The sequence below is a fragment of the Arachis ipaensis genome, chromosome B4 (genome assembly GCF_059453495.1).
Source record: "Arachis ipaensis isolate K30076 ecotype BB chromosome B4, ASM5945349v1, whole genome shotgun sequence".
NCBI classification, from domain to species: domain Eukaryota; kingdom Viridiplantae; phylum Streptophyta; class Magnoliopsida; order Fabales; family Fabaceae; genus Arachis; species Arachis ipaensis.
This window is the reverse complement of record NC_142439.1, coordinates 2,914,373-3,202,730: the sequence shown is the minus strand read 5'-3', so window position 1 is coordinate 3,202,730 and position 288,358 is coordinate 2,914,373. Positions and strand designations below refer to the sequence as shown.

Sequence of the window (288,358 nt, the reverse complement as noted above, 5' to 3'; positions counted from 1 at the left end):
TAGAAGCCTCATCCAGGAAATGCTGCAGAACCCATCAATCTCGGAAGTAGAAAAAGCCCTAATCATAACAGGTCTGGATCAAGGATGGATGACTCCCATAATTAAATACCTCAAAACAAAAACACTCTCTACAGACAAGAAGGAGGCAAAGAGGTTAAAAAGGGAGGCATAATACTACACTATCATAAACAATACTCTATATAAAAGAGGAATTTCAATACCATTGTTGAAATGTGAGCCAACTTCCAACACAAAGGAAGTTTTAGAGGAAGTACACAGTGGCATCTGTGGCAATCATCTCGGAGCACAGGCACTTACCAAAAAAGTCATCCGGGCCAGATTTTATTGGCCAACTCTACAGAAAGAAGCCACAAAGTTCGTAAAGACATGTCTACCATGTCAGAAACATGCCAACTTTCACATCGCCCCGCCAGAGAAACTCATAAGCATAACCTCACCTTGGCTATTCGCAAAATGGAGACTCGACCTTCTCGGACCTTTCCCTCAGGGATCAGGACAAGTCAAATTCCTCATAGTAGGGATAGACTATTTCACAAAATGGATCGAGGCGGAACCCCTAGCTAATGCCACTGCTCAAAGAAGTCGAAAATTTCTATATAGAAACATTGTCACAAGGTTTGGGGTTCCATACTCCATCACCACGGACAATGGTACCCAATTCACAGATGCAGGCTTCAAAAAGTTAGTGGCCGACTTAAATATGAAACACCAATTCACATCCGTAGAACATCCCTAGGCCAATGGACAAGCAGAAGCCACTAACAAAGTCTTATTGGCCGGGTTAAAATGAAGATGCAAAGGGAGCCTGGGCCGAAGAACTCCCACAAGTCCTATGGGTATATCGAACAATGCCACATTCCACCACAAAAGAATCACCTTTCCGATTAGCCTACAGAACGGAGGCAATGATCCCAGTAGAGGTCGAAGAATGGTCGCCCAGAGTGATCCATTATAATGAAGAAGCCAACTCCCAACTTCAAAGGGAAGAGCTCGACTTACTCCCAGAAATTCGAGAAAGAGCTCGGATCAGGGAAGAAGCATTAAAACGTCGGATGGTTGCAAGATACAATCAAAAGGTAGTGCCACAAAGTTTTGCCGAGAACGACCTCGTCCTCATCCGAAATGATATCGGAATAACTCGACCTGGAGAAGAAAAGCTGGCAGCAAATTGGAAAGGACCCTACAGAGTCATAAAAATACTTGGAAAGGGCTACTACAGATTGTCCGAACTCGAAGGGCGAGAGCTTCCTAGGTCATGGCACGCCTGCAACCTAAGAAGGTACTATAGTTAGAGGTGATAAAGATCTTAGGATAAGGCACACTCTTTTTTCTGAAAAGGTTTTTTAAAGAGGTGCCAAACCAAGATCTACAAATTGCCCGACTTAGAGGGATAAAACTTCCACATGTATATATCTGCATTTTATTTTAAATAAAGTTTTTAGATTTTCTACAAATTCTCAAGACGCATTAATCTGAAATGCTAAAAAATTCATTGCCCGATTATGAAGCTACAAGATCGACAGAAAGTGAAGATCAAATTCACTGTCCGATCACAATAAAGACCAAAGAAGATGAAAACCAAATTCATCAAAAGGTCGACCAAACAAGGATCAAACCTAACCTCGACAAAATCGGCAAAGATGAAAAAGCGACAAAAACAGAATAATACAAGAAGTTATCGAAAGTGATCCATAGAAAGGACCTGACGAGGTCTTAATAAAATGGGTTGCTAAAAATAACTTAAAAGACTGGCCGACTTAATAAAGTCGGACCAGTCGACCACAATAACAAAAGTTATAAAAAGTCAATTCCTGGAAAGAGGCCTGGCCAGCCCTAAAAAAGAGGATTACTAGAAATAACTTAGAAGAGACCGACATGATGAAGTCGGCCTCCTACAAATAAGTTATAAAAAGTAACCCCTAAAAGAGACCTGACAAAGGTCCAAAAAGAGGATTACTAGAAATAACTTAGAAGAGACCAACATGATGAAGTCGGCCTCTTACAAACAAGTTATAAAAAGTAACCCCTAAAAGAGACCTGACAAAGGTCCAAAAAGAGGATTACTAGAAATAACTTAGAAGAGACCGACATGATGAAGTCGGCCTTCTACAAACAAGTTATAAAAAGTAACCCCTAAAAGAGACATGACAAAGGTCCAAAAAGAGGATTACTAGAAATAACTTAGAAGAGACCGACATGATGAAGTCGGCCTCCTACAAAACAAGTTATAAAAAGTAACCCCTAAAAAAAACCTGACAAAGGTCCAAAAAGAGGATTACTAGAAGTAACTTAGAAGAGACCGATATGATGAAGTTGGCCTCCCACAAACAAGTCATAAAAAGTAAATCTTGAAAGAGACCTAACAAAGGTCCAAACAAGACGGATTACCAGAAATAACTTCAAGCCGAAGTAAGGAAATCGACATACAAGTTGGACCCAAACATCCACAACCTTAAAAGAATCAAGCCACAAGTATGAAGATACAAAGGCAATCAAAAGAGGTCGGACAACAAGGCTCCAACACTCCCAAAAACCTAAAGGGTACCAGATAGATGCAAACAAACATGTTATGAAAAGCACAAGTTATAATAATAACAAACTCAAGAGGCTACCAAAAGCCAGCCCCAAGAGCTTGAAAACTACTTTGTTTTTCAAAGTAAAGTTGCTAAACAAGCAACTAAAAGAGTATCAAAAAGTCAGAACCATCAATTACAAAATATAAAAAGTTCAAAGCCCACAAGTCGGGCTATATACATAAACATCCAAGATAACTATTGAGGATCTGAAGATTTCTCAGTTGCATCAGCACGGGGTGAAGGAGGACGAGTTTGGAGAGGCATTGCATCCACCGTCCCATCATCCCGGTTCAAGATTTGACAACCAGGATCCGACTCGGGACAAACAACTGCAAGGGTTGAAGAAGTTGGCACAGCAGAGACCTTGGCGGAAGGCACAGGAGGAGGATCAACATCATCATCATCATCAGGGTCATCAGAAACAATTTTATCGTCCTTCACAATGTTGTCCAAGCTGAAGAGAGTAAGGTCGAGCTCGGGCGCGAGAACTCGAACTTGCTCCTTCAGGTTCTCATAAGCAGCATTTACGCTGCCTACAAGGTGACCCTGGAGCTCGACATAATTAGCTCGGGTGGACTCCAAATCCTCCCTAAGACCCATCATCTCCCTGTAAGTCATGACATAACTCTCCTTGTGCTTCAGCGCCATGTCTTCAGACAACTTGGCAGAAGCAGCCAAAGCAATAGCCCGAGTTTTCTCACCCTCCAATTCCTTCTCCAACCTCGCCACCTTCACCTCAAGCTCCTCCTTTAAGCCTTTAATCCAGTCATATTCCGACTTGGCCTCTAGCATGAAAGCCTTCGTGGCGCGAACAGGGACGTCCTGAGCAGTGCGAAACAATGCCGCCCCATATACGCCATTTTTAGGCTGCTCCGAGTGATGAATGATGACAAGTCATCTTAGCCTAGTTTTACTAGTCTTTTTCTTTTGTTTTTAATAGGTTTTATGCACTTTCTTGTATTGTAAGTAAGTAATTTGGAATGGAATTGCATGATTTCTTTGAATCAATCAACCACCCTTTAATTGATACAAAATCATGAAGTTTAAACTAAAATTAATTGGTTTTAAATGAATTTTAAGCTTTGTGAATTTTGTGATACTTTGATTGGTTGTTTTGATTACTTGTAGGTGAAGAAAAGAAAAAAAAATAAGAAAAGCGTAGCCTAAGGAGCATGATCTAAGCAAAGAAAGAAAGCGTGGCACAAGGAAGAGAAGCGTGGCTCAAACAAGGAGAAGCGTGGGTGCAGTCAAGAAACAAGGGCATAAAGCTCTTGTGGAGAGCTTTCCTTCACATAATCAGAAGCCAAGCTCTTGCCAAGAGCTTAGAAGCTCTTGCCAAGAGCTTTATCAAAAGTAAATGGAAGAAGGAAGCAAGAGACAAGCTCTTGCCAAGAGCCAAGCTCTTGCCAAGAGCTCAAAAGCTCTTTCCAAGAGCTCAAAAGCTCTTGCTAAGAGCTTTTTCGGGCATGCTTTGAAGGAAATCAAGGAAGAAAAGCTCAACTATGCACTCACCAAGACTTGAACCCATGACCAAGGGGAGGGGGTCAGCGCTATTCCACAAGGAAAAAACAAGCCAAAATTGGCTTGTTTTCATTCAGCAAGGTTCGAACAGGGAGCATCAAGGAAGCAAGGCCTTGTGCGCCACTCATTTGCCAAGGAAAATGGCCAGCAACTTCCTTCACCAAGGATTGAACCGGGCATCTCAAGGAAGCAAGACTTTGGGCGCTCCTCTTGTGCCAAGGAAATTAGCTCCACAAGTGCTCCACCCAAGACTTGAACCAAGGACCTCAAGGACAAGTAAAGCTCTTGCCAAGAGCTCAAAAGCTCTTGCAAAGAGCTCTGTTCTCTTGTCACAAGAAAAAGGCACGCAACACTTTAGCAAGGAAAGGGAACTAAAGCTCTTGGCCAAAGCTCTTGCCAAGAACAACCTTCCCCTGGGAGGTGCACCATGGGCCAAAAATTCATCAAAAATTCAAATTAATTCATTTTCTCCACCAAATTTTAGAGCCCACCCAAATTCTTAGATCCAATTTAGGAAGTGTATAAATAGGTGTTAGTTTGATTTAGGAAGAGCTTTTTACTGACTTTGAAATTTTCTTTTGCTTCTTTGAATTTCCATTTTTGTAATTTTTGAGAGCTCTTTACTTTGAACTTGGATCTTGGAGAATTAGGAAGGGGAATTGATCTCTCTTCTTCCTTGTTCTTGCTTGAGCACTCTTTAGTTTTCTTGCTTTTAATCTTGGGTGGAGAATTGAAGAACTTCTGTTTCAATCTCACTTTGAGATCTCTTGTTTACTTTTCTGCATAATTCAATTTCCATCTCTGTTTACTGATTCATCTTCTACTCTTTCTACAATTTACTTTTCTTTATTTCTTTTGCAATTGTTCTTGTTGGATCAAGGAAGGATTTGAGATCTAGACTTATTTTCTAGTCTCTTCCACTCCTGAGATCTTCAACATCCTTTTAATTGCTGCAAATTAAGCATCACTTTTTGTTTCAATTTCTCAAGCATTTCTACTTTTCTGTTTAGATCTACTTCAACTCAAATCACCTTTTACTCTTCTGTTTGTTGTAATTTACTTTTGCTTGTTTAAATTATGTAATCCCAACTCCCAATCCCATTTACAATTCAAGCAATTTACATTTCTTGCACTTTAAGATTCAGTCATTTATATTTCTTGCAATCTAAGTTTCTAAAATTTAATTTACTTGTTCTTTAAGATTCAGCACTTTTATTTTCTGTTCTCTTTAATTCACTGCAATTCTTCCCTCTCCCTTTACAATTCATGCAATCTAGTTTCTGCCAAATACAAATCACTCAACCAATACTTGATTCGCTTGACTAAATCAACCACTAAACTAAAATTTCTCAATTCTTCAATCTCTGTGGGATTGACCTCACTCATGTGAGTTATTATTACTTGATGCGACCCGGTACACTTGCCGGTGAGTTTTGTGTTGGATCGTTTTCCACACATCAATGAAGTCTAAATGACAGAGGATAGAGACATCATCAGTGGAGACAACACCATAAGGGGCGATCTGTTGATCAACAAATCTGACAGCATCAAAGTCAGGGGCATCCAGATTGAAAGGCTCGACAGTCCTCTATTTTTCGAAGGAGGAGTGATAGGTGGAAGAGAAGTAGTAGCAGAAGTCTAAGGAAGATCAACCAGGTGAACATGAGGAGTGGGGATCATCCTCCTCGAGCTAGGAGAGCTCGGCACAGGCTGTTTAGTAGGAACTCGGGAAGATCCTTCCCCGATCACCTTGGCTGAAATGTTCTGGGCCGCCGTAGCTTTCCTTGTCTTTTTAAAGGCCTTCATAGAGTCATTGTTTTTTTTCCATCTCTGAAAAACAAAAATCAACCATAAGAGCAGGTTACAGACTGGAAAAAGAAGAAAGCAAAGTAAAAACAAAAGGGCACAAAGATATACCCAGCTCAGTTCGGACAAGGGAGGGATCCCCCCAAGAACTTCTTGGTATCAAAATGGGGAGGTTCCCCCTAAATATCCTCCAAGACACTCACAAAGGCCTGCTCGACCTCGTCCAACATCTCCCAAGTATACCTAGATACCAATACATTCCTCTTCCATTCTAAAGGAAAGCGGGGCTCGTTATTCTCGTCCAAAAAGAAAGGACGAGCTCCTTCAACAACCCAGACCTTAAAGAAGTAATTCTTAAAATCCCGGAAAGACTCATCGTACATAGAAAAAACCTTGTGTCCCTGGGCAGACCTAAAAGAAATCCAAGAAGCTTTCTTCTTGGTAGTCCCAGGCTTGGTCAACATAAAAAGATACAAAAAGAGAGTTTGAGAAGGCGTAACATCAAATTCTTGACAAACCAGCTGAAAAATCTTGATGAAACCCCAGGAATTTGGATGAAGCTGAGAGGGGGCTACGTTACAGGACCATAGCAGGTCGGTCTCAAAAGAAGTAAAGAGAAGGGTGATGTTCATCTGGCTAAAAAAGAAGTCGTATGCATAGAAAAAGGGTCGCTCCCCCTAAGTCAGAACAGGGAAGCAAACCCTATCATCAGAATCAGGTGCTGCCAACTCATAGTTGTTCTCTTGATCCCCACTGCTACAAATTCGGTGATGTTTTCTAAGCTCTACAGAAAATTCAGAATTGGCTAGAGAAACACACAGCAACACAAGGGAGTCCAACCAATCAGACATCCCCTCAGGAACCTTAGAAGATGCCTCGACAATATTTTTGCGAGAAGACATGGCCAACTAGTCCTACAAACAAGAAAAGAAAATGGATTACTAGCCAAATACAGCTCGGACGATATCAAAACAACTCGGACAAATATGACTCAAAGCAGTACAAACAGTAAAAGGAAAACCCCAAGACGCACACCAAAGTCCAGGGGCATCCTTTGGAGGCAGTGATACAAAGTAAAAGACTCAGGAAAAACTACAGAAGCTAAAATAACCTAGCAAAAGACTCTAAGTAAAAAGACGTAAATCAGAGCAAGATCACCAAGAAGACCATCGTTCTCTACAAAGCTATCACAACAGAGAAAAATTTCTTCCAATCAACACTCCGAAGAGAAAAATGGGTTGTTAAAGCCACCTCTCAACTACAGTTTCAGTCTACAAGAACTACCAAGAAACAAAATTTACCAAGAAAAAATCATCAGAGATGCAACCTTTTCCAGGAACGAACAGAGCCATTATCCCACAGCGACTACAAAATCAAACAGTAATGCAACAAACATGCAAAGCCCTAAGATAAGCATCAGAGGAAATACCAAAGTATACATAAAGGTCGAAAGAAAGCCAGAAAGGTACATCACAATGACAGGCAGGCACAAAAACACGAAAAGGTTCAAGCTTTTCAACAATACACTCAAGCAAAAATTTAAATTTTACCAAGAAATGAAAGGAGCGACAAAAGAAGTAAAGAAACGAAAACCAACCTAAAGAAAAAGGAGAAAGCTCTGAAGAAGTTGAAGGACGGAGCAACGAAATCCGGAATCGCCTTTCAAGCAAAAGCACCCACAATCACAGCGTCGCAGAGAAAAACGCGAAACAGAAAGACAGAGAGAAAAGGGGGGAAGTTACAGAGAAGAAAAAACTGTTTTTGTGTGTAAAGTTCAAAATAAAAGAGCCAAGAGAAACGGGGCATTAAAAATCAATTAATGAGGGTATTAAACCCTCGCACATTCCCAAGACCAGAGCGCTAATGCAAAGCGCGCGCTTTTAGAAGAAGCGAAAAGAAAACGTTCCGCATTCAAAAAAAGACTCTACAAAGAGGAAGTCAACAGATGCTTGAGTTCGACTTCACCAGAGAAGGATCGAAGTCCCAAAACTAAGACTCGACCTCCAAAAGAAAGACCGAGCTCGAGCAGGGGCACTGTTCATACCCTGGGTCGAGCTGTTCGACCCGGGATGTTTAACGACAGAACGACCGACCTCTTCAGGTAAGACTATCTGACCTCTTCTCAAAGAGCTCGGCCAAATTACCAAGAAAGCCCAATAAAGGGCCCAGATAGAGGAACACGACCCAAATCCTAAGGCAGCCCAAGCCTACAGAGATAAGGGCGGTTCCCTTGGAGATAAGATGATCTCACTCAAAGATAAGATAAGATAAGATAAGATAAGATAAGATAAGATAACTAACTTATCTTATCTAAGAAGGTCGGCCCACACTATTATAAATACATTGGAGCACCCAGGTATAACTCATACTCTGATTCTACTAAAAACCTGCTTAATACCCTTACTAACTTAAGCATCGGAGTCTCTTGCAGGTACCACCACCCTCCGGTGACAAAGGATCAGCAGCATTGCCAGCCCAACACGCCGGATACATCATCTCCGACCAGCACAGAAGATCTCATCCGAGATCGACCTACAGTTTCAGGTAACCCTCAGAACAAGTGTGAAGAAGAAAGAAGGGGGAAAGGAAAGTAAAAAGTGAGAAGGAGTAAAGAAGAAAGAAGGAAGAAGAAAGAAATAAGAAGGGAGAAGAGAAAAATAGGATTTGGGGAAAAGATAAGATATTCTGGCACTGATCTAGTAAAACTGTGCGTCGCATGTGACGCGGACGCGTGGGTCACACGGACGCGTGACTTGATTTGTGCTAGTGGCACGAGAGCAGCCTTGCGTTCGCGCAACTCTCTGTCTCAAACGCATATTGCCAAAATTTAGGGTGACGCGTGTGCGTGGGTGACGCGCACGGGTGAATGGCCCTACTTTCAAAAATGACGCGGACGCGTGGAGGTCGCGTTCGCATGATGAGGCTTTGTGCTTTTAGCACAATTCCAGCCCTACTCCATCATAACTCTCTGCCATGCACCCATTTACGTCGATTTCGCGGGGTCACGCGTGCACGTGGGTGACACGCACACGTGGAGGGCTGGATTTGCAATTGACACAGAGGCGTCAAGGACGCGTTCGCGTGCATGCGTTGGTGCCAAAGGCACGCTTCCAGCCACGCTTCCGCGGGGCTTTCTGTTCAATTCCCTTTTTTCGCTAATGCTCTTTTGACGCGGACGCGTTAGCGACGCTGACGCGTCACGTGCTTCCTTTTTTTTATGCAGAATACAAATGCAAATGTGAATGCAAACTATATACAGAAATTATGAGAAGAGTCATTAACCAAAACAAAATAGAATAAAGTAAAATAAAACTAAGACTTGAAATGGAACAATCATACCATGGTGGATTATCTCCCATCTAGCACTTTGCTTTTACGTCCTTAAGTTGGACGGTCTTCAGGCTCATTCTGCTTCTGTTGGTGGGTCTTCCAAGAGGAAAACCTCTAGTTCTTTGTGATCTTTCATCTTCTTACCATGATAAAGCTTTAGGCGATGTCCATTGACCTTGATGAATTTGGAGCTAGAAGTATGACGCAGGTGAAAAACTTTGTATGGCTCTGCTTTTTCTACTCTGTATGGAACTTCCCATCTTGATCTTAGTTTACCTGGCATGAGCCTCAGTCTGGAGTTATAAAGAAGAACTAACTCCCCTGGTCTAAATTCTCTCCTTTTTATGTGCTTGTTATGGACAGCCTTCATCTTCTCTTTGTATCGCCTGGAGTTGTCATATGCTTCTAGGCAAAGGTTCTCTAGTTCTGCTAGTTGCAGCTTCCTTTCAGCACCAGCTTCCTCAAAATTCATGTTGCACTCCCTCACAGTCCAGAAAGCCTTGTGTTCCACCTCTACTGGAAGGTGGCAAGCCTTTTTTGTATACTAAGCGGAAGGGGCTCATCCCAATGGGTGTCTTGTATGCTGTTCTGTATGCCCAGAGTGCATCTTGTAGCCTGGCACTCCAGTCCTTCCTATGAGGCTTTACTATCTTCTCCAAAATACGTTTAATCTCTCTGTTAGAGACTTCTGCTTGCCCATTGGTCTGGGGATGGTAAGCTATTGCTACTTTGTGAACTATCCCATGCTTCTTCAGTAATCCTGTTAGTCTCCTATTACAAAAGTGGGTGCCTTGATCGCTCACGATTGCTCGTGGTGATCCAAAGCGACAAATAATATGGTTTCTAACAAAGGAAACAACAGTGTTAGCATCATCAGTACGGGTAGGAATTGCTTCCACCTATTTAGAAACATAATCCACAGCTAACAGTATATAAAAAGTAACCATTAGAGTTTGGAAATGGACCCATGAAGTCAATGCCCCAAACATAAAAAATTTCACAGAAAAGCATAATCTGTTGAGGCATCTCATCCCTCTTGGATATATTACCAAACCTTTGGCAAGGGGAACAAGATTTACAAAATTCAACAGCATCTTTAAAAAGAGTAGGCCACCAGAATCCACAGTCTAAGATTTTTCTAGCTTTTCTTTGAGGGCTAAAATGTCCACCATTCTCAGATGAGTAGCAGGCCTCTAAAATAGACTGGAATTCTGGTTGAGGTACACAACATCTAATTACCTGGTCAGCACCACATCTCCATAGATATGGGTCATCCCATATATAATATTTGGACTTGCTTTTCAGCTTGTCTCTCTGATGCTTAGTAAAATATGGAGGGAAAGTGTGGCTAACTAGATAATTAGCTACAGGTGCATACCAAGGAACTACTTCAGATACTGCATGTAAGCTATCAAATGGGAAAGTGTCATTTATAGGAGTGGAGTCATCCTTAATGTGCTCAAGGCGACTCAATTGGTCTGCCACTAAATTCTGGTTACCACTCCTACCCTTAATTTCTAAATTAAATTCTTGCAGCAGCAATATCCAACATATTAGCCTTGGTTTGGACTCCTTTTTAGCTAATAAATATTTTAGAGCTGCATGGCCTGAGTACACTACCACCTTAGTACCAAGTAAATAGGCTCGGAATTTATCTAGAGCAAAAATAATAGCAAGAAGCTCTTTTTCAGTAGTAGTGTAATTAAACTGAGCAGCGTCTAAGGTCTTAGACGCATAAGCAATTACAAAAGGATCCTTACCTTCGCGCTGAGTCAGCGCCGCTCCTACTGCATGGTTGGAGGCGTCACACATAATCTCAAATGGCTGGCTCCAGTCTGGTCCTCTCACAATTGGAGCTTGAGTCAGGGCAATCTTAAGCTTATCAAATGCTTGCATGCAATCCTCACTGAACTCGAACTCAATATCTTTCTGCAGCAATCTGGATAAAGGTAATGCTACCCTACTGAAGTCCTTAATGAATCTCCTGTAGAAACCTGCATGGCCAAGGAACGAACGGACTTCCCTCACGGAGGAGGGGTAAGGTAAACTAGAAATGACATCTACCTTTGCTGGATCTACAGAAATGCCAGTATTAGACACAACATGTCCTAGTACAATTCCTTGTTTTACCATAAAGTGACATTTTTCAAAATTTAACACAAGGTTTGAACTAACACACCTGTCTAACACTCTAAATAAACTATCCAAGTAAAGGCTAAATAAATCACCATATACGCTAAAATCATCCATAAAAACCTCTATACAGTTCTCAATGAGATCAGAGAAAAGACTCATCATACACCTTTGAAAAGTGGCTGGTGCAATGCATAAACCAAAGGGCATTCTCTTATAAGCATAAGTCCCAAAAGGACATGTAAAAGTAGTCTTTTCCTGATCTTCAGGAGCCATATGAATTTGAAAATAGCCTGTATAACCATCTAAAAATCAATAATGGAATTTACCTGATAGGCGATCAAGCATCTGATCAATGAATGGCAAGGGGTAATGATCCTTGCGAGTGGCTTGGTTGAGACGCCTATAGTCAATGCAAACCCTCCATGAATTCTGCACTCTAGTTGTCAGGAGCTCTCCATGCTCATTTCTTACTGTTGTGACTCCAGACTTCTTGGGCACCACTTGTATTAGACTGATACATTCACTGTCTGAGATGGGGTAAATGATATATGCTTCAAGTAGTCTGGTCACTTCTTTCTTGACAACTTCTAAGATTGTGGGATTCAATCTTCTTTGAGGCTGACAGACAGGCTTTGCTCCCTCTTCTAAGAATATTCTGTGTTCACAAACTTTAGGGCTGATGCCTACTATATCTGCCAAGCTCCATCCAATTGCTTTCTTATGTTTTCTCAGTACATTAAGCAGTTGTCCTTCCTGTTGGGAAGTGAGTTCCCATGCAATAATCACTGGGAACTTCTGGTTATCCTCAAGATAAGCATACTTGAGGTGTGGAGGAAGGGGCTTTATTCCAATTTCTTCTCATGGCTAGGTTCTGGATCATCTGGGGCTAGTGATAATGGCAAAGTGTCCTCATTGTGCTCAGATGGTGTCCCCACACTTGGACCTTGCTCCAAGTGCTTATCTTCTATTTCTTCTTGGTGAACCTCAGCTACAGTTTCAACATTAATATCACACTGGAAGATAGAATGATCTTCCGGAGGGTGCTTCATAGCTTCATTTAAACTGAACTTCACTGCTCTGCCATCTATCTCAAAGGAGTAAGTTCCTGAGAATGCATCCAGCTTGAACTTTGAAGTCTTCAGGAATGGTCTTCCAAGCAGGATTGATGATGGTCTCCTTGAGTCATTAGGGGGCATTTCCAGGATATAGAAGTCAATGGGAAATGTGAGCCCCTTAATGCTCACTAATACATCTTCAGCAATTCCAACTACTGTAATAATGCTTTTATCTGCCAACACAAAATGAGCTGCCGACCTTTTTAAGGGAGGGAGCCTCAAAGTATCATATATAGACAATGGCATTATACTAACACACGCTCCTAAATCACACATGCAGTCAGAAAATATTACACCTCCAATGGTACAGTTAACCATACATGGACCTGGATCACTACATTTTTCAGGTATACCTCCCATTAAAGCAGATATAGAACTACCTAAAGGAATAGTTTCTAATTCATTAATTTTATCTTTATGTATGCATAAATCTTTTAGAAACTTTGCATATTTAGGTACCTGTTGAATAACATAAAAAAAGGGGAACATTTACCTCAACCTTTTTGAATATTTCTACCATTTTGGGGTCAAGTTCCATCTGCTTTCTGAGCTTCTTCTTCTTCAACTATGTCCTGTACATCCTCTTCCTCTTCAGCGTCTTCCACTTCCACCACAACCTCAGCTGGGGCGTGTTTTGGTGGACTTGGCTCCTCATGGTTCCTCTCTTGCAATGTGGTTCCGGACCTCAAAGTGATGGCATTGATGCCACCCTTGGGATTAGGTAGGGGTTGAGAAGGAATTCCACTGGAGCTTGAAGGTTGGTTGTTGGAATTAGGTAATGAATATATCCTGGAGACGAGAGCTTGTAAAGTGGTAGTCAGACCATTTAAAGTAGAGTTCAGCTGTGTCTGCATGTCTTGTTGCCCTTGTGCAAGAGAACAGAGCATCTCGTCATTTGATGAGGAATTAGAATAAGTGATCTAAGGAACTTGTTGTTGGTTGTGCTGGGGTCCTTGGGACTGTCTTAGGTGAGGTGCTCTGTAAGGTTTGTTCTGATTCTGCTGTCTGTTGTTGTTATTCCACCTCTGGTTTCCATTGTTGTCTCTGCCTCCTCTGTTATAGTTGTCCCTCCAGCCATGGTTAGAATTATCTCTCCAACCCTGGTTGGAGTTATCCTGCTATCCTTGGTTATAGTTGCTACCTTGGTTGTATCCTTGATTCGGGCGGTCATAGAAGTTATGAGTGGCTGCCACAGTGTTGTCTTCCTGTTGGAGCTGTAGACATTCATCAGTATAATGACTATAATCAGCATAGATTCAGCATACTCTTTGTGGGACCAACTGTTGGCTTTGTTGTGGTGGGGGAGGCTGAGCTTGTTGTGCTTGTTGTTGATTTAACTGCATCTGCTTCAGCAGGTTGGTCATTTCACATATACTCTGTGTAAGAGTAGTAGTTTCACTGCTAGAGGAAATCTCTGCAATAGCTTTTGAATGGATGTGCATGTGCCTGTGCCTGTGATTTCTAGTGGACTCAGCTAAGTCGCTGATCAGTTGTCATACCTCATCTGCGGTCTTGTACTTTTTCATAAAACCATTACTAGCACCATCCAGTGTGGTCTTATCCTGAGGCTTCATTCCTTGAGTGAAGTAGCTGATCAACACTAGTCTGTCAATCATGTGATGGGGGCATGCGTCTAGAAGGTTCTTAAAACACTCCCAGTACTCATAGAGAGTCTCCGATTCACCTTGAACAATGTAGGAGATCTCTTTCCTCAGTCTATCTGTAACTTCAGCTGGAAAGTATTTTTCCAAAAATTCTCTCCTGAGTGTATCCCAGTTGGTAACAGTCGCTTCAGGTTGAGAGTAGTATCACTCCCTCGCCTTTCCTTCAAGAGAAAATGGGAAGGCGGTTAACAGAATAGAAGTTTTATCTGCACCATTACGTCTAACAGTAGAACAGGCTGTCTGAAAATCACTAAGGTGCTTGATAGGCTCTTGAGCAGGTAAGCCATGAAACTTGGGCATCAAGTTGATTAGTGCAGTCTTTAGTTCAAAATCTGCAGTCAGAGTTGGATTATGCACTTGATACGGCTGCAGTGTAAAATCTGGCGCTCCAGCTTCCTGGAGAGTAATCCTTCTAGGTGCTGCCATGTTATCTGCACGTGAATTAACTGAATCAGTAGTAAATGAGCTTGTTTCGCTCTCAGATAGCGGTTCAGATTTGCCCTCAGATGAGATTGGTGAATCGATAACAATCACTTCACCACCCTCAGAGGTTAGCCGACGTCGAGCTCGCCTAATACGTGAAAGAGTTCTTTCAATTTCAGGATCAAATGTGGCTAAGCTCGGATCAGGCAGTGAATGCATCATTCAATGAGAAAAACATATAGCTCATGGTAACAAAACAAAAATAAAATATGCAAATAAAAATAAAAATATGTACACTAATTAATAATCTAGCACACTATTGCAACTCCCCGGTAATTGCGCCAAAAATTAACGTGGGGGCACAAGTCGGCTAATTAAGAAATCAAAATATGGAATACGTTGTGAGTATAGTTCTTAATCAGCTAAGATCCGCCTCATCAATTTAGAAAAGTTGTCACAAAAGTTTAGAATAAAATACTGGGAGTATGAGTCCCAGGTCGTTTCCCAATGAGTTGCGGAAAAGGGTGCTAATTTATTAATCAGGAGTTTTAAAAAGTTTGAGTTGGATAATGAGAAATTAAAATAATTGTAAATTAAAGCAATAAAAACTAAGGATTATTATTAATATAAAAAGCCTTGACTGGGAGAATGATTAATTGGAAGTTCTGTCCTTGTTGGAATCTTCTCAAATCTAGTATAAAGAGGTTGTTGTTTTCACTTAGTTAACCCTTACTAAATAAAAGAAAGTCAAGTGATTGAGCTAACTCTTATCCGCAAATCCTAGTCCTCTCCCTTGGGAAGGTCTAGCGTTAGTAGATACGGAATTAGCCAACAACTTCCAATTTAACTAAGCACTTGAGCATTCCAACTCAAGTGTCTCCTCTACCCCCATGTCAAGTAGAAAATCTACTCCATTGACATGGATATAACGCTCGTAAAAATATAAGAATAAGACAAAATAAATTAAATAAAATAGAGATTGAAAATTAATTAAAAATAAAAATAATCCTTTCCATTAACAATCCATGAAAATAATCCAATTGTAACTCTGAACATGAAAAAGTAAGTAACAAGCCAAATAAGATAAATTAAAAGAGTAAAGAAATAGGAAACAAACTAGAATAGTATCTTCAATGGAGGTGATGACTCTTCAATATCCAAATTCAAAGCAAAAGCATAAAACTCTGAATGTAAAGCGAATCTAAAGGAAGAGTAGGTTCTCTCTAGATTCAGATCTAAAACCTAAAAACTATCCTAATGAGAATGTCTGAATGTATGTTGAGTCTCTGCATGTTCCCTGGCTCTAATCTGTGTTTCTGGGCCGAAAACTGGGTCAAAATGCGGCCCAAAATCTCCCACAGCGTTTTCTGTTAATTCTGCAGATCGCGCATGTCACGCGTACGCGTCGATCACGTGTCCGCGTCGCTGGTCATTTTGGCGTGTAACGCGTTTGCGTCAAGCACGCGCTCGCATCGCTTTGTAGAACTCCAATCCACGCGTACGCGTCAGGCACGGCGCACGCGTCACTGCAATTTTCTTCATTTTGTGCGCACGCGTGAGCCATGCGTGCGCGTCGATGCTCGCTGGTCATCTCCTTAGTTTCTTGTGTTCTTTCTATTTTTGCAAGCTTCCTCTCTATTCTCTAAGCCATTCCTGCCCTATAAAGCCTAAAACACTTAACATACGGATCACGGCATCAAATGGTATAAAGGATAAATTAAAATATACAATTTAAAGATTTCTAGGAAGCAAGTTTTCAACCATAGAACTAAACTAGGAAGGAATTGTAAAATCATGCAAATCATATGAATAAGTGGGTAATGACTTGATAAAAACCACTCAATTAAATACAATATAAACCATAAAATAATGGTTTATCATCCACCTTTCATTAATCTTCTCCTCTTGAGCCAACACCTCTCCATCCTTATCCTTTATGCACTTAACCTGATCTAAATCTCTCGTTCTTCTTTCACGGCTCTTTGCGATTCTATATATACCTTTTTCTCTTTCTTTCGTTCCCAAAGACTGGTAGAGACCCTCATATGCTCTTGTTCTTACTTCACTTACAGCCACTTTTGTCTCTTTCTTAGCCGCCTTATATTTTTTCCAGTTATCTGCATTGCGGCATAGTGACCACTCTTTAAAGCACTCACTTTTTATCTTTATCTTATCTTGTACACTCGTATTCCACCACCAAGACTCCCTGTCTCTTGGTCCTATTCCTTTAGATTCACCAAAGCTTTCTTTTGCTGTTCTTCTAATAACTTCTGCCATCTCCCTCCACATCTCTTCCGCGCTTCTATTCCCATCCCACTTTGCCTCTTTTCATATTCGTCTTAGGAAGCTTCTTTGTTCCTCACGTTTCATTCGTCACCACCTCATCCTTGGGTTCTTCGTATGATATCTTTTCTTCAACTTTTGCTCAACGCAGAAATCCATGACGAGCACCCTATGTTGTGTTGTCAAACTCTCTCCCGGAATAATTTTACAATTAATACAAAATTTCCAGTTGACTCTCCTCAACAAGAAGAAGTCAATTTGAGATCTTGTCATGCCACTCTTATAGGTTATAAGATATTCGTCTCTCTTTTCAAAACATGTATTTGCGATGAGAAGATCAAAAGTTGAGGAAAAGTCCAAAATAGTTTTACCTTCGGCATTGATCACCCCGAAACCATGGCCTCCGTGAATATTCTCATATCCAGTCACTTCTCTCCCAACATGGCCATTTAAATCTCCTCCTAAGAAAATCTTATCTCCCAAAGGTATGTCTTGAACCAAACTCTCTAAATCCTCCCAAAACCTTATTTTGTATTGTTCGTCCAAACCCACTTGCGGTGCATAGGCGCTAATTACATGGAAAGCACCTCCCTCCACCACAAGTTTGATAGAGATGATCCGATCTCCCACCCTCTTAACATCCACTACGTCCTTCTTCCACTGTTTATCCACAATTATTCCAACCCCATTCCTATTCTTCACCTTTCCTTTATACCAAAGTTTGAAACCAGAAGTATCCAACTCCCTAGTCTTTACACCAACCCATTTGGTTTCTTGTAGGCACATAATGTTAATCTTCCTCCTTGTCATGGTGTCCACCACCTCCATAGACTTTCCTGTTAGGGTGCTTATGTTCCATGTCCCAAATCTCAACCTTCTGTTGCTCCGACCTTTACCTTTTACTTTGTGAACTAGCTTATTTACCCTCGTCCGTTCACGAAAACGCGAGAACCCTTGTTCATTTAACACTACATCCGGGCACCGATGCAGCGGCTCTTGCTTTGACACTGTACTCAAGTCATACAGCGCATTGCTTCCGGACAACGACCTAGCTTTAACGCAATAATGTCTTTGATTCATGTCATGGGGTTCAACTATATTTTTATGTTGGTTGTCGAAGATCTAACACAACCCTCCTCCTTTATCCGGGCTTGGGACCGGCTATGTACTGCAAGTGTAACATATATTGCAGTACAATTTATTAGAAGGTTGAAAGAATATAACAGCCGATATTGGTGATTTTAGGAATATTATGGGGTGTGAGTGGTGCACTGGTGAAGGCTAAGTTCAAGAATGGTGGAAGTGGTGCCGAGTTATGGTTCGCTTGCATGGTTGGACCTGTAGGCATGTGGATTCGATGGTTCTTAGCTCGGCTCAATGATCGTGGATTAGGAAGGGCAGGGTTGTTTAAATGGATGCCATTTGGAACTCTTATTACCAATGTATTAGCTGCTTGTGTAATGGCTGCACTTTCCACCGTAAAGGAAGTAGTAAGTTTTTTTGTGCTCCTCTGTCTCCTAGTGCTCCAATATTTGCTGCATTTGCTAATCTCTAACCTAATAATAGTAATAGGATTACAATTAAATTAGATACCATTGAGAAATTGTTACAATTGTGTCTAGATACATTAATTTATGAATGTACAAAAAAGGTTAGTACAACCATCAAAAGTACTGTGTTAAACATACAAGAAATAGCAAATTAGAATCATTTATACATCAATATATTCCTGATGTAAAGATTTTATTGTTACAAATCCAAATCTTCAACAACCGCTAAAGATGGATTCATATGAGTCATTCACTAAAAAGTTGTAGTATGATTGATGTGATATCCGATGGCTGGTACGAAGTCTATAAAGGGTTTGTGATATAAAGTTTAGCTTTAGATAAAGAGAAACCAATTTCACATTGCAAAAATAAAAGAAAAACTCATTTTTCTCATTACAAATTTTGTAGGTCAATACCAAAGATTGTGACACTATTGTAATCGGAACACAGTTAGGTCTCTTGGGGTGTTTGAGTACTGTCTCAACTTTTGTAGCTGAGTTCAATGCAATGAAAGAAAGCAATCATCCTTGGAGAGCCTATGTGTATGCCATTATCACAATGTGTGCCTCATTTGTCCTTGGAATCTTGATCTACTATGTACCTGTTTGGGCAACGGGATATGACACTAGCACATAACAATTGGGGCATAGCAGAAGGCAATATCTACTTTTGACCTTTGGACAGTGTGTTTGTTGGTGGAAAAGTCCAAGTTTGACCACAAGATCCTTCTTAATTTTAGAAGCAATGGAATTTTTCTACAAGGAAGGACTCGAGTATGGAGAAGTTGAGTGATGCAATTTACCACTTTTTTTTTAGGCTCTATAATTTCTAGAGAACTGTATGCTGATAGGACTTTGATTAATGTTTGATCAGCTCTCAAATTTTTAATTAATTTAGCTGAGCCATATCATAAGGAGAAAAAAGATGACAAGGGTACATATATCATTTCTGCAAAGGAAACTATGGTCTATGGCTAAATGAGTCTCCAAGGTCTAACACAGTTGCTGCCAAAGATGATAAATTTATCATTAGAAAGAAAATATGCTATTGGAAAAAAGGAAAAGGGTGACAAGAAATTGAAGCATATATTGACAAACTTGCCAATTAGTGATGCTCTTAGAGCTAGAGTTACAAAACCTTGGCCTTGCTTATCTTCATAAGTGTACTTCTAATTAAAGTAATAGACAGTAATAAAAGCAACAGTCCTTTTCTACCATTGATTGCTTTCTAAATCAAATGTATGGATTTGTATATGAAGACTTCTTTTTGTTTTATTTCAACTCTCTTTCGCCTCTCTTTTACAAAATTATCTCATCTCTAAATTTATTTTATTTAATTAGAAAAGTAAAAATAAATGTTTAAAATTGACCGGGGGATAGGTGTATACTATACTTGAGCAGAGGATCTTTGACATGTAAAGCTATCTTGTTTGTTTATTTAGAAGATATAAATTATTGAATGGAGACACTGGGCAACATGTTCGCCTACGGAAGGTACATTAATGTATGTGTTAGGTGGCTGAACCCAAATTTGAGCAACTCAAGGACAAAAAATATTTGTTAGTATGTGTGTTTTGATAAACGTTTATGAACAAATATTAAGATGTTAATATGAATGTATTTTACATAATTAATTAATTGAGATGAGAAAGCAATGATGAAAGCACAAACAGTCAATTATATTTAAAAAAATCACGGATAAATCAAATAAGAAAATTTTAAAATGTATCGATATACTGATGTTTCAATAATTTTTAACCATTAATCTTAATTATAAAAAATATATATCATTATATAATTAAGATGCTGGCTTTTCATTGTATTTTCTCTATTTTTCTTTATGCAGAGTGTAAAGTAAAAAAAGGACCTTGTTAATTATGTGGTTACAGTTCAATTCCTTTGTTATTTTATTAAATAGAAAAGAAAAATTGGTTCCAGAAGACATGAACGTGGCATATGGTATTAGGCTAGCAGAACTTTTGGACACTCTAGTAGGTTTTGTTGGACTTAGTTGACCGGCAGAATCTTCTATGAAAGCCAAGTTTTCAGGCTCTGATTGCCTAGATGGAGATAATACCTTTGAGAGGACTCTTGAACTTGATTTCTGTGGACTTTCTCTGATAACAGTAGTCCTTAGCTTTGAGAGATGAGATCCTCTGCGGCCAAGCTTGTGTTTCGCTGTGTTCCTAGATCGCCCTTTTGAATTGGCTTCTTGTCAGCCCTCATCTGATGATGTCTCCTCCTGGTGAATAGATTCACTTGACACTGGTGGACTATACATAGGGACATTATTGCCATTTTCGTTCATAACTTCATAATCCACCATGCCAGATCTTTCTTTTGTTTTGTTTTCTGCCGTACCAGTAGCATATTCCAAGCCATTATAGACAACACCCACATTGCTTGGTGCATCTTCACGTTGAAGGTTTTGTTCACTTATTGGTAGAAGTATCTAAAAGATTAGAGATATAATCGACAACTTGCATAATGAGGCAACACAATAGAAATTTTACAAAACAAAGGTAGCAGCAGTTTATAACAATAAAGCAATTAATGTCAAATATATAAGGTAACACCATGTAAAAATTTGGCAGAGAACCTTCCCACGCTGCTGTTTTCTCTGAGCTTGTTCATTTCCATTAGAATCAAGCTCGGGACTTATAAAATCCAGAAGATCTGACACACTGCATTAAAAGAGTCACAGTTTTTTGGTGCCCTGAATACAACAATCAATAGAAATTCTTCATGGCATAGGCATCTAAACTATTTTGAAGAGGAGAGTCATTGTAACCTACTTCAAAGCAAGCTCGTATTATTGCATACAATAGTAAAAGACAGAAAGGTCCCCATAGCTTTTTATTGTGTCAGGATGATCAAGCCCAAGCTCCCTCTCATTTATATCAACCGCCTTTTGCTGATATATTGTGGCCTAAATAAGCAAAACTCGAACAAGTTCATTAACAACAATAATGATGGATAGACTCTAATTTCTACAGTACATGAGAAGCAAATATAACAGAATCTTCACATGATTACCATAACTTGCTTGGTAAAGAACCACATCTAAAAGATTATAGGCACTTGCAGTAATTCGATGATAGGTACATCAAACAGCCATCATCTTCACCAATGCCTGCAATTAAATAGACAAGTGTGTATAGAAAATAAAAGATCATGCTTAAGGCAGATAACAAACAAGATGATAATAGTCAAACCACAAGATGATAACCCAAAATAATGCTTTAAACTGCAAGTTCCAACATTATTTTGAGACGACTTAAAGCATAGCTAGTGCAAGAGAGGTAAATTTATTAAGCATAAGATGATGATAGTCAAATCATATTATTAGGTCATGATTAATAAAATTTATACAAGGCATAAATAGGTGGGAAGATAATTCATGGCAGCAACAATGCCAGGAATATTTTTCTGAACACAAATAAAAAAAAAAAGCAAAAAACATATATAGGAATGGCATTAAGCAAAAGAAGAACTCACGGCAAGATGGAGTGTTGGGAACAAACTGTGCCATTCCTCCAAACTCAAACTACACATACAAGTTTTAAACCAAGGATCAGATTGGCACCTTTTCCTACTTTCCATCAACTGCATTTCACAAAGCCGCTGGAGGATTTGGAGGACTCAATATCTATCACAGATCTGTCATCCCAATCCCTTATCCAAACCCTGCTGGTGATTTCACTTTGCTCATTGGTGATTGGTTCAAGACCAACCACAAGGTAATTAACCAACCAGGATTATTACACTTTGCTCCATTCTTGATGAATCATAAAGAAATTGAATGTTAGTCTTCTTGATTGCAGACATTAAGGCAGACTTTGGATTAAAGCAAAAATTGACAAAATTAACAACAACGAATCTAAAATCACAGAAATTAAAGTAAATCACATTAATTACAGAAATCACTACAGTGCTATAATAATTAAAAGAAATCACAGAGGGGGGTTACCGGAAGGGAGAGGCTGACGACGGTGACGAAGAACGAGAAAGACGGCGACGCTCTCTGACGCGACGACGTTCTCCTCGACTGGGTGAGGCGCGCGACGAATGCTGCGGTGACCTTGGCAGGGCGCCATGGAGAAAAAGAAGGAAGAGGATGGAGAAGGGAGCTGTCAAAGAAAATCGGGAGCCGAGTGTGAAGGAGAAGAGACAAAGAAGAGACTATGGCAGTGAGTCTGAGATTTGAAGGTTGGGTGGGAAACCCAGGAACATTTTGATATTTTTTTAGTACGGTTTAAATTTGTTTTTTTTTTTTTTTTTGGGTATGAATGATTAACTAGGGTTCATGAAAAATGTCAATAAAATTGAAATAATTTCTTTTAGTATAAATAAATAATTAAATGTGTTTTGTTTTTGTTTTTTAAATTATTTAAATTTTGACACAGTAAAATTAAATTATTTGATTAATTTAAAAGTGTAATTTATTGTCTAACATAAAAAAAGGTATTTAAGTTTTTTAAAAAATTAAATAAAAAATATTTTTTTATTTTTATTAAATTATAAGAGTATTTTAGTAAAATTAGTGATATAATATATATTTTCTTTTAAAAAAATTAGATGTTGATGTAGAAAATAAATTACACATGGTTTATTATTATTTGTCCATATTTTAAATGTATCGATATGTATGAATTTATGATCGTACCATAGCAAATACCATTGATTGAATCAATTTACAAGTAAACATTGTAAAGATCAAACACAAATTATAATTTTATCTAGAATAAACTATTATTTATACCCATTAAAATTTTAAACGCAGACAAATATACTCATAAAACAATAAAATTAAGAGCAATGCTAGGGGACCAACAACTTTTGTGATTGGTAGCCATCAAATAGCCATCAATAATGGTTTAATGGTGTGAGATTTCATCTAATGACTCACATTTTTCTACTGATTACATGCTGGCCAAAATTCAATAAAATTGCTGATCCCTAAACTTTTTCTAAAATTAAAGTTGTACCCGTAAAAGATTAGTTCTATACTATAAAACTATTCAAACCTTAAAAAATTATCCAAAAATCTCAAATTATCCTTGTTAGCCTAACCCAACCCATCCTAATCCCTAACCCTTTTTGGCACCAGCTTCTTCAAGTTACTTCTTTGCTTCATCAGCTTCATCCTTCGAAACCTCTTCCTTGAATTTCTTTGGCAAACATTTGATCAATTTCTTCACTTCTTTCGCTCGTCAATCCTCTCATAGCCATAATCACAGTGATTCTCACATTGCTTAGAACCTCCTCGATCAACGTCGAACTCTGTCTTCTCTTTCGCAGCTGCGTGTGCCTTGGCGGGGTCGACTGCTCTAGGTGCAGCGACGACAGCAGCGGGGCCGAAGGACACGATGAAGATAGTGGTAAAGAGAAGAAAAGGGAGGCTAAGGTTTCGTCGATGAAGAAAAGGAAGAGAATGGTGGTGGTAAACAGAAGGAAGCGACTGCAGTGGTCTGGAGGAGAGCATGCTAGGTAAGAGTGAGATGAAGAGAGCGGTCTGAAGAGGCTTGCAGAGAGAGTGCTCAGGTTGGAGATCGAGAAGCCTTAGAGGATCAATCGGAGCCGCTGGGATAATGTGTGGCTCACAGCGGAACAGGTTCAATACGCTTGCGTTGATGTTTTCGTGTCGTTCGAGGTTGGAAGAATCTTGTATGATTCTGGAAATGGAAATGCCTTTTGATTCTTTAGTTTTATCTAGGAATCTATTTCTTCTCAGTATTAATTGGTTATACAGGTAATAGCTCTGGTTGAAGAAGTTGTTGATGAAGTGAAATAGAGAGAATAGTAGTAATAGCAGTGGTGATTGTGGTGATAATAGCAATATGGAGAGGAAGAATTTTAGTGGGGGTAAAGGGTTATGGATTAGGGTGGGTTAGATTAGGTTAAGAAGGTTAATTTTAGGATTTTAGATAGTTTTTTAGGGTTTGAATAATTTTATCGTACGGAACCGATCTTTTATTGTTATCACTTTAATTTCGATGTTTTGTGAATATATTATCAGCCTATCGTAGGTATAAACAGTAATTTACTCTTTTATCTAATATTATTATAGTTATTTTTGTGTTTTATAATACTATTAAAGTGAATGCAAAAAAATATTGGATTATTAGACATAAAGTTGATTGTCTAAAATTAAGAACTAGCAATAGTATATTTTTTTTCCAATAAAATAAACTATATAAGAATAGTTTGATGACTTTCAACTATAGTATAAATTGCTCATTAGTTTTTATTTTTTTGAAACAATTTAGCACGTTCATCTCCCATAAATTATTTTTAAAAAGTGCAATTATAAAAGTAAATGAATAACCAACTTATTTTATGTCTGAGAAAGATTAAAGATAATTTAATCTATAATTTAGGATCTAACACATGTGATGCATTACATAGAGAAATCTTGTTAATTATTATGAGAAGTTTATAAAATATAAATTGATTAATGAAGAGGACATTTAAGATTATTAAAAGGAGATTTTAATTACAAGAGTTACCTTACTAATTATTATGAAAACTATTATAAGAATTAACATTGAGGTTGAAAGAAAAAAATATTTGGTTTCATAATAAAATTACATCTATATTAATATGTTGATATGGTAAAATTTTAAGGAATTCAGATATTATGACTTGAATATAGAATGACTTTAATATCAGTTTTATATAAATAAAAAATTATCTATTTTGTAGTTTAAGAACACATGTTAATATTATAAATTAAAAAAAGTTATTAAAAATACAAAAATTTAAGTTTTTAATATGTGTTGTCTATCATACGTAGGTATACTTTTTTTTAAATTGGGTTTGTGATAAATTATTTTTTATGATGAGACAGTTCTTTTGAAAGGGTCAAGTTGATGGCAGAAGTTTTTCTCTTGTTAATTGGAGGACCGTGGTCACTCCAAAAAAAATTGGTGGCTTGGGTGTTAGAGATCCTGCGTGTGCTAATATATCTTTACTTGATAAATTGGTTTGGCAATTTTTTATTGTCAGGACAAGTCTTGGGTTGTTTTATTGAGGGAAATGTATCTAAGAAATGAGGGAGTTTTAGATGGCCATGTTCCTTGTAATGCTTCTCATGTTTGAAAGAGTATTTCAAAGGCTTTAGTGCTCTTAAGGATGCCTTCTCTTGGTGTGTTAGGTCACTTGATCAATCTTTTTAGTTTGACAAGTGGAGTATTGAGGGCCCAATTGCTCAAGATGTCCCTTTTGTTCATATATCTGGTTCTGGAACCTTTTAGGCCTGTATTCAGATAACTCAAATTTACGTGATTGGCTCTATAGAAGTGAAAGGAGTGGAGATGTTTTTCTTTTCTTCTCGATCATCTGGTGGATTTGGAGAAACAAGAATCATGACTTATTTAATATAGATGACTCTTGGAGTGCTAGTAAAGTGGTGAGTTTGATTCGTAGTTCAGTAAGGGAGTTTCACTCTATTTTTGCTATGCATCAATCTTTGTCTCCTCCTTCACTTTGTTTGCATTGGGTCTCACCTCTCGTTCATTCTGTTAAATTGAATTGTGATGCTAGTTGTTTTGCTCCTTTTGGCTATACTGATTTTGGTTGTATTATTCGCAATTCTGATGGATGTTGGTTGAAAGGTTACACTGAAAAAGTCGAAGTGTCCAGTGTTCTTTTTGCTGAATTGTATGCGATTTGGAGAGGTTTACTTCTAGTTTGGGATAGTTGATTTCGTGAGGTTATTTGTGAAACAGACTGTTTAGAAGTCCTTTTCTTGGTAAACCAAAGAATACATAGTAATAATATTCCGGAATGGAATTTGACAAAGTATATACAGGAGGTTATGAATTGGAATTGGAGAGTCTCTATTCTTTTAATTCAGAGAAATGCGAATAATGTTGCAAATTGAATGGCTAAAGTAGCTACTTCTAGCACGAATATTCATTCGAATTGGAGTCAACTATAAAATGAGTTTCAACATCTAATAGATTGAGATATGAACCTAGTCAATTAATTTGATTTTGTCTTTTTTTTTTCTTTTTTTCTTTTCTGTTTAGTAAAAAAAAAACATAAATAAAATAGATAGGTTATTTTTGGCAGGTTACATATAGCCTTCGTCCTTTTAGTCTGAGCAGTTATTAGCTCATAAGATAATGCATGCTAATAAGAACATTGGGAATACAGTTATAAACAGCTATAGGCATACAAAACATGCATTCCGTAGTAAATTGTATAGTTTGAAAGATCAGAGAGAAATTTGATATTTATCTGATAGTACATGTATATATATATATATATATCATAATTTTACTATATAAAATAGAGATATTAAAAATTAAAAAGGTTGGTGTCCAATAATTTTTAAATACCCTTCATTATATAATTTATAAAAAAATATTATTTCTAATATTTTCACTCAAAATCTTTTAGTTAAATTATAAATTATTTACCATCTCAACTAATAATTCAATCTTTATCATTTTTATACATATTTAATAAATAAAAAAAGTGAATCAATAATAAGTAAATTAGCATCTATTGATACACTAGTGTTCTATTATGTGATTGTACAAAAATGGAATGTGAAAGAACACAAAAAAATTAATAACTATATATTTACATATATTGTTTCACACATTTTTATTGTATATTATTTTAATGAATATTCTATATAAATAGTTAACTTTTTATATATGTAGCATAATTATTCGTTATATAACTTTACTTAAAAAGCTAGCAGTAAGTGGTTTTGAATAATGACTCAAAATTAGACAATTTTAATAGATTAAAAAATAAAAATATATAATAATATCTATAATTACCTTAAAAAAGGAAAAACTAATGTTCAATACAGCCACACTACTAAAATCAATATTGTCAAATTTTCGTTATTGGATAAAAATATCAATATGTCACGCACCCTTAGCTTAATTTTTAAATTTATTATTAAAACGTGAGTTTATTTATTCATTTTATTATTATTAAAGTGTGAGTTTAGATCATTTTTATCAATTTTATATATTTATTATAAAATAAATACTTTTAAAAATATTATTTGTACACTAAAATTAATCACTAACATAAGTCATTACAGTGACGGCGGATCCATAAAATTTTGATAGTGGGAACAAAATATATTAATTTTTATAATAAAAATATTATGTTTACATAAAAAATTAGCTATCAAATTATCTACTATGAATTTGTGTGTGTATATATATATATATATATTATTTAACTTATTTTTAATGTATATTTTGTATTTCAAGATTTATTTTGTACAAATAATTATTTTTAGGGTTAATAAGTACTTTTTTTGTCAATAACGTCTGAGCTCAAAATCAAAATCATCCCCGACCTTTTTTTCTTATTAAAATCATCCCCAATATTACAAGACGTTATAAAATTGTTCTTTTTTATCACAATTTTATTTTTTGACAAAATTACCCTTAACTATTAATAAAAAATAAAAAATATATTAAAAAATAAAAACATAACCCAATCCCAAACACCACCCCATCCCATCCTCATCCCCTTAACAAAAAAAAATGAATCCCCATCCCAATCATCACCCCCATTCCCATCCCTTTAAAATTTTTAGTGATTTATTTTGTGGTTGTTGCTACTGAATTTGCTATTGTTGAATTTGCTGAATTTGTTGTTGTTGCTGTTGAAGAAGAGAAGAAGAATTGTTGTTGTTGAATTTGATTGTTGCTGTTGCTGAAGGAGAGAAGAAGAATTGGGATTTTTTGGATGGGAGAGGGAGAGGAAGGGAAAGTTCGCAAAGAGCAGAAGGAAGGAGATATCAAGATCCAAGGCCAGTGAGAAAACCCAGCTTCTTGAGTCTTGATCCAAGGCCATACCTACCTAGTAACATTAAACCCTTGAGAATCAAGATCCTGAATCACCTCCTCAATATCATCATCACTATTTGTTCCGAGGGTTACCTGAAACTGGAGGTCGATCTCGGATGAGATCTTTGGTACTGGTCGGAGATTACGTGTCCGGCTGGCTGGTGGCGGCCGGAACTGTTGTGTCCGACTTGTTGGACTTGCTGCACTGCTGATTCTTGGCCACCGGAGGGTGGGGGTACCTGCAAGAGACTCCGATGCTTAAGTTAGCACGGGTATTAAGCAGGTTTTATGTAGAATCAGAGTATGAGTTATACCTGGGTGCTCCAGTGTATTTATAGTAGATGGGGCTGACTGGGATTTTCGATGATATGCAAAAACATATTTTAACTTATATATGTTAATAACTTGGGTTTCGGATAATTTAAAAAAAACATATGCTTGTGACCTTTCTGATAAGATAAGTTAGTTATCTTATCTTCAAGGGAACCGCCTTTATCTCTATAGGCTTGGATTGCTTTTGGATTTGGATCGTGTTCCTTCATTTGGGCCCTTTACTGGGCTTTCCTGTCGATTTGGCCGAGTTCTTCGTAAAGAAGTCGGTCCGCTTGACCTGAACAGGTCGGTTGCTTTGCTACTGAACATCCCGGTTCGGACAGCTCGACCCAGGGTATGAACAGTGCCCCTGCTTGAGCTCGGTATTCTTTTTGAGGCCGAGTTCTTGACTTCGGTCCTTCTTTAATGAAGCCGAACTCAAGCATTTTGTCGATTCCTTTGTAGAAGCTTTTTGAATGTAGAACGTTTTCCTCTAAAAGCGCGCGCTTTTATATCGGCGCTTTGGGAACGTGCGAGGGTTTAATGCCTTTTAATTTTAGCATTAATTGCCCCGTTTCCTTTTGGCTCTTTATTTTGATTTTGAAAATCCCGAAACGGTTTCTCTTCTTTCGCCCTTTTCGTAACTTCGCATTTTTCCCTTCATTCTCTCGCTTTCAACTTTTCTTTGTATTGCGGTGTTTGTTTGATTTTTCTGAAGCCTCTGCTTGGAGTTCGTAGTTTCGCATTTCAGCCCAGCGACATTTTCTTTTGCTCGTGTCTTTTCTTTTGCTTCGATGTAGTGATTCCAGATTTCGCCGTCCCTCTTCACCTTCCCTGAAGTCTGCTGCCTTTTCAGGTTGGTACTAACTTTCTTGCTTCTTTCACGGCTTCATCTTTAGTTTTTTTTGGTGAAGCTTTTGCTTTTGCATGTCTTGAAAGTTTGAACCTTTTCATGATTTTGCATTTGTTTGTCGCTGTAAATGCGTTTTTCTTGGCTTTCTTTTGTGTTGGAGGTCGGCACGCATTTTAGTAAAGGTATTGAGATTCCTCTTTTGTACAGGATATTGTTTATGATGGTGTAGTACTGTGCCTCTCTTTTTAACTTCTTTGCCTCCTTTTCTTCTGCGGGGAGTGTTCCTTCTTTGAGGTAGTTGATTATGGGGGTCATCCATCCTTGGTCCTGACTTGTTATGGCCAGGACTTTTTCCTCTTCCGAGATTGACGAGTTTTGCAATATTTCCTGGATGAGGCTTCTATTGTTGCCCCCTGGTTTGGTGCTGGCTAGTTTTGAGAGTGCATCAGCTCGGGCATTTTGTTCGCGGGGTATGTGGCAGATCTTATATTCCCCGATTTGTCCGAGTAGTTCCTTGGTTTTATCCAAATATTTTTTCATGGTGGGGTCTTTGGCTTGGTAGCTCCCTGTTATTTGTGATGTGACCACTTGTGAATCGCTGTAAATGTTGAGTTTTTGAGCTCCGACCTCTTTAGCCAGCTTCAAACCAGCTAATAATGCTTCATATTCCGCTTGGTTATTGGAGGCCGGGAACCCGAACTTGAGGGAGAGCTCAACTTGGGTTCCTTGGTTGCTTTCTATTATCACGCCTGCGCCACTTCCAGTTTTATTTGAGGAACTGTCCATGTAGAGATTCCATTATGTGGGAGTTTCCAGGGTATCTGTGAATTCTGCGATGAAGTCGGCCAGATACTGTGATTTGATGGCCGTCCGAGCTTCATATTAGAGGTCAAATTCTGACAACTCGACTGCCCATTGTAGAATTCTGCCTGCTAAATCTGTTTTCTGCAATATTCCTTTTATGGGCTGGTTAGTTCTAACCTTAATGGTGTGAGCCTGGAAGTACGGGCGGAGTCGTCGAGATGTTAGGATGAGAATATAGGCAAATTTTTCTATTTTCTGGTAGTTCAGCTCGGATCCCTGTAGTGCTTTGCTAATGAAGTAGACGGGTTGTTGCCCATTTTCGTCTTCTCTGACTAGTGCTGAGGCTATCGCCCGGCTTCCTACTGCGAGATATAATATGAGTGGTTCTCCTTCTCGTGGTCGGGATAGGATAGGTGGCCGTCCTAAGAACTCCTTGAAGTCTTGGAAAGCTTGCTCACATTCTGCCGTCCATTCGAACTGTTTTCCCTTTCTTAAAGTAGCATAGAAGGGGAGAGATCTTATCGCAGCTCCTGCTAAGAATCGGGATAGGGCGGCCAATCTCCTGTTGAGTTGTTGTACTTCTTTGACACAGGTTGGGCTCTTCATGTTGAGTACAGCTTGACATTTGTCTGGATTTACTTCAATTTCCCTTTGTGTGAGCATGAAACCCAAGAATTTGCCTGCTTCAACTGCGAAGGTGCATTTTGCGGGATTGAGTCGCATGTTATGCTTCCTTATAGTGTCAAATACTTGAGCCAGGTCGGACAATAATGTATCTTCGCTTTGTGTTTTTATCAACATGTCGTCCACATAGACTTCCATGATTTTTCCGATGTGATCTGAGAAGACTTTATTCATTAGCCTTTGATAAGTAGCTCCCGCGTTCTTGAGACCGAAAGGCATCACGATGTAGCAGTAGTTCGCCTTTGGTGTTAAGAACGAGGTTTTTTCTTAATCTGGTGGATACATGGGGATTTGGTTGTATCCCGAATAGGCGTCCATAAACGAGAGGTATCTATATCCGGAGGAAGCATCTACTAGAGCGTCAATACTTGGGAGTGGGTATGGATCTTTTGGGCAGGCTTTGTTGAGATCGGTGTAATCGGTACACATGCGCCACTTTCCGTTTGATTTTTTTACCAAGACGACGTTGGCTAGCCATAGTGGGTACTTAACTTCTCTTATGAATCCTGCCTCCAGTAACGTTTGTACTTGTTCTTCCACAGCTTGGGATCGTTCTGGTCCGAGTTTTCTCCGATTCTACTGCACCGGCCGAGATCCTGGATAGACCGCCAACTTGTGGCACATTAGCTTAGGGTCTATGCCTGGCATGTCTGCGGCTTTCCATACGAAGAGGTCGACATTATCTCGTAAGAATTGTATCAGTGATTCTTTTGAGTCTCCTCTTAGGACCGTGCCGATATTAGTCATTTTGTCCGAGGTGTCTCCAATATGAACCTTCTCTACCTCACCTTCTGGGTGCGGACGGAATTCTTCTCGACGCTGAGCTCCGCCAAGCTCAATTGTATGAAACTCTTCTCCTCTGCCTTTGAGGTTTAAACTCTCGTTATAACAGCGATGTGCCATCTTTTGATCTGCTTTTATCGTGGCTATCCCCTCTGTAGTTGGAAATTTCATGCATAGATGCGGAGTTGAGACTATTGCGCCGAGTTGATTGAGTGTTGTCCGACCTATGAGAGCATTGTAGGCTGAACTTACGTCGACCATAATGTAGTCTATTTTGAGGATCCTAGATTGGTTCCCTTTTCCAAAAGTAGTGTGTAGCGATACATATCCCAGCGGTTGTATCGGAGTGTCCCCTAGTCCAAACAGATTGTTCGGGTATGCTCTAAATTCCTTTTCGTCTAAGCCGAGCTTGTCGAAGGCTGTTTTGAATAAGATGTCAGCAGAACTCCCTTGGTCTACTAGTGTGCGGTGTAGATTGGCGTTTGCCAGTATAATAGTGATGACCATGGGATCTTCGTGTCCCGAGATGATGCCGGATGCGTCCTTTTTAGTAAATGTTATCGCCGGGATGTCGGGTGCTTCCTCCTTTCCCTCAACATGATATACTTCTTTGAGATATCTCTTTCGGGACGATTTGGAGATCCCACCTCCTGCAAATCCGCCGTGTATCATGTGGACGTGTCTTTCTGGTGTCCGAGGTGACCGTTCAGCTCGTCCATCATCTTCGTCTCTTCGTCTTTTTCTTTGGTCATCATCCCGGGTGGCCAGAAATCGATCTAATTTTCCTTCTCTTACCAATTTTTCTATGATATTTTTCAAGTCGAAGCACTCGTTGGTAGAGTGCCATCGAATTCGATGGTATTCACAATATTCCTTCCGGTTTTCTCCTCCCCTTTTGCCTTTGAGTGGCCGCGCTAGGGGGATTTTTTCTGTATGGCAAACTTCTTTGTACACGTCGACCAGGGATGCTTTGAGAGGAGTGTAGTTGTGGTATTTTTTGATTTTCTCACCCTGTCGATCTTCTTTCCTTTTGGAGTCCTTGTCTTTGTCTCGGTAGGAGGCCCTAGATTTTGAGGTTTCTCCCAGCCGAGCGTTCTCTTCCATGTTGATGTATTTTTCTGCTCGCTCCTGCACTTCGTCTAAGGAGGTAGGATACTTTTTTGATATAGATTGGCTAAAAGGTCCCTCTCGTAAGCCATTGATAAGCCCATGATGGCGGCCTCTGTTGGTAAACTTTGTATGTCCATGCATGTTTTGTTGAATCTTTCCATGTAGTTGCGGAGGCTCTCCCGATCTCCTTGCTTGATCCCTAGTAAGCTGGATGCGTGCTTTGCCTTATCTTTCTGGATGGAGAATCTGGCCAGGAACTTTTTGGCCAGGTCGTCGAAGTTTGAGATGGACTTCGGAGGTAAGTTGTCGAACCATCTGATCACCGTTTTCGTGAGAGTTGTTGGAAAAGCTTTGAGCGAACGGCATCTGAGGCATCGGTAAGGTACATTCTGCTTCTGAAATTGCTGAGATGATGGTTGGGATCTGTAGTGCCATCATACAAAACCATATCCAGGAGCTTGAAATCTTTTGGGATTTTGGTCTTCATGATTTCCCTGGTGAATGGATCCTGTTCTTTGCGTGAATTTTCCTCAGGAGTGGTCCGAGGAGCTTTTGATTTGAGGTCGGCCTCTAATTGCTGTAGTTTTTCTTCTAGATCTCGACGTCGCCGTACCTCTCTTTGTAGATCCTTTCCGATCTCCCGTTGTTGCTGGGTTTCTTTCTCAAGTTGCTTTAAGCGATCTTGAAGTGCTTCCATGGCTCCCGGATTTGGTGAGTTTTTGTCCCCGTTGGATTCCGGAGTATCCTTTAGCGTAGTGTCCGCGTTCTTGTGCGGTGTTCTGTTCTCCAGATCCGAGTCGTGGTCGTTGTCATGGCCGTCCGCCATGGTTTAGGGATGACTTTCAGGTTCCCCGGCAACGGCGCCAATGTTCCGAGGGTTACCTGAAACTGGAGGTCGATCTCGGATGAGATCTTTGGTACTGGTCGAAGATTACGTGTCCGGCTGGCTGGTGGCGGCCGGAACTGTTGTGTCCGACTTGTTGGACTTGCTGCACTGCTGATCCTTGGCCACCGGAGGGTGGGGGGGTACCTGCAAGAGACTCCGATGCTTAAGTTAGCACGGATATTAAGCAGGTTTTATGTAGAATCAGAGTATGAGTTATATCTGGGTGCTCCAGTGTATTTATAGTAGATGGGGCTGACCTTTCTGATAAGATAAGTTAGTTATCTTATCTTATCTTATCTTTATTTTGGGTGAAGTCAGCTTATCTTCAAGGGAACCGCCTTTATCTCTATAGGCTTGGATTGCCTTTGGATTTGGGTCGTGTTCCTTCATTTGGGCCCTTTACTGGGCTTTCCTGTCGATTTGGCCGAGTTCTTCGTAAAGAAGTCGGTCCGCTTGACCTGAACAGGTCGGTTGCTTTGCTACTGAATATCCCGGTTCGGACAGCTCGACCCAGGGTATGAACACTATTGTTATCATATATGAACCAACGCTCCACACCAAGCCAAGCATGGTACATAACCCACTCCCTCAGTACAGAACCCTGGTTCCACACCATGGTACATACACAAAGCTCATATTTTTCCCTCTTTTTCTTATCATTTCCATCAATTCTAGCGATAGACAGTAATATGGTGCAAACTGGGTACCGAAAATTTCCACTCAAATGGCTCACAGTAACCCCAACCCCTTTAGCCCTATCAGTGTTGTTCCTAACACCCTGCGGCAGCAAGCACCTCACAACTTCTTGCGCCACCAAAACCGTCCTCGTCGTTATAAAAAACGAACCGTCTTTGTTCAAGTTCTTGAACCCAAAGTGGCACCGAAAATGAGTCAAATTGGAAACCTTGTGTGGTCTCAGATTTAAACCCTTCACGAACACAATAATGATGTTGCTCTCTCTATCAAGGCTCGCCTCGTAATAATAGACACATTCAAGTTGGTGGGGGTTGATGTGGTGGTTGGTGAGTAGAAGGAGGAGGAGGTAATGGTTGGGGAATTGGATGCGATGTTGGAGTGTGAAGGAAGGGGTGGAAGAAGTGAGAGGCGTTAAGGGGTCAAGAATGGAGTTGCTGATGGCAGAGGAGTAGAGGAGAGAGAGCGCGAGGGGAGGGCGGAGGAGGGTGGCGGTGTTGAAGTTGAAGAAGAGGAAGAAGCTGGGTTTTCTCACTGGGAAGAGACATCGGAGGTGGGGTGGGGGGAGGGATTTTTTGTTTTTGTTTTTATTTTTTATTATTTTTATTAATTGTTAAAGGTAATTTGGTCAAAAAATTAAAATTGAGATAAAAAAGATGATTTTATAACGTTTTGTAACGTTGAGGATGATTTTAATAAGAAAAAAAGGTCAGAGACGATTTTGATTTTGACCCAAGATCTTGGGGACGAAAAAAAATACTTAACCCTTATTTTTATGTATACGTAATATAATTATTGGTATAATTATATTTTGTTATTATAAAATGTGATTAGTCTTTAGAATATCTAATTACAAATTAAAAACTAAAATAGTCATTTAAATAATAACATATAATTTAAAATTTTATTTTTTTATATTTCATATTTCAAATAGATTGAATAATTTTTCATTTGACAATATAATTAAAATGTCTCTTTTTTATATATATGTTGTTAAACAATTATTTAAAAATATTTAAAACCTATCTTTCATACAATTAGCTCTGATCTTAATGATATTCACAGTTGAAAAAGTTTATTCAATTAGTGTAATCGTTATGAAAAAAAAGTAAAACTAGTTTCAAAAGAAAAAAACACCAATAAATAGATAATATTCTTTCAAGTCAATTTTTAAGAAAGAACACCAATCTCATTTAAATTTGAGAATTTATCATTATAATAATACATATCTAATATGAAGTTTTTAAATTGATTATCAAGTGTCAAAAGTTGAATACAAAATTATTATGGAGTCAAATTTAATAATTTAATAGGAACAAATAAATATTATTATTATTATTATGTACTATTTAAAAAATTTTAAATTATAGTGGGGGCAAACGCCCCACTACAATATAAGTAGATTTGTCCTATTATTATATATTTATGTATAAATACATGTATTTATTTAACTTATTCTCAATTCGTATTTTATATTTTGACTTACATTTTATGCTAACAACTGATTTTAATAAATAATTTTAGTGTACATATAACATTCCTCTAATTTTTTTATATGTCAATCTATCACATTTGTTATCCTATCCGATAGTATTGTGTTGAATGTTTGAAAATTGAAATGTTATTCTTATTCGTAATGCTTAGTGCAGAAAAGATGGGGGGAATAGAATTGAAGGTGTACTGAAAAAATCAAAGTGACGGTGTTGGTAGTAGTAAGATGTCTAATGGGATAATTGAAGGGGCAATATGTAAGTGAACCCAGCCTGATCCATTCTCCTTTTATACCCTTCTTTCTTTCCCTTTTTTTCCCCTCCCTCTCTACTGGAAAACTTTACTGTGTTTTTTTTTTTTTTGAAAGACTCTCTTTGTAAGGATGTGACCAAAGTTTCTTAAAGCCCTAAAGCAACAAAGGCCTTCTTTTATTTGTTTACCCACATTCCTATCTCTACAAGTGTGTGTTTGTCAATGACAATAAAATAATGATTAATTACCGAAATACCAAAAGAAAAAAATTTTGATCAATTGCCTTCATTTTTCTTGATGTCATTTCTCTGATTTACTCCAACAATTAGTTGCTAATCTTGTTTCTTGATTATTTTTTTTTTTGGTGATAGTATGAAATGAAACCAAAGCCATGATATTAAGATTCAATTTGTTTGGCAGAATTTCAATTATTATTAATTAAGTTAAAGCTGAGTTGGGGCTGACCAAGTGCAAATGAACAATGAAAAAAAAAATAAAATGTTCATTAATTTAATTTAGGTTTGGAAAAAGAAGCACTAAAAAAGCGATGCATATGTGAGTAGTTCAGAGCACTTCTTTCTCTTTTTTAAAAACGGAGCACTACAACCTTACATTTTCAGTCACATTCGTAAAACCTGCAAAATAAATCTTCATTTTATCATTAAAGCCCATCAAACATGCTCTGTCTAATAGAAATAAGAGATAAATATCAAATCAATATCCGAAAGATTCTGGTTGATAAAATGATATTTGACTTTTATTATTAACAAAATAACTCCCAACAAATTTTAAAAGTCGACAAAAACACCTAAACATGAAAGCATGATGTCACATTAAATGAAAAACGTTTATCTAACAATAAGAAGAGCTTCAATGATAGCGGCAAAGAACTTCGATTGTGTTTCCAGCAAGAAGGGGAGCTTGTGTAACACCCTAACTTTTAGCACGTCATGATCGTACCAAAAGTAAGGCGTTACTAACCTATTTTCCTTTATTATCTATTTAATATTGAGCCTTTACATTGTTATCACATTTCAGTTTTTAAGAAAGTTCCACAAAATTTTGTTTCTATTAATTAAAACTACATATCAAAGATCTTCAAATAATAATCATTACATAAATACTATTAATAATAAGTGCTATACAAATAAATTCAATATAAAACTCGAATACAATATCTATCTCTATGGATAAAATAGAAACTAAAGCAACAAGGGCGAGAGAATTCTATAAAAGCAACAGGAATCATAAGTAAATCTACTAATCGTCCGCAGCTTCATACTGAGTTTTCGAACCTGTGTCACTGAAATGGTAGAAGGTTTTGGGGTGAGAACAAACCACACGTTCTCAGTAGGGAATGGGAATGCCGTAAAAGTAATGAATATAATGCCAATAAGTAACTTACTCAATAAAACTATTTTGTTAAATCTTTGGAAATACTTCTTACTTTTACTTTATATAATTAATTACCTTCTTTAAAATTTTCGAAAACAAATCTCAATAACAACCTATTAGCACAAGAAACAGATCAACGCACAAACAAATTGCAACAAGACAAACAGCACAATCATAGAGAAACAAGATAAGCAAATACAACCAAATGCAAATGCGCAAACAAGGATGATGCATGTCTAGTCCTATCAAGACCATGAGCTCATGTGTCGGTTGCCTACACGCTCCCGACATTACCCGGGCACAAGTCCCAGATATGGCTTTCCAGATGCATACAGTGTGCTTATAAGTCTTACGGCTAGGCCGCATACAATATGACTTTCAAATCAATGTGCTTACATCTGGAAAACAGTTCTCAGTGTGTGGGCATCCCCATTCCCCACTATGCATTTGGCACTAAAGCCCAAACAAAGTCGCATCTGCTCTCCTGTGGTAGACAGTCTTTTAAAGCTTTTTCATTATCTTTGCCCTCTGCTCTCCTGTGGCAGGGATCCCCTTCAGTTAATGTATTCTTTTAATCTTTGTTCTCTGTTCTCTTGTGATAGAGATTCCTTTAATTATCTCTCTTTCATTTACTTTTCGTTCTTCTTCTTTTCTTTCTTATCAAACCGAACTCATATCATAATTTAAACGAAATCTCTTCTCAAAAGATTGGATTTAAAACATTATACTTTCCTTAATAAATTGGATTCAAAATAGAATAAATCTTTTCTTAACTAAATAAATCTCAAATAATTTAATTTTCCAAAACCAAATCTTTTAAAATAGCATTTCAAACAAAGTCTCAAATTTTATAAAAATTTCGGCCGCATCTCGCCTAGAACTCGGACTTAGCCACCCTTACGAGTTTCCTCTTTATCACCAACCCTTTTGTCAGTAGTTATCATAACAACAGATTCTCAATAAACAACTCATCATAATTTAGTTTAACGACTATCATTCTATCACCAACTAAAATTAGAATTTCCATCAATCATTCTTTAAAAAGTAAATCCGTCCATCTTCAAGACTTCTAACTACAGTGGCAAAACCACCTCATGATGCCTTCTCTCTCTCTTCACAGACGTTCTGTCTCTCTCTTCACACACGTTCTCTCTCTCTCTCTCTCTCTCTCTCTCTCTCTCTCTCTCTCTCTCTGTTCGGCTCCTCCTCGGGGTGGCTCCATGACAGCTCGCAGCGGTGGTGCGACGATAACAGCTCCATGGAGGTCCGGCCGCGATGGTGGCGCATGCAGCACGAGTTCCTCTCCCTTGGTGCATCCCTGGTTCGCGTCTCTTCCCTTCGACGGTGATGGCGTGGCTGACGATGATGGCTTTATGGACGGCGACTTGGCAACGGTGGCGACGGAACTTCGATGACGGCAAGGCAGTGAGCTAGACTTCAGCTAGGGTGGCTGGGCGGCGAGTTCGGTGGCAGATCGGTAGCAGGGCGTAGCGACAGTTCCCTCTCTCTCTCTTTCCCCCCTTCCCCTCTCCTTTCTTCCCTGCTTCTGATCCCTTCTTTTCTTTCTTTCTTTGATGGGTAAGAGTTTTTTGGGGGAGGGGGGGTGAATGGCGGCTGTTAGGGTTAGAGTTTCAATTTGGGGATTTTTGGTAGTTTAGGTAATTTTTAATAAGATTAGGAGTAATAGAGTAATTAAAAAACTAATTTTAATCCAACACTAATATTTATACAAATACTATTTAATTATCTAACTTACAAGTTTATTTTCAAATAAATACTCTAATTTAATAATTAGAGATAATCAAATTAATTTTCTTTAAAATTATAAAATAAAGTTAAAAATCTAATTATTCAACTTAAAGCATATAAAACTCTTGTTATTATTCAATTACTAAAGTTTTGAATCATAAATAAGAAATTTTTTAATTTATATATAATATTTTTAAAATATAATCTTAATTAAATATAATAAATCATAAATAATTTATTATTTAATTTTCAAAAATCCAGGGTCTTACAGTTTGTAGCTGCGACAATGGTATTTCCACATCTCAGTCTCTCTCAGTCTCGCAGCCCACCTCTCGTTCATCTTTCTCTCTTCCTCTCTAGCTTGAAGAAGAAGAGAAGATTGAGAGAAAAATAGAGAAGAGAAGAAGAAAAAAGAGAGAAGCGAAAGACGAGGGCACCGGCATAGGGAGGACTGCTGCTCGTTGTCATCGTCGCTGTCACAATTGCAAGGGGAGGAAGCTCAAAAAGTAGAGAGAGAGACAACTTGAGAGAGAGATGCTGAGAGGGCACGGGCACGACAGAGAAGAGGAAGGAGGGAGCTATCTCGTCGTTGCCGTCATGCACTGTCACCTCCCCTAGAGTGGGTTGGAGCTGCCGCCTTCGACACAATAAACAGAACATGAAGAGAGAGAGTGAGCTTGATCTTCGCTTCTTTTCTCCTCTGTTTCTCTCTCGGTCTTCTTTTCTGCTTTAAGCTAGAGAGGAAGAAAGAAAGACGAACGAGAGGTGGAATGCAAGACTGAGAGAGAACAAGATGCGGAAATGCCATTGTCACAACTGCAAGCTCCCTTCCTGCCATAAACGCCATCGGAGCTCTCTGCCGCTATCACTAAAGCTCCTCTGATTGCCAAATCAGTGTTTTTCGTTCAATGCATGTGACGTCATGCTTTTACGTTTGGATTATTTTGTCAATAACAAAGGTCAGGTATTATTTTGCCAGTATCGAAATCTTTCGGATACTGACTTGATATTTACCTCTAAAAATAATAAAAGACCACCTAATTATTTTTTTCACTTAATTATAATAATAAAAATAATAAAGGTCCACTTAATAGAACATTTTAAAATATTTAAATCCTTAGGAGTTGGTTGTCATGGATGATTATGGGAAGACATGTATGTATAATTATTAGTGTTAAACTCATGAGATGTATCCATTTGTATTTTAATTTGACATAATAAATTGGACATAATATTTTGTGAAAATAATTTTTTTAAATTTAATATAACACTATCATTATCATTGTGTAATAAATGTAGTAAATATGTTATTTCACATCTATTCAATATAAATTATAAATTGAATAGTTTGACATTTATAATATCTTTATATCATAATGGAAAAAATCTGAAAAAGTAAGAACATATACAAATATATTATTACCATATTAATTTTACACTAAATTTTATATCAAAAGTTAATAAAATTTTATTGATAACTTAATATTTTACTAACTTCATTAGAGAAGCAACTATTGTATGTTATTGTGTTTCCTGTTACACATTTCTTTCAAGTATACAATTAGAGTTATATATAAATAGTTATATTTACAATTAAAAATGGTATAAAAATGCAAATCATAACATGTTATTAAAATGAAAAAATATTTTTCATGCTTAAATATTATCAATAGTTAATTGTCAATTTGATACCCAAAAAATTCAAGTGTTAACAAAATGGTATTTGACAAATATTATTGACAGATTGGCCCCTAAAAGATTATTAAGTTTGACAAAAGTGAAAAACCTTTAACTAAGTTGGATGACCAACCTTTAACTAAGTTTGACAAAAGTGACCAACCTTTAACTAAGTTTCCTTACCGAAACTCTCATCTCTACTTCTTCGTCGTCATCCCTTAGTCTCTTCTTCTTCTTCCTCGATTTCCTCACACCCCAATCACCTTAGTCATAACTCTTATCTCTTCTTCCAACTTAATCACTCACTTAAAGAAGCAACTACGTAAAAAAGACAGGACAAAGGCGAAAACGGTTGTATGGACAACAATTCTTCATCAGTTCTGTCACCTCCTCTTCTCTGATTCTCTCTCAACCTCTCAGGCTTTCAGCATAGCGTCCTTCTCCATTCATCTTGTACCCGGTGACGTTAGCAATGGCTTCTTCCATCGTCACTGGCATTGTCACCTTCTTTCTTTTCTTTTTCGTTCTCTCTCTCTCTCTCTCTCTCTCTCTCTCTCTCTCTCTCTCTCTCTCTCTCTCTCTCTCTCTCTCTCTCTCTCTCTCTCTCTCTCTCTCTCTCTCTATATATATATATATATATATATATCCTCTCTTTGATGACAGCAAAAGTGGCGACAATGGCATATCTATAGATCGGCTGGAGTCGACAGCAGAAGCAGCAGTACATATGAGACGTAGATCTGAGGCAGAGGATGGAACCTAGCAGTAGCAGTGACAACACGATCCTTTTTCGCTGTCGCCCTCCTCGTTCCTCTTTCTTCCCTCTCTTCTTTTCTTTCTTTGATTTTTTAAATGGATATAGTGGTTTGATGCTGAGATTTAAATTTAGATTTGTTGTTGTTATGATTTTTATTTGAATTTGGATTTGTTGTTGTTGTGCTACCGTGTGTTAAGCAAAGAGGAAGAAGAAGATTTTTTTTTTTGTAAAAATTAGATTTAATTGTTGGTACTTTTTAATAAATAATTGTAGGAATAATTTTTATAATTATAATAATTGTTGACTGCCAGCTCAACGTTTAGTGTTAACGTTATCCAATTTAGTTGGCGGTTAGTCACTTTTGTCAAATTTAATAATATTTCAAAGATTATTTTGTTAATAACATCTTCAAGGCACTATTTTGTTAGTGTCTAAGTCTTTCAAGTATCGAATTAGTAATTAACTCTATTATCAAAATCTTCTTTGAACACGACATTGTTGTTGATGATTTTGGATTGTCGTCTTTGTCTAAAATTAGAACCTTCAGGCCGTTGTGACTCTTAATTCTTGACAAAACAACGTAAAATTGCCCATGGGTAAATAATAATTTTTATAAGTAAAGCCCTACATGCGATAATAATTGATCCTGACTTTTGTTGATGGTCATTTGCAAAGCACACTGTTAGTGAAATTGTCCCTGTTAGAACTTAAATGAGAATCCTAAATTCGAAGGTATCAAGTCGATTATTGGAATGTATATTTTGTCACCAATATTTCTACTAGTCATTATCGTAGCTCCAATTATGTTGTTGCCAAGTTCGTTGACTATCAACCTTGACCCACTATATAAACCTAAGGTTTGGTCTATGTTTCGCAATAGCATTACAATGAGTCTTGGCTTCAAAGCTAACTTGTGATTTGGTAATCTCAAACATTTGATGTCATTTAGAAACTCGGATATGAACCACTCTTATTGTACATCTTCATTCTCATTGACTTGACATGTGTCAGAATTTAAATACAACTTCCATGCTTAGAAAGATTGTCAATACAAAATCATTTAACTTCTTAACACTCTCAAGTGTGGATACAAGTGACATGTTTTGCAACAATTTTAGATATGCAAAGTCTACCAAATAAGAAAGAAAGAGTCATTAATAATTGTAATCAATAGATCATCTAAAATTTTAACTTTTAACTCGTCACCAACAGCTAAACCAATATTTCTATTTAGGACTCAAGTGAGACCAAATACAGGGTCAATTTGGTTCAAGTTTGAGGACCTAGTGAAGGCCACTAACAATTTTTCAACCCATAATTTCATTGGCAGAGGTGGTTCTAGCTTAGTTTACAAGGGAATTCTACCTGATGGCACAATGGTTGCAGTAAAAGGATAGAAGAGTCGGATTATCAAGGAGATGAAGAATTCTACAGGGAGGTGGAGATTATTAGCAACTTGAAGCACCACAATCTAGTGCTGCTAAGAGGGTGTTGTGTGGTTGATGAAGAAGAAGAGGAGGATTCCGGGTACAGAGTAAGCCAAAGATATCTTGTTTATGATTACATGTCAAATGGTAGCCTTGAAGACCATCTCTTCTCTTCCATGGACAACTAAAATGCAAAAATCACTTACTTGGTCTAAAAAAAAGAGCATAATCTTGGATGTGGCAAATGGGTTAGTCTATTTGCACTTTGGAATTAAACCTGCAATCTACCACAGAGATATCAAAACCACCAATATAGTGCTTGATGCAGGTATGAATGCAAGAGTTGCGGATTTCGGGTTAGCTAAACAAAACTTTGAAAGCAGATCTTTGATAAATACAAGAGTTGCTGGAACTCATGGGTACCTGGCACCAGAATATGCACTTTATGGCCAATTATCCGAAAAGAGTGATGTCTATAATTTTGGTGTGGTTATATTGGAAATATTGTGTGGAAGAAAAGTTCTTAATTTATCTTCATCTGGAGCACCTGCATTCTTTATCTCTGATTGGGTTTGGTCATTGCTGAAATATGGTAACTTAGAATTAGCTTTGGATGCTTCTTTGTTATTAGATGAAAATTTTACTAGTAGGAAAATAATAGAAATATTCTTAATGGTTGGTGTTCTGTCTTCTGATCTCATGTAGTAGCTGATTCAAGGCCAACAATTTTGGATGCTTTGAAGATGTTAGAAGGGGATATTGAGATTCCACCAATTCCATAGGCCACTGGTTGTTGGGCACCATGTGTTTCCCATAATTATAATTAAAACATAAATTTGGATTATATCATATTAACTAAAAAGCTTTGTATATTGTCACAATATTAAGTATATGTTCTGTGTTAAAGATGACAATTTTTTTCAGCAGAATGAATATCTGTGGAGATTTATCCGCTAGAGAGCAAGTTTGGGAGGCCTTTTTTTCTTGTGGGTAGCGGGTATGGGTTTTATGGAAAGTGGCCGTTATAAGATTTAGCAGCACTTTAACAGATTTTACTGTAACAAAAAGTGGCTAACACAATTGATACCTAAAAATAAAAAATAAGAATTTTAGAGTGCGTTTGGTTTGCGTTTTTATTTTCTGTTTTTTATTTTTAGTGTTTTCTATTTTTTTGATTTTGTGAAAAAAAAAAGGTAAAAACAAAAAATAAAATTTTATTATTTTCACTTTTTCCTTCACAAAATTCAGAAAATAAAATATACTAAAATTAAAAATAAAAAATAAAAACGTAAATCAAACGCAGTCTTATTCTGCGAGAATGCTAGTTTGATTTTGGTATTAATACAATAATTAATTTAATAATACTTTAGTAAGTACTCAAAGAACTTTAAGAAACACTCGTTTTTATACTATAACAAATAACGGATTTATTTGAATTTAAATGTATAAAAAAATAATAAAGTTTAGTATCACTTGAATAACTATACAAAAGATAAATATAATTATAAACTTATAAATTATAATCATATGTGTAAAGTGGACTAAATCCCTATTTTGGTCATTGAAATTCACGCGATTACTTATTTTGGTTCCTAAAATTTAAAATTACTTATACTGGTTCTCCAAATTTAAGTCCGGGCACCAATGTGATCCCTCGACTCTTTCTGGCGATGACTGGGCAAATGAAATCCTGAGATAACACCCTCTCTACCATGCTGGATGATGAGTAAACGACGTCGTTTATCCTTAGCGTCCAAATAAATATACGTCGTCTAAGTAGACAACATTGGTAGTGCGTGGAATCTCAAAAATTTGACTTATTTAAAAGAGTTGCCTACTTAGACGATGTTTTTAATTTGTTTGGATATCAAGAATAAACGACGTTGTTTACTCATTATTCAGCGTAGTAAAAAAAATGTCATTTCAACATCCTGTTTGTCTAATTATCGTCGAAAAGAGTCGAAAAATTACATTGGTGTCCAAATTTAAATTTGGAGGACCAGTATAAATAATTTTAAATTTTAAGAACTAAAATAAATAATCGCGTGACAGAAACCAAAATAAAAATTTAGTCTTGTAAAGTGTAAACACTACAAATATGTCGAAGATATTATAAATGAAATGAACGTGAGCTTAGTTGTTGTGTCAAATCTAATTAATTATTAAGTAGAACTAGACACCGTTAATGATGAGTCAATATCAGAATTCAGAAAGAACATGAATAATTGTATAATACACTTTGCTCTACCAAATATTGTTTGACTTTAAAATGAGTTAACAGTGGATAAAAGTGTTACATTCCACTTTCATTTAAAATTGGACACTCTACTATACAGATTAAAGTTATATAAAAAAATATAAAATTTTTTATAATTATTTTTTATTATTTTATTATTGTTCAAAATACGAGTCTTAACTTTTTAAATTTCTTTTTCATCTCATAAAAAAAAATCTATAAACTTACATTTTTACTATATAATTCACCTAAAATTAGACCTCTCGAATGAGTGTACTTGAATAAAGCAATTATTTGGTGTAAATAGAGAGTTTTTTACTTTTTATTTTTTATAAAAAAATTTTGCATAATAATAATTTTTAATAAATAAAAAATATTTATATATTTTATATTAAATTATTTAAGAATAAAAAATTATTTTTTCATTTAAAGTATTGTACATTAAAGTATTGTTATTTAAAGCATTTATTTATATATTAGGATATTTTGTATTTATTGAAATCTATTAATGCTCTTCTTTTATATTAGCTTTTGATTTTTATTTAAGAAAAAGTATAGGTAGACAATGAAAAGATTAAACAATGTGAACAATAGAGATATCAGATGTTCATTTCACTACGTATACGGATGGTTATTTTAATATTAAAATTTAGATGGTTAATTTGGAGGTGTAATGTATTTTTATTTAATTGGTGGTTGTTAATCGTGTTATTCAAAATAGTCATTGTTTATCTAGCACTCCCCTTTTATATAAGTGTGACTCATTCAATAAATACATAAGTACGAAAAGACTATGTCATTTAAGTTATAATTTATTGACATATAAATAGAGAGTTTAATTTTAATGTTTTAATGTAAAAATATTTTATATAATTGTGTATTTATATTTTTTTAATGATTGTTTAAACAATTAACTTAAAAATAATTATTTTTGGAGAAAGTCTAAGGGTTAACATTTTTATTGAAATTTGGTCGACACTTAATCATAAAAAAATGATTAATTCTACACTATTAAATGTCATTTCACACTATTAAAAATATTGATAATGACTAATTAATAATTAAACATCACAAATTCTAGTGGCTATTAAACTCCTCTTATTTTTGCATATGTAACACTACGAATAAATTCGTTCGTATAAAACTATTTTATACTAAAAGTAAATTAAAATTAAATTCTCCATTGACCTCTGTCACCTCTCCATACATGTTACATGTTGTCCCTCCTTCTCCTTTCTCTACTTTTTTTTTTCCCTTGATATTTTCTAGTCTCTTGATGAAAATCCCCGTATTTTCAGATAGGTTGAGTGTGTAGCCCGCTGCTGCTGTTTCAATCTTGTCGCCGCCATTTCCTTCAATTGCTTGCTCGGCCATCCTTTCAAGGTTTACTTCTTTCTCTACCCTCATTCTTGTCCGCTAGTTAATGCTATCTTCTCACTGCTGGTCTTCTACGTGCTCGTCTAGAGGCATTTATGATTCACGCGTCGTCTCTCCTGCCCTTTCTCCTAGCTCTTGTTCGTCACGATGCCTATCCTTCTTCCCTCTGTTCAGTCTTCTAGCACTGGGAACTCCCAAGTCTTCTGAGTATTTTGGCTTGCTGGCATCCCTACACGCCATGGCCATAGGGCTTTTGCAGGTTCCTTTTCCGTGTCCAATAACCCCGCAGTTGTAGCAGTAGCTTTGTTGGAGTCTTTCATACTTGATGCTAATTCATGCATTGTCTTTGTTGGCTCTTTCAAGATAGAAACCAGTCTGTAATGGGCTTGTGATATCTATGGTTGCTCTGAATATCAGAAACTCTCTTGCTAGCACTCCATTGATTTTGGGGTCTTCAACCTCATCCAGAATACCAATCATATATCCTATCTTCCTTGCTGTCTCCACATTCATATACTCCTCAGGAACTCCATAAAGTTGTATCCAAAATCTGCACAGTCATGGCTGATTTCATACATTGATTCCTCTTGCGTCCATTCCTGTAAATTTAGGAGGTTCCCTTTGATACTCCACAGTCCATTCTTGAGAACCTTTTGTTGGTCTTTGAAACTCAGCAACAGTTTGTTCCTCCCTACATCCGTGATCATTAGGCCTTCAGAGTTGCCCCATATGTCCATCAATGTGTTCTTGATAACTTTGAACTTGATTTCTTTCTCCATTATAACTTTTCCCACCAAGTTGAGGCATTCTGGGTTATATTTTGGACTTTTTTCCTGTTTAAGGCAGACTATTTTACCTTCTATCGGGTATATACCGCAATTACTATCGGGTATATACCGCAATTAGCTATCACGGTATAGAATGTTCGGAGCTTGCTGGTTTTGTTATGCAGGTATGTGGGTGAAGGCTGGGTTGACTAGATGGCTGCTATTAGTGAGAGTGATATTAAAGGTGAGAGAAAATATTAAAGGTGATTTGATTATGGGGAGAAGATGGGTTATGAAGCTAATGGTGGTGGCACACTGGTGTAAAACACAGCTTTAACCGAAGAAAAACCTAACAAGCTACAAGAAGATTAGGGTAAGACAATAATATCTATCTACTTAATCTACTTCTTTTTTTGGTGACTCCTAAAATTGAATTTTTTTTCAATTAATAAAAGTAAAATATCAATTTCTGAATCAATTTTTTCTCCAAAATGAATGCATTTAATAAATAATACATAATTATACTCATTTAAAAAAATATTTTTATTATAATTATATAAAATCAATATTTAATACATTATTAAACTACTTATCAATTATCAATCAAAAATATTTTAAATCATTTTAATAATAATAATAATCTACTCCTACTTAATATATATTAAACTTGAATTTTTCCTAACTAATGAAAGTGAGGTGTCAATTTTTTATAAATTCATTTTTTCTCCAAAATGAAAGTACTATTCTCTCTTCTAAATTTATTTTAAAAAAATATTTTTATTATAATTATATTACAATTAGCATTTAATGAATAATACATGATTATACTAATTTAGAAAAATATCTTTATTATAATGATATAAATTCAATATTTAATACTTTATCAACTAATAAAAGTGAGGTGCCAATTTTTCATGAATTTATTTTCTTTCCAAAAAAAAATTACTATTCTCTCTTCTAAATTTATTTTAGAAAAATTATAATTCCATACTGAATAGAATATACGTGACAAATTAAAAAATTTTGACAAGTTAATGGAATCAAATCATATTTCTATAATATATATATAAGAATGTATATTTTTATTTAGATTTCTACACTTAATGATGGAGTTGACGTGGCATATTTCTGAGCGTGTTTCTTAATTTATTTTTTATAACTCATTGAATACAATTTATTACAGTAGATTAACTCATCATAATGAAATTTTTACATTTAATGATAGAGTCAAAGTAGCATATTTTTCACTGTGTTTCCTAATTTATTTTATTTAACTCATTAAATATAATTCATTATGATGAATTAATTATATCAACTAATTGATTTAATTAGATATTTAAGTATCACATAATTTAAAATTATGTATATCAATTATTTGATTTGATTTTTATGATATATAATTTTAAGGAATAAATTAAAATAATATAATTTATTACTTATTTAAATTGAATACAATAAATATAAATTAATTTAGTTAGAAGTTTACTATTTTCTAATCTTTTATACATAAAAATGACAAAATAAAATTGTAAAAATAATCTTTTTATCACTTTTGCTATTTTAATTTTTCTTTCTTTGCTTTTTTTTTACGTGTAATTTTATTTTACATTAACTTTATTTATTTAATAACAAAATATACTCATACTAATTCTATCATATAATAATATATTTTTCTCCTATGTTAATCAAGAAATTTCAATAATTATCAACTACATCTAATGGAATGACTGAAAAGTGAGAACTACGAGAAGTTAAACCTAGGTTCAAAAGCTGAAATAAAAGAAAGAAAATACTAAATATATGATTAGAGAAAAATATATAATAATGAGAAATATACTAAAATTTGATTTTCTCCCAACTAATAAAAGTGATGTGTCAATTTCTCATGAATTTTTTTCCAAAATGAAAGCACTATTCTCTCTTCTAAATTTATTTTAGAAAAATATCTTTATTATAATTAGCATTTAACGAATAATACATGATTATATTAATTTAAGAAAATATCTTTATTATAATTATATTAAATCAATATTTAATACATTATCAACTAATAAAAGTGATGTGTTAGATCCTCATAATTAAATTCATTTTTCCTCCAAAATGAAAGCACTATTCTCTCTTCTAAATTTATTGTAGTAAAATATCTTCGTTATAATTATAATACAATATTACAGTTATATTACAATTAGCATTTAACGAATAATGCATAATTATAATAATTTAAGAAAATATCTTTATTATAATTATATAAAATCAATATTTAATATATTATTAAACTAATTATCAATCAAAAATATTTTTAATCATTTTAATTATATTGATACAATTCTAATTCTCATTCATTATGCAATAATTGTATTAGTAACAAGTTGTTACGTTAATGGTGACCTATTTATAATAATAATAATAATAATAATAATAATAATAATAATAATAATAATAATAATAATAATAATTAAATGCTAAAATAATTGCTAAACATTGTTTATCTAGTTTCAATTAGTTAATAAATTTAATTTTAGTTGCTATATTTTATTTTCTACATAATTATGTTAATTATCAATCATTATACATCAAATTAGTATTTAATATATAATTATATTAATTATCAATAATTTTTTTATAATTACACATCAAATCAGCATTTAATACATAATTATGTTAATTGTTAATAATTTTAATTTTCAATCATTATAATATAATTTTAAATTAGTCGTAATTTTTGGCAAGTTGATATTGTTATCTACATTAAAAAATTAAAACAAAAATCTATGATTCTAATCATGATAAAAATGTATATGATATAATAATGGCTTACTCAATCACGGTAAATATATGATGTATAACGTAAATAATAAAAAATTAACTTAATAATAATTAATTTATATAATTATTTTTGTTCTAATAAAGTCTATATATAGTATTTTTTGTGGTTCGTGAGCCTAGATTTGAGAATAAACTCATTTTTTTAATTTATTATTTTTCCTTGACTACTTCGTAGAATAAAGAATGTATTTTTGTTTTTCATCGAAGTTGATCATTTTAAGATATAATTTATAATTTTTTATAATATTTTTTATATATTCATTCTATTATATTATTTTTTTGATAATTTAATGATTGTTCTTACTCTAACTTATTCTTTTGTGGGGATCTTATTTGTATTTTCTGAGAGATTTAAATCTCTATAAAATTCTTTTCAACAATATAACTAATTACTACCACTACCTTCTTCATTCTCATTATTATCTCTCCTACCTCTATTATTTTTATTGCTTTATCATCATCATTATCTCCTCTACTGTCATCATCACCAATACCAATATTATCAACATTAAAATTCTCTTCTTTCATTTCTTATTCGATGTTATTTTTTTCCTTTAAAAATTATTTGTTCTACAATTATTTTTTTGGCGGTATCATTTTTATCAATAATTTTTTTTCACTTAACCACTATTAGTAAAAAAATTTTTTAAAAACAAATTTATTAATAATTTATGGAGGTTTAAAACCCCACAAATTACAAATAAAATCCTCACAAAATTAATTTTTGTTATTATTTAACGAATTTTTTAACCAAAGATCATATTGTCGTAAAATAAAAAGGTTGAGGGTCGAATATTTACTCCAAAAATTACTAAATTGGAACGTAGAAGTTGCTTTCCACCTTCCCTTTATTTATATATAACATGCATGATATACCGGCCGCCATGATATGTACAAGTCTAGGAAGCTCAATCAGTGACTTTTTTTTTTTTTTTTATAATCTTTTCAACTATGCCCAACAATGCATGTATATTCGAACTAGTTAAAGCTAACGATAATGATAGAACCTTTGATACTTGTTCTCTACATCAAGTTTTCTCTTTCATGTTCACAAACTTGGGACTGGGTCAGTCGAGGCATTTCATGAAGGTAAAAACTTGATATAAATAATTATTAACACATTCACCCAATAAGATACATCATTTTATATGGCAGCTCCTCTGTTCCCTAAAAACGTGACTTATATTTTTATCAAATTAAAAAATCTAAAATTGGTGTGTTTGCTGTAAAAAGAGTAGGTTCTTGACCAACCAAACCCATTTGTTTTCTTATCAATCTAAGTTGGAAATTCTTTAAGTTAACCCCATCTATGAGTAATTCTCCAGCACTAGGATCATAGAATTTTTCATTTTGCATATTGGAGCAAAGGTACGTAGATACCAAACTGAAGTCTCTAGTTATCATATGTAGAGTGGCTTAATTATGTACATATTAATATGTAGGGACTGTGGCTTGGAATCATATGAGCCTTTTTTGTTCAAGTACTTGGTCTGATCATCATAATAATTGTCTGCATTGATTGGGAGCAAGAGGTGTCAATTTTTTTACTTCCTTTCTTTTTGGTTTTTTTCGTCATACTTTTAGTGCGGGTTAGTTACTCATATCGTTTAATTTGTTTCTTTGTGCAGGCAAAGACAACTAATGAAAGAGTTAATGATTTAATAACATGAGAAGTTTTTTGAACCCACATTGTCACATTGATATAAATTGAACCCACATTGATATAAATTGAATTGCACTGCACCAGCAAAATTCTTTCCTTCATGTATGTTCTAAATTCAGTAATGTTAATACTAAGTAGCCAACGGATCTCATTCAATAATTATCCAAGAACTAACTGAGGATTCATCTGAATTTAATTAATAAATGAAGTATTTGAATGTTCTGTTCACATAACTTGGCAGGTATAGATTATAGACATTATTTTAATTTTAAAGAAAATTCTCTTATTTTAAATTTGATGATTAAGAATATTTGTCTCTTAAATTTATTGCACTGAATCATATCTAAAAGTTTTCACTTTGAGTTTTTGCATTTAAAAGATTTAAAAGATGTCCTATGATTTTTTAATAATTTGTTTTGTCTTGTATTTTGTTTATTTTTAAATAAAATATAAAAATACTATTTTATTTTGTTTTATTTTATTTTTATTTTTCGTACCTTTATTCATGTCAATTTATGTGATGTCTGAGTGTCCCTCTAACCATAAAAATTTAAAAATGAATAATTTGTGAAAAAAAAAAAATTTAGGCATTGCAATAATACCACCTTTTATTGTTATTTGAGCTAACATTAGATAGAAAATTACTATTTAAGGTAGAGAGTAGTAATGTTAGGGTATTTATCAAATATTTAGAAAATAATATTATTGTAATATTTTTATATACTTTTTGTGATATATGAATATCTTTTTTAAAAGATAATAACTACAAATATTTAATATTTTAACTTTTGATCATATGAAATATTAAAGTTTAAAAATAGAAAAAAGGTAAAAAAAAACTAAAAATATTGTAATTATTTTAAGTTTTAAAATTTAAAATACTTTTTATAATCTATTAATCTTTATCTTGTTAATGACTATGCTATAGAAATTAGAAAGTTTAGCACAGTGTCAGCACTCGAACTTACTCAACCTCTTGAGCAAAGATCAAGTCAGCCTAACTCTCAATACTTAGCAAGAAAGCTAAAAACACAAGAGAGCACAAGAGAAAGGAAGCTTTGGTGGAAAGAACACTTTATTACTCAAGTGTTTATTACAAATGATTCACACCTTAACTCTCACTAACTCTCATCTCCTATTTATAGTCATCCACCTCCTTAATGGATGGTTAGAATTAAATCTAAACACGGTCTAGATTAATCATCTAGAACCTTCTTTACAAATATCTATCCTACCACTACTTTCTAAATATTTTTAGATTGTTCCATATTACTCTTCATACTTCTATATATATCCACACTCTTCTGGAATATTCTATGATCTTCTATAGTCTTCTAGGGTATTCCGGGACCTTCTAGGACATTCTAGAACGTTTCGAAACCATCTAGAACATTTTCAAACACTTTAAAAAATTATACAAACACTGTTAAATCTAACTTTCTAAAATTTACCATGACAACAGTCTTTTTTAATAATAATTTTTTTTAGCAATTTTTAAAGAATAAATATTTATGTTAATGAACTCATATTTTTAATTAAAAAAATTAAGAATTGACGGCCTCAAATGTAAGATTAATATAAAAAAGTATTAATCACAATATTTTTATCTTTAGTTATATTATTTATTTATCACTTAGTATTATCAACTGCTCACAATAATGAAATTTCGTGGCTTACAAAACTCAATTCATTTTTATTTAAATTTAGACCTTTGGTTGTAGGTAGTACCTGCCATTATCTGGAAGGCGTTAAAACTTGAAATCATAAAAAATAATCATATACTAATACCAAGTACTAATAATTAGTTATGTGACATTCAGTAGAGTACCACATGAAAGAAAGAAAATAAGAAAATAGGTTGCATTTTTCAGTAAATTAAAATTAAAAATAAAACTTAGAAGACAATAATTAAATTAAATATTTATATTATATTTAATATAAAATATATTAGATTGAGTTATATTTTAATATTTATTTAAAATAAATATAAAAATTAAAAAATAAATTTAAAATTAAAAAATTTAAAATATTTTTAAAAAATATATTATAAAAAATTTAATCTTTGTCCTAAAATTTCATCAATTTTCATTATTCGTAATTTTTTTTCGTAGATGCTGAACAAAGTACTCCTGCTTGAGACAAAAGAAAAATTGGGTGGCAAGTCTCAACCAAGTTGACGTGGAGTTTTATATTGAATTATACTTTTTCCATTGATATATTGTTATAAAAATATGGATTTGCTGAGCAATGTGAATGAAAGAGGTTAGGAGAAGGGAAGCTGAGAATGCGGTTAAAGATGTGTTCCTAGATACGGATACGAGAAACAAACCACTACTGTATCACAGTGAGAATCAATCATGTTTTTGGAGTTTTTTTAGTTTTTTTATTTTATTTTTAAAACGTAAATGGGTTTAAATTGCTATGTGTGTGTTTACATTACGGTTTACAAATAGTAATTTGTATAAAATTAATTTTGTAAATTTAATTTTGATGAAAAATAAATTTGTGTTAATGTGATTTATGTTTATATCAAAATGAATTTTAGTAAAATAAATGTTTAGATTATACTGTTCAAAATTATTTTTAAATAAAAAATTACCAAAAGAGACATTAATTTAAATAATTTTTTATATTATTTTATCATTTTAATTTAGAGTACGGAAAAAATAAAGTACGAATAAAAAAATAAAACTCATACAAATAAGAAATAATAAAAATTTTATAAAACCAACCATATATATCATATGCACACAAAATTTACAATAAAAAGTAAATAAAATTCATATGAATAAAATTAAATAAAAAATAAAAATTTCATACACAACATAAATATAACACAGTAGATAATAGGAAAAAAAGAATTTATACCAACAAAAAATAATAAAAATATCATAAAATTAATAAAATACTTGAAAGATCACAGTACTACAAAAAATAAAAAAATCAACAATATTTGTCTAATGAATAAAAAAATATAATAAAAATAAATAGAAATTATATGAACAAAACTAAATAAAAATATAAAAAAAAAACTTCATAAAAAATATACATATAAAATTTTTTTTATATGAACTAGAAAGTAATATGAATTCTAAAAACATCACATCAGAATACTAAAAAAATAATATAAAAAATATTTATCATATAAATAAAAAAATATAATAAAAATATAAAAATTAAAATATAAAAAAATACTAAAAATAATAAAAAATTAAAATATTTATTTTGACAACGATCCAAACAAATCCAAAAGATTTTGACGAAAAAAAAAAGAACGAACAACCACAAAAAAAACTATTGTGAAACTACATTGTTATTTGTATCCTTTTATAGAAGAAAATGAAGACATAAAGTTAGTAGAAAAGAAATAAATTTTTTATCTAATTTTTCAACCGTAATCAACCACCATAAACGTAGAAGCTAAAATCACTTCTCTTTTCCCTAACGCAAAACCAAACACACCCATATATGTTTTCTTTTAATCAATTCTTGTTATGATTGGAATGACGGTTGAGAAAAACATATTAGTTCTCTTTGAACCTAAATTTAAAGCTATTTCAAAGTCATTAGATCAACTCTTAGATGATTAGTCGAACTGGTTAATTAAGTCAAGGTTTTGAAAATGAATCGGTTATTGAATCATTTTAATTATTGGTTTATTAGTTTATAAGTTCAATTGGTTTGACTGTAATTAAACCGAAAAAACGTTTTATAATAAAATAATAAATAAAATATAAATACATTCCGCAGAAAAATACCATTCAAGGTTCCTGTTCATGCATCTGAAACGGACATCACCAAACAAAGCCATATAAATCAATGGCACTAGACATCCAAAGAAGTTATCTCTTGTCAAAATTTTATTTCATATTACAACATATGCAGGCAATAAATGCCCTAGGTGATATGAAAACTCTATAATGGTTATTGAACATGCATGCTTTCATGAACATTAATCAACTAATCAATGCCATCAATGCGGCAGGTGCTAGTCCACACTGCACCATGGTTCCGATCTAGCAGCTTGCATTCAAAGTTCTCAGCCTGCATAATAGTTATATGTATGATCAATAATACTAGCTACAATAAAAAAGTTTAGGAGTCAACAATTTTAATTTATAATAGCTAACACTTTTAGTCAATAGTTTAATACATTTAGTTTAATAGTTTAATACTATATTTTTAATCAATACTTTTAAATATTACTGACTAATTATTCAATAATATTTTATACATATTAGTTATATACTAGGAAAACTTAATTCTTACATACATATATATAACACAATAAAGAGTTTTCAGTAATGGTTTTTGTGAGAGTGTCTATTTAGTGATTTCAATGCAATATATATGATGAAAAATAATTTTTTTAGTCACAACAATAACTACTATTTCATTACATAGGATAGTAGCATTAGTCACAATCTAATCCAATTATTCAATTGAAACAAGCAATAACAATAACAATCCAATCTAATAATAATACAATCCAATCCAATAACAATACAAAGTTCACACTTCTGAATCAGTAACTATTAACTTCAGTTGAAACAGGCAAACAATTATTCAATCACTATATCACTATATCAGTTCACACTTTATAGTTCACAAAAGAACAATTATTCAATCACTATATCACCAAATCAGTTCACAGTTGAATGACTTGAATCAGAGTTCACAGAGCTTCACTATATCAGTAAATCATAAATTCAGAGTTCACAGAGTTTCACTATATCAGAGTTCAATCATAAATTTATAGTTAATAAAAAAATTACCTAGAGAGCATGCAAGAGACAGTGGTTGCGGAGGGGGACAGAGACACCGAGAGACAGAGACAGAGCACCGAGTGACCAAGGGAGACAGAGACACCGATAGAGACATCGAGGGAGACAGAGCATGCAAGACTGGTGGAGCAGACAGTAGATTCGGAGGTTGCGATGGTTGCTGCGCGATGGAGGAGAAGTGAGAGAGCGCAAGGCGGTGACTGTTCAAAGGAATGACGACAATGGTGGCATGAGACGGTGGCTGGACGAACTGAGGAGCCTTCCCTGGACTGAGTGTGTGTGAGAGACTGAGAGGAGCTCGATTAGAGCTTGGCTTGCGCAATGGAGTAAGAGTTAGGAATTGCTGGTGAGTGAAACGGCGATGTTTGGTTGCCTTTCCAAAAAATTGGTCGGGTCACGGTTTGGTTCGACCGATCGGTTCACCGATTTGATAATGGTTTTTGAAATTTGCGGTTTTACCTTTTGTTTCGAACCACTTTTTCTAGCAGTTTACGATTCAACCAGTCAGTCCGAACCGATTTTCAGAACCTTAGATTAAGTTATAAATAAAATAATTATATTAAATTTTATTTTTCTAATAATAAATATTTTTAATTATATTTTTATTAAATTAATTATTATTTTTATATTTTAATAATTTATTAATTATTTTGTATTATATTTTTTAATTATTTTTTTAAAGAGATATTAATAAATATCATATAACTATGATGAATAAAAAAAATATATTATGACCAATGAAAGTATTTTTGTATTTTTTTAATTTATAGATATTTAATAAAATTTAATATTTATTTGAATAATTGTATATAATAAAAAATTTTATTAATTTAAAAGAAATAAATATAAATATAAAATTAAATAAATATAAAAAATTTTAGATTATATATATATATATATATAATTAACATATATATATATGCAAAGGTAAACTTAGTCTAATAGCAAAAAAAATTTAAGTTTCTCATTTGCCAAAAATATTTTAAAATTAATTCCAAAATTTCTACTGCTAAATTATTGGTGTAGTAGAAGTTTCTTTTTGCACTTCAACGCCGCATAATTTTTATAAGCTGTTCATTTTAAATTTGTCAGTTTTTACTACCAGTTTATCGATCTAAAATTTATGAAGTATTGGCCGGTCTGATCCCATTCTAATATCAATGATAAAAAAAATTTGAATCAATTTATATGCTACTTTTTATCATAGCAGCTGAAAAATAATATTTCGAAAATGTATCTTACTGGGACAGTGGGACTATGAAAGATGCTACTAACATGGCATCATACATTAGTAGGGGTGTTCATAGATCGGATTCGATCTGTATATTCGCAGTATTTATCCGAATCCGATCTAAAAAATTACAGATATGGATCGGATCCGCACACTAATCAGATCGAATCGCAGATTTTGTGTTGCTATCCGTATATCCGTGTATCCACAAAAATAAAGAAATAAATAACTAAATATTCATTTTATGTTTTATTTCAACGAATAATTATCATATATGTTATATTATTTTAATTTATTATTTAAGAAAAGTATGTTTATATTATTTTAAGAGTAAACATATTTAAAAGAATAGAAAAAATGAATTTTATTGATATTTTTTAATAAAAATAAGCTTTTAAAAGTATTTTTGTGTTTTGCGGATATATCTGATATCCAATCCGATCCGCGTTCACCCCTATACATTAGGAGGCTATAAATTTTAAGTGTCACCCTCATGAGTTAGACAACTTCAATTTTAGGTATTATAATATTATTTAGGAGACAAACTACACTCCTCAGGAAGAGGTGAGAAGAAAACTCATTCGCCGTACGATCTCAACGCGAGTGATAACCCAGAAAACATAATCACGCAGGTGTAATTGCGTGGAAAAAATCATGATGAATGGGCGAGGTCTGTGAAGATTTCTTTTTGAACTCGAAAAAAGTAGGGATTTATTGACAGGACTCACACAGAACCAGAAAAAGATGCACCTGAACTTGAAGATTGGTGGATGGTCCAATCTTTGATTGTTTTGTGGATTTTGAATACGATCGAACTAAGCTTGCGGACCATCGTAGCCTATGCGGAGAATGCGAAAATGTTGTGGGAGGACATCAAAGAACGCTTCTCTGCTGTGAATGGACCTCAAATACAGCAGTTGAAAGCAGATTTGACAAAGTGTAAGCAAGAAAGTGCGTCCATAGCTGCAAACTATGAGAAGCTGAAAATACTTTGGGATGAACTTGCAAACTGTGATCAGATTTCCAAATGCACCTGTGGTGGGTGCAAGTGTTTAATTGGCCGTGGCTCTCAACTTGAGAAGTAGAGGGAAGAAGAAAATGTCAACTAACTCCTCATGGGCCTTGATGATGTCAGCTATGCCACTGTGAGGTCGAGTATCCTTGCAACCAATCTCTTACCGTCGCTTAATCGCGTGTACGCAATGTTAATTTAAGAGAAAAGGGTGAAGACAATCACCAAGTTGGCGGAAGAAACGAGACTTGTTGTAGGACTTGCAGCGCATGTCGGCAACAAGGCTAGAGGGAGAGGTGAACATAGAGAAAAGGCTGTGACGTGTTTCAAGTGCGACAAAAATGAGTATGATGTGAAAAAGTCTTTTCAAATAGTGGGTTACTCAGAATGGTGGAGTAATCGACCAAGGCAAGAAGGAAGAGGCGCTGGCAGAGGATCAGAAAGATAAAGAATACGCAACCGAGGGGCTCAAATGCATGCTAATGTGGCATGTACTGGAGGAAGTGGAAATCATGTGAACAATCAAAAAGAAAAGAATCTTAACATGGCATGTTTAACTAGTAACTATGGAAAGTATAAAAATCAGCTTAATCTAAAGATTGAGATTTGTGGATCATCAATAGTGATGCTTCTAACCACATGATAGGTATCTTAAAAAAATTGTGTAAAAAAAGAACCATTTCAAAATGTCCAATGAGACTACTTGACGGTGAGCAAATGCTTGTTTGCAAACAAAGAACTGTAGTTCTTAACGAAGGACTTCAACTGAAAAATATTTTTTATATACTAAAATTAAAATGGAACTTATTCTTTGTTCTATAATTGACTGATAACAAAAATTGTGTTGTGTAATTTACTGATTTAAATTAAGTTTGATTTTCAATACAATTGATGTGCTTCAATTAAAATAGAATATTTAAAAAATTATACTAATAATAATCTTAACTTATGTCATAAAAACACATATTAGCTAAATTTATAATTTATTATTATTTAAATTATATTGATTTAATTTTTATTTTTAAATTTAATCCAATTTTAAATTTTACATTTCAAAATATTTTAAATATCTCGCCCAAATTTTAATACATGTATTTAAATAGTATTCCAAAATGTTAATCAATGATAAAATATAAACGAGATAAAATCTAAATTTTTGAATTTAAATAATAACTCATTCAAATTTAAAAAATGTGAATTTATTCGCGTAATCAATAACTACTCAATGTTTTGTAATCTATATTAATAACTATTAAAGGTAAATTATTCAATGTGAATTACTCCACGTGTCATGTTTTTTCGTTGTTCTTTCTTTTTTATTCCTATGTACACGAAAAAATTAAATTAAAAAATGTTAGAATAATATAAACCCATCTAATTCATATTATAATAATTTTAGCCGAATAATTAGAATGAAAAAAAAATTAAATTGATAGAAAGCATAATCGTGAGTAAACGAAATACATGTAAAGATTTTTATAATTTATAGGTTAAAATATATTAATAAATATCACATTTTTTACGCAAACAAAATAAATAATAAAAAATATTATTCTTATAAACATATCTATATATATAAATATTATATTATTTTATTTATTTAAATAAAAAATCCCAAATTGAAATGATCGAATGCGGTTTATACCTATTTTTTTATTTATTTAAAAAAAAAAACGACTTCGTCCCTGAAAGTAAACTGGAAAGATGAGATCCTAAGTAAGAAACCCTCTCCATATGCTTACGTTACGTGTATTCCTAACGGACTTTACTCAATTGCCACTCATTAAGAATGTTATAACCAGAGTTAACAAATATTATCCCCATCAAATGTCTATTCCTTATTGGTCTAACAACATTAGCCACCTTGGCCACCAATAAATTTTGACCACCATAGAAAATACCTAATAATATAAAAGTTGCTGAAAAGATTGTTATTAAAAAAAAACGGTACTAAACTTTCTATAGCATAGCTATCAATAAGATGAAGATTATAAAAATTAATTTTAAATTTTAAAACTTAAAATAATTACAATTATTTTAAGTTTTTTTTATATTTTTAAATTTTAATATTTTATATGATCAAAAATTAAAGGATAAATCATATAAGCAAATCAAATAAAAATTAATATTATATAAATATTCTAAAATAAATTATCTTACATATATATCCTAAAATAACTCTATTTAAATTGAATCAATTAAGTTAAGTTTTGATTCAGCTATGATACATTAGATGTCACTAAATTATTAACTCTTTCAGTACTTGTCTGTCTTGAATTATTAACTCTTCCCGCAGTTATGTTTGCCTAAAAAAAACAAATTTAATCGTATCAGTAACTAATAAGCAAAATTAAAAGTTCAAAGAAAAAGCAAAAAGAAAAAAAAATGTAGACACCTCTTTCTCCCAATCAATACGAAGAGTTATGATCATCAGACTAAGTACTTGAACAACAAAGGCACATATGATTCCAAACCAGAGTCCCTGCACAGTACCTAAATAATTAAGACACTCCGCAAATAATAATAGATTTCAATTTGGTATTTTACATACCTTTGTTTCAAGATGCAAAACGAAAGCCAATACAATAGCGGACGGAACTCCAACTACGTAATATGAACCTAAGTTAATAAAAGCACCCATTCTCTGCTTTTTACATCCTCTAACAATTCCTGAAAGAACACCCTGCAGTCCGTCCAAGAAATTGGATGCTGCAAGAATTGGCAGCATAAGTCCCACGTGTCTAACCACTTGTACGTCATTACTATAAACATGGCCCCAAACATTGCGTAACAGTATCATCAGTGTTGCAACTAGGATACCCTCAATAATGGTTGCTACTAACACTACACGTACTGCCAAACGTGCAGGCCAAGGATTACCAGCCCCAAGTTCGTTTGATACACGAGTGCTGCAACACAAACAAACAATTATGCAATTGCAACCGTTTACTTGATTTCGACATTTGTCACAAAATTCTAAATGTTCATAAGCATACAGTAGTAATTAAATTACCTTATAGCTCCACTTAATCCCAACGGGATCATCCAAATAGTTGATGCTGTATTCACACTGAAATTTCCAACAATAATTATTATTAGATCGGTGCAAATAATAATATCCACTATAACATGTAAAGTGCTGGTAGCTAAGAATTGTGAGAACTAACCAAATAGAAAGCACTGATGTTTGCAACTTTGGATTTGGAAGACGACCACCTAGGAGAACCATCAATTCAAACGACCACATTTCCAAGCTGTTCAGCACAATGAGAACCAAACAAAAGCTCATTAGTAGAGGATCTCGAACAATGTAACGGTGGGGAAAGCAACAGTTAGTAGAAACTTACCAAACCATAATAGAAGAAAGAATAGCAAGTTTCAAAAAAGAAGGAATGTTATGGAATGCCTCTAATGAAAATCCAGTCCAAGTTTCTGAACATCTTGAAGAAAATTTTATGTATAAGGCAAGTATCAACACATTCACCCAATACGATATACAATTTGATAAGGCAGCTCCAGTACTCCCTAAGCCAGCTTTGAACACTAACGCCCAACACAAAGCAGCATGCAGTGTAGTAGCTACTCCAGAGCTGAGCATCATTGGAACTCCAATGTTCTGTGTCTGTAGAAATCTAGTCTGACACTGAAGAACACTAGAAGCAAAAAGGTATGGAATGATTAACTTAGCATATCTTCCTGCTTCTGTGGAGATTTCGTGATCCTGGCCAAATAAAATCAAAATGGATTTTGTATTTGCCCAAACAATAGAGATGGGTACGCAAAGAATGGTAAGAACAAGCATGGCTCTTTGAGTGTGTATGCCTAACATCTGATGCTGTCCGGCTCCATATGATTGGCCACACAAAGTTTCCAACGTACTTGCAATTCCCATCTGTCATTATATGAAACCAACAAGGAGTTGAACACAAAGTTAGTTGATTTAATAGGAACAGTTGGCAATGAATTAATTTGCTTCTAGTTTTCATGCCATGGAGGGGTGTAACCAGATCTGATTGGTGTTAAATATTTTTTAACAAATTCTTTATCAAATCCAAATTATAAACGAAAAAAGAAGAGAAAAATTCGATTGTTGAAATCGTAAAAAGAGTATTAAGAGATGAAAGTAAAAAGAACTAACCACTAAACCAATGCCAGTGACAGAAGTAAAGGAAATGGCCATGGAAACGCCGGAGAGAGTCAACACGCTTACATGACCAACGAACATTATTGAAATAAGTTCGATGGCAAAATTAAGAAAATGCACCATAATTAAAGGTGCTGCCAAATATAGTTGTTTTTTTATTTCTTTAAGTATTGTTCTTAACTTGTTTTCATGGGACACGCGAGGTTCACCAGAGATACCGGTATTATTATCCTGTTCTCCCTCCATGGATTAATTTTTACACTAGATTTAGAGACAAGAAGTTTGTGAGAAATTTATGGGAAATTAAAAAAGATATCCTTTCGTTTTGGGTTTTATTGTTGAAGAGAGAAAATAAAAAGAAAGAAGAGATGGTAGAATCATGTTACACGCATGAGTTATAGGGAAGGTGGGAAGCAACTTTCACGCATGAATAAAGGGAAGGTGAGAAACAACTTTTACGCATGGTTATCAAATCTGGATCGGTCTGGCCGGTTCTACCGTAAAATTGGTAAATCGGAAGCTAAATCGGTCCGGGTTACTCTGCTAATCATTCTTGCAATTGAACCGCAGAAAATCCTCCCTCTGTTTACATTGTGAGACCTGAAACAACAATCTTGACAGAAAACTCCTCATGGACCATAAGGCCTTATGCGCGAAAGGACGATGCAGAAGCAACGAGGTGTGTAAGTGTGTAAGAGAATGGTCAATAAAGGCAGTGAAAGATGGCATGAAATTCCCATAGTGCACACAACATCACAGCATTCCAGCTGTGATATTCTCTACTTCAGGCTATATTGGCAAACACTTCCATGAATTCACAGACATCATCATCCCACTGTTTCTGACTTCTAGACAATTCAATGGACAAGTTAAATTTGTTGTGTCCGAAATGCGTCCTTGGTGGATTTCTAAGTACCAAGCAATTCTCAGTAAGCTGTCCAATTATGAGGTCTTGAACATTGACAAAGTTGACCAAGTTCACTGCTTCACAGGTGTGAATGTTGGTCTCAAAAGGTATCCAAAAGAACTAAGCATTGACCCTCAAAAGTACTCCTATTCCATGAAAGACTTCAGGAGTTTTCTGAGAGACTCTTGTTCAGTGAAGAGAGTTAATGCAATCTAATTGAGAGAGGAGGGTGAAGATGAGAATAATAAGAATAAGAAGCAGCAGCCAAGGCTTTTGATTCTTTCAAGAAGAAGAACAAGATCATTCACTAACACAGCTGAAATAGCAAAGATGGCTAGAAGCATGGGATTCGAGGCGATCGTAATGGAAGCTGGTGGAAGCATGTCAAGCTTTGCAAATGTGGTGAATTCTTGTGATGTGCTATTGGGAGTTCATGGAGCTGGCCTCACTAACATTGTTTTCCTTCCTGAGAATGCAGTTTTGATACAAGTAGTTTGGTTTCGAATGGCTTGCTAAATATGACTTTGAATTGCCCTCAAAGGATATGGGACTAAAGTACTTGGATTACAAGATAAGTGTGGAAGAAAGCACTCTTATTCAGCAATATCCACAAGATCACATGATCATAAAGCACCCCCCATCTATTGGGAAACTTGGATGGGAAAGATTCAAGTCTCTGTATTTGGAACAATGCTAGATCTCAATAGGTTTGTGCACATTTATTTACACATTTATTTTGTGCACCACAAGGATAGCAACACCAGCTTTGAACTAAAATGTGGACATAATGACGTAATTATTTTAACATTAGTGCTCATAATATACGATTAAAAATTCATATTAGTTCAACGTAATGTTAGTCTGCTTCTGCGATGATACTAAGCTTTGGTTTAAGAAACTATAGACTAATTGCTTATTAATCTATTTTTCTTTATTTATGGAATGGTTTAAAAATAATTAATGTATAATAATACTCTCTGAGATTACCTTTTTCTTTATTTGTTCTTCATCCAAAAGTAAACACCAATGCCACCTCATTAGTCATTATATTAATAATATGGTATAAGAATTGCATTTTCCCTTTACATTTCTCACTTCACTGCTACTTTCAATATAAAGACGAAAGGAATTATAAGTAAAAGATCGTTTGTAGGTGTACCAAGTCCCTTAATACATATACTACATTTCATTCAAATGGATGATCGGCTAACTTGATTAATGTAAACCTGTTTCCTAAGCAGCTACAATATACTTTAAAGAATAGTGGATACATATGCCTTCCAACTTCCACATCAAAAACAATGAATTGGAAGAATGCATGATCAGCATAGATTAGTGTCCTTAGTCTGAACGGTAACTGCTCAGCCTCCCAATCTAGAGCTGTTTTCCGTTTTGCTTTGAAACTCGGTAGATTCTGGATGGAATCACCCTTTACAAGAACAAGGACTCCCAGATCTTAAAAAAGGGCACAAGGGCTCAGATTTGTAACATTTAGATTCTAGTTCCCTCACCATTAGTAGCTCCATACACTTACTGTCGAAATTGTGACTGGAAAGATGAAACCAGTGCCTTGAAAATGAACATGTTCTTCCTCGGTGAAAAACCACGTAAAAATGATCTATCCAAGATAGAGATCTTGTAGATTCGAGTCAGCTCCATTTAGCACGTTTTGATGAAGTTTTCTTATCTTTCTTGTTGCTCTTTTTCAAAAGCACAGACATATGGCTGGCAACATCGTGTGAAGAATGCATATCACCTTTCAGCCATAGAAGAGCCTCAGCGGCAGCAGATTTTTCTGATTGTTTCTTGTTGCTGCAAGGCTGGCCAACAAAATCCAAGCCATTAAAAATTGATGGTGGAACGGAATTGGTTGTTCTTCAGTTGCCTTGTTTTGTAAGTTGGCACTTCATGTCCAGCCCTGTTAAGTAATGTCTGAAGCTGGTTTTTAAAATTCTCAGCCTCTACTCCAGCACTACTTTTGGAGTTTGTTGCCTCTTTTACTTTGGGTGCAGGTGTGGCCCGGCGACCAAATATGAATCTGCCATCACAGTGGTCCTCAGATATCACCAATCTAACAGCTGAAAGAAGCTCGTCATGCGATTCAGAAGCTGGCAAAACATGCAAAGCATAAAGTAAATTATAAGTATGTCATGGACTTGGAGAGACTGAAAATTGAATGAAGAATAAGTCTTTACACAAATGAATAATGGCTGGAAGAATTTGAGATGTACGGGAATAAAATAAAAACTATGATCAAATGGATTGAACATACTTTTTTCTGTATCAGTTCCTCCAGCTCCCCCTTCAACCGCAAGTAAGTGTTAGCTAATTCAGGTTTCATGAAAAATTCCAAATAACCTCCCAACATTTTTAGGTGACCATCCTGTCAAAAGAATCATATGCTCACCACAAATTGCCCATATCAACAGGAAAACTGAGTACAAACTAAAGGGAGCACAATTGTAAGGAAGCACATACGCCTCCTGCTTGTGTATGTGTGTGTCACTCAGGCATGTTTTTTTAATGAAAATACCATTAGTAGAATTAGAAAATGGATTCTGCAGATGTTGGAGCAGTACAATACATACACTGACGCATATGGATGTACCAAAGTAAACACTGACACACATGAAAAGAGGGGGAAAAAGAAGAGTGAAAATTGGAAACGGAAGTAGAATTAGCATAAACAAGAGATTACCACAACAGATGATACTCCAGGAAACAAACCCGCACAGATGACTGCTCGGACAAGATGCTCCTCATGACTCCATCTACTGTAGGTCTCAGAATTGTGATCAACCAACCCAATATCTTTAAGCAAGTAACAGAATTGCTTTCGAAGGGAGTCAATGGCCCTAAGTGTTTGAGAAGAAAGAAAATTTTGCCAACAGTACTCGTAGCCAGCTTGCTGAGCTTCAGCCTCTTTCCAACCCTCATAAGCTCGGACAAGTGCAAGATGATCACTATAGTCACGAGCAGAAAACTGGGCCTTAGCAGACTCTGCAAGCTGTATGAAACATGCATATAAAACAACTAAATACAAAGTTAAGCCTTTTCTGCCTCACACATAGCATATTGATTATTTTAATCCTACTTGATAAATTAGTGATAATATTTGAGCGCTAAAAAGGAATCAATAGAAGCCATTTTTCTCAACATTAATATGCTCTACCAGAGAGCATGCTTGATACTTGATAGGTCCAACATACTTAATCAGATGATATTGTTAAACTTTAGTTCCAATATTAATATTCCAAAAAACAAGTGATGTCATCACATGATAACATAAAAAATGATAAATCCACTATTTTTCTAGCAAGATTTACATCCAATGTCAAGGGAAAACGATAGTCATGGTGACTTACATCCTTCTTGTCAGCCGGCATCAGAAATGGATCCCTTACACTAAGACCAGCAACAACAGTCATTATGGGATCCAAACAGTTGAAGATAGCGCCCAGAATGAGCATTTTGCTGAGTTTGGGCTCCACAGGAAGAATTGACAACTAGCGCCCTGGAAAGTAACAAATCAATATGACAATATCAGCAGTTGGAAGAAGAGCTTGGATAAACCCATGACAGGAGAAACTTTGTTGGAAGAATAAATGGGAAGGGAAGTTGAGAGCAAGAAACAATAAAGTACTAGTTCTTCTACCTGGTTCTTCAGATACTAAACAGCATTTTGAACCTGCAGAATCAAATGAATTGATAATACAATTAATTAAATAAAATAAAACTTATATAAGTTGAACATGTATTAAAATTTAGTGTATACAAGTCACTGGTAACGAAGTTAATTAACAACCATCGTATTTCAGCACAAGTTCCAAAAATATGCACAATGAAATTTTACCGATAGCGGCTCTGGTGGCTGGAGAGCTCTAGCTAAGAATTCAGATATGCTTCCAAGTTGTAAACTTTTGATTTGCAAACATAAGGACTGCAAAGGTGTTCTCAAAAGTTCTGGCAATTGATAATCAGCAAAAGCATCATAAACACATCTGGGATATAGATGGTAGCATTCACCAGGTTGAACACGACCAGCCCTTCCTCTCCTCTAAAGAAAAGAAATTGAAACCTTTTAAGAAACCAAAATAATCAAATCCATATACTTCATAATAAGTAGTAGTTTGGAAAGTATCAAACATTGTGAATCTATATACATCTGTATACTAGCTAAACTATACAAGAATGTCTGTGCATGTGACAGCAACAATTCCATCTGTTCCAATTGACACATTATTTACAATCTAAAATTATTAGATTTTTGTTGTAAAGAAAATACAGCTGATCCTGATCCCATTACCTGATGAAAAACCAAAATTTCAGGAAAAAACTACGGATCAACGGTTTTTCTAACATTGTTCTCAATTTTTCTAGGTCATCCTTAACCAGTTTAATTTGACAATGTTCAACCTCAAAGGGGTAAATAATCAATATCCACAAAATTAAATAAACAATAAAAAAAAAATACCTGCCGGGCAGCAGCTTTTGATATCCAAGATGGAAGTAAACAAGGAGTGTTGTTTAGTGCATCATATGATGTCTCTTTAGCTTTACCACAATCAACCACAAAGACAACATCATCGATGGTAATACTAGTCTCAGCCATGTTAGTTGCCAGAACAATTTTCCTCACCCCACCTTCAGGGTTTTCAAATATCAACCTCTGCAGAAGAAAAGAAAAAACAGGAAAGCAAACAAAATTTATAAGAAAATACATTGCTATGCGTAAATATGACTAGAAATATAAGGTGAGACACAGATGTTATTCAGTTAATCGCTTCAATATGACAAGAAATCCAACACTCCCCCATCTTCCGCAGCAAAATAAATGCAAGCGTAACAAAGTAAGTCCCTTAGATACGCAACTGCAGCAGTAAATGGATGAGATTAAATTCATGCTCTACAAGACTCTTGATTCCAAGTTGCATTTTAAAATATCTCCCCTTCTACAATCAAATAATCTTGAAAAAAAAAATTGTTCCCCGAAGCCAGTAAAAAAAACCCATTTTTAATACCATATTTACCCTCAATAAGCTTAAGAGGGGAACTATATAGCACTTTGATATCTTGAATTAAATCGCAAACTAGAATGTGGCAACTGTTTTTGCTGGCTTCTTTCCAGCCTATTACTATGAACATTACCTGCTCAGTGCTGGCCATGGATCCATGACATGCAAGAAGCAAGACACGGCTGGGATCTCCTAACAAAGGATGAGTTTGGAGCTTATCCTTCAAGGAGTTTATGTCATCCCACCCAGTCATAAAAACCAAAACAGCACCTGGCCTTTCATTCTTGACAATGTGAGAAAGCACATGTTCAATAAGGTTAAAACCAAGTGAGTCAGGGCACCAGCAGGACAATGACTCCCGAGTGCGTAGACTATATCTGTGGAAGTCTGCAACTTCTAGCGCATCCTATACAAACTCATAGAGAAATGAACAGAATTAGACCCAAAAAGAATAGCTATAAAAGCAACAATGTTACGGCAAGTTACGCACCTCAACAGCAGAAGCAATTTGGCTCTTTCTTTTCCGGAAAGCTAAAGCTTGTTTCTGCATTTTCCATGTTTTTTCTTGACCATAGTCATCAATTTGATTATAACGATTCAACCGATATCCAGTCACTTCCAGAATATCCTCCAGAAAACTTGCTCGGACTGGATATGTAAAACCCTATAATTTCACAGGCCATAAGATCAAAAGGAGAAGGGTATTTTTAAAGACAACTATAAGCAAAATGAGAAATCTATGCATGACACTTCGTGAAATATTTAACAAGCAACTACTACTGAGACCTGACTGAAAAAAGAGCTGTCTTTATTTTATAAAAGAAATTTTTTAGAGAAAGTGAATATGGTATAAGCTGTTTGTGTCTAGAGCTTACAGGAATGTGCATAGTTGGAGCACCATCAAAGTAGGAAGAGAAAAGCTCAGCATTTAAGGTTGCACTCATCAAAATTAATCTCAAATCAGGACGGCGAGGAAGAAGCTCCTTCAGGACAATCAAAAAAAAATCTGACAAAAGTGAAAACCAGTGGTAAGTAAACTTGTATCGCAATCAACAACACTGGAATACACGTTATATATGACTACCTTCATTCATTCCACGTTCATGAATTTCATCAACAACAACATGAGTTACACCATTTAAAGTCCTATCCACTAGTAGTCTCCTCAATAATACACCTGTGGTACAAAAAAGAAGAGGAGTATCCCTTCCTTTCATACCCTCCAACCGAACTTTGTAGCCAACCTTCAGAAGGACAAATTAGATAATATAAGCTAATAAGTAGTCATAAGTATAACAGATACTTCAAGAACCAGAAAGCCCAAAAGTTTCACAAACTAACAGATTCTCCCAATTTCTCCCCACGTTCTGCTGCAACTCTTTCAGAAACAGACATAGCAGATATTCTTCTAGGCTGAGTACAAATTATGTTACATCCAGCACCACGTCCAGCTTCAGTCTCAGATTCTAGTATGTACTGGGGAAGTTGTGTGGTCTTACCACAACCAGTTTCACCTGAGACAACAATGACCTGCAAATTTTCATTAATAACACCAATTAATATAAACTATCATTCAATAAAAGCATATCAGGATTCATAGTCTCAGCAATAAATGGTCCTACATAAGAAAAAAAATTTGCAACATATGTCACGAATTCTGAATTATAGCTTGCTAAGAAATTATAACTTGTGCCAATTTGATAACTAACCTCTATAACATTTAAAAAAAAAACATTATTCAGAGTATTTTATTGTGGTAAATTTTGCTGATCAGATTGAATATCATCCATTCATGATCTGATTGATAGCACCTTATACAACTAAATTAGTCTCTATTATGTATGTTGTCCAGAAATGTATGTTCCAGTGTCTATGCCTCTCCAAACGTGTCACAGTCATACAATCGATCACGGATAGCTGCATTCTTACAAGTCATTACTCACTTCACATCCCTTAACTAAATTTGTAACTGTGGTTCCAGTGCTAACAAAGCATGAATCTCAGAAAGAATTGTAATATGACAGTGACAGCATTACATAACACATGGGACACATTTTTCCCTTTTCACCTGATTATCTGAAATGACTTTCAAAAATGCATCTTTCTCTTTGAATGCAGGAAGACTTCTACGAAATTCGAGCATCCTTTGCCCTTCAGGAGACCCCTACGGATAAACCAGCATCTGTTATAAATTTCTAAAAGCTAAATTTGTACAAGGACATTTATACACACAAATTTTCACAGATAGAGAAGATCAACAAACATCTCAAATTATAAGTCAACAAGCTCAGAAACCACATAACATGAATCAAAACTCACAAACATCTAGAATATTCAACTATTGCTCATGACACTCCAGTCAAAAGAACTACAATGAAACAAACAACTTTTTAAATTTGTTAATATACGAACTATTACTCATTAAAAGTGTATTCAAACATAACAGATATAACTATTACAATAACGATCAGGGCTAGACCAATAAGGTCGTTAATTGTACCTAGATTTCATAAAGTTCCACTCACAATACGAATGAGACTTGAATTGAACCAGCAATAAAAATGTTTTTATTGCCGGAACCCAAAAACCACAAATTAAATACTGGTTGATATTCAAAAAAGAATGCACAACACTCTTTAAATGCCAACTAAGAATATAATGGAAAATAAGATGCAATTTAGATAGGGTTAATAAACCTGCCAATCTTCTTGCTTAATACGCAGTTCCAAACTTCTCCGCTGAAGGATTTTCTCCTTGACAACAGAATTATGGATCCTAGGCACTGGCTTCTCATAAATCCCGTCATTGGTGCGAATACTTCCAGAATCACTTGATCTATGCAAAGAATCATAAAAAAAAAACCTAGCCTTTTTGTAGGCTTTTGTGAAAGATGGGCGCGGAGATGAGTATCTACTTCTCTATGAACACCAAAAGGTAAGATTACCTGCAAGAGCACAGAAAAATCAGTCAATCAGAGCATGAACATGCAAGAGGATAAAGGATTTACCAAACATCACAATTTTTAAAGTGTTCAAACAATTAATAAGGCTGGTGTTTGTTAATAACTCTTAGTGCAGAAACAAAAGGAAATGAACAGAAAACATCAATGCAATGTGATACCTCTCTTTGTGGACGCTTATCATCCAAATCAGGGCGGTAATTTGGCAGAGGTGCTTTACTAAAGACAACAACTCTTGCATATTGTCGGCTGCCCAGGGTAATTTTGTTCAGAATTTAACAAACAGAATTGAGAAAACCTATAAATAATGATAACATTAAGGTTGATATGGTAGCCACTATTTTATACTTGCTAATTTTGACCTGTAAATGATATAAATTTCTTAAGAGTATCCTTCCCTCTTGCTTATCTTATTTTTTTAATAATTATTCTTTTGTCTCTTAATTCTTATGTTATTTTAAGGCTTAATAAATTAGACCCAAACATGATTTATTGAAAATTTGTCACCTATGATAAAAAAATTTAAAATTTAGTTGCACACTGATTTAAAATGAACCATCAAGGATATAAATATATTTTCTCTTTTTTTTTTTAAGTAACTGATTATGTATTGAAAACTGCTAACATGTTGTTCTCAAGTGCACTCTTATTTTCTCAAAATTATCACTCTCATACCTGTGGATAAACTTCATGGATGTTAGTTAAAAAAAAGAAGTCTTATATTACATCTCTAGAATATGAACTATTTTAATATAGTTAATCTTTTTTTTTTTTTTTAAGATAATTCGATCAAAGTTAAATACATGTAATCATATAAAGTTACAAAGTACACATCAATCATAAAATAAAGTAAAACAATTATTACACTAAGATATTACTCCAATTTTTGAAAACCAATATGCACCTTCTCCTACTACTTCAATGCCTAGAGTATTTTCTGATCACTTTCAATTTTAGACAACCAACATAGTAAAAGTCATCCTGTGTTAGTTTCAAATTCATAAAACAATTATGAATAAACTTATTTTTCAAGACCAGTTTACTTGAATATTCTAGAGCTTTATATTTAGAATATAATTATCTAAAATTATCTATTGTTGGTTCAATAATCAGATGTAAAATTTCTTTACTGCAAAAAAAAGAACAAACAAAGAGGATAAAATGAAGTCCAATATAGTAAAGTAATATTTAGCTCATTCACTAGATAAATGAATTCAAAATAAGAAAGCACTAACGGATAAATAAATTTAGTTATATAATTCAGTGGGAGTAACAAATCCGTGACCCTTTTAAAAAGTTATCTTTTAAAAGTTAATTTTTATAAGTTACTTTTAAAAATTAATTTTTAGGCAACGAATTCTTTACTCCCACCTCTATATGGGACTATAAAAATATCATTAACTATAAAAAAATATTTACAAATAGAACCCCATTTTTTTATTTTTGACTACCCCTTCATATTTTTAGTTTTTTAAAATTCTCCCTTCTCTTTTAACCATTCTTTTGAAGAAGAGAATCTCTGCTAGGGTTCCTCCTACACTAAGCATCATCACAATTGGCTCTGCCAAAAAATCTTTCCTTTGATGTCCTCATGTCAGCTACTACCCTCCCGCCGCACTACACTTTCAATTCGATCTGTGTTCTTGTTCTTCGCTATCGCGTTAATCTGCTAGGTTTCTCGAGTATCGTGGCGGATTCTATAATCTACGGAAGGGTTTGTTGGGATTTTGGACCCATGTGCTAGCTGGTAGCTAAGTCTGAGTGGCAGGTCATTGCCGTTGCTGCTGAACCCTGAATGCTATTCAACCTTCGGTACACATCAACCTCAGCGATCCGTATATCTCCTTTCAATTACAACAAAAAATTCTACTTCGTTCTAAGCACTTCACTCTTCAGGTACGAGTTTCTTAATCCCCCCCCCCCCAATTTGTGTTATTCTGCAACCTTTTTCCACATCTCTTATCAATTTGTGGTTTTATCGGAGTTTATTGTTCTCCCAGATTGGATTCCGCTTTGCTTATGTAGTTCCCAATCGCATGCACTTATTTGCAGGCTGAACCCTCTCCTTTCAATTTTAGGGATTATAGTGTATCATCTTTTCTGATTAAACTTTGCTGATTGTTAGTTTCTTGCTCTCTTTTATCTGAGAGAACAAAATTGCCGTTACTCCTGTGCTTGTTCATAGGATTTGTTTCCATGGCCTTCGCTTTTAGCTTTGGGTTTTCGTATCCGTGAATTTAGTTATATTTGAACATACTGTCATCTAGACCAGATTGTTGTATGGATTTTGGGTATCAATCAATCATTTGGCTAGTGCAACTTTGATCTTGTTGATTTTAGGGTAAAAAATATGTGGGATTGGGTTTTTGATTTTTAGGTACTATTATATGTTTAAACCATTTCAGATATGCAAAGGCTTGTTTGTGAAAAGGTGTGGAAATGTCATTCACTTGTTCAATAATAAAGAGAAGTGATATCTTGTATGGCAAATTGTGATTGAAATAATGTAATGTCTATTAGGTGAATTAGGTTTGAAATTATATTGCATATTAGCTATCTCATAAAAAATATGGCCTTTGTTTTCTTCGTTATGTCATTAATTTACATAGCTGCTGCTGCTGTTTTTGTTGTTTTAATATTGCATTAGACTTACCTGATGCTGATCTCAAATCACTAGATTTTCTTTCCCTGTGCTTATGCAGCAGGCACTGTGATAGAATAAAACCAAACTTTTGAATATCAGTGTGGTTGGTTTACACCTTCATCTTATCTATGACAGCTTTGTTAGAAATTAGAATTGGTTTTGATTTAGTATTTTCTTCTGATTTAATATCCATATAGTATTATGGTAATGAGATTTCTTGCTCCAGCCCTTTTTCCGTGTAACATGAGGTGAGTTGGAGATGGCAGACTTACCAGGATATTTGCGTTCTTGCCTGAGCACGGGATAACTTGCCTTTTTGGCAATCTTAGTCTCTGGGGGAATTGTCTTGCAAATTTTGGTCTGTGTTCTTCTCATTGTTAATAAATGCATCACATCTTATTGGTAACGAAGTAATTGTTGCTTACCTAGTTGCATCTGTGTTATGTGACAGGCATGTGCTTTGTATAATAATTGGTGGCCGATGCTAAGTGGTGAGATAAAGCATCTCTGTATTTATTTCTTGAAGATTTAAGGGAATGAGATGTTAATGTGACCGAACATTCCTGGTTTGTTATTACATTTGGTGTTTTGTTTTCTTGCAACTATAACATATGTGCTTCTCCCAATGCCTCTGCGGTTCTTTGCGGGGTCTAATGGTTCTTCTATATTTTCTGAATCTCATAGCAGGTAAACTGTTATTATTCAAGCATTAATTGAAAAATAATTTAATAAGAAAAAAAGATAAGATTGTATACCGAGCCAAGGTTATTAATCATTCAACTTTTTGTTTTGTGGTCTGATGAATGATGGAGCAGCCGGGTGAATTTAGCCAAGTTCTTGACTAGATTCTCAACTATTGAAAGCATTACCATTCCAAGCATTCTAAAGCATTCTGGTGTTATTGGTTGGGGAGCCTTTGCAATGGAGCTTTCATCTTTCTTCGTGTTTGTATTAGCCATATTGTGTTTCATGGGGATGAGTGATGAAGATGACTATTACAGTATGATATGAGATGGAAATCTACTAGACATAATTTCATGTGTAAAAATGGATTTATTCTTTGTGCGCGCTATTGGTTCTCTTGCTTTTTTAAAATTCATGTTAACTTTTGCTAAATTTCATGAGTTAATACTCACTTAAAATTTATCTCCTTCATTACTGATTGCAAGGGAAAGGGCAAGTCCTAAGGCCTGCTTATATCATATAATTCTTCTAAATTAATGGAATCCATTCAACTAAACTATACATAACATTTACCTAGGCAGAATCTCTGTCAAAGTGTCAATGATTACTTAACAACAATATAACTTTGCTTATCTTTTATAAAGGAATGAATATTGTCACTTTCATTTTTAATACATTCATGTAAAAAGTACAATGAAAAGAAAGCATATACAAACCAATGTAACTTGCTTTATCATAAATCTTTATATTTAAGTAAGACAACATAGATATAGGAATACAATGAAAATACTTTTCTAAATGCCCAACTCCTATATATTCTGATCTAAGCTACTGTTGATCTATTGTACAAAAAAGTGCAAGTAGGGGGCCAAAATACTTGCCATTAGAAGAGTCAATGACCAACTCCTACTTTAACTGTTGGGTAGCTAAAGAATTATTATATTAACAAACATCCCCAACAAGTGGCGGAAAAAACCAAATTCTTGAGTATTTTAAGAGGATCTAAGTCAAGGATCAACTTCATAATTGCACAAGTTGTCAGCTGGAAGCTCTTGAATGGTATTAATTTTTTCTAGTATTATTTACATGGATGAATCAAGAGGCCAGACTCAATGTACTTCTAATGAAAATCCTGTAAGATGTTATCTTTTTGGGAACAAAAATTCTCGAAATGCACTGTCTCCTTGATTAGTGGATAAGTAATTGATAATCAATTCTATGATGGTAGCATCTACTGAAAAGCCTTTGTCTATCATTATTTGAAGGTATTTCATGGACCTTAAAGAATCATTTTTAATTAGTAACCCTTGGACAAAGACATTGTAAGTGGAGTAGTTTGGCGGGCAGCCATTCTCTTCCATGTTCGTAAGTAAGTCTTCAGCTTCATCTATTAAACCTTGTTTACAGAGACCTTTAACCATAATGTTATAAGTATACAAATGAATTTACAGACCTTTAGCACGCAAAGAAGAAAAAAGTTTTCACGCCCCATTTACTTCTCCAGTGGCCCACATTCCATCAAGCATAATATTATAAATCACAATGTTAAGATCCAAACCACTCTTCTCCATTAATTCAAACAACGATGTTGCCTCGAAAAGAAGCTGGCATTTACATAGACCATCCAATATAACAGCACAAGTCTGGAGATTGGGCATCTGGCCATGTTTGTACTAAAAAAGAGTTCTTTTGCAGCCAATGGTCGACCAACTCGACAAAACCCACCGATAAGAGTGGTCCAAGTGACAACATCAGGAACGAATCCAGCATTGACCATTTCATTCAAAAGATGCATAACCTTATTTATGTTTTTAATCACACACTATCCATGTATAAGTTAAGTGTAAGTTACAATGTCAGGTAAATAGCCCCTAGTGACCATCAAGTTAAATACTTTCATGGCAAGTCTATTAATATTAGAGTCTATTAATATTAATTCATTTCTTCTGTTGATGTAGCAAGTCTCTAGGTGTGTTATGTCTTACCATTTTCACTTTCTTTAGTAATCAGAAAATACGGTAAGGATGTATATATCTCATTAGAATGGCTTCTTACAAGAGGAAAGGAGAACTATTTTCGGAATCTACTTCTGAGTCAACTCTTGTAAAACTGGGCTAGGGTTACCAGTGATATTTGGTGTTGCCCTTTTTATTGATGAGGGGGTTGTCTACCCCTTTGATTGCTGCTGTGGGAATAGCAGGTCGGTACTCATGCAGAAACTTTAGATCAGTATTCTGCTGTAGTGATGTCATCCACTTGGATATGACAAGACTTTATTGAAAAAGCACCGGGAAGGTTTTTTCTATTGTCAGCCCTTCGATTGAATAGTTTTAGCAGTTGTGAATTGTGGACCCCTTGAGTGTGCTGACTGCCTCTTAGTTGCTGTTGTTCTCGGTTGGGTTTCTGAGTTCTGGACCCCTTGTTAATAGTTGCGTGGTAAGTTCTTTCTTTTTGCCGGCATGCTGTTTATAAAATTGAAAAAGGAACGGTAAACTTAACATTCATATATAGAGAACTCATCTATTTAGACTCAGGATTCATCTAAAGTGGGTTTTTAAATATTAAATAAATTACCATTTGTATTCATTAGAATTTAGAACGCTGACAAATATACTCACAAAAAATGAAAGTGGCTTTGTACCCATAAAAAGATAGATTTTTACTAAATTCCCAACTGCCCTCTATTCCTCAGCATCATCCCTTGGCCTAGCGATTCGACCCACCATTCTCCCTTCTCGATGTTTCCGCCTCTTCCTCATCAGCCTCGCTCTCCTCATCATCGTCAACATCAACAACCCCATCCTTATTAGGGTTTTTTGAATCTTTCAAATTCCCCAACCTTCCTCTGGTCCCATCTCTGCGGGTGCTGGAAGCATTGGTCTGTCTGAGATAAAAATGCCATCGTCGTGGTAGCCATTGCCGTTACCGTTTTCTGCTACATGCACCGGTTCGAAGGAAAACTGGGAGTAGCTTGGATCTGGATCGGAACCCGAAGATGTTCGGCGATGCAGCTGGAGGAGTGTGGTCGACGGTAGGTACATCTCCACCGGAGAAGCTGGAGTAGCCGCCGTAGCCGGAGAAGTTGTCTTCGTCGGTTTGGTTTTGGTGGTGATTGGAGTCGACACTGAAGGTATCAAAGGCAGACATGTCTTCTATCTCTATGCTGTTTTTGTTCTCTCTCTTCTATATAAAGATGGGTGCTTCGTTTGCTTAGCTTAATTGAATAATTGTATTCAGAGAAAGATGAAGAGGATTGTTTGAGAATTATTAGAATCAATTTAGATCAATTAGTATCGTCTATATTTACATAGTATATATGTACATTAATTGTAGGATTCTATGTCTTTATTACTTTGATTCATTTAGCACCTATAAATACCCCTTGTATATTGTACCTTTGCACACAACTCAATAATACACTTTTCATATTATTCTCTCAGTCTCTTGTTTCTAACATGGTATCAAGAGCTTAGGTCTTTTTTTTTAATGAATATTAGTTCATAGCCCCTTTGTTTTTCCTTTTTGGCAGTGTTCTTTGGCCTCTTTTTTCGTTCTCTTTTCGACGCTTTGGTTCGTCACCCCGTAACCATCTTGTTCGTCTTATCGCCGTGATTCCAACGCAACGAGAACCGCCGCCATCCGCCGCCAGACGCGCCTCCACGCGCCGCCGAAAGACGCTGCTACGACCAGGTTGATCTTCATTCCAGATTCCACCCGTGCCTCTTTGCTCGCAAATTTCGATTTGTTTCCGATGCTTTGGTTCGTTACCTCCGGCATCATCGTGTTCTTCTCTCCGTCAACTTTCCAACGCCACCAAGATCGCCGCCAGAAGCCCCCGGACGCGCCGCCACTCGCCGCTGGAAGTTCGCTGTCCACCTCCATTGTTCCTCCTCCAGAAGCTTCAGCAGCCGTTAGATCTCAGCGCTGATCGGACATTCCTCCCACTGCCACGTGTCGGCCGAAGCTTCTTGTTTGACCCGCGCGACCCGGACCGACTTGACTTTGACCCGCGTCCAGCTCCTGCCAGCGTGTCTCTCCTGCTCCTCTCCGGTGCTGCCACGTGTCTTCACTTCTCTGACGTGGCGCTGACGTCACTACTAACGTGGCACTGACGTGGCGGACAAGTGGGTCCCTCCCTAAGGTTTTTTGGTGAGCTCTTTCCGATTCTGCACTCCGATTTCTCATTTTCTGCTCCGAAATTTCCGTTTTCTCTCCTCTCTTTGATCTTTGTGACTGCTACCATGGAAAAGTCAGATGTTTTTGCTGCCACCGACAGAAAGGGTAAATTCTGTCGAAACTGTAACCGTTCTGGGCATCTCTTCCCCGACTGTCCTTCTGTTGAATGTCGCACATACCACCAGAAAGGTCATCTTAGCTACCATTGTTCACAGCTGTTCTGCCGTTACTGCAAGCTCTCGGGACATTTAATTACTGCCTGTCCTACTTGCCCACCACGTCCTAGTCCACTCAACTCGTCTCATGTCTCTCTTTCTGATATTGCATCTCTTCTTCAGCATCTTCTCTCTGTTTCTGGTAATACTCCTGCTGCTTTTTCCACCTCTCCAGGTAATTCTAAATGGTACTTTGACTCGGGTTGTTTTAATCACATGTCTTCGTTGCGTAATATTTTCTCGTCCATGTCTACCACTACAAATGGACCGTCTGTTAGTACTGCAAATGGCTCCCTCTTGCACGCAACACACAAGGGTTCTATATTCCAGTCGACTCTTAATCTTCCTGATACTTATTATATTCCCAAATTAAAATTCAATCTTATTTCTGTTGGTCAAATTGTTGATCTGAATTTTGAAGTCACTTTTTCTGTTTCTGGTTGTCGTGTACAGGATCCTCGGACGGAACAAATCATCGGGACTGGACGTAAGGTCGGAAGGTTGTTTGAACTCGAGAATCTTCATATTCCTCCTGTACCAAATCTCTGTGCTGCTTCTTCTCCCTCTACCCTCCACTTATGGCATCAGCGTCTTGCCCACACCTCCCTAGGAAAACTGCGTCCTCTTGTCTCTCAGGGTGTTTTAGGTCAGGTTCCAAATGAATCTTTTGATTGCATTTCTTGACAAACTGCCAAACAACCCGCTTTATCTTTTCACAATAATTCATCTCTTGCTTGCTCTCCTTTTGATCTCATTCACTCTGATGTTTGGGGCCCCGCTCCCACTGCCTCTATGGGCGGAACTCGATACTTTGTCGTTTTCATTGATGATTATTCCTGTTTTACTTGGGTTTATTTGATGACTAATCGCCATGAGTTACCTCAGATCTATATCAACTTTGCTACTATGATTAAAACTCGGTTTTCCAAGGTCATTAAGGTTTTTCGACGTGATAATGCTATGGAATACCGTGATTCCAAACTCTTAGCCTTTCTTGCAGAACAGGGTACTTTGTCTGAGTTTTCTTGTCCTAGTATATCTCAACAAAATGGTAGAGCTGAACGCAAACACTGTCACATTCTTGACTCCGTCCGTGCAATGCTCCTTTCTTCGTGTCCTGAGCGTACTTGGGGTGAACCTGTTCTTACTGCTGTTCATGTTCTCAATAGACTCCCTTCTTCTGTTCTTGGTAATGTTACTTCCTTTGAGCGTCTTTATCATACCTCTCCAGATTATAGTTCTCTTCGAGTTTTCGGTTGTGTATGTTTTGTCGTTCTTCAGCCTCATGAACATAGTAAACTTGAACATCGGGCTCGTATGTGTTGTTTTCTTGGTTATGACACTGAACACAAGGGTTATCGTTGTTGGGATCCTCTCTCTAAACGTATTCGTATATCTCGTTATGTTGTCTTCTGGGAGCACCACATGTTTTCTCGATTCTCATCCTTTGAGTCGATTCCTACTACTCAGTCACCTTTGTTTACTAACCCCAATGTTGATCTTTTTTCTAGTGATGATTCTACATGTTCTATCTCCAGTGACCCTCCACAGCCTCCTGTTCCTCCGCCTTCTCCATCTCCTGATGATTCTAGACCGGACGATGATCCTGCTCCTACCGTCATGCCTCCTCCTCCCGCTCGTTCTTCTAGGGTAAGGATTCTACCTCCTCATCTTCTTGATTACCATTGCTTTTCTACTATTCTTCATCAACATGAACCTAAGACATTCAGAGAAGCCTCCTCAAACCCAAATTGGCAACAAGCAATGTAAGAAGAATTACAGGCACTTGAAAAAGCACACACTTGGGATCTGGTTGATCCTCCTTCTGATCAGGAAGTTGTGGGCAGTAGATGGGTATACAAGATCAAGACTCGCTCTGATGGCTCTATTGACCGTTATAAGGCCCGCTTGGTTGCTCAAGGTTGTACGCAAGAGTATGGTATTGATTATGAAGATACTTTTGCCCCTGTCGCTCGTCTTACGTCTGTTAGAGCTCTTCTTGCCATTGCCGCGGTTAAAAAATGGTCTCTCAGTCCAATGGATGTGAAGAATGCATTTCTTAATGGGGATTTGAAAAAGACAGTCTATATGAAACCACCTCCGGGATATCCTTATCCTTCTAATAAGGTTTATCTTCTTCGCAAGGCACTTTATGGACTTAAGCAAGCTCCTCGTGAATGGTTTGACAAGTTCAGCACTACCATATGCAGTCTTGGTTTTACTTCTAGCCCTCATGAGAATGCGCTCTTCATTCGTAAAAGCGAACGTGGAGTTGTTCTTCTACTTTTGTATGTTGATGACATGATAATTATTGGGGATGATGTTGATGGTATCTCTGATCTCAAGGCCTCACTTCACCATACCTTTGAGATGAAAGATCTTGATTCTCTAAGCTATTTTCTTGGTCTCGAGGTCATCTCCACCGATGATGGCATCTATCTCTCTCAGGCTAAGTATGCTTCAGATCTTCTTGCTCGCGCTGGGATTACAGATAGTCGCACTGAGTCTACTCCTCTTGAGCCTAATGTTCGATTTACCCCTATGGATGGCACTGTTTTGGATAATCCGACTCTCTATCGACAGTTAGTTGGCGGTCTCGTCTACTTGACTGTCACCCGACCAGACATCGCCTATCCGGTTCATATACTTAGCCAGTTCTTGTCAGCTCTTCGTACTACTCACTATGCGGCAATTCTACGCATTCTTCGCTACATCAAAGGCACTCTCTTTCATGGCCTTTATTTTTCTGCCCATTCCTCTTTGTCTCTTCAGGCTTACTCCGATGCTGATTGGGCTGGTGATCCCACTGATCGTCGTTCTACTACTGGTTACTGTTTGTTTCTTGGCGACACTCTCATTTCTTGGCGTGCTAAGAAGCAAACGTTCACTGCTCGCTCAAGCACAGAAGCTGAGTACCGTGTCCTCGCTGACACCACTGCTGAAGTTGTCTCGGTTCGTTGGCTTCTCGAAGATTTGGGTGCTCATCATCGTCCCCTACTGATGTTTTTTGTGATAACCGCTGTGCTATTCAGATTGCCCATAATGATGTGTTTCATGAATGCACCAAACACATTGAGATTGATTGTCACTTTGTTCGGCAACGTATCCTTATTGATGCTAATCGTCTCATTGCTGTTGGAACACTAGATCAGACTACTGATATCTTCACGAAGGCTCATCACCCGACTCGTTTCCGGACTTTGTTATCCAAACTCAAGTTGGTATCCTTAGCTCCCACTTGAGTTTGAGGGGGATGTTAGAGAATAATTAGAATCAATTTAGATCAATTAGTATCGTCTATATTTACATAGTATATCTGTACATTAATTGTAGGATTCTATGTCTTTATTACTTTGATTCATTTAGCACCTATAAATACCCCTTGTATATTGTACCTTTGCACACAACTCAATAATACACTTTTCATATTATTCTTTCAGTCTCTTGTTTCTAACAAGGATAATGAATTTGGGGAAGAGATAGATGAAGATGAGGGGGCAATGATGAAGACGTTGTTGAGGTGCATGAGATTGAAGACAACGATAACGAACGAAGATGGGGTTGAGTATAATGGCAGTGGAGGTGGTGGTGATGTTGATAGCGACAGTGATGGTGGTAGTAATGGACGAGAGCGGTGATAGGAACCTAGAGTTTAGAATTGGGGGAGAGAAGATGAGAAATAAAATTAGAAATTAAAATTAGATTAAATTTAGAGGATAAATTGAAAATTTTAAATAATTTTTTAGGATTTGGATATATTTGTCCGTAAAAATTTATCTTAGCCACTATGATAAAGTTACTTTCGTTTTTTTTTTTTTGATAAATTTGTCAGTTTTTTAAACTTTTATATAAATGATAATTTATTTTTAAATATTCATAATGACTGTGACCTTTCATAATTAAATTCAGATGTACATGTCAGTGGGTAAAGCAAAAGCACATGGATTCTAACGGACAGTTTTATCTTTCGCTTAAACTAACGTCAGCCAGGCCTTATGCCTCGAGTCCTTGACTCGAAATATCTAGTACGATATGATTTACTAGGTGAAAATAAGCATAAAGATACATTAATGAAAAATAACTGAATCTTGCACAAGTTGCAATGCTGCAAAGAGCTGGACTATTTCAGTGGTTGTGTTGTGCCGATACTACACCAGAAACTGGATGCCATGGTATGCATGATTGCATGTATTTGTCAATGTCAATGGATCGAGATGTCAACGTATGCCTTTAGGTGCTGCATCAGCATGTTTATTCTCTTCCTCATCGTTGAGCAAGGCTTATTGCGCCGACAATCCTGTAAAAAAGAGAGAAAAAGAGAGGGGGGGGGGTTCAAATTACGGAATTATGCCATTTTAAAAACTGATTGAAGAAATCTTATATTCAGGGTTAATAAATTGTTCTACATAGTACATACCCTCCAGAGTATAACTGATCACCAAGAATGAGGGCTGCAATTATAGCAACTAAAAAGGTTTGCAATGGCTGAAAGACAGCAACACATACAGCGCCACCCTTTTGAATACACCATGTTTGCAGAGATATGACAACCTCAGACGATACAATTCCCTGGAATCATCAACACATAAATGAATTCAGTTGACTTACACCAAGTTGCATGATTTGAGGTTAGATAAGAATGAATCACATTCCCGTGACATTTTCAATTAAGATTATCAACATCCGAACTATATTTCATTGATGAAGTGAAGAGTATTACAGCATATAGGATGGTAAGAAGCTCTTCTGTTGATATTATCTTCCAACGTTCCATATGAGTTTCTAAAAAGGCTTCTATAATCAAGAACTGAACTAATCCAAAGAAGAATGTAAAGGAAGTGAGTGATAGTTTTGCTGGATACTTCTTCACCACAGGAGCCTGAAAAAAGGGTTTAGCCACTTTGGTTAACATAGAAAACAATTAAGCAAATAGAGTCAGTGCAACATTATTAAGAATGAAGCCAGGCGTTCACTAATTTGCAGTTTCATGCATGCAACTCATGATCAATAATGATTATGACGAAGACACCTGAAAAACCATCCGAGCAGCCCAAGACAAACAATGTCCAAGTAAAGTATACGCAACTCCATGTCCAGTTCTGAACTTTGATTGATGACTGATGTATGTAGCTATCTTCTTGCATCTGAGGTGTCTGCAGGTGGAGAAGAGGAGGACCTTTGTATAGAGTGATCACAGTTGCACCTCCAACACTTGCAATGGTTCCTAGAATTTTTGCCAATCCGTCTATTCTTGCAATGTTGACTTCCTCAAGTCTATAAAAAACTTGTGAATAGATCAGATGACAAAAATGTTCAAACTCAAAAGATGTGAAATGAAATACCCTAGAGCTGAGGCCATGACAAAAGTGATTGCAGGAACTGAGTTCTGCATTGCAGAAGCTAAAGTTGGAGAAGCATAATATAATCCCAACAAGTAAAACCCTTGGTTTGCAGTGATGCTAGCACAGCCAATGAAAAATAATGTTAGAAGAATAAAACGGAAACAAATAACTCGAAAATTGCAGGTTTTTTTTTTTTTTTATTGCTTACCCTAGCAATGCTAATAGGAAGAACTGAAACAGCAAAGAAAAAGCAAGGGGTGGTCTTTCGTTCCTGTTCATTGTTTCATGTTAAAATTTTGCCAACATAAAAAGTGACAGACACTATAGGAAACTATAAAATATGCATGTTTAATCATGAAACTTACTTCTCTAAGAAATAAGCAAGTAGACTCAACAAAAGAAGGGCAATTATATTTCGATAAACAGGGTAAACAACTTTACTGACACCAATATTAAGTGCAAGTCTAGAGACAATGTGGTATCCTGTAAAACAAAATTGAAGGGCCATTAATGCCACAAGAAGCTTCACTTTTTTTTGTCATAACACTTTCCATCCTGTGTTCTTGTTCTAGCAACTTAGACTTGGGTATGGAGATAAAGGAAATACTTAGAGAGACGTGCTTATATAGAGAGGGAACAATCTGAAGGAACATTCAAAATTGTTCATTTTGTATAAAGTGATTATCGGCAGCTACCGATATTATTACAAAGGCATATAAGCGTTTAAAATATATCCTAAGTTATCTCTAGACTACAAAATCTTATATATATAATTTCTTGTGCTTGTTGACTTTTAATGTAATATTTTAGGGAGACAAATTGAAGGTGGATCACGTTAGCCAGGTAGTTAGAGAGTGGCCAACCTCTGGTTTGCATGACCATGTTCCCACCATCTCCTTTGTAATAATTTTAGTGACATTATTATTTGTATTGATTTTCTATCATCGTCTAGTAATTTCTTCAATTTTACTATGAATTCAATTAACCGTAGGATTTGGCATGCAATTTAATAACAATAATACGAAATTGTTCTGTTCTTAAAAGATAATATATTTTATTGGTTTTCAAAGAAAATCGATACGATAGTAGTATAGTATTTTAACATTTTAGTTGCATGTAAAATGGAATAGGCTACCGCTTCAATAAAGATATTAAAAATATCTTTTTTTCTAAAGACGTATGTATGTTATGTTATTATTGAACGAATTATTAAATTAGTCAATAAATTAATTTTAATAAATAAAAAAAAAACCAATTTATTATAATTATCTGATCCGATTGATTTACATCATGAGAATTGAATTATATTTAAATTTTTTTTTATCAAAATAATAAATATATTCCTAATTTTTTATTTTACACACATTTAAATTCATAAAAATTTAACATTATAATTAAGTTCCTACAAAAAATTTCTAGACTTTTGTTCTAGCCAAACCCAAGCAAGCCAAGCCCAATCTCCATGTCTCACCAATAGCTGAATCTGTCCCAAAAGAGCCCTAGCCCTTAGCGTCCCCTTCGTCTCCCTTTCCCACTGAACTTCGAGCTCTCTCACCTCCCTGCTCATCAGCTCTCGCGATCTCAAGCTTTCTCCCTCTCTCGTCGCTGGTCTCGCACTCAAGGTTCTCGTCGCTCTCCATGTCGCCATTCGTCACCATCTCGCACTCAGTCTCGCTCGCACGCCTTTCCTGAGCTCGTTGTCGCCGGCGGCAGAAGCAGCTAGTCCCGGGACTAGTCGTCGTCATCGCTCCATTTATCCTCACCGTCTCGCACTTAGTCGTGCGCCTTCTCGCGCTCGTCGTTGCCAGCGGCCGAAGTAGCCGGTCCCGAGGTTGGACGTCGTTGTCGTCTTGTTACTTTGAATCTCGCCGTCAGCTTCCTCCCTGCCCTCAGATTCCTTCGCCCAACCAGAGGCTGGTCCTCGATTTGGTGATTTCCAATAAATTCCTTTGTTCTTTTTTTTTTTTCCAGTTTTGTTGCCCTATTCATCACTGCACTTTGATTTTAATTTGTTGCTGAAAATATCACTGAACTAGTTCTTATTTTTGCTGAAAATCATCATTGTCGTGAATTTGTTACTATTTATCACCACCGAACCTTGAATAATTTGTTGAGCTAATTTCTTTGTTGCTTAAAATCATCAAATTTTGTACTGATTATCATCAATGAAGCTTGAATTTGTTGTTGTTTTGCTCAAATAATTACTTTGCTAAATGTTTTTGTTGCTGGAAATGTGAGTTGAATTTATTAGTGATTGAACCTTGAATTTGTTGTTGTCTTGCTGAATAATCACTTAGTACATGAAAATGAATGTTAAAGGGAGATCGTTGCTAGAAATTATTATTTCTCCTTTTTTTTTTTTTGAAGATTTACTGTGTAATATCATGCTTAGTTATGCTTAGAGCAGGACAGATTTGTATGGTTGTTCATTTTTTTTCCGATGATTTGCTGTTTGTTACATATCTTTGGTTGCTACAAACATTAGCTAAATACATATGATTCATTGGTTAAAACATTTTCTTATTTTTTCTAAGCTTCTTCTAGTCTTTAAAACGATTGTTTACACTTTTTTAGTCTATGTTTGCATTCCATTGATGTCCTGAAAGCACACTATATTTTAGGGGTGTGCATGGACCGGGTGAAACCGGGTTTGATGTGACCCAGACCCGACCCGAAATATATACCGGGCCTATTTGTTAGACCCGAACCCGACCCTAGACCCGATGAAACCTATACACTTTCGGGCCACGATTATACCGGGTAAAAATCGGGTGAAAACCGGGCCGTTAACATTATATTACCTTGATACCTTCTTGTAAGTTAACATGTAAAAATATCCAAATTTCTAAGACTCCAACCATTATTTGACATGGTAAAATTCACTTAGAAAAATATAATAAGAACTAACTCTTCTCTAAAATTAAAGTATAACCATAATCAATACTAATATTGCCTAATAACACCAAATATTTAAATCAATACAAATAACACAAGATTATGCATTAGTCTAAAGTCTTATGCATTTTAAACATAAAACATTAACTTATAGTCTTATATATAATGACTAATAACACAAAATATTAAGGTTTACAATACTTAAATTTCACATAATAATAGCCATCATCCATCACTAATAACACAAAATATTAATTGTGTATGATGACCGGGCCACCGGGCCGATTTCGGGTGACCCGAGCTATGGCCCGGACCCGACCCGAAATAATGACCGGGTCTACTTTTGAGACCCATACCCGACCCTAGACCCGATGAAATCACATCAAATTAGCCCCTAAAGTGTTCGGGACCGGGCCGGGTCTTCGGGCCAGGCCGGGCCATGCACACCCCTACTATATTTTATAGCAAAATTCCTAGGTGAGGTACCTCTTTGACTGCATGACTTTTAAAATAGTGGTGGAGTGGTAGAAATTATATTCATCTATACTTGGCAAAGTTGGCAGGGAAGGTCCACTAGTTAGAAAATGAAATAACTTGCATTATGAATTTACATAAATGGCTTTTTCATTCTAGCTTATATGATTACCATGAATGGAGCTTGTTAAATTTGAGGGTGATCGGCCTTCTTGTTCGTAGACTTTGTTATTATGACATTTCAAACTATAGGATTTGCCCAAGTAATTCTAACACTTCTGTGATGTTTGTATTTATTCAGAATTCAAGGCCTGTTATTCCTTCCGATTGCCCACCTGCAATGGGCGCTTTAATCGAGCAATGTTGGTCCGTGCATCCAGACAAGAGGCCTGAGTTCTGGCAGGTTGTTGAGGTGTTAGAACAATTCGAATCATCACTTGCATTGGACGGAACCTTGACTCTGGTGCAAAACCCTTTGTACCAGGATCATAAGAAAGGGCTTCTTCATTGGATTCAAAAGTTTAGTCCTTCTCATCAAAATAGTGGTCCAGCACTTAAACCTAGATTCTCAATTTCTCATGAATCTTCTGAGTAGCCTGGCTTTTGTAGTAGTGATAGCACCCCAGGTCCATTGTAATTAAAAAATGGTAAGTTTGGAGTGTAGAAAAGGACAAGAAGAAAAAGGAGAAAAGAAAAGAAAGTTTTTTTTTATCTTTTTTTTTTTTAAAATGCTCTGGTTATAGTAATCTTTATGAAATTCTTATGGAGGGTAAATTGGTTTGTGTATATTGAGGCGAAAGCGTGTTTATTTGTCCTATTGTGCATACACACTAATTATATTGAAGCTATGACAATGGGTTAGGAGCAGTCTTTTTTTTACCACAGTTTTCTGTTTTTGTTTGTTGTTAATACAGTTATAAAGTACTCATATTTCTGTTATTTCTTTAAAGTCTAATATCTCCAGCTATATATTATTTTAGTCATTTATTTTTAAGGAAACTTACTGATGCAAAGTCGACAAAGATTAGTTACTTTGTCCTTATTCTGTTCCACCATGCAATTGAATTTGAGGTGCTATTTCAGCATGGCTGAACGAATAAAATTGAATTGGACAATGTTGTGATGCATACAATAAAATTTGGTATATATATTTGAATTATGTGATAAATATTATTTGAAGATTGTTTAAATTTATATAATTAGATGACTTTTAGTGTAATTTATCAGTTTTAGTCAAGTGCACTTAACTTTATAAATGCTTTAAGACTTGAAAGCCGAATTTATTATACATTTCAATTCAATCATGTGCCTAGCACAGCTAGCAAAATTCAATTGCAACTTGAAGAGAAGTTGCAAGTGACGAGAGCAAAAAATGAGATCCATGAGGTTGATGAAAAAGACAAGAGAGCCATAGGTTTCGCATTGATGATTAGTATATATTTTTTAGGGTGTTAAAGTGAATTATGAGATATTTGATATTTTTGTTCTTCTCTAGCTGAGCAATATGAGTATTCAGAGTAACTTAATATTGCATAAAATAATTAAATTCTATGAATCTATAGGAGATGATTTTACGTGATTTTGCTAAATTCAATTGGATCAGTTGGACTAGATTTAATGCATTTCTGTATAACATGATTCCCATTTTGATCTCGTGCATATCTCATGACATGTCCATCTAGCTCACGAACAAGCTGAGCTTTTTGTTCAAGTTCAATGACCTCAAGTGCCTGCATGGGAGTAAATCAAAATAAAAACGTGGCAATACTATTAAATTTGGAATAGGGACAAGGTTAAAAACATGTTCAAAGCTTGATAGTAGCCATTATATTTCAAAATTCTTATATAACTTTTAAGGTAAATAAAACTAGTTACCAGGACAACCAAGTAACAAAATTGTGGCTTAAGCACTTAGTGCAACAATGGAGTTTTCTATAGTCTAAAATAAATGAAAGTATAATATGCTTATTATGCACAATCCTTACCATGTCCAACAAAATTGTTTTACAAAATTTATCTTGTTTTGCCTCCTTTCATTCAAGTGAAAATGATTCTTTATAACTTAACCGTTTTGATGTGTTATAAATTTTAATAAAACAATTGAAAAACAGATAATGCTGAAACAGACATATTTTTTTCAACCCTCCGATATAAAATACAGGGTAACAAGAAAAAAAAAAAAGAAGATTTAATTAAAAATGTGGCCTTTTTATCCACATGACTAAATTAATACATACTAATGCCATAAAACTACAAGAATCAATATAAATTACATACCTTTTGCATACCTTATTGTGTTGCAACAAAGAACTCTTCATAAACTCTATTATTTGAGACTGAAAAACATATAAATTAGTCCATGGAAGGAGAATACGAGAATAACCCGTGTCTCACATATTTTTAAGCATGTATTGTGGTTATTCACGATATTTTTATTTTGGGTAAAGTATATTTTTTGTTTTAAAATTTGACAAAAATTTTAAAAATACTCTTAAATTTTATTTTATTTCAATTTTGTCTTAAAAGTTTTTGATTTGCATCAAATATACCCCTAACGATTCATTTTTAAAAAAATTTAAGGTCAATTTAACAATTTCATAAGAACAACCGTCAACACAAGCAAATCAAGCATAATTTTCATATATTATTGTTAGATTGATCTTAAATATTTTAAAAATTAAGCTGTCGAAGGTATATTTAATACAAATAAAAAATTTTTGGAACAAAATTAAAACAAAATAAAACTTAATATTTTTAAAACTTTTATTAAACTTCACAAAAAATATATTTTATCTTTTTTTTAATGCATATCTCTTTGACACATAAGACTATACTTTTCAAATTTGGATCAATTTAAAAGATAAAAATGGATATAGTTTATGAGTTGATAGGACACATGTTGAAGTTATAGTTAAAAAAATTATTATATATAGAAAATTGTGTAAGTTTGATTTCCAATACAATTGATGTGCTTCAATTAAAATAGAATATTTAAAAAATTTTACTAATAATAATCTTAACTTATGTCATAAAAACACGTATTAGTTAAATTTATAATTTATTATTATTTAAATTATATTGATTTAATTTTTATTTTTAAATTTAATCCAATTTTAAATTTTACATTTCAAAATATTTTAAATATCTCGCCCAAATTTTAATACATATATTTAAATAGTATTCCAAAATGTTAATCAATGATAAAATATAAACGAGATTCAGTCACCAAAAAAAAAAAAAAAAACGAGATAAAATCTAAATTTTTGAATTTAAATAATAACTCATTCAAATTTAAAAAATGTGAATTTATTCGCGTAATCAATTACTACTCAATGTTTTGTAATCAATAACTATTCAACGTAAATTATTCAATGTGAATTACTCAACGTGCCATGTTTTTTCCTTTTTCCTTCTTTTTTTTCCTATGTACACGAAAAAAATTAAATAAAAAATGTTAGAATAATATAAAACGATCTAATTCATATTCTAATAATTTTAGCCGAATAATTAGAATGAAAAATAAATTTAAATTGATAGAAAGCATAATCGTGAGTAAATGAAATACATGTAAAGATTTTTATAATTTATAGGTTAAAATATATTAATAAATATCTCATTTTTTACGCAAACAAAATAAATAATAAAAAATATTATTTTTATAAACATATCTATATATATAAATATTATATTTATTTTATTTATTTAAATAAAAAATTCTAAATTAAAATGATCGAATGCGATTTATACTTATTTTTTTATTTATTTAAAAAAAAAACGATTTCCCTAAAGATAAAACAGAAAGATGAGATTTTAAGTAAGAAAAATTTAAATTTTTAAAATTTTGAATTTTTATTTTAGAGAATAAAATGTAATTTTTTATTATTGAATATTTTTTTATATTTTTTTTAATTCTATTTATAAAATAAATAATAAAAAATTATACTTTATTTTTTAAAATAAAATTCAAAATATAGAAGACAAATCCAGGTAAGAAACCCTCTCCATATGCTTACGTTGCCTGTATTCCTAACGGACTTTACTCAATTGCCACTCATTCAGAACGATATAACCAGAGTCAACAAACATTATCCCCATCAAATGTCTATTCCTTATTGATCTAACAATATTAGCCACCTTGGCCACCGATAAATTTTGACCACCATAGAAAACACCTAATAATATAAAAGTTGCTGAAAAATTTGTTATTAAAAAAACGGTGCTAAACTTTCTATAGCATAGCTATCAATAAGATGAAGATTATAAAATTAATTTTAAATTTTAAAATTAAAAAACAAATCACATAAATAAATTAAATAAAAACTAACATTATACAAATATTCTAAAATAAATTGACTTACATATATATTCTAAAATAATTCTATTTAGATTGAATCAATTAAGATTTAATTCAGCTAGATTACATTTGATGTTACTGAATTATTAACTCTTTCCATACTTATCTCTCCTGAATTATTAATTCTTTCCATAGTTATGCTTGCCTAAAAAAACAAATATAACCATATCAGTTACTAATAAGCAAAACTAAAAATTCAAAGAAAAAAGCAAAAAGAAAAAAAAAAGTTAACACCTCCTTCTCCCAATCAATGCTAAGAATTATGATCATGAGACTAAGTACTTGAACAATAAGGGCACATATGATTCCAAGCCAGAGTCCCTGCACAATACCTAAATAATTAAGACACTCCACAAATAATAATAGATTTCAGTTTAGTATTTCCATACCTTTGTTTCAAGATGTAAAACAAAAGCTAATACAATAGCGGACGGAACTCCAACTACGTAATATGACCCTAAGTTAATAAAAGCACCCATTTTTTGCCGTCGACATCCTCTAACAATTCCTGAGAAAACACCCTGCAGCCCGTCCAAGAAATTGGATGCTGCAAGAATTGGCAGCATGAGTCTCACGTGTCTAACCACTTGTACGTCATTACTGTAAACATGGCCCCAAACATTGCGTAACATTATCATCAGTGTAGCAACCAAAATACCCTCAATAATGGTTGCTACTAACACTACACGCACGGCCAAACGTGCAGACCAAGGATTACCAGCTCCAAGCTCGTTAGATACACGAGTGCTGCAACGCAAACAAACAATTATGTAATTGCAATTGTTTACTTCATTTCAACATTTGTTGTCACAGAATTCTAAATGTTCATAAGCACGCAGTAGTAATTAAGTTACCTTATAGCTCCACTTAATCCCAACGGAATCATCCAAATAGTTGATGCTGTATTCACACTGAAATTTCCAACATTAATTATTATTAGATCGTTGCAAATAATAATATCCACAGTAACATGTAAAGTGCTGATAGTTAAGAATTGTGAGAACTAACCAAATAGAAAGCACTGATGTTTGCAACTTTGGATTTGGAAGACGACCAGATAGGAGAACCATCAATTCAAACGACCACAGTTCCAAGCTGTTCAGCACAACGAAAACCATACAAAAACTCATTAGTAGAGGATCTCGACTCATTAGTTGAAGATCTCGAACAATGTAACTGTGAGGAAAGCAACGGTTAGTAGAAATTTACCAAACCATAACAGAAGAAAGAATAGCAAGTTTCAAAAAAGAAGGAATGTTATGGAATGCCTCTAATGAAAACCCGGTCCAAGTTTCCGAACATCTTGGAGAAAACTTTATGTACAACGCAAGTATCAACACATTCACCCAATACGATATACAATTTGATAAGGCAGCTCCAGTACTCCCTAAGCCAGCTTTGAACACTAACGCCCAACACAAAGCAGCATGCAGTGCAGTAGCTACTCCAGAGCTGAGCATCATTGGAACTCCAATGTTCTGTGTCTGTAGAAATCTAGTTTGACATTGAAGAACACTAGAAGCAAAAAGGTACGGAATGATTAATTGAGCATATCTTCCTGCTTCTGTGGAGATTTCATGATCTTGGCCAAATAAAATCAATATGGATTTTGTGTTTGCCCAAACAATAGAGATGGGTACACAAATAATGGTAAGAACAAGCATGGCTCTCTGAGCGTGTATGCCTAACATGTGATGTTGTCCGGCTCCATATGATTGGCCACACAAAGTTTCCAATGCACTTGCAATTCCCATCTGTCATTATATGAAACCAACAAAGAGTAGTTGAACACAAAGTTAGTCGATTCAATAGGAATCGTTGGCAATAAATTAATCGCTTCGGTTTCCATGCCATGAAGGGGTGTAACCAGGTTTGATTGGTGTTGAAATATTTTTTAACAAATTATTTATCAAATCCAAATTATAAACGAAAAAAAAATTGATTGGTAAAACTGTAAAAAAATTGTTAAAGAGATTAATGTAAAAAGAACTAACCACTAAACCAATGCCAGTGACAGAAGTAAAGGAAGTGGCCATGGAAACGCCGGAGAGAGTCAACACGCTTACGTGACCAACGAACATTATTGAAATAAGTTCAATAGCAAAATTAAGAAAATGCACTATAATTAAAGGTCCTGCCAAATATATTTGCTTTTTTACTTCTTTAATCACTGTCCTTAACTTATTTTGACCGGACACTTGAGATTCAACAGGGACACGGGTATTATTCTCGTGTTCTTCCTCCATGGACTAAGGCTTGGTTTGGTAAAATTTTTTGAAGAAGTGCTTGTGTTTTTTAAAAGCTCAAGCTCCTCATTTTATATTTGATAAATAAAAAAGATTATGTGATTATACTGGCAGCTTTTAAAAGATTCGAATACTTTTGAAAGTACCTAAAATAACTTCATGTTAACTAATTTTTAAATTTATTACTTGTATTTATATTTATTATAATATTTTTAAATTTTAAAAACTATTTTATTAAACGTAATTGTTGTTAGTTATATTTATTGAAAGTTATTTTTAATTTAATTTAGTAAATATAAATATTATAATTTTTAAAAAATTATCTTTTAAAAGTTAATCTTTATAAATTACTTTTAAAAAATAAAAATTTTACCAAATTAAGTTTAATTTTTACATAAGTTATGGAGTCAAGAAGTTTACGAAAGGTTTATGAAAAATTTATAAAAAAGAATAAGCCAGTTTCAAATGATAGACCTTATGAAGAGTTCCGTTGCAACACAATAAGTTGGGTTTATATTTATATATAGAATAGAAGTAGAAAAATATATGTATTATATAACATACATGAATAAAGATGTGCAATTAAATCATGCACAAGTTATAGGTCAAAAAATAGAGTAGAAGTAGGAGGATAGGTATAATGTATATTGTATAGAAAGTTTTCAGAATATTAATGTTTCATTAATCTTTACCATTGATTTTAATTTTTTTTGGGTGACTTACCATTGATTTTAATTAATATATTATATATAATTTATAATTGATATCAACAATTAAAATGATTAGAACATCAATATATCTACATTTAAAATTTATCCTCTTATATATTATATAAATAAAAGAAAGGGTAAAGTATATTTTTTGTCTCTGAAGTTTGACAAAAATTTTAAAAATACCCCTAAGTTTTATTTTGTTTCAATTTTGTCCTAAAAGTTTTCGATTTACATCAAATATACCATTGACGGCTAATTTTTTCAAAAAATTTAAGACCAATTCAACAACAATTTCATAAGAAGAACCCTCAACATAAGCAAATCAAGCATAATTTTCATGCATTATTGTTAGATTGGTCTTAAATTTTTTGAAAATTTACCCGTCGAGAGTATATTTGATGCAAATCGAAAACTTTTGGGACAAAATTGAAACAAAATAAAACTTAAGGGTATTTTTGAAACTTTTACCAAACTTCAGGGATAAAAAGTATACTTTACCCAATGAAAAGTAGTATATTATGCGTGTTACATCAATAAAGGAACGGTGGTTTAAGTAATTTTTAGATTTTAAATACTAATTTAGTAATTTAAGAAAAGTAATATATTATGCAGGTTTTTATATTTAAATTAAATAAATAAACTATTTTTAAAATATCTAAGATGTAGACAATTTATCATTTAAAAAATACGTGCATTTTACGTATATTATTGTATCGATTTAACTACAATATTAGATAATTCTATTATTATACTCATAATTAAATATTCGATTTGAACAAAAAATAATGATTTAATTTTTTTAAATTAAAAAACTATTTAACTACAATATTAGATAATCGTATTATTATACTCATAATTAAATATTCGATTTGAACAAAAAATAATGATTTAATTTTTTTAAATTAAAAAAACTAACCATGATATATGCAAAACTTCTTTTATACCACGGTATAATGTTTCAGACAACGGTGGTTTGATTTAAAATTTTTCTTTCTCTCTAATTTTTTTAAATAATTTAAACTTTTAAAATTATAATATTTTTAATTTAAATTAACAATTTAATTTAAATTTAATTTGATAAATTTTTTTAAAAAAATACTTGTACTTTTTAAAAATTCAAACTCGTTGTGTAACTTAAATCAATAACGTCTCCTTTGATGTTAGTCTATAGATTCAACCACTTGAACTTATTCTGATATTACTTCTTGAACTAAACACTAGTTATTAGGTAAAAAGTTATCATTAAAAAAGTTATCATTATTATTGTTATTATTATTATGTGTATAACCTTTGTTTTAGATTACATCTAGAAGTAAATTATATAAAAAAATACCCATATTTATGATGATTAATTTTTAACGTCTCTGTTGTCCTTGCCAATTTGTTCGATATTCTTTTTTGTTCGATATAATTATTATTGAAAATGCTCTTTTTTTTTTATAATCTATTAATCAAAAAGATCATATACTTGTATTTGGAGTTTTTAAAAGAACGAGATACTTCTGAAAGCACCTAAGATAGAGTTTTTTAAAGTTCGCTTATGTTTTTTAAAATTTAAAAGTTTAATATAACTTCATATGTTAACTAATTTTCAAATTTAATACTTACATTTATGTCTATTATAGTATTCTTACATTTTAAAAGCTATTTTATCAAATATAATTATTGTTACTTGTGTTTATTAAAAGTTATTTTTAATTTGATTTACCAAATATTAATACTACAATTTTTAAAAAGCCATCTTTTAAAATTTAACTTTTATAAACTACTTTTAAAAAATAAAAATTTTATCAAACTAAGTCTTAATCTAATAATATTAATGTATTTGTATTCGTATGATTAATTATGAGTACCGTCTAATTAATTTTTAAATTTTTTTTAAAAATGAATTCAAATAATAGATGGTAAGTAATAAAGGAATTCTAATAAAGATATTGTATGGATGGTAAGCATCTTATATTTTAAAAATAAGGTAAAGTATTAAATTGGTCCCCTATGTTTGGGTGTATTTTTGTTTTGGTCTTTAAAGTTTAAAGTATCTTATTTGAATTAAAAAAATTTTTATTTATCATCAATTTAGTCCCACAGTGACGTCAAAGTTAAACAATTAATGAAATATCCTATAGAAACTTTTTTGGATTCAATTAGAACACTTTAAACCTTAAGAACCAAAACAAAAATACACCCAAACATAGGAGAACAATTTAATACTTTACCCTTCAAAATAATAAGTTATCTAATTATTGCTTTTACTATATTAATTTTTCTAAATAATTTAATTTAATCTAATAAAATAAATTTATTGGTAATCATATGATTAATTATGAGTACTCTAATTAATTTTAAAAATTTTTTAACATTATTATTAAAAAAAACGGTGCTAAACTTCTTATAGCATAGCCATCAACAAGATAAAGATTAATAGATTATAAAAAGTATCTTAAATTTTAAGACTTAAAATAATTACAATGATTTTTAGTTTTTTTTTTTATTTTTAAATTTTAATATTTAATATGATCAAAAGTTAAAATATTAAAATTTGTATTCATTACCTTTTTTTAAAAGATATTCATATATCAGAAAAAAATATATAAAAATATTATTATTTTCTAAATATGTGATAAATAAATACCCTAACATTACTACTCTCTACCTTAAATATCAGTTTTCTATCTAATGTTAGCTCAAATAACAATAAAAAGTGGTATTATTGCAATGCCTAACATTTATTTTTCACAAATTATTTCTTTTTAATTGTTAGAGAGACACTCAGACATCACATAAAATGACATGAACAAAGGTACAAAAAAAAAAAAAAAAAAATCAAATAAAATAAAACAGTATATGTATATCTTATTTAAAAATAGAACAATGTTAGGGACCAGTAACTTTTGTGATTGGTAGTCATCAAATAGCCATCAATGATGATTTAATGGTGTGAGATTTGTATGAGATTTCATCTAATGACTTCACATTTCTATGCTGGTTACATGCTGGCCAAAATTCAATAAAATTGTTAGTCTCCTAGACTTTTTTTAAAAATAAACAAAATACAAGACAAAACAAATTATTAAAAAATCATAGGAACTATAAACATCTTTTAAATCTTTTAAATGCAAAAGCTCAAAGTGAAAATTTTTGGATATGATTCATTGCAATGAATTGAAGAGTCGAATATTCTTCATCATTAAATTTAAAATAAAAGGGATGTATATTAAATTGTATATCTTGATGGATAATTGTGTTGATATTTATTCTTTACATCAAGCGTTTTTTAAAATATTCAACACATTCACTCAATAAGATATTCGATACCACGGAAAAAACTTAATGTAGAGAATAAGTATCAAAAGTTCTGCCAGATATAGCTGCTTGGTTTTTATCATGGTCGTTATTATTATCATCAAATTTAAAATAAAGGAGCTGAGCCATATCAAATAGTGTATTTTATTGGGTGGATGTGTTAATACTTGCTCTTTATATCAAGTTTTTTCCTTCATGAGGACCAAGTTTATGAATATAAAGAAGAAAATTTGATGTAGAAAACAAATATCAAAGGTCCTATCATTATCGCTACCTTTAGTTTAAATATATATGCATCATAACCTTTAGGGATCATTCATTAGCAGCATGGAAAAGTTAATGTATTTGTCCATTGGGGTTGGTGCAGCACCAGCAGACATGAGCTGAGAATCTTTGATGGTGTGCAGCCTCAAACACATAAGAGTTTGAAAGAAATTTTTGGAGGGACCCAAATTTTATCAAAATACTTTTTTTTTTAAATAATAGGTTTTTTTATATAAAAAAGAAAGTTGCACATAAAAAACATTTTTTAATTTAAAAACTGATTTTTTCATTTTATAAAACTATTTTTTAATTATACAAAATCAATTATAATTTATAAGTTAATTTTGAACATTTTAAAAAATTAATTTATTTTTAAAAAATCTCAAAACTAGTTATTTTTATTGTTATTTCTATTACAATCAAATAATATATTACACTAAAATAAAATTTTAACTTTCTAATAAAATAAAATATGAAAATCCATTAATGTATATAGTGCTAATACTACAATGACATTTAGTTTGCAATGTTGATTTAAAAATAAAATAATGTTAGCATGTGACATTATTACCAGTTATACTACAGTTTTTTATTGTTCGAAAAATAAAATAATATATAAAAATGTATGAGTTCATGAGTATTACACAAATTGATTTTATTAAGTAGAGAATAATTTTTTTAAACAATATGAATAATAGACTCTCTTAAATCTTAATATTAGAACATTCGATCATTGTTAACTGTCCATGAATAAATCCAATCAAAAGAAATAAGTTAAATAATCATCTAATTAAAAATAATAAACATAATCATGTACATATCTATTGAATTGAACATCCACATATCTATTATTAAACCACTCTTCCACCTTAATCCATAATAAAGACGTCTTATGGCCCACAAATTCAACCCAACAGATACACAAATTTAATTATAATTTTAGTCTTTATTTTATCTTATCTTTATGTTTAGCTTATCTTTATTTGCTTTTATCTATCAATCAATATTCAATAAAATTTCTTCATCTTTTTTTTTTTCTTTCATTATTCTTTCACAATTTTATTATCTTTACGTACTCTTTATGTACTCTTTCCGTTTTATTATCTATTTGTTCACGTTATTTAGTATTTTCATTATTTTATACTTGTGAATGATAATCGTGAAGGTTGAACACTAATAAGCTTGACCCTGAGAATGCGTCAAATATCGTTGGTGAGTATGAGTGGCCGGTATATCATGTTACACACATGAATGAAGAGATGGTAGAAGAAGCCGTGGTGAGTGGTGGGCAATGAGTGTCTGTGTGAGTGGCCGGTATATCATGTTACACACATGAACAAAGGAAAGATGGGAAGTATTAAACTATTCTTTCACCTTAGTCCATGCCAACAATAAATAAGTCTGGTGGTCCATAAATTCAGCCCAACAAAATACATAAATTCAGTTACAATTTATCTTATCTTTGCGTACTCTTTATGTACTCTTTGCGTTTTTTAGAAGACGTCGTTTATCAAGAACCGGCCATTTATTGGTCCGGTCCAACCGATCAGTTTTTTGTCGATTTTTGAATGGACGGTTATTAACAGCAGATCGGACTGTTTTCATCACCGATTTTCGATTTAACTAACTGGTTTGGTCAAGTTTTCAGAATTATGGTTGCAACATAATAAGTTAGGTTTATATTTATATATAAAGTAGAAGTAGAATAGTGTGTATCATGTAACATACATGGATAAAGATATGTAGTTAAATTATGTAACTTGAACAAAGATATGTAATTAAATCATGCAAGTTACGGGATGATAAATGGGCCAAAATCTGCTGAGTCGGTCCGCGTATCTTATTTCAAGTTAGCAAATATTATGAAGATAAGTTCAAATGTTTAATAGCGAAATTTAAGAAGTTTCACCATAATTTATCTTATCTTTGCGTATTCTTTATGTATTCTTTCTGCTTTATTATGATATCAGAGCTCCTCACAATAAAATTTCTTTAATATTTCTTTTCTTTTATTATTCTTTCACAATTTTATTATCTTTGTGTACTCTTTATGTACTCTTTTCGTTTTATTAGGAAGCAACTTTCATGTATGGTTATCAAACTCAGACCAGTCTAACTGATTTGACCTAAAAATTAGTAAATCAAACTCTAAATCGATCGGAAATGGCAAATGGCAACCATTTCCATGGACTCTTTTAATGACCAATTTTTTATTTTCAGAAGTCATGGACTCACCAAAGTGAGCATTACTTCATTTATACTTCTTAAATTTTATATTTTATTCTTGAATAGTAAATTATTTGCACATTTATTTTGTGCACCACAAGGATAGCAAAACTAGTTTTGAACTAAAATGTAGACATAATGACATAATTATTTTAACATTAGTGCTCATACAATATAATATACTATTAAAAATTCATATTAGTTCAAAGTAACGTTAGTCTGTTACATTGCAGAACATGTAAGTTCTGCCATTATACTAAGCTTTGGTTTAAGCAACTATAGACTAATTGCCTATTAATCTATTTTTCTTTATTTAGGGAATGGTTTAAAAATAACTAACTAGAGTAGGACCTGTGCGGGTATGAACAAAATAACTACATACAATTATTTTCTATGCAAAACTAATTAATGAATATAAATGATCTAGCTTTAAACAAAAAAATTGTATTCGATCTCGTAACAATCACTGAATGACATAGTGCAATAATTTCATTCACCATCAAAATATAAAGAACATAGAATCATAAAACATTATTAAAAACCTCCATGAAAATAACAAAGTATAATATTATTCCCTAAGCAGTCTTCTTTTGAATTTGATTCTGGACGAAACAAATATAACAACAAATAGTATTTGCGTTATTTGCTAGACCAACAATAGTTTATTAAAGAGATGATATATCATATATATTACAGTAATAGAAAGAATAATATTTTCATAAATAAATATATGCAACCATAAACACATAATGTAAGTTATGTTCATCATTAATTACTATAATAAAAAAAATTGTAAAAAAATAGAAGCTAAAAAATTTATCACAAAATAAACAATTCATCTCATCAAATATTTATCATCACATTATGATAATTTATTTGATTATCTGGATAGAGAGTTGAAAACTATCAATTGCACATAGTTTCATCACATCTATTATTAATATTATGTGCTTGTTTGGGCGCCATTATTTTGATAAAAAAAGATCTTTTTTTAATAAAAAAAGATTATTTTTTTATTTTTTAGCGTGTTTGGCAAATTTCTAGTAGTAAAAGTAAAAGCACTAGAAAAATTAAAAAAAGATCTTTTTTTGAGAAGCTGTAATTTACATCTTTTTTAAAAGATCTTTTTCTCTTAAAAAAAAGATGTTTTTCATCTAATAAATAAATAAAAAAATACTTTTATATTGTTATACCCAAACATAATTGATAGATAAAAAAATCTTTTTGCATGAGATACCCAACCATAAAATTACTTTTACTTTTCCATAAGATCTTTTCTTAGAAACTCATCCAAACAAGCTCTATGAATATGCCATTTTCATGTTTGAGAAACAACTAAAATATTTTTTTTTCCTCTTTTACATCCATCCTAAAATAATTCTTTTGAATTTAAAAATTTGCTTCTCTTAATCTCCAATACCAATCAACTTATTCTTTTCATTTTAATAATGAAATATAAGTTTCGACAGTTAATCACATGTCCCAAAAATAAAATAATTATGAAGTATTGATATAAAGCCTTTCTTTGACTCTTCAAATCCAAAAACAGAATAAACGTACAAGTAAAAAGTTTCATAAAAAAGAGGACTAAATAAAAAAGAATTAATTAGTAAAATTAGTTTGCCAAAAATTCCTTTCAATAGTATCCTAAGAAAATTTAGTACTCCTAAGTATAACAATTAATATGAATTATAAACCTTATTTGACATATAGACTAAATCTCTTTTAAAGTTAAAAATAAATAAAGTTGAGGTAAAATAAAATTAAGATGATCAAACTGTATTGTCAATCAACTCCCAAAACTATATGAAGATTGATGATGAATGAAATTATTTCCTCCCACTTCAAGGCCTCTTCTTTCACCATAGCAACTACTTCACTCATCCTCTAAAATAAATAAGAACATTTCAAACCCGTTAACAAACAATAACAACTACTGTCAGAATCTATTTCACAATTGAAAATAAATTACAAAGCTTCATCACCTCTTCATCATTATAATCGTCATTCACCATAGATTTTGACTTATTAGAATCTCCACCCTCATTCTAAAACATTAAGAGCTCAACCATAAAATTAGTATGAATCACAATATAAGAGAGAATAAAAATATTGAGTTAAAGTAATTACCAATTCTTTGTTGTAGGCCCTTATATCGTCCTCATATGCTAGTCAGTTCTCCAGCATTTGCTTGGTATGAAGCTTTTTTTCCTGAAAAATGATAATATAATGAATTAGAGAATAAATCCTAAAACAACAACAAAAAAATTGGAAATAATTGTTATCCGAAGAAAGAAGAATAATAAAAGAATCAGAGAACATGTTTGCTTTGTTCATAGCATCGGACATGGACTTCTATCTGACACCACCAGCTTTTCCAACCTCGGATTTCAAGGAAACATAAGCCGATCAGAACAGTAAACAGCATTGAAAATTTGAAATCTCAGAGAAAAGAAGAAAAATGATAATAAAAATAAATAGAGAACAAAAAAATTTAATTCAAAGAGCTCGATTACATGGTATCGAAAATAGGAAGAGCTTGATTATATATATATTTCATTGGATTTAATGAGTGCATGAAGAATCCAGAACAAAGAGCAACGGTATCGTGTTCTAGTCCTTCGACCCTGCATTCTTGATTATCCTAAACAAAATCCAAATGAAATCTCACCTTGTTTTAACAATAAACACGTGAAAGAATACAACTTGAACATTATTTGGGAAGAGCGGAAATCAGAAAATGGAACCAAGGAATGAGTCGATCAAAAAGTTGAATAAGCAAAGGAAGCAGAAAAATAGAGAATCGTTATTCGAGAATTTTTGCGTTGAGACCGAATTATACTAAACCAAATCCACACCTGTTATACATAAACTTTCTGTGTGCGGAAATTTCAAAGAGAAAGGTGAGGGAATCAAAACTCTCTGGTATGGGAATCTGTCTCAAAACTAATTCGAACGAAAAAATAAAAATAATAAATAAAGCTCGAAGTATACTCCATTAACTATCACCAACTTAAAAGAGAGATCCAAAGAAGAGGAGTTAGTATATATGTACCAGTTTGTTTCTTCTGTGGTTGAGCCTTTTGTGGAACTAAAATTGAACTGAAACTCAAGGTTTGGTTCTGTATTTTTGTGCGAAATCAAAAAGAAGAAGAAACATTATGAGATGGAAAAGGATGAAATGGAAAATGAAAAAATGGGAATTTCAAAAGAGGAAGAGTGAGGAGAAGAATTGAAAAAACAAAAGAGAAAAAAATCATCTTTCATAATTTTATAAGGGGTAAAAATGAATCTCTTCTTTTCAATTCAATTTTAAATTCAAAATTTAAATTTTAAATAACTGAAAGTTAGCAGTATAAAACAAATAGAAAAACACAACTTACTGAAAAGGATGACCCATTGAACAAAATACACAGCTTCTGACAAAATTTGTTGTTTCCTTTGAGAGAATTCAACTACATATTAATATCATTGAAGAAATAGCAATATACTGATATGTTAGTGATGAGTAAAAAAAAAACAAATCACAGATATAATATCAATGTGTTGACAAAGGAAATTTTCATCCAATAAAAAATGTTGACATAAAGATTCTTCAAGTAGATTATGAATAATGGAAACCACAATTACAAATGATTTGGTAAATTGCAAAAAAAAAAAGGTAAAACAATTAAGAGAATATTATTTGAAAAGAAATACATTACTAACTTGCGTGGAAGCCCATGTTCTCATTATTCATGGAGGCACTAAAATAGTTTCTTCAGATCAATATAAAAAAAAAGTAAAAAAAAAAAGTGTGAAAAAGTAGCAATTGGATAAAAATTCACCTGGATACTGTATAGTATGATATCTTTGAGGGGAGATGAGCGATTTTGCGTTGCGGAAGTAGCATAATATGCTTCACAGAAAAGATCACATAAAGCTGCTGAAAATTACGGAACCCGCAGCTGAATCGTCGGAAAGTGATGAAATAAGGCATGAAGAAGAATGTGAGATATGTCTCCGTATTATGAATCATATTTGAAAAATTTGAAATGAATAAAAAAAGAACATGCAAACCTGGATTGGCTGCCGGTTAGATCTCACCGCTATGTTCTTGTCGCTGCTGCTGTGCTCTCTGCTTTCTTAGTCTCGCTGCATGTGCTCTCTGTGCCTGCCGCTCAATTCGTTCTTTGATCTACTCTCTTCTTCCTCCTCCGTACCAACCACCACCACATTAACAACCACCACGAACTCTATCGTGACCATTGCAACCACCACCACCAAGCCTCCTCCACCACCATAGCGGTCCCACCTCATCCACCGCCATAACCCCTACCACCACCGTTGCTGTCTCTTTAATCACCACGATTCCACTGAACGTTGGAGCCATGAGGTGCGGCGGCATCAACAGTCTTGTGCGTCCATGGATTCTGTTCTCTACCTTCTTCCTTCTTTAATATCAAGCTCGTAATAGAAGAAAGGAAGATTTAGAGAGTTGAAGAATTGGAGAATATGACATATAGGTTAATTTGAATTTCAAAAAATTTTAAATTTCAGGATTTTTTGTGATTTCTGGTCAGTCAAAATTAAGAGCGGGAGAAATAAAGGGAAAAAATTGTTAGAAAGGAAGAATACATTGAAGTATCTTCTAGAAAAAGACTCTAAAGCATAACCAAGCATAAAAAAAGAAGGCATAAAACTATGAAATGAAGCATAACTAAGCATAAAAACAGAAGGCATAAAAATATGAAATGAACCAATTAACTAATGTTTGTGTATGTATGAATCATTGCATGCCATGTGAATGATGATGGATGTTAGAGAATCATTAGAATCAATTTAGATCAATTAGTATCGTTTATATTTATATAGCATATCTGTATATTAATTATAGGATTCTATGCCTTTATTACTTTGATTCATTTAGCATCTATAAATACCCCTTGTATAGTGTACTTTTCATCAGACTAAATATACACAAAACACTTTCTTTAGTTTGGTCTCTTGTTTCTAACATGGTATCAAGAGCTTAGGTTATTCTTTTTTCAGAAACAATTAGTTTCTACCTCCGTTATCTTGTTTCACCGGCAGTACTTTGTTCTCCGTTTTTGACTTCTTCCCGACGCCTTTCTTCGTCACCGCCGCCACCTTCATCTTCTATTTGTTGCAAGCTTTCGAACGCTGCCAACCTCGCCGCTGGACGCGCCCTCACGCGCCGCCAGAAGTTCGGTCACCGCTTCAGGTTCTCTCTCCTCAGACGCCATCCAGAACCATTGGATCCACGCCCAGGATCAACGGTCCCAGACAGCGCCACGTGTCGTCGCTAGCACCCATGCAGATCCGCCCAGCTCGCGTCCGGCCCGACTCGGACCGACCCGCATTATCCGACCCGCTGCCAGCTCCGTGCTCACGTCAGCGCTGACGCATCTCCTCCTCCTGTCGCGTGTTGCCACGTGTCTTGCTCAGCTGACAAAGCAGCTGACGTGGCCGCTGACGTGTTCGACAGTGGGACCCTCCCTGAGGTTTTTTGGTGAGCTCTTTCCAATTTTGCCATCCGTTTTCTCATTTTCTGCTCTAAAATTGCAGTTTTCTCTCCTCTCCTTGATCTATGTGACTACTATTATAGAAAAGTCAGATGTTTTTGCTGCCAGAGACAGAAAGAATAAATTCTGTCGAAAGTGTAACCGTTCTGGGCACCTCTTCTCCGACTGTCCTTCTGTTGAATGTCGCACATGCCACCAGAAAGGTCATATTAGCTACCATTGTTCACAGCTATTCTGCTATTACTGCAAGCTCTTGGGACATTTAATTACTGCATGCCCTACTCGCCCACCACGTCCTGATCCACTCAACATGTCTCCTGTCTCTCTATCTGATATTGCATCTCTTCTTCAGCGTCTTCTCTCCATTTCTGGTAATACCCCTGTTGCTTTTTCGACCCTTCCAGGTAATTCTAAATGGTACTTTGACTCGGGTTGCTTTAATCACGTCTCCGTTGTGTAATAGTTTCTCGTCCCTGTCTACCACTACAAATGGACCTTCTGTCAATACTGCAAATGGCTCCCTCTTGCACGCAACACACAAGGGTTCTATATCTCAGTCAACTCTTATTCTTCCTGATACTTATTATATTCCTAAATTAAACTTTAATCTTATTTCTGTTGGTCAACTTGTTGATCTGGGTTTTGAAGTCACTTTTTCCGTTTCTGGTTGTTGTGTACAGGATCCTCGGACGGGACAAATCATCGGAACTGGACGTAAGATCGGAAGGTTGTTTGAACCCGAGAATCTTCATATTCCTCCTATACCAAATCTCTGTGCTGCTTCTTCTCCCTCTACCCTTCACTTATGGCATCAACGTCTTGCCCACACCTCATTAGGAAAACTGCATCCTCTTGTGTCTCAGGGTGTTTTAGGTCAGGTTCCAAATGAATCTTTTGATTGCATTTCTTGCCAAACTGCCAAACAACCTGCTCTATTTTTTCACAATAATTCATCTCTTGCTTGCTCTCCTTTTGATCTCATTCACTCTGATGTTTGGGGCCCGGCTCCCACTGCCTTTATGGGAGGAGCTTGATACTTTGTCGTTTCCATTGATGATTATTCTCGTTTTACTTGGGTTTCTTTGATGACTAATCGCCATGAGTTACCTCAGATCTATATCAACTTTGCTACTATGATTAAAACTCAGTTTTCCAAGGTCATTAAGGTTTTCCGACGTGATAATGCTATGGAATACCATGACTCTGAACTCTTAACCTTTCTTGCAAAACAGGGTACTTTGTTTGAGTTTTCTTGTCCTGGTATGTCTCAACAAAATGGTAGAGCTGAACGCAAACACCGTCACATTCTTGACTCCGTCCGTGCAATGCTCCTTTCTTCTTCGTGTCCTGAGCGTACTTGGGGTGAAGCTGTTCTTACTGTTGTTCATGTTATCAACAGACTCCCTTCTTCTGTTCTTGGTAATGTTACTCCCTTTGAGCATCTTTATCATACCTCCCCAGATTATAGTTCTCTTTGAGTTTTCGGTTGTGTATGTTTTGTTCTTCTTCATCCTCATGAACATAGTAAACTTCAACCTCGAGCTCACATGTGTTGTTTCCTTGGTTATGGCACTGAACACAAGGGTTATCGTTGTTGGGATCCTCTCTCTAAATGCATTCGTATATCTCGTCATGTTGTCTTCTGGGAGCATCACATGTTTTCTCAGTTCTCATCCTTTGAGTCAATTCCTACTACTCAATCACCTTTGTTTACTAACCCCAATGTTGATCTTTTTCCTAGTGATGATTCTACAGATTCTATCTCGAGTGACCCTCCACAGCCTCCTATTCTTCCGCCTTCTCCATCTCCCGATGATTCCAAACCGGACGATGATCATGCTTCTACCGTGATGCCTCCTCCTCCCGCTCGTTCTTCTAGGGTAAGGAATCCTCCTCCTCATCTTCTTGATTATCATTGTTTTTCTACTATCCTTTATCAACATGAACCTAAGTCATTCAGAGAAGCCTCCACAAATCCAAATTGGCAACAAGCAATGCAGGAAGAAATACAGGCACTTGAAAAAGCACACACTTAGGATTTGGTTGATCCTTCTTCTGATCAGGAAGTTGTGGGCAGTAGATGGGTATACAAGATCAAGACTCGCTCTGATGGATCTATTGACCGTTATAAGTCCCGCCTGGTTGCTCAAGGTTGTACGCAAGAGTATGGTATTGATTATGAAGAGACTTTTGCTCCTGTCACTCGTCTTATGTCTGTTAGAGCTCTTCTTGTCATTGCCGCGGTTAAAAAATGGTCTCTCAGTAAGATGGATGTGAAGAATGCATTTCTTAATGGGGTTTGAAAAAGAGAGTCTATATGAGACCACCTCCGGGATATCCTTGTCCTGCTAGTAAGTTTTGTCTCCTTCGCAAGGCACTTTATGGACTTAAGCAAGCTCCTCGTGAATGGTTTGACAAGTTTAGCACTACCATATGTAGTCTTGGTTTTACTTCTAGCCCTCATGAGAATGCCCTCTTCATTCGTAAAAGAGAACGTGGAGTTGTTCTTCTACTTTTGTATGTTGATGACATGATCATTATTAGAGATGATGTTGATGGTATCTCTGATCTCAATGCCTCACTTCACCATACCTTTGAGATGAAAGATCTTGGTTCTCTCAGCTATTTTCTTGGTCTCGAGGTCATCTCCACCGATGATGGCATCTATCTATCATAGGCTAAGTATGCTTCAGATCTTCTTGCTCGTGTTAGGATTACAGATAGTCACACTGAGTCTACTCCTCTTGAGCCTAATGTTCGATTTACCCCTATGGATGGCACTATTTTGGATAATCCGACTCTCTATCGACAGTTAGTTGGGGGTCTCGTCTACTTGACTGTCACCCGACCAGACATCGCCTATCCGGTTCATGTACTTAGCCAGTTCTTGTCAGCTCCTCGTACTACTCACTATGCGGCAGTTCTTCACATTCTTCGCTACATCAAAGGCACTATATTTCATGGCCTTTATTTTTTTGCCCATTCCTCTTTGTCTCTTTAGGCTTACTCCAATGCTAATTGGGCTGGTGATCCCACTGATCGTTATTCTACTACTGGTTACTGTTTGTTTCTTGGCGACATTCTCATTTCTTGGCGTGCTAAGAAGAAAACGTTCACTGTTCGCTCAAGCACAGAAGCTGAATACCGTGCCCTCGCTGACACCACTGCTAAGGTTATCTCGGTTCATTGGCTTCTCGAAGATCTGGGTGCTCCTCAATCGTCTCCTACTGATATTTTTTGTGATAATCGCAGTGCTATTCAGATTGCACATAATGATGTGTTTCATGAACGCACCAAACACATTGAAATTGATTGTCACTTTGTTCGGCAACGTATCCTTATTTATGCTGTTCGTCTCATTACTATTGGAACACTGGATCAGACTACTGATATCTTCACGAAAGCTCATCACCCGACTCGTTTTCAGACTTTGTTATCCAAACTCAAGCGGGTATCCTTAGCTCCCACTTGAGTTTGAGGGGGGATGTTAGAGAATCATTAGAATCAATTTAGATCAATTAGTATTGTTTATATTTATATAGCATATCTGTATATTAATTATAGGATTCTATGCCTTTATTACTTTGATTCATTTAGCACCTATAAATACCCCTTGTATATTGTACTTTTCATCAGACTGAATATACACAAAACACTTTCTTTAGTTTGGTCTCTTATTTCTAACAATGGACATATCATAAATAGTACCTCCATAGCTGAGAGCATTGACAGCGTGAAATTCCACTAACTTGAAACCCTCTATTAGAAGAATTGTATTAGATGTATAATAATACTCTCTGAGATTTATCTTTTTCTTTATTTGTTCTTCATCCAAAAGTAAACACCAATGCCACCTCATCCTATCCTATCCTATAATCCTATCCTATCCTATCCTTTAAAACAAGGTTTTTTCGGTAGTGAAAATCCAACATGGCATGCTCCAGATTCATTTTCAATCATTCCTTCCTCTTACATGAACCTCATCTCTCCCATCCCGTGTCATTGTTGTCACTTGCCACAATACAACAATTGGGCACAAAAATTCAATTTTTGAATTTTGAATTCAGAATCAAAATTGAAAAAGATATTCATACCCATCATTTGCATTCTCCCTCTAGTCTCAATTGCTATTTTTCTTTCTCCTTCTTTTTCATCATCATATTTGGTTCCTCTTCCTCTTCAGTTCGTATCTCCGTTCACTGATATTATTTTTCGGTTTCTTCTTCTTCTTCTTCAGTTCTTTTTGTTCCTAATCTCCCCTGAAGGTGGAGATTATAGAGTTTGAAGGCAGTTGCTGTCATTGTACCCGACGGCTCCAACCTTCAGGGAAGTCGTCGCGGTGGAAGGGACGGCAGCGGTGGTGATAAGGGTTACGAAGGTAAAAGCGGTGGCGACGTCGACTATGATGGTGGAGGAGTATAAGGCAGCATGGGTCTGACTGGTCACCGTGGAGTTTATCACGGTGGTGAATAAGGGGGAGGATGTGATGATGGTCATGCATGCTAAAGCAAATTGTGGAATGGGTCAAGGTATGCAACCAAGGAGGAGGCAGATGCAGAGACAGGTTCGACGGCGTTTGTGCCGGCGTTTATACCCTTCTTGCCATATTCTCTCTCATAGATTTATCATTCATGTACATAATGTCATTATTTAACATTAACATTGCCCTAAATTTCATATTTCAAAGTTTGAATTCAAAGTTAAAAATTAGAAAAGAATAATATTCCATCAATTATTTTTGTTTTTGTTTTTATTTTTCTCTTCGGCTCCTCTTTCTTCTTCTTCAATTTCACCACTTCTATCTTTTTCATCTTCTTCAGTTTTTTTTCCATTATCTATTTCTGTTTCTCTCTTCTTCTTCAGATATCATGCTTGCCACTCTCATTGTCGCCCTTTCCTTTTCAAACTTCTATTCAAACCCATGCTTGCCACTCTCATTGTCGCCTTTTCCTTCTCAAACTTCTATTCAAACCCAGAAGCCACCCACTGCTCCTTCTCCTACCAGCGACGGTATGTTACCGATTTTCACCTCATTTTTTGTATTCTATTTTTTTGAATCTATATTTCAATGATCCCTCTTTAATTTCATGCCATATCTAACATCTTGCTTTGTGCTTAATAATGTGTGCTGGCATCTTTTCAGGGTCGTCAATAGATCAAGGAATAGCATATGAGCAAGAGAATGAAGGGTTCTTTTCTTCTTTATCTGATTCTATTTTTCTGTTCTTTTCTTATTCTTCATCGTCTCAGATATCTTTATCACCGGACAACCTTTCTGAGTCATTTAGTGATGCCGTTCCAGGACTCAGAGCTGAAGGAAGTGCATACCGGAGCGCTAGGGCTCAGATAATCGCCGCAAGGAGGTGCGTTGGGTCAACGTCATTGGCGACATTCACAGGAACAGAAGAGATACGTCGAAGCCTTCAAATGGCTCTGAATCCGAATCGATTACGAAGTTCTGCTAAAATACTTGCTGGGAAATGACTTGCTCCCTACCTGCCAATCCCTTGGTGAGATGTACCTTCGCCTCGAGCAGTTCTCTGATGCTCTACCTTACTAGGTAATACTCTAATTTCTTCTTCGTTTTTTTCTTTCCAATATGTTCCTCAACGTTGCAAATTTTCCTCTTTCGATTGCAGAAGATGCAGTTAGACCTTGCAAGTTGCAAGGAATGCCCCTGCTAAGGTTTCCTTAGTTTTCTTGCTCTTTGCGGCATCCTCCACTACGTTAGGGCAATGAGTCACGGGTTTTGAGTGATTGGAAGGGTAGAGTTGAGGGTTTCTCCGGTGGTCTACCTTTTGGTTTGCATTACATTTTCAAGCGTGAATGGATGTTGAAGTCACTCATCAGTTAGTATTTGTGATAGCTTTATGGTTCGTAATGCATTTTTGTGTATAATTGCTTTTGTATGCACAACGCCTACCTCACTTCTGCTTCAAAATGGGAGTTCCTTTTGTTCTTATAAGCTCCAAAAGAGCCAAAGATAATCATCAATCGTTAATACAAAATTACTCACGTGAAGCTACTTTTTACATGGATACTAGCACTTAGTTATATTTAATCTTTCTTTTTTTGGGTAAATAAAATGAAATTAATATTATTATTATTGTTGTTGTTGTTATTGTAAGTACTATCTTATGATTCATGTCTCTTAGTTTTATATAATGTGTTTAAAATTTTAGGGACCAAATGCATTAGATGAATGATGAATCTGAAATTTTTACAAGGGTATATCGTATTTGAAGCTTGCTAATGAAGTAAACTATTGATGATTTATTATGTATTTTATAGGTATTTTATTTTTGTCATTGTAAGATTTATGGGTCACACTTTCAGTTTGGCTTATTACTTAAAGTCTCACTAATTGATTGGGTTTGTAGTTGATGATAATTTTTTTTGTGAGACTTGATTTTGATTTGGCAGAGAACCTAAGTGATTGTATGGATGTTCAGATAAAGAGATGAGCTGCAGGAAAACAAAAAACCAATATGCAGTCACTGCTATCATCATTACAAGATGTATCTCTTTGACATAAATTTTGTATTGCTAATATATCATTTCTCTTTAGAATTTTGGAATGTTCCTTTTCTACCCTATGTTCTGACTTGCATTCTTAGTTATTACTCTAATGGAAAATATAAAGGAAGTGGAGACAATAAGTTTTCTGGTTTTGTTTTTAACCAGATAGTCAAGAATGAAAATATAAGCAAGAATGATCAGATCCCGAGGATTGTAAATTAGAAAGAATGCACCATATATGTAAACGAATGCTGCTATTTTTTATTAAATTATTAACCATGTTGCATGTACCATATGATGCTTTGTGTCTTTCAACTATTATCATGCAACCAATCATTATATGATTTAACATGTTATTTATAATGTTGATACTGCTTTGATACTATTCAAGCACATTTAGTGAGATAAGCTTAGTTGTATTGTTTATTTAGCTCCATTTGCATGACCCTTAAGTGTTGCATGCAATTGCACAATCGTTCCTCACATTTCCGATTGTTAAATTTTGGATTCTGTCAAGAATTCTATCATTTTTTTCTGCTTTAGTTAGTGATATCCTTTCTTTGAATAATGGTTAATTTCAGGGGTTTGTTTGCTATTGGTAATGGATGCAAGAAGTTAAGAAATCTAATATTAAGTCACAAGGGTTTGGAAGCAATTGCTACCGGATGCAAGGAACTTGCACATCTTGAAGTCAATGGATGCCACAACATTCGAGGTTTGGGACTAGAATCCATGGAAGGATCTTGCCAGTATGTATGTAAAATAAGGAATGAATTAACCATTCAATAAATAGGCAACATAAGGAAGCATGGGACACATGTTTGGCCTCTTTATATTTACATTTGGTCAAGTTTTTCATTGCTTGCTATGTGTGTTTCTCTGTTTATTTATCGTTTGTGGTGCTAAGCTCAGCTTTCTATCGGCAGACGTCTTATTGAGTTGGCATTATTTTACTATCAAAGAATTATTGATGTTGGTCTTCTTCAGGATGGAGAAGGATGCAAGTTCCTATAAACTCTTCAACAGGAAGATTACTCAAGCCTTGGGGATGGTGCTATATTTGGTATACCTATTGGCTGTAGGAATTTAAAGGAACTTCATATCCATTGCTGTTATGAGGTACTTCATTTGCATGCCTATTTGGTTTACCATGTTAAACTTCATTTAAAAATGAATATTTTTGGGATGGCTCACTTTCAAAATTAGGGCTGCACATGGATTGGATAATATCCGCATATCCGCGATAATTATCCGCATTTGATCCGAATTTTGCGGATATTATCCGATCCGCAGAACCATCGGATCGGATCGGATTGCGGATTCGGCAGTGATATCCGCGGATCCGATTCGCAAGTCCGCATATCCGCATATCACATATAAATAGCATAGTTTAAGAAAGTAAACCCTAATGTGATATGAATTTTAGTGTGTTATTTTATGAATTTTATGATATTTTATTTTTAATTTTTTTATGTTGTACTTCAACTTAGAATAATTAAACTTAAATCTTGTGTTATTATTTTGTTTTTGTTATTCAAGAGAACTATTATTGATAATATTTTATGAGTAAATAGGCTTAAACAGATAAAAAATAAATTTTCTGGATTTTTTTTTTGTAAAAACAGCCAAATAAAATCTTAAAATAGTTTTTTTTTTTTAATTTATGCGGATATACCCGATATCCGATCCGATCCGATCTACATGATTAGATCGGATCCGGCCTAAAAAAAATGCGGATATCGTATCCGATCCGATCCGATCCGATGAGTGCAGTGCGGATCGGATAGAATTTTAGGCTATATCCGATCCGATCCGATCCGATCCGTGTGCAGCCCTATTCAAAATGCTCTCTGTGTAATGTGATATAGGAGAATGACTCTAACTCATTTTGTCTCAACACACAATTTTACTAATTTTTTCTTTATCTAAATGGCTTCTTTTGGTGATTCCACATTCAAAACTAATGTTAGTCAATAAAATTTGAAAACTATGAGAATTTGAGACCAGTGAGCTACATGAAAATGAATGTCAACATGCAGTATTTAACTTGGTTACAGCAATTTATTCACGTCCCATGCATAATCTACCATTCCCTTTTGATCTGTTTCATCGTCCAATACTGCATTTCCATTCTGCACACACATGAAAGTGTGTTACGTTATATATATATAATATAGTAAATTAATTGGTATATGCTATGATGTTTATGCAACTTTGGCAAAAAATTAAAAACGTTGCTAAAATTAAAACATATTTTTTAGTATGTTACTCATTTTTGTTGAGTTTGAAGATTAGAAGTGTTTCATCCAAATACAGTTTTAGCATTAGTCTTAGGCTTTTAGCCTTTTTTCTCTTATCTTTTAATTCAGTTTTTCCCAAATTTTTGAAAAGTGCAGATGATTCTATCACAAGTTGAAGTTATTTGGCTGATTTATATAGCTTTATTGCACCAAGTATCATTTCTTATATGTTAGTACTTTTCCATTTTATATTCCGACTAACTATTTGACTTTATGAAAGTATCTTTTTTTTTCGAAAATATTAATTCTTTGTTGTTAATAGTATATTTTTCGTTACTCTCTCTTGAATACGCTTTGTTACTTTTTATCTATTCTGAATCTGCGTTGCTATAGCATATATTTTTTTTTTCTTAATTTGTCCTCAATTTGGCTTATATGTTTGTTACATGTTTTTGGTTGCTACAACCATTAGCTAAATACATATGATTCAGGCATTCATGTATTCATTTTCTAAATTTGATATTTTGATTTCTTTTGCTTTGTCTAGATTTATTGCAATTTGAATGGTACTTTATATCATTGTTGGTTCTAATCTTTTTCTTTTTCTCCTTTCAGAAAACTATTGTAGAATCTTTTAAGCCATCACCCCTTATTTTTATTTATTTTTTCTATTTTCAGATTTTTTTATTAATATTTGATTTATTGGCTAAAACATTTAAGATTGTTTAGCCCTCGAATTTAAACTATGGATGTAGTTGAGTTTGAGTTTAGTTTTGTTAATTTGGGATTAGGTATATTTTGAATTGTACTCAGAAAATAAAAAATAGGATTAATTTCGAGTAATGTATCTTTATCTTATAATAATTATTTTGTTTTATTTTAATTTTTTGTGTTAATGCAATGATTGATTTTATACTTTGTTCAATTAAGGGAGCACCAGTGGATTTAAAGTATGTAGTGATTCCTATAGATGAAAGAGAGTTTTAGAAGATAATAGGGTCATTAAAATTTTACAACTGATTTAAGCTTAAAAACTTAATTTCTTTATTATTATTAATTATTGTTATTCAATTTTGATTTCTTTTTCTTTCCATTATTTAGTATTTTTTTTGGCATATAAAATAAAATTTTCCTCTTTATTTTACTTTTTTTTTTCACTACACTTTTTATTTTTGCCTCCCAACAATAATTATTATGGATGATTTCAATGAAATAGTATGTTGCTTCATGTTTGGATTTGGATATTTTGCACTATTAGGTGTTAAAAGGATCATGTTAATAAAGATAAATAGTCTAAAATAAAATTGAAAGTAGTGTACATGATGGAAAATATGGTACAAAAAAAATTAATAAAAATATACTGCAAATTTATTGGTAAATGTTGTACATGTCAGAATTGACTATTTGAAGTTGGTGTTAGATAATAAGAATATAATTGAATGGATAAAAGCCAAAAAACATGTAAACTGCAGTTTTTGAAGCACAAAATAATTAGCCTTAGGCATATATTTCAGGATCTATTTGTTGTGGTCAAACGTGATAGAAAAGTCAGAGCCAAATTAAAAAAGATTGAGATTAAACCAGTTTTGAAAGGAAAATCAATGAGTTGAATGTTACGAGAACGTGATTTAGTAAGGAAAATGACATAATGTCGAGCAAAACAGGGCGCTTAATATTAACGATTTTAGAGACAAAATGGTCAGTTCTAAAAGTTGAGTGATGATGTTGAATTTTTTTTAGTTGATTTGAATACTATATCTTAAATAATAGTTAGAAGACTTATTTTTTTAATGTATATTTTATATACAGATTGATCATTCTATTGTTAAAAATTTTAAAAATGAAGGAATAATTTACATCACTATAAAATTTATTCTTTTTGTATTTAATAATAGAATTTAGGTTATACAAATTTTGAAACTAAATCTTGGAACTTAAAACAAAAATAAATTAGCTGAGGACAATATAAGATACGTTTAAGATTTTAGTATTTTTTTATTTTTAATAGTTTATTTACCATTATAAAATTATTTTAATTAAATTATTATAAAAAAATAATTTATATATTGTAAAAATTAATTATATATATATTAGTTAATAGTTTTTCATTATTTAAAATAATTAAATACTAATTTTATGCCTTTCAATTTTAATTAACATATATGATATATCTAATATTTTTTTATTATTTTTGTACCATCCCCGTACATGGCACGGGTCGATGCACTAGTTATATGATATAAGAATTGTATTTTCCCTTTACATTTCTCACTTCACTACTACATCTTTCAATATAAAGACGAAAGGAATTATAAGTAAAAGATCGTTTGTAGGTGTACCAAGTCCCTTAATACATATACTACATTTCATTCAAATGGATGATCGGCTAACTTGATTAATGTAAACCTGTTTCCTAAGCAGCTACAATATACTTTAAAGAATAGTGGATAGATATGCCTTCCAACTTCCACATCAAAAACAATGAATTGGAAGAATGCATGATCAGCATAGATTAGTGTCCTTAGTCTGAACGGTAACTGCTCAGCCTCCCAATCTAGAGCTGTTTTCCGTTTTGCTTTGAAACTCGGTAGATTCTGGATGGAATCACCCTTTACAAGAACAAGGACTCCCAGATCTTAAAAAAGGGCACAAGGGCTCAGATTTGTAACATTTAAATTCTAGTTCCCTCACCATTAGTAGCTCCATACACTTACTGTCATTTATATAGTAGTTCCCTCACCATTAGTAGCTTGCAAACAAAGAACTGTAGTTCTTAACGAAGGACTTCAATTGAAAAATGTTTTTTATATACTAAAATTAAAATGGAACTTATTCTTTGTTCTATAATTGACTGATGACAAAAATTGTGTTGTGTAATTTACTGATTTAAATTAAGTTTGATTTTCAATACAATTGATGTGCTTCAATTAAAATAGAATATTTAAAAAATTATACTAATAATAATCTTAACTTATGTCATAAAAATGCGTATTAGCTAAATTTATAATTTATTATTATTTAAATTATATTGATTTAATTTTTATTTTTAAATTTAATCCAATTTTAAATTTTACATTTCAAAATATTTTAAATATCTCGCCCAAATTTTAATACATGTATTTAAATAGTATTCCAAAATGTTAATCAATGATAAAATATAAACGAGATAAAATCTAAATTTTTGAATTTAAATAATAACTCATTCAAATTTAAAAAATGTGAATTTATTCGCGTAATCAATAACTACTCAATGTTTTGTAATCTATATTAATAACTATTAAAGGTAAATTATTCAATGTGAATTACTCCACGTGTCATGTTTTTTCGTTGTTCTTTCTTTTTTATTCCTATGTACACGAAAAAATTAAATTAAAAAATGTTAGAATAATATAAACCGATCTAATTCATATTATAATAATTTTAGCCGAATAATTAGAATGAAAAAAAAATTAAATTGATAGAAAGCATAATCGTGAGTAAACGAAATACATGTAAAGATTTTTATAATTTATAGGTTAAAATATATTAATAAATATCACATTTTTTACGCAAACAAAATAAATAATAAAAAATATTATTCTTATAAACATATCTATATATATAAATATTATATTATTTTATTTATTTAAATAAAAAATCCCAAATTGAAATGATCGAATGCGGTTTATACCTATTTTTTATTTATTTAAAAAAAAAAACGACTTCGTCCCTGAAAGTAAACTGGAAAGATGAGATCCTAAGTAAGAAACCCTCTCCATATGCTTACGTTACGTGTATTCCTAACGGACTTTACTCAATTGCCACTCATTAAGAATGTTATAACCAGAGTTAACAAATATTATCCCCATCAAATGTCTATTCCTTATTGGTCTAACAACATTAGCCACCTTGGCCACCAATAAATTTTGACCACCATAGAAAATACCTAATAATATAAAAGTTGCTGAAAAGATTGTTATTAAAAAAAAACGGTACTAAACTTTCTATAGCATAGCTATCAATAAGATGAAGATTATAAAAATTAATTTTAAATTTTAAAACTTAAAATAATTACAATTATTTTAAGTTTTTTTTTATATTTTTATTATTTTTAAATTTTAATATTTTATATAATAAAAAATTAAAGGATAAATCATATAAGCAAATCAAATAAAAATTAATATTATATAAATATTCTAAAATAAATTATCTTACATATATATCCTAAAATAACTCTATTTAAATTGAATCAATTAAGTTAAGTTTTGATTCAGCTAGGATACATTAGATGTCACTAAATTATTAACTCTTTCAGTCACCAAAAAAAAATTATTAACTCTTTCAGTACTTGTCTGTCCTGAATTATTAACTCTTCCCGTAGTTATGTTTGCCTAAAAAAAACAAATTTAATCGTATCAGTAACTAATAAGCAAAATTAAAAGTTCAAAGAAAAAGCAAAAAGAAAAAAAAATGTAGACACCTCTTTCTCCCAATCAATACGAAGAGTTATGATCATCAGACTAAGTACTTGAACAACAAAGGCACATATGATTCCAAACCAGAGTCCCTGCACAGTACCTAAATAATTAAGACACTCCGCAAATAATAATAGATTTCAGTTTGGTATTTTACATACCTTTGTTTCAAGATGCAAAACGAAAGCCAATACAATAGCGGACGGAACTCCAACTACGTAATATGAACCTAAGTTAATAAAAGCACCCATTTTCTGCTTTTTACATCCTCTAACAATTCCTGAAAGAACACCCTGCAGTCCGTCCAAGAAATTGGATGCTGCAAGAATTGGCAGCATGAGTCCCACGTGTCTAACCACTTGTACGTCATTACTATAAACATGGCCCCAAACATTGCGTAACAGTATCATCAGTGTTGCAACTAGGATACCCTCAATAATGGTTGCTACTAACACTACACGTACTGCCAAACGTGCAGGCCAAGGATTACCAGCCCCAAGTTCGTTTGATACACGAGTGCTGCAACACAAACAAACAATTATGCAATTGCAACCGTTTACTTGATTTCGACATTTGTCACAAAATTCTAAATGTTCATAAGCATACAGTAGTAATTAAATTACCTTATAGCTCCACTTAATCCCAACGGGATCATCCAAATAGTTGATGCTGTGTTCACACTGAAATTTCCAACAATAATTATTATTAGATCGGTGCAAATAATAATATCCACTATAACATGTAAAGTGCTGGTAGCTAAGAATTGTGAGAACTAACCAAATAGAAAGCACTGATGTTTGCAACTTTGGATTTGGAAGACGACCACCTAGGAGAACCATCAATTCAAACGACCACATTTCCAAGCTGTTCAGCACAATGAGAACCAAACAAAAGCTCATTAGTAGAGGATCTCGAACAATGTAACGGTGGGGAAAGCAACAGTTAGTAGAAACTTACCAAACCATAATAGAAGAAAGAATAGCAAGTTTCAAAAAAGAAGGAATGTTATGGAATGCCTCTAATGAAAATCCAGTCCAAGTTTCTGAACATCTTGAAGAAAATTTATGTATAAGGCAAGTATCAACACATTCACCCAATACGATATACAATTTGATAAGGCAGCTCCAGTACTCCCTAAGCCAGCTTTGAACACTAACGCCCAACACAAAGCAGCATGCAGTGTAGTAGCTACTCCAGAGCTGAGCATCATTGGAACTCCAATGTTCTGTGTCTGTAGAAATCTAGTCTGACACTGAAGAACACTAGAAGCAAAAAGGTATGGAATGATTAACTTAGCATATCTTCCTGCTTCTGTGGAGATTTCGTGATCCTGGCCAAATAAAATCAAAATGGATTTTGTATTTGCCCAAACAATAGAGATGGGTACGCAAAGAATGGTAAGAACAAGCATGGCTCTTTGAGTGTGTATGCCTAACATCTGATGCTGTCCGGCTCCATATGATTGGCCACACAAAGTTTCCAACGTACTTGCAATTCCCATCTGTCATTATATGAAACCAACAAGGAGTTGAACACAAAGTTAGTTGATTTAATAGGAACAGTTGGCAATGAATTAATTTGCTTCTAGTTTTCATGCCATGGAGGGGTGTAACCAGATCTGATTGGTGTTAAATATTTTTTAACAAATTCTTTATCAAATCCAAATTATAAACGAAAAAAGAAGAGAAAAATTCGATTGTTGAAATCGTAAAAAGAGTATTAAGAGATGAAAGTAAAAAGAACTAACCACTAAACCAATGCCAGTGACAGAAGTAAAGGAAATGGCCATGGAAACGCCGGAGAGAGTCAACACGCTTACATGACCAACGAACATTATTGAAATAAGTTCGATGGCAAAATTAAGAAAATGCACCATAATTAAAGGTGCTGCCAAATATAGTTGTTTTTTTATTTCTTTAAGTATTGTTCTTAACTTGTTTTCATGGGACACGCGAGGTTCACCAGAGATACCGGTATTATTATCCTGTTCTCCCTCCATGGATTAATTTTTACACTAGATTTAGAGACAAGAAGTTTGTGAGAAATTTATGGGAAATTAAAAAAGATATCCTTTCGTTTTGGGTTTTATTGTTGAAGAGAGAAAATAAAAAGAAAGAAGAGATGGTAGAATCATGTTACACGCATGAGTTATAGGGAAGGTGGGAAGCAACTTTCACGCATGAATAAAGGGAAGGTGAGAAACAACTTTTACGCATGGTTATCAAATCTGGATCGGTCTGGCCGGTTCTACCGTAAAATTGGTAAATCGGAAGCTAAATCGGTCCGGGTTACTCTGCTAATCATTCTTGCAATTGAACCGCAGAAAATCCTCCCTCTGTTTACATTGTGAGACCTGAAACAACAATCTTGACAGAAAACTCCTCATGGACCATAAGGCCTTATGCGCGAAAGGACGATGCAGAAGCAACGAGGTGTGTAAGTGTGTAAGAGAATGGTCAATAAAGGCAGTGAAAGATGGCATGAAATTCCCATAGTGCACACAACATCACAGCATTCCAGCTGTGATATTCTCTACTTCAGGCTATATTGGCAAACACTTCCATGAATTCACAGACATCATCATCCCACTGTTTCTGACTTCTAGACAATTCAATGGACAAGTTAAATTTGTTGTGTCCGAAATGCGTCCTTGGTGGATTTCTAAGTACCAAGCAATTCTCAGTAAGCTGTCCAATTATGAGGTCTTGAACATTGACAAAGTTGACCAAGTTCACTGCTTCACAGGTGTGAATGTTGGTCTCAAAAGGTATCCAAAAGAACTAAGCATTGACCCTCAAAAGTACTCCTATTCCATGAAAGACTTCAGGAGTTTTCTGAGAGACTCTTGTTCAGTGAAGAGAGTTAATGCAATCTAATTGAGAGAGGAGGGTGAAGATGAGAATAATAAGAATAAGAAGCAGCAGCCAAGGCTTTTGATTCTTTCAAGAAGAAGAACAAGATCATTCACTAACACAGCTGAAATAGCAAAGATGGCTAGAAGCATGGGATTCGAGGCGATCGTAATGGAAGCTGGTGGAAGCATGTCAAGCTTTGCAAATGTGGTGAATTCTTGTGATGTGCTATTGGGAGTTCATGGAGCTGGCCTCACTAACATTGTTTTCCTTCCTGAGAATGCAGTTTTGATACAAGTAGTTTGGTTTCGAATGGCTTGCTAAATATGACTTTGAATTGCCCTCAAAGGATATGGGACTAAAGTACTTGGATTACAAGATAAGTGTGGAAGAAAGCACTCTTATTCAGCAATATCCACAAGATCACATGATCATAAAGCACCCCCCATCTATTGGGAAACTTGGATGGGAAAGATTCAAGTCTCTGTATTTGGAACAATGCTAGATCTCAATAGGTTTGTGCACATTTATTTACACATTTATTTTGTGCACCACAAGGATAGCAACACCAGCTTTGAACTAAAATGTGGACATAATGACGTAATTATTTTAACATTAGTGCTCATAATATACGATTAAAAATTCATATTAGTTCAACGTAATGTTAGTCTGCTTCTGCGATGATACTAAGCTTTGGTTTAAGAAACTATAGACTAATTGCTTATTAATCTATTTTTCTTTATTTATGGAATGGTTTAAAAATAATTAATGTATAATAATACTCTCTGAGATTACCTTTTTCTTTATTTGTTCTTCATCCAAAAGTAAACACCAATGCCACCTCATTAGTCATTATATTAATAATATGGTATAAGAATTGCATTTTCCCTTTACATTTCTCACTTCACTGCTACTTTCAATATAAAGACGAAAGGAATTATAAGTAAAAGATCGTTTGTAGGTGTACCAAGTCCCTTAATACATATACTACATTTCATTCAAATGGATGATCGGCTAACTTGATTAATGTAAACCTGTTTCCTAAGCAGCTACAATATACTTTAAAGAATAGTGGATACATATGCCTTCCAACTTCCACATCAAAAACAATGAATTGGAAGAATGCATGATCAGCATAGATTAGTGTCCTTAGTCTGAACGGTAACTGCTCAGCCTCCCAATCTAGAGCTGTTTTCCGTTTTGCTTTGAAACTCGGTAGATTCTGGATGGAATCACCCTTTACAAGAACAAGGACTCCCAGATCTTAAAAAAGGGCACAAGGGCTCAGATTTGTAACATTTAGATTCTAGTTCCCTCACCATTAGTAGCTCCATACACTTACTGTCGAAATTGTGACTGGAAAGATGAAACCAGTGCCTTGAAAATGAACATGTTCTTCCTCGGTGAAAAACCACGTAAAAATGATCTATCCAAGATAGAGATCTTGTAGATTCGAGTCAGCTCCATTTAGCACGTTTTGATGAAGTTTTCTTATCTTTCTTGTTGCTCTTTTTCAAAAGCACAGACATATGGCTGGCAACATCGTGTGAAGAATGCATATCACCTTTCAGCCATAGAAGAGCCTCAGCGGCAGCAGATTTTTCTGATTGTTTCTTGTTGCTGCAAGGCTGGCCAACAAAATCCAAGCCATTAAAAATTGATGGTGGAACGGAATTGGTTGTTCTTCAGTTGCCTTGTTTTGTAAGTTGGCACTTCATGTCCAGCCCTGTTAAGTAATGTCTGAAGCTGGTTTTTAAAATTCTCAGCCTCTACTCCAGCACTACTTTTGGAGTTTGTTGCCTCTTTTACTTTGGGTGCAGGTGTGGCCCGGCGACCAAATATGAATCTGCCATCACAGTGGTCCTCAGATATCACCAATCTAACAGCTGAAAGAAGCTCGTCATGCGATTCAGAAGCTGGCAAAACATGCAAAGCATAAAGTAAATTATAAGTATGTCATGGACTTGGAGAGACTGAAAATTGAATGAAGAATAAGTCTTTACACAAATGAATAATGGCTGGAAGAATTTGAGATGTACGGGAATAAAATAAAAACTATGATCAAATGGATTGAACATACTTTTTTCTGTATCAGTTCCTCCAGCTCCCCCTTCAACCGCAAGTAAGTGTTAGCTAATTCAGGTTTCATGAAAAATTCCAAATAACCTCCCAACATTTTTAGGTGACCATCCTGTCAAAAGAATCATATGCTCACCACAAATTGCCCATATCAACAGGAAAACTGAGTACAAACTAAAGGGAGCACAATTGTAAGGAAGCACATACGCCTCCTGCTTGTGTATGTGTGTGTCACTCAGGCATGTTTTTTTAATGAAAATACCATTAGTAGAATTAGAAAATGGATTCTGCAGATGTTGGAGCAGTACAATACATACACTGACGCATATGGATGTACCAAAGTAAACACTGACACACATGAAAAGAGGGGGAAAAAGAAGAGTGAAAATTGGAAACGGAAGTAGAATTAGCATAAACAAGAGATTACCACAACAGATGATACTCCAGGAAACAAACCCGCACAGATGACTGCTCGGACAAGATGCTCCTCATGACTCCATCTACTGTAGGTCTCAGAATTGTGATCAACCAACCCAATATCTTTAAGCAAGTAACAGAATTGCTTTCGAAGGGAGTCAATGGCCCTAAGTGTTTGAGAAGAAAGAAAATTTTGCCAACAGTACTCGTAGCCAGCTTGCTGAGCTTCAGCCTCTTTCCAACCCTCATAAGCTCGGACAAGTGCAAGATGATCACTATAGTCACGAGCAGAAAACTGGGCCTTAGCAGACTCTGCAAGCTGTATGAAACATGCATATAAAACAACTAAATACAAAGTTAAGCCTTTTCTGCCTCACACATAGCATATTGATTATTTTAATCCTACTTGATAAATTAGTGATAATATTTGAGCGCTAAAAAGGAATCAATAGAAGCCATTTTTCTCAACATTAATATGCTCTACCAGAGAGCATGCTTGATACTTGATAGGTCCAACATACTTAATCAGATGATATTGTTAAACTTTAGTTCCAATATTAATATTCCAAAAAACAAGTGATGTCATCACATGATAACATAAAAAATGATAAATCCACTATTTTTCTAGCAAGATTTACATCCAATGTCAAGGGAAAACGATAGTCATGGTGACTTACATCCTTCTTGTCAGCCGGCATCAGAAATGGATCCCTTACACTAAGACCAGCAACAACAGTCATTATGGGATCCAAACAGTTGAAGATAGCGCCCAGAATGAGCATTTTGCTGAGTTTGGGCTCCACAGGAAGAATTGACAACTAGCGCCCTGGAAAGTAACAAATCAATATGACAATATCAGCAGTTGGAAGAAGAGCTTGGATAAACCCATGACAGGAGAAACTTTGTTGGAAGAATAAATGGGAAGGGAAGTTGAGAGCAAGAAACAATAAAGTACTAGTTCTTCTACCTGGTTCTTCAGATACTAAACAGCATTTTGAACCTGCAGAATCAAATGAATTGATAATACAATTAATTAAATAAAATAAAACTTATATAAGTTGAACATGTATTAAAATTTAGTGTATACAAGTCACTGGTAACGAAGTTAATTAACAACCATCGTATTTCAGCACAAGTTCCAAAAATATGCACAATGAAATTTTACCGATAGCGGCTCTGGTGGCTGGAGAGCTCTAGCTAAGAATTCAGATATGCTTCCAAGTTGTAAACTTTTGATTTGCAAACATAAGGACTGCAAAGGTGTTCTCAAAAGTTCTGGCAATTGATAATCAGCAAAAGCATCATAAACACATCTGGGATATAGATGGTAGCATTCACCAGGTTGAACACGACCAGCCCTTCCTCTCCTCTAAAGAAAAGAAATTGAAACCTTTTAAGAAACCAAAATAATCAAATCCATATACTTCATAATAAGTAGTAGTTTGGAAAGTATCAAACATTGTGAATCTATATACATCTGTATACTAGCTAAACTATACAAGAATGTCTGTGCATGTGACAGCAACAATTCCATCTGTTCCAATTGACACATTATTTACAATCTAAAATTATTAGATTTTTGTTGTAAAGAAAATACAGCTGATCCTGATCCCATTACCTGATGAAAAACCAAAATTTCAGGAAAAAACTACGGATCAACGGTTTTTCTAACATTGTTCTCAATTTTTCTAGGTCATCCTTAACCAGTTTAATTTGACAATGTTCAACCTCAAAGGGGTAAATAATCAATATCCACAAAATTAAATAAACAATAAAAAAAAAATACCTGCCGGGCAGCAGCTTTTGATATCCAAGATGGAAGTAAACAAGGAGTGTTGTTTAGTGCATCATATGATGTCTCTTTAGCTTTACCACAATCAACCACAAAGACAACATCATCGATGGTAATACTAGTCTCAGCCATGTTAGTTGCCAGAACAATTTTCCTCACCCCACCTTCAGGGTTTTCAAATATCAACCTCTGCAGAAGAAAAGAAAAAACAGGAAAGCAAACAAAATTTATAAGAAAATACATTGCTATGCGTAAATATGACTAGAAATATAAGGTGAGACACAGATGTTATTCAGTTAATCGCTTCAATATGACAAGAAATCCAACACTCCCCCATCTTCCGCAGCAAAATAAATGCAAGCGTAACAAAGTAAGTCCCTTAGATACGCAACTGCAGCAGTAAATGGATGAGATTAAATTCATGCTCTACAAGACTCTTGATTCCAAGTTGCATTTTAAAATATCTCCCCTTCTACAATCAAATAATCTTGAAAAAAAAAATTGTTCCCCGAAGCCAGTAAAAAAAACCCATTTTTAATACCATATTTACCCTCAATAAGCTTAAGAGGGGAACTATATAGCACTTTGATATCTTGAATTAAATCGCAAACTAGAATGTGGCAACTGTTTTTGCTGGCTTCTTTCCAGCCTATTACTATGAACATTACCTGCTCAGTGCTGGCCATGGATCCATGACATGCAAGAAGCAAGACACGGCTGGGATCTCCTAACAAAGGATGAGTTTGGAGCTTATCCTTCAAGGAGTTTATGTCATCCCACCCAGTCATAAAAACCAAAACAGCACCTGGCCTTTCATTCTTGACAATGTGAGAAAGCACATGTTCAATAAGGTTAAAACCAAGTGAGTCAGGGCACCAGCAGGACAATGACTCCCGAGTGCGTAGACTATATCTGTGGAAGTCTGCAACTTCTAGCGCATCCTATACAAACTCATAGAGAAATGAACAGAATTAGACCCAAAAAGAATAGCTATAAAAGCAACAATGTTACGGCAAGTTACGCACCTCAACAGCAGAAGCAATTTGGCTCTTTCTTTTCCGGAAAGCTAAAGCTTGTTTCTGCATTTTCCATGTTTTTTCTTGACCATAGTCATCAATTTGATTATAACGATTCAACCGATATCCAGTCACTTCCAGAATATCCTCCAGAAAACTTGCTCGGACTGGATATGTAAAACCCTATAATTTCACAGGCCATAAGATCAAAAGGAGAAGGGTATTTTTAAAGACAACTATAAGCAAAATGAGAAATCTATGCATGACACTTCGTGAAATATTTAACAAGCAACTACTACTGAGACCTGACTGAAAAAAGAGCTGTCTTTATTTTATAAAAGAAATTTTTTAGAGAAAGTGAATATGGTATAAGCTGTTTGTGTCTAGAGCTTACAGGAATGTGCATAGTTGGAGCACCATCAAAGTAGGAAGAGAAAAGCTCAGCATTTAAGGTTGCACTCATCAAAATTAATCTCAAATCAGGACGGCGAGGAAGAAGCTCCTTCAGGACAATCAAAAAAAAATCTGACAAAAGTGAAAACCAGTGGTAAGTAAACTTGTATCGCAATCAACAACACTGGAATACACGTTATATATGACTACCTTCATTCATTCCACGTTCATGAATTTCATCAACAACAACATGAGTTACACCATTTAAAGTCCTATCCACTAGTAGTCTCCTCAATAATACACCTGTGGTACAAAAAAGAAGAGGAGTATCCCTTCCTTTCATACCCTCCAACCGAACTTTGTAGCCAACCTTCAGAAGGACAAATTAGATAATATAAGCTAATAAGTAGTCATAAGTATAACAGATACTTCAAGAACCAGAAAGCCCAAAAGTTTCACAAACTAACAGATTCTCCCAATTTCTCCCCACGTTCTGCTGCAACTCTTTCAGAAACAGACATAGCAGATATTCTTCTAGGCTGAGTACAAATTATGTTACATCCAGCACCACGTCCAGCTTCAGTCTCAGATTCTAGTATGTACTGGGGAAGTTGTGTGGTCTTACCACAACCAGTTTCACCTGAGACAACAATGACCTGCAAATTTTCATTAATAACACCAATTAATATAAACTATCATTCAATAAAAGCATATCAGGATTCATAGTCTCAGCAATAAATGGTCCTACATAAGAAAAAAAATTTGCAACATATGTCACGAATTCTGAATTATAGCTTGCTAAGAAATTATAACTTGTGCCAATTTGATAACTAACCTCTATAACATTTAAAAAAAAAACATTATTCAGAGTATTTTATTGTGGTAAATTTTGCTGATCAGATTGAATATCATCCATTCATGATCTGATTGATAGCACCTTATACAACTAAATTAGTCTCTATTATGTATGTTGTCCAGAAATGTATGTTCCAGTGTCTATGCCTCTCCAAACGTGTCACAGTCATACAATCGATCACGGATAGCTGCATTCTTACAAGTCATTACTCACTTCACATCCCTTAACTAAATTTGTAACTGTGGTTCCAGTGCTAACAAAGCATGAATCTCAGAAAGAATTGTAATATGACAGTGACAGCATTACATAACACATGGGACACATTTTTCCCTTTTCACCTGATTATCTGAAATGACTTTCAAAAATGCATCTTTCTCTTTGAATGCAGGAAGACTTCTACGAAATTCGAGCATCCTTTGCCCTTCAGGAGACCCCTACGGATAAACCAGCATCTGTTATAAATTTCTAAAAGCTAAATTTGTACAAGGACATTTATACACACAAATTTTCACAGATAGAGAAGATCAACAAACATCTCAAATTATAAGTCAACAAGCTCAGAAACCACATAACATGAATCAAAACTCACAAACATCTAGAATATTCAACTATTGCTCATGACACTCCAGTCAAAAGAACTACAATGAAACAAACAACTTTTTAAATTTGTTAATATACGAACTATTACTCATTAAAAGTGTATTCAAACATAACAGATATAACTATTACAATAACGATCAGGGCTAGACCAATAAGGTCGTTAATTGTACCTAGATTTCATAAAGTTCCACTCACAATACGAATGAGACTTGAATTGAACCAGCAATAAAAATGTTTTTATTGCCGGAACCCAAAAACCACAAATTAAATACTGGTTGATATTCAAAAAAGAATGCACAACACTCTTTAAATGCCAACTAAGAATATAATGGAAAATAAGATGCAATTTAGATAGGGTTAATAAACCTGCCAATCTTCTTGCTTAATACGCAGTTCCAAACTTCTCCGCTGAAGGATTTTCTCCTTGACAACAGAATTATGGATCCTAGGCACTGGCTTCTCATAAATCCCGTCATTGGTGCGAATACTTCCAGAATCACTTGATCTATGCAAAGAATCATAAAAAAAAAACCTAGCCTTTTTGTAGGCTTTTGTGAAAGATGGGCGCGGAGATGAGTATCTACTTCTCTATGAACACCAAAAGGTAAGATTACCTGCAAGAGCACAGAAAAATCAGTCAATCAGAGCATGAACATGCAAGAGGATAAAGGATTTACCAAACATCACAATTTTTAAAGTGTTCAAACAATTAATAAGGCTGGTGTTTGTTAATAACTCTTAGTGCAGAAACAAAAGGAAATGAACAGAAAACATCAATGCAATGTGATACCTCTCTTTGTGGACGCTTATCATCCAAATCAGGGCGGTAATTTGGCAGAGGTGCTTTACTAAAGACAACAACTCTTGCATATTGTCGGCTGCCCAGGGTAATTTTGTTCAGAATTTAACAAACAGAATTGAGAAAACCTATAAATAATGATAACATTAAGGTTGATATGGTAGCCACTATTTTATACTTGCTAATTTTGACCTGTAAATGATATAAATTTCTTAAGAGTATCCTTCCCTCTTGCTTATCTTATTTTTTTAATAATTATTCTTTTGTCTCTTAATTCTTATGTTATTTTAAGGCTTAATAAATTAGACCCAAACATGATTTATTGAAAATTTGTCACCTATGATAAAAAAATTTAAAATTTAGTTGCACACTGATTTAAAATGAACCATCAAGGATATAAATATATTTTCTCTTTTTTTTTTTAAGTAACTGATTATGTATTGAAAACTGCTAACATGTTGTTCTCAAGTGCACTCTTATTTTCTCAAAATTATCACTCTCATACCTGTGGATAAACTTCATGGATGTTAGTTAAAAAAAAGAAGTCTTATATTACATCTCTAGAATATGAACTATTTTAATATAGTTAATCTTTTTTTTTTTTTTTAAGATAATTCGATCAAAGTTAAATACATGTAATCATATAAAGTTACAAAGTACACATCAATCATAAAATAAAGTAAAACAATTATTACACTAAGATATTACTCCAATTTTTGAAAACCAATATGCACCTTCTCCTACTACTTCAATGCCTAGAGTATTTTCTGATCACTTTCAATTTTAGACAACCAACATAGTAAAAGTCATCCTGTGTTAGTTTCAAATTCATAAAACAATTATGAATAAACTTATTTTTCAAGACCAGTTTACTTGAATATTCTAGAGCTTTATATTTAGAATATAATTATCTAAAATTATCTATTGTTGGTTCAATAATCAGATGTAAAATTTCTTTACTGCAAAAAAAAGAACAAACAAAGAGGATAAAATGAAGTCCAATATAGTAAAGTAATATTTAGCTCATTCACTAGATAAATGAATTCAAAATAAGAAAGCACTAACGGATAAATAAATTTAGTTATATAATTCAGTGGGAGTAACAAATCCGTGACCCTTTTAAAAAGTTATCTTTTAAAAGTTAATTTTTATAAGTTACTTTTAAAAATTAATTTTTAGGCAACGAATTCTTTACTCCCACCTCTATATGGGACTATAAAAATATCATTAACTATAAAAAAATATTTACAAATAGAACCCCATTTTTTTATTTTTGACTACCCCTTCATATTTTTAGTTTTTTAAAATTCTCCCTTCTCTTTTAACCATTCTTTTGAAGAAGAGAATCTCTGCTAGGGTTCCTCCTACACTAAGCATCATCACAATTGGCTCTGCCAAAAAATCTTTCCTTTGATGTCCTCATGTCAGCTACTACCCTCCCGCCGCACTACACTTTCAATTCGATCTGTGTTCTTGTTCTTCGCTATCGCGTTAATCTGCTAGGTTTCTCGAGTATCGTGGCGGATTCTATAATCTACGGAAGGGTTTGTTGGGATTTTGGACCCATGTGCTAGCTGGTAGCTAAGTCTGAGTGGCAGGTCATTGCCGTTGCTGCTGAACCCTGAATGCTATTCAACCTTCGGTACACATCAACCTCAGCGATCCGTATATCTCCTTTCAATTACAACAAAAAATTCTACTTCGTTCTAAGCACTTCACTCTTCAGGTACGAGTTTCTTAATCCCCCCCCCCCCAATTTGTGTTATTCTGCAACCTTTTTCCACATCTCTTATCAATTTGTGGTTTTATCGGAGTTTATTGTTCTCCCAGATTGGATTCCGCTTTGCTTATGTAGTTCCCAATCGCATGCACTTATTTGCAGGCTGAACCCTCTCCTTTCAATTTTAGGGATTATAGTGTATCATCTTTTCTGATTAAACTTTGCTGATTGTTAGTTTCTTGCTCTCTTTTATCTGAGAGAACAAAATTGCCGTTACTCCTGTGCTTGTTCATAGGATTTGTTTCCATGGCCTTCGCTTTTAGCTTTGGGTTTTCGTATCCGTGAATTTAGTTATATTTGAACATACTGTCATCTAGACCAGATTGTTGTATGGATTTTGGGTATCAATCAATCATTTGGCTAGTGCAACTTTGATCTTGTTGATTTTAGGGTAAAAAATATGTGGGATTGGGTTTTTGATTTTTAGGTACTATTATATGTTTAAACCATTTCAGATATGCAAAGGCTTGTTTGTGAAAAGGTGTGGAAATGTCATTCACTTGTTCAATAATAAAGAGAAGTGATATCTTGTATGGCAAATTGTGATTGAAATAATGTAATGTCTATTAGGTGAATTAGGTTTGAAATTATATTGCATATTAGCTATCTCATAAAAAATATGGCCTTTGTTTTCTTCGTTATGTCATTAATTTACATAGCTGCTGCTGCTGTTTTTGTTGTTTTAATATTGCATTAGACTTACCTGATGCTGATCTCAAATCACTAGATTTTCTTTCCCTGTGCTTATGCAGCAGGCACTGTGATAGAATAAAACCAAACTTTTGAATATCAGTGTGGTTGGTTTACACCTTCATCTTATCTATGACAGCTTTGTTAGAAATTAGAATTGGTTTTGATTTAGTATTTTCTTCTGATTTAATATCCATATAGTATTATGGTAATGAGATTTCTTGCTCCAGCCCTTTTTCCGTGTAACATGAGGTGAGTTGGAGATGGCAGACTTACCAGGATATTTGCGTTCTTGCCTGAGCACGGGATAACTTGCCTTTTTGGCAATCTTAGTCTCTGGGGGAATTGTCTTGCAAATTTTGGTCTGTGTTCTTCTCATTGTTAATAAATGCATCACATCTTATTGGTAACGAAGTAATTGTTGCTTACCTAGTTGCATCTGTGTTATGTGACAGGCATGTGCTTTGTATAATAATTGGTGGCCGATGCTAAGTGGTGAGATAAAGCATCTCTGTATTTATTTCTTGAAGATTTAAGGGAATGAGATGTTAATGTGACCGAACATTCCTGGTTTGTTATTACATTTGGTGTTTTGTTTTCTTGCAACTATAACATATGTGCTTCTCCCAATGCCTCTGCGGTTCTTTGCGGGGTCTAATGGTTCTTCTATATTTTCTGAATCTCATAGCAGGTAAACTGTTATTATTCAAGCATTAATTGAAAAATAATTTAATAAGAAAAAAAGATAAGATTGTATACCGAGCCAAGGTTATTAATCATTCAACTTTTTGTTTTGTGGTCTGATGAATGATGGAGCAGCCGGGTGAATTTAGCCAAGTTCTTGACTAGATTCTCAACTATTGAAAGCATTACCATTCCAAGCATTCTAAAGCATTCTGGTGTTATTGGTTGGGGAGCCTTTGCAATGGAGCTTTCATCTTTCTTCGTGTTTGTATTAGCCATATTGTGTTTCATGGGGATGAGTGATGAAGATGACTATTACAGTATGATATGAGATGGAAATCTACTAGACATAATTTCATGTGTAAAAATGGATTTATTCTTTGTGCGCGCTATTGGTTCTCTTGCTTTTTTAAAATTCATGTTAACTTTTGCTAAATTTCATGAGTTAATACTCACTTAAAATTTATCTCCTTCATTACTGATTGCAAGGGAAAGGGCAAGTCCTAAGGCCTGCTTATATCATATAATTCTTCTAAATTAATGGAATCCATTCAACTAAACTATACATAACATTTACCTAGGCAGAATCTCTGTCAAAGTGTCAATGATTACTTAACAACAATATAACTTTGCTTATCTTTTATAAAGGAATGAATATTGTCACTTTCATTTTTAATACATTCATGTAAAAAGTACAATGAAAAGAAAGCATATACAAACCAATGTAACTTGCTTTATCATAAATCTTTATATTTAAGTAAGACAACATAGATATAGGAATACAATGAAAATACTTTTCTAAATGCCCAACTCCTATATATTCTGATCTAAGCTACTGTTGATCTATTGTACAAAAAAGTGCAAGTAGGGGGCCAAAATACTTGCCATTAGAAGAGTCAATGACCAACTCCTACTTTAACTGTTGGGTAGCTAAAGAATTATTATATTAACAAACATCCCCAACAAGTGGCGGAAAAAACCAAATTCTTGAGTATTTTAAGAGGATCTAAGTCAAGGATCAACTTCATAATTGCACAAGTTGTCAGCTGGAAGCTCTTGAATGGTATTAATTTTTTCTAGTATTATTTACATGGATGAATCAAGAGGCCAGACTCAATGTACTTCTAATGAAAATCCTGTAAGATGTTATCTTTTTGGGAACAAAAATTCTCGAAATGCACTGTCTCCTTGATTAGTGGATAAGTAATTGATAATCAATTCTATGATGGTAGCATCTACTGAAAAGCCTTTGTCTATCATTATTTGAAGGTATTTCATGGACCTTAAAGAATCATTTTTAATTAGTAACCCTTGGACAAAGACATTGTAAGTGGAGTAGTTTGGCGGGCAGCCATTCTCTTCCATGTTCGTAAGTAAGTCTTCAGCTTCATCTATTAAACCTTGTTTACAGAGACCTTTAACCATAATGTTATAAGTATACAAATGAATTTACAGACCTTTAGCACGCAAAGAAGAAAAAAGTTTTCACGCCCCATTTACTTCTCCAGTGGCCCACATTCCATCAAGCATAATATTATAAATCACAATGTTAAGATCCAAACCACTCTTCTCCATTAATTCAAACAACGATGTTGCCTCGAAAAGAAGCTGGCATTTACATAGACCATCCAATATAACAGCACAAGTCTGGAGATTGGGCATCTGGCCATGTTTGTACTAAAAAAGAGTTCTTTTGCAGCCAATGGTCGACCAACTCGACAAAACCCACCGATAAGAGTGGTCCAAGTGACAACATCAGGAACGAATCCAGCATTGACCATTTCATTCAAAAGATGCATAACCTTATTTATGTTTTTAATCACACACTATCCATGTATAAGTTAAGTGTAAGTTACAATGTCAGGTAAATAGCCCCTAGTGACCATCAAGTTAAATACTTTCATGGCAAGTCTATTAATATTAGAGTCTATTAATATTAATTCATTTCTTCTGTTGATGTAGCAAGTCTCTAGGTGTGTTATGTCTTACCATTTTCACTTTCTTTAGTAATCAGAAAATACGGTAAGGATGTATATATCTCATTAGAATGGCTTCTTACAAGAGGAAAGGAGAACTATTTTCGGAATCTACTTCTGAGTCAACTCTTGTAAAACTGGGCTAGGGTTACCAGTGATATTTGGTGTTGCCCTTTTTATTGATGAGGGGGTTGTCTACCCCTTTGATTGCTGCTGTGGGAATAGCAGGTCGGTACTCATGCAGAAACTTTAGATCAGTATTCTGCTGTAGTGATGTCATCCACTTGGATATGACAAGACTTTATTGAAAAAGCACCGGGAAGGTTTTTTCTATTGTCAGCCCTTCGATTGAATAGTTTTAGCAGTTGTGAATTGTGGACCCCTTGAGTGTGCTGACTGCCTCTTAGTTGCTGTTGTTCTCGGTTGGGTTTCTGAGTTCTGGACCCCTTGTTAATAGTTGCGTGGTAAGTTCTTTCTTTTTGCCGGCATGCTGTTTATAAAATTGAAAAAGGAACGGTAAACTTAACATTCATATATAGAGAACTCATCTATTTAGACTCAGGATTCATCTAAAGTGGGTTTTTAAATATTAAATAAATTACCATTTGTATTCATTAGAATTTAGAACGCTGACAAATATACTCACAAAAAATGAAAGTGGCTTTGTACCCATAAAAAGATAGATTTTTACTAAATTCCCAACTGCCCTCTATTCCTCAGCATCATCCCTTGGCCTAGCGATTCGACCCACCATTCTCCCTTCTCGATGTTTCCGCCTCTTCCTCATCAGCCTCGCTCTCCTCATCATCGTCAACATCAACAACCCCATCCTTATTAGGGTTTTTTGAATCTTTCAAATTCCCCAACCTTCCTCTGGTCCCATCTCTGCGGGTGCTGGAAGCATTGGTCTGTCTGAGATAAAAATGCCATCGTCGTGGTAGCCATTGCCGTTACCGTTTTCTGCTACATGCACCGGTTCGAAGGAAAACTGGGAGTAGCTTGGATCTGGATCGGAACCCGAAGATGTTCGGCGATGCAGCTGGAGGAGTGTGGTCGACGGTAGGTACATCTCCACCGGAGAAGCTGGAGTAGCCGCCGTAGCCGGAGAAGTTGTCTTCGTCGGTTTGGTTTTGGTGGTGATTGGAGTCGACACTGAAGGTATCAAAGGCAGACATGTCTTCTATCTCTATGCTGTTTTTGTTCTCTCTCTTCTATATAAAGATGGGTGCTTCGTTTGCTTAGCTTAATTGAATAATTGTATTCAGAGAAAGATGAAGAGGATTGTTTGAGAATTATTAGAATCAATTTAGATCAATTAGTATCGTCTATATTTACATAGTATATATGTACATTAATTGTAGGATTCTATGTCTTTATTACTTTGATTCATTTAGCACCTATAAATACCCCTTGTATATTGTACCTTTGCACACAACTCAATAATACACTTTTCATATTATTCTCTCAGTCTCTTGTTTCTAACATGGTATCAAGAGCTTAGGTCTTTTTTTTTTAATGAATATTAGTTCATAGCCCCTTTGTTTTTCCTTTTTGGCAGTGTTCTTTGGCCTCTTTTTTCGTTCTCTTTTCGACGCTTTGGTTCGTCACCCCGTAACCATCTTGTTCGTCTTATCGCCGTGATTCCAACGCAACGAGAACCGCCGCCATCCGCCGCCAGACGCGCCTCCACGCGCCGCCGAAAGACGCTGCTACGACCAGGTTGATCTTCATTCCAGATTCCACCCGTGCCTCTTTGCTCGCAAATTTCGATTTGTTTCCGATGCTTTGGTTCGTTACCTCCGGCATCATCGTGTTCTTCTCTCCGTCAACTTTCCAACGCCACCAAGATCGCCGCCAGAAGCCCCCGGACGCGCCGCCACTCGCCGCTGGAAGTTCGCTGTCCACCTCCATTGTTCCTCCTCCAGAAGCTTCAGCAGCCGTTAGATCTCAGCGCTGATCGGACATTCCTCCCACTGCCACGTGTCGGCCGAAGCTTCTTGTTTGACCCGCGCGACCCGGACCGACTTGACTTTGACCCGCGTCCAGCTCCTGCCAGCGTGTCTCTCCTGCTCCTCTCCGGTGCTGCCACGTGTCTTCACTTCTCTGACGTGGCGCTGACGTCACTACTAACGTGGCACTGACGTGGCGGACAAGTGGGTCCCTCCCTAAGGTTTTTTGGTGAGCTCTTTCCGATTCTGCACTCCGATTTCTCATTTTCTGCTCCGAAATTTCCGTTTTCTCTCCTCTCTTTGATCTTTGTGACTGCTACCATGGAAAAGTCAGATGTTTTTGCTGCCACCGACAGAAAGGGTAAATTCTGTCGAAACTGTAACCGTTCTGGGCATCTCTTCCCCGACTGTCCTTCTGTTGAATGTCGCACATACCACCAGAAAGGTCATCTTAGCTACCATTGTTCACAGCTGTTCTGCCGTTACTGCAAGCTCTCGGGACATTTAATTACTGCCTGTCCTACTTGCCCACCACGTCCTAGTCCACTCAACTCGTCTCATGTCTCTCTTTCTGATATTGCATCTCTTCTTCAGCATCTTCTCTCTGTTTCTGGTAATACTCCTGCTGCTTTTTCCACCTCTCCAGGTAATTCTAAATGGTACTTTGACTCGGGTTGTTTTAATCACATGTCTTCGTTGCGTAATATTTTCTCGTCCATGTCTACCACTACAAATGGACCGTCTGTTAGTACTGCAAATGGCTCCCTCTTGCACGCAACACACAAGGGTTCTATATTCCAGTCGACTCTTAATCTTCCTGATACTTATTATATTCCCAAATTAAAATTCAATCTTATTTCTGTTGGTCAAATTGTTGATCTGAATTTTGAAGTCACTTTTTCTGTTTCTGGTTGTCGTGTACAGGATCCTCGGACGGAACAAATCATCGGGACTGGACGTAAGGTCGGAAGGTTGTTTGAACTCGAGAATCTTCATATTCCTCCTGTACCAAATCTCTGTGCTGCTTCTTCTCCCTCTACCCTCCACTTATGGCATCAGCGTCTTGCCCACACCTCCCTAGGAAAACTGCGTCCTCTTGTCTCTCAGGGTGTTTTAGGTCAGGTTCCAAATGAATCTTTTGATTGCATTTCTTGACAAACTGCCAAACAACCCGCTTTATCTTTTCACAATAATTCATCTCTTGCTTGCTCTCCTTTTGATCTCATTCACTCTGATGTTTGGGGCCCCGCTCCCACTGCCTCTATGGGCGGAACTCGATACTTTGTCGTTTTCATTGATGATTATTCCTGTTTTACTTGGGTTTATTTGATGACTAATCGCCATGAGTTACCTCAGATCTATATCAACTTTGCTACTATGATTAAAACTCGGTTTTCCAAGGTCATTAAGGTTTTTCGACGTGATAATGCTATGGAATACCGTGATTCCAAACTCTTAGCCTTTCTTGCAGAACAGGGTACTTTGTCTGAGTTTTCTTGTCCTAGTATATCTCAACAAAATGGTAGAGCTGAACGCAAACACTGTCACATTCTTGACTCCGTCCGTGCAATGCTCCTTTCTTCGTGTCCTGAGCGTACTTGGGGTGAACCTGTTCTTACTGCTGTTCATGTTCTCAATAGACTCCCTTCTTCTGTTCTTGGTAATGTTACTTCCTTTGAGCGTCTTTATCATACCTCTCCAGATTATAGTTCTCTTCGAGTTTTCGGTTGTGTATGTTTTGTCGTTCTTCAGCCTCATGAACATAGTAAACTTGAACATCGGGCTCGTATGTGTTGTTTTCTTGGTTATGACACTGAACACAAGGGTTATCGTTGTTGGGATCCTCTCTCTAAACGTATTCGTATATCTCGTCATGTTGTCTTCTGGGAGCACCACATGTTTTCTCGATTCTCATCCTTTGAGTCGATTCCTACTACTCAGTCACCTTTGTTTACTAACCCCAATGTTGATCTTTTTTCTAGTGATGATTCTACATGTTCTATCTCCAGTGACCCTCCACAGCCTCCTGTTCCTCCGCCTTCTCCATCTCCTGATGATTCTAGACCGGACGATGATCCTGCTCCTACCGTCATGCCTCCTCCTCCCGCTCGTTCTTCTAGGGTAAGGATTCTACCTCCTCATCTTCTTGATTACCATTGCTTTTCTACTATTCTTCATCAACATGAACCTAAGACATTCAGAGAAGCCTCCTCAAACCCAAATTGGCAACAAGCAATGTAAGAAGAATTACAGGCACTTGAAAAAGCACACACTTGGGATCTGGTTGATCCTCCTTCTGATCAGGAAGTTGTGGGCAGTAGATGGGTATACAAGATCAAGACTCGCTCTGATGGCTCTATTGACCGTTATAAGGCCCGCTTGGTTGCTCAAGGTTGTACGCAAGAGTATGGTATTGATTATGAAGATACTTTTGCCCCTGTCGCTCGTCTTACGTCTGTTAGAGCTCTTCTTGCCATTGCCGCGGTTAAAAAATGGTCTCTCAGTCCAATGGATGTGAAGAATGCATTTCTTAATGGGGATTTGAAAAAGACAGTCTATATGAAACCACCTCCGGGATATCCTTATCCTTCTAATAAGGTTTATCTTCTTCGCAAGGCACTTTATGGACTTAAGCAAGCTCCTCGTGAATGGTTTGACAAGTTCAGCACTACCATATGCAGTCTTGGTTTTACTTCTAGCCCTCATGAGAATGCGCTCTTCATTCGTAAAAGCGAACGTGGAGTTGTTCTTCTACTTTTGTATGTTGATGACATGATAATTATTGGGGATGATGTTGATGGTATCTCTGATCTCAAGGCCTCACTTCACCATACCTTTGAGATGAAAGATCTTGATTCTCTAAGCTATTTTCTTGGTCTCGAGGTCATCTCCACCGATGATGGCATCTATCTCTCTCAGGCTAAGTATGCTTCAGATCTTCTTGCTCGCGCTGGGATTACAGATAGTCGCACTGAGTCTACTCCTCTTGAGCCTAATGTTCGATTTACCCCTATGGATGGCACTGTTTTGGATAATCCGACTCTCTATCGACAGTTAGTTGGCGGTCTCGTCTACTTGACTGTCACCCGACCAGACATCGCCTATCCGGTTCATATACTTAGCCAGTTCTTGTCAGCTCTTCGTACTACTCACTATGCGGCAATTCTACGCATTCTTCGCTACATCAAAGGCACTCTCTTTCATGGCCTTTATTTTTCTGCCCATTCCTCTTTGTCTCTTCAGGCTTACTCCGATGCTGATTGGGCTGGTGATCCCACTGATCGTCGTTCTACTACTGGTTACTGTTTGTTTCTTGGCGACACTCTCATTTCTTGGCGTGCTAAGAAGCAAACGTTCACTGCTCGCTCAAGCACAGAAGCTGAGTACCGTGTCCTCGCTGACACCACTGCTGAAGTTGTCTCGGTTCGTTGGCTTCTCGAAGATTTGGGTGCTCATCATCGTCCCCTACTGATGTTTTTTGTGATAACCGCTGTGCTATTCAGATTGCCCATAATGATGTGTTTCATGAATGCACCAAACACATTGAGATTGATTGTCACTTTGTTCGGCAACGTATCCTTATTGATGCTAATCGTCTCATTGCTGTTGGAACACTAGATCAGACTACTGATATCTTCACGAAGGCTCATCACCCGACTCGTTTCCGGACTTTGTTATCCAAACTCAAGTTGGTATCCTTAGCTCCCACTTGAGTTTGAGGGGGATGTTAGAGAATAATTAGAATCAATTTAGATCAATTAGTATCGTCTATATTTACATAGTATATCTGTACATTAATTGTAGGATTCTATGTCTTTATTACTTTGATTCATTTAGCACCTATAAATACCCCTTGTATATTGTACCTTTGCACACAACTCAATAATACACTTTTCATATTATTCTTTCAGTCTCTTGTTTCTAACAAGGATAATGAATTTGGGGAAGAGATAGATGAAGATGAGGGGGCAATGATGAAGACGTTGTTGAGGTGCATGAGATTGAAGACAACGATAACGAACGAAGATGGGGTTGAGTATAATGGCAGTGGAGGTGGTGGTGATGTTGATAGCGACAGTAATGGTGGTAGTAATGGACGAGAGCGGTGATAGGAACCTAGAGTTTAGAATTGGGGGAGAGAAGATGAGAAATAAAATTAGAAATTAAAATTAGATTAAATTTAGAGGATAAATTGAAAATTTTAAATAATTTTTTAGGATTTGGATATATTTGTCCGTAAAAATTTATCTTAGCCACTATGATAAAGTTACTTTCGTTTTTTTTTTTTTGATAAATTTGTCAGTTTTTTAAACTTTTATATAAATGATAATTTATTTTTAAATATTCATAATGACTGTGACCTTTCATAATTAAATTCAGATGTACATGTCAGTGGGTAAAGCAAAAGCACATGGATTCTAACGGACAGTTTTATCTTTCGCTTAAACTAACGTCAGCCAGGCCTTATGCCTCGAGTCCTTGACTCGAAATATCTAGTACGATATGATTTACTAGGTGAAAATAAGCATAAAGATACATTAATGAAAAATAACTGAATCTTGCACAAGTTGCAATGCTGCAAAGAGCTGGACTATTTCAGTGGTTGTGTTGTGCCGATACTACACCAGAAACTGGATGCCATGGTATGCATGATTGCATGTATTTGTCAATGTCAATGGATCGAGATGTCAACGTATGCCTTTAGGTGCTGCATCAGCATGTTTATTCTCTTCCTCATCGTTGAGCAAGGCTTATTGCGCCGACAATCCTGTAAAAAAGAGAGAAAAAGAGAGGGGGGGGGGTTCAAATTACGGAATTATGCCATTTTAAAAACTGATTGAAGAAATCTTATATTCAGGGTTAATAAATTGTTCTACATAGTACATACCCTCCAGAGTATAACTGATCACCAAGAATGAGGGCTGCAATTATAGCAACTAAAAAGGTTTGCAATGGCTGAAAGACAGCAACACATACAGCGCCACCCTTTTGAATACACCATGTTTGCAGAGATATGACAACCTCAGACGATACAATTCCCTGGAATCATCAACACATAAATGAATTCAGTTGACTTACACCAAGTTGCATGATTTGAGGTTAGATAAGAATGAATCACATTCCCGTGACATTTTCAATTAAGATTATCAACATCCGAACTATATTTCATTGATGAAGTGAAGAGTATTACAGCATATAGGATGGTAAGAAGCTCTTCTGTTGATATTATCTTCCAACGTTCCATATGAGTTTCTAAAAAGGCTTCTATAATCAAGAACTGAACTAATCCAAAGAAGAATGTAAAGGAAGTGAGTGATAGTTTTGCTGGATACTTCTTCACCACAGGAGCCTGAAAAAAGGGTTTAGCCACTTTGGTTAACATAGAAAACAATTAAGCAAATAGAGTCAGTGCAACATTATTAAGAATGAAGCCAGGCGTTCACTAATTTGCAGTTTCATGCATGCAACTCATGATCAATAATGATTATGACGAAGACACCTGAAAAACCATCCGAGCAGCCCAAGACAAACAATGTCCAAGTAAAGTATACGCAACTCCATGTCCAGTTCTGAACTTTGATTGATGACTGATGTATGTAGCTATCTTCTTGCATCTGAGGTGTCTGCAGGTGGAGAAGAGGAGGACCTTTGTATAGAGTGATCACAGTTGCACCTCCAACACTTGCAATGGTTCCTAGAATTTTTGCCAATCCGTCTATTCTTGCAATGTTGACTTCCTCAAGTCTATAAAAAACTTGTGAATAGATCAGATGACAAAAATGTTCAAACTCAAAAGATGTGAAATGAAATACCCTAGAGCTGAGGCCATGACAAAAGTGATTGCAGGAACTGAGTTCTGCATTGCAGAAGCTAAAGTTGGAGAAGCATAATATAATCCCAACAAGTAAAACCCTTGGTTTGCAGTGATGCTAGCACAGCCAATGAAAAATAATGTTAGAAGAATAAAACGGAAACAAATAACTCGAAAATTGCAGGTTTTTTTTTTTTTTTATTGCTTACCCTAGCAATGCTAATAGGAAGAACTGAAACAGCAAAGAAAAAGCAAGGGGTGGTCTTTCGTTCCTGTTCATTGTTTCATGTTAAAATTTTGCCAACATAAAAAGTGACAGACACTATAGGAAACTATAAAATATGCATGTTTAATCATGAAACTTACTTCTCTAAGAAATAAGCAAGTAGACTCAACAAAAGAAGGGCAATTATATTTCGATAAACAGGGTAAACAACTTTACTGACACCAATATTAAGTGCAAGTCTAGAGACAATGTGGTATCCTGTAAAACAAAATTGAAGGGCCATTAATGCCACAAGAAGCTTCACTTTTTTTTGTCATAACACTTTCCATCCTGTGTTCTTGTTCTAGCAACTTAGACTTGGGTATGGAGATAAAGGAAATACTTAGAGAGACGTGCTTATATAGAGAGGGAACAATCTGAAGGAACATTCAAAATTGTTCATTTTGTATAAAGTGATTATCGGCAGCTACCGATATTATTACAAAGGCATATAAGCGTTTAAAATATATCCTAAGTTATCTCTAGACTACAAAATCTTATATATATAATTTCTTGTGCTTGTTGACTTTTAATGTAATATTTTAGGGAGACAAATTGAAGGTGGATCACGTTAGCCAGGTAGTTAGAGAGTGGCCAACCTCTGGTTTGCATGACCATGTTCCCACCATCTCCTTTGTAATAATTTTAGTGACATTATTATTTGTATTGATTTTCTATCATCGTCTAGTAATTTCTTCAATTTTACTATGAATTCAATTAACCGTAGGATTTGGCATGCAATTTAATAACAATAATACGAAATTGTTCTGTTCTTAAAAGATAATATATTTTATTGGTTTTCAAAGAAAATCGATACGATAGTAGTATAGTATTTTAACATTTTAGTTGCATGTAAAATGGAATAGGCTACCGCTTCAATAAAGATATTAAAAATATCTTTTTTTCTAAAGACGTATGTATGTTATGTTATTATTGAACGAATTATTAAATTAGTCAATAAATTAATTTTAATAAATAAAAAAAAAACCAATTTATTATAATTATCTGATCCGATTGATTTACATCATGAGAATTGAATTATATTTAAATTTTTTTTTATCAAAATAATAAATATATTCCTAATTTTTTATTTTACACACATTTAAATTCATAAAAATTTAACATTATAATTAAGTTCCTACAAAAAATTTCTAGACTTTTGTTCTAGCCAAACCCAAGCAAGCCAAGCCCAATCTCCATGTCTCACCAATAGCTGAATCTGTCCCAAAAGAGCCCTAGCCCTTAGCGTCCCCTTCGTCTCCCTTTCCCACTGAACTTCGAGCTCTCTCACCTCCCTGCTCATCAGCTCTCGCGATCTCAAGCTTTCTCCCTCTCTCGTCGCTGGTCTCGCACTCAAGGTTCTCGTCGCTCTCCATGTCGCCATTCGTCACCATCTCGCACTCAGTCTCGCTCGCACGCCTTTCCTGAGCTCGTTGTCGCCGGCGGCAGAAGCAGCTAGTCCCGGGACTAGTCGTCGTCATCGCTCCATTTATCCTCACCGTCTCGCACTTAGTCGTGCGCCTTCTCGCGCTCGTCGTTGCCAGCGGCCGAAGTAGCCGGTCCCGAGGTTGGACGTCGTTGTCGTCTTGTTACTTTGAATCTCGCCGTCAGCTTCCTCCCTGCCCTCAGATTCCTTCGCCCAACCAGAGGCTGGTCCTCGATTTGGTGATTTCCAATAAATTCCTTTGTTCTTTTTTTTTTTTCCAGTTTTGTTGCCCTATTCATCACTGCACTTTGATTTTAATTTGTTGCTGAAAATATCACTGAACTAGTTCTTATTTTTGCTGAAAATCATCATTGTCGTGAATTTGTTACTATTTATCACCACCGAACCTTGAATAATTTGTTGAGCTAATTTCTTTGTTGCTTAAAATCATCAAATTTTGTACTGATTATCATCAATGAAGCTTGAATTTGTTGTTGTTTTGCTCAAATAATTACTTTGCTAAATGTTTTTGTTGCTGGAAATGTGAGTTGAATTTATTAGTGATTGAACCTTGAATTTGTTGTTGTCTTGCTGAATAATCACTTAGTACATGAAAATGAATGTTAAAGGGAGATCGTTGCTAGAAATTATTATTTCTCCTTTTTTTTTTTTTGAAGATTTACTGTGTAATATCATGCTTAGTTATGCTTAGAGCAGGACAGATTTGTATGGTTGTTCATTTTTTTTCCGATGATTTGCTGTTTGTTACATATCTTTGGTTGCTACAAACATTAGCTAAATACATATGATTCATTGGTTAAAACATTTTCTTATTTTTTCTAAGCTTCTTCTAGTCTTTAAAACGATTGTTTACACTTTTTTAGTCTATGTTTGCATTCCATTGATGTCCTGAAAGCACACTATATTTTAGGGGTGTGCATGGACCGGGTGAAACCGGGTTTGATGTGACCCAGACCCGACCCGAAATATATACCGGGCCTATTTGTTAGACCCGAACCCGACCCTAGACCCGATGAAACCTATACACTTTCGGGCCACGATTATACCGGGTAAAAATCGGGTGAAAACCGGGCCGTTAACATTATATTACCTTGATACCTTCTTGTAAGTTAACATGTAAAAATATCCAAATTTCTAAGACTCCAACCATTATTTGACATGGTAAAATTCACTTAGAAAAATATAATAAGAACTAACTCTTCTCTAAAATTAAAGTATAACCATAATCAATACTAATATTGCCTAATAACACCAAATATTTAAATCAATACAAATAACACAAGATTATGCATTAGTCTAAAGTCTTATGCATTTTAAACATAAAACATTAACTTATAGTCTTATATATAATGACTAATAACACAAAATATTAAGGTTTACAATACTTAAATTTCACATAATAATAGCCATCATCCATCACTAATAACACAAAATATTAATTGTGTATGATGACCGGGCCACCGGGCCGATTTCGGGTGACCCGAGCTATGGCCCGGATCCGACCCGAAATAATGACCGGGTCTACTTTTGAGACCCATACCCGACCCTAGACCCGATGAAATCACATCAAATTAGCCCCTAAAGTGTTCGGGACCGGGCCGGGTCTTCGGGCCAGGCCGGGCCATGCACACCCCTACTATATTTTATAGCAAAATTCCTAGGTGAGGTACCTCTTTGACTGCATGACTTTTAAAATAGTGGTGGAGTGGTAGAAATTATATTCATCTATACTTGGCAAAGTTGGCAGGGAAGGTCCACTAGTTAGAAAATGAAATAACTTGCATTATGAATTTACATAAATGGCTTTTTCATTCTAGCTTATATGATTACCATGAATGGAGCTTGTTAAATTTGAGGGTGATCGGCCTTCTTGTTCGTAGACTTTGTTATTATGACATTTCAAACTATAGGATTTGCCCAAGTAATTCTAACACTTCTGTGATGTTTGTATTTATTCAGAATTCAAGGCCTGTTATTCCTTCCGATTGCCCACCTGCAATGGGCGCTTTAATCGAGCAATGTTGGTCCGTGCATCCAGACAAGAGGCCTGAGTTCTGGCAGGTTGTTGAGGTGTTAGAACAATTCGAATCATCACTTGCATTGGACGGAACCTTGACTCTGGTGCAAAACCCTTTGTACCAGGATCATAAGAAAGGGCTTCTTCATTGGATTCAAAAGTTTAGTCCTTCTCATCAAAATAGTGGTCCAGCACTTAAACCTAGATTCTCAATTTCTCATGAATCTTCTGAGTAGCCTGGCTTTTGTAGTAGTGATAGCACCCCAGGTCCATTGTAATTAAAAAATGGTAAGTTTGGAGTGTAGAAAAGGACAAGAAGAAAAAGGAGAAAAGAAAAGAAAGTTTTTTTTTATCTTTTTTTTTTTTAAAATGCTCTGGTTATAGTAATCTTTATGAAATTCTTATGGAGGGTAAATTGGTTTGTGTATATTGAGGCGAAAGCGTGTTTATTTGTCCTATTGTGCATACACACTAATTATATTGAAGCTATGACAATGGGTTAGGAGCAGTCTTTTTTTTACCACAGTTTTCTGTTTTTGTTTGTTGTTAATACAGTTATAAAGTACTCATATTTCTGTTATTTCCTTAAAGTCTAATATCTCCAGCTATATATTATTTTAGTCATTTATTTTTAAGGAAACTTACTGATGCAAAGTCGACAAAGATTAGTTACTTTGTCCTTATTCTGTTCCACCATGCAATTGAATTTGAGGTGCTATTTCAGCATGGCTGAACGAATAAAATTGAATTGGACAATGTTGTGATGCATACAATAAAATTTGGTATATATATTTGAATTATGTGATAAATATTATTTGAAGATTGTTTAAATTTATATAATTAGATGACTTTTAGTGTAATTTATCAGTTTTAGTCAAGTGCACTTAACTTTATAAATGCTTTAAGACTTGAAAGCCGAATTTATTATACATTTCAATTCAATCATGTGCCTAGCACAGCTAGCAAAATTCAATTGCAACTTGAAGAGAAGTTGCAAGTGACGAGAGCAAAAAATGAGATCCATGAGGTTGATGAAAAAGACAAGAGAGCCATAGGTTTCGCATTGATGATTAGTATATATTTTTTAGGGTGTTAAAGTGAATTATGAGATATTTGATATTTTTGTTCTTCTCTAGCTGAGCAATATGAGTATTCAGAGTAACTTAATATTGCATAAAATAATTAAATTCTATGAATCTATAGGAGATGATTTTACGTGATTTTGCTAAATTCAATTGGATCAGTTGGACTAGATTTAATGCATTTCTGTATAACATGATTCCCATTTTGATCTCGTGCATATCTCATGACATGTCCATCTAGCTCACGAACAAGCTGAGCTTTTTGTTCAAGTTCAATGACCTCAAGTGCCTGCATGGGAGTAAATCAAAATAAAAACGTGGCAATACTATTAAATTTGGAATAGGGACAAGGTTAAAAACATGTTCAAAGCTTGATAGTAGCCATTATATTTCAAAATTCTTATATAACTTTTAAGGTAAATAAAACTAGTTACCAGGACAACCAAGTAACAAAATTGTGGCTTAAGCACTTAGTGCAACAATGGAGTTTTCTATAGTCTAAAATAAATGAAAGTATAATATGCTTATTATGCACAATCCTTACCATGTCCAACAAAATTGTTTTACAAAATTTATCTTGTTTTGCCTCCTTTCATTCAAGTGAAAATGATTCTTTATAACTTAACCGTTTTGATGTGTTATAAATTTTAATAAAACAATTGAAAAACAGATAATGCTGAAACAGACATATTTTTTTCAACCCTCCGATATAAAATACAGGGTAACAAGAAAAAAAAAAAAGAAGATTTAATTAAAAATGTGGCCTTTTTATCCACATGACTAAATTAATACATACTAATGCCATAAAACTACAAGAATCAATATAAATTACATACCTTTTGCATACCTTATTGTGTTGCAACAAAGAACTCTTCATAAACTCTATTATTTGAGACTGAAAAACATATAAATTAGTCCATGGAAGGAGAATACGAGAATAACCCGTGTCTCACATATTTTTAAGCATGTATTGTGGTTATTCACGATATTTTTATTTTGGGTAAAGTATATTTTTTGTTTTAAAATTTGACAAAAATTTTAAAAATACTCTTAAATTTTATTTTATTTCAATTTTGTCTTAAAAGTTTTTGATTTGCATCAAATATACCCCTAACGATTCATTTTTAAAAAAATTTAAGGTCAATTTAACAATTTCATAAGAACAACCGTCAACACAAGCAAATCAAGCATAATTTTCATATATTATTGTTAGATTGATCTTAAATATTTTAAAAATTAAGCTGTCGAAGGTATATTTAATACAAATAAAAAATTTTTGGAACAAAATTAAAACAAAATAAAACTTAATATTTTTAAAACTTTTATTAAACTTCACAAAAAATATATTTTATCTTTTTTTTAATGCATATCTCTTTGACACATAAGACTATACTTTTCAAATTTGGATCAATTTAAAAGATAAAAATGGATATAGTTTATGAGTTGATAGGACACATGTTGAAGTTATAGTTAAAAAAATTATTATATATAGAAAATTGTGTAAGTTTGATTTCCAATACAATTGATGTGCTTCAATTAAAATAGAATATTTAAAAAATTTTACTAATAATAATCTTAACTTATGTCATAAAAACACGTATTAGTTAAATTTATAATTTATTATTATTTAAATTATATTGATTTAATTTTTATTTTTAAATTTAATCCAATTTTAAATTTTACATTTCAAAATATTTTAAATATCTCGCCCAAATTTTAATACATATATTTAAATAGTATTCCAAAATGTTAATCAATGATAAAATATAAACGAGATTCAGTCACCAAAAAAAAAAAAAAAAACGAGATAAAATCTAAATTTTTGAATTTAAATAATAACTCATTCAAATTTAAAAAATGTGAATTTATTCGCGTAATCAATTACTACTCAATGTTTTGTAATCAATAACTATTCAACGTAAATTATTCAATGTGAATTACTCAACGTGCCATGTTTTTTCCTTTTTCCTTCTTTTTTTTCCTATGTACACGAAAAAAATTAAATAAAAAATGTTAGAATAATATAAAACGATCTAATTCATATTCTAATAATTTTAGCCGAATAATTAGAATGAAAAATAAATTTAAATTGATAGAAAGCATAATCGTGAGTAAATGAAATACATGTAAAGATTTTTATAATTTATAGGTTAAAATATATTAATAAATATCTCATTTTTTACGCAAACAAAATAAATAATAAAAAATATTATTTTTATAAACATATCTATATATATAAATATTATATTTATTTTATTTATTTAAATAAAAAATTCTAAATTAAAATGATCGAATGCGATTTATACTTATTTTTTTATTTATTTAAAAAAAAAACGATTTCCCTAAAGATAAAACAGAAAGATGAGATTTTAAGTAAGAAAAATTTAAATTTTTAAAATTTTGAATTTTTATTTTAGAGAATAAAATGTAATTTTTTATTATTGAATATTTTTTTATATTTTTTTTAATTCTATTTATAAAATAAATAATAAAAAATTATACTTTATTTTTTAAAATAAAATTCAAAATATAGAAGACAAATCCAGGTAAGAAACCCTCTCCATATGCTTACGTTGCCTGTATTCCTAACGGACTTTACTCAATTGCCACTCATTCAGAACGATATAACCAGAGTCAACAAACATTATCCCCATCAAATGTCTATTCCTTATTGATCTAACAATATTAGCCACCTTGGCCACCGATAAATTTTGACCACCATAGAAAACACCTAATAATATAAAAGTTGCTGAAAAATTTGTTATTAAAAAAACGGTGCTAAACTTTCTATAGCATAGCTATCAATAAGATGAAGATTATAAAATTAATTTTAAATTTTAAAATTAAAAAACAAATCACATAAATAAATTAAATAAAAACTAACATTATACAAATATTCTAAAATAAATTGACTTACATATATATTCTAAAATAATTCTATTTAGATTGAATCAATTAAGATTTAATTCAGCTAGATTACATTTGATGTTACTGAATTATTAACTCTTTCCATACTTATCTCTCCTGAATTATTAATTCTTTCCATAGTTATGCTTGCCTAAAAAAACAAATATAACCATATCAGTTACTAATAAGCAAAACTAAAAATTCAAAGAAAAAAGCAAAAAGAAAAAAAAAAGTTAACACCTCCTTCTCCCAATCAATGCTAAGAATTATGATCATGAGACTAAGTACTTGAACAATAATGGCACATATGATTCCAAGCCAGAGTCCCTGCACAATACCTAAATAATTAAGACACTCCACAAATAATAATAGATTTCAGTTTAGTATTTCCATACCTTTGTTTCAAGATGTAAAACAAAAGCTAATACAATAGCGGACGGAACTCCAACTACGTAATATGACCCTAAGTTAATAAAAGCACCCATTTTTTGCCGTCGACATCCTCTAACAATTCCTGAGAAAACACCCTGCAGCCCGTCCAAGAAATTGGATGCTGCAAGAATTGGCAGCATGAGTCTCACGTGTCTAACCACTTGTACGTCATTACTGTAAACATGGCCCCAAACATTGCGTAACATTATCATCAGTGTAGCAACCAAAATACCCTCAATAATGGTTGCTACTAACACTACACGCACGGCCAAACGTGCAGACCAAGGATTACCAGCTCCAAGCTCGTTAGATACACGAGTGCTGCAACGCAAACAAACAATTATGTAATTGCAATTGTTTACTTCATTTCAACATTTGTTGTCACAGAATTCTAAATGTTCATAAGCACGCAGTAGTAATTAAGTTACCTTATAGCTCCACTTAATCCCAACGGAATCATCCAAATAGTTGATGCTGTATTCACACTGAAATTTCCAACATTAATTATTATTAGATCGTTGCAAATAATAATATCCACAGTAACATGTAAAGTGCTGATAGTTAAGAATTGTGAGAACTAACCAAATAGAAAGCACTGATGTTTGCAACTTTGGATTTGGAAGACGACCAGATAGGAGAACCATCAATTCAAACGACCACAGTTCCAAGCTGTTCAGCACAACGAAAACCATACAAAAACTCATTAGTAGAGGATCTCGACTCATTAGTTGAAGATCTCGAACAATGTAACTGTGAGGAAAGCAACGGTTAGTAGAAATTTACCAAACCATAACAGAAGAAAGAATAGCAAGTTTCAAAAAAGAAGGAATGTTATGGAATGCCTCTAATGAAAACCCGGTCCAAGTTTCCGAACATCTTGGAGAAAACTTTATGTACAACGCAAGTATCAACACATTCACCCAATACGATATACAATTTGATAAGGCAGCTCCAGTACTCCCTAAGCCAGCTTTGAACACTAACGCCCAACACAAAGCAGCATGCAGTGCAGTAGCTACTCCAGAGCTGAGCATCATTGGAACTCCAATGTTCTGTGTCTGTAGAAATCTAGTTTGACATTGAAGAACACTAGAAGCAAAAAGGTACGGAATGATTAATTGAGCATATCTTCCTGCTTCTGTGGAGATTTCATGATCTTGGCCAAATAAAATCAATATGGATTTTGTGTTTGCCCAAACAATAGAGATGGGTACACAAATAATGGTAAGAACAAGCATGGCTCTCTGAGCGTGTATGCCTAACATGTGATGTTGTCCGGCTCCATATGATTGGCCACACAAAGTTTCCAATGCACTTGCAATTCCCATCTGTCATTATATGAAACCAACAAAGAGTAGTTGAACACAAAGTTAGTCGATTCAATAGGAATCGTTGGCAATAAATTAATCGCTTCGGTTTCCATGCCATGAAGGGGTGTAACCAGGTTTGATTGGTGTTGAAATATTTTTTAACAAATTATTTATCAAATCCAAATTATAAACGAAAAAAAAATTGATTGGTAAAACTGTAAAAAAATTGTTAAAGAGATTAATGTAAAAAGAACTAACCACTAAACCAATGCCAGTGACAGAAGTAAAGGAAGTGGCCATGGAAACGCCGGAGAGAGTCAACACGCTTACGTGACCAACGAACATTATTGAAATAAGTTCAATAGCAAAATTAAGAAAATGCACTATAATTAAAGGTCCTGCCAAATATATTTGCTTTTTTACTTCTTTAATCACTGTCCTTAACTTATTTTGACCGGACACTTGAGATTCAACAGGGACACGGGTATTATTCTCGTGTTCTTCCTCCATGGACTAAGGCTTGGTTTGGTAAAATTTTTTGAAGAAGTGCTTGTGTTTTTTAAAAGCTCAAGCTCCTCATTTTATATTTGATAAATAAAAAAGATTATGTGATTATACTGGCAGCTTTTAAAAGATTCGAATACTTTTGAAAGTACCTAAAATAACTTCATGTTAACTAATTTTTAAATTTATTACTTGTATTTATATTTATTATAATATTTTTAAATTTTAAAAACTATTTTATTAAACGTAATTGTTGTTAGTTATATTTATTGAAAGTTATTTTTAATTTAATTTAGTAAATATAAATATTATAATTTTTAAAAAATTATCTTTTAAAAGTTAATCTTTATAAATTACTTTTAAAAAATAAAAATTTTACCAAATTAAGTTTAATTTTTACATAAGTTATGGAGTCAAGAAGTTTACGAAAGGTTTATGAAAAATTTATAAAAAAGAATAAGCCAGTTTCAAATGATAGACCTTATGAAGAGTTCCGTTGCAACACAATAAGTTGGGTTTATATTTATATATAGAATAGAAGTAGAAAAATATATGTATTATATAACATACATGAATAAAGATGTGCAATTAAATCATGCACAAGTTATAGGTCAAAAAATAGAGTAGAAGTAGGAGGATAGGTATAATGTATATTGTATAGAAAGTTTTCAGAATATTAATGTTTCATTAATCTTTACCATTGATTTTAATTTTTTTTGGGTGACTTACCATTGATTTTAATTAATATATTATATATAATTTATAATTGATATCAACAATTAAAATGATTAGAACATCAATATATCTACATTTAAAATTTATCCTCTTATATATTATATAAATAAAAGAAAGGGTAAAGTATATTTTTTGTCTCTGAAGTTTGACAAAAATTTTAAAAATACCCCTAAGTTTTATTTTGTTTCAATTTTGTCCTAAAAGTTTTCGATTTACATCAAATATACCATTGACGGCTAATTTTTTCAAAAAATTTAAGACCAATTCAACAACAATTTCATAAGAAGAACCCTCAACATAAGCAAATCAAGCATAATTTTCATGCATTATTGTTAGATTGGTCTTAAATTTTTTGAAAATTTACCCGTCGAGAGTATATTTGATGCAAATCGAAAACTTTTGGGACAAAATTGAAACAAAATAAAACTTAAGGGTATTTTTGAAACTTTTACCAAACTTCAGGGATAAAAAGTATACTTTACCCAATGAAAAGTAGTATATTATGCGTGTTACATCAATAAAGGAACGGTGGTTTAAGTAATTTTTAGATTTTAAATACTAATTTAGTAATTTAAGAAAAGTAATATATTATGCAGGTTTTTATATTTAAATTAAATAAATAAACTATTTTTAAAATATCTAAGATGTAGACAATTTATCATTTAAAAAATACGTGCATTTTACGTATATTATTGTATCGATTTAACTACAATATTAGATAATTCTATTATTATACTCATAATTAAATATTCGATTTGAACAAAAAATAATGATTTAATTTTTTTAAATTAAAAAACTATTTAACTACAATATTAGATAATCGTATTATTATACTCATAATTAAATATTCGATTTGAACAAAAAATAATGATTTAATTTTTTTAAATTAAAAAAACTAACCATGATATATGCAAAACTTCTTTTATACCACGGTATAATGTTTCAGACAACGGTGGTTTGATTTAAAATTTTTCTTTCTCTCTAATTTTTTTAAATAATTTAAACTTTTAAAATTATAATATTTTTAATTTAAATTAACAATTTAATTTAAATTTAATTTGATAAATTTTTTTAAAAAAATACTTGTACTTTTTAAAAATTCAAACTCGTTGTGTAACTTAAATCAATAACGTCTCCTTTGATGTTAGTCTATAGATTCAACCACTTGAACTTATTCTGATATTACTTCTTGAACTAAACACTAGTTATTAGGTAAAAAGTTATCATTAAAAAAGTTATCATTATTATTGTTATTATTATTATGTGTATAACCTTTGTTTTAGATTACATCTAGAAGTAAATTATATAAAAAAATACCCATATTTATGATGATTAATTTTTAACGTCTCTGTTGTCCTTGCCAATTTGTTCGATATTCTTTTTTGTTCGATATAATTATTATTGAAAATGCTCTTTTTTTTTTATAATCTATTAATCAAAAAGATCATATACTTGTATTTGGAGTTTTTAAAAGAACGAGATACTTCTGAAAGCACCTAAGATAGAGTTTTTTAAAGTTCGCTTATGTTTTTTAAAATTTAAAAGTTTAATATAACTTCATATGTTAACTAATTTTCAAATTTAATACTTACATTTATGTCTATTATAGTATTCTTACATTTTAAAAGCTATTTTATCAAATATAATTATTGTTACTTGTGTTTATTAAAAGTTATTTTTAATTTGATTTACCAAATATTAATACTACAATTTTTAAAAAGCCATCTTTTAAAATTTAACTTTTATAAACTACTTTTAAAAAATAAAAATTTTATCAAACTAAGTCTTAATCTAATAATATTAATGTATTTGTATTCGTATGATTAATTATGAGTACCGTCTAATTAATTTTTAAATTTTTTTTAAAAATGAATTCAAATAATAGATGGTAAGTAATAAAGGAATTCTAATAAAGATATTGTATGGATGGTAAGCATCTTATATTTTAAAAATAAGGTAAAGTATTAAATTGGTCCCCTATGTTTGGGTGTATTTTTGTTTTGGTCTTTAAAGTTTAAAGTATCTTATTTGAATTAAAAAAATTTTTATTTATCATCAATTTAGTCCCACAGTGACGTCAAAGTTAAACAATTAATGAAATATCCTATAGAAACTTTTTTGGATTCAATTAGAACACTTTAAACCTTAAGAACCAAAACAAAAATACACCCAAACATAGGAGAACAATTTAATACTTTACCCTTCAAAATAATAAGTTATCTAATTATTGCTTTTACTATATTAATTTTTCTAAATAATTTAATTTAATCTAATAAAATAAATTTATTGGTAATCATATGATTAATTATGAGTACTCTAATTAATTTTAAAAATTTTTTAACATTATTATTAAAAAAAACGGTGCTAAACTTCTTATAGCATAGCCATCAACAAGATAAAGATTAATAGATTATAAAAAGTATCTTAAATTTTAAGACTTAAAATAATTACAATGATTTTTAGTTTTTTTTTTTATTTTTAAATTTTAATATTTAATATGATCAAAAGTTAAAATATTAAAATTTGTATTCATTACCTTTTTTTAAAAGATATTCATATATCAGAAAAAAATATATAAAAATATTATTATTTTCTAAATATGTGATAAATAAATACCCTAACATTACTACTCTCTACCTTAAATATCAGTTTTCTATCTAATGTTAGCTCAAATAACAATAAAAAGTGGTATTATTGCAATGCCTAACATTTATTTTTCACAAATTATTTCTTTTTAATTGTTAGAGAGACACTCAGACATCACATAAAATGACATGAACAAAGGTACAAAAAAAAAAAAAAAAAAATCAAATAAAATAAAACAGTATATGTATATCTTATTTAAAAATAGAACAATGTTAGGGACCAGTAACTTTTGTGATTGGTAGTCATCAAATAGCCATCAATGATGATTTAATGGTGTGAGATTTGTATGAGATTTCATCTAATGACTTCACATTTCTATGCTGGTTACATGCTGGCCAAAATTCAATAAAATTGTTAGTCTCCTAGACTTTTTTTAAAAATAAACAAAATACAAGACAAAACAAATTATTAAAAAATCATAGGAACTATAAACATCTTTTAAATCTTTTAAATGCAAAAGCTCAAAGTGAAAATTTTTGGATATGATTCATTGCAATGAATTGAAGAGTCGAATATTCTTCATCATTAAATTTAAAATAAAAGGGATGTATATTAAATTGTATATCTTGATGGATAATTGTGTTGATATTTATTCTTTACATCAAGCGTTTTTTAAAATATTCAACACATTCACTCAATAAGATATTCGATACCACGGAAAAAACTTAATGTAGAGAATAAGTATCAAAAGTTCTGCCAGATATAGCTGCTTGGTTTTTATCATGGTCGTTATTATTATCATCAAATTTAAAATAAAGGAGCTGAGCCATATCAAATAGTGTATTTTATTGGGTGGATGTGTTAATACTTGCTCTTTATATCAAGTTTTTTCCTTCATGAGGACCAAGTTTATGAATATAAAGAAGAAAATTTGATGTAGAAAACAAATATCAAAGGTCCTATCATTATCGCTACCTTTAGTTTAAATATATATGCATCATAACCTTTAGGGATCATTCATTAGCAGCATGGAAAAGTTAATGTATTTGTCCATTGGGGTTGGTGCAGCACCAGCAGACATGAGCTGAGAATCTTTGATGGTGTGCAGCCTCAAACACATAAGAGTTTGAAAGAAATTTTTGGAGGGACCCAAATTTTATCAAAATACTTTTTTTTTTAAATAATAGGTTTTTTTATATAAAAAAGAAAGTTGCACATAAAAAACATTTTTTAATTTAAAAACTGATTTTTTCATTTTATAAAACTATTTTTTAATTATACAAAATCAATTATAATTTATAAGTTAATTTTGAACATTTTAAAAAATTAATTTATTTTTAAAAAATCTCAAAACTAGTTATTTTTATTGTTATTTCTATTACAATCAAATAATATATTACACTAAAATAAAATTTTAACTTTCTAATAAAATAAAATATGAAAATCCATTAATGTATATAGTGCTAATACTACAATGACATTTAGTTTGCAATGTTGATTTAAAAATAAAATAATGTTAGCATGTGACATTATTACCAGTTATACTACAGTTTTTTATTGTTCGAAAAATAAAATAATATATAAAAATGTATGAGTTCATGAGTATTACACAAATTGATTTTATTAAGTAGAGAATAATTTTTTTAAACAATATGAATAATAGACTCTCTTAAATCTTAATATTAGAACATTCGATCATTGTTAACTGTCCATGAATAAATCCAATCAAAAGAAATAAGTTAAATAATCATCTAATTAAAAATAATAAACATAATCATGTACATATCTATTGAATTGAACATCCACATATCTATTATTAAACCACTCTTCCACCTTAATCCATAATAAAGACGTCTTATGGCCCACAAATTCAACCCAACAGATACACAAATTTAATTATAATTTTAGTCTTTATTTTATCTTATCTTTATGTTTAGCTTATCTTTATTTGCTTTTATCTATCAATCAATATTCAATAAAATTTCTTCATCTTTTTTTTTTTCTTTCATTATTCTTTCACAATTTTATTATCTTTACGTACTCTTTATGTACTCTTTCCGTTTTATTATCTATTTGTTCACGTTATTTAGTATTTTCATTATTTTATACTTGTGAATGATAATCGTGAAGGTTGAACACTAATAAGCTTGACCCTGAGAATGCGTCAAATATCGTTGGTGAGTATGAGTGGCCGGTATATCATGTTACACACATGAATGAAGAGATGGTAGAAGAAGCCGTGGTGAGTGGTGGGCAATGAGTGTCTGTGTGAGTGGCCGGTATATCATGTTACACACATGAACAAAGGAAAGATGGGAAGTATTAAACTATTCTTTCACCTTAGTCCATGCCAACAATAAATAAGTCTGGTGGTCCATAAATTCAGCCCAACAAAATACATAAATTCAGTTACAATTTATCTTATCTTTGCGTACTCTTTATGTACTCTTTGCGTTTTTTAGAAGACGTCGTTTATCAAGAACCGGCCATTTATTGGTCCGGTCCAACCGATCAGTTTTTTGTCGATTTTTGAATGGACGGTTATTAACAGCAGATCGGACTGTTTTCATCACCGATTTTCGATTTAACTAACTGGTTTGGTCAAGTTTTCAGAATTATGGTTGCAACATAATAAGTTAGGTTTATATTTATATATAAAGTAGAAGTAGAATAGTGTGTATCATGTAACATACATGGATAAAGATATGTAGTTAAATTATGTAACTTGAACAAAGATATGTAATTAAATCATGCAAGTTACGGGATGATAAATGGGCCAAAATCTGCTGAGTCGGTCCGCGTATCTTATTTCAAGTTAGCAAATATTATGAAGATAAGTTCAAATGTTTAATAGCGAAATTTAAGAAGTTTCACCATAATTTATCTTATCTTTGCGTATTCTTTATGTATTCTTTCTGCTTTATTATGATATCAGAGCTCCTCACAATAAAATTTCTTTAATATTTCTTTTCTTTTATTATTCTTTCACAATTTTATTATCTTTGTGTACTCTTTATGTACTCTTTTCGTTTTATTAGGAAGCAACTTTCATGTATGGTTATCAAACTCAGACCAGTCTAACTGATTTGACCTAAAAATTAGTAAATCAAACTCTAAATCGATCGGAAATGGCAAATGGCAACCATTTCCATGGACTCTTTTAATGACCAATTTTTTATTTTCAGAAGTCATGGACTCACCAAAGTGAGCATTACTTCATTTATACTTCTTAAATTTTATATTTTATTCTTGAATAGTAAATTATTTGCACATTTATTTTGTGCACCACAAGGATAGCAAAACTAGTTTTGAACTAAAATGTAGACATAATGACATAATTATTTTAACATTAGTGCTCATACAATATAATATACTATTAAAAATTCATATTAGTTCAAAGTAACGTTAGTCTGTTACATTGCAGAACATGTAAGTTCTGCCATTATACTAAGCTTTGGTTTAAGCAACTATAGACTAATTGCCTATTAATCTATTTTTCTTTATTTAGGGAATGGTTTAAAAATAACTAACTAGAGTAGGACCTGTGCGGGTATGAACAAAATAACTACATACAATTATTTTCTATGCAAAACTAATTAATGAATATAAATGATCTAGCTTTAAACAAAAAAATTGTATTCGATCTCGTAACAATCACTGAATGACATAGTGCAATAATTTCATTCACCATCAAAATATAAAGAACATAGAATCATAAAACATTATTAAAAACCTCCATGAAAATAACAAAGTATAATATTATTCCCTAAGCAGTCTTCTTTTGAATTTGATTCTGGACGAAACAAATATAACAACAAATAGTATTTGCGTTATTTGCTAGACCAACAATAGTTTATTAAAGAGATGATATATCATATATATTACAGTAATAGAAAGAATAATATTTTCATAAATAAATATATGCAACCATAAACACATAATGTAAGTTATGTTCATCATTAATTACTATAATAAAAAAAATTGTAAAAAAATAGAAGCTAAAAAATTTATCACAAAATAAACAATTCATCTCATCAAATATTTATCATCACATTATGATAATTTATTTGATTATCTGGATAGAGAGTTGAAAACTATCAATTGCACATAGTTTCATCACATCTATTATTAATATTATGTGCTTGTTTGGGCGCCATTATTTTGATAAAAAAAGATCTTTTTTTAATAAAAAAAGATTATTTTTTTATTTTTTAGCGTGTTTGGCAAATTTCTAGTAGTAAAAGTAAAAGCACTAGAAAAATTAAAAAAAGATCTTTTTTTGAGAAGCTGTAATTTACATCTTTTTTAAAAGATCTTTTTCTCTTAAAAAAAAGATGTTTTTCATCTAATAAATAAATAAAAAAATACTTTTATATTGTTATACCCAAACATAATTGATAGATAAAAAAATCTTTTTGCATGAGATACCCAACCATAAAATTACTTTTACTTTTCCATAAGATCTTTTCTTAGAAACTCATCCAAACAAGCTCTATGAATATGCCATTTTCATGTTTGAGAAACAACTAAAATATTTTTTTTTCCTCTTTTACATCCATCCTAAAATAATTCTTTTGAATTTAAAAATTTGCTTCTCTTAATCTCCAATACCAATCAACTTATTCTTTTCATTTTAATAATGAAATATAAGTTTCGACAGTTAATCACATGTCCCAAAAATAAAATAATTATGAAGTATTGATATAAAGCCTTTCTTTGACTCTTCAAATCCAAAAACAGAATAAACGTACAAGTAAAAAGTTTCATAAAAAAGAGGACTAAATAAAAAAGAATTAATTAGTAAAATTAGTTTGCCAAAAATTCCTTTCAATAGTATCCTAAGAAAATTTAGTACTCCTAAGTATAACAATTAATATGAATTATAAACCTTATTTGACATATAGACTAAATCTCTTTTAAAGTTAAAAATAAATAAAGTTGAGGTAAAATAAAATTAAGATGATCAAACTGTATTGTCAATCAACTCCCAAAACTATATGAAGATTGATGATGAATGAAATTATTTCCTCCCACTTCAAGGCCTCTTCTTTCACCATAGCAACTACTTCACTCATCCTCTAAAATAAATAAGAACATTTCAAACCCGTTAACAAACAATAACAACTACTGTCAGAATCTATTTCACAATTGAAAATAAATTACAAAGCTTCATCACCTCTTCATCATTATAATCGTCATTCACCATAGATTTTGACTTATTAGAATCTCCACCCTCATTCTAAAACATTAAGAGCTCAACCATAAAATTAGTATGAATCACAATATAAGAGAGAATAAAAATATTGAGTTAAAGTAATTACCAATTCTTTGTTGTAGGCCCTTATATCGTCCTCATATGCTAGTCAGTTCTCCAGCATTTGCTTGGTATGAAGCTTTTTTTCCTGAAAAATGATAATATAATGAATTAGAGAATAAATCCTAAAACAACAACAAAAAAATTGGAAATAATTGTTATCCGAAGAAAGAAGAATAATAAAAGAATCAGAGAACATGTTTGCTTTGTTCATAGCATCGGACATGGACTTCTATCTGACACCACCAGCTTTTCCAACCTCGGATTTCAAGGAAACATAAGCCGATCAGAACAGTAAACAGCATTGAAAATTTGAAATCTCAGAGAAAAGAAGAAAAATGATAATAAAAATAAATAGAGAACAAAAAAATTTAATTCAAAGAGCTCGATTACATGGTATCGAAAATAGGAAGAGCTTGATTATATATATATTTCATTGGATTTAATGAGTGCATGAAGAATCCAGAACAAAGAGCAACGGTATCGTGTTCTAGTCCTTCGACCCTGCATTCTTGATTATCCTAAACAAAATCCAAATGAAATCTCACCTTGTTTTAACAATAAACACGTGAAAGAATACAACTTGAACATTATTTGGGAAGAGCGGAAATCAGAAAATGGAACCAAGGAATGAGTCGATCAAAAAGTTGAATAAGCAAAGGAAGCAGAAAAATAGAGAATCGTTATTCGAGAATTTTTGCGTTGAGACCGAATTATACTAAACCAAATCCACACCTGTTATACATAAACTTTCTGTGTGCGGAAATTTCAAAGAGAAAGGTGAGGGAATCAAAACTCTCTGGTATGGGAATCTGTCTCAAAACTAATTCGAACGAAAAAATAAAAATAATAAATAAAGCTCGAAGTATACTCCATTAACTATCACCAACTTAAAAGAGAGATCCAAAGAAGAGGAGTTAGTATATATGTACCAGTTTGTTTCTTCTGTGGTTGAGCCTTTTGTGGAACTAAAATTGAACTGAAACTCAAGGTTTGGTTCTGTATTTTTGTGCGAAATCAAAAAGAAGAAGAAACATTATGAGATGGAAAAGGATGAAATGGAAAATGAAAAAATGGGAATTTCAAAAGAGGAAGAGTGAGGAGAAGAATTGAAAAAACAAAAGAGAAAAAAATCATCTTTCATAATTTTATAAGGGGTAAAAATGAATCTCTTCTTTTCAATTCAATTTTAAATTCAAAATTTAAATTTTAAATAACTGAAAGTTAGCAGTATAAAACAAATAGAAAAACACAACTTACTGAAAAGGATGACCCATTGAACAAAATACACAGCTTCTGACAAAATTTGTTGTTTCCTTTGAGAGAATTCAACTACATATTAATATCATTGAAGAAATAGCAATATACTGATATGTTAGTGATGAGTAAAAAAAAAACAAATCACAGATATAATATCAATGTGTTGACAAAGGAAATTTTCATCCAATAAAAAATGTTGACATAAAGATTCTTCAAGTAGATTATGAATAATGGAAACCACAATTACAAATGATTTGGTAAATTGCAAAAAAAAAAAGGTAAAACAATTAAGAGAATATTATTTGAAAAGAAATACATTACTAACTTGCGTGGAAGCCCATGTTCTCATTATTCATGGAGGCACTAAAATAGTTTCTTCAGATCAATATAAAAAAAAAGTAAAAAAAAAAAGTGTGAAAAAGTAGCAATTGGATAAAAATTCACCTGGATACTGTATAGTATGATATCTTTGAGGGGAGATGAGCGATTTTGCGTTGCGGAAGTAGCATAATATGCTTCACAGAAAAGATCACATAAAGCTGCTGAAAATTACGGAACCCGCAGCTGAATCGTCGGAAAGTGATGAAATAAGGCATGAAGAAGAATGTGAGATATGTCTCCGTATTATGAATCATATTTGAAAAATTTGAAATGAATAAAAAAAGAACATGCAAACCTGGATTGGCTGCCGGTTAGATCTCACCGCTATGTTCTTGTCGCTGCTGCTGTGCTCTCTGCTTTCTTAGTCTCGCTGCATGTGCTCTCTGTGCCTGCCGCTCAATTCGTTCTTTGATCTACTCTCTTCTTCCTCCTCCGTACCAACCACCACCACATTAACAACCACCACGAACTCTATCGTGACCATTGCAACCACCACCACCAAGCCTCCTCCACCACCATAGCGGTCCCACCTCATCCACCGCCATAACCCCTACCACCACCGTTGCTGTCTCTTTAATCACCACGATTCCACTGAACGTTGGAGCCATGAGGTGCGGCGGCATCAACAGTCTTGTGCGTCCATGGATTCTGTTCTCTACCTTCTTCCTTCTTTAATATCAAGCTCGTAATAGAAGAAAGGAAGATTTAGAGAGTTGAAGAATTGGAGAATATGACATATAGGTTAATTTGAATTTCAAAAAATTTTAAATTTCAGGATTTTTTGTGATTTCTGGTCAGTCAAAATTAAGAGCGGGAGAAATAAAGGGAAAAAATTGTTAGAAAGGAAGAATACATTGAAGTATCTTCTAGAAAAAGACTCTAAAGCATAACCAAGCATAAAAAAAGAAGGCATAAAACTATGAAATGAAGCATAACTAAGCATAAAAACAGAAGGCATAAAAATATGAAATGAACCAATTAACTAATGTTTGTGTATGTATGAATCATTGCATGCCATGTGAATGATGATGGATGTTAGAGAATCATTAGAATCAATTTAGATCAATTAGTATCGTTTATATTTATATAGCATATCTGTATATTAATTATAGGATTCTATGCCTTTATTACTTTGATTCATTTAGCATCTATAAATACCCCTTGTATAGTGTACTTTTCATCAGACTAAATATACACAAAACACTTTCTTTAGTTTGGTCTCTTGTTTCTAACATGGTATCAAGAGCTTAGGTTATTCTTTTTTCAGAAACAATTAGTTTCTACCTCCGTTATCTTGTTTCACCGGCAGTACTTTGTTCTCCGTTTTTGACTTCTTCCCGACGCCTTTCTTCGTCACCGCCGCCACCTTCATCTTCTATTTGTTGCAAGCTTTCGAACGCTGCCAACCTCGCCGCTGGACGCGCCCTCACGCGCCGCCAGAAGTTCGGTCACCGCTTCAGGTTCTCTCTCCTCAGACGCCATCCAGAACCATTGGATCCACGCCCAGGATCAACGGTCCCAGACAGCGCCACGTGTCGTCGCTAGCACCCATGCAGATCCGCCCAGCTCGCGTCCGGCCCGACTCGGACCGACCCGCATTATCCGACCCGCTGCCAGCTCCGTGCTCACGTCAGCGCTGACGCATCTCCTCCTCCTGTCGCGTGTTGCCACGTGTCTTGCTCAGCTGACAAAGCAGCTGACGTGGCCGCTGACGTGTTCGACAGTGGGACCCTCCCTGAGGTTTTTTGGTGAGCTCTTTCCAATTTTGCCATCCGTTTTCTCATTTTCTGCTCTAAAATTGCAGTTTTCTCTCCTCTCCTTGATCTATGTGACTACTATTATAGAAAAGTCAGATGTTTTTGCTGCCAGAGACAGAAAGAATAAATTCTGTCGAAAGTGTAACCGTTCTGGGCACCTCTTCTCCGACTGTCCTTCTGTTGAATGTCGCACATGCCACCAGAAAGGTCATATTAGCTACCATTGTTCACAGCTATTCTGCTATTACTGCAAGCTCTTGGGACATTTAATTACTGCATGCCCTACTCGCCCACCACGTCCTGATCCACTCAACATGTCTCCTGTCTCTCTATCTGATATTGCATCTCTTCTTCAGCGTCTTCTCTCCATTTCTGGTAATACCCCTGTTGCTTTTTCGACCCTTCCAGGTAATTCTAAATGGTACTTTGACTCGGGTTGCTTTAATCACGTCTCCGTTGTGTAATAGTTTCTCGTCCCTGTCTACCACTACAAATGGACCTTCTGTCAATACTGCAAATGGCTCCCTCTTGCACGCAACACACAAGGGTTCTATATCTCAGTCAACTCTTATTCTTCCTGATACTTATTATATTCCTAAATTAAACTTTAATCTTATTTCTGTTGGTCAACTTGTTGATCTGGGTTTTGAAGTCACTTTTTCCGTTTCTGGTTGTTGTGTACAGGATCCTCGGACGGGACAAATCATCGGAACTGGACGTAAGATCGGAAGGTTGTTTGAACCCGAGAATCTTCATATTCCTCCTATACCAAATCTCTGTGCTGCTTCTTCTCCCTCTACCCTTCACTTATGGCATCAACGTCTTGCCCACACCTCATTAGGAAAACTGCATCCTCTTGTGTCTCAGGGTGTTTTAGGTCAGGTTCCAAATGAATCTTTTGATTGCATTTCTTGCCAAACTGCCAAACAACCTGCTCTATTTTTTCACAATAATTCATCTCTTGCTTGCTCTCCTTTTGATCTCATTCACTCTGATGTTTGGGGCCCGGCTCCCACTGCCTTTATGGGAGGAGCTTGATACTTTGTCGTTTCCATTGATGATTATTCTCGTTTTACTTGGGTTTCTTTGATGACTAATCGCCATGAGTTACCTCAGATCTATATCAACTTTGCTACTATGATTAAAACTCAGTTTTCCAAGGTCATTAAGGTTTTCCGACGTGATAATGCTATGGAATACCATGACTCTGAACTCTTAACCTTTCTTGCAAAACAGGGTACTTTGTTTGAGTTTTCTTGTCCTGGTATGTCTCAACAAAATGGTAGAGCTGAACGCAAACACCGTCACATTCTTGACTCCGTCCGTGCAATGCTCCTTTCTTCTTCGTGTCCTGAGCGTACTTGGGGTGAAGCTGTTCTTACTGTTGTTCATGTTATCAACAGACTCCCTTCTTCTGTTCTTGGTAATGTTACTCCCTTTGAGCATCTTTATCATACCTCCCCAGATTATAGTTCTCTTTGAGTTTTCGGTTGTGTATGTTTTGTTCTTCTTCATCCTCATGAACATAGTAAACTTCAACCTCGAGCTCACATGTGTTGTTTCCTTGGTTATGGCACTGAACACAAGGGTTATCGTTGTTGGGATCCTCTCTCTAAATGCATTCGTATATCTCGTCATGTTGTCTTCTGGGAGCATCACATGTTTTCTCAGTTCTCATCCTTTGAGTCAATTCCTACTACTCAATCACCTTTGTTTACTAACCCCAATGTTGATCTTTTTCCTAGTGATGATTCTACAGATTCTATCTCGAGTGACCCTCCACAGCCTCCTATTCTTCCGCCTTCTCCATCTCCCGATGATTCCAAACCGGACGATGATCATGCTTCTACCGTGATGCCTCCTCCTCCCGCTCGTTCTTCTAGGGTAAGGAATCCTCCTCCTCATCTTCTTGATTATCATTGTTTTTCTACTATCCTTTATCAACATGAACCTAAGTCATTCAGAGAAGCCTCCACAAATCCAAATTGGCAACAAGCAATGCAGGAAGAAATACAGGCACTTGAAAAAGCACACACTTAGGATTTGGTTGATCCTTCTTCTGATCAGGAAGTTGTGGGCAGTAGATGGGTATACAAGATCAAGACTCGCTCTGATGGATCTATTGACCGTTATAAGTCCCGCCTGGTTGCTCAAGGTTGTACGCAAGAGTATGGTATTGATTATGAAGAGACTTTTGCTCCTGTCACTCGTCTTATGTCTGTTAGAGCTCTTCTTGTCATTGCCGCGGTTAAAAAATGGTCTCTCAGTAAGATGGATGTGAAGAATGCATTTCTTAATGGGGTTTGAAAAAGAGAGTCTATATGAGACCACCTCCGGGATATCCTTGTCCTGCTAGTAAGTTTTGTCTCCTTCGCAAGGCACTTTATGGACTTAAGCAAGCTCCTCGTGAATGGTTTGACAAGTTTAGCACTACCATATGTAGTCTTGGTTTTACTTCTAGCCCTCATGAGAATGCCCTCTTCATTCGTAAAAGAGAACGTGGAGTTGTTCTTCTACTTTTGTATGTTGATGACATGATCATTATTAGAGATGATGTTGATGGTATCTCTGATCTCAATGCCTCACTTCACCATACCTTTGAGATGAAAGATCTTGGTTCTCTCAGCTATTTTCTTGGTCTCGAGGTCATCTCCACCGATGATGGCATCTATCTATCATAGGCTAAGTATGCTTCAGATCTTCTTGCTCGTGTTAGGATTACAGATAGTCACACTGAGTCTACTCCTCTTGAGCCTAATGTTCGATTTACCCCTATGGATGGCACTATTTTGGATAATCCGACTCTCTATCGACAGTTAGTTGGGGGTCTCGTCTACTTGACTGTCACCCGACCAGACATCGCCTATCCGGTTCATGTACTTAGCCAGTTCTTGTCAGCTCCTCGTACTACTCACTATGCGGCAGTTCTTCACATTCTTCGCTACATCAAAGGCACTATATTTCATGGCCTTTATTTTTTTGCCCATTCCTCTTTGTCTCTTTAGGCTTACTCCAATGCTAATTGGGCTGGTGATCCCACTGATCGTTATTCTACTACTGGTTACTGTTTGTTTCTTGGCGACATTCTCATTTCTTGGCGTGCTAAGAAGAAAACGTTCACTGTTCGCTCAAGCACAGAAGCTGAATACCGTGCCCTCGCTGACACCACTGCTAAGGTTATCTCGGTTCATTGGCTTCTCGAAGATCTGGGTGCTCCTCAATCGTCTCCTACTGATATTTTTTGTGATAATCGCAGTGCTATTCAGATTGCACATAATGATGTGTTTCATGAACGCACCAAACACATTGAAATTGATTGTCACTTTGTTCGGCAACGTATCCTTATTTATGCTGTTCGTCTCATTACTATTGGAACACTGGATCAGACTACTGATATCTTCACGAAAGCTCATCACCCGACTCGTTTTCAGACTTTGTTATCCAAACTCAAGCGGGTATCCTTAGCTCCCACTTGAGTTTGAGGGGGGATGTTAGAGAATCATTAGAATCAATTTAGATCAATTAGTATTGTTTATATTTATATAGCATATCTGTATATTAATTATAGGATTCTATGCCTTTATTACTTTGATTCATTTAGCACCTATAAATACCCCTTGTATATTGTACTTTTCATCAGACTGAATATACACAAAACACTTTCTTTAGTTTGGTCTCTTATTTCTAACAATGGACATATCATAAATAGTACCTCCATAGCTGAGAGCATTGACAGCGTGAAATTCCACTAACTTGAAACCCTCTATTAGAAGAATTGTATTAGATGTATAATAATACTCTCTGAGATTTATCTTTTTCTTTATTTGTTCTTCATCCAAAAGTAAACACCAATGCCACCTCATCCTATCCTATCCTATAATCCTATCCTATCCTATCCTTTAAAACAAGGTTTTTTCGGTAGTGAAAATCCAACATGGCATGCTCCAGATTCATTTTCAATCATTCCTTCCTCTTACATGAACCTCATCTCTCCCATCCCGTGTCATTGTTGTCACTTGCCACAATACAACAATTGGGCACAAAAATTCAATTTTTGAATTTTGAATTCAGAATCAAAATTGAAAAAGATATTCATACCCATCATTTGCATTCTCCCTCTAGTCTCAATTGCTATTTTTCTTTCTCCTTCTTTTTCATCATCATATTTGGTTCCTCTTCCTCTTCAGTTCGTATCTCCGTTCACTGATATTATTTTTCGGTTTCTTCTTCTTCTTCTTCAGTTCTTTTTGTTCCTAATCTCCCCTGAAGGTGGAGATTATAGAGTTTGAAGGCAGTTGCTGTCATTGTACCCGACGGCTCCAACCTTCAGGGAAGTCGTCGCGGTGGAAGGGACGGCAGCGGTGGTGATAAGGGTTACGAAGGTAAAAGCGGTGGCGACGTCGACTATGATGGTGGAGGAGTATAAGGCAGCATGGGTCTGACTGGTCACCGTGGAGTTTATCACGGTGGTGAATAAGGGGGAGGATGTGATGATGGTCATGCATGCTAAAGCAAATTGTGGAATGGGTCAAGGTATGCAACCAAGGAGGAGGCAGATGCAGAGACAGGTTCGACGGCGTTTGTGCCGGCGTTTATACCCTTCTTGCCATATTCTCTCTCATAGATTTATCATTCATGTACATAATGTCATTATTTAACATTAACATTGCCCTAAATTTCATATTTCAAAGTTTGAATTCAAAGTTAAAAATTAGAAAAGAATAATATTCCATCAATTATTTTTGTTTTTGTTTTTATTTTTCTCTTCGGCTCCTCTTTCTTCTTCTTCAATTTCACCACTTCTATCTTTTTCATCTTCTTCAGTTTTTTTTCCATTATCTATTTCTGTTTCTCTCTTCTTCTTCAGATATCATGCTTGCCACTCTCATTGTCGCCCTTTCCTTTTCAAACTTCTATTCAAACCCATGCTTGCCACTCTCATTGTCGCCTTTTCCTTCTCAAACTTCTATTCAAACCCAGAAGCCACCCACTGCTCCTTCTCCTACCAGCGACGGTATGTTACCGATTTTCACCTCATTTTTTGTATTCTATTTTTTTGAATCTATATTTCAATGATCCCTCTTTAATTTCATGCCATATCTAACATCTTGCTTTGTGCTTAATAATGTGTGCTGGCATCTTTTCAGGGTCGTCAATAGATCAAGGAATAGCATATGAGCAAGAGAATGAAGGGTTCTTTTCTTCTTTATCTGATTCTATTTTTCTGTTCTTTTCTTATTCTTCATCGTCTCAGATATCTTTATCACCGGACAACCTTTCTGAGTCATTTAGTGATGCCGTTCCAGGACTCAGAGCTGAAGGAAGTGCATACCGGAGCGCTAGGGCTCAGATAATCGCCGCAAGGAGGTGCGTTGGGTCAACGTCATTGGCGACATTCACAGGAACAGAAGAGATACGTCGAAGCCTTCAAATGGCTCTGAATCCGAATCGATTATGAAGTTCTGCTAAAATACTTGCTGGGAAATGACTTGCTCCCTACCTGCCAATCCCTTGGTGAGATGTACCTTCGCCTCGAGCAGTTCTCTGATGCTCTACCTTACTAGGTAATACTCTAATTTCTTCTTCGTTTTTTTCTTTCCAATATGTTCCTCAACGTTGCAAATTTTCCTCTTTCGATTGCAGAAGATGCAGTTAGACCTTGCAAGTTGCAAGGAATGCCCCTGCTAAGGTTTCCTTAGTTTTCTTGCTCTTTGCGGCATCCTCCACTACGTTAGGGCAATGAGTCACGGGTTTTGAGTGATTGGAAGGGTAGAGTTGAGGGTTTCTCCGGTGGTCTACCTTTTGGTTTGCATTACATTTTCAAGCGTGAATGGATGTTGAAGTCACTCATCAGTTAGTATTTGTGATAGCTTTATGGTTCGTAATGCATTTTTGTGTATAATTGCTTTTGTATGCACAACGCCTACCTCACTTCTGCTTCAAAATGGGAGTTCCTTTTGTTCTTATAAGCTCCAAAAGAGCCAAAGATAATCATCAATCGTTAATACAAAATTACTCACGTGAAGCTACTTTTTACATGGATACTAGCACTTAGTTATATTTAATCTTTCTTTTTTTGGGTAAATAAAATGAAATTAATATTATTATTATTGTTGTTGTTGTTATTGTAAGTACTATCTTATGATTCATGTCTCTTAGTTTTATATAATGTGTTTAAAATTTTAGGGACCAAATGCATTAGATGAATGATGAATCTGAAATTTTTACAAGGGTATATCGTATTTGAAGCTTGCTAATGAAGTAAACTATTGATGATTTATTATGTATTTTATAGGTATTTTATTTTTGTCATTGTAAGATTTATGGGTCACACTTTCAGTTTGGCTTATTACTTAAAGTCTCACTAATTGATTGGGTTTGTAGTTGATGATAATTTTTTTTGTGAGACTTGATTTTGATTTGGCAGAGAACCTAAGTGATTGTATGGATGTTCAGATAAAGAGATGAGCTGCAGGAAAACAAAAAACCAATATGCAGTCACTGCTATCATCATTACAAGATGTATCTCTTTGACATAAATTTTGTATTGCTAATATATCATTTCTCTTTAGAATTTTGGAATGTTCCTTTTCTACCCTATGTTCTGACTTGCATTCTTAGTTATTACTCTAATGGAAAATATAAAGGAAGTGGAGACAATAAGTTTTCTGGTTTTGTTTTTAACCAGATAGTCAAGAATGAAAATATAAGCAAGAATGATCAGATCCCGAGGATTGTAAATTAGAAAGAATGCACCATATATGTAAACGAATGCTGCTATTTTTTATTAAATTATTAACCATGTTGCATGTACCATATGATGCTTTGTGTCTTTCAACTATTATCATGCAACCAATCATTATATGATTTAACATGTTATTTATAATGTTGATACTGCTTTGATACTATTCAAGCACATTTAGTGAGATAAGCTTAGTTGTATTGTTTATTTAGCTCCATTTGCATGACCCTTAAGTGTTGCATGCAATTGCACAATCGTTCCTCACATTTCCGATTGTTAAATTTTGGATTCTGTCAAGAATTCTATCATTTTTTTCTGCTTTAGTTAGTGATATCCTTTCTTTGAATAATGGTTAATTTCAGGGGTTTGTTTGCTATTGGTAATGGATGCAAGAAGTTAAGAAATCTAATATTAAGTCACAAGGGTTTGGAAGCAATTGCTACCGGATGCAAGGAACTTGCACATCTTGAAGTCAATGGATGCCACAACATTCGAGGTTTGGGACTAGAATCCATGGAAGGATCTTGCCAGTATGTATGTAAAATAAGGAATGAATTAACCATTCAATAAATAGGCAACATAAGGAAGCATGGGACACATGTTTGGCCTCTTTATATTTACATTTGGTCAAGTTTTTCATTGCTTGCTATGTGTGTTTCTCTGTTTATTTATCGTTTGTGGTGCTAAGCTCAGCTTTCTATCGGCAGACGTCTTATTGAGTTGGCATTATTTTACTATCAAAGAATTATTGATGTTGGTCTTCTTCAGGATGGAGAAGGATGCAAGTTCCTATAAACTCTTCAACAGGAAGATTACTCAAGCCTTGGGGATGGTGCTATATTTGGTATACCTATTGGCTGTAGGAATTTAAAGGAACTTCATATCCATTGCTGTTATGAGGTACTTCATTTGCATGCCTATTTGGTTTACCATGTTAAACTTCATTTAAAAATGAATATTTTTGGGATGGCTCACTTTCAAAATTAGGGCTGCACATGGATTGGATAATATCCGCATATCCGCGATAATTATCCGCATTTGATCCGAATTTTGCGGATATTATCCGATCCGCAGAACCATCGGATCGGATCGGATTGCGGATTCGGCAGTGATATCCGCGGATCCGATTCGCAAGTCCGCATATCCGCATATCACATATAAATAGCATAGTTTAAGAAAGTAAACCCTAATGTGATATGAATTTTAGTGTGTTATTTTATGAATTTTATGATATTTTATTTTTAATTTTTTTATGTTGTACTTCAACTTAGAATAATTAAACTTAAATCTTGTGTTATTATTTTGTTTTTGTTATTCAAGAGAACTATTATTGATAATATTTTATGAGTAAATAGGCTTAAACAGATAAAAAATAAATTTTCTGGATTTTTTTTTGTAAAAACAGCCAAATAAAATCTTAAAATAGTTTTTTTTTTTTAATTTATGCGGATATACCCGATATCCGATCCGATCCGATCTACATGATTAGATCGGATCCGGCCTAAAAAAAATGCGGATATCGTATCCGATCCGATCCGATCCGATGAGTGCAGTGCGGATCGGATAGAATTTTAGGCTATATCCGATCCGATCCGATCCGATCCGTGTGCAGCCCTATTCAAAATGCTCTCTGTGTAATGTGATATAGGAGAATGACTCTAACTCATTTTGTCTCAACACACAATTTTACTAATTTTTTCTTTATCTAAATGGCTTCTTTTGGTGATTCCACATTCAAAACTAATGTTAGTCAATAAAATTTGAAAACTATGAGAATTTGAGACCAGTGAGCTACATGAAAATGAATGTCAACATGCAGTATTTAACTTGGTTACAGCAATTTATTCACGTCCCATGCATAATCTACCATTCCCTTTTGATCTGTTTCATCGTCCAATACTGCATTTCCATTCTGCACACACATGAAAGTGTGTTACGTTATATATATATAATATAGTAAATTAATTGGTATATGCTATGATGTTTATGCAACTTTGGCAAAAAATTAAAAACGTTGCTAAAATTAAAACATATTTTTTAGTATGTTACTCATTTTTGTTGAGTTTGAAGATTAGAAGTGTTTCATCCAAATACAGTTTTAGCATTAGTCTTAGGCTTTTAGCCTTTTTTCTCTTATCTTTTAATTCAGTTTTTCCCAAATTTTTGAAAAGTGCAGATGATTCTATCACAAGTTGAAGTTATTTGGCTGATTTATATAGCTTTATTGCACCAAGTATCATTTCTTATATGTTAGTACTTTTCCATTTTATATTCCGACTAACTATTTGACTTTATGAAAGTATCTTTTTTTTTCGAAAATATTAATTCTTTGTTGTTAATAGTATATTTTTCGTTACTCTCTCTTGAATACGCTTTGTTACTTTTTATCTATTCTGAATCTGCGTTGCTATAGCATATATTTTTTTTTTCTTAATTTGTCCTCAATTTGGCTTATATGTTTGTTACATGTTTTTGGTTGCTACAACCATTAGCTAAATACATATGATTCAGGCATTCATGTATTCATTTTCTAAATTTGATATTTTGATTTCTTTTGCTTTGTCTAGATTTATTGCAATTTGAATGGTACTTTATATCATTGTTGGTTCTAATCTTTTTCTTTTTCTCCTTTCAGAAAACTATTGTAGAATCTTTTAAGCCATCACCCCTTATTTTTATTTATTTTTTCTATTTTCAGATTTTTTTATTAATATTTGATTTATTGGCTAAAACATTTAAGATTGTTTAGCCCTCGAATTTAAACTATGGATGTAGTTGAGTTTGAGTTTAGTTTTGTTAATTTGGGATTAGGTATATTTTGAATTGTACTCAGAAAATAAAAAATAGGATTAATTTCGAGTAATGTATCTTTATCTTATAATAATTATTTTGTTTTATTTTAATTTTTTGTGTTAATGCAATGATTGATTTTATACTTTGTTCAATTAAGGGAGCACCAGTGGATTTAAAGTATGTAGTGATTCCTATAGATGAAAGAGAGTTTTAGAAGATAATAGGGTCATTAAAATTTTACAACTGATTTAAGCTTAAAAACTTAATTTCTTTATTATTATTAATTATTGTTATTCAATTTTGATTTCTTTTTCTTTCCATTATTTAGTATTTTTTTTGGCATATAAAATAAAATTTTCCTCTTTATTTTACTTTTTTTTTTCACTACACTTTTTATTTTTGCCTCCCAACAATAATTATTATGGATGATTTCAATGAAATAGTATGTTGCTTCATGTTTGGATTTGGATATTTTGCACTATTAGGTGTTAAAAGGATCATGTTAATAAAGATAAATAGTCTAAAATAAAATTGAAAGTAGTGTACATGATGGAAAATATGGTACAAAAAAAATTAATAAAAATATACTGCAAATTTATTGGTAAATGTTGTACATGTCAGAATTGACTATTTGAAGTTGGTGTTAGATAATAAGAATATAATTGAATGGATAAAAGCCAAAAAACATGTAAACTGCAGTTTTTGAAGCACAAAATAATTAGCCTTAGGCATATATTTCAGGATCTATTTGTTGTGGTCAAACGTGATAGAAAAGTCAGAGCCAAATTAAAAAAGATTGAGATTAAACCAGTTTTGAAAGGAAAATCAATGAGTTGAATGTTACGAGAACGTGATTTAGTAAGGAAAATGACATAATGTCGAGCAAAACAGGGCGCTTAATATTAACGATTTTAGAGACAAAATGGTCAGTTCTAAAAGTTGAGTGATGATGTTGAATTTTTTTTAGTTGATTTGAATACTATATCTTAAATAATAGTTAGAAGACTTATTTTTTTAATGTATATTTTATATACAGATTGATCATTCTATTGTTAAAAATTTTAAAAATGAAGGAATAATTTACATCACTATAAAATTTATTCTTTTTGTATTTAATAATAGAATTTAGGTTATACAAATTTTGAAACTAAATCTTGGAACTTAAAACAAAAATAAATTAGCTGAGGACAATATAAGATACGTTTAAGATTTTAGTATTTTTTTATTTTTAATAGTTTATTTACCATTATAAAATTATTTTAATTAAATTATTATAAAAAAATAATTTATATATTGTAAAAATTAATTATATATATATTAGTTAATAGTTTTTCATTATTTAAAATAATTAAATACTAATTTTATGCCTTTCAATTTTAATTAACATATATGATATATCTAATATTTTTTTATTATTTTTGTACCATCCCCGTACATGGCACGGGTCGATGCACTAGTTATATGATATAAGAATTGTATTTTCCCTTTACATTTCTCACTTCACTACTACATCTTTCAATATAAAGACGAAAGGAATTATAAGTAAAAGATCGTTTGTAGGTGTACCAAGTCCCTTAATACATATACTACATTTCATTCAAATGGATGATCGGCTAACTTGATTAATGTAAACCTGTTTCCTAAGCAGCTACAATATACTTTAAAGAATAGTGGATAGATATGCCTTCCAACTTCCACATCAAAAACAATGAATTGGAAGAATGCATGATCAGCATAGATTAGTGTCCTTAGTCTGAACGGTAACTGCTCAGCCTCCCAATCTAGAGCTGTTTTCCGTTTTGCTTTGAAACTCGGTAGATTCTGGATGGAATCACCCTTTACAAGAACAAGGACTCCCAGATCTTAAAAAAGGGCACAAGGGCTCAGATTTGTAACATTTAAATTCTAGTTCCCTCACCATTAGTAGCTCCATACACTTACTGTCATTTATATAGTAGTTCCCTCACCATTAGTAGCTTGCAAACAAAGAACTGTAGTTCTTAACGAAGGACTTCAATTGAAAAATGTTTTTTATATACTAAAATTAAAATGGAACTTATTCTTTGTTCTATAATTGACTGATGACAAAAATTGTGTTGTGTAATTTACTGATTTAAATTAAGTTTGATTTTCAATACAATTGATGTGCTTCAATTAAAATAGAATATTTAAAAAATTATACTAATAATAATCTTAACTTATGTCATAAAAACGCGTATTAGCTAAATTTATAATTTATTATTATTTAAATTATATTGATTTAATTTTTATTTTTAAATTTAATCCAATTTTAAATTTTACATTTCAAAATATTTTAAATATCTCGCCCAAATTTTAATACATGTATTTAAATAGTATTCCAAAATGTTAATCAATGATAAAATATAAACGAGATAAAATCTAAATTTTTGAATTTAAATAATAACTCATTCAAATTTAAAAAATGTGAATTTATTCGCGTAATCAATAACTACTCAATGTTTTGTAATCTATATTAATAACTATTAAAGGTAAATTATTCAATGTGAATTACTCCACGTGTCATGTTTTTTCGTTGTTCTTTCTTTTTTATTCCTATGTACACGAAAAAATTAAATTAAAAAATGTTAGAATAATATAAACCGATCTAATTCATATTATAATAATTTTAGCCGAATAATTAGAATGAAAAAAAAATTAAATTGATAGAAAGCATAATCGTGAGTAAACGAAATACATGTAAAGATTTTTATAATTTATAGGTTAAAATATATTAATAAATATCACATTTTTTACGCAAACAAAATAAATAATAAAAAATATTATTCTTATAAACATATCTATATATATAAATATTATATTATTTTATTTATTTAAATAAAAAATCCCAAATTGAAATGATCGAATGCGGTTTATACCTATTTTTTATTTATTTAAAAAAAAAAACGACTTCGTCCCTGAAAGTAAACTGGAAAGATGAGATCCTAAGTAAGAAACCCTCTCCATATGCTTACGTTACGTGTATTCCTAACGGACTTTACTCAATTGCCACTCATTAAGAATGTTATAACCAGAGTTAACAAATATTATCCCCATCAAATGTCTATTCCTTATTGGTCTAACAACATTAGCCACCTTGGCCACCAATAAATTTTGACCACCATAGAAAATACCTAATAATATAAAAGTTGCTGAAAAGATTGTTATTAAAAAAAAACGGTACTAAACTTTCTATAGCATAGCTATCAATAAGATGAAGATTATAAAAATTAATTTTAAATTTTAAAACTTAAAATAATTACAATTATTTTAAGTTTTTTTTTATATTTTTATTATTTTTAAATTTTAATATTTTATATAATAAAAAATTAAAGGATAAATCATATAAGCAAATCAAATAAAAATTAATATTATATAAATATTCTAAAATAAATTATCTTACATATATATCCTAAAATAACTCTATTTAAATTGAATCAATTAAGTTAAGTTTTGATTCAGCTAGGATACATTAGATGTCACTAAATTATTAACTCTTTCAGTCACCAAAAAAAAATTATTAACTCTTTCAGTACTTGTCTGTCCTGAATTATTAACTCTTCCCGTAGTTATGTTTGCCTAAAAAAAACAAATTTAATCGTATCAGTAACTAATAAGCAAAATTAAAAGTTCAAAGAAAAAGCAAAAAGAAAAAAAAATGTAGACACCTCTTTCTCCCAATCAATACGAAGAGTTATGATCATCAGACTAAGTACTTGAACAACAAAGGCACATATGATTCCAAACCAGAGTCCCTGCACAGTACCTAAATAATTAAGACACTCCGCAAATAATAATAGATTTCAGTTTGGTATTTTACATACCTTTGTTTCAAGATGCAAAACGAAAGCCAATACAATAGCGGACGGAACTCCAACTACGTAATATGAACCTAAGTTAATAAAAGCACCCATTTTCTGCTTTTTACATCCTCTAACAATTCCTGAAAGAACACCCTGCAGTCCGTCCAAGAAATTGGATGCTGCAAGAATTGGCAGCATGAGTCCCACGTGTCTAACCACTTGTACGTCATTACTATAAACATGGCCCCAAACATTGCGTAACAGTATCATCAGTGTTGCAACTAGGATACCCTCAATAATGGTTGCTACTAACACTACACGTACTGCCAAACGTGCAGGCCAAGGATTACCAGCCCCAAGTTCGTTTGATACACGAGTGCTGCAACACAAACAAACAATTATGCAATTGCAACCGTTTACTTGATTTCGACATTTGTCACAAAATTCTAAATGTTCATAAGCATACAGTAGTAATTAAATTACCTTATAGCTCCACTTAATCCCAACGGGATCATCCAAATAGTTGATGCTGTGTTCACACTGAAATTTCCAACAATAATTATTATTAGATCGGTGCAAATAATAATATCCACTATAACATGTAAAGTGCTGGTAGCTAAGAATTGTGAGAACTAACCAAATAGAAAGCACTGATGTTTGCAACTTTGGATTTGGAAGACGACCACCTAGGAGAACCATCAATTCAAACGACCACATTTCCAAGCTGTTCAGCACAATGAGAACCAAACAAAAGCTCATTAGTAGAGGATCTCGAACAATGTAACGGTGGGGAAAGCAACAGTTAGTAGAAACTTACCAAACCATAATAGAAGAAAGAATAGCAAGTTTCAAAAAAGAAGGAATGTTATGGAATGCCTCTAATGAAAATCCAGTCCAAGTTTCTGAACATCTTGAAGAAAATTTATGTATAAGGCAAGTATCAACACATTCACCCAATACGATATACAATTTGATAAGGCAGCTCCAGTACTCCCTAAGCCAGCTTTGAACACTAACGCCCAACACAAAGCAGCATGCAGTGTAGTAGCTACTCCAGAGCTGAGCATCATTGGAACTCCAATGTTCTGTGTCTGTAGAAATCTAGTCTGACACTGAAGAACACTAGAAGCAAAAAGGTATGGAATGATTAACTTAGCATATCTTCCTGCTTCTGTGGAGATTTCGTGATCCTGGCCAAATAAAATCAAAATGGATTTTGTATTTGCCCAAACAATAGAGATGGGTACGCAAAGAATGGTAAGAACAAGCATGGCTCTTTGAGTGTGTATGCCTAACATCTGATGCTGTCCGGCTCCATATGATTGGCCACACAAAGTTTCCAACGTACTTGCAATTCCCATCTGTCATTATATGAAACCAACAAGGAGTTGAACACAAAGTTAGTTGATTTAATAGGAACAGTTGGCAATGAATTAATTTGCTTCTAGTTTTCATGCCATGGAGGGGTGTAACCAGATCTGATTGGTGTTAAATATTTTTTAACAAATTCTTTATCAAATCCAAATTATAAACGAAAAAAGAAGAGAAAAATTCGATTGTTGAAATCGTAAAAAGAGTATTAAGAGATGAAAGTAAAAAGAACTAACCACTAAACCAATGCCAGTGACAGAAGTAAAGGAAATGGCCATGGAAACGCCGGAGAGAGTCAACACGCTTACATGACCAACGAACATTATTGAAATAAGTTCGATGGCAAAATTAAGAAAATGCACCATAATTAAAGGTGCTGCCAAATATAGTTGTTTTTTTATTTCTTTAAGTATTGTTCTTAACTTGTTTTCATGGGACACGCGAGGTTCACCAGAGATACCGGTATTATTATCCTGTTCTCCCTCCATGGATTAATTTTTACACTAGATTTAGAGACAAGAAGTTTGTGAGAAATTTATGGGAAATTAAAAAAGATATCCTTTCGTTTTGGGTTTTATTGTTGAAGAGAGAAAATAAAAAGAAAGAAGAGATGGTAGAATCATGTTACACGCATGAGTTATAGGGAAGGTGGGAAGCAACTTTCACGCATGAATAAAGGGAAGGTGAGAAACAACTTTTACGCATGGTTATCAAATCTGGATCGGTCTGGCCGGTTCTACCGTAAAATTGGTAAATCGGAAGCTAAATCGGTCCGGGTTACTCTGCTAATCATTCTTGCAATTGAACCGCAGAAAATCCTCCCTCTGTTTACATTGTGAGACCTGAAACAACAATCTTGACAGAAAACTCCTCATGGACCATAAGGCCTTATGCGCGAAAGGACGATGCAGAAGCAACGAGGTGTGTAAGTGTGTAAGAGAATGGTCAATAAAGGCAGTGAAAGATGGCATGAAATTCCCATAGTGCACACAACATCACAGCATTCCAGCTGTGATATTCTCTACTTCAGGCTATATTGGCAAACACTTCCATGAATTCACAGACATCATCATCCCACTGTTTCTGACTTCTAGACAATTCAATGGACAAGTTAAATTTGTTGTGTCCGAAATGCGTCCTTGGTGGATTTCTAAGTACCAAGCAATTCTCAGTAAGCTGTCCAATTATGAGGTCTTGAACATTGACAAAGTTGACCAAGTTCACTGCTTCACAGGTGTGAATGTTGGTCTCAAAAGGTATCCAAAAGAACTAAGCATTGACCCTCAAAAGTACTCCTATTCCATGAAAGACTTCAGGAGTTTTCTGAGAGACTCTTGTTCAGTGAAGAGAGTTAATGCAATCTAATTGAGAGAGGAGGGTGAAGATGAGAATAATAAGAATAAGAAGCAGCAGCCAAGGCTTTTGATTCTTTCAAGAAGAAGAACAAGATCATTCACTAACACAGCTGAAATAGCAAAGATGGCTAGAAGCATGGGATTCGAGGCGATCGTAATGGAAGCTGGTGGAAGCATGTCAAGCTTTGCAAATGTGGTGAATTCTTGTGATGTGCTATTGGGAGTTCATGGAGCTGGCCTCACTAACATTGTTTTCCTTCCTGAGAATGCAGTTTTGATACAAGTAGTTTGGTTTCGAATGGCTTGCTAAATATGACTTTGAATTGCCCTCAAAGGATATGGGACTAAAGTACTTGGATTACAAGATAAGTGTGGAAGAAAGCACTCTTATTCAGCAATATCCACAAGATCACATGATCATAAAGCACCCCCCATCTATTGGGAAACTTGGATGGGAAAGATTCAAGTCTCTGTATTTGGAACAATGCTAGATCTCAATAGGTTTGTGCACATTTATTTACACATTTATTTTGTGCACCACAAGGATAGCAACACCAGCTTTGAACTAAAATGTGGACATAATGACGTAATTATTTTAACATTAGTGCTCATAATATACGATTAAAAATTCATATTAGTTCAACGTAATGTTAGTCTGCTTCTGCGATGATACTAAGCTTTGGTTTAAGAAACTATAGACTAATTGCTTATTAATCTATTTTTCTTTATTTATGGAATGGTTTAAAAATAATTAATGTATAATAATACTCTCTGAGATTACCTTTTTCTTTATTTGTTCTTCATCCAAAAGTAAACACCAATGCCACCTCATTAGTCATTATATTAATAATATGGTATAAGAATTGCATTTTCCCTTTACATTTCTCACTTCACTGCTACTTTCAATATAAAGACGAAAGGAATTATAAGTAAAAGATCGTTTGTAGGTGTACCAAGTCCCTTAATACATATACTACATTTCATTCAAATGGATGATCGGCTAACTTGATTAATGTAAACCTGTTTCCTAAGCAGCTACAATATACTTTAAAGAATAGTGGATACATATGCCTTCCAACTTCCACATCAAAAACAATGAATTGGAAGAATGCATGATCAGCATAGATTAGTGTCCTTAGTCTGAACGGTAACTGCTCAGCCTCCCAATCTAGAGCTGTTTTCCGTTTTGCTTTGAAACTCGGTAGATTCTGGATGGAATCACCCTTTACAAGAACAAGGACTCCCAGATCTTAAAAAAGGGCACAAGGGCTCAGATTTGTAACATTTAGATTCTAGTTCCCTCACCATTAGTAGCTCCATACACTTACTGTCGAAATTGTGACTGGAAAGATGAAACCAGTGCCTTGAAAATGAACATGTTCTTCCTCGGTGAAAAACCACGTAAAAATGATCTATCCAAGATAGAGATCTTGTAGATTCGAGTCAGCTCCATTTAGCACGTTTTGATGAAGTTTTCTTATCTTTCTTGTTGCTCTTTTTCAAAAGCACAGACATATGGCTGGCAACATCGTGTGAAGAATGCATATCACCTTTCAGCCATAGAAGAGCCTCAGCGGCAGCAGATTTTTCTGATTGTTTCTTGTTGCTGCAAGGCTGGCCAACAAAATCCAAGCCATTAAAAATTGATGGTGGAACGGAATTGGTTGTTCTTCAGTTGCCTTGTTTTGTAAGTTGGCACTTCATGTCCAGCCCTGTTAAGTAATGTCTGAAGCTGGTTTTTAAAATTCTCAGCCTCTACTCCAGCACTACTTTTGGAGTTTGTTGCCTCTTTTACTTTGGGTGCAGGTGTGGCCCGGCGACCAAATATGAATCTGCCATCACAGTGGTCCTCAGATATCACCAATCTAACAGCTGAAAGAAGCTCGTCATGCGATTCAGAAGCTGGCAAAACATGCAAAGCATAAAGTAAATTATAAGTATGTCATGGACTTGGAGAGACTGAAAATTGAATGAAGAATAAGTCTTTACACAAATGAATAATGGCTGGAAGAATTTGAGATGTACGGGAATAAAATAAAAACTATGATCAAATGGATTGAACATACTTTTTTCTGTATCAGTTCCTCCAGCTCCCCCTTCAACCGCAAGTAAGTGTTAGCTAATTCAGGTTTCATGAAAAATTCCAAATAACCTCCCAACATTTTTAGGTGACCATCCTGTCAAAAGAATCATATGCTCACCACAAATTGCCCATATCAACAGGAAAACTGAGTACAAACTAAAGGGAGCACAATTGTAAGGAAGCACATACGCCTCCTGCTTGTGTATGTGTGTGTCACTCAGGCATGTTTTTTTAATGAAAATACCATTAGTAGAATTAGAAAATGGATTCTGCAGATGTTGGAGCAGTACAATACATACACTGACGCATATGGATGTACCAAAGTAAACACTGACACACATGAAAAGAGGGGGAAAAAGAAGAGTGAAAATTGGAAACGGAAGTAGAATTAGCATAAACAAGAGATTACCACAACAGATGATACTCCAGGAAACAAACCCGCACAGATGACTGCTCGGACAAGATGCTCCTCATGACTCCATCTACTGTAGGTCTCAGAATTGTGATCAACCAACCCAATATCTTTAAGCAAGTAACAGAATTGCTTTCGAAGGGAGTCAATGGCCCTAAGTGTTTGAGAAGAAAGAAAATTTTGCCAACAGTACTCGTAGCCAGCTTGCTGAGCTTCAGCCTCTTTCCAACCCTCATAAGCTCGGACAAGTGCAAGATGATCACTATAGTCACGAGCAGAAAACTGGGCCTTAGCAGACTCTGCAAGCTGTATGAAACATGCATATAAAACAACTAAATACAAAGTTAAGCCTTTTCTGCCTCACACATAGCATATTGATTATTTTAATCCTACTTGATAAATTAGTGATAATATTTGAGCGCTAAAAAGGAATCAATAGAAGCCATTTTTCTCAACATTAATATGCTCTACCAGAGAGCATGCTTGATACTTGATAGGTCCAACATACTTAATCAGATGATATTGTTAAACTTTAGTTCCAATATTAATATTCCAAAAAACAAGTGATGTCATCACATGATAACATAAAAAATGATAAATCCACTATTTTTCTAGCAAGATTTACATCCAATGTCAAGGGAAAACGATAGTCATGGTGACTTACATCCTTCTTGTCAGCCGGCATCAGAAATGGATCCCTTACACTAAGACCAGCAACAACAGTCATTATGGGATCCAAACAGTTGAAGATAGCGCCCAGAATGAGCATTTTGCTGAGTTTGGGCTCCACAGGAAGAATTGACAACTAGCGCCCTGGAAAGTAACAAATCAATATGACAATATCAGCAGTTGGAAGAAGAGCTTGGATAAACCCATGACAGGAGAAACTTTGTTGGAAGAATAAATGGGAAGGGAAGTTGAGAGCAAGAAACAATAAAGTACTAGTTCTTCTACCTGGTTCTTCAGATACTAAACAGCATTTTGAACCTGCAGAATCAAATGAATTGATAATACAATTAATTAAATAAAATAAAACTTATATAAGTTGAACATGTATTAAAATTTAGTGTATACAAGTCACTGGTAACGAAGTTAATTAACAACCATCGTATTTCAGCACAAGTTCCAAAAATATGCACAATGAAATTTTACCGATAGCGGCTCTGGTGGCTGGAGAGCTCTAGCTAAGAATTCAGATATGCTTCCAAGTTGTAAACTTTTGATTTGCAAACATAAGGACTGCAAAGGTGTTCTCAAAAGTTCTGGCAATTGATAATCAGCAAAAGCATCATAAACACATCTGGGATATAGATGGTAGCATTCACCAGGTTGAACACGACCAGCCCTTCCTCTCCTCTAAAGAAAAGAAATTGAAACCTTTTAAGAAACCAAAATAATCAAATCCATATACTTCATAATAAGTAGTAGTTTGGAAAGTATCAAACATTGTGAATCTATATACATCTGTATACTAGCTAAACTATACAAGAATGTCTGTGCATGTGACAGCAACAATTCCATCTGTTCCAATTGACACATTATTTACAATCTAAAATTATTAGATTTTTGTTGTAAAGAAAATACAGCTGATCCTGATCCCATTACCTGATGAAAAACCAAAATTTCAGGAAAAAACTACGGATCAACGGTTTTTCTAACATTGTTCTCAATTTTTCTAGGTCATCCTTAACCAGTTTAATTTGACAATGTTCAACCTCAAAGGGGTAAATAATCAATATCCACAAAATTAAATAAACAATAAAAAAAAAATACCTGCCGGGCAGCAGCTTTTGATATCCAAGATGGAAGTAAACAAGGAGTGTTGTTTAGTGCATCATATGATGTCTCTTTAGCTTTACCACAATCAACCACAAAGACAACATCATCGATGGTAATACTAGTCTCAGCCATGTTAGTTGCCAGAACAATTTTCCTCACCCCACCTTCAGGGTTTTCAAATATCAACCTCTGCAGAAGAAAAGAAAAAACAGGAAAGCAAACAAAATTTATAAGAAAATACATTGCTATGCGTAAATATGACTAGAAATATAAGGTGAGACACAGATGTTATTCAGTTAATCGCTTCAATATGACAAGAAATCCAACACTCCCCCATCTTCCGCAGCAAAATAAATGCAAGCGTAACAAAGTAAGTCCCTTAGATACGCAACTGCAGCAGTAAATGGATGAGATTAAATTCATGCTCTACAAGACTCTTGATTCCAAGTTGCATTTTAAAATATCTCCCCTTCTACAATCAAATAATCTTGAAAAAAAAAATTGTTCCCCGAAGCCAGTAAAAAAAACCCATTTTTAATACCATATTTACCCTCAATAAGCTTAAGAGGGGAACTATATAGCACTTTGATATCTTGAATTAAATCGCAAACTAGAATGTGGCAACTGTTTTTGCTGGCTTCTTTCCAGCCTATTACTATGAACATTACCTGCTCAGTGCTGGCCATGGATCCATGACATGCAAGAAGCAAGACACGGCTGGGATCTCCTAACAAAGGATGAGTTTGGAGCTTATCCTTCAAGGAGTTTATGTCATCCCACCCAGTCATAAAAACCAAAACAGCACCTGGCCTTTCATTCTTGACAATGTGAGAAAGCACATGTTCAATAAGGTTAAAACCAAGTGAGTCAGGGCACCAGCAGGACAATGACTCCCGAGTGCGTAGACTATATCTGTGGAAGTCTGCAACTTCTAGCGCATCCTATACAAACTCATAGAGAAATGAACAGAATTAGACCCAAAAAGAATAGCTATAAAAGCAACAATGTTACGGCAAGTTACGCACCTCAACAGCAGAAGCAATTTGGCTCTTTCTTTTCCGGAAAGCTAAAGCTTGTTTCTGCATTTTCCATGTTTTTTCTTGACCATAGTCATCAATTTGATTATAACGATTCAACCGATATCCAGTCACTTCCAGAATATCCTCCAGAAAACTTGCTCGGACTGGATATGTAAAACCCTATAATTTCACAGGCCATAAGATCAAAAGGAGAAGGGTATTTTTAAAGACAACTATAAGCAAAATGAGAAATCTATGCATGACACTTCGTGAAATATTTAACAAGCAACTACTACTGAGACCTGACTGAAAAAAGAGCTGTCTTTATTTTATAAAAGAAATTTTTTAGAGAAAGTGAATATGGTATAAGCTGTTTGTGTCTAGAGCTTACAGGAATGTGCATAGTTGGAGCACCATCAAAGTAGGAAGAGAAAAGCTCAGCATTTAAGGTTGCACTCATCAAAATTAATCTCAAATCAGGACGGCGAGGAAGAAGCTCCTTCAGGACAATCAAAAAAAAATCTGACAAAAGTGAAAACCAGTGGTAAGTAAACTTGTATCGCAATCAACAACACTGGAATACACGTTATATATGACTACCTTCATTCATTCCACGTTCATGAATTTCATCAACAACAACATGAGTTACACCATTTAAAGTCCTATCCACTAGTAGTCTCCTCAATAATACACCTGTGGTACAAAAAAGAAGAGGAGTATCCCTTCCTTTCATACCCTCCAACCGAACTTTGTAGCCAACCTTCAGAAGGACAAATTAGATAATATAAGCTAATAAGTAGTCATAAGTATAACAGATACTTCAAGAACCAGAAAGCCCAAAAGTTTCACAAACTAACAGATTCTCCCAATTTCTCCCCACGTTCTGCTGCAACTCTTTCAGAAACAGACATAGCAGATATTCTTCTAGGCTGAGTACAAATTATGTTACATCCAGCACCACGTCCAGCTTCAGTCTCAGATTCTAGTATGTACTGGGGAAGTTGTGTGGTCTTACCACAACCAGTTTCACCTGAGACAACAATGACCTGCAAATTTTCATTAATAACACCAATTAATATAAACTATCATTCAATAAAAGCATATCAGGATTCATAGTCTCAGCAATAAATGGTCCTACATAAGAAAAAAAATTTGCAACATATGTCACGAATTCTGAATTATAGCTTGCTAAGAAATTATAACTTGTGCCAATTTGATAACTAACCTCTATAACATTTAAAAAAAAAACATTATTCAGAGTATTTTATTGTGGTAAATTTTGCTGATCAGATTGAATATCATCCATTCATGATCTGATTGATAGCACCTTATACAACTAAATTAGTCTCTATTATGTATGTTGTCCAGAAATGTATGTTCCAGTGTCTATGCCTCTCCAAACGTGTCACAGTCATACAATCGATCACGGATAGCTGCATTCTTACAAGTCATTACTCACTTCACATCCCTTAACTAAATTTGTAACTGTGGTTCCAGTGCTAACAAAGCATGAATCTCAGAAAGAATTGTAATATGACAGTGACAGCATTACATAACACATGGGACACATTTTTCCCTTTTCACCTGATTATCTGAAATGACTTTCAAAAATGCATCTTTCTCTTTGAATGCAGGAAGACTTCTACGAAATTCGAGCATCCTTTGCCCTTCAGGAGACCCCTACGGATAAACCAGCATCTGTTATAAATTTCTAAAAGCTAAATTTGTACAAGGACATTTATACACACAAATTTTCACAGATAGAGAAGATCAACAAACATCTCAAATTATAAGTCAACAAGCTCAGAAACCACATAACATGAATCAAAACTCACAAACATCTAGAATATTCAACTATTGCTCATGACACTCCAGTCAAAAGAACTACAATGAAACAAACAACTTTTTAAATTTGTTAATATACGAACTATTACTCATTAAAAGTGTATTCAAACATAACAGATATAACTATTACAATAACGATCAGGGCTAGACCAATAAGGTCGTTAATTGTACCTAGATTTCATAAAGTTCCACTCACAATACGAATGAGACTTGAATTGAACCAGCAATAAAAATGTTTTTATTGCCGGAACCCAAAAACCACAAATTAAATACTGGTTGATATTCAAAAAAGAATGCACAACACTCTTTAAATGCCAACTAAGAATATAATGGAAAATAAGATGCAATTTAGATAGGGTTAATAAACCTGCCAATCTTCTTGCTTAATACGCAGTTCCAAACTTCTCCGCTGAAGGATTTTCTCCTTGACAACAGAATTATGGATCCTAGGCACTGGCTTCTCATAAATCCCGTCATTGGTGCGAATACTTCCAGAATCACTTGATCTATGCAAAGAATCATAAAAAAAAAACCTAGCCTTTTTGTAGGCTTTTGTGAAAGATGGGCGCGGAGATGAGTATCTACTTCTCTATGAACACCAAAAGGTAAGATTACCTGCAAGAGCACAGAAAAATCAGTCAATCAGAGCATGAACATGCAAGAGGATAAAGGATTTACCAAACATCACAATTTTTAAAGTGTTCAAACAATTAATAAGGCTGGTGTTTGTTAATAACTCTTAGTGCAGAAACAAAAGGAAATGAACAGAAAACATCAATGCAATGTGATACCTCTCTTTGTGGACGCTTATCATCCAAATCAGGGCGGTAATTTGGCAGAGGTGCTTTACTAAAGACAACAACTCTTGCATATTGTCGGCTGCCCAGGGTAATTTTGTTCAGAATTTAACAAACAGAATTGAGAAAACCTATAAATAATGATAACATTAAGGTTGATATGGTAGCCACTATTTTATACTTGCTAATTTTGACCTGTAAATGATATAAATTTCTTAAGAGTATCCTTCCCTCTTGCTTATCTTATTTTTTTAATAATTATTCTTTTGTCTCTTAATTCTTATGTTATTTTAAGGCTTAATAAATTAGACCCAAACATGATTTATTGAAAATTTGTCACCTATGATAAAAAAATTTAAAATTTAGTTGCACACTGATTTAAAATGAACCATCAAGGATATAAATATATTTTCTCTTTTTTTTTTTAAGTAACTGATTATGTATTGAAAACTGCTAACATGTTGTTCTCAAGTGCACTCTTATTTTCTCAAAATTATCACTCTCATACCTGTGGATAAACTTCATGGATGTTAGTTAAAAAAAAGAAGTCTTATATTACATCTCTAGAATATGAACTATTTTAATATAGTTAATCTTTTTTTTTTTTTTTAAGATAATTCGATCAAAGTTAAATACATGTAATCATATAAAGTTACAAAGTACACATCAATCATAAAATAAAGTAAAACAATTATTACACTAAGATATTACTCCAATTTTTGAAAACCAATATGCACCTTCTCCTACTACTTCAATGCCTAGAGTATTTTCTGATCACTTTCAATTTTAGACAACCAACATAGTAAAAGTCATCCTGTGTTAGTTTCAAATTCATAAAACAATTATGAATAAACTTATTTTTCAAGACCAGTTTACTTGAATATTCTAGAGCTTTATATTTAGAATATAATTATCTAAAATTATCTATTGTTGGTTCAATAATCAGATGTAAAATTTCTTTACTGCAAAAAAAAGAACAAACAAAGAGGATAAAATGAAGTCCAATATAGTAAAGTAATATTTAGCTCATTCACTAGATAAATGAATTCAAAATAAGAAAGCACTAACGGATAAATAAATTTAGTTATATAATTCAGTGGGAGTAACAAATCCGTGACCCTTTTAAAAAGTTATCTTTTAAAAGTTAATTTTTATAAGTTACTTTTAAAAATTAATTTTTAGGCAACGAATTCTTTACTCCCACCTCTATATGGGACTATAAAAATATCATTAACTATAAAAAAATATTTACAAATAGAACCCCATTTTTTTATTTTTGACTACCCCTTCATATTTTTAGTTTTTTAAAATTCTCCCTTCTCTTTTAACCATTCTTTTGAAGAAGAGAATCTCTGCTAGGGTTCCTCCTACACTAAGCATCATCACAATTGGCTCTGCCAAAAAATCTTTCCTTTGATGTCCTCATGTCAGCTACTACCCTCCCGCCGCACTACACTTTCAATTCGATCTGTGTTCTTGTTCTTCGCTATCGCGTTAATCTGCTAGGTTTCTCGAGTATCGTGGCGGATTCTATAATCTACGGAAGGGTTTGTTGGGATTTTGGACCCATGTGCTAGCTGGTAGCTAAGTCTGAGTGGCAGGTCATTGCCGTTGCTGCTGAACCCTGAATGCTATTCAACCTTCGGTACACATCAACCTCAGCGATCCGTATATCTCCTTTCAATTACAACAAAAAATTCTACTTCGTTCTAAGCACTTCACTCTTCAGGTACGAGTTTCTTAATCCCCCCCCCCCCAATTTGTGTTATTCTGCAACCTTTTTCCACATCTCTTATCAATTTGTGGTTTTATCGGAGTTTATTGTTCTCCCAGATTGGATTCCGCTTTGCTTATGTAGTTCCCAATCGCATGCACTTATTTGCAGGCTGAACCCTCTCCTTTCAATTTTAGGGATTATAGTGTATCATCTTTTCTGATTAAACTTTGCTGATTGTTAGTTTCTTGCTCTCTTTTATCTGAGAGAACAAAATTGCCGTTACTCCTGTGCTTGTTCATAGGATTTGTTTCCATGGCCTTCGCTTTTAGCTTTGGGTTTTCGTATCCGTGAATTTAGTTATATTTGAACATACTGTCATCTAGACCAGATTGTTGTATGGATTTTGGGTATCAATCAATCATTTGGCTAGTGCAACTTTGATCTTGTTGATTTTAGGGTAAAAAATATGTGGGATTGGGTTTTTGATTTTTAGGTACTATTATATGTTTAAACCATTTCAGATATGCAAAGGCTTGTTTGTGAAAAGGTGTGGAAATGTCATTCACTTGTTCAATAATAAAGAGAAGTGATATCTTGTATGGCAAATTGTGATTGAAATAATGTAATGTCTATTAGGTGAATTAGGTTTGAAATTATATTGCATATTAGCTATCTCATAAAAAATATGGCCTTTGTTTTCTTCGTTATGTCATTAATTTACATAGCTGCTGCTGCTGTTTTTGTTGTTTTAATATTGCATTAGACTTACCTGATGCTGATCTCAAATCACTAGATTTTCTTTCCCTGTGCTTATGCAGCAGGCACTGTGATAGAATAAAACCAAACTTTTGAATATCAGTGTGGTTGGTTTACACCTTCATCTTATCTATGACAGCTTTGTTAGAAATTAGAATTGGTTTTGATTTAGTATTTTCTTCTGATTTAATATCCATATAGTATTATGGTAATGAGATTTCTTGCTCCAGCCCTTTTTCCGTGTAACATGAGGTGAGTTGGAGATGGCAGACTTACCAGGATATTTGCGTTCTTGCCTGAGCACGGGATAACTTGCCTTTTTGGCAATCTTAGTCTCTGGGGGAATTGTCTTGCAAATTTTGGTCTGTGTTCTTCTCATTGTTAATAAATGCATCACATCTTATTGGTAACGAAGTAATTGTTGCTTACCTAGTTGCATCTGTGTTATGTGACAGGCATGTGCTTTGTATAATAATTGGTGGCCGATGCTAAGTGGTGAGATAAAGCATCTCTGTATTTATTTCTTGAAGATTTAAGGGAATGAGATGTTAATGTGACCGAACATTCCTGGTTTGTTATTACATTTGGTGTTTTGTTTTCTTGCAACTATAACATATGTGCTTCTCCCAATGCCTCTGCGGTTCTTTGCGGGGTCTAATGGTTCTTCTATATTTTCTGAATCTCATAGCAGGTAAACTGTTATTATTCAAGCATTAATTGAAAAATAATTTAATAAGAAAAAAAGATAAGATTGTATACCGAGCCAAGGTTATTAATCATTCAACTTTTTGTTTTGTGGTCTGATGAATGATGGAGCAGCCGGGTGAATTTAGCCAAGTTCTTGACTAGATTCTCAACTATTGAAAGCATTACCATTCCAAGCATTCTAAAGCATTCTGGTGTTATTGGTTGGGGAGCCTTTGCAATGGAGCTTTCATCTTTCTTCGTGTTTGTATTAGCCATATTGTGTTTCATGGGGATGAGTGATGAAGATGACTATTACAGTATGATATGAGATGGAAATCTACTAGACATAATTTCATGTGTAAAAATGGATTTATTCTTTGTGCGCGCTATTGGTTCTCTTGCTTTTTTAAAATTCATGTTAACTTTTGCTAAATTTCATGAGTTAATACTCACTTAAAATTTATCTCCTTCATTACTGATTGCAAGGGAAAGGGCAAGTCCTAAGGCCTGCTTATATCATATAATTCTTCTAAATTAATGGAATCCATTCAACTAAACTATACATAACATTTACCTAGGCAGAATCTCTGTCAAAGTGTCAATGATTACTTAACAACAATATAACTTTGCTTATCTTTTATAAAGGAATGAATATTGTCACTTTCATTTTTAATACATTCATGTAAAAAGTACAATGAAAAGAAAGCATATACAAACCAATGTAACTTGCTTTATCATAAATCTTTATATTTAAGTAAGACAACATAGATATAGGAATACAATGAAAATACTTTTCTAAATGCCCAACTCCTATATATTCTGATCTAAGCTACTGTTGATCTATTGTACAAAAAAGTGCAAGTAGGGGGCCAAAATACTTGCCATTAGAAGAGTCAATGACCAACTCCTACTTTAACTGTTGGGTAGCTAAAGAATTATTATATTAACAAACATCCCCAACAAGTGGCGGAAAAAACCAAATTCTTGAGTATTTTAAGAGGATCTAAGTCAAGGATCAACTTCATAATTGCACAAGTTGTCAGCTGGAAGCTCTTGAATGGTATTAATTTTTTCTAGTATTATTTACATGGATGAATCAAGAGGCCAGACTCAATGTACTTCTAATGAAAATCCTGTAAGATGTTATCTTTTTGGGAACAAAAATTCTCGAAATGCACTGTCTCCTTGATTAGTGGATAAGTAATTGATAATCAATTCTATGATGGTAGCATCTACTGAAAAGCCTTTGTCTATCATTATTTGAAGGTATTTCATGGACCTTAAAGAATCATTTTTAATTAGTAACCCTTGGACAAAGACATTGTAAGTGGAGTAGTTTGGCGGGCAGCCATTCTCTTCCATGTTCGTAAGTAAGTCTTCAGCTTCATCTATTAAACCTTGTTTACAGAGACCTTTAACCATAATGTTATAAGTATACAAATGAATTTACAGACCTTTAGCACGCAAAGAAGAAAAAAGTTTTCACGCCCCATTTACTTCTCCAGTGGCCCACATTCCATCAAGCATAATATTATAAATCACAATGTTAAGATCCAAACCACTCTTCTCCATTAATTCAAACAACGATGTTGCCTCGAAAAGAAGCTGGCATTTACATAGACCATCCAATATAACAGCACAAGTCTGGAGATTGGGCATCTGGCCATGTTTGTACTAAAAAAGAGTTCTTTTGCAGCCAATGGTCGACCAACTCGACAAAACCCACCGATAAGAGTGGTCCAAGTGACAACATCAGGAACGAATCCAGCATTGACCATTTCATTCAAAAGATGCATAACCTTATTTATGTTTTTAATCACACACTATCCATGTATAAGTTAAGTGTAAGTTACAATGTCAGGTAAATAGCCCCTAGTGACCATCAAGTTAAATACTTTCATGGCAAGTCTATTAATATTAGAGTCTATTAATATTAATTCATTTCTTCTGTTGATGTAGCAAGTCTCTAGGTGTGTTATGTCTTACCATTTTCACTTTCTTTAGTAATCAGAAAATACGGTAAGGATGTATATATCTCATTAGAATGGCTTCTTACAAGAGGAAAGGAGAACTATTTTCGGAATCTACTTCTGAGTCAACTCTTGTAAAACTGGGCTAGGGTTACCAGTGATATTTGGTGTTGCCCTTTTTATTGATGAGGGGGTTGTCTACCCCTTTGATTGCTGCTGTGGGAATAGCAGGTCGGTACTCATGCAGAAACTTTAGATCAGTATTCTGCTGTAGTGATGTCATCCACTTGGATATGACAAGACTTTATTGAAAAAGCACCGGGAAGGTTTTTTCTATTGTCAGCCCTTCGATTGAATAGTTTTAGCAGTTGTGAATTGTGGACCCCTTGAGTGTGCTGACTGCCTCTTAGTTGCTGTTGTTCTCGGTTGGGTTTCTGAGTTCTGGACCCCTTGTTAATAGTTGCGTGGTAAGTTCTTTCTTTTTGCCGGCATGCTGTTTATAAAATTGAAAAAGGAACGGTAAACTTAACATTCATATATAGAGAACTCATCTATTTAGACTCAGGATTCATCTAAAGTGGGTTTTTAAATATTAAATAAATTACCATTTGTATTCATTAGAATTTAGAACGCTGACAAATATACTCACAAAAAATGAAAGTGGCTTTGTACCCATAAAAAGATAGATTTTTACTAAATTCCCAACTGCCCTCTATTCCTCAGCATCATCCCTTGGCCTAGCGATTCGACCCACCATTCTCCCTTCTCGATGTTTCCGCCTCTTCCTCATCAGCCTCGCTCTCCTCATCATCGTCAACATCAACAACCCCATCCTTATTAGGGTTTTTTGAATCTTTCAAATTCCCCAACCTTCCTCTGGTCCCATCTCTGCGGGTGCTGGAAGCATTGGTCTGTCTGAGATAAAAATGCCATCGTCGTGGTAGCCATTGCCGTTACCGTTTTCTGCTACATGCACCGGTTCGAAGGAAAACTGGGAGTAGCTTGGATCTGGATCGGAACCCGAAGATGTTCGGCGATGCAGCTGGAGGAGTGTGGTCGACGGTAGGTACATCTCCACCGGAGAAGCTGGAGTAGCCGCCGTAGCCGGAGAAGTTGTCTTCGTCGGTTTGGTTTTGGTGGTGATTGGAGTCGACACTGAAGGTATCAAAGGCAGACATGTCTTCTATCTCTATGCTGTTTTTGTTCTCTCTCTTCTATATAAAGATGGGTGCTTCGTTTGCTTAGCTTAATTGAATAATTGTATTCAGAGAAAGATGAAGAGGATTGTTTGAGAATTATTAGAATCAATTTAGATCAATTAGTATCGTCTATATTTACATAGTATATATGTACATTAATTGTAGGATTCTATGTCTTTATTACTTTGATTCATTTAGCACCTATAAATACCCCTTGTATATTGTACCTTTGCACACAACTCAATAATACACTTTTCATATTATTCTCTCAGTCTCTTGTTTCTAACATGGTATCAAGAGCTTAGGTCTTTTTTTTTTAATGAATATTAGTTCATAGCCCCTTTGTTTTTCCTTTTTGGCAGTGTTCTTTGGCCTCTTTTTTCGTTCTCTTTTCGACGCTTTGGTTCGTCACCCCGTAACCATCTTGTTCGTCTTATCGCCGTGATTCCAACGCAACGAGAACCGCCGCCATCCGCCGCCAGACGCGCCTCCACGCGCCGCCGAAAGACGCTGCTACGACCAGGTTGATCTTCATTCCAGATTCCACCCGTGCCTCTTTGCTCGCAAATTTCGATTTGTTTCCGATGCTTTGGTTCGTTACCTCCGGCATCATCGTGTTCTTCTCTCCGTCAACTTTCCAACGCCACCAAGATCGCCGCCAGAAGCCCCCGGACGCGCCGCCACTCGCCGCTGGAAGTTCGCTGTCCACCTCCATTGTTCCTCCTCCAGAAGCTTCAGCAGCCGTTAGATCTCAGCGCTGATCGGACATTCCTCCCACTGCCACGTGTCGGCCGAAGCTTCTTGTTTGACCCGCGCGACCCGGACCGACTTGACTTTGACCCGCGTCCAGCTCCTGCCAGCGTGTCTCTCCTGCTCCTCTCCGGTGCTGCCACGTGTCTTCACTTCTCTGACGTGGCGCTGACGTCACTACTAACGTGGCACTGACGTGGCGGACAAGTGGGTCCCTCCCTAAGGTTTTTTGGTGAGCTCTTTCCGATTCTGCACTCCGATTTCTCATTTTCTGCTCCGAAATTTCCGTTTTCTCTCCTCTCTTTGATCTTTGTGACTGCTACCATGGAAAAGTCAGATGTTTTTGCTGCCACCGACAGAAAGGGTAAATTCTGTCGAAACTGTAACCGTTCTGGGCATCTCTTCCCCGACTGTCCTTCTGTTGAATGTCGCACATACCACCAGAAAGGTCATCTTAGCTACCATTGTTCACAGCTGTTCTGCCGTTACTGCAAGCTCTCGGGACATTTAATTACTGCCTGTCCTACTTGCCCACCACGTCCTAGTCCACTCAACTCGTCTCATGTCTCTCTTTCTGATATTGCATCTCTTCTTCAGCATCTTCTCTCTGTTTCTGGTAATACTCCTGCTGCTTTTTCCACCTCTCCAGGTAATTCTAAATGGTACTTTGACTCGGGTTGTTTTAATCACATGTCTTCGTTGCGTAATATTTTCTCGTCCATGTCTACCACTACAAATGGACCGTCTGTTAGTACTGCAAATGGCTCCCTCTTGCACGCAACACACAAGGGTTCTATATTCCAGTCGACTCTTAATCTTCCTGATACTTATTATATTCCCAAATTAAAATTCAATCTTATTTCTGTTGGTCAAATTGTTGATCTGAATTTTGAAGTCACTTTTTCTGTTTCTGGTTGTCGTGTACAGGATCCTCGGACGGAACAAATCATCGGGACTGGACGTAAGGTCGGAAGGTTGTTTGAACTCGAGAATCTTCATATTCCTCCTGTACCAAATCTCTGTGCTGCTTCTTCTCCCTCTACCCTCCACTTATGGCATCAGCGTCTTGCCCACACCTCCCTAGGAAAACTGCGTCCTCTTGTCTCTCAGGGTGTTTTAGGTCAGGTTCCAAATGAATCTTTTGATTGCATTTCTTGACAAACTGCCAAACAACCCGCTTTATCTTTTCACAATAATTCATCTCTTGCTTGCTCTCCTTTTGATCTCATTCACTCTGATGTTTGGGGCCCCGCTCCCACTGCCTCTATGGGCGGAACTCGATACTTTGTCGTTTTCATTGATGATTATTCCTGTTTTACTTGGGTTTATTTGATGACTAATCGCCATGAGTTACCTCAGATCTATATCAACTTTGCTACTATGATTAAAACTCGGTTTTCCAAGGTCATTAAGGTTTTTCGACGTGATAATGCTATGGAATACCGTGATTCCAAACTCTTAGCCTTTCTTGCAGAACAGGGTACTTTGTCTGAGTTTTCTTGTCCTAGTATATCTCAACAAAATGGTAGAGCTGAACGCAAACACTGTCACATTCTTGACTCCGTCCGTGCAATGCTCCTTTCTTCGTGTCCTGAGCGTACTTGGGGTGAACCTGTTCTTACTGCTGTTCATGTTCTCAATAGACTCCCTTCTTCTGTTCTTGGTAATGTTACTTCCTTTGAGCGTCTTTATCATACCTCTCCAGATTATAGTTCTCTTCGAGTTTTCGGTTGTGTATGTTTTGTCGTTCTTCAGCCTCATGAACATAGTAAACTTGAACATCGGGCTCGTATGTGTTGTTTTCTTGGTTATGACACTGAACACAAGGGTTATCGTTGTTGGGATCCTCTCTCTAAACGTATTCGTATATCTCGTCATGTTGTCTTCTGGGAGCACCACATGTTTTCTCGATTCTCATCCTTTGAGTCGATTCCTACTACTCAGTCACCTTTGTTTACTAACCCCAATGTTGATCTTTTTTCTAGTGATGATTCTACATGTTCTATCTCCAGTGACCCTCCACAGCCTCCTGTTCCTCCGCCTTCTCCATCTCCTGATGATTCTAGACCGGACGATGATCCTGCTCCTACCGTCATGCCTCCTCCTCCCGCTCGTTCTTCTAGGGTAAGGATTCTACCTCCTCATCTTCTTGATTACCATTGCTTTTCTACTATTCTTCATCAACATGAACCTAAGACATTCAGAGAAGCCTCCTCAAACCCAAATTGGCAACAAGCAATGTAAGAAGAATTACAGGCACTTGAAAAAGCACACACTTGGGATCTGGTTGATCCTCCTTCTGATCAGGAAGTTGTGGGCAGTAGATGGGTATACAAGATCAAGACTCGCTCTGATGGCTCTATTGACCGTTATAAGGCCCGCTTGGTTGCTCAAGGTTGTACGCAAGAGTATGGTATTGATTATGAAGATACTTTTGCCCCTGTCGCTCGTCTTACGTCTGTTAGAGCTCTTCTTGCCATTGCCGCGGTTAAAAAATGGTCTCTCAGTCCAATGGATGTGAAGAATGCATTTCTTAATGGGGATTTGAAAAAGACAGTCTATATGAAACCACCTCCGGGATATCCTTATCCTTCTAATAAGGTTTATCTTCTTCGCAAGGCACTTTATGGACTTAAGCAAGCTCCTCGTGAATGGTTTGACAAGTTCAGCACTACCATATGCAGTCTTGGTTTTACTTCTAGCCCTCATGAGAATGCGCTCTTCATTCGTAAAAGCGAACGTGGAGTTGTTCTTCTACTTTTGTATGTTGATGACATGATAATTATTGGGGATGATGTTGATGGTATCTCTGATCTCAAGGCCTCACTTCACCATACCTTTGAGATGAAAGATCTTGATTCTCTAAGCTATTTTCTTGGTCTCGAGGTCATCTCCACCGATGATGGCATCTATCTCTCTCAGGCTAAGTATGCTTCAGATCTTCTTGCTCGCGCTGGGATTACAGATAGTCGCACTGAGTCTACTCCTCTTGAGCCTAATGTTCGATTTACCCCTATGGATGGCACTGTTTTGGATAATCCGACTCTCTATCGACAGTTAGTTGGCGGTCTCGTCTACTTGACTGTCACCCGACCAGACATCGCCTATCCGGTTCATATACTTAGCCAGTTCTTGTCAGCTCTTCGTACTACTCACTATGCGGCAATTCTACGCATTCTTCGCTACATCAAAGGCACTCTCTTTCATGGCCTTTATTTTTCTGCCCATTCCTCTTTGTCTCTTCAGGCTTACTCCGATGCTGATTGGGCTGGTGATCCCACTGATCGTCGTTCTACTACTGGTTACTGTTTGTTTCTTGGCGACACTCTCATTTCTTGGCGTGCTAAGAAGCAAACGTTCACTGCTCGCTCAAGCACAGAAGCTGAGTACCGTGTCCTCGCTGACACCACTGCTGAAGTTGTCTCGGTTCGTTGGCTTCTCGAAGATTTGGGTGCTCATCATCGTCCCCTACTGATGTTTTTTGTGATAACCGCTGTGCTATTCAGATTGCCCATAATGATGTGTTTCATGAATGCACCAAACACATTGAGATTGATTGTCACTTTGTTCGGCAACGTATCCTTATTGATGCTAATCGTCTCATTGCTGTTGGAACACTAGATCAGACTACTGATATCTTCACGAAGGCTCATCACCCGACTCGTTTCCGGACTTTGTTATCCAAACTCAAGTTGGTATCCTTAGCTCCCACTTGAGTTTGAGGGGGATGTTAGAGAATAATTAGAATCAATTTAGATCAATTAGTATCGTCTATATTTACATAGTATATCTGTACATTAATTGTAGGATTCTATGTCTTTATTACTTTGATTCATTTAGCACCTATAAATACCCCTTGTATATTGTACCTTTGCACACAACTCAATAATACACTTTTCATATTATTCTTTCAGTCTCTTGTTTCTAACAAGGATAATGAATTTGGGGAAGAGATAGATGAAGATGAGGGGGCAATGATGAAGACGTTGTTGAGGTGCATGAGATTGAAGACAACGATAACGAACGAAGATGGGGTTGAGTATAATGGCAGTGGAGGTGGTGGTGATGTTGATAGCGACAGTGATGGTGGTAGTAATGGACGAGAGCGGTGATAGGAACCTAGAGTTTAGAATTGGGGGAGAGAAGATGAGAAATAAAATTAGAAATTAAAATTAGATTAAATTTAGAGGATAAATTGAAAATTTTAAATAATTTTTTAGGATTTGGATATATTTGTCCGTAAAAATTTATCTTAGCCACTATGATAAAGTTACTTTCGTTTTTTTTTTTTTGATAAATTTGTCAGTTTTTTAAACTTTTATATAAATGATAATTTATTTTTAAATATTCATAATGACTGTGACCTTTCATAATTAAATTCAGATGTACATGTCAGTGGGTAAAGCAAAAGCACATGGATTCTAACGGACAGTTTTATCTTTCGCTTAAACTAACGTCAGCCAGGCCTTATGCCTCGAGTCCTTGACTCGAAATATCTAGTACGATATGATTTACTAGGTGAAAATAAGCATAAAGATACATTAATGAAAAATAACTGAATCTTGCACAAGTTGCAATGCTGCAAAGAGCTGGACTATTTCAGTGGTTGTGTTGTGCCGATACTACACCAGAAACTGGATGCCATGGTATGCATGATTGCATGTATTTGTCAATGTCAATGGATCGAGATGTCAACGTATGCCTTTAGGTGCTGCATCAGCATGTTTATTCTCTTCCTCATCGTTGAGCAAGGCTTATTGCGCCGACAATCCTGTAAAAAAGAGAGAAAAAGAGAGGGGGGGGGGTTCAAATTACGGAATTATGCCATTTTAAAAACTGATTGAAGAAATCTTATATTCAGGGTTAATAAATTGTTCTACATAGTACATACCCTCCAGAGTATAACTGATCACCAAGAATGAGGGCTGCAATTATAGCAACTAAAAAGGTTTGCAATGGCTGAAAGACAGCAACACATACAGCGCCACCCTTTTGAATACACCATGTTTGCAGAGATATGACAACCTCAGACGATACAATTCCCTGGAATCATCAACACATAAATGAATTCAGTTGACTTACACCAAGTTGCATGATTTGAGGTTAGATAAGAATGAATCACATTCCCGTGACATTTTCAATTAAGATTATCAACATCCGAACTATATTTCATTGATGAAGTGAAGAGTATTACAGCATATAGGATGGTAAGAAGCTCTTCTGTTGATATTATCTTCCAACGTTCCATATGAGTTTCTAAAAAGGCTTCTATAATCAAGAACTGAACTAATCCAAAGAAGAATGTAAAGGAAGTGAGTGATAGTTTTGCTGGATACTTCTTCACCACAGGAGCCTGAAAAAAGGGTTTAGCCACTTTGGTTAACATAGAAAACAATTAAGCAAATAGAGTCAGTGCAACATTATTAAGAATGAAGCCAGGCGTTCACTAATTTGCAGTTTCATGCATGCAACTCATGATCAATAATGATTATGACGAAGACACCTGAAAAACCATCCGAGCAGCCCAAGACAAACAATGTCCAAGTAAAGTATACGCAACTCCATGTCCAGTTCTGAACTTTGATTGATGACTGATGTATGTAGCTATCTTCTTGCATCTGAGGTGTCTGCAGGTGGAGAAGAGGAGGACCTTTGTATAGAGTGATCACAGTTGCACCTCCAACACTTGCAATGGTTCCTAGAATTTTTGCCAATCCGTCTATTCTTGCAATGTTGACTTCCTCAAGTCTATAAAAAACTTGTGAATAGATCAGATGACAAAAATGTTCAAACTCAAAAGATGTGAAATGAAATACCCTAGAGCTGAGGCCATGACAAAAGTGATTGCAGGAACTGAGTTCTGCATTGCAGAAGCTAAAGTTGGAGAAGCATAATATAATCCCAACAAGTAAAACCCTTGGTTTGCAGTGATGCTAGCACAGCCAATGAAAAATAATGTTAGAAGAATAAAACGGAAACAAATAACTCGAAAATTGCAGGTTTTTTTTTTTTTTTTATTGCTTACCCTAGCAATGCTAATAGGAAGAACTGAAACAGCAAAGAAAAAGCAAGGGGTGGTCTTTCGTTCCTGTTCATTGTTTCATGTTAAAATTTTGCCAACATAAAAAGTGACAGACACTATAGGAAACTATAAAATATGCATGTTTAATCATGAAACTTACTTCTCTAAGAAATAAGCAAGTAGACTCAACAAAAGAAGGGCAATTATATTTCGATAAACAGGGTAAACAACTTTACTGACACCAATATTAAGTGCAAGTCTAGAGACAATGTGGTATCCTGTAAAACAAAATTGAAGGGCCATTAATGCCACAAGAAGCTTCACTTTTTTTTGTCATAACACTTTCCATCCTGTGTTCTTGTTCTAGCAACTTAGACTTGGGTATGGAGATAAAGGAAATACTTAGAGAGACGTGCTTATATAGAGAGGGAACAATCTGAAGGAACATTCAAAATTGTTCATTTTGTATAAAGTGATTATCGGCAGCTACCGATATTATTACAAAGGCATATAAGCGTTTAAAATATATCCTAAGTTATCTCTAGACTACAAAATCTTATATATATAATTTCTTGTGCTTGTTGACTTTTAATGTAATATTTTAGGGAGACAAATTGAAGGTGGATCACGTTAGCCAGGTAGTTAGAGAGTGGCCAACCTCTGGTTTGCATGACCATGTTCCCACCATCTCCTTTGTAATAATTTTAGTGACATTATTATTTGTATTGATTTTCTATCATCGTCTAGTAATTTCTTCAATTTTACTATGAATTCAATTAACCGTAGGATTTGGCATGCAATTTAATAACAATAATACGAAATTGTTCTGTTCTTAAAAGATAATATATTTTATTGGTTTTCAAAGAAAATCGATACGATAGTAGTATAGTATTTTAACATTTTAGTTGCATGTAAAATGGAATAGGCTACCGCTTCAATAAAGATATTAAAAATATCTTTTTTTCTAAAGACGTATGTATGTTATGTTATTATTGAACGAATTATTAAATTAGTCAATAAATTAATTTTAATAAATAAAAAAAAAACCAATTTATTATAATTATCTGATCCGATTGATTTACATCATGAGAATTGAATTATATTTAAATTTTTTTTTATCAAAATAATAAATATATTCCTAATTTTTTATTTTACACACATTTAAATTCATAAAAATTTAACATTATAATTAAGTTCCTACAAAAAATTTCTAGACTTTTGTTCTAGCCAAACCCAAGCAAGCCAAGCCCAATCTCCATGTCTCACCAATAGCTGAATCTGTCCCAAAAGAGCCCTAGCCCTTAGCGTCCCCTTCGTCTCCCTTTCCCACTGAACTTCGAGCTCTCTCACCTCCCTGCTCATCAGCTCTCGCGATCTCAAGCTTTCTCCCTCTCTCGTCGCTGGTCTCGCACTCAAGGTTCTCGTCGCTCTCCATGTCGCCATTCGTCACCATCTCGCACTCAGTCTCGCTCGCACGCCTTTCCTGAGCTCGTTGTCGCCGGCGGCAGAAGCAGCTAGTCCCGGGACTAGTCGTCGTCATCGCTCCATTTATCCTCACCGTCTCGCACTTAGTCGTGCGCCTTCTCGCGCTCGTCGTTGCCAGCGGCCGAAGTAGCCGGTCCCGAGGTTGGACGTCGTTGTCGTCTTGTTACTTTGAATCTCGCCGTCAGCTTCCTCCCTGCCCTCAGATTCCTTCGCCCAACCAGAGGCTGGTCCTCGATTTGGTGATTTCCAATAAATTCCTTTGTTCTTTTTTTTTTTTCCAGTTTTGTTGCCCTATTCATCACTGCACTTTGATTTTAATTTGTTGCTGAAAATATCACTGAACTAGTTCTTATTTTTGCTGAAAATCATCATTGTCGTGAATTTGTTACTATTTATCACCACCGAACCTTGAATAATTTGTTGAGCTAATTTCTTTGTTGCTTAAAATCATCAAATTTTGTACTGATTATCATCAATGAAGCTTGAATTTGTTGTTGTTTTGCTCAAATAATTACTTTGCTAAATGTTTTTGTTGCTGGAAATGTGAGTTGAATTTATTAGTGATTGAACCTTGAATTTGTTGTTGTCTTGCTGAATAATCACTTAGTACATGAAAATGAATGTTAAAGGGAGATCGTTGCTAGAAATTATTATTTCTCCTTTTTTTTTTTTTGAAGATTTACTGTGTAATATCATGCTTAGTTATGCTTAGAGCAGGACAGATTTGTATGGTTGTTCATTTTTTTTCCGATGATTTGCTGTTTGTTACATATCTTTGGTTGCTACAAACATTAGCTAAATACATATGATTCATTGGTTAAAACATTTTCTTATTTTTTCTAAGCTTCTTCTAGTCTTTAAAACGATTGTTTACACTTTTTTAGTCTATGTTTGCATTCCATTGATGTCCTGAAAGCACACTATATTTTAGGGGTGTGCATGGACCGGGTGAAACCGGGTTTGATGTGACCCAGACCCGACCCGAAATATATACCGGGCCTATTTGTTAGACCCGAACCCGACCCTAGACCCGATGAAACCTATACACTTTCGGGCCACGATTATACCGGGTAAAAATCGGGTGAAAACCGGGCCGTTAACATTATATTACCTTGATACCTTCTTGTAAGTTAACATGTAAAAATATCCAAATTTCTAAGACTCCAACCATTATTTGACATGGTAAAATTCACTTAGAAAAATATAATAAGAACTAACTCTTCTCTAAAATTAAAGTATAACCATAATCAATACTAATATTGCCTAATAACACCAAATATTTAAATCAATACAAATAACACAAGATTATGCATTAGTCTAAAGTCTTATGCATTTTAAACATAAAACATTAACTTATAGTCTTATATATAATGACTAATAACACAAAATATTAAGGTTTACAATACTTAAATTTCACATAATAATAGCCATCATCCATCACTAATAACACAAAATATTAATTGTGTATGATGACCGGGCCACCGGGCCGATTTCGGGTGACCCGAGCTATGGCCCGGACCCGACCCGAAATAATGACCGGGTCTACTTTTGAGACCCATACCCGACCCTAGACCCGATGAAATCACATCAAATTAGCCCCTAAAGTGTTCGGGACCGGGCCGGGTCTTCGGGCCAGGCCGGGCCATGCACACCCCTACTATATTTTATAGCAAAATTCCTAGGTGAGGTACCTCTTTGACTGCATGACTTTTAAAATAGTGGTGGAGTGGTAGAAATTATATTCATCTATACTTGGCAAAGTTGGCAGGGAAGGTCCACTAGTTAGAAAATGAAATAACTTGCATTATGAATTTACATAAATGGCTTTTTCATTCTAGCTTATATGATTACCATGAATGGAGCTTGTTAAATTTGAGGGTGATCGGCCTTCTTGTTCGTAGACTTTGTTATTATGACATTTCAAACTATAGGATTTGCCCAAGTAATTCTAACACTTCTGTGATGTTTGTATTTATTCAGAATTCAAGGCCTGTTATTCCTTCCGATTGCCCACCTGCAATGGGCGCTTTAATCGAGCAATGTTGGTCCGTGCATCCAGACAAGAGGCCTGAGTTCTGGCAGGTTGTTGAGGTGTTAGAACAATTCGAATCATCACTTGCATTGGACGGAACCTTGACTCTGGTGCAAAACCCTTTGTACCAGGATCATAAGAAAGGGCTTCTTCATTGGATTCAAAAGTTTAGTCCTTCTCATCAAAATAGTGGTCCAGCACTTAAACCTAGATTCTCAATTTCTCATGAATCTTCTGAGTAGCCTGGCTTTTGTAGTAGTGATAGCACCCCAGGTCCATTGTAATTAAAAAATGGTAAGTTTGGAGTGTAGAAAAGGACAAGAAGAAAAAGGAGAAAAGAAAAGAAAGTTTTTTTTTATCTTTTTTTTTTTTAAAATGCTCTGGTTATAGTAATCTTTATGAAATTCTTATGGAGGGTAAATTGGTTTGTGTATATTGAGGCGAAAGCGTGTTTATTTGTCCTATTGTGCATACACACTAATTATATTGAAGCTATGACAATGGGTTAGGAGCAGTCTTTTTTTTACCACAGTTTTCTGTTTTTGTTTGTTGTTAATACAGTTATAAAGTACTCATATTTCTGTTATTTCCTTAAAGTCTAATATCTCCAGCTATATATTATTTTAGTCATTTATTTTTAAGGAAACTTACTGATGCAAAGTCGACAAAGATTAGTTACTTTGTCCTTATTCTGTTCCACCATGCAATTGAATTTGAGGTGCTATTTCAGCATGGCTGAACGAATAAAATTGAATTGGACAATGTTGTGATGCATACAATAAAATTTGGTATATATATTTGAATTATGTGATAAATATTATTTGAAGATTGTTTAAATTTATATAATTAGATGACTTTTAGTGTAATTTATCAGTTTTAGTCAAGTGCACTTAACTTTATAAATGCTTTAAGACTTGAAAGCCGAATTTATTATACATTTCAATTCAATCATGTGCCTAGCACAGCTAGCAAAATTCAATTGCAACTTGAAGAGAAGTTGCAAGTGACGAGAGCAAAAAATGAGATCCATGAGGTTGATGAAAAAGACAAGAGAGCCATAGGTTTCGCATTGATGATTAGTATATATTTTTTAGGGTGTTAAAGTGAATTATGAGATATTTGATATTTTTGTTCTTCTCTAGCTGAGCAATATGAGTATTCAGAGTAACTTAATATTGCATAAAATAATTAAATTCTATGAATCTATAGGAGATGATTTTACGTGATTTTGCTAAATTCAATTGGATCAGTTGGACTAGATTTAATGCATTTCTGTATAACATGATTCCCATTTTGATCTCGTGCATATCTCATGACATGTCCATCTAGCTCACGAACAAGCTGAGCTTTTTGTTCAAGTTCAATGACCTCAAGTGCCTGCATGGGAGTAAATCAAAATAAAAACGTGGCAATACTATTAAATTTGGAATAGGGACAAGGTTAAAAACATGTTCAAAGCTTGATAGTAGCCATTATATTTCAAAATTCTTATATAACTTTTAAGGTAAATAAAACTAGTTACCAGGACAACCAAGTAACAAAATTGTGGCTTAAGCACTTAGTGCAACAATGGAGTTTTCTATAGTCTAAAATAAATGAAAGTATAATATGCTTATTATGCACAATCCTTACCATGTCCAACAAAATTGTTTTACAAAATTTATCTTGTTTTGCCTCCTTTCATTCAAGTGAAAATGATTCTTTATAACTTAACCGTTTTGATGTGTTATAAATTTTAATAAAACAATTGAAAAACAGATAATGCTGAAACAGACATATTTTTTTCAACCCTCCGATATAAAATACAGGGTAACAAGAAAAAAAAAAAAGAAGATTTAATTAAAAATGTGGCCTTTTTATCCACATGACTAAATTAATACATACTAATGCCATAAAACTACAAGAATCAATATAAATTACATACCTTTTGCATACCTTATTGTGTTGCAACAAAGAACTCTTCATAAACTCTATTATTTGAGACTGAAAAACATATAAATTAGTCCATGGAAGGAGAATACGAGAATAACCCGTGTCTCACATATTTTTAAGCATGTATTGTGGTTATTCACGATATTTTTATTTTGGGTAAAGTATATTTTTTGTTTTAAAATTTGACAAAAATTTTAAAAATACTCTTAAATTTTATTTTATTTCAATTTTGTCTTAAAAGTTTTTGATTTGCATCAAATATACCCCTAACGATTCATTTTTAAAAAAATTTAAGGTCAATTTAACAATTTCATAAGAACAACCGTCAACACAAGCAAATCAAGCATAATTTTCATATATTATTGTTAGATTGATCTTAAATATTTTAAAAATTAAGCTGTCGAAGGTATATTTAATACAAATAAAAAATTTTTGGAACAAAATTAAAACAAAATAAAACTTAATATTTTTAAAACTTTTATTAAACTTCACAAAAAATATATTTTATCTTTTTTTTAATGCATATCTCTTTGACACATAAGACTATACTTTTCAAATTTGGATCAATTTAAAAGATAAAAATGGATATAGTTTATGAGTTGATAGGACACATGTTGAAGTTATAGTTAAAAAAATTATTATATATAGAAAATTGTGTAAGTTTGATTTCCAATACAATTGATGTGCTTCAATTAAAATAGAATATTTAAAAAATTTTACTAATAATAATCTTAACTTATGTCATAAAAACACGTATTAGTTAAATTTATAATTTATTATTATTTAAATTATATTGATTTAATTTTTATTTTTAAATTTAATCCAATTTTAAATTTTACATTTCAAAATATTTTAAATATCTCGCCCAAATTTTAATACATATATTTAAATAGTATTCCAAAATGTTAATCAATGATAAAATATAAACGAGATTCAGTCACCAAAAAAAAAAAAAAAACGAGATAAAATCTAAATTTTTGAATTTAAATAATAACTCATTCAAATTTAAAAAATGTGAATTTATTCGCGTAATCAATTACTACTCAATGTTTTGTAATCAATAACTATTCAACGTAAATTATTCAATGTGAATTACTCAACGTGCCATGTTTTTTCCTTTTTCCTTCTTTTTTTTCCTATGTACACGAAAAAAATTAAATAAAAAATGTTAGAATAATATAAAACGATCTAATTCATATTCTAATAATTTTAGCCGAATAATTAGAATGAAAAATAAATTTAAATTGATAGAAAGCATAATCGTGAGTAAATGAAATACATGTAAAGATTTTTATAATTTATAGGTTAAAATATATTAATAAATATCTCATTTTTTACGCAAACAAAATAAATAATAAAAAATATTATTTTTATAAACATATCTATATATATAAATATTATATTTATTTTATTTATTTAAATAAAAAATTCTAAATTAAAATGATCGAATGCGATTTATACTTATTTTTTTATTTATTTAAAAAAAAAACGATTTCCCTAAAGATAAAACAGAAAGATGAGATTTTAAGTAAGAAAAATTTAAATTTTTAAAATTTTGAATTTTTATTTTAGAGAATAAAATGTAATTTTTTATTATTGAATATTTTTTTATATTTTTTTTAATTCTATTTATAAAATAAATAATAAAAAATTATACTTTATTTTTTAAAATAAAATTCAAAATATAGAAGACAAATCCAGGTAAGAAACCCTCTCCATATGCTTACGTTGCCTGTATTCCTAACGGACTTTACTCAATTGCCACTCATTCAGAACGATATAACCAGAGTCAACAAACATTATCCCCATCAAATGTCTATTCCTTATTGATCTAACAATATTAGCCACCTTGGCCACCGATAAATTTTGACCACCATAGAAAACACCTAATAATATAAAAGTTGCTGAAAAATTTGTTATTAAAAAAACGGTGCTAAACTTTCTATAGCATAGCTATCAATAAGATGAAGATTATAAAATTAATTTTAAATTTTAAAATTAAAAAACAAATCACATAAATAAATTAAATAAAAACTAACATTATACAAATATTCTAAAATAAATTGACTTACATATATATTCTAAAATAATTCTATTTAGATTGAATCAATTAAGATTTAATTCAGCTAGATTACATTTGATGTTACTGAATTATTAACTCTTTCCATACTTATCTCTCCTGAATTATTAATTCTTTCCATAGTTATGCTTGCCTAAAAAAACAAATATAACCATATCAGTTACTAATAAGCAAAACTAAAAATTCAAAGAAAAAAGCAAAAAGAAAAAAAAAAGTTAACACCTCCTTCTCCCAATCAATGCTAAGAATTATGATCATGAGACTAAGTACTTGAACAATAATGGCACATATGATTCCAAGCCAGAGTCCCTGCACAATACCTAAATAATTAAGACACTCCACAAATAATAATAGATTTCAGTTTAGTATTTCCATACCTTTGTTTCAAGATGTAAAACAAAAGCTAATACAATAGCGGACGGAACTCCAACTACGTAATATGACCCTAAGTTAATAAAAGCACCCATTTTTTGCCGTCGACATCCTCTAACAATTCCTGAGAAAACACCCTGCAGCCCGTCCAAGAAATTGGATGCTGCAAGAATTGGCAGCATGAGTCTCACGTGTCTAACCACTTGTACGTCATTACTGTAAACATGGCCCCAAACATTGCGTAACATTATCATCAGTGTAGCAACCAAAATACCCTCAATAATGGTTGCTACTAACACTACACGCACGGCCAAACGTGCAGACCAAGGATTACCAGCTCCAAGCTCGTTAGATACACGAGTGCTGCAACGCAAACAAACAATTATGTAATTGCAATTGTTTACTTCATTTCAACATTTGTTGTCACAGAATTCTAAATGTTCATAAGCACGCAGTAGTAATTAAGTTACCTTATAGCTCCACTTAATCCCAACGGAATCATCCAAATAGTTGATGCTGTATTCACACTGAAATTTCCAACATTAATTATTATTAGATCGTTGCAAATAATAATATCCACAGTAACATGTAAAGTGCTGATAGTTAAGAATTGTGAGAACTAACCAAATAGAAAGCACTGATGTTTGCAACTTTGGATTTGGAAGACGACCAGATAGGAGAACCATCAATTCAAACGACCACAGTTCCAAGCTGTTCAGCACAACGAAAACCATACAAAAACTCATTAGTAGAGGATCTCGACTCATTAGTTGAAGATCTCGAACAATGTAACTGTGAGGAAAGCAACGGTTAGTAGAAATTTACCAAACCATAACAGAAGAAAGAATAGCAAGTTTCAAAAAAGAAGGAATGTTATGGAATGCCTCTAATGAAAACCCGGTCCAAGTTTCCGAACATCTTGGAGAAAACTTTATGTACAACGCAAGTATCAACACATTCACCCAATACGATATACAATTTGATAAGGCAGCTCCAGTACTCCCTAAGCCAGCTTTGAACACTAACGCCCAACACAAAGCAGCATGCAGTGCAGTAGCTACTCCAGAGCTGAGCATCATTGGAACTCCAATGTTCTGTGTCTGTAGAAATCTAGTTTGACATTGAAGAACACTAGAAGCAAAAAGGTACGGAATGATTAATTGAGCATATCTTCCTGCTTCTGTGGAGATTTCATGATCTTGGCCAAATAAAATCAATATGGATTTTGTGTTTGCCCAAACAATAGAGATGGGTACACAAATAATGGTAAGAACAAGCATGGCTCTCTGAGCGTGTATGCCTAACATGTGATGTTGTCCGGCTCCATATGATTGGCCACACAAAGTTTCCAATGCACTTGCAATTCCCATCTGTCATTATATGAAACCAACAAAGAGTAGTTGAACACAAAGTTAGTCGATTCAATAGGAATCGTTGGCAATAAATTAATCGCTTCGGTTTCCATGCCATGAAGGGGTGTAACCAGGTTTGATTGGTGTTGAAATATTTTTTAACAAATTATTTATCAAATCCAAATTATAAACGAAAAAAAAATTGATTGGTAAAACTGTAAAAAAATTGTTAAAGAGATTAATGTAAAAAGAACTAACCACTAAACCAATGCCAGTGACAGAAGTAAAGGAAGTGGCCATGGAAACGCCGGAGAGAGTCAACACGCTTACGTGACCAACGAACATTATTGAAATAAGTTCAATAGCAAAATTAAGAAAATGCACTATAATTAAAGGTCCTGCCAAATATATTTGCTTTTTTACTTCTTTAATCACTGTCCTTAACTTATTTTGACCGGACACTTGAGATTCAACAGGGACACGGGTATTATTCTCGTGTTCTTCCTCCATGGACTAAGGCTTGGTTTGGTAAAATTTTTTGAAGAAGTGCTTGTGTTTTTTAAAAGCTCAAGCTCCTCATTTTATATTTGATAAATAAAAAAGATTATGTGATTATACTGGCAGCTTTTAAAAGATTCGAATACTTTTGAAAGTACCTAAAATAACTTCATGTTAACTAATTTTTAAATTTATTACTTGTATTTATATTTATTATAATATTTTTAAATTTTAAAAACTATTTTATTAAACGTAATTGTTGTTAGTTATATTTATTGAAAGTTATTTTTAATTTAATTTAGTAAATATAAATATTATAATTTTTAAAAAATTATCTTTTAAAAGTTAATCTTTATAAATTACTTTTAAAAAATAAAAATTTTACCAAATTAAGTTTAATTTTTACATAAGTTATGGAGTCAAGAAGTTTACGAAAGGTTTATGAAAAATTTATAAAAAAGAATAAGCCAGTTTCAAATGATAGACCTTATGAAGAGTTCCGTTGCAACACAATAAGTTGGGTTTATATTTATATATAGAATAGAAGTAGAAAAATATATGTATTATATAACATACATGAATAAAGATGTGCAATTAAATCATGCACAAGTTATAGGTCAAAAAATAGAGTAGAAGTAGGAGGATAGGTATAATGTATATTGTATAGAAAGTTTTCAGAATATTAATGTTTCATTAATCTTTACCATTGATTTTAATTTTTTTTGGGTGACTTACCATTGATTTTAATTAATATATTATATATAATTTATAATTGATATCAACAATTAAAATGATTAGAACATCAATATATCTACATTTAAAATTTATCCTCTTATATATTATATAAATAAAAGAAAGGGTAAAGTATATTTTTTGTCTCTGAAGTTTGACAAAAATTTTAAAAATACCCCTAAGTTTTATTTTGTTTCAATTTTGTCCTAAAAGTTTTCGATTTACATCAAATATACCATTGACGGCTAATTTTTTCAAAAAATTTAAGACCAATTCAACAACAATTTCATAAGAAGAACCCTCAACATAAGCAAATCAAGCATAATTTTCATGCATTATTGTTAGATTGGTCTTAAATTTTTTGAAAATTTACCCGTCGAGAGTATATTTGATGCAAATCGAAAACTTTTGGGACAAAATTGAAACAAAATAAAACTTAAGGGTATTTTTGAAACTTTTACCAAACTTCAGGGATAAAAAGTATACTTTACCCAATGAAAAGTAGTATATTATGCGTGTTACATCAATAAAGGAACGGTGGTTTAAGTAATTTTTAGATTTTAAATACTAATTTAGTAATTTAAGAAAAGTAATATATTATGCAGGTTTTTATATTTAAATTAAATAAATAAACTATTTTTAAAATATCTAAGATGTAGACAATTTATCATTTAAAAAATACGTGCATTTTACGTATATTATTGTATCGATTTAACTACAATATTAGATAATTCTATTATTATACTCATAATTAAATATTCGATTTGAACAAAAAATAATGATTTAATTTTTTTAAATTAAAAAACTATTTAACTACAATATTAGATAATCGTATTATTATACTCATAATTAAATATTCGATTTGAACAAAAAATAATGATTTAATTTTTTTAAATTAAAAAAACTAACCATGATATATGCAAAACTTCTTTTATACCACGGTATAATGTTTCAGACAACGGTGGTTTGATTTAAAATTTTTCTTTCTCTCTAATTTTTTTAAATAATTTAAACTTTTAAAATTATAATATTTTTAATTTAAATTAACAATTTAATTTAAATTTAATTTGATAAATTTTTTTAAAAAAATACTTGTACTTTTTAAAAATTCAAACTCGTTGTGTAACTTAAATCAATAACGTCTCCTTTGATGTTAGTCTATAGATTCAACCACTTGAACTTATTCTGATATTACTTCTTGAACTAAACACTAGTTATTAGGTAAAAAGTTATCATTAAAAAAGTTATCATTATTATTGTTATTATTATTATGTGTATAACCTTTGTTTTAGATTACATCTAGAAGTAAATTATATAAAAAAATACCCATATTTATGATGATTAATTTTTAACGTCTCTGTTGTCCTTGCCAATTTGTTCGATATTCTTTTTTGTTCGATATAATTATTATTGAAAATGCTCTTTTTTTTTTATAATCTATTAATCAAAAAGATCATATACTTGTATTTGGAGTTTTTAAAAGAACGAGATACTTCTGAAAGCACCTAAGATAGAGTTTTTTAAAGTTCGCTTATGTTTTTTAAAATTTAAAAGTTTAATATAACTTCATATGTTAACTAATTTTCAAATTTAATACTTACATTTATGTCTATTATAGTATTCTTACATTTTAAAAGCTATTTTATCAAATATAATTATTGTTACTTGTGTTTATTAAAAGTTATTTTTAATTTGATTTACCAAATATTAATACTACAATTTTTAAAAAGCCATCTTTTAAAATTTAACTTTTATAAACTACTTTTAAAAAATAAAAATTTTATCAAACTAAGTCTTAATCTAATAATATTAATGTATTTGTATTCGTATGATTAATTATGAGTACCGTCTAATTAATTTTTAAATTTTTTTTAAAAATGAATTCAAATAATAGATGGTAAGTAATAAAGGAATTCTAATAAAGATATTGTATGGATGGTAAGCATCTTATATTTTAAAAATAAGGTAAAGTATTAAATTGGTCCCCTATGTTTGGGTGTATTTTTGTTTTGGTCTTTAAAGTTTAAAGTATCTTATTTGAATTAAAAAAATTTTTATTTATCATCAATTTAGTCCCACAGTGACGTCAAAGTTAAACAATTAATGAAATATCCTATAGAAACTTTTTTGGATTCAATTAGAACACTTTAAACCTTAAGAACCAAAACAAAAATACACCCAAACATAGGAGAACAATTTAATACTTTACCCTTCAAAATAATAAGTTATCTAATTATTGCTTTTACTATATTAATTTTTCTAAATAATTTAATTTAATCTAATAAAATAAATTTATTGGTAATCATATGATTAATTATGAGTACTCTAATTAATTTTAAAAATTTTTTAACATTATTATTAAAAAAAACGGTGCTAAACTTCTTATAGCATAGCCATCAACAAGATAAAGATTAATAGATTATAAAAAGTATCTTAAATTTTAAGACTTAAAATAATTACAATGATTTTTAGTTTTTTTTTTTATTTTTAAATTTTAATATTTAATATGATCAAAAGTTAAAATATTAAAATTTGTATTCATTACCTTTTTTTAAAAGATATTCATATATCAGAAAAAAATATATAAAAATATTATTATTTTCTAAATATGTGATAAATAAATACCCTAACATTACTACTCTCTACCTTAAATATCAGTTTTCTATCTAATGTTAGCTCAAATAACAATAAAAAGTGGTATTATTGCAATGCCTAACATTTATTTTTCACAAATTATTTCTTTTTAATTGTTAGAGAGACACTCAGACATCACATAAAATGACATGAACAAAGGTACAAAAAAAAAAAAAAAAAATCAAATAAAATAAAACAGTATATGTATATCTTATTTAAAAATAGAACAATGTTAGGGACCAGTAACTTTTGTGATTGGTAGTCATCAAATAGCCATCAATGATGATTTAATGGTGTGAGATTTGTATGAGATTTCATCTAATGACTTCACATTTCTATGCTGGTTACATGCTGGCCAAAATTCAATAAAATTGTTAGTCTCCTAGACTTTTTTTAAAAATAAACAAAATACAAGACAAAACAAATTATTAAAAAATCATAGGAACTATAAACATCTTTTAAATCTTTTAAATGCAAAAGCTCAAAGTGAAAATTTTTGGATATGATTCATTGCAATGAATTGAAGAGTCGAATATTCTTCATCATTAAATTTAAAATAAAAGGGATGTATATTAAATTGTATATCTTGATGGATAATTGTGTTGATATTTATTCTTTACATCAAGCGTTTTTTAAAATATTCAACACATTCACTCAATAAGATATTCGATACCACGGAAAAAACTTAATGTAGAGAATAAGTATCAAAAGTTCTGCCAGATATAGCTGCTTGGTTTTTATCATGGTCGTTATTATTATCATCAAATTTAAAATAAAGGAGCTGAGCCATATCAAATAGTGTATTTTATTGGGTGGATGTGTTAATACTTGCTCTTTATATCAAGTTTTTTCCTTCATGAGGACCAAGTTTATGAATATAAAGAAGAAAATTTGATGTAGAAAACAAATATCAAAGGTCCTATCATTATCGCTACCTTTAGTTTAAATATATATGCATCATAACCTTTAGGGATCATTCATTAGCAGCATGGAAAAGTTAATGTATTTGTCCATTGGGGTTGGTGCAGCACCAGCAGACATGAGCTGAGAATCTTTGATGGTGTGCAGCCTCAAACACATAAGAGTTTGAAAGAAATTTTTGGAGGGACCCAAATTTTATCAAAATACTTTTTTTTTTAAATAATAGGTTTTTTTATATAAAAAAGAAAGTTGCACATAAAAAACATTTTTTAATTTAAAAACTGATTTTTTCATTTTATAAAACTATTTTTTAATTATACAAAATCAATTATAATTTATAAGTTAATTTTGAACATTTTAAAAAATTAATTTATTTTTAAAAAATCTCAAAACTAGTTATTTTTATTGTTATTTCTATTACAATCAAATAATATATTACACTAAAATAAAATTTTAACTTTCTAATAAAATAAAATATGAAAATCCATTAATGTATATAGTGCTAATACTACAATGACATTTAGTTTGCAATGTTGATTTAAAAATAAAATAATGTTAGCATGTGACATTATTACCAGTTATACTACAGTTTTTTATTGTTCGAAAAATAAAATAATATATAAAAATGTATGAGTTCATGAGTATTACACAAATTGATTTTATTAAGTAGAGAATAATTTTTTTAAACAATATGAATAATAGACTCTCTTAAATCTTAATATTAGAACATTCGATCATTGTTAACTGTCCATGAATAAATCCAATCAAAAGAAATAAGTCAAATAATCATCTAATTAAAAATAATAAACATAATCATGTACATATCTATTGAATTGAACATCCACATATCTATTATTAAACCACTCTTCCACCTTAATCTATAATAAAGACGTCTTATGGCCCACAAATTCAACCCAACAGATACACAAATTTAATTATAATTTTAGTCTTTATTTTATCTTATCTTTATGTTTAGCTTATCTTTATTTGCTTTTATCTATCAATCAATATTCAATAAAATTTCTTCATCTTTTTTTTTTCTTTCATTATTCTTTCACAATTTTATTATCTTTACGTACTCTTTATGTACTCTTTCCGTTTTATTATCTATTTGTTCACGTTATTTAGTATTTTCATTATTTTATACTTGTGAATGATAATCGTGAAGGTTGAACACTAATAAGCTTGACCCTGAGAATGCGTCAAATATCGTTGGTGAGTATGAGTGGCCGGTATATCATGTTACACACATGAATGAAGAGATGGTAGAAGAAGCCGTGGTGAGTGGTGGGCAATGAGTGTCTGTGTGAGTGGCCGGTATATCATGTTACACACATGAACAAAGGAAAGATGGGAAGTATTAAACTATTCTTTCACCTTAGTCCATGCCAACAATAAATAAGTCTGGTGGTCCATAAATTCAGCCCAACAAAATACATAAATTCAGTTACAATTTATCTTATCTTTGCGTACTCTTTATGTACTCTTTGCGTTTTTTAGAAGACGTCGTTTATCAAGAACCGGCCATTTATTGGTCCGGTCCAACCGATCAGTTTTTTGTCGATTTTTGAATGGACGGTTATTAACAGCAGATCGGACTGTTTTCATCACCGATTTTCGATTTAACTAACTGGTTTGGTCAAGTTTTCAGAATTATGGTTGCAACATAATAAGTTAGGTTTATATTTATATATAAAGTAGAAGTAGAATAGTGTGTATCATGTAACATACATGGATAAAGATATGTAGTTAAATTATGTAACTTGAACAAAGATATGTAATTAAATCATGCAAGTTACGGGATGATAAATGGGCCAAAATCTGCTGAGTCGGTCCGCGTATCTTATTTCAAGTTAGCAAATATTATGAAGATAAGTTCAAATGTTTAATAGCGAAATTTAAGAAGTTTCACCATAATTTATCTTATCTTTGCGTATTCTTTATGTATTCTTTCTGCTTTATTATGATATCAGAGCTCCTCACAATAAAATTTCTTTAATATTTCTTTTCTTTTATTATTCTTTCACAATTTTATTATCTTTGTGTACTCTTTATGTACTCTTTTCGTTTTATTAGGAAGCAACTTTCATGTATGGTTATCAAACTCAGACCAGTCTAACTGATTTGACCTAAAAATTAGTAAATCAAACTCTAAATCGATCGGAAATGGCAAATGGCAACCATTTCCATGGACTCTTTTAATGACCAATTTTTTATTTTCAGAAGTCATGGACTCACCAAAGTGAGCATTACTTCATTTATACTTCTTAAATTTTATATTTTATTCTTGAATAGTAAATTATTTGCACATTTATTTTGTGCACCACAAGGATAGCAAAACTAGTTTTGAACTAAAATGTAGACATAATGACATAATTATTTTAACATTAGTGCTCATACAATATAATATACTATTAAAAATTCATATTAGTTCAAAGTAACGTTAGTCTGTTACATTGCAGAACATGTAAGTTCTGCCATTATACTAAGCTTTGGTTTAAGCAACTATAGACTAATTGCCTATTAATCTATTTTTCTTTATTTAGGGAATGGTTTAAAAATAACTAACTAGAGTAGGACCTGTGCGGGTATGAACAAAATAACTACATACAATTATTTTCTATGCAAAACTAATTAATGAATATAAATGATCTAGCTTTAAACAAAAAAATTGTATTCGATCTCGTAACAATCACTGAATGACATAGTGCAATAATTTCATTCACCATCAAAATATAAAGAACATAGAATCATAAAACATTATTAAAAACCTCCATGAAAATAACAAAGTATAATATTATTCCCTAAGCAGTCTTCTTTTGAATTTGATTCTGGACGAAACAAATATAACAACAAATAGTATTTGCGTTATTTGCTAGACCAACAATAGTTTATTAAAGAGATGATATATCATATATATTACAGTAATAGAAAGAATAATATTTTCATAAATAAATATATGCAACCATAAACACATAATGTAAGTTATGTTCATCATTAATTACTATAATAAAAAAAATTGTAAAAAAATAGAAGCTAAAAAATTTATCACAAAATAAACAATTCATCTCATCAAATATTTATCATCACATTATGATAATTTATTTGATTATCTGGATAGAGAGTTGAAAACTATCAATTGCACATAGTTTCATCACATCTATTATTAATATTATGTGCTTGTTTGGGCGCCATTATTTTGATAAAAAAAGATCTTTTTTTAATAAAAAAAGATTATTTTTTTATTTTTTAGCGTGTTTGGCAAATTTCTAGTAGTAAAAGTAAAAGCACTAGAAAAATTAAAAAAAGATCTTTTTTTGAGAAGCTGTAATTTACATCTTTTTTAAAAGATCTTTTTCTCTTAAAAAAAAGATGTTTTTCATCTAATAAATAAATAAAAAAATACTTTTATATTGTTATACCCAAACATAATTGATAGATAAAAAAATCTTTTTGCATGAGATACCCAACCATAAAATTACTTTTACTTTTCCATAAGATCTTTTCTTAGAAACTCATCCAAACAAGCTCTATGAATATGCCATTTTCATGTTTGAGAAACAACTAAAATATTTTTTTTTCCTCTTTTACATCCATCCTAAAATAATTCTTTTGAATTTAAAAATTTGCTTCTCTTAATCTCCAATACCAATCAACTTATTCTTTTCATTTTAATAATGAAATATAAGTTTCGACAGTTAATCACATGTCCCAAAAATAAAATAATTATGAAGTATTGATATAAAGCCTTTCTTTGACTCTTCAAATCCAAAAACAGAATAAACGTACAAGTAAAAAGTTTCATAAAAAAGAGGACTAAATAAAAAAGAATTAATTAGTAAAATTAGTTTGCCAAAAATTCCTTTCAATAGTATCCTAAGAAAATTTAGTACTCCTAAGTATAACAATTAATATGAATTATAAACCTTATTTGACATATAGACTAAATCTCTTTTAAAGTTAAAAATAAATAAAGTTGAGGTAAAATAAAATTAAGATGATCAAACTGTATTGTCAATCAACTCCCAAAACTATATGAAGATTGATGATGAATGAAATTATTTCCTCCCACTTCAAGGCCTCTTCTTTCACCATAGCAACTACTTCACTCATCCTCTAAAATAAATAAGAACATTTCAAACCCGTTAACAAACAATAACAACTACTGTCAGAATCTATTTCACAATTGAAAATAAATTACAAAGCTTCATCACCTCTTCATCATTATAATCGTCATTCACCATAGATTTTGACTTATTAGAATCTCCACCCTCATTCTAAAACATTAAGAGCTCAACCATAAAATTAGTATGAATCACAATATAAGAGAGAATAAAAATATTGAGTTAAAGTAATTACCAATTCTTTGTTGTAGGCCCTTATATCGTCCTCATATGCTAGTCAGTTCTCCAGCATTTGCTTGGTATGAAGCTTTTTTTCCTGAAAAATGATAATATAATGAATTAGAGAATAAATCCTAAAACAACAACAAAAAAATTGGAAATAATTGTTATCCGAAGAAAGAAGAATAATAAAAGAATCAGAGAACATGTTTGCTTTGTTCATAGCATCGGACATGGACTTCTATCTGACACCACCAGCTTTTCCAACCTCGGATTTCAAGGAAACATAAGCCGATCAGAACAGTAAACAGCATTGAAAATTTGAAATCTCAGAGAAAAGAAGAAAAATGATAATAAAAATAAATAGAGAACAAAAAAATTTAATTCAAAGAGCTCGATTACATGGTATCGAAAATAGGAAGAGCTTGATTATATATATATTTCATTGGATTTAATGAGTGCATGAAGAATCCAGAACAAAGAGCAACGGTATCGTGTTCTAGTCCTTCGACCCTGCATTCTTGATTATCCTAAACAAAATCCAAATGAAATCTCACCTTGTTTTAACAATAAACACGTGAAAGAATACAACTTGAACATTATTTGGGAAGAGCGGAAATCAGAAAATGGAACCAAGGAATGAGTCGATCAAAAAGTTGAATAAGCAAAGGAAGCAGAAAAATAGAGAATCGTTATTCGAGAATTTTTGCGTTGAGACCGAATTATACTAAACCAAATCCACACCTGTTATACATAAACTTTCTGTGTGCGGAAATTTCAAAGAGAAAGGTGAGGGAATCAAAACTCTCTGGTATGGGAATCTGTCTCAAAACTAATTCGAACGAAAAAATAAAAATAATAAATAAAGCTCGAAGTATACTCCATTAACTATCACCAACTTAAAAGAGAGATCCAAAGAAGAGGAGTTAGTATATATGTACCAGTTTGTTTCTTCTGTGGTTGAGCCTTTTGTGGAACTAAAATTGAACTGAAACTCAAGGTTTGGTTCTGTATTTTTGTGCGAAATCAAAAAGAAGAAGAAACATTATGAGATGGAAAAGGATGAAATGGAAAATGAAAAAATGGGAATTTCAAAAGAGGAAGAGTGAGGAGAAGAATTGAAAAAACAAAAGAGAAAAAAATCATCTTTCATAATTTTATAAGGGGTAAAAATGAATCTCTTCTTTTCAATTCAATTTTAAATTCAAAATTTAAATTTTAAATAACTGAAAGTTAGCAGTATAAAACAAATAGAAAAACACAACTTACTGAAAAGGATGACCCATTGAACAAAATACACAGCTTCTGACAAAATTTGTTGTTTCCTTTGAGAGAATTCAACTACATATTAATATCATTGAAGAAATAGCAATATACTGATATGTTAGTGATGAGTAAAAAAAAAACAAATCAAAGATATAATATCAATGTGTTGACAAAGGAAATTTTCATCCAATAAAAAATGTTGACATAAAGATTCTTCAAGTAGATTATGAATAATGGAAACCACAATTACAAATGATTTGGTAAATTGCAAAAAAAAAAAGGTAAAACAATTAAGAGAATATTATTTGAAAAGAAATACATTACTAACTTGCGTGGAAGCCCATGTTCTCATTATTCATGGAGGCACTAAAATAGTTTCTTCAGATCAATATAAAAAAAAAGTAAAAAAAAAAAGTGTGAAAAAGTAGCAATTGGATAAAAATTCACCTGGATACTGTATAGTATGATATCTTTGAGGGGAGATGAGCGATTTTGCGTTGCGGAAGTAGCATAATATGCTTCACAGAAAAGATCACATAAAGCTGCTGAAAATTACGGAACCCGCAGCTGAATCGTCGGAAAGTGATGAAATAAGGCATGAAGAAGAATGTGAGATATGTCTCCGTATTATGAATCATATTTGAAAAATTTGAAATGAATAAAAAAAGAACATGCAAACCTGGATTGGCTGCCGGTTAGATCTCACCGCTATGTTCTTGTCGCTGCTGCTGTGCTCTCTGCTTTCTTAGTCTCGCTGCATGTGCTCTCTGTGCCTGCCGCTCAATTCGTTCTTTGATCTACTCTCTTCTTCCTCCTCCGTACCAACCACCACCACATTAACAACCACCACGAACTCTATCGTGACCATTGCAACCACCACCACCAAGCCTCCTCCACCACCATAGCGGTCCCACCTCATCCACCGCCATAACCCCTACCACCACCGTTGCTGTCTCTTTAATCACCACGATTCCACTGAACGTTGGAGCCATGAGGTGCGGCGGCATCAACAGTCTTGTGCGTCCATGGATTCTGTTCTCTACCTTCTTCCTTCTTTAATATCAAGCTCGTAATAGAAGAAAGGAAGATTTAGAGAGTTGAAGAATTGGAGAATATGACATATAGGTTAATTTGAATTTCAAAAAATTTTAAATTTCAGGATTTTTTGTGATTTCTGGTCAGTCAAAATTAAGAGCGGGAGAAATAAAGGGAAAAAATTGTTAGAAAGGAAGAATACATTGAAGTATCTTCTAGAAAAAGACTCTAAAGCATAACCAAGCATAAAAAAAGAAGGCATAAAACTATGAAATGAAGCATAACTAAGCATAAAAACAGAAGGCATAAAAATATGAAATGAACCAATTAACTAATGTTTGTGTATGTATGAATCATTGCATGCCATGTGAATGATGATGGATGTTAGAGAATCATTAGAATCAATTTAGATCAATTAGTATCGTTTATATTTATATAGCATATCTGTATATTAATTATAGGATTCTATGCCTTTATTACTTTGATTCATTTAGCATCTATAAATACCCCTTGTATAGTGTACTTTTCATCAGACTAAATATACACAAAACACTTTCTTTAGTTTGGTCTCTTGTTTCTAACATGGTATCAAGAGCTTAGGTTATTCTTTTTTCAGAAACAATTAGTTTCTACCTCCGTTATCTTGTTTCACCGGCAGTACTTTGTTCTCCGTTTTTGACTTCTTCCCGACGCCTTTCTTCGTCACCGCCGCCACCTTCATCTTCTATTTGTTGCAAGCTTTCGAACGCTGCCAACCTCGCCGCTGGACGCGCCCTCACGCGCCGCCAGAAGTTCGGTCACCGCTTCAGGTTCTCTCTCCTCAGACGCCATCCAGAACCATTGGATCCACGCCCAGGATCAACGGTCCCAGACAGCGCCACGTGTCGTCGCTAGCACCCATGCAGATCCGCCCAGCTCGCGTCCGGCCCGACTCGGACCGACCCGCATTATCCGACCCGCTGCCAGCTCCGTGCTCACGTCAGCGCTGACGCATCTCCTCCTCCTGTCGCGTGTTGCCACGTGTCTTGCTCAGCTGACAAAGCAGCTGACGTGGCCGCTGACGTGTCCGACAGTGGGACCCTCCCTGAGGTTTTTTGGTGAGCTCTTTCCAATTTTGCCATCCGTTTTCTCATTTTCTGCTCTAAAATTGCAGTTTTCTCTCCTCTCCTTGATCTATGTGACTACTATTATAGAAAAGTCAGATGTTTTTGCTGCCAGAGACAGAAAGAATAAATTCTGTCGAAAGTGTAACCGTTCTGGGCACCTCTTCTCCGACTGTCCTTCTGTTGAATGTCGCACATGCCACCAGAAAGGTCATATTAGCTACCATTGTTCACAGCTATTCTGCTATTACTGCAAGCTCTTGGGACATTTAATTACTGCATGCCCTACTCGCCCACCACGTCCTGATCCACTCAACATGTCTCCTGTCTCTCTATCTGATATTGCATCTCTTCTTCAGCGTCTTCTCTCCATTTCTGGTAATACCCCTGTTGCTTTTTCGACCCTTCCAGGTAATTCTAAATGGTACTTTGACTCGGGTTGCTTTAATCACGTCTCCGTTGTGTAATAGTTTCTCGTCCCTGTCTACCACTACAAATGGACCTTCTGTCAATACTGCAAATGGCTCCCTCTTGCACGCAACACACAAGGGTTCTATATCTCAGTCAACTCTTATTCTTCCTGATACTTATTATATTCCTAAATTAAACTTTAATCTTATTTCTGTTGGTCAACTTGTTGATCTGGGTTTTGAAGTCACTTTTTCCGTTTCTGGTTGTTGTGTACAGGATCCTCGGACGGGACAAATCATCGGAACTGGACGTAAGATCGGAAGGTTGTTTGAACCCGAGAATCTTCATATTCCTCCTATACCAAATCTCTGTGCTGCTTCTTCTCCCTCTACCCTTCACTTATGGCATCAACGTCTTGCCCACACCTCATTAGGAAAACTGCATCCTCTTGTGTCTCAGGGTGTTTTAGGTCAGGTTCCAAATGAATCTTTTGATTGCATTTCTTGCCAAACTGCCAAACAACCTGCTCTATTTTTTCACAATAATTCATCTCTTGCTTGCTCTCCTTTTGATCTCATTCACTCTGATGTTTGGGGCCCGGCTCCCACTGCCTTTATGGGAGGAGCTTGATACTTTGTCGTTTCCATTGATGATTATTCTCGTTTTACTTGGGTTTCTTTGATGACTAATCGCCATGAGTTACCTCAGATCTATATCAACTTTGCTACTATGATTAAAACTCAGTTTTCCAAGGTCATTAAGGTTTTCCGACGTGATAATGCTATGGAATACCATGACTCTGAACTCTTAACCTTTCTTGCAAAACAGGGTACTTTGTTTGAGTTTTCTTGTCCTGGTATGTCTCAACAAAATGGTAGAGCTGAACGCAAACACCGTCACATTCTTGACTCCGTCCGTGCAATGCTCCTTTCTTCTTCGTGTCCTGAGCGTACTTGGGGTGAAGCTGTTCTTACTGTTGTTCATGTTATCAACAGACTCCCTTCTTCTGTTCTTGGTAATGTTACTCCCTTTGAGCATCTTTATCATACCTCCCCAGATTATAGTTCTCTTTGAGTTTTCGGTTGTGTATGTTTTGTTCTTCTTCATCCTCATGAACATAGTAAACTTCAACCTCGAGCTCACATGTGTTGTTTCCTTGGTTATGGCACTGAACACAAGGGTTATCGTTGTTGGGATCCTCTCTCTAAATGCATTCGTATATCTCGTCATGTTGTCTTCTGGGAGCATCACATGTTTTCTCAGTTCTCATCCTTTGAGTCAATTCCTACTACTCAATCACCTTTGTTTACTAACCCCAATGTTGATCTTTTTCCTAGTGATGATTCTACAGATTCTATCTCGAGTGACCCTCCACAGCCTCCTATTCTTCCGCCTTCTCCATCTCCCGATGATTCCAAACCGGACGATGATCATGCTTCTACCGTGATGCCTCCTCCTCCCGCTCGTTCTTCTAGGGTAAGGAATCCTCCTCCTCATCTTCTTGATTATCATTGTTTTTCTACTATCCTTTATCAACATGAACCTAAGTCATTCAGAGAAGCCTCCACAAATCCAAATTGGCAACAAGCAATGCAGGAAGAAATACAGGCACTTGAAAAAGCACACACTTAGGATTTGGTTGATCCTTCTTCTGATCAGGAAGTTGTGGGCAGTAGATGGGTATACAAGATCAAGACTCGCTCTGATGGATCTATTGACCGTTATAAGTCCCGCCTGGTTGCTCAAGGTTGTACGCAAGAGTATGGTATTGATTATGAAGAGACTTTTGCTCCTGTCACTCGTCTTATGTCTGTTAGAGCTCTTCTTGTCATTGCCGCGGTTAAAAAATGGTCTCTCAGTAAGATGGATGTGAAGAATGCATTTCTTAATGGGGTTTGAAAAAGAGAGTCTATATGAGACCACCTCCGGGATATCCTTGTCCTGCTAGTAAGTTTTGTCTCCTTCGCAAGGCACTTTATGGACTTAAGCAAGCTCCTCGTGAATGGTTTGACAAGTTTAGCACTACCATATGTAGTCTTGGTTTTACTTCTAGCCCTCATGAGAATGCCCTCTTCATTCGTAAAAGAGAACGTGGAGTTGTTCTTCTACTTTTGTATGTTGATGACATGATCATTATTAGAGATGATGTTGATGGTATCTCTGATCTCAATGCCTCACTTCACCATACCTTTGAGATGAAAGATCTTGGTTCTCTCAGCTATTTTCTTGGTCTCGAGGTCATCTCCACCGATGATGGCATCTATCTATCATAGGCTAAGTATGCTTCAGATCTTCTTGCTCGTGTTAGGATTACAGATAGTCACACTGAGTCTACTCCTCTTGAGCCTAATGTTCGATTTACCCCTATGGATGGCACTATTTTGGATAATCCGACTCTCTATCGACAGTTAGTTGGGGGTCTCGTCTACTTGACTGTCACCCGACCAGACATCGCCTATCCGGTTCATGTACTTAGCCAGTTCTTGTCAGCTCCTCGTACTACTCACTATGCGGCAGTTCTTCACATTCTTCGCTACATCAAAGGCACTATATTTCATGGCCTTTATTTTTTTGCCCATTCCTCTTTGTCTCTTTAGGCTTACTCCAATGCTAATTGGGCTGGTGATCCCACTGATCGTTATTCTACTACTGGTTACTGTTTGTTTCTTGGCGACATTCTCATTTCTTGGCGTGCTAAGAAGAAAACGTTCACTGTTCGCTCAAGCACAGAAGCTGAATACCGTGCCCTCGCTGACACCACTGCTAAGGTTATCTCGGTTCATTGGCTTCTCGAAGATCTGGGTGCTCCTCAATCGTCTCCTACTGATATTTTTTGTGATAATCGCAGTGCTATTCAGATTGCACATAATGATGTGTTTCATGAACGCACCAAACACATTGAAATTGATTGTCACTTTGTTCGGCAACGTATCCTTATTTATGCTGTTCGTCTCATTACTATTGGAACACTGGATCAGACTACTGATATCTTCACGAAAGCTCATCACCCGACTCGTTTTCAGACTTTGTTATCCAAACTCAAGCGGGTATCCTTAGCTCCCACTTGAGTTTGAGGGGGGATGTTAGAGAATCATTAGAATCAATTTAGATCAATTAGTATTGTTTATATTTATATAGCATATCTGTATATTAATTATAGGATTCTATGCCTTTATTACTTTGATTCATTTAGCACCTATAAATACCCCTTGTATATTGTACTTTTCATCAGACTGAATATACACAAAACACTTTCTTTAGTTTGGTCTCTTATTTCTAACAATGGACATATCATAAATAGTACCTCCATAGCTGAGAGCATTGACAGCGTGAAATTCCACTAACTTGAAACCCTCTATTAGAAGAATTGTATTAGATGTATAATAATACTCTCTGAGATTTATCTTTTTCTTTATTTGTTCTTCATCCAAAAGTAAACACCAATGCCACCTCATCCTATCCTATCCTATAATCCTATCCTATCCTATCCTTTAAAACAAGGTTTTTTCGGTAGTGAAAATCCAACATGGCATGCTCCAGATTCATTTTCAATCATTCCTTCCTCTTACATGAACCTCATCTCTCCCATCCCGTGTCATTGTTGTCACTTGCCACAATACAACAATTGGGCACAAAAATTCAATTTTTGAATTTTGAATTCAGAATCAAAATTGAAAAAGATATTCATACCCATCATTTGCATTCTCCCTCTAGTCTCAATTGCTATTTTTCTTTCTCCTTCTTTTTCATCATCATATTTGGTTCCTCTTCCTCTTCAGTTCGTATCTCCGTTCACTGATATTATTTTTCGGTTTCTTCTTCTTCTTCTTCAGTTCTTTTTGTTCCTAATCTCCCCTGAAGGTGGAGATTATAGAGTTTGAAGGCAGTTGCTGTCATTGTACCCGACGGCTCCAACCTTCAGGGAAGTCGTCGCGGTGGAAGGGACGGCAGCGGTGGTGATAAGGGTTACGAAGGTAAAAGCGGTGGCGACGTCGACTATGATGGTGGAGGAGTATAAGGCAGCATGGGTCTGACTGGTCACCGTGGAGTTTATCACGGTGGTGAATAAGGGGGAGGATGTGATGATGGTCATGCATGCTAAAGCAAATTGTGGAATGGGTCAAGGTATGCAACCAAGGAGGAGGCAGATGCAGAGACAGGTTCGACGGCGTTTGTGCCGGCGTTTATACCCTTCTTGCCATATTCTCTCTCATAGATTTATCATTCATGTACATAATGTCATTATTTAACATTAACATTGCCCTAAATTTCATATTTCAAAGTTTGAATTCAAAGTTAAAAATTAGAAAAGAATAATATTCCATCAATTATTTTTGTTTTTGTTTTTATTTTTCTCTTCGGCTCCTCTTTCTTCTTCTTCAATTTCACCACTTCTATCTTTTTCATCTTCTTCAGTTTTTTTTCCATTATCTATTTCTGTTTCTCTCTTCTTCTTCAGATATCATGCTTGCCACTCTCATTGTCGCCCTTTCCTTTTCAAACTTCTATTCAAACCCATGCTTGCCACTCTCATTGTCGCCTTTTCCTTCTCAAACTTCTATTCAAACCCAGAAGCCACCCACTGCTCCTTCTCCTACCAGCGACGGTATGTTACCGATTTTCACCTCATTTTTTGTATTCTATTTTTTTGAATCTATATTTCAATGATCCCTCTTTAATTTCATGCCATATCTAACATCTTGCTTTGTGCTTAATAATGTGTGCTGGCATCTTTTCAGGGTCGTCAATAGATCAAGGAATAGCATATGAGCAAGAGAATGAAGGGTTCTTTTCTTCTTTATCTGATTCTATTTTTCTGTTCTTTTCTTATTCTTCATCGTCTCAGATATCTTTATCACCGGACAACCTTTCTGAGTCATTTAGTGATGCCGTTCCAGGACTCAGAGCTGAAGGAAGTGCATACCGGAGCGCTAGGGCTCAGATAATCGCCGCAAGGAGGTGCGTTGGGTCAACGTCATTGGCGACATTCACAGGAACAGAAGAGATACGTCGAAGCCTTCAAATGGCTCTGAATCCGAATCGATTACGAAGTTCTGCTAAAATACTTGCTGGGAAATGACTTGCTCCCTACCTGCCAATCCCTTGGTGAGATGTACCTTCGCCTCGAGCAGTTCTCTGATGCTCTACCTTACTAGGTAATACTCTAATTTCTTCTTCGTTTTTTTCTTTCCAATATGTTCCTCAACGTTGCAAATTTTCCTCTTTCGATTGCAGAAGATGCAGTTAGACCTTGCAAGTTGCAAGGAATGCCCCTGCTAAGGTTTCCTTAGTTTTCTTGCTCTTTGCGGCATCCTCCACTACGTTAGGGCAATGAGTCACGGGTTTTGAGTGATTGGAAGGGTAGAGTTGAGGGTTTCTCCGGTGGTCTACCTTTTGGTTTGCATTACATTTTCAAGCGTGAATGGATGTTGAAGTCACTCATCAGTTAGTATTTGTGATAGCTTTATGGTTCGTAATGCATTTTTGTGTATAATTGCTTTTGTATGCACAACGCCTACCTCACTTCTGCTTCAAAATGGGAGTTCCTTTTGTTCTTATAAGCTCCAAAAGAGCCAAAGATAATCATCAATCGTTAATACAAAATTACTCACGTGAAGCTACTTTTTACATGGATACTAGCACTTAGTTATATTTAATCTTTCTTTTTTTGGGTAAATAAAATGAAATTAATATTATTATTATTGTTGTTGTTGTTATTGTAAGTACTATCTTATGATTCATGTCTCTTAGTTTTATATAATGTGTTTAAAATTTTAGGGACCAAATGCATTAGATGAATGATGAATCTGAAATTTTTACAAGGGTATATCGTATTTGAAGCTTGCTAATGAAGTAAACTATTGATGATTTATTATGTATTTTATAGGTATTTTATTTTTGTCATTGTAAGATTTATGGGTCACACTTTCAGTTTGGCTTATTACTTAAAGTCTCACTAATTGATTGGGTTTGTAGTTGATGATAATTTTTTTTGTGAGACTTGATTTTGATTTGGCAGAGAACCTAAGTGATTGTATGGATGTTCAGATAAAGAGATGAGCTGCAGGAAAACAAAAAACCAATATGCAGTCACTGCTATCATCATTACAAGATGTATCTCTTTGACATAAATTTTGTATTGCTAATATATCATTTCTCTTTAGAATTTTGGAATGTTCCTTTTCTACCCTATGTTCTGACTTGCATTCTTAGTTATTACTCTAATGGAAAATATAAAGGAAGTGGAGACAATAAGTTTTCTGGTTTTGTTTTTAACCAGATAGTCAAGAATGAAAATATAAGCAAGAATGATCAGATCCCGAGGATTGTAAATTAGAAAGAATGCACCATATATGTAAACGAATGCTGCTATTTTTTATTAAATTATTAACCATGTTGCATGTACCATATGATGCTTTGTGTCTTTCAACTATTATCATGCAACCAATCATTATATGATTTAACATGTTATTTATAATGTTGATACTGCTTTGATACTATTCAAGCACATTTAGTGAGATAAGCTTAGTTGTATTGTTTATTTAGCTCCATTTGCATGACCCTTAAGTGTTGCATGCAATTGCACAATCGTTCCTCACATTTCCGATTGTTAAATTTTGGATTCTGTCAAGAATTCTATCATTTTTTTCTGCTTTAGTTAGTGATATCCTTTCTTTGAATAATGGTTAATTTCAGGGGTTTGTTTGCTATTGGTAATGGATGCAAGAAGTTAAGAAATCTAATATTAAGTCACAAGGGTTTGGAAGCAATTGCTACCGGATGCAAGGAACTTGCACATCTTGAAGTCAATGGATGCCACAACATTCGAGGTTTGGGACTAGAATCCATGGAAGGATCTTGCCAGTATGTATGTAAAATAAGGAATGAATTAACCATTCAATAAATAGGCAACATAAGGAAGCATGGGACACATGTTTGGCCTCTTTATATTTACATTTGGTCAAGTTTTTCATTGCTTGCTATGTGTGTTTCTCTGTTTATTTATCGTTTGTGGTGCTAAGCTCAGCTTTCTATCGGCAGACGTCTTATTGAGTTGGCATTATTTTACTATCAAAGAATTATTGATGTTGGTCTTCTTCAGGATGGAGAAGGATGCAAGTTCCTATAAACTCTTCAACAGGAAGATTACTCAAGCCTTGGGGATGGTGCTATATTTGGTATACCTATTGGCTGTAGGAATTTAAAGGAACTTCATATCCATTGCTGTTATGAGGTACTTCATTTGCATGCCTATTTGGTTTACCATGTTAAACTTCATTTAAAAATGAATATTTTTGGGATGGCTCACTTTCAAAATTAGGGCTGCACATGGATTGGATAATATCCGCATATCCGCGATAATTATCCGCATTTGATCCGAATTTTGCGGATATTATCCGATCCGCAGAACCATCGGATCGGATCGGATTGCGGATTCGGCAGTGATATCCGCGGATCCGATTCGCAAGTCCGCATATCCGCATATCACATATAAATAGCATAGTTTAAGAAAGTAAACCCTAATGTGATATGAATTTTAGTGTGTTATTTTATGAATTTTATGATATTTTATTTTTAATTTTTTTATGTTGTACTTCAACTTAGAATAATTAAACTTAAATCTTGTGTTATTATTTTGTTTTTGTTATTCAAGAGAACTATTATTGATAATATTTTATGAGTAAATAGGCTTAAACAGATAAAAAATAAATTTTCTGGATTTTTTTTTTGTAAAAACAGCCAAATAAAATCTTAAAATAGTTTTTTTTTTTTAATTTATGCGGATATACCCGATATCCGATCCGATCCGATCTACATGATTAGATCGGATCCGGCCTAAAAAAAATGCGGATATCGTATCCGATCCGATCCGATCCGATGAGTGCAGTGCGGATCGGATAGAATTTTAGGCTATATCCGATCCGATCCGATCCGATCCGTGTGCAGCCCTATTCAAAATGCTCTCTGTGTAATGTGATATAGGAGAATGACTCTAACTCATTTTGTCTCAACACACAATTTTACTAATTTTTTCTTTATCTAAATGGCTTCTTTTGGTGATTCCACATTCAAAACTAATGTTAGTCAATAAAATTTGAAAACTATGAGAATTTGAGACCAGTGAGCTACATGAAAATGAATGTCAACATGCAGTATTTAACTTGGTTACAGCAATTTATTCACGTCCCATGCATAATCTACCATTCCCTTTTGATCTGTTTCATCGTCCAATACTGCATTCCCATTCTGCACACACATGAAAGTGTGTTACGTTATATATATATAATATAGTAAATTAATTGGTATATGCTATGATGTTTATGCAACTTTGGCAAAAAATTAAAAACGTTGCTAAAATTAAAACATATTTTTTAGTATGTTACTCATTTTTGTTGAGTTTGAAGATTAGAAGTGTTTCATCCAAATACAGTTTTAGCATTAGTCTTAGGCTTTTAGCCTTTTTTCTCTTATCTTTTAATTCAGTTTTTCCCAAATTTTTGAAAAGTGCAGATGATTCTATCACAAGTTGAAGTTATTTGGCTGATTTATATAGCTTTATTGCACCAAGTATCATTTCTTATATGTTAGTACTTTTCCATTTTATATTCCGACTAACTATTTGACTTTATGAAAGTATCTTTTTTTTTCGAAAATATTAATTCTTTGTTGTTAATAGTATATTTTTCGTTACTCTCTCTTGAATACGCTTTGTTACTTTTTATCTATTCTGAATCTGCGTTGCTATAGCATATATTTTTTTTTTCTTAATTTGTCCTCAATTTGGCTTATATGTTTGTTACATGTTTTTGGTTGCTACAACCATTAGCTAAATACATATGATTCAGGCATTCATGTATTCATTTTCTAAATTTGATATTTTGATTTCTTTTGCTTTGTCTAGATTTATTGCAATTTGAATGGTACTTTATATCATTGTTGGTTCTAATCTTTTTCTTTTTCTCCTTTCAGAAAACTATTGTAGAATCTTTTAAGCCATCACCCCTTATTTTTATTTATTTTTTCTATTTTCAGATTTTTTTATTAATATTTGATTTATTGGCTAAAACATTTAAGATTGTTTAGCCCTCGAATTTAAACTATGGATGTAGTTGAGTTTGAGTTTAGTTTTGTTAATTTGGGATTAGGTATATTTTGAATTGTACTCAGAAAATAAAAAATAGGATTAATTTCGAGTAATGTATCTTTATCTTATAATAATTATTTTGTTTTATTTTAATTTTTTGTGTTAATGCAATGATTGATTTTATACTTTGTTCAATTAAGGGAGCACCAGTGGATTTAAAGTATGTAGTGATTCCTATAGATGAAAGAGAGTTTTAGAAGATAATAGGGTCATTAAAATTTTACAACTGATTTAAGCTTAAAAACTTAATTTCTTTATTATTATTAATTATTGTTATTCAATTTTGATTTCTTTTTCTTTCCATTATTTAGTATTTTTTTTGGCATATAAAATAAAATTTTCCTCTTTATTTTACTTTTTTTTTTCACTACACTTTTTATTTTTGCCTCCCAACAATAATTATTATGGATGATTTCAATGAAATAGTATGTTGCTTCATGTTTGGATTTGGATATTTTGCACTATTAGGTGTTAAAAGGATCATGTTAATAAAGATAAATAGTCTAAAATAAAATTGAAAGTAGTGTACATGATGGAAAATATGGTACAAAAAAAATTAATAAAAATATACTGCAAATTTATTGGTAAATGTTGTACATGTCAGAATTGACTATTTGAAGTTGGTGTTAGATAATAAGAATATAATTGAATGGATAAAAGCCAAAAAACATGTAAACTGCAGTTTTTGAAGCACAAAATAATTAGCCTTAGGCATATATTTCAGGATCTATTTGTTGTGGTCAAACGTGATAGAAAAGTCAGAGCCAAATTAAAAAAGATTGAGATTAAACCAGTTTTGAAAGGAAAATCAATGAGTTGAATGTTACGAGAACGTGATTTAGTAAGGAAAATGACATAATGTCGAGCAAAACAGGGCGCTTAATATTAACGATTTTAGAGACAAAATGGTCAGTTCTAAAAGTTGAGTGATGATGTTGAATTTTTTTTAGTTGATTTGAATACTATATCTTAAATAATAGTTAGAAGACTTATTTTTTTAATGTATATTTTATATACAGATTGATCATTCTATTGTTAAAAATTTTAAAAATGAAGGAATAATTTACATCACTATAAAATTTATTCTTTTTGTATTTAATAATAGAATTTAGGTTATACAAATTTTGAAACTAAATCTTGGAACTTAAAACAAAAATAAATTAGCTGAGGACAATATAAGATACGTTTAAGATTTTAGTATTTTTTTATTTTTAATAGTTTATTTACCATTATAAAATTATTTTAATTAAATTATTATAAAAAAATAATTTATATATTGTAAAAATTAATTATATATATATTAGTTAATAGTTTTTCATTATTTAAAATAATTAAATACTAATTTTATGCCTTTCAATTTTAATTAACATATATGATATATCTAATATTTTTTTATTATTTTTGTACCATCCCCGTACATGGCACGGGTCGATGCACTAGTTATATGATATAAGAATTGTATTTTCCCTTTACATTTCTCACTTCACTACTACATCTTTCAATATAAAGACGAAAGGAATTATAAGTAAAAGATCGTTTGTAGGTGTACCAAGTCCCTTAATACATATACTACATTTCATTCAAATGGATGATCGGCTAACTTGATTAATGTAAACCTGTTTCCTAAGCAGCTACAATATACTTTAAAGAATAGTGGATAGATATGCCTTCCAACTTCCACATCAAAAACAATGAATTGGAAGAATGCATGATCAGCATAGATTAGTGTCCTTAGTCTGAACGGTAACTGCTCAGCCTCCCAATCTAGAGCTGTTTTCCGTTTTGCTTTGAAACTCGGTAGATTCTGGATGGAATCACCCTTTACAAGAACAAGGACTCCCAGATCTTAAAAAAGGGCACAAGGGCTCAGATTTGTAACATTTAAATTCTAGTTCCCTCACCATTAGTAGCTCCATACACTTACTGTCATTTATATAGTAGTTCCCTCACCATTAGTAGCTTGCAAACAAAGAACTGTAGTTCTTAACGAAGGACTTCAATTGAAAAATGTTTTTTATATACTAAAATTAAAATGGAACTTATTCTTTGTTCTATAATTGACTGATGACAAAAATTGTGTTGTGTAATTTACTGATTTAAATTAAGTTTGATTTTCAATACAATTGATGTGCTTCAATTAAAATAGAATATTTAAAAAATTATACTAATAATAATCTTAACTTATGTCATAAAAACGCGTATTAGCTAAATTTATAATTTATTATTATTTAAATTATATTGATTTAATTTTTATTTTTAAATTTAATCCAATTTTAAATTTTACATTTCAAAATATTTTAAATATCTCGCCCAAATTTTAATACATGTATTTAAATAGTATTCCAAAATGTTAATCAATGATAAAATATAAACGAGATAAAATCTAAATTTTTGAATTTAAATAATAACTCATTCAAATTTAAAAAATGTGAATTTATTCGCGTAATCAATAACTACTCAATGTTTTGTAATCTATATTAATAACTATTAAAGGTAAATTATTCAATGTGAATTACTCCACGTGTCATGTTTTTTCGTTGTTCTTTCTTTTTTATTCCTATGTACACGAAAAAATTAAATTAAAAAATGTTAGAATAATATAAACCGATCTAATTCATATTATAATAATTTTAGCCGAATAATTAGAATGAAAAAAAAATTAAATTGATAGAAAGCATAATCGTGAGTAAACGAAATACATGTAAAGATTTTTATAATTTATAGGTTAAAATATATTAATAAATATCACATTTTTTACGCAAACAAAATAAATAATAAAAAATATTATTCTTATAAACATATCTATATATATAAATATTATATTATTTTATTTATTTAAATAAAAAATCCCAAATTGAAATGATCGAATGCGGTTTATACCTATTTTTTATTTATTTAAAAAAAAAAACGACTTCGTCCCTGAAAGTAAACTGGAAAGATGAGATCCTAAGTAAGAAACCCTCTCCATATGCTTACGTTACGTGTATTCCTAACGGACTTTACTCAATTGCCACTCATTAAGAATGTTATAACCAGAGTTAACAAATATTATCCCCATCAAATGTCTATTCCTTATTGGTCTAACAACATTAGCCACCTTGGCCACCAATAAATTTTGACCACCATAGAAAATACCTAATAATATAAAAGTTGCTGAAAAGATTGTTATTAAAAAAAAACGGTACTAAACTTTCTATAGCATAGCTATCAATAAGATGAAGATTATAAAAATTAATTTTAAATTTTAAAACTTAAAATAATTACAATTATTTTAAGTTTTTTTTTATATTTTTATTATTTTTAAATTTTAATATTTTATATAATAAAAAATTAAAGGATAAATCATATAAGCAAATCAAATAAAAATTAATATTATATAAATATTCTAAAATAAATTATCTTACATATATATATCCTAAAATAACTCTATTTAAATTGAATCAATTAAGTTAAGTTTTGATTCAGCTAGGATACATTAGATGTCACTAAATTATTAACTCTTTCAGTCACCAAAAAAAAATTATTAACTCTTTCAGTACTTGTCTGTCCTGAATTATTAACTCTTCCCGCAGTTATGTTTGCCTAAAAAAAACAAATTTAATCGTATCAGTAACTAATAAGCAAAATTAAAAGTTCAAAGAAAAAGCAAAAAGAAAAAAAAATGTAGACACCTCTTTCTCCCAATCAATACGAAGAGTTATGATCATCAGACTAAGTACTTGAACAACAAAGGCACATATGATTCCAAACCAGAGTCCCTGCACAGTACCTAAATAATTAAGACACTCCGCAAATAATAATAGATTTCAGTTTGGTATTTTACATACCTTTGTTTCAAGATGCAAAACGAAAGCCAATACAATAGCGGACGGAACTCCAACTACGTAATATGAACCTAAGTTAATAAAAGCACCCATTTTCTGCTTTTTACATCCTCTAACAATTCCTGAAAGAACACCCTGCAGTCCGTCCAAGAAATTGGATGCTGCAAGAATTGGCAGCATGAGTCCCACGTGTCTAACCACTTGTACGTCATTACTATAAACATGGCCCCAAACATTGCGTAACAGTATCATCAGTGTTGCAACTAGGATACCCTCAATAATGGTTGCTACTAACACTACACGTACTGCCAAACGTGCAGGCCAAGGATTACCAGCCCCAAGTTCGTTTGATACACGAGTGCTGCAACACAAACAAACAATTATGCAATTGCAACCGTTTACTTGATTTCGACATTTGTCACAAAATTCTAAATGTTCATAAGCATACAGTAGTAATTAAATTACCTTATAGCTCCACTTAATCCCAACGGGATCATCCAAATAGTTGATGCTGTGTTCACACTGAAATTTCCAACAATAATTATTATTAGATCGGTGCAAATAATAATATCCACTATAACATGTAAAGTGCTGGTAGCTAAGAATTGTGAGAACTAACCAAATAGAAAGCACTGATGTTTGCAACTTTGGATTTGGAAGACGACCACCTAGGAGAACCATCAATTCAAACGACCACATTTCCAAGCTGTTCAGCACAATGAGAACCAAACAAAAGCTCATTAGTAGAGGATCTCGAACAATGTAACGGTGGGGAAAGCAACAGTTAGTAGAAACTTACCAAACCATAATAGAAGAAAGAATAGCAAGTTTCAAAAAAGAAGGAATGTTATGGAATGCCTCTAATGAAAATCCAGTCCAAGTTTCTGAACATCTTGAAGAAAATTTTATGTATAAGGCAAGTATCAACACATTCACCCAATACGATATACAATTTGATAAGGCAGCTCCAGTACTCCCTAAGCCAGCTTTGAACACTAACGCCCAACACAAAGCAGCATGCAGTGTAGTAGCTACTCCAGAGCTGAGCATCATTGGAACTCCAATGTTCTGTGTCTGTAGAAATCTAGTCTGACACTGAAGAACACTAGAAGCAAAAAGGTATGGAATGATTAACTTAGCATATCTTCCTGCTTCTGTGGAGATTTCGTGATCCTGGCCAAATAAAATCAAAATGGATTTTGTATTTGCCCAAACAATAGAGATGGGTACGCAAAGAATGGTAAGAACAAGCATGGCTCTTTGAGTGTGTATGCCTAACATCTGATGCTGTCCGGCTCCATATGATTGGCCACACAAAGTTTCCAACGTACTTGCAATTCCCATCTGTCATTATATGAAACCAACAAGGAGTTGAACACAAAGTTAGTTGATTTAATAGGAACAGTTGGCAATGAATTAATTTGCTTCTAGTTTTCATGCCATGGAGGGGTGTAACCAGATCTGATTGGTGTTAAATATTTTTTAACAAATTCTTTATCAAATCCAAATTATAAACGAAAAAAGAAGAGAAAAATTCGATTGTTGAAATCGTAAAAAGAGTATTAAGAGATGAAAGTAAAAAGAACTAACCACTAAACCAATGCCAGTGACAGAAGTAAAGGAAATGGCCATGGAAACGCCGGAGAGAGTCAACACGCTTACATGACCAACGAACATTATTGAAATAAGTTCGATGGCAAAATTAAGAAAATGCACCATAATTAAAGGTGCTGCCAAATATAGTTGTTTTTTTATTTCTTTAAGTATTGTTCTTAACTTGTTTTCATGGGACACGCGAGGTTCACCAGAGATACCGGTATTATTATCCTGTTCTCCCTCCATGGATTAATTTTTACACTAGATTTAGAGACAAGAAGTTTGTGAGAAATTTATGGGAAATTAAAAAAGATATCCTTTCGTTTTGGGTTTTATTGTTGAAGAGAGAAAATAAAAAGAAAGAAGAGATGGTAGAATCATGTTACACGCATGAGTTATAGGGAAGGTGGGAAGCAACTTTCACGCATGAATAAAGGGAAGGTGAGAAACAACTTTTACGCATGGTTATCAAATCTGGATCGGTCTGGCCGGTTCTACCGTAAAATTGGTAAATCGGAAGCTAAATCGGTCCGGGTTACTCTGCTAATCATTCTTGCAATTGAACCGCAGAAAATCCTCCCTCTGTTTACATTGTGAGACCTGAAACAACAATCTTGACAGAAAACTCCTCATGGACCATAAGGCCTTATGCGCGAAAGGACGATGCAGAAGCAACGAGGTGTGTAAGTGTGTAAGAGAATGGTCAATAAAGGCAGTGAAAGATGGCATGAAATTCCCATAGTGCACACAACATCACAGCATTCCAGCTGTGATATTCTCTACTTCAGGCTATATTGGCAAACACTTCCATGAATTCACAGACATCATCATCCCACTGTTTCTGACTTCTAGACAATTCAATGGACAAGTTAAATTTGTTGTGTCCGAAATGCGTCCTTGGTGGATTTCTAAGTACCAAGCAATTCTCAGTAAGCTGTCCAATTATGAGGTCTTGAACATTGACAAAGTTGACCAAGTTCACTGCTTCACAGGTGTGAATGTTGGTCTCAAAAGGTATCCAAAAGAACTAAGCATTGACCCTCAAAAGTACTCCTATTCCATGAAAGACTTCAGGAGTTTTCTGAGAGACTCTTGTTCAGTGAAGAGAGTTAATGCAATCTAATTGAGAGAGGAGGGTGAAGATGAGAATAATAAGAATAAGAAGCAGCAGCCAAGGCTTTTGATTCTTTCAAGAAGAAGAACAAGATCATTCACTAACACAGCTGAAATAGCAAAGATGGCTAGAAGCATGGGATTCGAGGCGATCGTAATGGAAGCTGGTGGAAGCATGTCAAGCTTTGCAAATGTGGTGAATTCTTGTGATGTGCTATTGGGAGTTCATGGAGCTGGCCTCACTAACATTGTTTTCCTTCCTGAGAATGCAGTTTTGATACAAGTAGTTTGGTTTCGAATGGCTTGCTAAATATGACTTTGAATTGCCCTCAAAGGATATGGGACTAAAGTACTTGGATTACAAGATAAGTGTGGAAGAAAGCACTCTTATTCAGCAATATCCACAAGATCACATGATCATAAAGCACCCCCCATCTATTGGGAAACTTGGATGGGAAAGATTCAAGTCTCTGTATTTGGAACAATGCTAGATCTCAATAGGTTTGTGCACATTTATTTACACATTTATTTTGTGCACCACAAGGATAGCAACACCAGCTTTGAACTAAAATGTGGACATAATGACGTAATTATTTTAACATTAGTGCTCATAATATACGATTAAAAATTCATATTAGTTCAACGTAATGTTAGTCTGCTTCTGCGATGATACTAAGCTTTGGTTTAAGAAACTATAGACTAATTGCTTATTAATCTATTTTTCTTTATTTATGGAATGGTTTAAAAATAATTAATGTATAATAATACTCTCTGAGATTACCTTTTTCTTTATTTGTTCTTCATCCAAAAGTAAACACCAATGCCACCTCATTAGTCATTATATTAATAATATGGTATAAGAATTGCATTTTCCCTTTACATTTCTCACTTCACTGCTACTTTCAATATAAAGACGAAAGGAATTATAAGTAAAAGATCGTTTGTAGGTGTACCAAGTCCCTTAATACATATACTACATTTCATTCAAATGGATGATCGGCTAACTTGATTAATGTAAACCTGTTTCCTAAGCAGCTACAATATACTTTAAAGAATAGTGGATACATATGCCTTCCAACTTCCACATCAAAAACAATGAATTGGAAGAATGCATGATCAGCATAGATTAGTGTCCTTAGTCTGAACGGTAACTGCTCAGCCTCCCAATCTAGAGCTGTTTTCCGTTTTGCTTTGAAACTCGGTAGATTCTGGATGGAATCACCCTTTACAAGAACAAGGACTCCCAGATCTTAAAAAAGGGCACAAGGGCTCAGATTTGTAACATTTAGATTCTAGTTCCCTCACCATTAGTAGCTCCATACACTTACTGTCGAAATTGTGACTGGAAAGATGAAACCAGTGCCTTGAAAATGAACATGTTCTTCCTCGGTGAAAAACCACGTAAAAATGATCTATCCAAGATAGAGATCTTGTAGATTCGAGTCAGCTCCATTTAGCACGTTTTGATGAAGTTTTCTTATCTTTCTTGTTGCTCTTTTTCAAAAGCACAGACATATGGCTGGCAACATCGTGTGAAGAATGCATATCACCTTTCAGCCATAGAAGAGCCTCAGCGGCAGCAGATTTTTCTGATTGTTTCTTGTTGCTGCAAGGCTGGCCAACAAAATCCAAGCCATTAAAAATTGATGGTGGAACGGAATTGGTTGTTCTTCAGTTGCCTTGTTTTGTAAGTTGGCACTTCATGTCCAGCCCTGTTAAGTAATGTCTGAAGCTGGTTTTTAAAATTCTCAGCCTCTACTCCAGCACTACTTTTGGAGTTTGTTGCCTCTTTTACTTTGGGTGCAGGTGTGGCCCGGCGACCAAATATGAATCTGCCATCACAGTGGTCCTCAGATATCACCAATCTAACAGCTGAAAGAAGCTCGTCATGCGATTCAGAAGCTGGCAAAACATGCAAAGCATAAAGTAAATTATAAGTATGTCATGGACTTGGAGAGACTGAAAATTGAATGAAGAATAAGTCTTTACACAAATGAATAATGGCTGGAAGAATTTGAGATGTACGGGAATAAAATAAAAACTATGATCAAATGGATTGAACATACTTTTTTCTGTATCAGTTCCTCCAGCTCCCCCTTCAACCGCAAGTAAGTGTTAGCTAATTCAGGTTTCATGAAAAATTCCAAATAACCTCCCAACATTTTTAGGTGACCATCCTGTCAAAAGAATCATATGCTCACCACAAATTGCCCATATCAACAGGAAAACTGAGTACAAACTAAAGGGAGCACAATTGTAAGGAAGCACATACGCCTCCTGCTTGTGTATGTGTGTGTCACTCAGGCATGTTTTTTTAATGAAAATACCATTAGTAGAATTAGAAAATGGATTCTGCAGATGTTGGAGCAGTACAATACATACACTGACGCATATGGATGTACCAAAGTAAACACTGACACACATGAAAAGAGGGGGAAAAAGAAGAGTGAAAATTGGAAACGGAAGTAGAATTAGCATAAACAAGAGATTACCACAACAGATGATACTCCAGGAAACAAACCCGCACAGATGACTGCTCGGACAAGATGCTCCTCATGACTCCATCTACTGTAGGTCTCAGAATTGTGATCAACCAACCCAATATCTTTAAGCAAGTAACAGAATTGCTTTCGAAGGGAGTCAATGGCCCTAAGTGTTTGAGAAGAAAGAAAATTTTGCCAACAGTACTCGTAGCCAGCTTGCTGAGCTTCAGCCTCTTTCCAACCCTCATAAGCTCGGACAAGTGCAAGATGATCACTATAGTCACGAGCAGAAAACTGGGCCTTAGCAGACTCTGCAAGCTGTATGAAACATGCATATAAAACAACTAAATACAAAGTTAAGCCTTTTCTGCCTCACACATAGCATATTGATTATTTTAATCCTACTTGATAAATTAGTGATAATATTTGAGCGCTAAAAAGGAATCAATAGAAGCCATTTTTCTCAACATTAATATGCTCTACCAGAGAGCATGCTTGATACTTGATAGGTCCAACATACTTAATCAGATGATATTGTTAAACTTTAGTTCCAATATTAATATTCCAAAAAACAAGTGATGTCATCACATGATAACATAAAAAATGATAAATCCACTATTTTTCTAGCAAGATTTACATCCAATGTCAAGGGAAAACGATAGTCATGGTGACTTACATCCTTCTTGTCAGCCGGCATCAGAAATGGATCCCTTACACTAAGACCAGCAACAACAGTCATTATGGGATCCAAACAGTTGAAGATAGCGCCCAGAATGAGCATTTTGCTGAGTTTGGGCTCCACAGGAAGAATTGACAACTAGCGCCCTGGAAAGTAACAAATCAATATGACAATATCAGCAGTTGGAAGAAGAGCTTGGATAAACCCATGACAGGAGAAACTTTGTTGGAAGAATAAATGGGAAGGGAAGTTGAGAGCAAGAAACAATAAAGTACTAGTTCTTCTACCTGGTTCTTCAGATACTAAACAGCATTTTGAACCTGCAGAATCAAATGAATTGATAATACAATTAATTAAATAAAATAAAACTTATATAAGTTGAACATGTATTAAAATTTAGTGTATACAAGTCACTGGTAACGAAGTTAATTAACAACCATCGTATTTCAGCACAAGTTCCAAAAATATGCACAATGAAATTTTACCGATAGCGGCTCTAGTGGCTGGAGAGCTCTAGCTAAGAATTCAGATATGCTTCTGATTGTTTATCAGTGGCTAAGATTCAACCCCCCTTATTTTAGCCACTAATAAACCATCAATTGGTATCAGAGCTTAGTCTCAAAGAGATCAAGCTTTGCAACTTGGAAAAAAGATCTAGATTGTAGAAAACAGTGGCTCAAACTTGGTGTCTTATAACTTGACAGAAGGACAATCAAGCAACAGACCTCCTCTTTTCAATGGGAAAAATTATACCTATTGGAAGGAGAGAATGAAGATCTTTGTGCAAGTAGTGGACTACAGACTCTGGAAGATTATCTTGGAAGGTCTCCAATTTCCAACCACCACAAGTACTGAAGGAGTAATCTCTCTTAAACCCGAAGCAAGCTGGACCGAAGAAGACAAAAAGGTGGAGCTCAATGCCAAAGCTGTATACTTGCTCAACTGTGCTATCAGCTTCGAGGAATACTGACGGGTATCACGATGCACAACGGCAAAGAAAATCTGGGACAAACTTCAAATCACTCATGAAGGAACCACCATAGTAAAGAAGACCAGGATAGACATGCTGAACAGAGAATATGAAATGTTCTCAATGAAGGAAAGAGAATCAATAGATGAAATGTTTGAAAGATTCAACATCATCATTGTTGGCTTGGATGCTATGGAAATTACGTATCCTGATTCTGTGCTTGTGAGGAGAGTTCTAAGATGTCTTACTAAAGAGTGGAAAACAAAAGCATTAATTATATCTGAGAGTAGTGGTCTAGATTCCATGACATATGATGACTTGAGAGGAAACTTACTTGCTTTCGAAAATACTTATTTGAAAAAGGATTCAAAAAAGAAAAGAATTGCTTTTACATCTGTTACTAACCTCCTGGATGATGAATCCAGTGATAATTCCTCTAAAAATGAATTTGTGTTGTTTGCCAAAAAATTCAGAAAAATGGTGAAGTTCAAAGAGAGAAGCAAGGGAAGCAGCTCTAGGAAACAAAGGAAAGATCTCAACAAGGTGATATGTTACAACTATAAAGAAACTGGGCATTTCAAATCAGATTGCCCTAAGTTGAAGAAAGAGGAGAAACCAAAGAAAGGAAAGAAGAAAGGTCTGGTGGCTTCTTGGGAGGACTTGGAAAATAATTCAGAGGATGATGAAGAATCAGAAACCAAGTCCCAACCATGTCTTATGGCTGACCACGTTGAACAGGTAGTCATTCATAACCCTGACACTGAAGCTCTTCATCTTATGATAGATCACCTTTCTGAAAAAATTAGATGCTTCCTACTTGATAACCAAGATCTTGAACAACAAATCACCATTCTTAAAGCAGAAAATGGTTTTCTCAAAGATAAATTAAGGGAGGCTGAAGCTGCTGTTGAACTTGTTGAAGAAAACAAGCAGTTGAAAGCCCAACTTAAAATCTGTGAAAGTGATCATTCTGTTGTTGCATATGTAGACTGTTTTAAAAGAAATGAAGAGTTGCTTAAAGAGATCAATAAGCTTAAAGAAGACCTAGCCAAGTTCACTCAAAGTTCTGAAAATCTAAACCAAATCTTGGCTAGCAAAAAATCTCTTTATGATAAAGTTGGCTTGGGTTTCTTCAAATCTGTTGAGAAACCTTATTTTGAAAACATTGCCTCATCTTCTAATGATACAAGGTTTCAAAACCCAACAAGCTTTAACAAAACAGCAACTCCAAGATTTTGTAGACTATGTAACCGAAATAGTCACTTTCCCATTCAATGCTTCTTTTGTGAAAGGATGATTGGTGATAAAGTTTACAAAGTTGTTTTCGATTATAATGGATTGGGACATAGGAGATGGTTTAACGTGAAAGGATCCAAGAAGATTTGGATACATAAGGTCACTTGAGCTTATTTTGTAGGTATGCCTAGCATCCAAGCGGAAAGACAACATGTGGTACATGGACAGCGGATGCTCTAGGCATATGACCAGAAAGACAACCTTCTTCATAAAACTTGATGAGTATGATGGAGGGTTTGTCACTTTCGGTGATGATGGTAAAGGAAAAATAGTGGTCATTGGAAAAGTTGGTAAAAGTTTCTCATCTTGTGTAAATTATGTTCTTCTTGTAAATGGTTTGAAATATAATTTACTTAGTGTAAGCCAATTGTGTGATCTAGGATATGAAGTTATTTTTAGAAAGTTTGTGTGCTTAGTTATTTGTGAAAAAATTGGGGATATATTGTTTGAAGCTAAGAGGTGCAATAATGTGTATGAATTGACTCTTGAGGACTTGAAAGATAAAAAAGTGACATGTTTTACCTCTCTTGAATCTGAAAAATGGCTATGGCATAAAAAAATTGGGTCATGCTAACATGTACCAAATTTCTAAGCAAGTCAAGAAAAATTTGGTTAGAGGAATTCCAAATATCAAATTTGATAAGGATCTTACTTGTGATGCTTGCCAATTAGGTAAACAAGTAAAATCCTCTTTTAAACCAAAAGATAGAATTTCAACCAAAAGGCCATTAGAGATGTTACACATTGATCTTTTTTGTCCAACAAGAACCCAAAGTTTAGGAGGTAAACACTATGGTCTAGTGGTGGTGGTTGGTGGATGATTACTCTAGATTCGGTTGGGTACTTTTTCTTGCTCATAAAAATAATGCTTTCCATGCTTTCTCAACCCTTTGTAAAAGAATTCAAAATGAAAAGGATTTAAAGATTGCCCACTTGAGAAGTGATCACGGAAAAGAATTTGAAAACCAAGACTTTGAAAAATTCTGTGATGATTTTGGAATTGCTTATAACTTTTCATGCCCTAGAACCCCTCAACAAAATGGGGTGGTTGAGAGAAGGAATATAAGCCTTTAAGAGATGACTAGGGCCATGCTATGTGAAAATGAGATTCCAAAATTTCTATAGGTTGAAGCTGTAAATACAGCTTGTTACATTTTGAATAGGACCATTTTTAGAAAAGGGTTGAAGAAAACTCCTTATGAGCTATGGAAAGGAACCCTTCCTAATGTTAAGTATTTCCATGTATTTTTATGCAAATGCTTTATACTTAACAACAAAGAAAACCTTGGTAAATTTGATCCAAAATTCTGAGGGGATGTTTGTTGGATATTCAACCACTAGCAAGGCTTATAGAATTTACCTCAAAGAACATAGGACCATAGAGGAATCCATACATGTCTCTTTTTGTGATTCTAATTCAATTCCCAGTGCTGTGATAGAAGATGATACAGATTGTGAAGATGCTGTCAACAAGGAAACCAATGAAGAAAATCCCAAGTCTGCTCAAAATGAAGAATTTGTCCGTCCATTTTTGTCTCGTCAGAATGGAGGAGACATTTTCATTTTGTCTCCTGAGCCAGCAAGAGAATCTGAAATAGAACAACCCACTGAAGTTCATCAAAGTTTAACATCACGCCGGAAGCCAAGAGAATGGAAGTCCATGAGGGGTTACCCTCATCACTTTATCATTGGTGATCCCTCTCAAGGTGTAACAACAAGATCCTCAACCAAAAAGCAATTCGAACCAAGCAATTTTGCCCTCTTATCACAAATGGAGCCCAACAATGTAAAACAAGCTCTTGAAGATCCATCATGGGTCAAAGCCATGCAAGAAGAGCTTGCTCAATTTGACAAGAATAAGGTTTGGACACTAGTACCCCATCCAGATAGTAAGAAGGTAACGGGTACTAAATGGGTTTTCAAAAATAAATTAGGTGAGGATGGAAAAGTTGTTCGTAACAAGGCTAGATTAGTGACCCAAGGTTACGATCAAGAAGAGGGTATAGATTTTGATGAATCTTTTGCTCCGGTAGTAAGAATGGAAGCAATTAGGTTGCTTCTTGCCTATGGTGCCCATAAGGGTTTTAAAATGTTTCAAATAGATGTCAAATGTGTTTTCCTTAATGGCTTTATTGATAGAGAGGTGTTTGTGGCACAACTCCCCGGTTTTGAAGATAAAGAATTTTCAAACCATGTTTTCAAACTTTCAAAGGCTCTTTATGGCCTTAGACAAGCTCTAAGAGCTTGGTATGAAAGGCTTAGTGCCTTCTTGTTGGAAAATCAATTTCAAAGGGGTACCACCGACACTACTTTATTTATTAAAGCATCTAATGATGATATTCTCCTAGTTCAAGTTTATGTGGATGACATTGTGTTTGGGTCGGCCAATAAGTCCTTGTGTGAAGAATTTGGAAAACTCACGACTAGTGAGTTTGAAATGAGTTTAATGGGAGAGCTAACATTCTTTCTTGGCCTCCAAATTAAACAAACTCCTAGTGGCACTTTCATTCACCAAGGAAAGTATGCAAAAGAACTAATCAAGAGATTTGGCCTAGAAAATTCCAAACCAATGGGAACACCAATACATCCAAACACTAAACTTGAGAAGGATGATGATGGCAACGATGTGGATGAAATACGGTATAGTGGAATGATAGGATCTCTCATGTACCTTACCTCCTCTAGACTGGATATTGTTCAAAGTGTGGGTGTATGCTCAAGATTTCAATCTCACCCAAAAGAATCCCATCTTTCGGCCGTCAAACGCATCATTAGATACATTAAGAGAACTAGTGATTATGGCTTATGGTATCCAAAATCTGATGATTTTTGTGCAGTGGGGTTTTGTGATGCAGATTATACAGGAGATAGGGTGGATAGAAGGAGCACCGTGGCTCTATCCACAGCCGAGGCTGAATACATTTCTGCATCTGCATGTTGTTCACAATTAATTTGGTTGAAAACTCAATTGGAGGGTTACAAATTAAAAATCAATAGTATATCCTTATTTTGTGATAATATGAGTGCTATAAACATTTCTAAGAACCCTGTTCTGCCCTCAAGAACCAAGCACATTGAAATCAAATATCATTTTATTAGAGAACATGTGCAAAAGGATACTATTGATATTCAATTTGTAAAATCTGAAGACCAACTTGCTGACATTTTTACAAAATCCCTATGTGAAGACAGATTCTGCACTTTAAGAAACAGTTTGGGAATGATAAAATTAAGTTCTGTTGAAAATTTGTGAACTTTTTTTATTCTGTTTGGTTTTGTCTCGTAGGAAAGCAGGAGACAAATTTCAGGATGTGTTGAAAGGGCCATGATACAGGGGGAGACTGCGCTGATATTAATTATCTAGGGCCCTACCAAATCTTTTTGACCTTACTTTGATCCACTTTTGAGTTCCTCATTTTTAATAATACTTTTGAGAAATTATCATTTCAAATCTTGTAGGAAGAAGTGATTGTCAAATCAAATCTTTATCCTTCCCTCATCCCTTGATTCTAGGAGCTAACATTTCAGTTTATTTTTAAACCTTTCCTTGGTTAATAACCGCGCTCAATAATGGGTATTAACTCCCTCTAATTCTCTCTCCACTCAACATTAAATGCTTCCCTAACCTCCCTCCTCTCACCACACTCTTCGGCCTCTCTTCACATTCCCCTCTCCACTTCTCCATTTTTAATATCATGAAAAAGAAAACTGCTCTAAGGAAAAGTGAACGAATTCTTCTCTCCAAAAAATCTTCCACCCCTCAAACCCATACTCATATACACATTCATTCTACATCATCTTCATCTCCTACCTCTCAATCTACTGAAACCATGCGCAAAAAGGTCATTGCTCAGAAGACTTCATCAAGAAAAAAGAAGGAACCCGTGGTTGAAGAAGAAGATGAGTCTCATACATCCTTACCTCAGTCTCCACCAAAGAAAGCAACCCCTGGCCGCAGTTCTCACAAGGCAAAAGGTTACGTGTTATGTGATACTAGGGAGCCCCCGAATCTGGAATCCCTAGATTTCAAGAACAAGTACAACAAAAGCCATTCTCATTTTGATCCAGGGAGGTTTGATTCTTGTGCGTCCTATGAGTTCCACAAAGACGTGTTAAAGAAACGTCATCTATGTGCATCATACTTGGTGAATCTGGAATCTCTGGCTGCCAAAGGGATCAACTTCACCACTCTTTTTGAGAATATGAAGTGGACTCCTCTGTTCAAAATCCAGAAACCAGTATACCCAGCCTTGGTTCGAGAGTTTTATGCAAACATGAGGCTGATCGACGGTGCTATTTATTCCTATGTAAAGAAGGTTTATTTGACTCTAAGCAGAGAAACAATAAGCGCTGCCTTGGGGTACATTGATGAAGGACCAGCGGCTTATATGTCAGAAAAATGGGATTCCCAAGTTGGAGTCACCTATCAGATTGCTCTGCAAAAAATCTGTGAGAACCTATCTGGATTGGATGGCACGGTCCCAACCCACAAAGTCCTTGGTCCCGAAAGAGCCTTGCTGCACAGAATCATTACTCACATTCTGACTCCACAGAGCGGCTCACACAATAGAGTAACAGTTTCTGATTTCCTTGTGCTTTTTGCTGTTATTACTTCATCCCCTATTTCCTTTGCATATCTCATGGTTAGACATATGTGGGATTGTGTTAGAAGCACCAAAAAGGCTAACCTTTCCTATGGTATATTTCTTACTTGTATTTTTGAGCACTTCAATGTTGATCTAACTAATGAAGAGGTTGAGAACAAAGTTTCATCAATTAAGGGAGGAGGAGTTTCAGGTGCAATGAAAGGAACCAAAGGAAAACGATCAATGCCTTCTGACAGTGATCTTGAGAGTCGCCCAGCCGAGTCGTCCAAAGTGGTTGAATCAATCAAGGAAGTCCTTACTGAGTTTTTGAACATGTCCAATCTGATGGTGCAATCATACAAGGCCGCCCGTAAGCTAGCATTCAAAAATGAAAAAGCTTGGACAAAATGCCAAGAAAGAGTGGGACTGATGCTTCAGAATTTTGAAGAAGAATTTGGGGCTGCCAATGATGATGATGCAGATGGCTCTGAGTATAATTTATCTGATGATTGATCACTATGTTACTTATTGATTTCTGCTTTTGTTTGGCTTATTTTGATACTACTGTAGGATGTTATGGATACTTTAGACCTGTGACACTTTAGACCTGTTATGTTGGTACTGGTTATATTTTGGATATTTTGCATACCATTGTCATTTTTTTGCAGGTTCCCCTTTGATGACAAAAGGGGGAGGAAAAGCTCAAAAAAAAAAATTGAAAATTGAAAGAAAACAGGGAAAACAGGGGCGGAAATATTATGATTCATGATCACCCTTGTTTTAATCATTTGTTGTGTTGATATGTCTGCTGATATATTTGTTCTGATATGTCTGCTGATACATGTGTTCCAATAATTTGTGTTGTTGATATATCTGCTGTCTTTGGAACTTAGTCATGCTGTGAAAATTTTTTTGGGATTGAATGAATAGTTGTTTGTCATGCTCTAAGTTGTTTTGATAAAAAATGGTTTTCATTGTTATAAACCGATATTTCTTTTGTTTTTTAATATAATGAATGAATTTTTTTTCAAACTAATTGGCAGCAATGGTTTATGGAATTATCAAATATGTCTTGATTATGATGTACTCTGTACTCAAGCTTTTTTGTTTGTATTGAACAGAAAAATTTTTTGTGATAACAAATTAGTTTTTGTTTATCATCTCACCTCTGCTCATAAATCAAGATTATTCAACATTCCAAAATTACATATGTTAAATAACATAGTTGCTTTAAGCTTGATTTCAAAAGTTACAAGTAAAGCTTTCATTGGTAAAATGGCATATATTGAGGGGGAGCCATGTAACAATTGGAAAAGGAAGGAATCCAAATATTCAAAGGGAGTACTCTAATCTTTGATTTCTTTCCATTTCAATTTTTTTAATAATGTTTGTCATCAAGGAGGAGATTGATGAGTTTAGAAAACTCTAAATTAAAATTAGTGATGACTAAATATTATGATTGCAAAATTACTAATTTGATTTTTGATCATATGTGTTAACTAAATAATTTTGCTGTGCAGATTATGCTTGTTGGGCCGAAAAGAAAAGAAATATACAGCAAGCCCATTAAAATATTTTCAGCATTGATACAAAATTTTTTATTGTGGTTGAAACAATGATTTGCTTATTGGGCCAGATTCAATCATTATTATTATTAGCCCAAGTTAGTATTTTTGCTAGAAACTAGCTTGCTTGGTCCGAAACCAATATTGAGAGAAAGCAAGGAATGCTTCCAACAGATCTCATTTTCATCATGTGGTGGAATTCAAATTTTATCAAGTGAAGTTAATGTAGGCATTGGAAACATGAAAGAGAAAGAGAAAAATGATTTGATGGCTTTAATAATGCTGTACGCTACCTAAAGCAAAGGGAAGTGGGGAACTTATTTAACTTTATCAAATCCATTAATTATTGTTCAAATTTCTCTTTCTTCTCTCTCATCTCTCTTCTTTCTTTGGTCATATCACAGCAACTATGAAGAAAATTTTGAGCTACCATCAGAAAGAAGAAGCTAATAACAAGACCATTGCAATGATTGCAAGAAAAAGAAAACAAAAAGTATGGTGGGGCTGAGATCTTCACCAAAATAAGGTAAGATTTGGTGAAGTAAGCTCATGCTCTCCATACCAAAAATGGAAGAAGAAGATCTCGGCCAGAGGAAGAAGATCTCAGAGGCATGGCTCGTCTCTGCTTTGTGTTCACTCATCACAGAAGGTAGCTGAGGAGGCTATGTGAAGGAGGAAGCAAAAGTGGAGCAGGAAGAGCTGTCATGCATCAAGAAACATCAAGGGCTAGGAATCCTTCTTGGAGTGCAAGACAAGATGGATGGCTCGGATTGGTGAAGCTTGGTGTAAAGGGAAGACATAGAGGTAATTGCATGTTGGGTTTTACATTCAGTTTCCTCTCCTCTCTCTCTGGCCGAACCGGTTCTGGTTTGAAGAAGAAGAAGTTTAGCTTGGTTCAATAGTTTCAACCGTGGAGGCTTCCCCTTCTATAAATAAGGGAGAACAGCCAGGGCTTGAAGCAAGGAAAAGAGTGAAAAACACAGTGTTTCTATAGCTACCTAAGCTAACAGAAGTTTTTCTCCTTCAATGTTTTCTATTTTGTAATTTTCTGTTTAATTTTGTCTGTCTTGAGTCTCATAGAAAAAGGCAAACAGTGAGGTTTGTAAGAAAAAGCCATAGAGCGAAAAAAGGCTGAGAGTGCAAAATTAAAAGAAAAGCCATAGATGTCCTTAGAGGTCCTTTATACATCTGTATTGTATTTCATGATTCTGTGGAAATCCCCTTTCAAGTTGGGTTAGCTCTTAGCAGTTGAAAGCTTGGTAGTGACCAAGTCAAGTTCAGGATTGGGAATTAGATTCTGGACTTGTCCCGGATAGGAAGGGTAGTTCCTAGGGAGAATTGGTGTTTGTAATCAAGGATGATTATAGTGAAATTCCATCATCATTGTGATGGAGACTGGATGTAGGCTGCATTGCACTTAGCAGCTGAACCAGGATATATCTTGGTGTATATTTCTCTCTCTTCTACTCCATTTCTGTTTCTGCTGCATAGGAGACAAAACTGAAAAATATCTCGTGGCTGGTCACGAGACAAAACGAAAAAGTCTCTTGGCTAGGCATGAGACAAAAACAAGAAATATCTCCTCAAGTGTTCTAAAGGACAGCAAGAGTTACTAAGTGAAAAGGGGGCTAAGATTCAACCCCCTTTTCTCTTAGCCACTGATAAACCATCAACTTCCAATTTGTAAACTTTTGATTTGCAAACATAAGGACTGCAAAGGTGTTCTTAAAAGTTCTGGCAATTGATAATCAACAAAAGCATCATAAACACATCTGGGATATAGATGGTAGCATTCACCAGGTTGAACACGACCAGCCCTTCCTCTTCTCTAAAGAAAAGAAATTAAAACCTTTTAAGCAACCAAAATAAGCAAATCCATATACTTCATAACAAGAAGTAATTTGGAAAGTATCAAACATTGTGAATCTATACACATCTGTATGTTAGCTAAACTATACAAGAATGTATGTGCATGTGACAGCACAACTCCATCTGTTCCAATTGACACATTATTTACAATCTAAAATTATTAGATTTTTGTTGCAAAGAAAATACAGCTGATCCTGATCCCATTACCCGATGAAAAACGAAAATTTCAAGAAAAAAATATGGATCAACGATTTTTATAACATTGTTCTCTATTTTTCTAGGTCTTCCTTAACCAGTTTAATTTGACAATGTTCAACCTCAAAGGGGTAAATAATCAATATCCACAAAATTAAATAAACAATAAAAAAAATTACCTGCCGGGCAGCAGCTTTTGATATCCAAGATGGAAGTAAACAAGGAGTGTTGTTTAGTGCATCATATGATGTCTCTTTAGCTTTACCACAATCAACCAGAAAGACAACATCATTGATGGTAATACTAGTCTCAGAAATATTAGTTGCCAGAACAATTTTCCTCACCGCACCTTCAAGGTTTTCAAATATCAACCTCTACAGAAGAAAAAAAAAACAGGAAAGCAGACAAAATTTATAAGAAAATACATTGCTATGCATAAATATGACTAGAAATATAAGGTGAGACACAGATGTTATTCAGTTAATCGCTTCAACATGACAAGAAATCCAACACTCCCCCATCTTCCGCAGCAAAATAAATGCAAGCGTAACAAAGTAAGTCCCTTAGATATGCAATTGCAGTAGTAAATGGATGAGATTAAATTCATGCTCTATAAGACTCTAGATTCTGTTCGGTAGGTCGAGTACCGGACGGATCGAGTGAATATCCTGATCAACAAAAGGGGAAGTCATCTGGTCGTATGTCTCCGGGTTGGAATAGGCGAGGTCCCGAGCTCTTCAGATGTGAAAGGGGGGTGTCACCTGCAAAGACACTCCGACGCGCAAGTCAATGAAGTGTGCAGGCGAAAAATGGGGTAGAATCATGTAACGTACCTTGGGGGAAGGGTAAAAACCTTTCCCTTATATACTGTGTCAGAGGTGGGCCCTGCAAGGACAGGCCCACTTTCTCTGAGGCGTTCTCCTCACAGCTGTAAGTGAGCTGTCGGGGACGCGCGTCCGGGTCGGCTGTGGAGCGCCTTACCCCTGACCGTCAGGGTCGGGTGGCGCTTGGGTCGGGCCAACCCGTAGAGGGTTTGGGCCAGGCCGCAACAGTGCCCCCACACGCCAGTAATAGTCGTGAGAGCTATCAGTGGCGTGTTATTTCTTGTTCCATGCGTCGTCGTCAGGTCGGCCGCCCATGGGAGGGACGTGCTCCCTGCGCGCGTGTCTCTTGGTTGTTGGGGCAACCGTTCGTCGCTTCGTTCTTCGCGCTGAGCATTAAATGCTCATAATGGGTTGCAAAACCCTGTACACAAAGACTATTTTGCCCCCAAGTCTTTCGCGCTTCCTTGGTGGCAGTTTTAAACAGTTTGTTTCAATTTTTCCTTTTTCCACTCTCGCTCCTACCATCTCATTCTTCTTCACCCAGAAAATCCCAGAGCATCCCAGAGCTTCATCCTAGTATCTCCGTGCATTTTTCCTTCTTCCCTCTCCGTTTTTACAACCGTTTCAGGTAACCTTTGGTCCTCTCTCTTTTCTGCTTCGTTGTTGTACGCTTGTTGTTTGTATCTTGTTTGATTTTTGTTGCTAGATGACTTTTTAGTGCTAAGTAAATGTGTTAGGGGAGGGGTACCATTCCAGGGTAGGTTTTTAGGTGGCTTGCGTGATAGGTATAGCTTTAGCCATGCTTGATCTTAACTGTTGAATAGGATGGACATAGTTTCTGGGTTTTTTCCGGACTCCCGACCTCATAGACTAATGGAGTGGTACCCCTACTGTAGGCATGCCTCGCGTCGTTTCCCGGGCTTTTGTTTCCGCCGCGAACTATGACCCCTACGGTTGGGTGACCTCAGATGTGAAGGACTCGCCGAATCAGATGGATCTGGAGGAGTTGACGGAGTTTCGGCAAGCCGAGTATCTGTGCGGGGGGACAGATGAGGAGGCCAATTACGAGACCTTCGTTCCTGCCCCCAATGAGCGGTTGTATGAGATTAATTTTCGCTCTCCCCGGGTTGCCGACTAGATTTGGTTTTACAAAGCCATGTTCACCCAGGTTGGCGTTCGCATACCATTTTCCGATTTTCAGATGTCACTTCTTAATCGGATATCCGTGTCGCCGTCGCAGCTCCATCCGAACAGATGGGCTTCTATCCGCTGTTTCGAGATGGTTTGTGAATATCTCGAGCTGCCGGTGTCGGTGGATGTCTTTCTCTTCTTCTTCAACCTTACCAACCCCTCCAGACAAGGGAAGGCAAGGAAAGGGTTCCTGTCCTTCCGGTCTGCCCAAGGTCAGAGGGTATTTGGCCTGTTCGAGGACTCCTATCATGGGTTCAAAGACAAATTCTTCAAAGTTCGTCCCGTCAAAGGTCGCCATCCCTTTTAGTTGTCGTTAGAGGGAGAACGCCTCATCCCGACGTATTGGAGCTTCGGGGCGGGGTCTAATTCTTTCATTAAGGTGACCTACAAGGGAATGTCCCCTGTAAATAAGAGGATTACCGATGTGTTGTTTGCTCTTTTTTGAAAGAACCCCGTGAACCCCCACCTCCTTATGGGTGAACGGGAGTCTGCCAGGAGTTATATTTGTGAGCTTTTTTGTCTTGTACTTTTGCATTGTTTATTATTTAATTTGCTCTTCCCGACTTCACGACTAACGTATTTATTTTTCTGTTGTAGTGGAGATGTCTGCTTCGGTAACCGGGCTCGAAAATTTAGTCAAGACCTTCTTGGAGGATAGCGACGAGGAGAAGGCTGACGAGAAGGACGCCGGGGAGCCGGAAGGCCCTACCGGGGAGAAGGAGAATCAAGCTGTACCTTCCCCCCGGGACGTCGAGATGTCCGACAAGAATTCTACCGGGATGCAGGTTTCTCCCGTTCCCGATGAGACGGCTGGTATTGGGCAGTCGTCCTCTACTCATCGGGAGCATGATGATCTGAAGCTTGTCCCTACTCCCAAGAGACAAAGGGCATCCTCCAGCCTGGAAGGGGCTCTCACCGTGATGGAGAGGAACTTCGATGCTGGGGCCTTTATTGATAATCAGCTGATTCCTGGTACGGAGGATCACTTCCTTAGTACCGAACTCGCGGGGCAGACGAGGTGGATGTACCGCACCCTTCTCCGCGGAGCGATGATAGCCCGGAAGGCCGAGTTCGAGTTGTCGGGCATACAGGCATTGCGAAGGAAGCTCGATACTGCTGCCCAGGCCAACAACGAATTCAAGGTCCAGGTTGAAAAGCTTCAGGAACAACTTGCCGCGGCGGAGAGGGGGCGCAAGGATGCTGAGGAGAAGGCTGCGTCCTTTGAGCGGGAGATGACTCTAGAAAGTCAGCTTAACGCCGCGCAAGGTCGGGTGGTCGCTGTGGAGAAGGAGCGTGACGCGGCCATCTCGTCGGCTGAGGCTGCGCGAGCCGAGGCGGAAGAGTTGAAAAGGAAATATAAGGCGGTCAGGGAGCAGGGAAAGAACGCAATCTTTATGACCGAGGAGGCTCTCAAGGCCCAGGTGAAGATCGTGGTCGCAGAATTCAACACGTCGGCTATTGGAGTCTTCAAAACAATCCAGGACGGCAAGATTGTCGATATGCCCCGGAAGTGAACTCTTGTAACTTGCGCTTTTTCTGTTTTCTTGTAGAATACTTGTTGAAACTGTTAACATTTATACTTTAGAGGTCGCCTGGTCGGCTTTATGATTATCGCCTTTATCTTGTTTGGTAGCATTTTATTTCGTTACCATTTTTCGGCGTGGACTTATCGCTTGTGTCCGTTTTGCCGTTTGTATTGGTAATTTGGTTGAAACCGTCTTGGTCTTATTATCGCGGCTATTTGTTATGGCTATGATTCAGTTGGCTCCCGGGGTGATCAATCCCGAGTTGCCGTTGAAGAACGCGATGGTGTGGGATACATATTAGGGAATAATAGATAGGAGAATTTAGACAAGTAAAAAGTAGTCGTTAGCTGGACAGTTCTATGAACACGGTAGGCATTTAATGAAAGTAAATCATTGGAAATTAACATTTGATAAAATTAAACACCTATCTAACTCGTCGGGCCGCTTGGCTAGTGTGCCCAAGCTACGAGTAGAATCTTCTTAGGTTACCTGCGTTCCATGTTCTTGGGATTTCTTTGCCGTCGAGTCTTTCCAGCTTGTAGGCGCCTTTGCCAAGCACTTCTTTGACTCTGTAGGGGCCTTCCCAGTTTGCCGCCAGCTTTCCTTCTCCTGGGGACGGTGGCCCGATGTCGTTTCGTCGCAGGACGAGGTCTCTTTCGTCAAATTCCCTTCTGATGACCTTGGTGTTGTATCGCAGGGCTATCCTCTGTTTCAGCGCTACCTCTGACAAGTGGGCCATCTCTCTGACCTCGTCTACCAGGTCTTTGTCCACTGCTTGTTCTACTCCTACAAGGAGTAGCCGTGGACTTGGCTCACCGATCTCCACGGGTATCACTGCTTCGACCCCGTACGTTAAGCGGAAGGGGGTTTCCCTGGTGGAGCTTTGCTCGGTTGTTCGGTAGGACCAGAGAACCGAGGCAAGCTCGTCGGCCCACGCACCTTTTTTGCTATCTAGACGCTTTTTAAGACCCAGTAAGATGATCTTATTTGCAGACTCCACTTGCCCGTTTGTTTGGGGGTGTTCAACTGAGGAGAACTTCTGTTTTATCCCCAAGCCGGTGAGAAACTCTGCGAACTTCTTGTCAGTGAATTGCGTCCCGTTATCTGAGATGACGATCTCCGGGATGCCGAAACGGGTTATCACCTGCCTCCACATGAACTTCCTACAATTGGATGAGAATATGCTAGCGAGCAGTTCAGCCTCTATCCATTTGGTGTAGTAGTCGATGGCAACTATGAGGTACTTGACCTGCCCCGGGCCAACTGGGAAGGGTCCCAAGAAGTCGACTCCCCACTATGCGAAAGGTCGAGTGGACATTATTAAACTCAGCTCGGAGGCTGGCGCTCTATGGAAGTTAGCGTTTTGTTGACACTTCGCGCATTTCCTTACGAACTCCTTGGAGTCATTCATCATTGTCGGCCAGTAGTATCCAGCTCGGATGAGCTTCCTTGCTAGGGCCTTGCCCCCGATATGGTGGCCACAGCACCCCTCATGGACTTCTCTGAGAACGTAGTCCGTCTGGTTGGGGTGCAGACACTTCAGCAAAGGTTGGCTGAGTCCCTTTTTGAATAGCTGATCCTGTATGATCGTATATTTGGCGGCCTCCCTTCTTACCGCTTTGGCTTCCTTTTCGTCCTGGGGGAGTTTGCCGTTTTGCAAGAAGTCAGCGATAGAGTCCATCCAAGAAGGGGCTATTTTGGTCAGGTGGAGGGCAACTGCTGGCTCTTTCGTGATGCCTTGGATGAGGGAGCGGTTGCTGGTTCCGGGTTTTGTGCTCGCCAGCTTGGATAGGAGGTCTGCCCGTGTGTTCCTCTCCCTTGGAACGTGTTAGACCGTGACCTCTTCAAATTGTTTGCTCAGCTCTTTGACCCTCTCTAAGTATTTCTGTAGTAATGAGTCTCTGGCTTGGTAGCTTCCATTCACTTGCGAAGTGACGACTTGCGAGTCACTGCATACTTCCAGCCTCTTGGCCCCGACTTCCTGAGCTAGAACCAAACCCCCTAGGAGGGCTTCGTATTCTGCTTGGTTGTTCGATACGGGAAACTCAAACTTAACCGATTGTTCATAGATGACTCCGGCCGAACTTTCTAAAATGATCCCGGCGCCCCCAGACGTCTGGTTGGAGGCTCCGTCTACATGGAGCTTCCACCGTGTGTCCGTGTCCTCGGTTGGATTCCCAGTTACTTCCACCAGGAAGTCTGCCATCGCTTGCGCTTTAATCGCGTGTCGGGGCTCGAAGCCTAGGTCATATTGGGATAGTTCGATGGCCCATGTCATTATTCTTCCCGCTAGATCAGGCTTTTGGAGCACCTGACGAATCCCCTGGTCCGTTCTCACGACCACCTGGTGACTCTGGAAGTATTGTCGCAATCGGCGGGAGGAGACCAGAAGTGCCAGTGCCAGCTTCTCCAGCTTGCTGTATCTGAGTTCTGCCCCTTGCAGTGCTCTACTCACAAAGTAGATCGGTTGCTGGGCCTTCCCTTCTTCCCGTACCAACACCGCTGCGAGCGCCCCCTCTGTGATGGCTAGGTATAGATAGAGTGGCTCTCCGGCTTTCGGCTTCCCGAGCACTGGGGGTGCTGCTAGAATCTCTTTGAAGTGGTTGAAGGCTTCTTCGCACGCAGGGGTCCACTCAAATGCTATTCCCTTCTTCATCAAAGCGAGAAAGGGTAGGGCCTTTGCTGCCGACGCACCGAGGAAACGGGACAACGCTGTGAGCCTTCCCGTCAACCGCTGAACGTCTTTGATGCAGCCCGGACTCCTCATCTGGAGTATTACTTGGCACTTTTCAGGGTTGGCCTCCACTCCCCTCTGGGTTATCATGAATCCCAGGAACTTTCCGGCCTCCATGGCAAAGGCGCACTTAAGCGGGTTGAGCCTCATGCCGTGTTGTCGGAGGGACGCGAACACGTTCTCCAAGTCGCTTATGAGATCGTCAGGGCGGGTGGTTTTTGCAAGGATATCATCCACGTAAACTTCCACCGTTTTACCGATGAGGTTGCTGAATATTTTGTTCATCAGTCTCTGGTACGTTGCCCCCGCGTTCTTTAGGCCAAACGGCATCACTCTGTAGCAGTAGGTCCCCCTGGTGTTATGAACGCCATTTTATCCTCGTCTGGCTGGTGCATCGGTATCTGATTGTAGCCGGAGTAGGCATCCATGAAACTCAGATACCGGTATCCTGCAGCCGCATCGACGAGTGCGTCGATGTTGGGAAGGGGGTAGCAGTCCTTGGGGCATGCTTTATTAAGATTGGAGTAGTCCACACATATTCTCCATTTCCCATTGTGCTTTTTTACCAGGACCACGTTTGATAGCCAGGTCGAATAGTCCAGCTCCCGGATGAAGCCCGCTTTGAGGAGGCCGGCCGTCTGTCTGGACACTTCCTCTGCTCTTTCCTGAGAATTTTTCTCCTTCTTTGGGCCACTGGTTTGGCTTCCGGTCTGACGGCTAGGTGGTGCGACATGAGACTGGAGTTTATGCCCGGCATGTCGGCGGGTGTCCAGGCAAACAAATCGCCATTGGCTCTGATCATTTCCATCAAAGGTTCTTTTAACTCATGGGGGAGGTTCCTATTCACGAACGTGAATTTTTCCTCCGAGTTCCCGACCCTAAACTTCTCCAGGTCCCCTTCGGGTTCGGGTCTCGGTTTGTCATCGACTCTGGCATCCAGGTTGGCGAGAAATATTCCCGATGCCTCTTTAGACTTTTTCCTTAACGAGAGACTGGCGTTGTTGCAAGCGACTGCCATTTCCAGGTCTCCTCTCAGAGATCCTACTGACCCTTCTTCAGTTATGAACTTTATTACTAACATCCTCGTGCTGATGACTCCTCCTAGGTCGTTGATTGTCTTTCTCCCCAGGATGATGTTGTAGGCGGTGGAGTCCCGTAGGATCACAAATTCAGCCATTACCGTTCTACTCCCCTGTCCTTGTCCCAGTAAGATCGGCAGGGTGATTATGCCATCCGGCTTGATGAAATGGTCGCCAAGCCCTACGACACCGTGCTGGTGTGTCTGTAGGTCGGCGTCCCTTAGGCCCAAAGCATCAAACACATTGCGGAACATGATGTTCGAGTCCGCCCCCGTATCTACGAGGATTCGTTTGACAAGACTGGTTCCTACTCTGGCCGTTATGACCATGGGAGGACTCTCTCCGATCTCGTCGAACCACTGATCTTCCGGGCCGAACGAAATGGGTGGGAGCTTCCTAGTGCTTCGCGTAGAGGATGAGGAGACCGCCAGGACTTTGGCGTCTTTCTTGTGTGCTGACTTTGACCTAGGTGCTGCATTCCTAGCTGTTACCACGTTCACTATGGTGAGGCCCTGGTCGCCGTCCTCCGGTTCTTGGCGTCGCTTCGGTGCCCGAGTCTTATCCTCACCGTCGTGGTCGCGATTCCGTCGCCTCGGCTCCCTTATGAGGTGGGAAAATGCGGCTAGCTTTCCATCCCTGATGGCCTGCTCCAGTGCGTCCTTTATATCGAAGCAGTCTTGGGTTTTATGCCCATAGCCCTTGTGATAGTCACAGTAGAGGCTTCAGTTTCCCCCTGTTCGTTCCTTCAGTGGTCGGGGCTTCGACAAGATCCCCTTTTCGGCAATTTGTTGATAAACTTCCATGATCGACGCGGTGAGGGGGGTGTAGTTGGTGAACTTCCCAACACGAGGAAATGGTCTGGGAGCCTTGCTCGGGCCGCCGTCTCTGGCGTGTTCCTTTTGTCCTTCTCCGCTTCCGCAGTGCCGGTCTTGGTTGTGAGAGGGCTGCCGTTTGTTGGCAGCCACGACTCAGCTCACTTCTTCGTCGTTGATGTACTCCTTGGCCACACATTGGATTTCCTGCATACTCCACACTGGTTTCGTGGTAAGGTGCTTTCTGAAGTCCTCATTCAGGAGTCCGTTCGTCAGGCACAAACTCGCGACTGAGTCCGTCAGCCCGTCGATTTCCAGGCACTCATCGTTGAATCTGTCTAGGTATTTCCTAGTCGACTCGTCGGGTCGCTGGGTTACCCCGAGCAAGTTGATTGGGTGCTTCACCTTTGCAATCCTGGTCGTGAATTGGGCTAAGAAGGCGTGGCTGATGTCTGCGAAGCCGGTCACCGAGCGCTGCGGGAGGTTATTGAACCACCGTATTGCAGGCCCCGCCAGGGTGACCGGGAAGGCGCGGCACCTTACCTAGTCTCCCACTCCCTCAAGGTTCATTCTGGCCTCAAAGGCCGTGAGGTGTTCCAGCGAGTCTTGCATTCCGTCGTACCTCATGTCCGTTGGCTTGTCAAAGTGTTTTGGCAGCCGGACCTCGAGTATGGAACAATGAAATGGGGTCGCCCCCATTATCATGGGTCCCCTTGTTCTCCTCGTTCTTCCTTCGTCGTCCTCCCGACGAGCGTCTTCGGTTCCACGACCTGTAGTGTGCCGCCTTTCTTGTCTGGCATAGATGACGGGGTCATGGCGTCTTCTAGCGCGTCCTCCTTCCCCAGCGCTCTCGGATTGGGCCTGGGGCTGGGCGTGCGTCTGGAGTGGCTCCTAGAATGAGAGCGGGAGTGGCTTTGTTCTGGGGTGTGCTGGTCGTGTTCCATGTCTGCCAGCCGGCGTTCCAGGTCTTGCATCCTGTGGCCCAGTTCTTGCATTATTCTGGCGTGGTTATCGCCAGTTCTCCTGAAGGGGCATCCTTCGCGAGATTGTGTTGGGTGTCTTGGAGGGGATCTTGTGCGCTGCTGGGAAGTAGTCGCGGCAACGACCCCTCCGGGCCCGGCCTCGCGGTCTGTTCCACTTTGGACCAGTACGAAGTCCATGGACGGTCCCCACAGACGGCGCCAATGTTCGGTAGGTCGAGTACCGGACGGATTGGGTGAATATCCTGATCAACAAAAGGGGAAGTCGTCTGGTCGTACGTCTCCGGGTTGGAATAGGCGAGATCCCGAGCTCTTCAGATGTGAAAGGGGGTGTCACCTGCAAAGACACTCCGACGCGCAAGTCAATGAAGTGTGCAGGCAAAAAAGGGGGTAGAATCATGTAACGTACCTTGGGGGAAGGGTAAAAACCTTCCCCTTATATACTGTGTCAGAGGTGGGCCCTGCAAGGACAGGCCCACTTTCTCTGAGGCGTTCTCCTCACAGTTGTAGGTGAGCTGTCGGGGACGCGCGTCCGGGTCGGCTGTGGAGCACCTTACCTCTGACCATCAGGGTCGGGTGGCGCTTAGGTCAGGCCAACCCGTAGAATCAACGACCTAGGAGGGAGATTCCAAGTTGTATTTTAAAATATCTCCCCTTCTACAATCAAATAATCTTGAAAAAAAATTGTTCCCCGAAGCCAGTAAAAAAAAAACCCATTTTTAATACCATATTTACCCTCAATAAGCTTAAGAGGGGAACTATATAGCACTTTGATATCTTGAATTAAATCACAAACTAGACTATGGCAACTGTTTTTGCTGGCTTCTTTCCAGCCTATTACTATGAACATTACCTGCTCAGTGCTGGCCATGGATCCATGACATGCAAGAAGCAAGACACGACTGGGATCTCCTAACAAAGGATGAGTTTGGAGCTTATCCTTCAAGGAGTTTATGTCATCCCACCCAGTCATAAAAACCAAAACAGCACCTGGCCTTTCATTCTTGACAATGTGAGAAAGCACATGTTCAATAAGGTTAAAACCAAGTGAGTCAGGGAACCAGCAGGACAATGACTCCCGAGTGCGTAGACTATATCTGTGGAAATCTGCAACTTCTAGCACATCCTATACAAACTCATAGAGAAATGAACAGAATTAGACCCAAAAAGAATAGCTATAAAAGCAACAATGTTACGGCAAGTTACGCACCTCAACAGCAGAAACAATTTGGCTCTTTCTTTTCCAGAAAGCTAAAGCTTGTTTCTGCATTTTCCATGTTTTTTCTTGACCATAGTCATCAATTTGATTATAACGATTCAACCAATATCCAGTCATTTCCAGAATATCCTCCAGAAAATGTGCTCGGACTGGATATGTAAAACCCTATAATTTCACAGGCCAAAAGATCAAAAGGAGAGGGGTATTTTTAAAGACAACTATAAGCAAAATGAGAAATCTATGCATGACACTTTGTGAAATATTTAACAAGCAACTACTACTGAGACCTGAAAAAAGAGCTGTCTTTATTTTATAAAAGAAATTTTTTTAGAGAAAGTGAATATGGTATAAGCTGTTTGTGTCTGGAGCTTACAGGAATGTGCATAGTTGGAGCACCATCAAAGTAGGAAGAGAAAAGCTCAGCATTTAAGGTTGCACTCATCAAAATTAATCTCAAATCAGGACGGCGAGGAAGAAGCTCCTTCAGGACAATCAAAAGAAAATCTGACAAAAGTGAAAACCAGTGGTAAGTAAACTTGTATCGCAATCAACAACACTGGAATACACATGTTATATATGACTACCTTCATTCATTCCACGTTCATGAATTTCATCAACAACAACATGAGTTACAACATTTAAAGTCCTATCCACTAGTAGTCTCCTCAATAAGACACCTGTGGTACAAAAAAGAAGAGGAGTATCCCTTCCTTTCATACCCTCCAACCGAAATTTGTAGCCAACCTTCAGAAGGACAAATTAGATAATATAAGTTAATAAGTAGTCATAAGTATAACAGATACTTCAAGAACCAGAAATCCCAAAAGATTCACAAACTAACAGATTCTCCCAATTTCTCCCCATGTTCTGCTGCAACTCTTTCAGAAACAGACATAGCAGATATTCTTCTAGGCTAAGTACAAATTATGTTACATCCAACACCACGTCCAGCATCAATCTCAGGTTCTAGTATGTACTGGGGAAGTTGTGTGGTCTAACCACAACCAGTTTCACCTGAGACAACAATGGCCTGCAAATTTTCATTAATAACACCAATTAATATAAACTATCATTCAATAAAAGCATATCAGGATTCATAGTCTCAGCAATAAATGGTCCTACATAAGAAAAAAAATTGAAACTTATGTCACGAATTCTGAATTATAGCTTGCTAAGAAATTATAACTTGTGCCAATTTGATAACTAACCTCTATAACATTTAAAACTCACCTAAATATAAACTTAACCTATCACATTCTTCATAAGCTCTATCATCTGAAACTGATTGTTCTTCCTTATAAATTTCTTAACCCCACAACTTATGAAAGAACATATAAATTAGTCCATAGAAGAAGAATACCAGAATAATACCCGAGTCACTGTTGCGCCTCATGTATCCAAGTAAAATAAGTTAAGTTCATCGATTAAAGAAGTGAGAAAGCAAATATGTCTGGCAGGACCTTTAATTATGGTGAATCTTCTTAATTTTGCCATTGAACTTATCTCCAAAATGTTTGTGGGTCATGTCAGCAAGTTGGCTCTCCAATGTTTCCATGGCCACTTCTTATTCTTCTCTCACTGGCATTGGTTTAGTGGTAGTTCCCTTTGCATTCATCTCTTAACATTTTTTTACGATTTTACCAATCGGATTTTTCTCTTCTTCTTTTGGTTTATAATTTGAATTTGTTAAAGAATATCAAATAAATATAATCCAAACTGAACTATTCGATATTTTGTTCGGGGTTAGTTATGAAAATATTTCAACACCAAACCCGGTTACACCCCCTCCATAGCATGGATCTGGAAGCGATTACTAATTCATTGTCAACTGTTTCTATTGAATCGACTAACCTTTGGTTTCATATAATGACAGATGGGAATAGCAAGTGCCTTAAATACCTTTTGTGGCCAATCATATGGAGCAGGACAGCATTGCATGTTAGGCATACACACCCAGAGAGTAGGGGTGTGCAAAAAAACTGGTTTCACTGAACTGAATTGAAACTGAACTGAAACTATTTTAAATAAACCAGTTTTTTTAAATAAAAAACTAAACTGAAACCATAGTTTTTATGAAAAACCAGTTTATTAAAAACCAGTTTTTATGGTTCAGTTTAGTTTTAAACCAAATTAAAACTGGTTTTATTTAAACTCCAAAATTAATTTTACATACTCTTTCTTTCTCTTTCTCTTTCTCCCTTCTCTCTCTCTCTCCCCTTTCTTTCTCTCTTTCTCTCTCTGTCTCTCTCTCTCTCTCTCTCCCCCTTCTTTATCTCTCTCTCTCTCTCTCTCTCTCTCTCTCTCACCCCCTTTTTCTCCCTCTCCCTCTTTTCCTCTCTCTCTCCCCCCTCTACCTCTCTTTCCCCCTTCCTTCTTCTCTCTCCTCCCCTCTCTCCCCCTTTTTTTCTCTCTCTCCTCTCCCTCCTCTCTCTCTCCCTCCCCTCTTTCTTCATCTCTCTCTTCTTCTCCTCTTTCTCCCCCTCCTCTCTCACTTTTCTCTCTCTCTTTCCCTTTCTTCCTTCTCTCCATTCTCTATCTCTCTCTCTCTTTCTCTCTCTCCCCCTCCTCTTTTTCTCTCTCCTCCTCCCCTTCTCTCTCTCTCTCCCCCTCTCTCTTTTTTCTCTCTCTCCCTTCTCTCTCTCTCTCTCTCTTTCTCTCTCTCTCCTTTTTCCCCTCTCCCTCTCCATTCCTTCCCCTCTCTCTTCCTCTCTCTCTTCTCTCCCTCCTCTCTCTCCCCTCCCCTCTTTCTTCTCTCTCTCTCTCTCTCTTTCCCCCTCCTCTTTCTCCCTCTCCCTCCATTCCCTCTCTCTCCCCCTCTTATCTCTTTCTCTCTCTCCCCCTCTCCCTCCCCCTTCCTTCTTCTCTCTCTTCCTCTCTCTCGTCTCCCTCCTCTCTCTCTCTCTCCTCCTCCCCTCTTTCTTCCTCTCTCTCTCTCTCCTTCTCCTCTTTCTCCCCCTCCTCTCTCTCTCTCTCTCTTTCTCTCTCTCTCGCTCTCTCCCTCTCTTTCCTTTTCTCCCCTCTCCCCCTCCCATCCCCCTTCTCTCTCTCTCTCCCTCCCTCCCCCTTCTCTCTCTCTTTCTCTTTTCCCTCTTTCCCTTTTGTTTCTCTCCTTTCCGCCCTCTCTCCACCTCCCCTCTCTCTTCCTCTTTCTCTCTCTCTCTCTCATTTTTTCTCTTTTTTCTTTCTCTCTCCTATTCCTCTCTCTCCTTCCCTTATTTCTCTCTCCTTCACTTCTTTCTCTCTCCTTTTCTCTCTCTTTTTTCTCCTTCATCTCTTTCTTTATTCTCTTTCTCTCCTTCATTTTTCTCTTTTCTATTTCTCTCTCATCCTTTTTTCACTCTATATCCTTCTTCTCTTTCTCTCCCTCTTTTCTCCAAAATAAGAGAGAGAAAGAAGAGAGAGAGAGAGAGAGAGAAGAAGAGAGAGAGGAGGAGGAGGAGGAGAGAGAGGAAGAGAGAGAAGAGAGGGGAAAAAAGAGCGCAAGGAAAGAGAGAAGGAGGAAGAGAGAGAGGGAGAAAAATTGAGAGAGACAGAGAGAAAGAGAGAGGGAGAGAGAGAGAGAGAGATAGAGAGAGGGAGTGAGAGATAGAGATAGAGAAAGAGGGATAGGGGAGAGAGAGAAATAAGAGAAAGGGATAGAGAGGGAGAAAAGGAGAGAGAAAAAAAGGGAAGGGGAAGAAAGAGGGGCAGGGGAGAGAGAGAGAGAGAGAGAGAGAGAGAGAGAGATGGAGATAGGGAGAGAGAGGGAAAGAGAGAGAAAAGAAAAGGTGGAGAGAGAGAGAGGGGGGAAGACAAAGAAAGGGAGGGGGAGAAAGAAGGGGAGTTAGAGAGAAGAGGAAGAGAGTGGAGGGAGAGAGAGAGAGAAGGAGAGAGAGAGAGATGAGGGAGAGAAGGAGAGAGGGAGAGAGATGAGGGAGAGAAGAGGGAGAGAGATGAAGACAAGGAGAGGGTAGGGGAGAAAGAGGAGAAGGAGGAGAGAGAGGGAAAAGGAAAATAGAGAGGAGGGAGAGAGAGAAAGGAGGGGAGAGAGGGAGAGAAGAAGAGAGAGAAAGAAAGAGAGAAATGAGAGAGAGGGAGAGAAGAAGAGAGAGAAAAAAGAGAGAAAGGAGAGAGAGGGAGAGAATGAGAGAGGGAGGGAAGAAGAGAGAGAGAGCGGAAGAGGGAAAGGAGAGAGGGAGAGAGAGCGGGAGAGAGAGAGAGGGAGGAGGGAGGGAGGGAGAGAGAGAGGGAGAGAGAGAGAGAGAGAGGGAGAGGAGAGAGAGTGAGAGGGGAGAGAGAGAGAGAGAGTGGGGAGAGAGAGGGGAGAGAGAGAGAAAGAAAGATGGAGAGTGTGAAAACTAGTTTTGGCCTATAAACCAGTTTAAACTGGTTTTTTTAATTAAAACTAGTTTTATTTTTATAAACTGGTTTAAACTGGTGCACTGTATTATAAACTGGTTTAAAACCAGTTTCATATGTGACAAAGCAGTTTGGTTCAGTTTCTAAACCATTTAAAATGGTTTAGTGCAGTTTCAGTTCAGTTTATAGAAAAACTGAACCATGCACCAAGTGACCAACAGTGGCATTATTGGCTATGGGCACATGGGAAATTAAGCAAAGTTCCACTTGTAACCATTCTTTACCAATGGATGGACATGCATGTTTTCATTTATTTCAAACAAAACACACCCTACGATCCATCATGTGGTGTTGTCGATTATCACTTGTTACAAAAACACAATATTTAGGGCCATATTGTTATCAATTTTTCCAAGCCCAAAAGAATTGGATTGGGGGCATTATATTATAGCCATTAATTCAAAGTGTAGTATTGCATTATTTCTGAGCCTGCTCTGTTTTCTTAAATTTTCTAACTTTTTTTTAATTGCATAAACTCATTTCACTAATCATTGGAGTCATGCTTGTTCTTATCATCTTATGCGTACCATCTCTATTATTTGGACAAACACAAAATCCATTTTGATTTTATTTGACCAAGATCACGAAATCTCCACAGAAGCAGGAAGATATGCTCAGTTAATCATTTCATACTTTTTTGCCTCTAGTATTTTTCAGTGTCAGACTAGATTCTACAGACACAGAACATTGGAGTTCCAATGATGCTCAGCTCTGGAATAACTAATGCACTGCATGCTGCTTTGTGTTGGGCGTTATGTATAAATATATGGTAACGTGCTTTTTAATTCACTTTTTTTTTAATTATCAGTGATAAAATAATTGAAATCAAACTAATAAGAGATAAATTACTAATAATAGTAATGTTTTATTTTTTTTCTTTATTTTTTTTATTTCAGTTGTCACAACTCTTTCATTTTTATTAGTATTCGAAAAACTAATTTTTTTTATTATGCAATTTCAATCTAAAATGTTGTCATTAATTTGATAATATTTAAAATTTTATTAAATTTTAATGATTGTTTTTAATTATGTCAACGAGTGAATTTTAAATTTTTTTTTATTTCAAACGTTTTCTTAACAAAATATTTTTATTTTTATGTTCTCCCTTTCTCTCGTTAATTTTTTTCATTTTTGGCCTCCTGCATTGTAATTTTGGTTATTTATTTTTAATTATTAAATTGGTTATTTTCTATCATTGGATAAAAAAAAAAAAAAAAAACTACAAGACCATTACTTCTTAATTTTTACTCTTTTTTTTAATATGCTAGTGTTGCGTTTTTCAAAGCTCAGCAACTTTTTTTTTGTATTTACTTTTCCATCATATTCTCACGGACAGTTATTTCACCAATTTCCTTCTCCGCGCTAAGAAAGTCTCCTTTAATAATTCTTATGGCAACAGCCTCAAATCATAATTCTAATAGTGGATTATTCTAATGTCATGCTTAGCCATTATTTTTTAGAAATTTATCCTCTCAATTATTAAAAAAAATTAGAAGAGTAAAATGTGATTTATAATCTTTTAATGTTCTCTCTCATATTTTCTCTCAGTCTTACTTATAAAAATTAATGGTGAGAGATCATATTTTATTCTCTCAATTGTTAAAAAAAAATAAGATGATCCATTCCTAATTTTTATGCCTCCATAAAATTAGGGGTGACAAAACGGGTCAAATTTGTCGGACCGACCTGCCAAACCCATTAAAAATGCGGGTGGGATTAGAATTTAGAATCCGTCAAATTAAAAAAAATCCGCCAAATTCTCACAGTCAAATTTACGGGTTTTGGCAGGACGGGGCGGGACGGGCTGGTCTGCTGGTCCAAAAATTTTTATTTTTTTATTAAATAAAAGAGTGGTTACTACTACAAAATTAATAATTATATAATTTTTTATTTTTTATTTTTATTCTTCTTTTAGTTATTGACTTTATTTTTTTATTTTATAATTTTGTATATACGCTCAAATTATGTGACTTATTTTTTAAAATAAAGATGGTTCTATTTGATAAATATTATTTTAAATAATTTATTGAAGTTAAAAATTAAAAGAAAGATAATAAAAAAATTATATTATAATTTGACTATTTTTTATTTGTATTCAATTTTTTAATTATTTTTTTATCAATTTTAATAAATTTTATTTTTTTAAAAAAAAGAGTCAAGCGGGCTTGACCCACCAATCCGCCATAAATAAGGATAAACTAGCATTTTAAATTTACTTTAGTTGGCGAGACGGGCCGGCCCGCCCCGTTTATGATGCGGGCCGGCCCGTCCCGTTTATGATGCGGGCCGGCCCGTCCCGTTTATGATGCGGGCCGACCCGCTTTGCCACCCCTAATAAAACTCACCTAAATATAAACTTAACATATTGTGTTACACCACACTCTTCATAAGCTCTATCATCTGAGACTGACTGTTCTTTCTTATAAATTTCTTAACTCCACAACTTATGTAAGAACATATAAATTAGTCCATGGAAGGAGAATACCAGAATAATACCCGAGTCTCTGTTGAGCCTCATGTATCCAAGCAAAATAAGTCAAGTTCAGCGATTAAAGAAGTGAGAAAGCAAATATGTCTGGCAGGACCTTTAATTACGGTGAATCTTCTTAATTTTGTCATTAAACTTATCTCCATAATGTTTGTGGGTCATGTCAGCAAGTTGGCTCTTTACAGTGTTTCCATGACCACTTCTTTTTCTTCTGTCACTGGCATTAGTTTAGTGGTCAGTTTTCTTTGCATTCATCTCTTAACATTTTTTTACGGTTTCACCAATAGGATTTTTCTCCTCTTCTTTTGGTTTATAATTTGAATATGTTAAAGAATATCAAATAAATATAATCCGAACGTTACTATCCGATATTTTGTTTGGGGTTAGTTATGAAAATATTTCAACACCAAACCCGGTTACACCCCTCCATCGCATGGAACTGGAAGCGATTACTAATTCATTGCCAACTATTTCTATTGAATCGACTAACCTTTGGTTTCATATAATGACAGATGGGAATAGGAAGTGTCTTAGATACCTTTTGTGGTCAATCATATGGAGCAGAACAGCATCGCATGTTAGGCATACACACTCAGAGAACCATGCTTATTATTATCATCTTATATGCGTACCCATTCCATACCTTTTTGCCTCTAGTGTTCTTCAGTGTCAGACTAGATTTCTACAGACACAAAATATTGGAGTTCCAGTGATGCTCACCTCTGGAGTAGCTACTGCACTGCATGCTGCTTTGTGTTGGGCGTTATGTCTAAATATATGGTAACGTGCTTCTTCATTCACTATTTTTTGGTAATTATCTATGTTAAAATAATTGAAATCAAATTAATAAGAAATAAATTGCTAATAATAGTAATTTTTTATTTTTTTTTATCTTTTTTTTATTTCAATTGTCACAACTTTTTTATTTTTATTAGTATTCGAAAAACTTTTTTTTTATTATGCAATTTCAATCTAAATGTCGTGATTTCAATTCAATATTATATTTAAAATAGATTGTTATTAATATTTATAGACATTAAAACACATGAAACTCCCAAACTTTAAACTCCACACAAAAAATTTAATAAAATACTAAATAAAAATATTTCTACAAATATAATTGGGCTAAAAGAATAAAAATTTTTAAATTTTATAAAATTCAATAATTACAGAAAATTCTATATTTAACAATAATAAAAAAAAACATACAAGTGAAATTCAAATTTTAAAACACAATATTTATATATAATTTTGATTTAATTTGATAATATTTGAAATTTTATTAAATTTTAATGATTGTTTTTAATTATGTCAACGAGTGAATTTTGAAAATTTTTTATTTCAAACGTTTTCTTAACAAAATATTTTTATTTTAATGTTCTTCCTTCCTCTCGTTAATTTTTTTCATTTTTTTCCTCCAGATTGTAAATTTGGTTATTTATTTTCAATTATTAAATTGGTTATTTTCTATCATTGATAAAAAAAAAAATACAAGACCATTACTTCTTGATTTTTACTTCTTTTTTTTTTAATATGCTAGTGTTGCGTTTTTCAAAGCTCAGCAACTCTTTTTTGATATTTCCTTTTCCATTATATCCTCACGGTCAGTTATTTCACCAATTTCCTTTTCCGTGCTAAGAAAGCCTCCTTTAATAATTCTTATGGCAACAGCCTCAAATCATAGTGGATTATTCTAATGTCATATTTAGCCACTATTTTTTGGGAATTTATTTTTTTAATTATTAAAAAAATTGAGGTAGTAAAATGTGATTTATAATATTTCAATATTTTTTTTATATTTTTTATTAGTCCTACTTATAAAAATTAATGGTGAGAAATTATATTTTACTCTCTCAATTGTTAAAAAATTGAGAGGATTCATTCTTATTTTCTATGCCTCCATAAAATTAGGGATGACAAAACGGGTCAAATTCGTCGAACCGACCCGTTAAACCCACTAAAAAAGCGGGTCGGGCTAGGATTTATAATCCATCAAATTAAAAAAATCCGCCAAATTTGCACCGTCAAATTTGCGGATTTTGGCGGGGCGCGACGGACCGGTCTGCTGAACTAAAGATTTTTATTTTTATTTTTTATTAAATAAAAAAGTAGTTACTATTACAAAATTAATAATTATATAATTTTTAAATTTTTTATTTTTATTCTTCTTTTAGTTATTGACTTTATTTTTTTATTTTATAATTTCGTATATACGCTTAAATTATGTGACTTATTTTTTAAAATAAAAATGGTTCTATTTGACAAATATTATTTTAAATAATTTTATTAAAGTTAAAAATTAAAAGAAAGATAATAAAAAAATTATATTATAATTTGACTATTTTTTATTTGTATTTAATTTTTTATTAATTTTAATGAATTTTATTTTTCAAACAAAAAAATGAGTCAAGCGGGATTGACCCACCAATCCGCCATACATAAGCTAGCATTTTAAATTTACTTTAGTTGGCGGACCGACCCGCTTTGCCACCCCTAAGAAAACTCACCTAAATTTAAACTTAACCTATTGTGTTACACCACACTCTTCATAAGTTCTATCATCTAAAACTGATTGTTCTTCCTTATAAATTTTTTAACTCCACAACTTATGTAAGAACATATAAATTAGTCCATGGATGGAGAATACTAGAATAATACTCGAGTCTCTGTTGAGCCTCATGTATCCAAGCAAAATAAGTCAAGTTCAGCGATTAAAGAAGTGAGAAAGCAAATATGTCTGGCAGGACCTTAAATTATGGTGAATCTTCTTAATTTTGCCATTGAACTTATCTCCATAATGTTTGTGGGTCATGTCAGCAAGTTGGCTCTCTCCAGTGTTTCCATGGCCACTTCTTTTTCTTCTATCACTGGCATTGGTTTAGTAGTCAGTTCCTTTGCATTCATCTCTTAACATTTTTTTACGGTTTCACCAATAGAATTTTTTCCCTCTTCTTTTGGTTTATAATTTGAATATGTTAAAGAATATCAAATAAATATAATCCGAACTAAACCTTCTGATATTTTGTTCGGGATTAGTTATGAAAATATTTCAACACTAAACCCGGTTACACCCCTCCATGGCATGGAACTGGAAGCGATTACTAATTCATTGCCAACTGTTTCTATTGAATCGACTAACCTTTGGTTTCATATAATGACAGATGGGAATAGCAAGTGCCTTAGATACCTTTTGTGGCCAATCATATGGAGCAGAACAGTATTGCATGTTAGGCATACACACTCAGAAAGTCATGCTTGTTCTTATCATCTTATGCATACCCATCTCTATTATTTGGGCAAACACAAAATCTATTTTAATTTTATTTAGCCAAGATCACGAAATCTCCACAGAAGCAGGAAGATATGCTTAGTTAATCATTCCATACTTTTTTGCCTCAAGTATTCTTCAGTGTCAGACTAGATTTTTACAGATACAGAATATTGGAGTTCTAATGATGCTCAGCTCTGGAGTAGCTACTGCACTGCATGCTGCTTTGTGTTGGGCGTTATGTATAAATATATGGTAACGTGTTTCTTAATTCACTTTTTTTTTGTAATTAGTGTTAAAATAATTGAAATCAAACTAAATGAGATAAATTACTAATAATAGTAATGTTTTATTTTTTTTTTATCTTTTTTTTATTTCAGTTGTTACAACTCTTTCATTTTTATTAGTATTTGAAAAACTATTTTTTTTATTATGCAATTTCAATCTAAATATTGTGATTTCAATTCAATATTATATTTAACATAGATTGTTATTGATATTTATAGACACTAAAACACATAAAACTTCCGAACTTTAAACTCTGCACAAAAAATTCAATAAAATATTAAATAAAATATTTCTACAAATATAATTGGGCCAAAAGAATAAAAATTTTTAAATTTTATAAAATTCAATAATTACAGAAAATTTCATATTTAACAATAATAAAAAAACATACAAGTGAAATTCAAATTTTAAAACACAATATTTATATATAATTTTGATTTAATTTGATAATATCTGAAATTTTATTAAATTTTAATGATTGTTTTTAATTATGTCAACGAGTGAATTTTGAAAATTTTTTATTTCAAACGTTTTCTTAACAAAATATTTTTATGTTTATGTTCTCCCTTTCCCTGGTTAATTTTTTTCATTTGTTTCCTCCTGCATTGTAAATTTGGTTATTTATTTTCAATTATTAAATTGGATATTTTCTATCATTGGATAAAAAAAAAAAGAACACAAGACCATTACTTCTTGATTTTTACATTTTTTTTTATATGCTAGTGTTGCATTTTTTCAAAGCTCAGCAACTTTTTTTTGGTATTTACTTTTCCATTATATCCTCATAGTCAGTTATTTCACCAATTTCTTTCTCCGCGCTAAGAAAGTCTCCTTTAATAATTCTTATGGCATAACAGCCTCAAATCATAATTCTAACTGTGGATTATTGTAACACCCTACCACACAGAGCTTTATACCTAGGATATAAAATAGAGGTGGTGAGGCGCTACAAACTCTAAAAATAAAATACATATATATAATAATAGAAAGAATATAATAGACTAGGAGTCTTGAAAAATGTACGAAACAAAATTCGTAAAATAAAAAGCGCAACACTCAAAGAACGGAATTACCTGCGTGCTAAGAAACCTAAAAGTTCAAGATATAAAATAAGCGAAAGAGAGAAAAGAGGGCCAAGAATACAGCATAACTAGCTCCCGACTCAGCCTGCGAAGCCAAGACTGGCCGGAGAAATATTTACATATATATATATACACAAGTATCCTCAAATACCCAAAATGCAGAAATAAAATCCTAACTCTCCTGTAACCTCTAAGAGGAACAAAATAATCAAGTTTCTTGGAGAGCAACCTAAGTGCATCTACATGAGTCATATATATACAAACGTAAAGCCCAAAATAACCCAGGACTACTCCGCTTCAAGAATCCAGACGTCTAACGAGGAGCCTCTCGACCTGCATCTGAAAAAAATAACACAGTATGGGGTGAGAACCGGAGGTTCTCAGCATGGTAATGGTGCCACGCGTATAATAAATAATGTCCTGAAAATGCCATAGGCAATCCTAGAACTCCGTTATTCAGTTATCTAACTTAATTACTGATAAACCCCAATTTTGTGGTTTATCTTGAGCTTATTTTAGGAGATTTTATCACCTTTTTCCACATTTATTCAATGAAATAGCATGATTTTGTAATTCTCCCTTAAATTGTGCTTAAGTGTAAAAACATGTTTTTTAGGCCCTTAAATTGGTGATTTTAATTCACTTTAATTCCATTCGATGCCTTAATGTGTTTGTTGAGTGATTTCAAGTTCACAAGGCAAGTATTGGATGGAAGAAATGAAGAGAAAAGCATGCAAGTGGAGAATCCATGAAGAAATGAGTAAAATGAAAAATTGAGGGCCACGCGCACGCGTCATTCACGCGTACGCGTGCATTGGAGATTTTTCAAGCCACGCGCACGCGTCAAGCACGCGTACGCGTGAGTAGTGGTTTGCCATCGACGCGTACGCGCACGCGTGATGTTCGGCACGTGACCCACTTAAAGTGAAATCGCTGGAGCAATTTCTGAGCTGCCCAATCCCAAATCCAACTTGTTTCTGAGAGTATTTGATGCAGAATTGAAGATTGAGCAAAGGGGGAGCAATTGTTTGTAACATAGCATCATGTAGGTTAGTTTCTAGAGAGAGAAGCTCCCTCTTCTCTCTAGAATTAGGGTTCTTAGGCTTAATTCCATCTTAGATCTAGGTTTTGATTATTGTTATCATCTTGTTTTCTTTACAATTTCATGCTTCTACACTTTGATTCGCTTAGTTTTCATGTTAATTTCCCTTTTATGCCTCTTTTATGTTAATGAACTCATGTTGGATTTGGTTCTTTTCTTTAATACAATTTGATGTTTGATGTTTCTTTTATTGATGAATTGAGTTGTGATTTTACTTTCCTTGCTATTGATAGTTGTTAGATTTTATTATTCTTGTACATTTACCATGCTTTTCATTTATATCTACCAAGTGTTTGACAAAATGTTTGGTTGGACTTTAGAGTAGATTTTGAGCATTCTTGGCTTGAAAAGAGTAATTAGGTAATCTTGAGTCATTAATACCCAACTCATGTTGGTGATCTAGAGTTGTTAGCTAGTATTGTTTTCATTAACTCTAATCTCTTGCTAATTCAATTAGTGAGTTGATTAGGACATTTGGATTAAGATTAGCTAGTCTTGTTAGACTTTCTTTGAGTGTGAAGATGATATGTTACCTTCTTCCATCGTCGAGGATGACGTAATGAGATAAATTCTTGTTTGTTATTGTGATATGATTAACTAGTCTTGTTTGACATTCTCCCTATGTGAAGATGACATGATACCTTCTTCCATTTGTTGGATTTGACTAAATAAGATGAATTAATCATTGTATGACTAGGATAGAAAGCCTATATTCTCGATTCTTGCCATGAATGTCTCTCTCTTTATTACTTGCTTTCTTTAATTGCTTGCTTGATTTATTCTTCTTGTCATTTAAATTCTTGCCCTTTTACCAATCAAATCCCATTGTTCCTTCATAGCCAATAATTGACCACTTCATTGCAATTCCTTGTGAGACGACCCGGAGTCTAAATACTTCGGTTAATTTTCATTGGGGTTTGTACTTGTGACAAAACCAAATTTAATTTGATGTGAGAGTTGTTTGTTGGTTTGGAGCTATGCTCACAACGAAGTAATTCCTTTCTATAAGAAAAAATCTAGACCGACAACAATTCTTGTGTATCAAATTAATGGTGCCGTTGCCGGGGAGTTGCAATGGTGCTATGTTATTGACTATTGTATATATTGTGAATAGCTTAATTCTTGGTTTGTTTGTTAGTTTTTGCTAGTGTAGGATTTTGCTCTCTTTGTTTCTTGTTAGTATTTGTTTTTATTTTCTCTTGACACTATGAATTCTCATCCTTTTGGCTATGAGTGTGGTTCTAACTATGTTGTAGGAGATGGAAATTACAATGGTAACATGCATTAAGGAAGGAACAACCAAAGGTGGGAGGAGCCCCAAGAATTTGATCAACCTCCATAGCAACAACCTCCACCAATGTACTATGAGCAAGAACCACTCCAAGATGCATACCAATCCAATGTGTGTGATGATCCTCATTGTGGTTGTCAACCACAATCATCATATGCATATGAACCCCCTCCTCAATATAACCCTCCACCATACTCACAAGCCTCATACCACCATTCACCTCCATATGACCCCAACCCATATCCACCATACCAACCACCATATCAACCATATCTAGAGCCACCACCATTCCAATACCAATACTCCCATGGACCACAAAGTCCACACACACCACCTCAAGAATTTCACCAATAAGAACCACCTTCCAATTACAATAACCTTCTATCACACAATGAACCCTCTCTTCCACCACCACCTCCCGATAAAGCCCTCACGCAAGAACTAAGAGATCTTGAATCTCGTATCTTAAGGAAACAAGAGGAGACGGAAAAGGAGTTTAAGGAGACGACAAAGGAGTTTAAGGAGATGGAAGCCAAGATGGCTATTATGGTAGAAGCCGTTAGTCGCATAACCTCCCACCTAAGCTCATACATTCCAAGTGCTCTCATTGTTGAATGTGGAGAAGCACCCAAGGAGCTTAGTGAGGGAGTGAATTTGGAGCTCCAAGGTGAGGAGGAGGAGTTAAAGTAAGAAGCGCAACAAGAGGAGGAGGTAGAGATTATTGAACAAGAGGAAGTAGTGGTTGAGTACTTAGGATATGTTGAGTACATAGAGGAATCCCAAGTGGAGGAACCTTCTCCCATGAAATGCGAAATGGGTGTTGAGGAGGAGAGTGCACAACCTCCAAAGCACAATGTGATTGGGGAATTAAGAGAAGTGGTAAAAGCAACAAGCCTTCCTATCTATGATGATTCCGCATCAACATATGACCCTTTTGAGTTTGAAGAATCCTTCCCCAATATGCTTGGAATTGATGATGAGGTAGACTTCACTAAGCCTCCTATCTATGATGAGAGTAATGGGGAAGAGATAGAAGAATTTGGTGAAGAAGAATGTGAACTTGAGGAAGCTTGGCAAGAGGTAGAGCTTGAAGAACTTTGCCAAGTGGTGGAAGCATCTAGAAGAGGATGGACGGGAGTGGAGCGTGCTTTGTCAAGACCATTGGGAACTCCTCCACCTAGGTTGTCATCTAATCCTTCATTTGAGTGGGTAAAACTTTTAATTCTTAGCGTTATTATCCCACTTGAATATGGCTTGCTTGAGACGGATGGCCAACTTAGGGCGCTTTGTGGAATTAAGCATAAGAGGAGGATGTTTAGTGGTTGGCATTGTAAGTCTAGGCTCATTATGGTTGGGAGCTCAAAATTGAAGATCATAGATTGGTGTAGTGCTCAATTGAATGGGTCTAGGAGGGTAGTTTGGTGCCTTCATAAGAATTCAACTTTTCTACCACCCAAACGGAATCAAGGTGATCAAATTGAAGACAGGTGTGAAAACAAAGTATGGGATCCTGGCTTACAAAAGGAGGATCAACTTTGGGAGCCTATGGTTTGTGAAGAACTCCATCAAAGCTTGGAGTTATTAACTTTGAATGATGAAACACAATGGAAGTCCAAGCATTGGTAGATGTTCAAGGATGGATTCAAGCACAAGCCACCTTGATGAAGAGCTCCCCATAAGTCCAACTTAAGGACAATAAACAAAAGTGCTAGGTGGGAGACACCCCCACCATGGTAAAATCTTTCCTTTTTCTCTTTTGTAAATATTGGTAATTTGGGTTTAATTTCATGTTTTTTTTAGTTAGTTAGGTTTATTTGGGAGTCTAGTAGGTTAAATAAGGTTTTGTGATGTTTTGGTAGCTGTATTAAGGTTTGGAATGCTTGGTTTGGTACAAAATCATAGAAAAATTTTGAAAAGCAGAACACCATCCACGCGCACGCGTGCTCCACACGTACGCGTGAATCAAGCAATTTCGACCATCCATGCGCATGCGTCATGCATGCGTACGCGTGGATTGCATGTTTTCACCTCCAATCCATTTTTCCGAGAGTCACGCGAACAGCGCACGCGTTTTGTGCGAAACGCGCAAGGCTGGTCACGTGTACGCGCACCTCACACGTACGCGTTCCTCTCGAAATAACCCATCGACGTGCACGCGTACGTGTCGCTTCCATTTTACCAATCCACACGCACGCATCACTGACGTGCATGCGTGGGATGCCCTGCATCCAACTATCTTGTTTTCTTCTCTTCTTTCCATTTCTTTCCTTCTTCTTTTCTTTCCACCCCTCAAACATCATTCAACATTACCAAACACCATATAACACCATTTTTTTTAGTTATTTAGTTAGTTTAATTTTTGTTTTTCATTATAAGTGTTGGATTACTAATCTTGTTTACTATTTACTGCTACTTATTACTAATAGGATGTTAGTTTAACATCATTGTTGTTAATTGTCATTGTTGGATTTCTTTGTTGAAGTTGTATTTGGTTACTTGGTTTGAAACTTTTCATGCTTTATGATTTTGAATACCAAGTACTTGTTACATTACCTTCATGCATCTTAACCCTTTGAATCGTATGTTTTGGCCACCATGCATTCATCATCTATTGTTAGGCAATTGTACATTATCAATGCATTTTTTTTAGGTGATGATATTTATGATTTATCCTTATTCACATCACTTATTCCATGCATTGAGGTTGTAGAGTTGTGAATTTGGATCGAAAGCTTACCTAGCGACATATTTTTGAGCTTTCTAAGCTTTGTGGACCATGCTTGCCACGTGATTGATCTTCACTTATATATTCTTTTCCCTAAGTTTCATAGCATCCATGTGTCCCACTTCTATATCACTTAGGTGTTGCAAAAGTTTCAATATGTGCCATTGATTGATGTCTAAGTTTCATATTCCATCTTGTTCATTAAAGTTACCTTGCACATCACTCTATGTCCATCCATTACCCAATTCACAATTTCCTGATTAATTGCTTGAATGCTTTCATGCTTCTTCACTACTTGATTGCATCTTAACTTACAAGTCTTTTAAAGTATTTCAAGCACACTAGAATGAGTGTAGTGTATACCTCATTTGTATAATTGTGACATGGTTTTTAAATACTAGGGTGTGAGTTCTAAACCGCATGCAAGTTAGAACCCACACACCTATTTTTTATTAATGTCACACTAATTCACTCACTCCATTCTAGTGGTTCTTACCTCATTCCAACAATTCACGCTTCCTTGCTTTTATATTTTCTCATCTTACGGTGTTTATTTTGTTTTTCATGATTGATGCACCATAAGCAAAAATGGAAGTGGGAGGAAGAACACGCAGCACCAGTTGACCTACTAGCTGAAGGTGGCAACTAGGAAGGTCGCCGTACCCCTTGCTCATCTTTGAGTGCACCGAGGACGGTGCAAACTTTTAAGTGTGGGGAGGTCATCCGACCACTCGGTATTTTTGGGTAACAAATTTCTAATCCCAATGCTTTTGCATTCCATTTTAGGATTTTTAGTTGCATTTTCTTGCATTGCATATGTATATATTAAGCTTAGTCAAAATCATGATATTTTTCAAGGATTTTTATCTATAGGGCACCCCAATGATTGAAAATTTTTTTTTAGAACTTGCTTGAATTATATATTTTATGGATCATATTTTTGGGCTAAGAACACAAGCATATGATATTTGAGCCTAATTGTGTGGTTACATCATATAGCCACTTATTTTCATTCTTGTGTGCATTATTCTCATCCTATGATTGTGATCTTTGATTTGTTTGATTCTTTATGTCCATTATTTTGTGTATATATGCATTTATATGATTGAGGCCATTGTTTCAAATAGCTCACTTACCCAAATAGCCTACCTTTTATCTCCCATTGTTAACCAATTTTGAGCCTATGCTTAACCCATTTGTTCTTAATTGTAGCACATTACAAGCCTAAGTGAAAAACAATAAATGTCCCTTGTTTGGATCTTTGATTAGTTTAGGCTAGTGAGAGTGTTCATTATTTGATTTTGGGAGAGTTGGAAATATTGGGTGGAGATAAAAGTATATTTTGTATTTGTGTTAAAAATCTTGGGAATTGGGTATATACTCATGTATTAATCATGTATAAACCATATACATTGATGTTCTTGTATATATATTTTAATTTGAAAAAAAATATAGAAATAGAAAAAGAAAGAAAAAGAAAAGCAATAAAAAGGGGACAAAATGCCCAAAAGTGAAGTTCAATAATAATCAATGCATATGTGTGGTGATCAAAAGAGAATGCATGAGTGTGTAAAAAAAAAGTGAAGAATGAGTAATTAGGTTTGTTTAAAATAGTATAGGTTGTCATAGGTTAGGTGGGAGTTTATGTTAATCAAAGATTCAAATTTCAAGTCCACTTGACCATATGCATCCTTACCTTGATCCTAGCCCCATTACAACCTATGGGAAAGTCCTCATGATATTTGTATGCATGCATGAAGTGATTGTTGATTGTTAGATGAAAAACAAATCTTGGAAAGCATGATTGGGGGAGAATTGAGTGAATCAACCCCATACACTTGAGTGCCTAGAGCGGATACACATCCGGTGAGGGTTTGATCGCTCAAATACATGTTTCCACCTATGATAATCTATTCTTGCAAGTTTGTAAAATCTTTCAATAATTCAATTCAATTGTGGGTTTGATTTGATTGCTATTGCTTTAGCCCTTGTACTTGTACATGTATTCTTGGAAATCGATTTGTTTTGACCAAGTAGATGCATTCATGTAGATAGATTGCATATAAATAGGTTGCATGTAGTTAGTTCGCATCGAATAAATGTGGTACCTGTTGCTTCTTTCTTAATTTTAGCATGAGGACATGCTTAGTTTAAGTGTGGGGAGGTTTGATAAACCCCAATGTTGTGGTTTATCTTGTGCTTATTTTAGGAGATTTTATCACCTTTTCCCACATTTATTCAATAAAATAGCATGGCTTTGTAATTCTCCCTTAAATTGTGCTTAAGTGTAAAAACATGCTTTTTAGGCCCTTAAATTGGTGATTTTAATTCACTTTAATTCCATTTGATGCCTTGATGTGTTTCTTGAGTGATTTTAGGTTCACAAGGCAAGTATTGGATGGAAGAAATGAAGAGAAAAGCATGAAAGTGGAGAATCCATGAAGAAATGAGCAAAATGGAGAATTGAGGGCCACGCGCACGCGTCATTCATGCGTACGCATGCATTGGAGATTTTTCAAGCCACGCGCACGCGTCAAGCACGTGTACGCGTGAGTCGTGGTTTTGCCATCGATGCGCACACGTCAAGCACGCGCACGCGTGATGTTCGGAACGTGACCCACTTAAAGTGAAATCGCTGGGGCGATTTCTAAGCTGTCCAGTCTCAAATCCAACTTGTTTCTGAGGGTATTTGATGCAGAATTGAAGATTGAGCAAAGGGGGGGGGGGGCAATTGTTTGTAACATAGCATCATGTAGGTTAGTTTCTAGAGAGAGAAGCTCCCTCTTCTCTCTAGAATTAGGGTTCTTAGGCTTAATTCCATCTTAAATCTAGGTTTTGATTATTGTTCTCATCTTGTTTTCTTTACAATTTTATGCTTCTACACTTTGATTCTCTTAGTTTTCATGTTAATTTCCCTTTTATGCCTCTTTTATGTTAATGAACTCATGTTGGATTTGGATCTTTTCTTTAATACAATTTGATGTTTGATGTTTCTTTTATTGATGAATTGAGTTGTGATTTTACTTTCCTTGCTATTGATAGTTGTTAGATTTTATTATTCTTGTACATTTACCATGCTTTCCATTTATACCCACCAAGTGTTTGACAAAATGCTTGGTTGGGCTTTAGAGTAGATTTTGAGCATTCTTGGCTTGGAAAGAGTAATTAGGTAATCTTGAGTCATTAATACCCAACTCATGTTGGTGATCTAGAGTTGTTAGCTAGTATTGTTTCCATTAATTCTAATCTCTTGCTAATTCAATTAGTGAGTTAATTAGGACATTTGGATTAAGATTAGCTAGTCTTGTTAGACTTTCTTCGAGTGTGAAGACGATATGTTACCTTCTTCCATCGCCGAGGATGACGTAACGAGATAAATTCTTGTTTGTTATTATGATATGATTAACTAGTCTTGTTTGACATTCTCCCTATGTGAAGATGACATGATACCTTTTTCCATTTGTTGGAGTTGACTAAATAAGATGAATTAATCATTTTATGACTAGGATAGAAAGCCTATATTTTCAATTCTTGCCATTAATGTCTCTCTCTTTATTACTTGCTTCCTTTAATTGCTTGCTTGATTTATTCTTCTTGTCATTTAAATTCTTGCCCATTTAATTTCTTGCCCTTTTACCAATCAAACCCCTTTGTTCCTTCATAGCCAATAATTGACCACTTCATTACAATTCTTTGTGAGACGACCCGGAGTCTAAATACTTCGGTTAATTTTCATTAGGGTTTGTACTTGTGACAAAACCAAATTTAATTTGATGTGAGAGTTGTTTGTTGGTTTGGAGCTATGCTTACAACGAAGTAATTCCTTTCTATAAGAGAAAATCTAGACCGACAACAATTCTTGTGTATTAATTACTAAACAGAAACCATAAATAGGGGTAGGTATTCTAAATCTGCCTAACTTAATACCTAACTTACTCAATTTCAACCTAACCTAACACCAAACCTTTTCACCTTTTCCTCCATCCCTCTATCATCCACAATGCAACAGAGACAAGCAACCAAACAAATTCACGCACAAGTAATGAGCAAATAGTGCAAGTAGCAAGTATAACAGGTAGCATATGGTATATATCAATTAGGCATACCCAGAAAATGCATAACAATCAAGACAAACAAATGCATATGATGCATGCCTGTCCTATGGCTGATGGGGCCCATCTGTCGGTTATCCAGCCAACTCGACAAATCTGAAAACCTTAGACTGTCCCCCGTCGCGCATCCCTAAGAGTCTATGCATAGAGTTCACATTCATTCATCATATAATCACTCAATGGGGGCTATCCATACCCGGGAATTTATACGTGCCCGGTCACCCTTACGACGTAGGGTTAACAGAGTATCGAGATTTAACCTGAAACACGTGGGGGCGAGCCACGGTTTTTACCCAGAAAAACTCGTATCTCAGATATCATTCATAAGCCATTCTATATTTATAATCAATATATCATCTTTTATCAAGCATTGGCATTAAACTTCTTTAGTATTCTTATCTTCTTCATATAAGCCATCATTTACCTCTTACTTCAACCTCAAGCTATCTTATTTTCCTAACTTCTTTTATCCACTGGACCTAAAGCCATACTTTAAGCCTTAAGGGAAGAAAATGGAGGTTTAGAAGTGGAAAATCAGTTTAAAAACAGTCAAAATCGGTTTTTACAACAGGCAGCAACCACGCGTACGAGTAGGCCACGCGCACGCGTGGAGCGTATAGCAAGTCATGCGTACGCATGCTTCTCACGCATGCGTCGTCAAAATGCCACACAACGCGTACGCGTGGATGGGCATTTTCCAAAAATTTGGCAGAATGCCTAGAGAGCTTGCTGCAACCAGTTTTTAGTTCCTGCTTCACAGTTTTAAGTATCAATTTTCCATTGTCCATAACTTTCTCCACAAAATGTCGTTTTACACAAAAATGATATCGTTTAAAAGCTTACAAAACCATCTTTCATTTGCAACAAATCACAACTCAATCCAAAATTTGAGGAGTAAATTATGGACTTCCAAAGTTCATCAAAATTTGGTTTTTAACCAATTCTCAACCAAACCTCATTTTCATCAACTCATGTTCCTTACCATTACAACTTGCATTTTAATACCATATCAACCCATTTCATTAACAACCATTATCAATATTACTTTTAACTAATTCCACAAACCTTGATCATCAATAAATATCAACACTTTATTACACATATCAACATCTTCATCAATCCCTCACTAATGATCTCAAGCACACATGTTCAACAATAACAACTCTTGCTCATAACTCCCAATACTAGCTCAATCACAATAATACATACTCTTTACTTCAACAACTCACAAACACATCAATATATATCACTTATATAAACAACCTTTCATTATTATATATCAACACTTCACATTTGTTATCCTTCCAACACATAAATCAACCCTTTATTACTCATTCAATTCTAATACAAGTTCAACCATAAATTTATCCAACAACTTCACAAGGCTAATTATTGAATGCACATAATCAATTCAACTTATCCTATGGTTCTTCTAGCCTAAGTTTTCACAATACCTTAAATGTTAAACGCGCGAAACCTAAACCATACCTTGACCGCTTTTATTTATTGTCCAAAGCAACCCTTAAGCCATATTCACAGCTCCTCAATTCATAATATCACCAAGACTTGACACCAATCCAAGGCCTACAATGTCCACAACATCAAATTCCACTTACAAACACACCACGTAATACAAATATACAATATATATGTATACCCAACTCAATATCATTTACCCAAATTCATAAATTAGATAGAGTTATAGTTTTCTCACCTTATCCATTGATGATTGGAGTATAATCCAACAATTATCCAATGTTAGATTGCACCTAAACCACCAAAATCATCAAAATCACTCAAATATCAAGCCAATTTCGCACATAAAGGGAAAACAGAATTCTGGGAATGAATTAGAGAGAGACATACCTTTTTGTTTAAATATAATTGAAGAGGACTCCGAGACGAACGCGTGGTCGCAAATGGCTCGTCAATCGGAGCTCCGAATTGAAAGTTATTGAGGATTGAAGCTATGCCAAGGGTTTGGAACCCTCTTCCCCCTTTCTTTTTTGCATGCTGCACGATTCTTCTTCGAAGAAGAAGAAGAATGAGCTGAGCTCATTTCATTTAAATGAAACGATTGGGCCCACGGGCCCGGTTCGGCTCGTTTGACCTAATTTTGGGCCAAATTCTTTGAAATTAGTATCGAAATTCTCGTTTTAACGAGCTCTATCCTATTTTGATGTTAGTTTTGCATTTTTAATTTTCTAATTAAAATTTAAATTATTGACTAATTATTTACCGATTTTAGCGAAGTTTACATCCTACCCGCCTAATTAGAAATTTTGCCCTCAAAATTCAGATTCAGTTATCTGAAAAGATTTGTGGGTAGTCCTTCGGCATATTCAGAGTTTCTTGAAACTGACATCGTCACCCGAAACGTTCATCTCCTTTCATTTAAACTAGCTTAGGTTGTAAGACATGAATTTATTTTGGAAGCGTGTTTTAGAAGTTGCGAAATATGAAGCACATTGGATAGGTTCGAAAGGTACGGCAGAAAATTATTTGGTACCCCTCTCGCTATCAATACTTTCCAAAAATTGAATGGGCTAACTTAGCGGGTTTTAACTTCCTTGTTTTTGATTGCTCATCC

General features: G+C 34.8%; 11 protein-coding genes, 6 long non-coding RNA genes and 17 pseudogenes across 20 annotated transcripts; 13 read left to right on the top strand and 21 right to left on the bottom strand.

The window, feature by feature from the left end:
- Positions 1-20,887: 20,887 nt before the first annotated feature.
- Positions 20,888-22,655, bottom strand: LOC107637508 (uncharacterized). The gene is made up of 4 exons (XR_015881209.1): positions 22,395-22,655; positions 21,923-22,202; positions 21,461-21,557; positions 20,888-21,353 (listed from the first exon to the last, which is right to left on the bottom strand). It is a non-coding gene; the product is annotated as an uncharacterized LOC107637508 (long non-coding RNA).
- Positions 22,656-42,292: 19,637 nt separating this feature from the next.
- Positions 42,293-43,961, top strand: LOC107635842 (putative receptor-like protein kinase At1g11050 pseudogene; annotated as a pseudogene).
- Positions 43,962-61,242: 17,281 nt separating this feature from the next.
- On the bottom strand, positions 61,243-63,437 carry LOC148566486 (protein DETOXIFICATION 16-like). The gene is made up of 7 exons (XM_088483553.1): positions 63,162-63,437; positions 62,371-62,915; positions 62,191-62,277; positions 62,037-62,093; positions 61,575-61,932; positions 61,419-61,505; positions 61,243-61,329 (listed from the first exon to the last, which is right to left on the bottom strand). The coding sequence occupies exons 1-7, from the start codon at positions 63,411-63,413 to the stop codon at positions 61,243-61,245; spliced, it is 1,473 nt and encodes a 490-aa protein (XP_088339679.1). The 5' UTR covers positions 63,414-63,437.
- Positions 63,438-63,557: 120 nt separating this feature from the next.
- On the top strand, positions 63,558-64,771 carry LOC148566485 (alpha-1,3-arabinosyltransferase XAT3 pseudogene; annotated as a pseudogene).
- A 320-nt stretch (positions 64,772-65,091) lies between these two features.
- On the bottom strand, positions 65,092-72,323 carry LOC107635779 (DExH-box ATP-dependent RNA helicase DExH3; the record flags this gene model as incomplete). Its single annotated transcript, XM_088484268.1, is given in 15 exon segments — positions 65,092-66,182; positions 66,347-66,457; positions 66,773-67,081; positions 67,440-67,588; positions 67,896-68,131; positions 68,549-68,743; positions 69,223-69,495; positions 69,580-69,753; positions 69,965-70,095; positions 70,174-70,333; positions 70,431-70,619; positions 71,158-71,253; positions 71,786-71,926; positions 71,929-72,033; positions 72,210-72,323. Coding segments are annotated over 12 exon segments (1,923 nt in total), but the record flags the coding sequence as incomplete, so codon positions are not given.
- On the bottom strand, positions 65,917-67,460 carry LOC107635784 (DExH-box ATP-dependent RNA helicase DExH3-like). The gene is made up of 4 exons (XM_088484269.1): positions 67,440-67,460; positions 66,773-67,081; positions 66,343-66,457; positions 65,917-66,182 (listed from the first exon to the last, which is right to left on the bottom strand). Exons 1-4 carry the CDS (start codon positions 67,458-67,460, stop codon positions 65,917-65,919), a joined length of 711 nt encoding a protein of 236 aa, XP_088340395.1.
- A 2,595-nt stretch (positions 72,324-74,918) lies between the features above and the next one.
- Positions 74,919-75,847, top strand: LOC148566484 (vacuolar protein sorting-associated protein 55 homolog; annotated as a pseudogene).
- Positions 75,848-76,518: 671 nt separating this feature from the next.
- Positions 76,519-77,276, bottom strand: LOC148566483 (uncharacterized; annotated as a pseudogene).
- Positions 77,277-84,030: 6,754 nt separating this feature from the next.
- Positions 84,031-85,641, bottom strand: LOC148566482 (WAT1-related protein At3g18200-like; annotated as a pseudogene).
- An 885-nt stretch (positions 85,642-86,526) lies between these two features.
- Positions 86,527-89,417, top strand: LOC107638225 (uncharacterized). The gene is made up of 2 exons (XR_001619767.3): positions 86,527-87,038; positions 88,780-89,417. It is a non-coding gene; the product is annotated as an uncharacterized LOC107638225 (long non-coding RNA).
- A 632-nt stretch (positions 89,418-90,049) lies between these two features.
- Positions 90,050-95,078, bottom strand: LOC148566481 (protein DETOXIFICATION 16-like). The gene is made up of 8 exons (XM_088484267.1): positions 94,827-95,078; positions 94,042-94,586; positions 93,841-93,927; positions 93,687-93,743; positions 93,222-93,579; positions 93,067-93,153; positions 92,900-92,977; positions 90,050-90,208 (listed from the first exon to the last, which is right to left on the bottom strand). The coding sequence occupies exons 1-8, from the start codon at positions 95,076-95,078 to the stop codon at positions 90,050-90,052; spliced, it is 1,623 nt and encodes a 540-aa protein (XP_088340393.1).
- Positions 95,079-111,839: 16,761 nt separating this feature from the next.
- On the top strand, positions 111,840-114,492 carry LOC148566480 (uncharacterized). Its single transcript, XR_015881216.1, has 7 exons — positions 111,840-112,032; positions 112,086-112,119; positions 112,253-112,298; positions 112,412-112,669; positions 112,749-113,400; positions 113,562-113,627; positions 114,210-114,492. It is a non-coding gene; the product is annotated as an uncharacterized LOC148566480 (long non-coding RNA).
- Positions 114,493-120,121: 5,629 nt separating this feature from the next.
- LOC148566479 (protein DETOXIFICATION 16-like) lies at positions 120,122-122,345 on the bottom strand (annotated as a pseudogene).
- A 120-nt stretch (positions 122,346-122,465) lies between these two features.
- On the top strand, positions 122,466-123,679 carry LOC148566478 (alpha-1,3-arabinosyltransferase XAT3 pseudogene; annotated as a pseudogene).
- Positions 123,680-123,999: 320 nt separating this feature from the next.
- LOC148566476 (DExH-box ATP-dependent RNA helicase DExH3-like) lies at positions 124,000-131,231 on the bottom strand (annotated as a pseudogene). The gene is made up of 14 exons (XR_015880950.1): positions 131,118-131,231; positions 130,694-130,941; positions 130,066-130,161; positions 129,339-129,527; positions 129,082-129,241; positions 128,873-129,003; positions 128,488-128,661; positions 128,131-128,403; positions 127,457-127,651; positions 126,804-127,039; positions 126,348-126,496; positions 125,681-125,989; positions 125,255-125,365; positions 124,000-125,090 (listed from the first exon to the last, which is right to left on the bottom strand). The product of XR_015880950.1 is annotated as a DExH-box ATP-dependent RNA helicase DExH3-like (transcript).
- Positions 124,825-126,368, bottom strand: LOC148566477 (DExH-box ATP-dependent RNA helicase DExH3-like). Its single transcript, XM_088484266.1, has 4 exons — positions 126,348-126,368; positions 125,681-125,989; positions 125,251-125,365; positions 124,825-125,090 (listed from the first exon to the last, which is right to left on the bottom strand). The coding sequence occupies exons 1-4, from the start codon at positions 126,366-126,368 to the stop codon at positions 124,825-124,827; spliced, it is 711 nt and encodes a 236-aa protein (XP_088340392.1).
- Positions 131,232-133,826: 2,595 nt separating the features above from the next.
- Positions 133,827-134,755, top strand: LOC148566475 (vacuolar protein sorting-associated protein 55 homolog; annotated as a pseudogene).
- A 671-nt stretch (positions 134,756-135,426) lies between these two features.
- Positions 135,427-136,184, bottom strand: LOC148566474 (uncharacterized; annotated as a pseudogene).
- A 6,755-nt stretch (positions 136,185-142,939) lies between these two features.
- Positions 142,940-144,550, bottom strand: LOC148566473 (WAT1-related protein At3g18200-like; annotated as a pseudogene).
- Positions 144,551-145,436: 886 nt separating this feature from the next.
- LOC148566472 (uncharacterized) lies at positions 145,437-148,326 on the top strand. The gene is made up of 2 exons (XR_015880731.1): positions 145,437-145,947; positions 147,689-148,326. It is a non-coding gene; the product is annotated as an uncharacterized LOC148566472 (long non-coding RNA).
- A 632-nt stretch (positions 148,327-148,958) lies between these two features.
- On the bottom strand, positions 148,959-153,987 carry LOC148566471 (protein DETOXIFICATION 16-like). The gene is made up of 8 exons (XM_088484265.1): positions 153,736-153,987; positions 152,951-153,495; positions 152,750-152,836; positions 152,596-152,652; positions 152,131-152,488; positions 151,976-152,062; positions 151,809-151,886; positions 148,959-149,117 (listed from the first exon to the last, which is right to left on the bottom strand). Exons 1-8 carry the CDS (start codon positions 153,985-153,987, stop codon positions 148,959-148,961), a joined length of 1,623 nt encoding a protein of 540 aa, XP_088340391.1.
- A 25,042-nt stretch (positions 153,988-179,029) lies between these two features.
- Positions 179,030-181,253, bottom strand: LOC148566470 (protein DETOXIFICATION 16-like; annotated as a pseudogene).
- A 120-nt stretch (positions 181,254-181,373) lies between these two features.
- LOC148566469 (alpha-1,3-arabinosyltransferase XAT3 pseudogene) lies at positions 181,374-182,587 on the top strand (annotated as a pseudogene).
- A 320-nt stretch (positions 182,588-182,907) lies between these two features.
- On the bottom strand, positions 182,908-190,139 carry LOC148566467 (DExH-box ATP-dependent RNA helicase DExH3-like; annotated as a pseudogene). The gene is made up of 14 exons (XR_015880948.1): positions 190,026-190,139; positions 189,602-189,849; positions 188,974-189,069; positions 188,247-188,435; positions 187,990-188,149; positions 187,781-187,911; positions 187,396-187,569; positions 187,039-187,311; positions 186,365-186,559; positions 185,712-185,947; positions 185,256-185,404; positions 184,589-184,897; positions 184,163-184,273; positions 182,908-183,998 (listed from the first exon to the last, which is right to left on the bottom strand). The product of XR_015880948.1 is annotated as a DExH-box ATP-dependent RNA helicase DExH3-like (transcript).
- On the bottom strand, positions 183,733-185,276 carry LOC148566468 (DExH-box ATP-dependent RNA helicase DExH3-like). Its single transcript, XM_088484264.1, has 4 exons — positions 185,256-185,276; positions 184,589-184,897; positions 184,159-184,273; positions 183,733-183,998 (listed from the first exon to the last, which is right to left on the bottom strand). The coding sequence occupies exons 1-4, from the start codon at positions 185,274-185,276 to the stop codon at positions 183,733-183,735; spliced, it is 711 nt and encodes a 236-aa protein (XP_088340390.1).
- A 2,595-nt stretch (positions 190,140-192,734) lies between the features above and the next one.
- Positions 192,735-193,663, top strand: LOC107638222 (vacuolar protein sorting-associated protein 55 homolog; annotated as a pseudogene). Its single transcript, XR_015880730.1, has 4 exons — positions 192,735-192,866; positions 192,960-192,998; positions 193,110-193,195; positions 193,324-193,663. The product of XR_015880730.1 is annotated as a vacuolar protein sorting-associated protein 55 homolog (transcript).
- An 8,184-nt stretch (positions 193,664-201,847) lies between these two features.
- On the bottom strand, positions 201,848-203,459 carry LOC107635780 (WAT1-related protein At3g18200-like; annotated as a pseudogene).
- An 885-nt stretch (positions 203,460-204,344) lies between these two features.
- On the top strand, positions 204,345-207,235 carry LOC148566466 (uncharacterized). Its single transcript, XR_015880604.1, has 2 exons — positions 204,345-204,856; positions 206,598-207,235. It is a non-coding gene; the product is annotated as an uncharacterized LOC148566466 (long non-coding RNA).
- Positions 207,236-207,867: 632 nt separating this feature from the next.
- LOC110270820 (protein DETOXIFICATION 16-like) lies at positions 207,868-212,895 on the bottom strand. The gene is made up of 8 exons (XM_088484263.1): positions 212,644-212,895; positions 211,859-212,403; positions 211,658-211,744; positions 211,504-211,560; positions 211,039-211,396; positions 210,884-210,970; positions 210,717-210,794; positions 207,868-208,026 (listed from the first exon to the last, which is right to left on the bottom strand). The coding sequence occupies exons 1-8, from the start codon at positions 212,893-212,895 to the stop codon at positions 207,868-207,870; spliced, it is 1,623 nt and encodes a 540-aa protein (XP_088340389.1).
- A 16,777-nt stretch (positions 212,896-229,672) lies between these two features.
- Positions 229,673-232,307, top strand: LOC148566465 (uncharacterized). The gene is made up of 5 exons (XR_015880774.1): positions 229,673-229,934; positions 230,068-230,113; positions 230,227-230,484; positions 230,564-231,442; positions 232,025-232,307. It is a non-coding gene; the product is annotated as an uncharacterized LOC148566465 (long non-coding RNA).
- A 5,631-nt stretch (positions 232,308-237,938) lies between these two features.
- On the bottom strand, positions 237,939-240,163 carry LOC107635782 (protein DETOXIFICATION 16-like). The gene is made up of 7 exons (XM_088485308.1): positions 239,888-240,163; positions 239,097-239,641; positions 238,917-239,003; positions 238,763-238,819; positions 238,301-238,658; positions 238,145-238,231; positions 237,939-238,055 (listed from the first exon to the last, which is right to left on the bottom strand). The coding sequence occupies exons 1-7, from the start codon at positions 240,137-240,139 to the stop codon at positions 237,939-237,941; spliced, it is 1,503 nt and encodes a 500-aa protein (XP_088341434.1). The 5' UTR covers positions 240,140-240,163.
- Positions 240,164-240,283: 120 nt separating this feature from the next.
- On the top strand, positions 240,284-241,497 carry LOC148566464 (alpha-1,3-arabinosyltransferase XAT3 pseudogene; annotated as a pseudogene).
- A 398-nt stretch (positions 241,498-241,895) lies between these two features.
- Positions 241,896-244,598, bottom strand: LOC107638226 (DExH-box ATP-dependent RNA helicase DExH3). The gene is made up of 5 exons (XM_016341385.3): positions 244,456-244,598; positions 244,166-244,314; positions 243,499-243,807; positions 243,073-243,183; positions 241,896-242,908 (listed from the first exon to the last, which is right to left on the bottom strand). The coding sequence occupies exons 2-5, from the start codon at positions 244,268-244,270 to the stop codon at positions 242,864-242,866; spliced, it is 570 nt and encodes a 189-aa protein (XP_016196871.1). The 5' UTR covers positions 244,271-244,314; positions 244,456-244,598; the 3' UTR covers positions 241,896-242,863.
- Positions 244,599-254,254: 9,656 nt separating this feature from the next.
- LOC107635783 (DExH-box ATP-dependent RNA helicase DExH3) lies at positions 254,255-266,040 on the bottom strand. The gene is made up of 7 exons (XM_016339350.3): positions 265,856-266,040; positions 265,599-265,758; positions 265,388-265,518; positions 265,006-265,179; positions 264,649-264,921; positions 254,829-255,023; positions 254,255-254,413 (listed from the first exon to the last, which is right to left on the bottom strand). The coding sequence occupies exons 1-7, from the start codon at positions 265,907-265,909 to the stop codon at positions 254,255-254,257; spliced, it is 1,146 nt and encodes a 381-aa protein (XP_016194836.3). The 5' UTR covers positions 265,910-266,040.
- Between the last annotated feature and the right edge of the window lie 22,318 nt (positions 266,041-288,358).

Bases quoted from the DNA above. Each gene is read 5' to 3' on its own strand.
- LOC148566486 (XM_088483553.1), bottom strand. From the start codon at position 63,413: ATGGAGGGAGAACAGGATAATAATACCGGTATCTCTGGTGAACCTCGC. The intron at 62,094-62,190 runs GTTAGTTCTCAC...TGGAAATTTCAG, and splicing joins ACATCAGTGCTTTCTATTTG to TGTGAATACAGCATCAACTA. The intron at 61,506-61,574 runs GTATGTAAAATA...GGTACTGTGCAG, and splicing joins TTTTGCATCTTGAAACAAAG to GGACTCTGGTTTGGAATCAT.
- LOC148566477 (XM_088484266.1), bottom strand. From the start codon at position 126,368: ATGCCGGCTGACAAGAAGGAT. The intron at 125,990-126,347 runs GTAAGTCACCAT...TGTTTCATACAG, and splicing joins TGCCGGCTGACAAGAAGGAT to CTTGCAGAGTCTGCTAAGGC. The intron at 125,091-125,250 runs GTTCAATCCATT...ATGTTTTGCCAG, and splicing joins ACTGATACAGAAAAAAGTAT to CTTCTGAATCGCATGACGAG.
- LOC110270820 (XM_088484263.1), bottom strand. From the start codon at position 212,895: ATGGAGGAAGAACACGAGAATAATACCCGTGTCCCTGTTGAATCTCAA. The intron at 211,561-211,657 runs GTTAGTTCTCAC...TGGAAATTTCAG, and splicing joins ACATCAGTGCTTTCTATTTG to TGTGAATACAGCATCAACTA. The intron at 208,027-210,716 runs GTAATCTAGCTG...ACTCCCATGCAG, and splicing joins ATAATTCAGTAACATCAAAT to GCACTTGAGGTCATTGAACT.
- LOC148566471 (XM_088484265.1), bottom strand. From the start codon at position 153,987: ATGGAGGAAGAACACGAGAATAATACCCGTGTCCCTGTTGAATCTCAA. The intron at 152,489-152,595 runs GTAACTTAATTA...TTTGCGTTGCAG, and splicing joins GGATTAAGTGGAGCTATAAG to CACTCGTGTATCTAACGAGC. The intron at 149,118-151,808 runs GTAATCTAGCTG...ACTCCCATGCAG, and splicing joins ATAATTCAGTAACATCAAAT to GCACTTGAGGTCATTGAACT.
- LOC148566468 (XM_088484264.1), bottom strand. From the start codon at position 185,276: ATGCCGGCTGACAAGAAGGAT. The intron at 184,274-184,588 runs GTAATCTCTTGT...TTCTTTTGACAG, and splicing joins CTGGAGTATCATCTGTTGTG to GATGGTCACCTAAAAATGTT. The intron at 183,999-184,158 runs GTTCAATCCATT...ATGTTTTGCCAG, and splicing joins ACTGATACAGAAAAAAGTAT to CTTCTGAATCGCATGACGAG.
- LOC107635782 (XM_088485308.1), bottom strand. From the start codon at position 240,139: ATGGAGGGAGAACAGGATAATAATACCGGTATCTCTGGTGAACCTCGC. The intron at 238,232-238,300 runs GTATGTAAAATA...GGTACTGTGCAG, and splicing joins TTTTGCATCTTGAAACAAAG to GGACTCTGGTTTGGAATCAT. The intron at 238,056-238,144 runs GTGTCTACATTT...TGTTTTTTTTAG, and splicing joins GTATTGATTGGGAGAAAGAG to GCAAACATAACTGCGGGAAG.
- LOC107638226 (XM_016341385.3), bottom strand. From the start codon at position 244,270: ATGCTCATTCTGGGCGCTATCTTCAACTGTTTGGATCCCATAATGACT. The intron at 243,808-244,165 runs GTAAGTCACCAT...TGTTTCATACAG, and splicing joins TGCCGGCTGACAAGAAGGAT to CTTGCAGAGTCTGCTAAGGC. The intron at 243,184-243,498 runs GTAATCTCTTGT...TTCTTTTGACAG, and splicing joins CTGGAGTATCATCTGTTGTG to GATGGTCACCTAAAAATGTT.
- LOC107635783 (XM_016339350.3), bottom strand. From the start codon at position 265,909: ATGTCTGTTTCTGAAAGAGTTGCAGCAGAACATGGGGAGAAATTGGGA. The intron at 265,759-265,855 runs GTTAGTTTGTGA...GTCCTTCTGAAG, and splicing joins GGGAGAAATTGGGAGAATCT to GTTGGCTACAAATTTCGGTT. The intron at 265,180-265,387 runs GTAAGCTCCAGA...GTGAAATTATAG, and splicing joins CTCCAACTATGCACATTCCT to GGTTTTACATATCCAGTCCG.
- LOC148566481 (XM_088484267.1), bottom strand. From the start codon at position 95,078: ATGGAGGAAGAACACGAGAATAATACCCGTGTCCCTGTTGAATCTCAA. The intron at 94,587-94,826 runs GTTAGTTCTTTT...ATATAATGACAG, and splicing joins TCACTGGCATTGGTTTAGTG to ATGGGAATTGCAAGTGCATT. The intron at 90,209-92,899 runs GTAATCTAGCTG...ACTCCCATGCAG, and splicing joins ATAATTCAGTAACATCAAAT to GCACTTGAGGTCATTGAACT.
- LOC107635784 (XM_088484269.1), bottom strand. From the start codon at position 67,460: ATGCCGGCTGACAAGAAGGAT. The intron at 67,082-67,439 runs GTAAGTCACCAT...TGTTTCATACAG, and splicing joins TGCCGGCTGACAAGAAGGAT to CTTGCAGAGTCTGCTAAGGC. The intron at 66,183-66,342 runs GTTCAATCCATT...ATGTTTTGCCAG, and splicing joins ACTGATACAGAAAAAAGTAT to CTTCTGAATCGCATGACGAG.